This window comes from Anas acuta, chromosome 1 (assembly GCF_963932015.1).
Source record: "Anas acuta chromosome 1, bAnaAcu1.1, whole genome shotgun sequence".
NCBI classification, from domain to species: Eukaryota; Metazoa; Chordata; class Aves; order Anseriformes; family Anatidae; genus Anas; species Anas acuta.
The window spans coordinates 123,349,596-123,622,829 of NC_088979.1; the positions used below are offsets into that span (position 1 = coordinate 123,349,596).

Below are 273,234 nucleotides of genomic sequence, written 5' to 3' on the forward strand. Positions count from 1 at the left end.
GCTATTTTTTACCTGATCACCTCCAGGCTTTATATAAAGATTAACGCCTCAAAATATTTGAAACCCAGCACTGAGGCATGTTTTCATCTGTAGATATCACTGCAGGGTGGGCGCTTGCTTCTCCTACTGGTGCTTCCCTGAGTCCAGGGTCAGGGACGTTGCCAGGAAGCTTCCCAACCTGGTTCACCCCTCTGACTATTATCCTCTTTTGATAGTCCAGGCTGGCAGTGGCGACGTTGAAAAGAGAAGCCTCAAGGCTAACAAACAGGACTTTAGGGGGCTGGGACGATTAGTGGAGGGAGAAAACACAGGTGGTGTTTTCGTCCATCCCTACGGTGGCAGGGAGGGGTACAGAGAGGACACGGAAAGCCCACCTGACAAACACGTGGCTCAGAGGCTGGTGCCAACACAGAAATTTATTTTTTTTTGACCACGGGGCGCTTTACTCGGCACCCAGCCTGATGGCCGCAGACGGATCCCTATCTCTAAGGGGAAAACGGATCCTAGCCCAGGAGCTGGCAGGGCTCATTGAGAGGGCTTTAAACTAGGCAAGAAGGGGGATGGGGCTGAAACAAGGCTTGTTAGAGCTGTGCCAGGGGGAACAATGGCAAGGCTGGGGTATAAGGCAATGGCCCAGCTGAAGTGCATCTACGCCAATGCACGCAGCATGGGTAACAAACAGGAGGAGCTGGAAGCCATCGTGCAGCGGGCAGGCTATGACTTGGTTGCCATCACGGAGACGTGGTGGGACCACTCTCACGACTGGAGTGCTGCAATGACTGGCTATAGGCTCTTCAGAAGGGACAGGCAGCACAGAAGGGGTGGCGGTGTGGCTCTCTGTATTAGAGAGTCTTTTGATGTCATGGAACTCGAGGCTGGGAATGACAAGGTTGAGTCCCTGTGGGTTAGGATCAGTGGGAAGGCCAACAAGGCTAGCGTCCTGGTGAGGGTCTGTTATAGGCCGCTGAACCAGGATGAGGAGACAGATGAGGACCAGCTGACCTTCTGTCAGCTGCTACAGCTGCTACAGGAAGCTGACAGAAGTTTCGAAATCGTCAGCGCTTGTTCTCGTGGCAGGCTTCAACTTCCCAGACATATCCTGGAAGCACAACACAGCCCAGAGAAAGCAGTCTAGGAGGTTTCTGGAGAGCGTGGAAGATAGCTTCCTGACACAGCTGGTTAGTGAACCTAGCAGGGGTGGCGCCCCGCTAGACCTTCTCTTCACAAACAGAGAAGGACTGGTGGAGGATGTGATTGTCGGGAACAGTCTTGGGCAGAGTGACCACGAAATGGTGGAGTTCTCTGTTCTTGGTGAGGCCAGGAAGGGGCCCAGTAAAACCGCTGTATTGGACTTCCGAAGGGCTGACTTTGAGCTGCTCAGGACACTGGTTGGTAGAGTCCCTTGGGAGGCGGTTCTGAAGGGCAGAGGAGCCCAGGAAGGCTGGGTGCTCTTCAAGAGGGAAATCCGAATGGCACAGGAGCGGTCTGTCCCCACGTGCCCAAAGACGAGCCGGCGTGGAAGAAGGTGATGTGACTATTTGCAGCAAGGACTAGGTTTCCTCTATGGTCTCAGGATGATATAGCTCATGCAAATATTCCCTGGGGATGGATTTTTTTTTATGTTTATTTTATTTTACTTTGTACAAGGCAAGCTGCAAATTTTCTCTGACTGTGCCTTTGCCCTCTATTTCTCTTCTGATGGTGCACATGGCTGCTGTCTTGCTCTTGCACCTGTATTTTTTGTGTTCACCCATGTAGCTGTCAGATTGCCAGTCACCTGATCTCTGTGTAAACATTACATTGATGTTTTCATCTTCTCTTTGATAGTTTGATGTGTTCCAGTCATTCAAATTAATTTCAATATTAAATTATCCTCTACTGAAATATATTATACTTAATATTGCACATAGTGCACATAAATGTAGTATTAAAAAATTATCGTTTTCTTTTCGTTCTTCCTTTCTTTCTGTCTTTCTGTCTTTTCAGCACACTTTCTTCTTCCTCTCTTCTTCTAAGGAGGGGGAGTGAGAAAATGGTTGTGGTAGAGTTTAGCTGCCCAGCAAGGTAAAACCACCACACTGCTACCAGCTATAGCTGAGTGACCTTCCCATCAGCTGTTCTGCTGACTTCTGTGAAAACTGCTGTGATTTTTTTTTTTTTTCATTATGGATCTAGATCTCTCTTCACGTCCCCATGACATACCAGTCCTGCTTCTGGTATCTGAATTTCTCCTTTGGTAGCAGCCAGTGTTCTCCCATACTCCATTAAAACAGGATCTGGTTTGTTCAGGTCGCTCCCCACTGTGTGTCCTCTGAGCTTTGTCAGCTTCTGTCCAGCCCTTCATTTGAGGACACAAAGTTTTCATGTTTTGGATGCTGTAGCTCATGTAATTTGCTCATCTATATTTGTTGGATTTTCCCCAGTCTTTGTTTAAATGTGCTTCCTTTTAATGTCAGCATACGGGTTCTGTTTTAGTAGTAAGCCTCTCTTGCTTTAGATGGAGCCTGTGCTTCCTGTACAGCCCCCTGGTGCTCTCTGAGTTGCCCAGCTCCTGATGTACACTACTTCTGTACACCACTTTCTCCGTTACACTCTGCAACTCTTGCACTCTATCTGGTCCTGTCTGAGGGACCATGGATGCCAAGGACAAGTTGTTCCAGGATTTTCCACTCAAGGTTTTGTTACCGTCGATGCAATTTCTTCTTTCTGACCTCATTCCTTCCTTTGCCTCAGACCTCTTGTTGAATAGACCTGAGAATTCAAGCACGTCTTTCCAAGAACATCAGACTGGGTGGCTATCAAGATTTTTAAGGTAAGAAATAAGTAGACAAAAACAATTAAAAAATATACAAATAAGAGCCTAAAGATGGCGTTAATCATACAGCCATAAAATCACACACAAAGAGATAGATGGAAGGAGACCTCTGCATGTCTCCAGCCCAACCTCCTGCTTACATTTGGACTGACTCTAAAACTATATCACAAGGCCTGAAAATTAACCACTATTAACAGAGCATTTGGGTCTTCCAGGATAGCATTCCTTGGTACCGACAGCATCTCCAGCCCTTTGGCTTGCAGCAGGGAGCAGCATTCCCTCGAGGATGGAGCTGTGTGGTACAGCAGCGAGCAGCATGCGCGCTGTCTTCGTGCTTCTGCAGCTGGGTGAGTCCCCATCTGCTCTGGGAAAACACCCTGCTGATGCTTACAGACTTCCCACAGGCCTCACAGCATTTGGGGTGTTTTTAGGCTCCTCACAATTTGTCATCATGGGCAGGGAGGGGTGGTAGCAACCCAAAATATAGCTGGGACAACATTGACATAAAAGACAAGACCACCAGCTGGGGAAGATGTTGTGCCATTCAAGGTTCACAGAAGCTGTATAAATGTGAAGAAATGTTTGATAAGGAATTTGTCCTCTGGGCAGAGCCATTTCCTGAGCCAAAAACAGCCCAGGTCCCACATGCTGAGCACAGGGTGCAAAACACTGCCTGGGCACAAACTTGTGCATTTCTGATCATAGATTTGATGTTACCAGCTTGCTCAGTTTGACTGCTAATGTTATTGCAATTGGAGAACTTTTTAGTGCTCTTTTCCCCGTAATGAAAGGTGACTGAACAAGGCCAAATCTGCATTTCTAAAATACTCAGCTGTGATTCCTCTGGTAGCAGTGAAAAGTCTGAAACTCTTTTATGCCCCCTAAAGCCAAAAGTATGGCACAAGACACCAAGATACTCGTATTAATAAAGTTTATAATTTCTCCATTTTAGACCAACTAATCATTTTCCATTACCCAATGTGTGGTTATTGAAACAATTGCTATTGGCAATGCTGCAAACTATCCACATTCTTGGGGGAACGTGTTAGTTGTGTAAACCCCTCACTTAAATTCACGTAAACTTTTCCTTTTACACTTTTGGGTGCTCCAGCACTAGAACAACTGAGAGACTTGCAGCCCCATGCAGGCGAGGCAGTTCTGAGAGCTCACCAGCAGTCGGGCAGGAGACCACAACCCCCTCATTTCCAGTCATAACTCTGGCAACCCCATCTCCTTCTGGCAGTCTCCTGCCAAATTTTCTTTCCAGTGAAGGAAAGGAATTGGTTCTTCCACGAAATCATTCCTAACATTTCTTCAGCCTTAGGCATCTTGCTTCTTTTACTCTCACATATCCCTCAACCCTAGAACAGGAACCTGATGTTAGACAAATCATTTTCTCTTCCTTCCTTCCTTCCTTCCTTCCTTCCTTCCTTCCTTCCTTCCTTCCTTCCTTCCTTCCTTCCTTCCTTCCTTCCTTCCTTCCTTCCTTCCTTCCTTCCTTCCTTCCTTCCTTCCTTCCTTCCTTCCTTCCTTCCTTTTTCTTTCTTTCTCTCTCTCTCTCTCTGTCTCTCTCTCTGTCTCTTTTTTCCTTCCTTTCATTTTCCTGGGCTTCCAATCTTACTCCATGTAAAAACTGGAAGAAGGGGTGACCAACTTTTCCAGCGCTGCCTCATCTTGACTAGGGAGTGAAGGAGAGGTGGCACATGCAGCCCTGCTTTTGCTGCCAGCATGACAACTTAATCTTGTCCAGAGGGAAACAATTGTTTCAGTAAAACTGTTGATGTCTCAGAATTGTGAGTGTTGGTGAATCTACCACAACCACTGGCATTTTCCCTGTTTCTAACATATGTAAAACAGAATAGCAATTAGTCAGATAAAAACCTTGAAGTGGAGCGGAGGGAAGCTATGGAGCTGAAAAGGAAAGGGGTTGGTTGGTGAGATAAAGAAAGGAAAAAGTCAGAAACTGAGGGTAATCTTCTCAGTAGCTGGAAAAGGGAGGAGAGAAATCTGCATCTTCCTGGAGCAATGGGAAGTGTTCACTGAACCATCCTTCAGAAAGCTAATGTATGCTAATTTCTGGGGCATATTGGCTTTCAGGTCTGACCCACATTATGGCTCATCAACAACAGATTGGGGTTGAGGGAAAGGAGGTGATCCTGAACTGTGAAAAGCATGACAAAGATGTGACCTGGAAGTATGAGTATGATGCAGGATCTCCTGCTATTATTATACGGATCTTAGCAGGGAAGATATTTAAAGGTAAGTCTTCCAATTCAAGACCCATTCTCCCCAGTACGTGGCTAAGAAATCTCTTCCCTCCTAAACAAGCTTATTTTCCCAAAAGGCAGAGCTCCAATGTCAGATCGATCTGAAACAAACCAGAACAGCAAGCATCTGAAGGTGTCAAACTTGAGGATCTCTGATGCTGGCACCTACATCTGTGAATGTGGCTCTGACAGAAACAGCATCTCACTGCATGTCGTTAAATGTGAGTGACTGCAGGGACGGTATCCGCAAGGAGGTGAGGGGGGAGGAGACCACAAAGCCCTGAGAAACATCTCTGCTGGCATTCTTTATCCAGATGCACATCTTCAGGTCTGGGCTATCGGAGCTCACTTCCCCTCCATCGCCAGGTCATGAAGTCTCAGTGCTCTCTTTGCTGTGACGCCTGTCCTTCACCTGCATGAGGAGGAGTTGACTCACTGCCTGGGCCTTTTCTCTTTACAGTGACCATCTCTTCAAACGGGTACTTCCTGCCAGGTGATGACCTCGAGCTGACTGTAATGCACAAGTCACCCAAATCTCAGCCCCGTTTTAGCATCACATTGTTTAACAGTCACAATAGCAGAGTGACACCAGAAGTCTTGCAAAATGAGACCCCTCAAAAATACGCCCTGAAGGTAAAGCAACTGCAGCCTACAGACAGCGGGACCTGGATATGTAACATGCACTCAGACTCTCCATCGATTAATGAGAACATCTCCTTTAATGTGAAAGTACTAGGTATGTGACAACAAAAATGTAACCTACATGCAGGCTCTGGAAATGGCGTTCCTTCCAGTTCCTGAGCCAAGACATCATTTTCCAGCTCTGTCCCACACTGCCTTCCACTTCCCTCTCCAGGCTTGGCCTAAAAGATCTTCCTCTGCTTGGGATCTGTTCTCAGCTTTGGCTCTTTAAACCTATTCTCAGACACTAACTGCTTACCCTCCCTGAGATATCCTGTGGCTTTCCTCTGAGTCCTCTTTCAGCTGAGCACAGGGTGCATCTCTCCAGGCCAAGGGTGCGAATGGGGAAGGACAGCCGTGTCTTTCCTTGCCTCTGTATTCCTGTCTCTTCTGCATTCAGGATTTGAGAAGACACTCTTGGAAAGAATGTATGCAGCTGTTGACAGCACCGTGACCTTGTCATGGCATCTGAACTTCCAGAAGATCGGGTGGAAAGAATTTTTCACAGGACAACTGAATTGGAAACAGGGAAATGCAATCATTCATGAGCTACTTGATTTCAACGCCACAGCAGATGGAGAGCTGCGTGAAACTAAAAAACGTAGCCAGGCTTTGCTTGAGATACCTGAAATGAAACGTGACAGCACTGTAGAAGTGAAAATCCACAAAATCCAGCTGAAGCACTCTGGGGAGTACACGTGCCAGCTGCTGTACAACAGAAGATACATACAAAGCAAGACAGAGCTGGTGGTGATGCAAGGTGAGAGAAACAGAAGTGGATTAGGAGATGAGGAGATGAAGAAACCTGGAAGCCGCAAGAGTATGCATGGACCAATCTTCCCATCCTCTCACTCACCATTTTCTTATCTTTCCAGTGTCTGCTAACCCTCCTGGGCCACTCCCTAAAGGGGCTGAGATGACACTGCTCTGCCAGGTGTCCAGTCCCATCCCACCTAACGTCCACTTGCTCTGGGAACGTGTTAATGGGACTAAGATGGACAGCAAGAAGTCAAAACAGAGTGAAACAAAGGTGGAGGTGAAGGTCACTGCTGCAGGGATGTGGAACTGTCACCTGATGGAAGACAATAACATGAAACTCAGCCTTAATTACACCGTGGGTATGGAAATTAGCATCATATCCCCACCTCCACCCGAAAACCTTTAAGTTCTCTTTCTATCTGTCTCTGATGACTTTTCTCCCTACACAGAAGAAGCTCCTACTTGGATGAGCTATACAGTAATTGGAGTGATTATTGGAGCTGGTGTGTTGATGTTTGTCTTTGCATGCCTGGGCATAATGGCTGGGATGAGCTGGCAGCGGAGAAGGGTGAGTGCCCTGGTCCCCATGAAGGATAAAGAGAGAAAAATCTCCCCAGACCGTAGGAGGAATCTGATTTTCTCCCTGGAGATGGGGCAGAATAGATAAAGGGTCAATCCTTACACTGAAAGAGAATGGTTAGAGATGGGCAGTCTGCAGACAGTGGCAATGTCAGAAAGTACCTTAGTGCCACTTCAGTGGAAAATAATTTAAGCATGAAAACATCCAATTGTTATTTATCCCTTCTCTCCTGGCAGCAACGGGCAAAAAGGATGGCACGAGCAAGACAGTACTTGCTGGAAAAGAAGACGTGTCAATGTCAGCAGTAAGTGAGGGCACCTGGAATGGGCGGACTGGTTTCAAGAGAGGGGAGATGGGAAGTCAAGTGGGGAGCAATGGAGCATAAGGCTGCTCTTGGTGTCTACACTACAGCTGCATTTCAGTACTCTCAGCTCTTCCTCATGTTATGTTTATGAGTTATGAGCTACATTTAATGAATTTCCTGTTATATCCCAAACCCATGGTGGTATTGTGCTGGCAAGCTTTTGAGCAGAAGTTTCACTTGAATGACTTTGATGTTGAGACACGTTGGCCAAACCCAAGCAGGAGCTCTAGAATCCCAGTAGATCTGGGACCTGGATATCAAGGTTGTAAATATCAAGGTGAAAGACACACAACCAACCACATGGACAAAACAAAACAAAACAAAAACAAACAAACAAACAAAAAAATAATTTAAAAATCCATTATGCCCATAATATGGCTCCAGTTCTGCTATCACAGTGCTGAACTGCAATCTGTGAAAATCACGAATAACCTCCTGGGAACAAGGAAAGAGAAGTTCACAGAACACTGTGAGCCATTGCCTCTCCCAAATACATTGGGTGATATGAAATACATCAGTATGTCCTAGCCCTTTTCACAGGGGCAAGGACTTCTCAGCAGAGGTTTGCCCTTTTGCAGGTCTTTAAACTTGTGTGATATCAGGTCTCAGAAGCAGCTGTGGAGAAACATTGGCAGCTACCCTACCACTGCAAGTGGAGAGCTAAGGACAGTATAAATAATTGCATGAACCAGTTCAAGAGGTGGAAACACACAGACCTTGACTTCTGCTCGACTTCAGCTGGTGACAGTGGAAAACTGTGGTAGTTTCACCTATGTTTTTTTCCCTGTCACTGAGAATTCAGTGAGAATGAGCAACTGGCAAATACTACTTCATAGTTAGGATGTGTATATGATGAAAAGCTGGTTACCATAACATGTGTGGAAGAATTCACCTCTCTACACTGGGCAAAGGCATGGGGGCTGGCTGGGTTCAGGGTATCAGCTCTGCGACATTGGTACTAATGCAATACCTTTCTCTTGCAGCCGGATGAATAAGTAGTACCACAGGCTGACAAAGTCTCTGACTGTCCCTAACCACCTGCCAGCCCATAGTGCTCTGTGAATCCACCTCCCCTTCTCTTGTTTTGATACCATTCCTTATGCCTTCATTATTCTCCCCACATAATGCCATGGGGGGAAGTCGTCCGATGAGGAGCCGATGCACGAGACAAGAAACCCTTAAGGGTTACAACTGAGCTCTACAAGGAGGGACACTGAATAGAAGGATATATATATAGATATAGATATGCTTGTATTTTGCTCATGCACTTAATTTGTCCATCTTGTGGAACTGATTTTATATGCTTCTTTTATCCACCTGAGTTACAATAAATTACTTCAGGATTGTGGTGTTGTTTGTTTGTGTTTTGTTTTGTTTTGTTTTTTTCAAGCTGGACTAATTTTTTATTTTTTTTTATTTTTTTTCCTGAGGGACAGTCTTATGGCTCAAACCTGCATTTCTCCCTTTGGTCTAGGAAGTAAGTTTGGGAAAGGGGTGACAAAGAATTTCATGGAACAATGGATATTTGGACTGCGTAAGCCAGCAGATGCTTTTGGGAAAGCCCTCCCTGAAATGTCTCTTTGTTGTCTCAAAGAAATGAGAAGAGAGAGTGGAAAGCCCAGGAAATTGACAATGGGAGCAGAAGAAATAAAAATGCTGTTGAAATAGGTAGACAGAAGTCTTGTCTTTGTATAAGGTAATTCTCCGTTCTGCTAGAGATGGGTCATAGAGGCCTTAAGGTCCTCCAGCTGTCACTGACTGTACTCCAGGTTTGCTAATTTGCTCCGGGCTTGCTGGGGAGAGGCAGAAAGAGACACGGTGCTGTCCCCACACACAACCCTCTGCGGGATTGCTGGTGCTAGAGGGGGTTTCTCTGTCACCATCATCTCAGCAGGGCACAGTTGAAAAAAAGCACAGGTGGCTACAACGGCAGAGCCACCACCTGTGAGCTGGGGGAAGCCTACCAGTCACCCTCCCTGTCTGAAAGCTGCCACAGCCACTGCTGCCCCTGCAGAGGGGACGCAGCTGTGGCAGCAGGTGTGGGCCAGCCCCTGGGCAGCCACCACCAGGGCCCTGCTGGCTCCTCCACCACCGTCTTCACATGACACGGAGAGAGGAAGGCACACCGATGTCTTTTTCCTTCCCATAGTCTGTGCTTGTGCACACAAAGCTACACTGATTTTAGAAAAGAATAGTTCAGTTGGAAGGGACCTACAAAGGTCATCGAGTCCAACTGCTTGACCAGGTCAGGGCTACAGAAAAGCTGAAGCATCTTGTTAAGGGCATTATCCAAATGCCTCCTGAACGCTGACAGGCGTGGGGCCACCACCTCAACAGGAAGCCTGCTACGGTGTCCAGTTTTGGAAAAACCCCAGTCCACACCCTGCACACGCTCTTCTTGCTCTTGTCCTGTCCCTGAACTGCCAGCTTGCCTCGGGTGCCAGCTGATGCCCATCAGTCTGCTCAGCAAGACAGGATGGGGTTTAAGGAGAGGTCAGCTCTCAGAGCTGTAAGAAGGGAAATGAGCACAGTGTCAGGGGTGCTCAGTGTAACGATTACGCCAAAGTGCTTGGAATATTCCCCTCAGCCAAAACCAACAACCCCTGTTGTCCAGACCCTTTTTCTTCTATAATTGTCTCCTCTGCCTCCCCAGTTTATTGGGCAGAAATAAACTAGGAAGTTTATTTCTGCCCCTTGACTGCAGTGTGAGGCCGCACTGCCTTGTGCTCCCTGCAGCAAAGCGCTCCCATCCCTCAGCATTCAGAGCCAAATGGCCCCATGTGTTTCTTCCCGTGTCCCCAAGGTCTAGAAGGGAGGACTCTGTGCTTAACCCTCTTCTCATTTCAGTTTATCTCACTGCTGAAATCCCAACCTATTTTTGAACTTTTTTTTTTTTAAGTGATTTCTTGATGTTCAGATAACTCAGACATACTTAGACAAGCTAGGAGAATTGGTAGTAAAATTAATATTGTAATTCTGTGTTACGAATACGAAGCAAAGAAATCATTTTGGCTCCCTCCTGACATTATAGGTTCCCAGATTAACAGGTCAGGAACTTCTAGTTATTCTCTCCGTGTAGTGTTTGGGGATTTTAAAAAGTAGCACAATTACATTCTAAAATGACATCTTAACATCCTTTACGGACAGGAACTCACTGCCTCAGGCCAAAAGCACAGAAGGGATGAAAAAGGGGTCAGTAAAATAGAGAAGACAAGAACATAGAAAGCATGACATCAGGCAGGTTGGGCGTAGGGGAAACAGGAGGATATATACACCTCTGCCAAAGAGCATGCGGCTTTATAACTACCACAAGTCTGACAAGCCTATGCTGGTACTTCCTTTTCTCAAGCAAAATATCAACTACGAATATTTATGAATGACAGAGGAAAAAATCTTTTAGAATGTGCCCACCTGAGGAAAAGCATCCAGCTGAAAATCCTTTTTTTTTTTTTTTGAATCCTTTTTTTTCTTTTTTTTTAATATGGCAAGCCCTTAATATTTCTGTGTTGCTCATGACCAGCATTAGACAATGTCTTCTGTCTCCCGAGCTGAGCTATTAGTACTTGCCCATTTTGCAGATGAATTAACCGAGAGATCTCGCTAAATCTTTTCATACAGTGCTAGAAATAGAACCTAAGGTTTGGATATGATAAATCTACATTGCAGTTGCTGTCTTTTCTGGTCAAATATGCTAATGTATCTGCTTGGCTGGCTTACTGTTAGCCATTAACCACACCCTGCTCAAAGAGCCAGAAAGGATGCCAGGAAACCTGCGAGCAAGCATACCAGGATCGCCTCACAAGTGGCTGTGTAAACCTTAGAGTTCACTTTGGGGTTCTGCGCCTGGATTTAACTGAATCCATGATCTGTAAGAAACATGGGAAGCTTCCCATGGTCACTAGCAAAGCCCCGAGGAAGAGCTGCAGCCCATCAAAGCCCTGCCATTAGAAGTGGATTTGGTTATTCCACTAATGCTTCTGTTAATGCTTTTGCTTTTATGATGTTGGTGCTTGTCTCTTGTTAATGAGATCTGTTCCTTTAGGCATAAAAGGCAACCACTGCGTACAGCATTTTCCTTGCTCGTCAGAGCTGCTGTCCAGAAAGAACTGATCTATATGCAGTGAACTTTTCCAGAAAACAATTTTACAATTTGGCATGGTAACAGCAGTGTTTCTTTGGGCCTGGACGCATTAGGATATTCTGGTAGGGTACTGAGCCTTTGGACAGCAGATCACTGGTTGGAGTCCAGCCTGACTCTGTAGGCATTAGAAATCACTCCAATCTCTGTAAGTCCTTCTAGGAGATGAGTCCGGGGGGGTTCACTTCTAGCATTTCTATCTTTTATTCAGAGGTGGTCAAAGCACCAAATAAAACCTATTTTCATCACAACTTGCGTATTTACACAGATTAAACCATAGAGAAATCCATTCAGATGAGATGGACAAATGGACTAGCATCTGCTTCGGAGTATGACAGCCCTAGTCTAAATGCTCTCCTTACCATAGGGTTCATACCACTTCACAGTAAATCTTCAATTTTGTGTTTCCATGCAAGCTAAGAACCCAGGCACATTTTTCAATCACCAGAAGCCCCCTTGAGAAAGCAGGACCTGTCCCCATCCAGCTCTGCTCACATCTCTCTGGGCAGGTGTAGCCCAAGCCACAAAAAGGGCTACGAGATGCTACCACCTGCAGGGAGCTGAGGCAGGAAGGCAGCACAGAAAGTGCCAGGAGCTTGGCTTGCAGTTCCCCTGAGATAACAAGAGGATTTATTCACCCACATAGGCGGGCTTACAATTCACACTACGGAGACTCAACTTCTGAATCACGACGGTAACGTGGAAGCTATCACATTAAATAATTCATACAAATGCCATTATTGGAGCTGCACGAGTGTTTACATTTATGGATATAGACCTTCTCACTTCAAGGCATAAGCCTGCTGCAAATGATAGGAGTTGAGAAGTGACTGAAGGGGTCGAAATGATCGTGGCTGTCTCTTCCTACACGTCCCTGGCTCCTGGTAGCCCAGCTGCTGAGATGCACAACCACGGGGCTGTTCCACCGGGCTGCTCCTGCATGCCAAGGAGCAGTCACCGCAGCTAACGCAGGTCGTAGGGACAGCACCTCTGGAGCTGCCTGTCCACCGAGAGCTGGGCCTGAGCTGCCTTGCCCAAGGGTCTCTTCTTCTGCTGATGAGATTCTCTGGTACCCAAGGCTCTTGGGATGGATGGATGCAGCCAACACTGACAGCGGGGCGTGCAATCTGACAGGGTGATCGCGCTGGGCAGGCCCTGAATCCGCTCCCTCCCTCCTTCCCTTCCCTTCCCTTCCCTTCCCTTCCCTTCCCTTCCCTTCCCTTCCCTTCCCTTCCCTTCCCTTCCCTCTTGCCGCTGCCTGCCCGCCCCCCCCCCGGCTGCTCGGCCCCCGCCGTCGCCCCGCCCGGCGGGCGGATGGCCGGAGCCAGGGGCCGGGGCTGCTGCTTGCGGCGGCCGCTGCGGCGGCCGGGGGCGGCGGAGCGGGGCGTCTCCATGGCAGCTCCAGCAGAGGTAGGATGGGGCCCCCACCGCCACCGCGATCGGCCCCCGCCTCGCCTCCACCGGGCTGGGCCGGGCTGGGCTGGGCTGGGCTGGGCTCAGCCGCCCCCGGCCCCCCGCGAGGTGCGGGGCAGCGCCGAGCATCGCACGCCCTGCGCCGGGGGCGCTGCGGCTGGGGAGGGCGGCGGGAGAGGGGGGGGCTGCGAGGAAATGCGGCCCCCCCGGGTTAGCGGGGAGGCCTAGCTGCAAACGTGTGATGGTGGCGTGGGGGGGGGATAGGGCTGAGAGGAGCGGGGCCAGCGCCGACAAGCCGCGATGGGGTGCTCGGCTGCAAAGCGGGGGAAAGCCGCAGGTGGTTAGCGAGAAATCAGGGAGAGCCAAAAGGATGGGGAGGGGGGGAGGTGGGAGCAGCTCGCACGGCCTCGGGGTCTCAGGGGGAATGAGTTTGGGTCAGTTCGGGGTGAGGCCGCCGTCCCCGCAGGGCATCAGTGCGAGGTGTGTTGTGCTGCAGGGCCGCGGGGTTTCGGGGTTTCGGGGTTTCGGTGCGGTGCTGGGGCAGGGGACCGCAGCCCTGGGTCGGGTGGGATGGGCAGGTTGGAGTCCTGAGTGCTGACAGCGAGAAGCAGGGGTGCGAAGGCTGGCGTGGCGGTGGGAGCTGCACACTGGGAGCAGGGGGTGTTGGCACGGGTGTTTGGGAATGGCAGGGAGCAATGCAGATGAGGGCATCGGTTTAAAAGGCGGCGTTATTAATATGCTGGGTGGGGAGCCTGGGACTGGAACAGCAGGGAGAGCAGGGTGTCTGAGGAGCTCGGGAAGGGCCAGAGGTATGCAGGTACCCGCACAAATCTGGGTCTTCTGTTCCCTGAAAGACACAGGAAGGGCTCTGCGAAGCCTAAGTCATGACAATGTGTTTGTGTGGGCAAGGAGAGAGATCTAGGAAGATGGTACGATCTTAAATTACTTTTTTTTTCTTTTCTTTCTTCTACAGTGAACCTCCTGCCCTGAATCTCCAAGGGAACCTTTGTAAAGGATCTTCCCCTCCCCGCCATCTCCTTATTGTTTGCTAGCTCTGCCCTGCGCTGTGCAGGGAAGCTTGAAAGAGCAGGCTGAGCCCTGGAGGACAGCAAAAAGGACAATGCAGTGAGGGTGCTGCGGGGTCTGGGCTAGGAAACTCTCTGAATCTTCTTCCTCACCCTTCACTCTCCGTTGATGGCTCTCTGACACCCTTGCCAGCACCTCCACCTGGCCACGAGTGTGGCATTTGGTCAGACGGAGATTACGCACTGTGTATACACCACCCTCACCTTTTCCGTGGGACCTTCGTCTTCTCTGAAACTCTTTGCTAGTTGCTCGTTCACTAGGGCACTGGGCAACAGGCACCCACTGCTGCCAAACTGTACCAAGTGCCAGCATTCAGTTTGTGTCCAGGCAGCACATGAAGTAAGGGGAGCTTTTTCTTTTTGGGAAGAGTAGAGAAAGGGAATGAAATAGATGGAGAGGAAAAGCAAAAGTGAGCATGAGAGACTGAGGGAAGAAGCACCGACAAGTGTTCATGAGAAGGAACGAAGGTGGCAGAAAGAAAGAGAACGGAAAAAACAGGTGAAAGAGTTAGAGCGAGCGGAAGAAATATAAGCAAGCAACAGGGAAGGGGGGCACTGAAAGTGAGACAGAGCTGAAGGCTGTTACGCCTCGCAGCTGGTGACAATGCCTTGAGGAACCCCCCAGCGTGCGTGCAGCGCAGATGAGGAGGGACGTGGTTCCCCCCGCGCGGAGTCCCTTTCGGCCTCTTACAGTAACCCCGTGGCAGGGACAGGGCGCAGCCTAGCAGGGGCGGCAGCATGGGGGACTCTGAATCAGAGTCCACCTTGCACAACAACTCACTGTGGTGGCTGGCATGCGGGATGCTCGCCCTGTTGGCCAACTCTTGGATTATCCTCAGCATCACAGCCAAACAGCAGAAACACAAGCCCCTGGAGCTGCTGCTCTGCTTCCTTGCTGGGACTCACATCCTTATGGCAGCGGTGCCCCTCACCACCTACGCTGTGGTGCAGCTGCGGCGCGAGTCCTCCGACTATGACTGGAACGAGAGCATCTGCAAGGTCTTTGTCTCCACCTACTACACCCTGGCCCTGGCCACCTGCTTCACGGTGGCCTCCCTCTCCTACCACCGCATGTGGATGGTGAGGTGGCCGGTCAACTACCGGCTGAGCAATGCCAAGAAGCAGGCTCTGCACGCCGTCATGGGCATCTGGATGGTGTCCTTCATCCTCTCCACCCTGCCCTCCATCGGCTGGCACAACAACGGCGAGCGGTACTATGCCCGCGGCTGCCAGTTCATTGTCAGCAAGATCGGGCTGGGCTTTGGCGTCTGCTTTAGCCTCCTGCTGCTCGGAGGAATCGTCATGGGCTTGGTGTGCGTGGGGATCACCTTCTACCAGACCCTGTGGGCGCACAGAAGGCGCCAGCAGTGCCGCCATCAGCGGGCAGAGGAAGCATCGTCCTGCTCATCCGCACACAACACTTTCAACGTGCCAGCCATTGTGGTGGAGGACGTGCGGGGCAAGAGGAGGTCCTCGCTGGACGGCTCCGAGTCAGCCAAGACCTCCCTGCAGATGACCAACCTCATCAGCGCCATCGTCTTCCTGTACGACACGCTCACCGGGGTGCCCATCTTGGTAAGCAGTGAGCTCTCCCTGCCCCTTCGCAAAGCCTGCAGCTAAACTCGATTTCTGCACTGTGAAAGTTTTAAGTGGCCAAGAGGAGACTGGAGAGGAGATTATTCTGCAAATGTACAGGATTGCACAGGGGCATCTACCCTTGTAAAAAGGATGAGATTTCTGCCTCTCCAGTTTGCTTCTGGAGAACAGATACACCAGCTTTAACAGCTGCTGTAGAGAGTTGTCTTTTTTCCTTCTGCTGGTGTGTTTGTAGTCAGCACTCAGGTTTTGGCTGGCTGGTTGATTCTCTGCAAAACTGGAGAGCTGAGGAAGTTCTTAAAATGAACTATTAAGAGAACAGAGGCTTTAATCATGCATTTTTTTCCAGTCTCCGTGTCTTTTCTTTGTACCTATTTAGCTTCAGCTCATAATGAGCACAGGGAAGAAGGGTGCTAACACCAAGTCTCATATTAGAGAGATCACAGCGCACAATACGCTCCAGCAAACCATGAACAATTTTTCAAAGGGGCATGGGGTATTAACTTGATGAACCCTTTACTGACAGATGATATTCTGCTACAGAAGTGACTCTTGTTATCCTTCTCCTTTGATCCCCATTTCTGTCTCCTTTATTGGCCTTGTTTCTCTCTCCTACCGCCAAGGTTGTGAGCTTTTTTAGCCTGCGCTATGACACAGCCCCCACCTGGATGGTCCTCGCCGTGCTCTGGTGCTCCATGGTGCAGACCCTGCTGCTCCCCTCCTTCATCTGGTCCTGCGAGCGCTACCGAGCGGATCTCCGCACCGTGTGGGAGCAGTGCGTGGCTATCATGTCTGAGGAGGATGGAGATGACGGTAAGCCCCTCACCGCCCTACAGTCACTTTCTTCAGTAACCCCCTTCCCAAAATACTACAGTGACCTGCCTTGGGAAAGGGACATAATGACACTGGGAGAGATGTTGTGGGCGGCGGTATGGGATTCCTGTTAGAGCTTGGATTCAGTAAGCAGGTATTATTTAAAAAATTATTTTGAAAATTTATTCTGGAGCAGGCTCTGCCGTTCTCTTGCTGCCTTAGGAGTCGCTAGCATCCCAGCAAAATCAATGCAACAACCTACAGATTAGATAAAAGAGTAGAGACGATGTGTAGCTGTCAAACCACATTGAAAGAGACACACCCCCAGGCCTCAGCCCAACTTGCTGGTATAAAGGTCCAAGTTCTGGCAGGGAGAGATTGCAAAGTGAGACAGAAGAAACAAGGTGGTCTTTGTGTCCTTTAGTCCTGCTGGCAGCAGAAAGAAAAGGTCCTTGTTCGGAGATGAGTCTCGATGGCTGCAAGTAGTGCAGCAGAAGTCAGACAAGCGTTAGGATGGCATCAAGGTGTCCTGATAATGCTCATCTTCTGTCTGGGAAGTGTTGCCTGTCATTCTCTTTGCCAACAGATGGCGTGTGTGACGATTATGGTGATGGCAGGATCTGCAAAGTGAGATTTGATGCCAACGGTGCTGCAGCTGTGAAGCGGGACTCTCGGGATATCAAACTGCTACCCATGCACCACATGTTGTTGCCCCAGGACAAGGTGCATTACCTGCAGGTGAGCTGCCGGCTGTCGGGACAGCCCCACGACCCACCTCCTTCCCTGTCGGTCTCCCGTATGTTTGTGTTCTGTGGGCTCTCCTCTCTCGGAAGGCCTCAGATACTCCCCTTCCGTTCTGCCTCTTCTCCAAGTCTTCCATCAATCACCTGCCTCCTTCTCCATTTCCCAGGTCCCTATCTCCCGGAGAATGTCGCATGATGAGACTAACATCTTCTCCACCCACCGCTCCACTCCATCCTTCCTACACAAGTGGTCTTCATCTGACGACATCCGCATTGCCACCCCCCGCAAGCCTGGAGTCCCCAGCTTCTTGCCTCCTCAGCTGCATGACTACCAGCACCGCCGGCGGCCCCCGGAAGACGAGCTGACAACCCTACGGCAGTTTTTGGAGGGGGGGCTGGTGCCGCGGGTGTCCAGCTCCAGCGCCTGCTTCTTCCGAGATGAGATCACCACCTTCATCGACGAGACGCCGCAGCCCACCCCAGCCTGCAGCCCACGGCACTCCCGTCTCCCGCTGGCATCGCGCCGCGAGCGCCGCCTCTCCCTCGGCAGCAGGGAGGAGGAGAGCGCCGAGCGGCCGCGGCGCTGCTCGCTGGCCGGCAACGAGGCCTGGCATCGGCAGGACGGGGAGCAGGCGCCACGGGAAAGGACGCCGGAGGCCTGTGAGGCACAGACCTTCCAGGAGCCCAAACTATGAGGGACAGCATCGGAAACATGCGGTGCCATCACGATTTTTAAACGAAACTCCAGACGTCCAGCTCGTCCCGGGACCCCGAGTACTAATTCGCATTCTCATCTTTCTCGCCAGCAGGCAGGAAACGCGGCACCCCGTGGTGGTGGTGGGGTAAAAGAAGTGTGACAGCCCTGCAGAACGGAGCTCTACGGACACGGACACCGACCTGTGCCTGCTCGCAGGTTACAGAGGCACCCGCCGCCGCCACAGCCACTTGGCACCCTTGCCGGTCCCGTCCCCTTGTGAACTCCACCCTCGCATTCGCTCTGCCCTGCGAGACGAGGCAGGCACGGAATGGTATTAAAATTCTATATTTGGAGTGTCGATCGTGTCTGTTTTTAAAATCATATATTAGCAATAATCTTGTTTCCACGGAAACGGAATGATTGGCCCAACGCTTAACGAAGCTTTGCTGGCTTCTGGGAGGGAAAGACGCCAAACGTGCAAGGCTCCCTCCTGCATCAGTGTGTCCGGAGGGCAGCGGGTTCCCAAAAGCCTGGGGAAAGGGAAGGAGGCTTGTGCGGAGGAGTCGTGATGGGAGACGGGGTGAGGAGATCCCATGTCAGGGGAGACTTAGGCTGCCTGTAGCTAAACAGGAGCTGCCTCTGTGGTGTTTGAGGCAACCTCTGGCTTGAAAACATGTTATCTCCGGAAAGACCCGGAGCCGTGATGTTGTGTTTGGCTGTCCCCCCCCCCAAATCCCCGGTGGCAGACAGCGGGTCGGGGCGCACCGCGCGGTGGCGTGCCGCCCCCACCGCCCCCCACCTCCAGCCTCGCCGCCCGCCCCGCGGGGCGTGCCCAGAGCCTCCTCCTCCTCCTCCTCTTCTTCCTCCTCGTCCTGCTGGGCGGCTCGGCCATGGCCCCGCTTCCTTGCTTCCTCCTCCTCCTCCTCCTCCTCCGCGCTGCCTCCGCCACGTCCCCGCCGTCTCGCCTGGCCCCCTACGACCTGCTGTACGCCGACGGGGTGCGGGCGTACTTCGCCCGCGACTGGGGGCGGGCGGCCGAGCTGCTGCAGCGCTCCCTGCACAGCTACGCGGGGCTGCGGGCCGCCCGCCGCTCCTGCCGGGCCTCCTGCCGTCGGGAGGCCGCTTTCCTGGCCGATCCGCCGGCCGCCGGGCCCTGGGAAGCGGCGCTCTTCGAGCGGGTGCTGCAGCGAGCCGACTGCCTGCAGCACTGCCTGGGCGGCCGCCTGGGCGCTGCGCCCTCCGCGCACCGAGCCAGCCTTGCCGTCCGCAGGGACTTCGAGCAGAGGGAGCCCTACAACTACCTGCAGGTCGCCTTCTTCCAGGTGGGGCGGCGAGGGCAGCCCCCTGCTCAAGGGGCTGGGGAGGGTGCGAGTGAGGTGGTGAGGAAGGGGGGTTAAGGCGCGCTGGCTTGTCCCCGCAGCTGAAGAAGCTGGATCAGGCCGTGTCGGCTGCCCACACGTTCTTCGTCGCCAACCCGCAGCACCTGCAGATGCGGGAGGACATGGAGAAGTACCGGCGGATGTCGGGGGTGAAGGCGGACAATTTCCGAGACCTGGAGGCGGCTCCACACTGGGTAAGGCTTCGGTGCAGAACTGGGTATCAGCAGCTCGTACCACATCCTAGGTATGGCTGGAGATGAGGTACCACACATCAGTGAAGCCACACTCTAACAATTCTGACACAGAGGTTTTACACTGACAATTACAGCAGGCTGCAGGGTCTTGGAGAAGTACATTTAACCCCAGAGGAATCGCACTGTGTGGTGGGCAGGCCCCTAGGTATCAGAGCAGCTATCCAGAGTCTCAGACTCAAAGTCTCAGGGCGTCCTCCCGTGTCGCCCATGCTAACGGGGAGCCCGGGTCTGTCCTTTGTAGGAAGCGTATGAGGCTGGCGTGCAGCACTACAATGCAGATGAGTACCTGCAGGCTGTGGACAGACTGGAGGAGTCGCTCAGAGAGGCGCTGTCAGCACTAGAAGAGTGCCGTGCCCTGTGTGAAGGGCCTTTGGAGGAGGAGGAGGAAGAGGAGGAGGAGGAGATGCAGCCTGGCCTCTATGAAGCCATTGCAGGTAGTGTTAGAGGCACAGAGGGATGGGTAGGAAGGCCATATCTTCCCACGGTGGGCATGTCCCTTTTTCCAGTGCTTGTATCTGGCAGAAGTGGGAGCTGCTGACTTTCATTGCTTCTCTTTCTTGCAGCCCATTATATTCAGGTTTTGAAGTGCAGACAGCAGTGCGTCCTTGATATTGCCACAAAGCCAGGACGGATTTCTGCCACAGAAGATTTCATACCCTCTCATCTTGACTTACTACAGTTTGCCTACGACCAAGGTGAGCGCAGCTACAAACCAGTGGGTGATGCTGTGGGACCCCTAAACTTGCCACTTGTCTCTGGACCTGGAGGGCAGAATGTCACAGGGAGAAGCAGCCCACTTACCTGAGCTCTACCTCTCCCCTTCTTCTGCCCCCATCTCCCCTGCTCTGCCCAAAACCTCTCTGCTCTTGCTCAAGCCCAAGCCTGAGTCTGTAGCCACCTTGGGAGAGGTCTCTTGTTCTCTGCTTCAGTCTCGTTGTGCGGCTTCCGTAACATAAGGCTGTTTCCACTGTGTGTGTGGAAAAATCTTTCCTACAGCACTCTCACCCCATGTCAGGCACATCTTATCTAGAGCATATGCATGCATCTCCTGTCAACAGTGGTGTTCCTTCCAAGTCAGCCCTGCCGGCCCTAGGTGAAATGATGGCTTCTCCTGACGCTGGTCATTCTGTCACTTTTACTTGCGCCTCATCTCTTCTCTTGGACACTTCCACTCCCTTTTATACTCACCCAACTGCCTGTCATCTCCTCTGTCAGACCACTGGTAAAACTTGTATCTCAAAGAAGCCTCCAGGCTCCTCATCATGTTCGGTGGGAGATGTGGGACTGGCCTATATATATTTGCTGCTAACGCCAAGTCTTTCAGAGACATACCTGTTTGTTCTGTTTTGTCCCTGCCCTAGTTGGGAACCAGGCGCTGGCTGCTGAATGTGCTGCTTCCTATTTGCTCTTCTATCCCACGGATGAGCCAGTATTGGAGAAGATGAAGCAGTACCAAACAGAGCTCGGAGAGGACACAACTGTCACAGCAAGAGAGGTAGTTACAACCCCAGGTCTGTACTTTCTGGCCCTCCCCTGTCCCATACAACAGGATCCCAGGTCCAGGAGACAAAAAGGGAAACGTGTCTTACTGCAGATGTATGCCAAGCCCAAGAGTGAAGACATTGGAACCTGAGTTTGCTTTTACTCTGTACCAAGCAGGGTCTTTCTGGGACAGAACTGGGCCCTCATAGCAAACAGCAGTGTGTGGCAGAAGGTTTCTGCCCTGGATGGGGATGGGGTTCCCTTTTGTGGAGTGGTTGTTTGACAGCCTCTTTGCTTCCATAGAATATTCACCATTATGTGCAGAGATCTCTGATGGAGAAGAAGTTGATTTACTATGCAGTGGAGCATCTCGGAGGAACTTTTAATGACCCTGTAAGTAATGATACCATCTTAATCTTCCTGCCCTGATTTCACCAAGACAGTTGCTTGATCTTGTTTCGGTAGCAACTGATCCAGAAGGGATCAAATGCTGTTGAGCAGGATCCCCAGGTACTTGTGAGGTGGATTTTTTAAGGCTTTTCTGCTGCTTCACAACTGAAGCTGGTTGGAAACTGCTGTAGTAAGCATATACATTAGCCAAATCTGATGTTCCTCAGCTTCAGACCAGAACCATTGGTTTGATCTTCCATGGAGAAGGGGGACAAGGAACTGTCTGTTTGTCCTGATCTGCTGTGGGAGAAGTTTGCTTTGTGGTGAGCTGTCTGTATTTGTTCCTACAGGATCTTTGGACTCCAGATGAGCTGATTCCTGAAAGCCTAAAGCAGAAATACAGGTAAGGTTGGATGAGTTGACTAGGACTGAAAATGAAGTTTGGAAGTAGGGGGCAGACTGGCAGGGGTGATATAAGAAAGAGTAATACAGAGGAATTGGCAAAGCTGGAATAGCAAGTGAAATGCTGACCACAGAGGAGGGTTAGACATAGCTCTGTGTGCTGACAGCCCTGGTCTGTGTTTTTTCCCTTGCTCCCGAGAGAGGATCAAGAGAAGCAAAAGCAGGAAACTCTGGATGTAGAAGAGAGGGAGAAGAGGGGTGAGTAAAAGCATGAAGAAGGATTTGGATGCAGTCAGCTAAGCTAAATGCTGTCTTTGCTTCCATCCTCAGACATTTGAATGCTAGCGTACACGCAGACTGACTCGAATGGCTCGGCACATCTTCTCACTGTTTCTTTTCTCTATCTGTGATGCATGTGTAATCTTGAAAAATCTCGCTGCATTACCTCTCTGGGATGGGAACTTAAAGAGCACTGTGGTTGGAGAAGCTGCCTGGATATTTGACGAGCCTGTGGACGTGCAGATCCCTGTTCAGTGCAGCTGGTGTGGACAGGCAGGAGCGAATCCTGCACGAAACCTGGTTCAACTCCGCCACCCCATTTCAAACAGCATTTTTCTGAAGGGGACAAAGAGAAGGCAGGGGGGAATGGAAACTGGAACCAGACTGTTCAGCTTGGGCAAGTCTTTCCTTGAAAAACACCATTCCAAATGTTTTGTGGCTGAATGCTAAAGGCTGCAATGCAGAGTCCTGCATTCTTGCTGGTCCTGTACTCTTGCAGGACTCTTGTTGTCTTTGCTTGAAGTAGCCCCAAGTGATTCTCTTGCTGTGTCATGTGAAAGCAGGTCATTCTGAGAGCCTGAGTGCATTGGCACTTCTTACCATCCAGAGGGGAGAGGAGGGGAGGGGGGAAGAAGACCAAAGATCAAAAGGTTAAGTTATTACCTAATACCCATCACTTCTCTTTGGGACTGGAGAAATTAGGAAGATGCACTGGAGGCACTTCTGGGGTAAGATGGATGATAGACAGGAGGGTTGATGGAGGTGTTTACCTGCTTCTTTTCTCCAGAGCCTCACCCCAGGAGGCTGGACCTGTTCTGCTGCTGCGATCCACAGTGCATTCAGCTGTCCCCAGCTCCCTGCTGCTCTCCCAGCAAGCCCCACGTTTCTGCTGGCTCCTGAAGCACTTGCTGTAGGCCAGCTCCCCCAGCTGATGCTCTGGTTCCCCTGAAGCATGTGAGGGGTGCAGGTGGCCCAGATCTGCGAGGAATTAGCACTTCTGGGGAAGTGTCCTGTCTTCCCAGAGAATGTATAGTGTCTCTCTACTTCCTGGTCCAGGCTGGGGTTGGTGTCTGAGGGCTTCTTATCCAAAGAGTGCTCATCTCTGTCTGTACTCCCTTCTCCTACAGGTCCGTTGCCTTTTGAGGGTATCACTGTCACCATGGATTCCCGACAGATGAATGGAACCCACAGGGTTGTGTTTGACAGAGTCCTGACGGAGTCTGAGTGCAAAGACCTTCTCCGGCTGACAAAGGTGAGGCCTGGATGTTGGAGGACGTGCCGTGTGTGTCCCTCCCTCCTCAGCAGGCAAGATTGTAATGTTGCTGTGAGGAGAAAAGGCAACCTAATGTGTGTCCTCTGCATTGTTCTGCTCCAGGCAGCGGCAGGAACAGGAGATGGCTACCGAGCAAGGCGGTCCCCTCATACCCCACATGAGAGATTTGAAGGGTTAACTGTGCTGAAGGCCACGCAGGTATGTGGCTCTGTGAGTCTTTTTGGTTGTCCATAAAGCATGTTTACCACCCGAGCATTTTTCTCCATGAAGTGCTCTCTGGACAGGGTCACAGGTGTGTTATCTTCCTTACAAGAACACGTGCAGCTTCTCCTGACCCTCCACATTCACATTAAGGCACATTGTACGCGAAGGGCTGGACAAGCACCTTCTCTCTTTTGGGGCAGGATTTCGGGATTGTTATTTGTCCCCATGCAATAGTCTTAAAGACAAGCATAGCTTAGAATTGTGCAATAATTTAAGGTGGAAGATTCTCTACTCTAGGCTGAAGAAATGCAGCCCTTTCAGCGTTTCTTCTAAGTCATGCGCTCCAAGCCTCCAGCCGTCTTAAGACCCTCCACTGAAGACTCACACCAGCTTTCCTGTGTCCCTCCTGTACTGGGGGACACAAAATGATGCATTCCAGATGTTTCATGTGCTGATGTTTCATGTGTTTCATGGGCAAGAATCACTGCACCGTATAGGTGCACTCCTGACATGTTTTCGTGAGGAAAACAAGTTCTTTTCTTTTCTGTGTGACCACAGGACTTTATGCAGATCTGTTCTTCTGTGCTGTGTACATGTGTCATTTCTTAGAGTGTCTCTAAGTATTGTAACAGGCTTATTTTTCACTTGTAGCTGGCCCAGAATGGGGACGTGGACTGGAGAGATGCCAAATTGCTTCTGCAGGCCAGTGAGAAATCACGGAAAATCATAGAATCCTATTTCACTCCTGGAAAGAAACTGCATTTCTCATTCACACACCTTGTGTGCCGCACAGCTGTAGAAGGTAAAGAATGCTTCACCCTGATAGTCCCTTTCTCCTGGAGAGTCTCCTTCCCAGCCCCAGCCACATGCTCTCAGGAGACTCTCATCCCTTTACTCTCAATGCACCCCTCACTCTATTCCTTATTCTTTCTTGAGATTTAAAATGCCCTTATTCCTTTTTGCAACTTCCCTTTTCAGAGGAGCAGGAAGGTCGCATGGATCTCAGTCATCCTGTCCATGCTGATAATTGTCTGTTGGATCCTGAGGGGAAAGAGTGCTGGAAAGAACCACCTGCCTATGTCTACAGGGATTACAGGTAAGAGAAGGGGATCATGTGGAGATCAAAATGTCTTCCTGGCCCCAAAAGAGGATGAGCTCAGCCTGTAGAAACTAGGCCATTGGTTTGGGTTGTTGGGTCAAAGCCAGCCAGGGCTGTAGCATCAGACAGAAAGCTCCATCAGTGGCTTCAGAATGAGCTATAAAACTCCTCCTCTAGGCTGGGAAGACCTACCCTTTACACCTCCTCCCCCTCCACATCCAGCATCGGCAGAGCAGGTTGAGACTGGGAGGCTTCTTGGACCTAGAACGTGACATTAAATTGTCTTGTCTACTTGTCTATCACAATACTACCGTCCACTTCTAGCCCTTAAGACAAGATATTTCTTTCAATCTTGTTCTGTCTTTCACAGCCTAGCTGCTCAATTGTCCACACGTTACAGGAGAGGGAGAACCAGGCTCCTTGGATTTCCTTTGTCTGAGCTGTCAGTGTATTTTGGTGGCTGTTCTCCCATTGATCTCTGAGGATTCACTGTCAGTACTTTGTGTTGGGATTCTTCATTACATGCTAGAGGCTGTTCCAGCTTATAGCAGGTTTTGTTACACTTCTGTGAAACAAACAAACACATTTTCAAGATAATAAGTGTTGCACGCCACAACCAGATGAGGCCAGGTCACTACAGTTCATTCTCACTATTCAACATCTCAGGCCACCAAATATTCACCAGGCAACCAAAAATCTTACATGCCTTTTCTTTGAGTGGCAGCTGAACCCAGAGCAGAATTTTTCTCTGTGCAGTCTATAGTAGGAATGTGGGACTTAGAGGTAATTCTGTTTGGTATCATTAATTCCATTTCCCTTCTTCCATGGATGTTGACTTGGTATAGTCAGATCATAAAGTTACAAGGCTCCATCTCATGACTGGTTAGCTCTCTATTTATCTTGTGAGGTTATCCTGTCACCTCACTCCTCACTGGACAGTATGATTCTCTGACTTGTACCACAATGCATATTAAAGTATCTTTCTTGGAACTGTGCCACTGAGCTGTTTCTAGGAATATTCCAGCTCTCTTGCAGAGTGAAGTGTGATAGACCAACCAGCTCAACAAGGGCTTGAGCTCTTCAGCTCTCTTTTTAAAAGAGGCCCCTATGCACAAGACGATCGAAGAAACACTATTTAAAAACTTCCTTGATCTGTTCTATGTATTTGTGCTATGGTCATGATAATGAAAATATTAAACAAAGTTGGGCCCAGCAGTCCAAGAGTTCCTGTAATCCTCCTCCCAGTGAACAGTACTGCTATCAGCGCCACTTGTGCAATATTCAGTGTGTGCTGTTCACATGCTGTTCTTCACCTTCTCTGTGTTCATTAATAACTTCTTTAGTGGCAGTGCTCTGAATACTTTGTTTTAACAGAGTCCAAAACTCCTGAAACAGAGCATGTTGTCTTTCTCTGGGGAAATGATCTGTTTTGTCAAAGACTGTGTAACTATCCCAATCTGCTTTTAGTACACCCATGTTACATTTTAAACCCATTTTCCATTTACCTCTTGTCCTTCAATTACCTGTCTCCTGAGAAATGGATTTGAAAGCCCTGCAGACTGCTGAGGTCAGGCTGATGGGCCTATTTATGCTTCAGCCACTATTGCTATCCTCCTGCCCTTTTGTACAGGTGAGAGCTCTCCTTGCTTTTCTCAAGTCGTGTCACCATCCTGACTTCAGTCTTTTTAAAAATGCTGTGGGGAGAAGAGCTGTAACTTTCTGGACTTCAGGGTTGGTAATCCTGTCATTGTCCTTATATCTTTAACATTTTGCTTCAGCAGCCATAGTGTTGATATCTGTTTCATACACGGAGTCCATTAGTGAGCCTCTTTTGTTCCTTTGGTGTTCTTTGTCAGCTTAATTGAATACCAAGAGGAACTCAGGCATTTCTTTCTCATTTAGTTGACTGTGGTCTCACCTGCATCTCACACTTACCTTACTAGTTCTATTTTTGTCTAGTACAAGTAAAGAAATTTCTTGTTTTAATTTTCTTTTCCACATGCATCAAGCCTCTTTTTGACCATTGTTATATCACCCTTTATTCCTTGATTCTTAAGACGTAACTTTCTTTGTTAATTAATCTCCTCTTCCAGGCCTCGCATTATTCCCAATATTAAAACATAAAATCAGAACCAAGGTCCGTTTAGCACAGGGCATTGTCACAACGGTGCCACAGATGCATGCAGAAGAGTATTTAAAAATAAATAAGTAAATCAGGATGAGTGTGTAGAGTTAACTCCATGGAGTACACTTCCAGCCTCTTGTGGCTTGCAGTTCAGGGACTCCCCTGAGCTAGGCACTGCTGTGTTTAAATCCCCAAAGGGATTCTCCTGGTAACTGGTGTAGGCACTTTTTGAACCTCTGGCATCAATCAGGTGCCATGCTTTCCTGTGACAAGTGGAGTGGGGAAACAGCTCAGATAAATGTGTTTCACTGTCCATATGTCCTTTTTCTTTTTGTCCACAGTGGCATTCTCTACCTCAATGATGACTTCCAAGGTGGGGGGCTTTTCTTCACTGAAATGGACGCTGTGACTGTCACGGTAAGTCTGGGACTGGCCAAAGGAAGGAAAAAGGATTGAGGGTGATTTTTAGGCTGGGTGGGGAGGAAAACAGTTGGTTATTGGATCCCACTACTCCAAAAACAAAACAGTGCTTGTGCTGTGACAGATTCAAATAGGGGCAGCTAAAGGCAAATTGAGGCAAATCTCAGACAGGGGAGAGGTTAACTCCTTTCTAGCAGAGATATTCCAGGCTCTTCCAGTCTGTGGGAGTCTGTGACCTCTGTTTTCCCGTTGGTTTTCTCTGTCCCCCTCCTGGGCCTACTCTGCTCATATACTCTGGCAGTGGATGTCTGGAGGCTCTTTGCTGTTCCACACTCCCAGAGGCAAGATAATCTTTGTAGAAGGACAATGTACCCCAGAGCAAGGGGTTCTGGCTTCATTGTCTCTTCTCTCTCGTGGCAGGCCAAGGTGCGTCCGAAGTGTGGGAGGCTGGTAGCCTTCAGCTCTGGCAAGGAGAACCCCCATGGCGTGCGGGCAGTGAGCCGCGGCAGGCGCTGTGCCATCGCTCTCTGGTACACACACTCCCAGGAGCATGCTGAGCAGGTAAAGGACCGTGCTGGAGAAATGTGTACAAGCACCTCCAGACTAGATCAAATCCCCTGGGGAATGGGTTTTGAGTCTCTCCATGGGGCAGCAGTTGTTCTCTGACAAGGTACTTGGTGGAGGGGTCAGACAGTGGTGGGTCCTACAAGAGGGAAGGGCTCCAGTGGGGCTGGATGGATGTAGCAAAGATGAGGTCTGTCGTGTTAGCCCCTGCGAGAAGGTCTGAAATCCTAGCAGAGAGGGGTTCATATCGTTTCTCTCCATGGCTGCAGGAGCGGGTGAAGGCAGAGGAGCTGATGGAGCAGAGAGCCACGGAGCAGAACCAGCCTGAAGGAGAAGAGTATCAGGGCGCTGACCACAGCAGCAGATCCTCCTCGGAGCCCCTCGCTCCTGATGGCAGAGCCGGGCCCGTGAGCCGGCGGCACAAGCCTGGCTCGGACAGGAGGCAGCACCCCAAGCAGACACGGGCCAGAGATGAGTTCTGAGTACGCAGGGCCCCAGGGCAGGACTTGTACACACAGAGGGCTGGCAGGTGTTGGTAGTACGAGGACCACGAAGGCCTAAAGCAGTTTATTAGCATGCTAGAGCCGTAGCGACGGGGAGGGTTGCAGCTTTCTTCTCTGTGACATCCCAGCAGCAGAAAAGCAGGAGTGGGGATGGTGTATTAAGGTTAGCAACTCCTGGATCTTTCTTTAATGCCCTGCCGACGTGTTTGTGTCACTCAGAAGTAAGAGCGCAGGCTCCCCTCACCCCGCTCCTCTCAGAGCCAGCTTGGTCATACAGGGACAAAGACGAGAGCTGGAGGAGGAGCCTGGGGACATTCAGGAGCAAGGGCGGTCTCACATTCAGGAATTCAAAAAGGAGAAGCCTCTGAATTTCCTCGGTGCCTGCAAACTCCAGAACCTTCGAGATTGGCATGTGACAGAGTAGATGAGGGACTGTGAATATATATGGAATAAAAGCAAAATGCCGGATACGTGTGGTGGGAGCTTGAGTCTGTACACCATGAGGGGACACGTGTAGATGGGATCCTGGTGAAAATTAAATGACAGAAGGAGATCGAGCCCTTAGTGAGAGAAAACAAAGTATTTGCCCAGATGCCAGATACTTCCAATAAGGGAGGGCGAGAAAGTCAGCTCTAACTGCTGCCACAACTAACCCACTGGAAAGGGGGTGAAGCACCCTTAAGAAAAAGTATTGTACACTCACATTTCACTGTAGCAAGGCCTCTCTTCCATTTTTTTTTTTTCTTCTCCATTCACCAAATTGTCCCTGAAAGCAGAAGAGAGATTTTGTTTACCATTTTCTATGCTGATATAAAGACAATCTGCTGTCACTGCCCAGGGGATTAGTGTCCAGAGATGGGATTATATTGTAGCCAAACAGGAATTGAATGAGGTGGATATGGGGCATCAAAATGAGCAGTGACCCTTTTCCTGGGAAGCACCAGAGCTGTGAAACAGGCCTCAAGAGCTGTGCATGGAGCATGCAATCATGATTTGGAAGGGAAGAACTGGAGAGTCAGGGCCGGTGGTTTAAGGTGTGCATGCAGGTGTTCCCCTCGTTGCTGTCGGCTCAAGGCCCCTGCCCAGTGGAAGCTGTTGTGCTCAGCCCCATCCCCGCAATGCTGGAGGAGCAGAACAGGAGCAGGAAAGCCTTTCCCCATTCTGCATCCTGGCACTTCCTTACCATGCAAGCTGGGGAAACCTGCACCAGCACCCTTTTTTGCCTTACAACCTTCACAAGACCCCAAGAGAAGGAAAATGTGATACATGCTTTTCAAATTCCCCATTCCTAGCAGGAGGTCCTAGCACTCACAGTCCCTCCCGATGATTTATCTGGAGGTGCTGGATGGCACCCGCTTGACAAGCCCCTGTTGGAGGGGTGTGGGACCAGCATCCACAGCTCTAGGTTCGCTCTGTCCAAAGGTGGCTCGGGTGATTAGAGTGATGGCCTCCTGACGTCAGATGAGATCCGTTAAAAGGTATTTATCTCAGGCTTGGGCCAAAGCTGCGGGAGAGATTAAAAGAGATTGAGGCCAAGATAATCCCCTCGCAGCATCCCACTAAAGTGGCTGCCAAAAGGCATGCCACCAAATCTTTCGCTGCCCCTGGCCCCTGCGCCCAGTTCTGTTTTCGCCATGCAGAGTTCAGCTTGCTGCCCAGAGAGGCTGCTTTCCCACGGGGAAAACGTTGTGGGTTTTCTTTGGCAGGGCCGCCATGGGTGACACTGTCCCCTCTTCTCATCTCGCCCAGGGCACAAGTGGCACAGTGTCCCCAGGAAAAAGGGAATTCCTGTGGACCACGAGGTGCAGCAAGCCCTGCCCCAGTGGTTTATAATCCTAGATGGTTCTGGCTAATCTTCGCTTTATTAGTTTGCTGCTAATCTAAACAAAGGAAGTCAAACCTGCCCGTGATGATTTCTTCCCCTCCAGGAGCAGCGTGCGACTCTCTCTTTTCACCCCTCCCCATCCACCTGCTTTGCATTATGTCCCAATCCGATTTCCCCAAGTCTCTGGTGTCTGATTTAATTTGCCTGACGCTGCTCCTGGAATCAGCCCTCCCCCAGCCCCTCCCGTCCAGAGCCTTCCAGCTCCCCATGGGGAGATAAGTCCTGGGAGAGGCTGAGGAGCGGAGAGGGAGCCAGAGGCTCGCTGGCTGGACGGGCAGCGCTGACCGGGGACTGCAAGGGGACGAGGAGCTTCTGGCCAGCAGGGAGCTGTTCTCAGCGAGGGAGGCAGGCCGTGAGTCCCGTCCCGGTGGGACTGAAACCCATCTCGTGCTGCAGAGCCCGGTAAGGATGCCACCTTGTTATTGGTGAGGTCGCTTTGGTGGATCTGGTAGTTGGGACCTTAGGTTTGATGCTGTGGAGACTTTGTACAAGGACTGGCTCCATGTGCAGGTGTCTGAAGATGAGGGAGGAAGAGCGTGGTGTAGAAGAAGCTGGGGCTAATGCTGAGGTATCTTTACAGCGATGGTAGGCTTTGCATTGGGGTGGGGTTGCTCGTTCTCCCCTTGGCAGGTGAATTGCACCAGCGTCCAGACTGGAAGAGGGGGGTCAACGCTTCCCCTGAGCAACCTGGCACTCGCCACCCACACGCAGTCCTGCACTCCTGGTGGGCTCCTGCACACCTCCTTGCAGCCAGATGCTTTTCTGGAGGGAGAAGCAGCCTGCAGAAAGAGAGGAACAGAGCAGGGTAATTTTACCCTGGCCTTTGATCTCCATGACAGGAGAAGGGGATCATCTCTACATCCGGCTCTGCAAGGAGCCTAGGGTCACCAGGGCGAGCATGCAAGGCCAGCCAGGGGATTACACAGAGACCCAGGGATGCTGTCTGCTAATATTCAGTCCTCCCTTCTGCACCTTTCCCTTTTCTATTTACAGCCCTCTCCCAGCACCCCACAGAGAGACCGCTCCCTCCTTAGTGTGGGGAAAATAAAAAAAATTTATACCCAAGGGCTATAAAATTAGGGGATTCAATTCCCCTTTCTTCCCACCCACTGCTTGCACCCCCTTTCCCACAAGGAAGCGATGCAGGTGGCTCTGCAGGACAGTTCCCCAGGGTGCAGCACGGGCCCCTGCTCTGACTTTGTTCAAGGGATATAGCTGCTGCCCTGCAAAGTCACGGTGAGGCAGAAAAAGGCAGGAGGAGGAAGAAGGTGGGGGCATTTGGTCTGCTGTGAGCAGGCACCCAAAGGGCTCCGGATGGGTCTGGCTGCCCACAGAAGCGCTACAGCAGGTGCCTCCAGCAAGTTTGTCAGAAAAGGCAGGAGGGAAAAGAGCTCAGTGTCATCATTGCGTTGGAGAGCAAAAGAAAGGAAACTGCTTCTTCAAAGGTACCTAACAACTTGGTTTCCACTGCTGTCTGGAGAGCTGTTAATTCCAGAAAGCAGGGAGAGCTCACCATTTGGTAGCTTGTACCCATAAAAACAGCCTGGGCAGCTACCATGAGCCAAGCTGCAGGTCCACAAGCAACGTGCATCCCTAAGGTCCCGATCAGGGCAGTAACGTGCCTTGGCCAGGCTCCAACCTCCATTCCACTTTCCCTGTTCCTGCTGGACTCCATTCCCCCATTTCCTGCCCTACATTTACATGGCAAGCTGCTCTCCTGCACACCTGCTGTGGTCCTCTGGGGAGGCAGCTGCAGTCCACGGGGGGCTAGGTAACTCACTGCGAACAAATTTCACTGGGACGTGATGGGTGGAAAAGACAGGTAACGCTGGAGCTATTATTATCATTTGTCTGTGGCTCCTTGTCCTTCTGAGGCTGAGAACAATTCCCAACTTCATTTAGATTCTTCCCTCCAGGGGATTTAAAGGTTCGGACGGAGTCCTGACCCCGAGCTGCACCTTCTCTATATTTAGCCCTTTTTATCCGTCCTTCACATCACGCCCCTGCCCTTTGATCTTCCTGTCAGCAACGAAAGCCCCTCATCTGGTTATAAAAAAAAGAAAAAAAAAAAAAAAAAAAAAGATGGAAACAGAAGTCCACAAGAAGTCCAGAAGACTGGAAGGAGGGAGTGAGCAGGAAGAGGTGGGCCAGCAAGAAAAGGCATCCAACACTGAGGGCTGCAGAGACATGGTGCTGGGGAGGTAGGATCAGTCCTGGGGAAAATAGGCAGGGAAAGGTTTGGACCGTAATGATAGAGCTGGTCTCCAAAGAGTGGCTGAAAATCCAGGTTTGCCACTTGGTGTGCTGGAAGGCAGTGTCCACCAGAGCTGGACACAGCGTCTGTACACTGAAGCTGAGGGGCAAACACCCCGTTATCTTGTGGAGCCTCCCACTGAAAGCTGCAAGGCCTTCTCCAGTATCCCCCCAGCCTGCCAGTTATCTGAGAGACGGAGGGAGGTGTCCAAACCCTTCCCAAAAAAGTGCATTCAGGTGGGTTTTTTGGGGCAGTGTTATTCAACTATGTCCAGCTTTGTCCCCTTCTGAGAGCAACCCCATCATCGCTGTTCTGTCAAAACAAAAAATAGGAAAAAACAGTGGAAAGGGGACAGCCCAGGTGCTGATCTCTCCCTTCAGGGTAGCTGAGGCTGGCAGCCCCAGGCCATCTTTGTGGTATGTGCCTCCAGGCTCTGTCAGTGCAGCCCTGAGCCTCTCTCCCGTCCCCTCACCGCATGCTGGAGCCAGCTGGCCGCCTCCAGTGTGGGGCAGGAAGGAGGCAGCAGGGCTGTAACTCCAGCCAGGCCTGCAGGCAGCCTTTCTCTGCGAGTTATAATCTCAAATAGCCTCTCTCTGGGACAAATGTATGCTTTTAGGGGAGCTGGGCAAGACAGCAAAGGGAGCAGCCTCACATAGAAGAAGTGAGGCCTTCAGGCAACAGGCCAGAGGGGACAGAGACAACGCGCCTCACGGGGAGTAGAAGGAGAAATTCTGCAGGTGCTGCTGGAGTCTTCTCGGCCCTAGGGCAAAGTGCCAGTTTTAATAATGAAGAACACCTGGAGCACATCTGGACACACACGCCTACCCAGGAGAAAGACTGAAGTAATAAAAAGCATATTTGTCTACAAGAGTGGAGACGTTGGGATCACTGGTGAAGTTTTAATACACCTAACAGAAAGGAACAAGAGACCAAAACCGAAATGCTGTGTAATCATGTAGTGTTCCTGTATCTTGAATATGAATTGCAGTTCTGGTTCATTGCCTTCACTATGCAAGCACATCATCTGTGCTCTGTAAACAACTGAAAAGGGCCTAGAGAACAACGGAGGTGATGAGATGCAACAGCTCACGTGGAAGGAGTGACTAAGTGTGCTCCGCAGTCTGCAAAACAGATGTATGAAGATGACTGTGACAAAGATCTGTGAAATATTGTGTGACACTGGGGTGAACAGACACCAGTTATTTGATAGTTCTCCCAACTCAAAAAACTGGAAAACGCCAAGTGGAACCAGTGTCATTTGGGAGTATTAGAACCAGGAACTTCTTCACAGAGCACGCCACTAAGCTGTGGAAGTCCTCACCATTGTCAAAGTTCAGTATCACTGAGGATATGAAACTTTGGCAAAGGCACAAAAAGTCACTGGACAAAAACGTAGAAGAAAAATATAATCCATCAAGGACTTGCATACAGTAATGCTGCCTCTAGCTTTGGAAAGCAGTGAAAATCTGGGGCTAGGAAAGTAGGAGAAATACCACTTTCTGCCTATGTTATTCTTAGATCTTTCCCTAGGCATCCACTTTTTTCCTTTTCCTTTTTTAATTGTAAGCTAGAAGGGAACACTGACAGAGCACCTCAACAGACCCCAGATTTCCATGATGGATAAAAGAACTGGTGATCTCTGCCTGTTAGTGTTTTACCTACAACAACGGATAGGAAATTGGTCCCACAGTCACCGGGCTCCTCTCAAGTTTCCTCCTCCTGGAGCTGAGATAGACAACTTGGACATGGACAGGTAGAGGATTCAGGGCTTTGTAAGCCCTTACGTGGAGATGTCATAAATAAAGAAACGAGGGGGCAAGTGCAGCAGAACCTCAGCAAGAGGTTCTGGAGTTCTTCAGTTTCCCAGTGTTCATGTAAGCAGGACACAGTATCAAATGGACCTTTGATAAGGTCCCAAATGCAAAGGGCTTTGACCAGATACAGCACATTTCCAATCATTCGACCAAGAAATGGTTGCTCAGGCCTTACCAGAGGCACCTCCATTTCCATGACTGAGCAGTCATATCAATGCCCTTTTCTACCTCACACCTCTCTCCTTGATTTGTCTTCCCAGATTCAAGGTTGTCCCACGCGGAAAAGCCACCTCTAGCTCCGAAAGATGGGGGAAATGGAACAGATGAAGCAGGAGGCTGAGCAGCTGAAGAAGCAGATTGCGGTAATGCTGGCAGCAGTCGTGAAACTGCTGACGGTGTCTACTCCTTGCACCCAAGCCTCCAAGTTCCCCTCCTCAGCCTCAATTTGGAGCCGAGCTTTCTCCATGTACATCCTTGGGGCCCTCTGCAGTTCTGCACAGACCTTTAAGTGCTAAAGGAGATCTTCACAGTACAGGGGGAAGACGGGGAGAGGAAGGGAGAGACAAGGAGACACTGTAAGGGTGAGAAGGAAGTGGAGATGGGCGTCATGTCTGCAGGGGAGCAGACTGTAATTCATCCCCAGGCCTCCTCCATCTGGGAGACAGTGGGTGTTCTGCCAGGCTGGTGGATCCATGAAATAGTGTTGCACAGGGAACTGGGTGCTGAGCAGCTTGTGACTCACCTCTCTGTTGTTTGTTTGGTGCTGAGGAGCCCTGCTCACAGCCCAGGAGCCCCCTGTGCTGAGCACAGTTGAAACCCTGCAAAACCACAGCTCCTGTCTCTTGCAGCCCCCACTCTAAATGAGCCTTTTGGGAATGTCCCTGAACTTCACCTGCTGTTGCCTTCGTCTCACAGCTTTTTCCTCTTTCATGCTCTGTTGTCTCTTCTCCAGGATGCCCGGAAAGCTTGTGCAGACACAACACTTGCTCAGGTAAGGTTTGGGGCCATTTGGCAGGTGAGTCTGCATGTGGGGAAATAGCATCACTCCAAGGGGGGCTCTCTCCAGCCAGCAAGAAATCAGGAGGCAGGGATGTGGGGAGCAGTCCAGCCCCTGTCAGTCGAAGATTAATCCTTTCCTTCCCCCTACTCTTTCCTCAGATCGTGGCCGGTGTGGAGGTTGTCGGTCGCATTCAGATGCGGACCCGAAGGACCCTGCGTGGGCACCTGGCCAAGATCTATGCCATGCACTGGTCGACGGACTCCAAGTGAGAGATGCTGCTGAGCTGCTGGGTGCCCAGAAGCACGTGGGAAAGAAGGCTCTGACGAGAAGAGAGCTACTAACATGATCTTGTTCCTCTCTCACAGACTCCTGGTCAGTGCCTCACAAGACGGGAAGCTGATTGTGTGGGACACGTACACAACTAACAAGGTAAGGGGCGGGTGGATGCAGCAAACTGCAGTGTGTCCCTCGGGGCTAGTGCCCTCGCCCTGCTCCCCCAAATCCTCTGCTGCCAGAGACCAGACACAGCTTCTTGTCCTCCCAGGTCCACGCCATCCCTTTGCGTTCTTCCTGGGTTATGACCTGTGCCTATGCCCCCTCGGGCAATTTTGTGGCCTGCGGGGGCCTCGACAACATGTGCTCCATCTACAACCTCAAGACTCGTGAAGGCAATGTCAAAGTGAGCAGAGAGCTCTCAGCCCATACAGGTGGGTGTGCCTCCTCCTGCAGCCTGGCTGCCCTCTGCTTCCAAACCCCACTCTTTTAGCCCCGTCCTGTTTCTCACTCTTGCTTGCCCCCGCTTTCCAGGTTACCTCTCCTGCTGCCGATTTCTCGATGACAACAACATTGTGACTAGCTCTGGAGATACCACGTGGTGAGTGTTATCTTCTGCATCTTATTGACACGAACAATCACACTAAAAACTCACATGGCTCCCCCAGCATACTGCATTTTGGGAAAACTCCACCTCAGGCGTGACCTTAGGAGCGGACACTGTGCAGCCCCTCTGGCTCCGAGAGCTCAGCACATGATGCTGTTTTCCTCTGCAGCACCCTCCTTCCCATGAGGTGTAAGGATGGATTGTTTTACCTGGAGGCAACACAAAGCAAATTAGGAAACCGGATGCCTTCTTCCTCCCTTGGCAGAGCAGGTGCTACTTTTCCCTGCTGAGGTCAGGTCATGATGCAGATCTACTGGTGAAGCAGCAGGGCCCACGTCCCCAGCTCTCACAAAGCACAGTGTTGTTTTATCCCAGGACAAAAAGCGTTTTAAATTTGCATGGAACCTACGTTATGTGGTCCTGTTCTCAGATCCTATCCCTTTCAAAATTAAATAGCAAAAAGCCAGTGCCTAAATCCTTTGTTTCCTGGTTCTCCAGTATCTCTGTGTTGTGACTGAGCAGTTTTGAGCCTTTACTCACCCCCACGCCATCCCAACACCCACTTTGGAAGAACCTCTTGAACGAGGGTGAGTTGGAACGTGGCATTTCCATCAGAAAGGGACTCATTTGCCTGCCTGTGGTGTGATCCCAGTGACCGTGTCCCATGCATCCAACAAGAGTGGCAGACTTTTTTGGCTGTTTTTCTTCGGGTGTCTCTTACCTCCTCTCAGCATCCCCTTCAGCTGTTGCAGTTATGGGAACCCTGTCAGACCACACGCACCCCCTCAGCCTTAGTCTAACCCTGCTTGGGTTAAGGTATGAACAGCAACAGCCGTGAACATATTTCCTTCTGTATATTTTCGTCCATCTTCCCACGTGGCAGCCAGGTCCGTGACTTCTGTGTGTGAGTAGGACAATTCCTCATCCCAGCTAATAGAGTTGTCCTGGCTCTGAGAAGTTCTCTCCTCTGCCACAGTGCGCTCTGGGACATTGAGACAGGGCAGCAGAAGACGGTGTTCCTGGGCCACACCGGAGACTGCATGAGCTTGGCGGTCTCCCCGGACTTCAAGCTGTTCATCTCTGGGGCCTGCGATGCTACTGCCAAACTGTGGGACGTGCGGGAGGGAACCTGCCGTCAGACCTTCTCAGGGCACGAGTCTGATATCAATGCCATCTGCGTACGTATGCCATCTGTGTGGTGGTGGGGGGACGAAGAAAAGGGAGGGTGGGCCAGCATGAGATAGTGTCTCAGGTCAAAGCTGAAAGAGGTTGTCACAGCGACGTGGGACATTTTGTAATAGCTCTAGCCCCTTGATCATTGGCTTTCTTAATGTGGAAAGGGTCTACTCACTCTGAGAAGCATCAGTTTCCAGCCTCAGGAGCCTAACCTTTTGAGATCCATTGCCTTGCCTTACTGCCCAGCCAGTCTGGCTTTCTGGTGCTTAGCAGAGGGACGAAGGTGTCGAGGAAACCTGTAAGACACGGAGGGATTAAAACGCAGTGTGCTCTCCTCAGTTCTTCCCTAACGGCGAAGCCATCTGCACCGGCTCAGACGATGCCACCTGCCGCCTCTTCGACCTGCGGGCCGACCAGGAGCTCATAGTGTACTCTCACGAGAGCATCATCTGCGGAATCACCTCGGTCGCCTTCTCCCGCAGCGGGCGCCTCTTGCTTGCCGGGTACGACGACTTCAACTGCAACATCTGGGACTCCCTGAAAGCAGAACGCGTGGGTGAGTGGCTCCTGGAGGCCCTGCTTTTGTTCTCTGCAAGGTCTCCTATCCCTTCCAAAGCAAGGAAAAGGCCCCAAAAGGCCCTCATTTTCTAAAAGGGATACATCCTATACGAATCAAAGATCTGCAGTACTTCCTTGTGCTTAAAGAACACACTGTAAATACTACAACTATCTTAAGAATTGTTGGCTTTAAGATTAAGCAGGTCAAGCCTTTAAAAAACATGGCTTCAAAAAGGAAATGAGTATCAATATTCCTATTAGCTAAACTACTCTCGAGCATCATTATTTCACACTTTCTCCTAGCCTCTGCTGTTTGCCTGTTCCAGCTGCTCACAGTGCCACTTGGTGGCCGGGCACCAAACTGAGCATGGACCTGAGCTTCTGTCCATCAGCTGTGGATATTTTGTGGTGCTCATGCAAAGGATACACCCAAATACCATTTTTCTTCCAGATGTGGCTCCTAGCCTCTGCAAATTGATACCACAGCCCACCTTTTGATCTGCAACAGCACTGCTATTTCTGTTTTGTAGGACTATTTGATAATTGCTCTAGGGGGAAGTACGTAGCAGCAATCTCTGTTGTGCTGAGGATTCAGCTAGCTGGCCCAAAAACATTGTTCTTTGGTGAGATCCCAAAGCTGTACACCGTGCACAAATGTTCTTCTGCATGTTTGTTTTATTAGCCATGTTACGCAGGGACAGACAGCATGACACAGGGCAGTAGGTACATGGCCTATGGTGAGCTCAGTCAAGCCCTTCACCTCTCCCAGCCCCATTTCTTCTGCTAATTTTTCTTCTTCCCCTCCTGTCAGGAATCCTCTCTGGCCACGACAACAGAGTGAGCTGCCTGGGGGTGACAGCGGACGGCATGGCTGTTGCCACTGGCTCCTGGGACAGCTTCCTCAAGATCTGGAACTGAGGATGACAGGAGAGAGGGAAAGAGCAGCGGAAGCACAGTCCATGGCAGAGAGCATCACCAGCTGAGCACAACAGAAACGCCTACTTGTCACTCCCGCTCGTCTCTACTCTACTTGTAGGGGTCTCCTAGAGTGAAAGGAAGAGAGGTCAGGGGGTGGGGAAGCAGGAGCACACACACTGCCTCTTCTCTCCACTTCTAAACAAGCCCAGCAGTTCCTAACCTCTTGGGGGCTTGAAGGCTGCAAAACACTACTGTTTGTTACATCTCAGGACTTCACAATGCAGTTCAGATCCCGCATCTTCCTTCAGAGACCTCTATCCACACTTGACACCCATCCCTCTGAAGACCCCTTATCCAACACCTCTGTCCTTGACCTCACTTCACCTAGCTTCTCCATGTGGTTGTCAGCTCCCCACAGACAGCCCCAGACACATGGGGTTCAAGGTTTATGTCATGCCACCTCTACTAAACAGGTAGCATAAATTGGGCTCATTTCCCTTTGGGAAAACTTGCTCAAGTCCTATCTATGCATAAATGGGGGAAAGGGTAGCCCTCAGACCTGCCAGAACCAGGGAATGTTATTTATTCTTATTTATTGTTTGCTTCTTGCTGTTCCTTCTCTTTTTGCCTCATCCCTGTGTTGTGTGGTAACCCTGTCAAACCAGTAGCCATCAGCCACTACTTCCAAGTCTGTTCTAGATCTTTGTAACCCAGGCTAATAAAGAAAGCTGACATAAGCACCACTGACTTTGTTATTCCCAGGATAGCAATGAGCTATTGCAAACAAAGCTCTCCTCCTGTGAATACTGCCTACTGGTCCTCTCCTGAGAGCATCCCATATCTCAGGGCATTCTTCTACCTCTAAGTCCACAGGGAAAGCATTCAGCTATGCTCTGGGTGAGAGCAGTCCATTAGTCCTGATGCCTTGTCACTACTTTCAGCCCTACCATGGGTGTTACAAACAGGCAAAGCTGAGTATTAGAGCTAATGGAAGGCTGAACCATCAGTTCCTGACTGTTGGTCCACAGATGACATGGTGCACTGGGAAAGCAGGGTGCTCTGTTCTATCAAGACAGATACAGTCACAGCAAGGGTATATAGATTTATTTACTACAGGTAAGAACTGTACAGTCAATACAGCCAACACAGAAAGCCAAAGCCTGTACTGTACATAGCACATGCAAAGCTATGACAGAATGCTCTTTCCCTTTTCCCCCAACACAGAAAGGTAAAAAGTGACAAGTCTGGAGTTCCAGTCTGTTGCAGGATTCCTCACCCAGGAAGATACTCAAAGCACAGAAGCAAATTACAGCAAGATCCTGGGAAAGGAAGTCCCTAGTTCTCCACAAAAGGACACTGCTGGTTCTCTTTGTTCAGGTCACTCCAAGGACAGTTCCCAGCTTTGAGATTCCTGGTCAGATCCGCTGCCACTATTTCCTTCTCCCCAAGGTTCTCTCCCAACACGTGCCTCTTAACCTAGAGAAGGGAGAAGGTAAGCAATGTGAAGCAATTGAAAGTTAACAAATCCTCAGTAAAACATATAATCCCTTTTCAGGCCATTCAGCTAGTCTGACAATGCCTGTCACTCCAGTATTTGAGTGATGGACTCTTTTCCAGAGCATAGTAAAGGATGTACTGTGGTAAGGCAGAAGATACAGACATTGAACAAGTGTTGAAGGGATCTAGGGACAAGATTGTCCCACAGAAAAATACTTGGAAAGTCACCAGGTTCCACAGGCATAGGAGGCCACAGCTCCGGTCTAGAGCCATACAAAACACAGAAAATTAAAAAGTTCCAGGCCATTCTCCCTCCCACAGTATGAGGCATTAAGCTTTACCTGGCGAGGGGCAGAAGCACTGGGGGAATTATCATCTTGTAGGACGCTGAAGGGAGAGCGGCCGTTTCCTCCAGATGTTACCAGGATTTTGTTGCCAGCCTTACGTCTTGCATACTTGCTCCCTAGTGACAGAAGGCAACAAGTCAGTGTGGTACAAAAAAGCTATTGGGTCCTGGATTTCAAGTGCCTCCTGACAGATGCAAACTAGTCTGTTTGCTTCCACAAAGAATGTTATCCAAAATGTAGAAGGATCAGAATGAGATAAAGGCTGAGGTTGGAAGAGACCTCTGGAGGTCATCTGGAGATGACATTAGGAGACATTTCTTCTCAGACAGAGCAGTCAGGCACTGAAACAGGTTGCCCAGGGAGGTGGTGGAGTCACCGTCCCTGGGGGTGTTCAAGGAAAAGCTGGACCTGATGTTTAGGGACATGGTTTAGGGGGTGACATTGGAGGTAGGGTGATGGCTGGACCAGATGATCTGAAGGTATGTTCCAGCCTTAGGGATGATCTGGTCCAACCCTCCTGCTCGAGCATGACCACCTAGAACACTTTTGGTTGCCCAGGGCCACATCCAGGCAGCTTTTGGAGATCTCCAAGGAGGAAGACTCCACAACCTCTCTGTGTAACCTGTTCCAGTGACAGAACCTCTCATGTTTCAGTCTGTGCCTATTGCCTCTTCATCCTTGCACTGAGGCACTAGTGAGAAGAGCTTCATCCTCTTTACACCCTCCCTTCACGTATCGAAGAAAATCCCTGAGCATTGTCTGCTCCACACAGAAGAGTCCCAGCACTTTCAGACTCTGCTCATATGAGATGCTCGGCAGTTTTCTGAATTGTGATCTATGCGAAAGACTCACTCACAACACTTGGATGTGCTTCTACCCCCAGCAATTCCCCATGGAAAATCTGTAAGGGCCCGCTGGATAAATCACCAGAACTGCAAACCTATCTCAGACAGAAGAACACTTCTATAGATTTAAGTTTTGACTGCAGATTAGGGATGTAACTTCTCAATTCCTGATGGAAATCAGTTCGGTAAGAGCACAATCCCCAGGGGGCCTCCAGCCTACCAGTTACAGAGCAGCAAGGACAGGCTGCTGAGCTGGAAAGAAGGGACAAAGGCCAGGTGCCTGTGAGGCAGCCAGCCTTGTCCGTGCTGCAGGAGACCCCCATGGCCCTGACTGGCAGCAGCAGGTCGTCCCCCCCCCCCCCATCCCCGCACTCACCCGCGGCCGGTGCCGTCCCTGCGGGGCGCGCAGCTTTCGGGGTGGCCTCGCAGCACCCTGCAGGCGACGGGGGCCGCTCCGCCTCTCCCCGGGGGGCCGCGGCCGGCTCCTGGCGGGGCCGTGCAGCCACCGGCGACTCGGTGTGGGCGCCGAAGGCCTCGCTGAGCTGCTCCACCAGGCGCTGCAGGCTGTCTGCGGGGGGAGGCGGCGGTCAGAGCCCCTGCAGGCTCCCCCCCGAGTAATGGGGGTGGTGGGGAGGGGCGGGGGGCGCTGCCCCGCGGCCGCACTCACCGCTCAGCGCCTCCTTCATGGGCGTGCGGGAGATGCCGGGCGTCGGAGACCGAGGATCCGCGGCGGGGCCGTGCTGCGGGCTGGGGGCGGCGGGGGAGCTCAGCACCTGCAAAGGGGGAACGGGGCGGGGGGGGAGCAGCGTGCGGTGAGGCGGGGCGGGAGGGGAGGGCAGGGAGGAGGGAGCGGGGCCGTACCTCGATGGGGGTGCGCAGGATGCCGGCGCTGGGCGAGCGCGGGTCGCGGACGTGCTCCGGGCGGCGGGCGCGGGGCGGCGCGGGGGTGGCGGGGGCGCTGCCGGCGGCGCCCATGGCGGCCCCGCGCTGGCCGCCGCCGCGATTCAAATCTCCCGCGCGCCGCCCGCCGCGCGCTCCCATTGGCCGGCGCCGGGAGCCGGGCCACGCCCCTCCGCGCCTGGCCACGCCCCCGAGCCCCGCCGGGATTGGCCGGCGGCGCGGCGGGCGCTGATTGGTCGGGGTGTGTCCGCGGGCGGGGCCGCAGAGAGCCGCTGTCATGGCGGAGCTGAGCGAGGCGCTGCTCTCCGTGCTGCCGTCCATCCGCGTGCCCAAGGCCGGCGACCGGGTCCACAAGGACGAGTGCGCCTTCTCCTTCGACACGCCGGTAAGCGCCCCCCGCCGCCGGCCCCCGCCGCTCGCCGGGCTCCCCTCCGCTCCCTCCCGCTCCCGGCCCACCCGCCCGGCGGAGGGGGGGCGCCTCCCGCGCGGGGGGACATGGGACTTGTAGTCCCGCGGCGGGCGGGGCGGCGCGCGGCCGGGCGCTGAGCGGGGCGGGGCGGGACTGCGACTCCCAGCGCGCCCCGCGGCCGGCCCCTCCCGGCCGAGGCATGCCGGGAGCTGTAGTCCCGCGGCGGCGGCGGCTGTGTCATTAAGATGGCAGCGCCCGGGGGTCCGCGCCCTCACCGGGGGTGGCCCCGCGGCCCCCTCCCCTCCCCTCCCTAGGAGTCGGCGGGCGGGCTGTACATCTGCATGAACACCTTCCTGGGCTTCGGCAAGCACTACGTGGAGAGGCACTTCCAGAAGACGGGCCAGAGGGTCTACCTGCACCTCAAGCGGACGCGCAAGCCGGTAAGGGAATCAAATAAATAAAATAAATAAAATACAAGAAATGCAAGAAATAAACCCAAAGCCAGCCAGGTATGACCCGTACACACAGCCCTTATCCCCCCTGGGGAGCTGGGATCCTCGCAGGGGTTGCCCCAAAAGCCTCAGCCTGGCCCCGTTCCGTCCCCACGCTGCTTTAACATCGATCCGTAAGTCCCGCAGCCTGCCCGCCCCCTAACCCTGTGCCCCCGTTTCTTCTCCACGAGACAGAAGGAAGAGGATGCTAACTCCAGTGCTGGGGACCCCCCGAGGAAAAAACCGACTCGCTTGGCCATTGGTAAGGAAGCACCCGCGTGCCGTACATTCCTTCTCCTTTCAGACCAGGCCTCTGGAGCTGCCTGGCCATATAGCAAACCTCTTTTCCCTTTCCTCTGCCAGGCTGCTTGAAGCTAGCATCCCCAGCTGAACTCAGACTTAAAGTCTTCTAGCACATCTCAAGTGGGCAGTGACTGCAGAACGGGTGTTGAGATTTTGTTCTGCGTTCAAAATTGCATCGTGCTTTGTGTAGATAAAAGTGTTTTGGCTTCTCCCCTAACTCCGGGTGCCTGACTCAGCTGGGCGTGCACGTCAGCCTTGGGGGGCTGTTGGTTAATGGGGATGTATCCAGCGTGGGTCAGAAGGGAATTGGAAAATAATGTGTAAGCGTGAAAAAAATCAGTTTGGAGTTTCTGGTAGAAAAAAAAATATTTGGTAAACTTCTCAAAATTTGAACTGGTGTTATTGGTATAGAAAGGGAAGAAATGACTGGCAAATGCTGTGTGAACGTTTTTGGCTAGATAGCTCTCTGAAACACGAGGCTGATACTGGAGGACGTACGTGAGGACTTTAAATATTAAAAGCAAGTCCCTTTTTGGGAGGACAGTGCTGATGTTCCATTACTCTTCTGCACCAACTGAAAAAGCTGTCACAGGAATCAGTGAAGATGCTTCTTATTTAGGGCAGCCTCGGCTGGTGATTCCTGAACCATTACGGAGATTTATAAAGCTGAGAGGACAGGAACATTCTCAGCAGTAACAGGTCCTTGGCCTGGTGGAGACTGACCACTAGAGGGAAATCCAGAACCCGTACCACGTCAGTCCTGCTTCTTGCTCACTTTTTCCCTAGCTGTGCCTTGCGTAGCAGAAGCCTGGTGGATTTCAGCAGTCTGTTTCACTCTGCTTAGAGTTCAGGAGCTGTGTGATGTCCTGAAGGGTTGTGTATTGCTTTACTTTGTGAAGTGATGACAGGAGATCTCTCTGGGGTGTGCTGGAGAGGCGCAGAAATGGATTATTTGCATGTGTTGTTGTGTTATGCGTGCGATTTTTCAGGTATTTTTAAAGTCGTTCAGGCTTGCAGCATCTGCATTCATGCGTGGCAGTTTGTGCATAGTCTAAACATTATAGGTGTCTGAGGGAGAGTTGCAAGAGAAATTGTGTTTTGATATTTGTTTATTGTTTTGCAAGACTGGTTTTGTTTGTTTGTTTTGGGAGTACCTACAGAAATCAGAGACTGTTCCCTCCATTGCAAATGTAACTTTTGTTGATTCTTTGCAACTGGCAAATAAGCTTTTTCTGCTTGTAGGCAGGGTCTGGAGTTTAAGCATCTATAAAAACAGCTGGTCAAAGCAAGCCCATTGTCACTAGGCTTCTATTTGTTTCTGTGAAGTCCACACCTATGGCAGCAATTTGAGGACCCAGACAGCTTGTGGATCACTAAATTAGAGTTTTGCCTTAGTCATGCTGCCTTACTTCATGTCAGCTGTGGGCAAAGAAGCCTTGCAAGCTGTTTGGTTCTGCCCATTGCCACAATGTTTTTTTTTCTTCCTGTAGGTGTGGAAGGTGGATTTGACATCACAGAGGAAAAGTTTGAATACGATGAAGACGTGAAAATAGTTATTTTACCAGAGCATTTGGATATTCCCCGTGACGGGCTGGAGGGGCTCCCTGACATGGTCAGAGACAGGGTGCGTTGGGGTGAAGGGCGGTGCTTTCTCTTGGCGGGGAGGAGGTGCACCATTACGGTGAAAGAACTGCTGCCCTGGAAAAGTGATCCTGCCGAGCTGCTGCGAAGTCTCAGCCTGCAGTAAGCAGGATTACTCAACACTTTTATAAAGCACGTAAGCAGTGCTTTGTAGTACAGAGTCCTGCTCTGTGGCTGAGGCTCCCAAGCACTGCCTTTCTGCAGCCGACTTGTAGTTCTGAGCCTAAATGTGGAGTGCTGTGGCACTGGAAGCTGCTTTTCTTCTGAAGAAAATGTTTTTCTTCATGTTTTTTTCCCCCTACTACTCTAATTGTAGATTGCCAGTGCGGTGGAGGCCATCCTGACGGCAGACTCAGCCTCGCGGAAGCAGGAGGTGCAGGCTTGGGATGGGGAGGTTCGGCGCGTTTCCAAACACGCTTTTTCCCTGCACCAGCTTCAGAACGACGTCCGCATCCCACCATGGTGAGCGCAGCGCTGAGAGCAGCTGTACTGCTCTGTGTCCCTGATCCACCCTGATCGCCGCCTTCTCCTGTCCTGGAACAGCAGAAGATGGGATTTCTTTTGTGAGGCCTTGCCCTGTGCCTTGTCGTAGTGAATTCAGGGGAAGGGGCAAACTAAGGCATGTCAGGATGTCCAATGTCTTGAAGTAAGAGAACTGAGAGCACAGAAACCTTTGCTTGTGCTATGGCCAGTGGGTAGTGACGGAGAGGGCGTGGGCAGTAGAACCCGAAGGTTTTCACCCTAACAGCTCCTCTCCTCCCTTTCTTCTCAACAGCGGCTGGAAGTGCAGCAAGTGTGACATGAGGGAGAACCTGTGGCTCAACATGACCGACGGAGCCATCCTCTGCGGCCGGCGCTACTTCGATGGCAGTGGGGGCAACAACCACGCGGTGGAGCATTACCGGGAGACTGGCTACCCGCTGGCTGTGAAGCTGGGAACCATTACTCCTGACGGGGCTGGTGAGAAGAAGGGGGCTGCAGGGAGGGGGAGGGATCCCCACGCAGGCTGGCTGTGGGCTCTGACGAGGTGCGTAAGGGAGGATTTCCAGGTACCAGGCTGGCGTTGCCTGTGTTACGACCTGGAAAGTCTGGCATACCATGAACCATTCCCACTCTGACAGCTTCTTGTGGCGGGGAAAACACCAGCAGATAAAACCCTGCCTTCCTCCTTCCCTCCCTCGTACTTTGAGGGATTTTAGAAATTATCCAGATTGCTTGCTGTGGTGGCGTTTACCTAAATTTATCAAAGGATTTTGTGTCGAAAACCTGAGTGGAGTAGCACAGTAACCCACTTTCCTTACTCCAGGCATACGTGTAACTCTATATCTTGATCAATGAGAAAGTTGTTTGTCTTGTCACATGTTCTGGAGGAATTTCAATATTCTCTCTGTTGGCTACTCTCCTGAAGGAAAAAAAAAGAGAGAGGAAAATCCAACTGCTCACTCTGTCAAAACTCCCAGTTCTCTTCATCCAGAGAGAATTTTAGATCACAGGCCGTCAGTCTTTCCTTTTCCTTTCTGCTCCTGCATAGATGTCTACTCCTACGATGAGGATGACATGGTGTTGGATCCCAACCTGGCAGAACACCTTGCTCACTTTGGGATTGACATGCTCAAGATGCAGAAGGTGAGGGGGAGTTCCTGCGTAGGCCCAGCGTGGGAGAGAAGCAAGTCTAAGATTTCTTAGCTGGATCCCAGCTTTCTGCAGCTATGCAGAACCATTCCATAGTGCATGATTTCCATGCCCCTTTTTAGAGGATAGTTAAACTTTTTCTCATGTTTCTTAGCATTCCTCCTTCTGTCCCAGATACTCAAATATTTGAAAAGAATTTTTATATCTTCCTCTTCTTCTAATTTAATCAAACGGGATTAATTAAACCCTTTACATTTCTCTACTGTATTGCCCTTTTCATGCCTCAGATGTTCACTTGAGTCTTCACTGAGAGTTTTTTTTCCTGTGACCCCCTCCACAGACAGACAAGACGATGACAGAACTGGAAATAGACATGAATCAACGCATTGGGGAGTGGGAGCTCATCCAGGAGTCTGGTGTGCAGCTCAAGCCCCTCTTTGGGCCTGGGTACACTGGCATCCGTAACCTGGGCAACAGTTGCTACCTCAATTCTGTGATGCAGGTGCTGTTCAGTATCCCAGACTTCCAGAGAAAGTAAGTGAGCTTAACCTCTCGTTTCCACTGGCCTGGGATCCCCTGGGATCAGTACAGAAGTCTCCTAGAGCTGTGAGCTTCTGGTGCAGGACTCAGACTCAGAGCTGTGTCTTTACTGGGCGAGTCCGTGCGTCCTTCAGATGGCTCCGTCCTGTTTTGCAGGTACGTGGACAAGCTGGAGAAGATATTCCAAAGCGCACCTTCGGACCCCACACAGGACTTCAGCACACAAGTGTACGTAGACTTTTGGTGGGAGAAGGAAGGCCGAGGCTGCCTGGGTGCGTCTCCTCTGCTTTGCTGCAGGTTTCTCCCTCAAGCCTTGCCTCTTGGGTTCCTTTCCATCACCAGACACGCTGATCCTCAGCGATCGATAAGGGTCTGAGCCAGGAACCCTCTGCTGATAGCCCTAGATGGAGAGGACAGGGGTTACCTCAGTGCTCATGAGAGGCTCTGAAATGTAGTACGTGGGGAATGCAGTACCATCTGCTACCACGGGGGGATTTCTCAAAATTCTGTCAGCGTAACAGCAAAAAAAATGCTGGCATTCTGCAATGGGGGGCTAAGAGCAAAGAAATACATAGATTTAGAAAAATTCGCTCTCTGTGGATAACTTACATATGATTAAGGAGGCTTCCTGCAGGAGATCGTGTGCAGACACTAGCAGGAGAATATACAGCAGAAAGAGCACAGGATTTCAGAGGGTGTTTCATTTTAAATACGTGGATTCTCTGCTGCATCTGCTCTAAAACAGCCAAGCAGTGTGTGGGGGTTTGGGATGGAGGAATGGAAGGGGGCATTTGAGGAAGAGAGTCCAGAGGTAAGGGGAGGGTCTAAATTTGGACAGTCTGGGGTGAGGTGCTCAGTTAGGAGGGAATTGAGAAAGACTTTTGCCTGGGCAAAGGGCTGAATTGGTTGGGTTTGGATCCAGACAAATGGCGACAGTGATGGGGAAGAACTGGAGTGAGGTGGAGTAAAAGGAGGGTCTGGGCGTAGGAGGAAATCAACTGAACGTTGCTGCTGTCCATGCAGTGCCTCAGGCAGTTATTCTTAACCTTCCCCCTGGGAAAATGTGATCAGTCTGCTCGCAGCAATGCTATTTCTGGCTCAGGCAGTTTCAGCGTGCCCTGCTGTCTCCTGTGCAGCCTGTAAGATACACTGCTGCTGTACCCATGTCAGGCTGCGGAATCCTTTGGCTGTTGCACGGCTGCTGTAGGGCTCGGCGCTGGCTGCCCTTCTGTGGGGAAAAGGAAGCTGTTCCTTTATCCCGACGCTGCAAACAATGGCTGAGTTTCGTGCCCAGAAGTCCTAGTAACTTTCCAGTGAGGGATGTCTCATGCAACCAGAGAGCAGACCAAGAGAAGATAATCTGGGCTGGTGCAGCTGAGAAAGCTGGTTCCTGTGGCATTGGCAGTCATGTCGGTGTTAAAGCTGGAGGGGTTGTTGTGGCTCCTGGAGCATGAGGGGCCAAAGAAGATAGGTGGGTGCTAACAGTGACTTCATCATTCCAGAGCCAAGCTGGGCCACGGGCTGCTGTCTGGGGAGTATTCAAAGCCAGTTTCTGCGGAAGGGGAGCAGCAGCCTGATCAGAAGGTGAGCCCTGGGTGTGGTACCCGTGTGATGGGGGGAGAGGAGACCATTTCTAAAGATGTGTTGTGGGGCCCTGTCACATGAAGAGCATGGCTAGGAGTAGAGTGTCGCGTGCCACGACACAAACGCTTGGCAAACTGTGACCGCCTTCCTCTTCCACCTTGTTCTGTGCAGGGTGTGCAAAACGGCATTGCTCCCCGCATGTTTAAGTCCCTGATCGGAAAGGGACACCCGGAGTTTTCCACTAACCGACAGCAGGATGCCCAGGAATTCTTTCTGCACTTCATCAACATGGTGGAGGTAACGGCTGAGTGTGTATCGCTAATTTTGGAAAAGTCTGGCTTTGTTTTCCTGCTGTAAGAAGGGGGTGAGGTATGGAGGTGAGAAGCTGGCATTTGGAGCAGAGAGAGGGAGAGAACAGAGGGAAAAGGGGCAGGTAGCACCTGTGGGAGAAGAAAGAGAGACGTTCAGCTGCATTACATCTACCCTTCTAACCTCTCCCTTGTTCAGAGGAACTGCCGCAGCTCGGAGAACCCCAATGAGGTCTTTCGTTTTCTGGTGGAGGAAAAGCTGAAGTGCCTGGCCACAGAGAAGGTGAAATACACCCAGCGTGTGGACTATATCATGCAGCTGCCTGTGCCCATGGACGCTGCACTCAACAAAGGTCAGTAATGTGCTGAGGCCGGAATAGCAGCAAACGTTATGGATGGGTATTGTACATTTCTTACAGAGCTCCTTAAACGGGAAAGGGGCTTCCTCAGGGTATTGCTTTGCCACTTCTGAAGCCAGATCCTTCACCTGCCATTGTGGGATTGGGCTGATCTCTGTAGGGGTGGCATGACACAGTGATGCCTCCTCAGAGCCTTTCCCTCCTACGCTTCAAGCTGGGCTATGATTTAACAGCAAAGTGGCAGAACAGTGCTCGCTAGAAGCAGCCAACTTTGTGCTGCGTTCTTTAGGACGTGTTTGTAGGCCTCTTCTGCCTCCGGGTGTAGCTTACACCAGTTATTTTGTTAGTACCTAGAGGTGGTCCTTGACTCCCGTGCCTTATTCTCTAGATGAACTGCTGGAATACGAGGAGAAGAAGCGGCAGGCAGAGGAGGAGAAGCAGCCACTGCCTGAGCTGGTGCGAGCCAAGGTGCCTTTCAGCTCCTGCCTAGAGGCCTATGGAGCTCCAGAGCAGGTGGATGATTTCTGGAGCACAGCCTTGCAGGCCAAGTCTGTGGCTCTCAAGTGAGTGTGTGTGTATGTGTGTGTACAGCTAGCTAGGCTATGACATCCTCGGGATCTCCTTTGTATTGTTTGGGGAAGGAGCATTACCAAAACGTTGCAGTCCTCCAAGCCCTGTATCCGTAGAGCACTGAAACAGAAGCAAACCATCAGTGCTGGAGTGTTTGCCCTGGAAGGATTACAGTGGGCACAACAGCCGTGCTAGTGAAATGCTTACCGGCAGATTTCAGTTCCTGAGAGGCTACAAAAACACACTGATATTCCAGAAAACCGGCAGCTTTTATTCGAAATTCAGCATTTAGCTTTAAAATCAGTACAGGGTGTGGCAGCACCAGCCCTGCATGGTCTCCAACTCTCTGTAAGGGAAGTTTTTAGCTGGTAAAGTTTGAGCAAAACACTGGGCATAATGGACACCACCTGAGTTATTTTAAAGGATGCTAACTTAAATGCTAATAGCAGGGCTTAAAACATAGCTTTGATTTGTCTTGCTGTCAGCAGCACGTGCAGCAGTGCAAAAGTCTAACTTTACAGACTTCAGCAGCTTCCTTCTGCGATGCTACTGACTGTTCCTCCGCAATGAAAGAGCAGTCCTCAAAGAATCCAGTAAATCCATACGGTGGAATGTGTTTTTACAACAAACATACTACTATTAAGCAATAGCTACTGAAAATGAACAGTCAGTAAAACCATCGCTTTGAAAAATACCATTGTTTTGCTTTTAAATAGAGAATTGTGTTCATGTACTTTGTAAGAATTACATTCTTACAACTACCATGGCTTGAGTTAATTTTACAATGTTACAATGGTTCCCTGATACTAAGTATCTGTTTCTCTTACTATTGTTTCTCCCTTCACAAACATTCCCCTCTGTTTCAGAGATGCCAAACACCCTTTCCCTCAAATTGTCTAACTAAGCATTCAATCAAATTCAGTCATTGTTAGCTTAAAATTTGCTGCTTCCACTTCGTATCTGAAGAAGCGCTCTTGCACTTGAAAGGTTGTCCCTTTTTGCAGCATTACCTGTCGGTCTAATAAAAGATGTTATTTCCACCGCGTTCCTTAAGGATTAGACTTGAATTATTTTAATTAATACTGAAATCTGAGGAAGCTGGTAAAATGCAGGACTGAGAGACAGAGAACATGCTATTATTTTCCTTATCCCCCAAGATTTTGTAAATGCTGCATTCCATCTCGTTTGGTCGGAGCATCTGCTTTAGAAGTTGCTTTGTGTTTGAGGAGCTGTAAGCTCAGCATAGGAGAGCTGCACGGTTTTGTTTCTCTCTGCCTTAGGGCATCCCTCCACCCCACTGACTGATTTCTTGAACCAACTAGATGTCCTCAATCAGTGCTGACAAAGCATAAAAACTAGCTGTGATGTTAATCTCTTTCAGAACAACGCGGTTCGCCTCTTTCCCAGATTATTTGGTGATCCAGATCAAGAAATTCACTTTTGGTCTGGATTGGGTGCCCAAAAAGCTTGGTAAGAAGGACAAGAAGTACAGAGCATATAAGGTATTGGGTGTCATGTGTGGGTATTGTGGTTGTGACTGCAGAAAGGAAAGAAACTACCCCAAAAGGAGCTGCAGGCTGGCATGCTGTATCCCCAGTAGGGCAGACTTACCCTTCTAGATCTCCCAACGGGGTCTTTTGTTTGTGGCCTTACGGCAGGCTGAGCAGCGCCATGTCTTGCAGATGTCTCCATTGAAATGCCCGAGGAGCTGGATATCTCTGCGCTGCAGGGAACGGGGCTGCAAGATGGAGAAGAAGAAATGCCAGACATCGCGCCCCCGCTGGTGACACCAGACGAGCCCAAAGGTAGCCTGGGGTTCTATGGCAACGAGGACGACGACTCCTTCTGCTCCCCTCACTTCTCCTCTCCGACATGTTAGTGATTCTCCTCCTCTTTTCCTGATGCCTGACTCGTTTCCTTGCTCTCCCTGTCTTGTCTCCAATCCTAGCGGTTTCCACTTGCTCAGACTTTCCCTGTCCCTCTGTCAGCGAATGCCGGCTGCCTTCCCTGCATGCCTGTTATGCAAGGGAGTCTGTCGATTCCTGTACCGTGGAAGACGGGGATGTGGCACGTCTGGTGCATTTAGAGGGGGCAGAGCTGGGGTTTATACAAGGTTTAATTGGCAGAGGGTAGGGCTTGAAGGCTAGGGAGAGCCAGTGCTGCTGAGTTCATGCAGTAAATCCCCCTGAGTGCCTGCGAGTGAGACTGCACTTTTGAAGAAGAAAGTTTGTAAAGGATGAGGACACCAGAGCCAGAACTTGGGTGAAACAAAGCCAGGAAATGATGGCTTGGGGGACCGTGTGGGACTGCACAGAACGGAGCAGGCAGGGCTTGGGTGGGAGAGGGTGTCTGTAACCTCTGTCTTCCCACAGCCCCCATGCTGGATGAGTCGGTGATCATCCAGCTAGTGGAGATGGGCTTTCCCATGGACGCCTGCCGCAAGGCCGTGTACTACACGGGGAACAGCGGGGTCGAGGCTGCCATGAACTGGGTCATGTCCCACATGGATGATCCAGGTATGAGACCACACGGCCACGACAAAGCTTACGGCATCTGGGTCCTTGCACTTCCTGATCCACTTCAGCAGTGGAAATCTAAAGTGGTCTAAACCTCAGGCCACCTCCCTTTTGGAGGCGTCTAACCACTCTGTGTTGTTTTCCGCTGCAGACTTTGCCAACCCATTAGTTCTCCCGGGATCCAGTGGACCAGGGTCAACTATTGCTTGCCCAGACCCTCCTTCAGAAGACAGCGTGGCCACCATCGTCTCCATGGGCTTCTCCCGGGACCAGGCCATGAAAGCGCTTAGGGCAACGGTGAGAGTCAGGGGTGGCATCAGAGCGAAATGGTGCTCTCAGGATCTGCAAGCTCATAATCTTTGCCTTTGCCTTCCAGAACAACAGCCTGGAGCGTGCTGTGGATTGGATCTTTAGTCACATTGATGACCTCGACGCGGAAGCTGCTATGGATATCTCAGAGGGGCGCTCGGCAGCAGACTCCATCTCCGAGTCTGTCCCTGTTGGTCCTAAAGTGCGCGATGGGCCTGGAAGTGAGTTCCAAGCAGTGGGAACGTCGATTTTGGGATGCAAACCCAGCATGGCCTTATCCTCCCTAATTAATGCAGTAAACCCATAGGTTTTAGCAGCTGCAGCTCCCACGGACTGAGCTGGTTACTTGGGTGGTGGGAGCTGGGAGGAATAGAAGGATGGCAAATGTAGGGCCTAACCCTTTCAGCCGGGCATTACTGGAAGCTGTAAGAGAGAGGCAAAGGAGACACCTAGTGAAAGATTGTGCTTCTTTCTCCCCATCTTGCCTGGAGGCCTTTCTGATCCTCAGGCTTCTATTTTAAAAGCAAGTTCCAGTCCATTTGCAGAACTGATCCCAGTGTTGCATGGCAGCTGGACACCGTAGGGAGGCGGAATCCTCACTGTTACCCATCCCACAGACCTGAGCCAAGTGAACACTTGAGAGAGAGAAGGCTGAATGGAAGCTGCCATCTCCTGTTTCCTGTCATGTTTGGCCTTGAGACCAAGCTCTCACAGTCACACTTGACAGGGTCCCATTTTTAAGATTCCTTCAGGTCTCACACATCAGGAATTCCCTAGAGGGATGGTTTTTGGGGGTGCGAAGCCTTTCCTCTTTCTCCGATAACTCCTCTTTCCCCTCTTCCTGTCAAGAATATCAGCTGTTTGCCTTCATCAGCCACATGGGCACTTCGACTATGTGCGGCCACTACGTTTGTCACATCAAGAAAGATGGCAGGTAAGAGGGATTTTGACAACATAAGGGAAAAGCTTTATTTAAATCATTGTCCTGTGCTGTTTCCTCAGACATTTTGGGGGAAGGAAGCAGGGACTCGCACCCTTGCCACGCAGCAGCATCCCTGAGCTCCCCCCCTTCTGCCTGTTGCAGGTGGGTGATCTACAACGACCAGAAAGTCTGTGCTTCTGAGAAGCCCCCCAAGGACCTGGGCTACATCTACTTCTACCAGCGGATCCCCAGCTAGGACGGCCTCCTGCTGCCTGCGGAGAGGGGGAAAGCGGGCTGAAGGCAGAGGGGGGCAGCGGCGGGGGCGGCGAGGATCAGAGCAGGGTCCGTCTCCTCTTACCCCGCTCCTCCCTTCACGCTCTCCCCGTGGAGACCAAGGCGGAAGGAAACTGGGGGGGCCGGAGCCCCCTTGGTTGGGGACGTGAGTGAAGGGGGTTGGGAGGGAGGGGGGAGGGAGAAAATAATCAGTTTCTGTAGGAGATGCCCTCGGTGCCCCGGCTCTGTGCCACACGCCGCCATGGCCTGAAGGGGGGAAAAAGGGGGGGGGCTGCGTGTGCGTGCGGCTTGTACCCCGAGCGGCGCGGGAGGCACCGGGGGGGCCCCGCGGATTGCCAAAATACACGAGGGACGAAATAAAAAAGCCGAAATCAGCCCCGGCTGCTCGCCGCCTCGCTCTGTGGGGGCTGCGGGGACGGGGGCCGCCGGCCTGAGGGGGCGCTGAGGGGCTCCCCGCCCCTCCCCCACCACCGCCGCCACTAACGGCCGCTGCGCGCGCCGCCCGCCTCGCCTCAGCGCGGGGGGCGTGGCCTCGGGGAGGGGGCGTGGCCTCGGCCGCCGCCGGGCTATAAAAGGGGCGGGCGCGGGCCGGGAGCCGCCACTGACCTTCGGCTGCGCCCGGGACGCGCTGCTCGCTGCCACCCCCCTGCTCCTCCTCACCGCCCCCGCCATGGCGCCCAGGAAGTTCTTCGTGGGGGGCAACTGGAAGATGAACGGCGACAAGAAGAGCCTGGGCGAGCTGATCCACACGCTGAACGGCGCCAAGCTCTCGGCCGACACGGGTGAGGGCGCGGCCGCACGTCGCGCACGTCCCGCGCCGAAATGTCAGAGGGCGGCCGTGAGGGAGCGGGGAGCGGGGGGTGGGGGGGGGGGCCCTAAATATAAGGATAAATATAAATAAATGCGGCCGCGCTAAAAATACCGCGACACCGGATCCCGGCCGCCTCCTCCGGTAGCGTGGGCAGCGGGGGGGAGCCGGGCCCCGTGGGGCTGGGGCTGGGGCCTCCTGCCCCGGGGCTCCCTCAGGGCGCTGAGGCGGCCCCGCCAGGCCCTGCCCCCATCCGCACCCCTTTGCCCTCCTTTATCGCTCCAGGAGGCCCCCTGCAGCCCCCCTGCCCCGCTGAGGGGCGCAGAGTGCAGCATTGCAGCTGGGGTCGCTCAGGCTGTGCCCCCAGAGCGTGCTGTTATAATCCCAGGTGTAACCCGATGCTGCCCTTTCCCCCCCCGGTTCAGCATAGCCTCTGCAGCAGGGCAGGATTCCTGCCCGGTTCCTTGGTTGGGCCGTTTCCAAGGGACCCTGCGTGAACTGGCTGAGGGGCCTGCCTCTCTGCACGGTCTCACCTATCTGGCTGCTGGAAAGGGTTTCCTCCTTGCTGTCGAGGCATCAGATAGCAGGGATATTCCTGCTTTCTGATGCTGCAGCAGGTCCCCCAAATGTCATGCATGCTGAGCCTTCCTGGCAGAGGGTAGGGAAGGAAATGGTGACCTCTTAAGTCATCAGGCTCAGGGTTGGGTGCAGTTTCTGCCCCCGGCTCTTCCTGAAAGTGGCCTTTTTCTCTGCCTTCCAGAGGTGGTTTGTGGAGCTCCTTCAATCTACCTTGACTTTGCCCGTCAGAAGCTTGATGCAAAGATTGGAGTTGCAGCACAGAACTGCTACAAGGTGCCAAAGGGTGCTTTCACAGGAGAGATTAGGTGAGCCCAAAGAGAAGTGCAAGGCCAGCGTGGCTCTGCAAAGTTTAGTGCCTCCAGATGTGAATTAATACTCTCACCTCCTTTCTCCTCAGCCCAGCAATGATCAAAGATATTGGAGCTGCATGGGTGATTCTGGGCCACTCAGAGCGAAGGCATGTTTTTGGAGAGTCCGATGAGGTGAGAGGCTGTGGGATGGAGAGATGGTACAGATCAGATAGGTCTGTGAAGGCTGGAGGGATGGGCAGTTTGTGGGAAAGAGGAACAGGAATAGGTGTGACTGTCACTTGCCTTTTTCTCTTCCATTCCCAGCTGATTGGGCAGAAGGTGGCTCATGCTCTAGCTGAGGGCCTTGGTGTCATTGCCTGCATTGGAGAGAAGCTGGATGAGAGAGAAGCTGGCATAACAGAGAAAGTGGTTTTTGAACAGACCAAGGCCATTGCTGGTAAGGGAAGAAAATGGGCTTTTTCCTCTTCATACACATGGGAAATGGCCATTATGGCCTTTCTGCCTGTTCCTGGCCTTTCTGGAAGGCCTGCAGATACATTGGTGGGAGTGCTGCCACAGTAATTATCGTGTTAATAAAAGGTCTGCATGTTCCAGAAAGCTTTCCAGGTCTACCCTTCCCAGCGTGAAGTACTGTGCTTGCTTACACCTTCTCCTTTCTCCCCAGATAACGTGAAGGACTGGAGTAAAGTGGTTCTTGCCTACGAGCCAGTTTGGGCTATTGGAACTGGTAAAACTGCAACCCCCCAACAGGTATGAGCAGGGGCAAGGTGACCTCATACCTGGCTGACCCTTCCTGTTCCAGAGGTCCTGCCAGATGATGGAACAAGACGGTTCCTTCTTTGGAAGGGAGCTGCACACAGGATGGTCTGGTCCTCAGTGGGACTCTTTCTGTTCCATTGCAGGCCCAGGAAGTTCATGAGAAGCTGCGGGGATGGCTCAAAAGCCACGTATCTGATGCTGTTGCTCAATCAACTAGGATCATCTATGGAGGTAAAGGAACCTGAAGCCCCTTCCCAGTGCAGGAAGCACTTAGATCTCTGCTTGTTGCTGCAGCTGTACAGCACTGCTCTGCTAATGAGGAAATAGGAGGTTGGCAGAGCATGAGGCACTAATTGTTGGTGCCTCAGGCTGTCTACATCTGTTAAAAATACCATTCTCTGCTCATCTCTTAAAATCCTGTTCCCTCCTTAGGTTCAGTCACTGGTAGCAACTGTAAGGAGCTGGCCTCTCAGCATGACGTGGATGGCTTTCTTGTCGGCGGAGCTTCCCTCAAGCCAGAGTTTGTGGATATTATCAACGCCAAACACTGAAGCTCCAACAAGGAGCAGTCCCTTAACGGTTCAAAGCAAGAAACAGAAGCACGAAGGGACCTTTCATTGCACATGTCTAAGTACAGAGGCCTCTTCTGAGGCTTCCCCCCCAACCACGGTCATTGTTCTAGCTGTGCTGCTAACCCCCACCACCCTGTTGGAGTCCTGTCAGTGTCAGCTTGTCTCAGCAGTCTCTGAATTGGCAAAATCCTCGGTTTTCTGTTGAGCTGTTTGAGCCCACAGTCAACTTGGCCATTGCCTCCCCCTTTGAACGCAGTGCTACGGGTAGAGATGGCCGTTAGTGCTGGGGGAGGAGGAAGGAACCACCATGTGCTGCATCCTGCAGGCCCATCAGCAAGGGGCCTGGTAGCTTAGACCTTTGTGAGACACCTTACCTCACCGATGTCCTGTACTGAACAATAAATGAAAGGGAAATTAAAAAAAGTGGTGTGTCTTGGATCTTATTCAGGAGTGATTAAGGACAAGGTGTGTCCAGAACTGGCATACTTGCTCCTGGTGAGCTCACTCCTGGCTGCAAGAGAGTAACAGGGTTTGGGTTTTCGGTCTTGTTTGTGGGTTTTTGTGGCTGGTGGTTTGGGGTTTCTTTTGTTTGCTAAATTACTCCAATAGGCATTGCACAGCTTCAACCTGTACTTTGCCATTGCAGCGCTTGCTTAGGGCACGCCCCAAAGCACCTTTCATCTTTCCCATTGCAGCTCTCTGGGTCCGTGATGCTCTGTGTGCACCTATTCCAGCAGGTGTGGGAGCACCTGCCTGTCCCACCGCTGAGCTGATCTTTCCAGGCAGGCCTGGTGAAGGGCTGGTTTTGAGCCTCGTTACCTGTGAGAACTGGTGGTTGATTTTGCTGCCCATTAAGTGAGCCCCCTCTTCGTCTTCGCACAGGAAATTTTCAGGCTGTGTGCTGAGACTTTGCTTACAGCCACGTGGTGGGGGATAGGAAAGGAAAGCCAGACCAGAGCTGGGAGCTTTTAGGTAGCGCAAAGGGCAATGAAAATGGAAGTGCCTGGTGAGGAGGAGCTTAACCGAGGCGGCGCATCACTGGGTGTGTGGGCAGCGCGCTGCTACACAGCAGGCATGCAGAAGGGGGACTCGGTTAACGCGTGCCTGAGAGATCCTCTCCCACCCCATGCTGTCCGTTCTGCGGTACTTGTGCTCCTGGCACCTTCCTCCCCTCGCACTCCGGCTGTTGGAGCCTCCAATAAAGCAGGGGGTGAGGGTGGTCCGAGCCTGAGCAGGTAAGGGATGGAGGAGGAGCATCCGAGGAGCTCTGCCATGCTGCAGCCACAGCAGCGGCTCCGGGGAGGGATGGGGCCGGTCCCGGAGCGCCCCCCGGTGCCCGGCCTCTGTCCGGGACACCCCCCTGCAGTGATGGGAGCAGCAGGCTGAGGATGAAGGCTGTGACAGCAGCACGGAGACGGCTGCTACGTGCTCTATGTGCCCGGAGGGGCGTGCAGAAGAGGACGTTTCAAGATTATTTTTTTTTCCCTTTGAAATCTCTGTGGCTTCTGCAAACAAAGCGCTTCTGAGCGGCTGTTGGGGCACGGCCTCAATCTGGCCCTGCCACAATTAGAGCGTTTGGGGACTTGCAGGGACAGGGACTGTGCCTGCAGGCTGCCAGCAGCCGGCGTGCCGGGGCACTCGCAGGACGAGCCTCAGGCTGCGGCTCCGCTGTCAGCTCTGCTGCTGCCCAGCCCTGCCTGAAGAGCGGCTCGGCAAGAGCCCAGGAAAGTGACCTACATAGACAAAACAGATGGGAGCGGAGCAGCGCTCTCGCTGTTTTCAGGGGAATACAGGCACACAAAAACATTTAATGAGGAGTAGAGTCGTGGACAATAATCTCTGCATCAGCAGCAACCTCGGCTTTCTTCTTTTTGCACGCTTTCTGGCAGGAAGGAGCACAGCTCTGTTGAGTGGAAAAGCTGCCAGATCCTCACCCTGACTGAGAATTGTAGTAGCTGGATCTTAAATGTGATGCTGCTAGGGGGAAGGCGTACTGTGCCATATGTGCCAGCCCCAGCTCCAACCAGGGGCCAGGCTGAGCTTTCGTTCCCAGTAGGCACAAGCACAAACACACCTGTACATCACATGTGTGTGTATGCACATGGATGGCCACGCAGGTAACTCAGAGCACTCTTGTGAACCCAGGCAGTGCTGGCAGCCTTGTCCCATGCCCCTCTGGCTGAACAGGACAGGGGGCTACTAGCGAACACATCCATAGGTAGGCACCCATGCGTGGACCCTGGGGCTTTCCCTGGGACAACAGCTACAAATAGCCAGGTACCGTTCTGCCTCCCCCTCCTGCTGTTGTCTCTCTGTGCTCCTTTCTGAGTGTGCAGAGGAGATTTTACCACTTAACCTAACAGTTGCCTCCTTCCTGATCAGTATAGTTTGGGATTTTATTTTATTTATTTTGTATACCCTGAATAAAAACTCTCTTTTGAAGATTTCAATTTCCCTGTATAATTTGTCCTGTCTAAAAAAGGTCTTTGGTCATCTGGAAACAAAACAACTCAACCATGTGTTGCTATTGTAAGACTCACATAAAACATGCATACAGACATGCATTACTTCTTCCAGTCCATTCTTCAGCATAAAGGAGAGAAGAATGGGAAGAAAAGCATGTTGCTGCTTTTCTTCCTGCGCTGACTCTAAGGATTCACTGAAGGGCTCCCTAAAGCTCCTGGAAAACAAAAGCAACAGCCAGAAAGCTTTCATTCAGTATGGTGGGTTGTTTTTGCAGGAGATAGAATGGTAAAAAATAATAATAATAATGTATGGGTTAATGCAGGTGGAGTAAGAGATCGGCACTGGGGTGTCAAGGGATGAGGCAGGGGACACTGGTGGTGGCTTGCTTATGGTCCTGAGCACGGAGGAGTGCTCTGCAGCAGGAACAGCAGCTGATGCATGAGCTGCAGGAGCTGGGGCTCTCATGCCTGGCAGTCATGTGTTGACCACACGAGCAGCACACGCTGAGCAGCAGAGCCAGCGTGGCACTGACCCTGCAGGGACTTTACCCAGAGTCTGTGAGGGAACAAAGTGCAGGAAGGGGGTAGGGCCTTGGACTTTGGCACTCGCTGCAAAACATGGACAGCCATCAGCTGCAAGCAGAGCTCCTGGCTCTGGGGGTGCTGTGCACCATCGGCCAGCACTCGCTCCCTGGCCCAGGGGGTGAGCATCACACACCACAACTCCGGGGCTGGGCAAGTGGCCTCCAGTGGTCCCTTCCCACCGAAATTATCCTTTGACTCTCTGAATGCGCTCCTGTGAGCTGTGGATGTCACTGAGCTAGGAAGGGCTGGGAGCACTGGGGAGTGTAGAGGGGGCTCTCAAAGTGATTCCGGAGAAGCCTGAGGCGTGCCCTGAGCTTTCCAGACAGGATTTACTACTAAAAATGACAGGGCGCTGCAGTGAGGGCGGCGAGCCACGGCAATCAGGCGGGAGGGCTGTTAGCAGAAGGGCGGCGAGGAAAGAAGCCACGGGCAGCTCGCATCGCCCAGCGGGGCACGGCAGCGCTCCGTGGGAAGCAGGGCACTGATTCCAGCATGCACTCGCTGGGACTGTGTGGAAAATACGGGAAAATGTGGGAAAATCGGGGCCGAGGCCCGGCGCTGTCGGTCAGCGCGGTTGCTATGGCGGAGGCGCGGGGCCCGCCCCGGCTCCCATGGCAGCGCAGCGGCCGCAGCTCAAGGCCGGGGGTCCGTGAAGAAAGCGGGGCGTAAAGATGGAGGAGGAGGAGCTGGGCGAGGAGGAGCACCTCCGCCAGGAGGAGGAGGAGGAGGAGGAGGAGGAGAAGGAGAAGGAAGAGGAGGAGGAGGCGCTGTCGGAGCAGGAGGAGGAAAAGCAGGTGAGGCAGGCCCCGTGCTGGAGCTGGCGGGGGCAGCCGGCCTCGCCTCGCCTCCGCCATTTGCTGGTGCTCTGTCCCCCAGGTGCTCGTCCCGTGCCCCCTGACCGAGGAGATGCTGCAGGAGGGCCTCTCCCTCCTCTGCAAAACCGGCAATGGCCTGGCGCACGCCTACGTCAAGTTTGAGGCCAAGTACAAGTGAGTGCCCAACGCACCGCAGGAGGAGGCCTCCTCCCCGCAGCCACTGGCCATCAGTGGCTGGCCTCCAGCAGCGGGAGCATCCAGGACATGTTCGCCACGCAGTCTGTGCTTGTTCCACCTTCTGCCCCAAACCTCCACCACAGCCAGACACACTGGTGTCTGTGTCCCCACAGTGTGAGAGGAGCCCATCCCTTGCCCTACACTGTGGTCTCTATGGGCACCTGAGCAGGGCACCCTCTCACAGACACTTTAAGAAATACCCGCTCCAGATAACTGCTAAACTTTAAAATATGCACTTGTAAGTATGGTGCCATGGTGGCTTTGGGGCGGTGTGGAGCCTCAGCCCCATCCAAATAATCCCAGAGCTGACAGACCTCAGAAAGACCAGCCCTATAGGTGACTAGACTGGCTTTTTCCCACTAGGAAAGTCCTTACTCGCAGTCCTCGGTGTTGCCACTGCTGTCTAGCAGACCCACCCACCAGGTTTATCCTTTTTCCTGCTCTGGTTCTTCCCTCTCCTGACAGCTACAGTTCAATGGGAAGAAGTAATCCCTATGCCAGGAACACAGGTCCACTCCCTGGCATTCAGCCTTGTTTACAGCATATCTGGCCTGTCCCTGTTGCCTGCCTTTTTCCTCCTTCATGCAAAGCTTCCTAGGACAGCAGGGAAGTGGGAGAGGAGGAAGCCCTCCTTCCCAGCGTGGTGAGGAGCTGGCAGCGGGGGGGGGGGGGGGGGAGATATGAGAGGTGTTTTCTTCACATCCTCTCTCCCATAGGGACTTGACAGACATCAGCCTCCTCGAATGCTTTATTCACCTGCGCTACGTGGACTTGTCAGAGAACAAGCTGCAAGATTTGTCTCCACTGAGCAGCCTAACCCACCTGCTTTGGCTGAAGGTGGATGGGAATCTGCTTACCAGTGCCCGCATGCAGGAGCTGCCTTACCTCCAGATCATCAGCTTTGCTCACAACCACATCAAGGATATGGAAGGCATTACTCACCCCTGCTTATCCAACCTCAGCCTTAAAGGTGATACAGACCACCTCTTTTTGCTCTTGTGCACATAGGAAGCTCGCTTTGAGTGGGATTAACTCTCTCTCATTGTTTCTTCCTCCTCTGCACTCAGGAAATAAAATCCGGACAGCGCTGGGCCTGAGTCAAGCACTGTTCAGCCTGCATAACCTGGAGCTGCGAGGAAACATGCTAGAGAGCACTGCAGGGCTCAATCTGCCCAAGCTCAAGAGCCTCTATCTGGTAAGGGAGCCTCCAGCTTGGGAAACGGGAGTGAGATGCCGCAAAGCCTGGCATCTTCAGGCAGTGGGAGGAGGGGAGACACTGTCCCCTTCAAAGCAGCATCATTTACATGCTAGCCCATTCGGTTCAGTCTTCACAGCATGAGAGGAACAGATTTCAGAGAGCTGCAGAAACAAATCTCTCTCCTTTTGGGTAGATCCTTCTATTATGTCTGCTCAAACAGTGCAAAAGAAGTAGCAGCTGACCACTAATTGCTCTGCAGAGAGCAGGGAGGTTGGCAATGTGCAGTGCATTGCGTTCTTCCTTCCCAGCCGCCTAAGGGACAGCAGTTTTCTTTTCTTGGCAGTGTTAGGCAAGGTCACACTCCATGTGCTGCAGGACCTCAGAGGTCAGTGGTGTGCTCCAGGTGGCACAGGGGGAGGTGATGCCTCTTTCTTCTCTCTGATGGGCCTAATCAAATATGAGTTTAACAACAGCACAGTGATATGATTCATATATCTCTTCAGCTGCCAGAAAAGAAACCGATTAAACATCACAGTGAAACTAAGATAGAAGAAGCAATTTCCTTATATCATAAACAATTGCCTCAGGGAACATTCACTCCTAGAGACACAAGTGAAGCAAGTATGTTAGCTTACTCCCATATATCACACAGTACTACAACTTGCAAAGACTAGATTGGTGTCCTGAGTCATTACCTCTGAAAAAGCAATTAAAGATGATAAAGGTTTTCAAAAACTACAGGGTTTCATTTCGTCAATACTCCCTGACAGAAAGCACTGAGGAGATTGCTTGCTGAGATTGCCTTCCATTTTCCGGTGAAAAACTAGATCTTAGGGCTACAGGTGCTGGAAGAAGGGAGGAAGTGGATAAGTCACTAGATACAATATGCAATTTCTAAGTAAAAACAGTCACTTTAGTGGGTGATTGGAGGGAAGCAAAAGCAGCATGTATATTTACAGAAATTTCCTGAGATGGCTGAGGAATTCCTGAGCTACACATCTGGGGCAGGCAAACTGTAAGACATGAGTATCAAAACTAGAACAACTGATTAATGTCTCAGGAGTCCTATGGGCCTGAATTTGTCTCTCATGTCCACCTGCTTGCCAAACTGTTTTGGAGGGGGATCTCTTCCAGTACTGCTTTGCTTCCTGTGTAAAGATTTTGGTATTACTAGGGCCATAGGTAGCTGAAGCTGATGCCGCAAGGACAGGGTTCAAGGCATCCATCCGTTAGGAATTCAAAGGTCAATTTAAAGGAACTAAATCAAATTTGGTTAATGTATGACGCAGTTACCAATGAAACTTGGAATTCACAAAGTCACAGCACTAGCTGGAAAACCAGGAGCTGAAGTGTGGTGCTTCAAACTGCATCAGCTTCCAGATCACTGCTGTCAGCAGGGCTGTGTTGCTTCCTCTTCATTGTCCAGCAGCGGTGGCAAAGATTAGCTACAGCAAGGTCAGGGTACGCAAGAAATGGAGAGGGAGCCATGGGCAACATTTTATAATAGCTTTCCCTATGAAATGGTGGCGTCACATCCATGCGAGGAACTGGTATATTAGGCGAGGTGATGACGTGATCATTTAATTAAAGGTGTCGTTTGAAATGTTCTTTGATTTAAGGGGAAAAAAAAAAGGGGAAAAATCCCTTCTTCATTGTCCTGTTAGTGCTTGCAGGGACAGATCCTTTGAAACTATTCACACTGGTGTAATGGAGGAAGCAAGAGTGATAGCAGGTTGCTATTCATTTCACAGCCCAGTGGTCTGTGAGGTCCCCACACCAATTCCCACACACACTCCTGATTTCCTCTGAAGTGAAATTTACAAATCCACCCTGGCTTTTTTTAATTTGTTCACACTACCTTCACTAAATTTCAGTCTTCCCTCCTTCTTGCATCAAATTATCCTCTTTACTTGGCCCAGCAGGTCCAGAGTCTCCCTTGTCCAATTTCCACTGAAGTCCTCCTTTTCTGCAAAATGTCGTTTCCCAAAGTGACCCTGTCCCGCACTGTTCTCCCATCCCACCAGTTCAGACTGTGCCGCTTTGATTAAACGTGGGCATGGACCATAGCACTGCCTGGGTGTGAGAAAGGCACAGAGCACAGTGCCACTGTTGTGGTTTAGCCCAGCAGGCAGATAAGCACCACACAGCTGTTCACTCACTCCCCCTCTCTGTAGGACTGGGAGAGAAAATTGTGAGAAAAACATTTAAACTTGTGGGCTGAGATAAAGAGGGAAGGGAAGGGAAGGGAAGGGAAGGGAAGGGAAGGGAAGGGAAGGGAAGGGAAGGGAAGGGAAGGGAAGGGAAGGGAAGGGAAGGGAAGGGAAGGGAAGGGAAGGGAAGGGAAGGGAAGGGAAGGGAAGGGAAGGGAAGGGAAGGGAAGGGAAGGGAAGGGAAGGGAAGGGAAGGGAAGGGAAGGGAAGGGAAGGGAAGGGAAGGGAAGGGATCACCTGGTATGGAATATCCCCTTGGCCAGTTTGGGTCAACTATCCTGGTTGTGTCCCTGCTTCTTGTGCATCCCCAGCTTCTCATTAGCAGGGCAGTAGGAGACGTTAAAAAGTCCTTGACTCTGCAAGCACTGCTCAGCAACAACTAAAACATCAGTGTGTTATCAACATTATTTTCCTCCTAAATCCTAAACACGGCACCATTCCAGCCACTATGGAGAAAATGAACTCTCCCAAGACAGGTGGTACCTCTCTCCATCTCCTGTTCCCGTATCTGCATCCTTAGAGACTACAGCCCTAAGCCACAGTTGCAAGTGAAGTCTGCTCAGCTCTGGGCTGGAGTATGTGGCGGGAATGATGTAATTGCCAAGGATTTCCCAAATTTGGCTGCCCAACACCATGAGCATCCTGATCCAGCTTTGATGCTAGCACTGCTGCTGGCCCGGGGCTGGGCAGGAGGCCTCTAGTGGTCTTTTCCAGCCAAAAATGTGCTGTGAAACTATTGCTGAAATTAAGAACTTTGTGTTTCCCTATCTCATAACGCAGAGCACAGTGAAGTGAATGAAGTCAATGGTGGGGAATTTTAAACTGGGAAGACAAATACTTCCTGCCATAAAATTGTCAGATTTGTTGCAAGAAGCTGTTCTTTTGGACAGCTAATAAATATTATAGTAAGAAACACTTAAATCAACCAACAGCCCCTAGATCCTCTGCCAGGATCGTGCAGCCTGCCTCTCGTTCTAGAGGATTAGAAGGGGAGACTTCTTGGCAGGAGATTTCTCCCACAAGAGAAGCAGCTGGCACTGGAAGATCCCTAGACTACATGGACTATGGGACTGCGAGGGGCTGCTGATTCACACCTTAAATACACTTGTGCTGTGCTCAGGTCCTTGCTTTCCACGCAGTTGCTCCCTGAGGCCGTAGGGGCTCAGATTAGGCACTGCCATGGACGGGGGTGCTGTGCTGGCAGTAGAGCAGGTGACTCAGTGCTACATGCCCTGGTAAATCTGAATCATGGCACATCTCTACCAGCATAAATAGAGGCTGTGTTGGGAAAAAAATGTCTCATCTGGGGTGTTTTTTGTCTCAGTCACCAAGTGGTGGTATGGGTGGTATAGAGTGGTAGGGAGCCTGAAGGCTAGAAAGAGCTTGACAGGCCAGAAATAACCGCTGTTCCCTCTCCTGTGTGGCCCTCTTTTTCCTGCTCTCTTCCTGTCTCCCTGCTGAGGCCCAGAACGCCCTCAGGAGCCTTGAGGGCCTGGAGGCGCTGGAGCAGCTGACAACCCTGCACCTGCGGGACAACCAGCTCGAAGCCCTGGATGGATTCAGTAGCAGCATGAAGTGCCTGCAGTACCTCAACCTACGGTGGGTCCTCCTTGCTTCGCGTCGGGGCTGGAGACCCCTTCATCAGGCTGTTCTCCCGTTTAGGTCCTCAGGGTTTTCTGTTTTCTCTGGAAGCCAAATGGGTTGATCTTCACAGCCTATAGCTAGCGTTCAGGGCTCAGCTGTCTAGCACTGTAATAGCCAGGACTCTTTCAGGCTTCGCAGAAAAGCTCTACCTCTCCAGTCATTCTCTGATCCCACATCATACTTTTCCTTCGTGTACTGGCCCTGAGCACAAGTGCCCTTTACTTCCAGGCATTTGCTATAAAGGGAAATGGCAATATCAGACAATTCTGTTTGGGCACAGAGAAATCCAGAGATGTTGGATTTGTCCCCCGCTTTGGGGAGCTCCAGACAGATATAGATTTTAGATCAGAGTATCACGCTGCTAAGTTTTGCTTTGTCTTGTCAGCTTACTGCTCTGAAGAGACCTTTCTACTTCCATATATCTCTACCACACACTGTGCTCCCTTTTCTTCAGGAACAATGGGATCAGCACCTTCGAGGAAGTGGCAAAACTGCAGGTGCTCCCCATGCTGAAGGCGCTGGTGCTGTTGGACAATCCATGCTCTGACGAAACCAATTACCGGCTGGAGGTCCTGGTCCTGCTGCCGCACCTGGAACGCCTCGACAAGGAATCGTTCGAGCAAGATGAGCGTGCAGAGGCAAACGAAATCCGCCAGAAAAGGCAGGAAGAGGAGAAGGTAAGAACAGCACAGGGCAGGGGGTGGGGAGTAAGAAGCGTGTAAAGACAGAGGATCAGACGTGCTGATAAGCCACTCCTCTAGATTACGTGATGAAAGGGCTGAGGGAGGTCAATCCCAAGGGCAGAGGAGCCTGCAACAGAGTGGGCTTCACAACCTGCTTGCCATTCCTGGCCCCAATAGCACAAGTGAGAGGTGAAAGGGAAAAAGAAGTCAGGCATTTAACATCTCTGTTCCTTCTTCAGGAAACGGAGGGATCTCTCCAGGGTGATATGACCGAGTGACCCCAGGTTTTAATACCCATCTCCTGTGAAGATTTGGAGATGCCTTCCCCCACGTGTGTGGCTGGCAAAGCAAGAGCTGCAGGTGTCAGCACTACCTCCACCTCGTTTTGCCCCTGGCAAAGGGAGCAGGGTTACCCGCCCTGGTCCTGGGCGCTGCCCTGAGTTACTGCAGTGTTTTTGCAGTCACTGCATGCATATATGCTAAGCGGGCCCAAGAGGGAACAGGGGAGAGTTACAAGTTGTCTGTTTTCATTTATGGCTCCAAAAATCCTACAAGATCTCCTGATTTGAATAAAAATAATTAATGAGACCGGAGCGCCTGGAACTGTTTATCCTGCCCACCCACTCCTCTTCCCCGGCTCCCTCACCCTCGTCTGTCTCTGTCTGCGCCCTGCCTGCCTCCCTCCCTTTCCCTCTCCATCCCCTACGTGCTGTTTGCAAAGCTGTGCCGAATCCTGACTCATCGCAGCTCCGGGTCACATGCTGCCGTCCCGGCCCTATTAGGGGCGGCTCCATCCTGCTGCTGCCGCCGCTGTTGGCTCAGAGGACACAGCATCTCCCCTTGAGGTCCCGCAGCCCTCCTCGGCTCCATCCTCCCTGCCAGCACCGTCTCAGTTTCTCGTTCACCCCCGCCCTCGGGAGGTAAGTGTCTCCCCGTGGCCAGCTGCATGCACCCCGTGCCCTCCAAACCCCACAGGGACCCGGGTCCCTTGCAGGGGAGGACCACGGCTGAGCAAAACTCCCCTCGCTTCCTCCCCCCTGCTCCTCCCCCCGATTTCTCCTCACCCCCACCCTTCTCACTTGGCTCTCGTATTTTAATTTCAGGTGCTCCCTCCTTCCCTATCGTTTCAGGATCGTTTCAGATGCGAATCTGGGCAAATTCGAGGGGAAAGGGGGTTGGGGGGGACACACCACAACCAGCAAACACAGGTGGTGCTCCCAAGGGCACCGCAGGGAGATGCTGTGGGATGGAGCTTTCCCCGGGGGGGAAGGGGCTGGCAGTGGGGAGAGGCAGAGCTCAGTTTGGGGACCGCTGGGGGAAAGGACCCCGGCTGAGAGCAGACCGCCCCCCCAGCTTCCCGAGGTGCTGACACAAACACAAGAGCACAGCCCTTGGTCTTCCTGGGAGAAGGAGGGAGGAGGGGAAACGCTTTCCTCTCATCCCAACCCCACACCGCACGGAGGGAGGGGGGGCAGCAGGGAGAGGAGGTGACAGGCGAGCAGGAGGGAGCTGCATCAGCCACGACACTGCAGCAGTGCGGGCTTCCTGGCAGCAGTGCCCAGCCCGGGGGAACCGCAGCAGCAGCACCAGGGGCCCCAGCAGGCAGGGCTGGTGCTGCTGGTGGCTTGGGGCAGAGGTGCAGTGCTGGCCCACTCGGCAGGGAAGGGGGCTTCCACGAAGTAGCGCCCACGATGCAGCAGTGCAATGCCAGGGTGCCCTCTGCTCGAGGGAGGCTGCCCTCTCCTCCTCACTGTGTCAACGGGTTCCCGGCTATGGCTCTGTCCCAATCCCTTATCCCAGCTTATCCGCCTCTGACCTCCTTTCAGGGCGGCGCAGCTGATGCCAGGGATTTTCGGGTGGCTCTTTGCACTGTTCCACAGAGGGCAAACAGTGGGGGGGACAAGGGGAGGCAGCAGAAGTGGAGAAAAGGGTATAGAGAATGGAGGGGGAAGAAGAGATGCAGCGAGTGATGGAGTGGGGCTAGCAAGGTTGTCATTTGGCTTCCTTGGAGCTGCCCCAAAATAGAGCAGGGGGATGCAGGCAGAGGGATGTGACAGGGGAAGCATCATCACATAAACAGGGGCACAGCATCTGACACAGGTCTTGTCATCAGGCCCCCGCTGTGCCAAAACTCACTTTAACAGGGTGCTGGTCCTCCCTCCCCTGCGGAGGCTGCTGGGGCACAGCCAGGGCACTGCTGTGAAGGAAGCTTGCAGCTGCGCAGGCACGGCTCTGGAGGAAGCTCCTGCGGTGCGTGCCAGATGGCGTGAGGAGCGCTGCCAGCACGGCTGAGGGGATCCCAGCCCAGATGGACACCGTGAAGGGCCCCCGCGCAGGCTTCAGAGAGTCCTGGTTTCCCCCACCGAAACTCCCCAGCACTGCAAGCTTTGGGTGAAACTTCAAAGCAGGGTGATTTCCTCACAGCCCTCTGATTTCCATGCACCGGAGGCAAGGGGATCAGGAGCTGCCCCTGCCTTCTCCAGCCTGTTTCTTAGCCCCTCTCCCTGCCACGATGCCCTTTTGCAGCAGCCCCAACACACGTGCATGGGCTAAGCTCCCGTGCTGGCCGTACCCCATGCACACAGACCGAGGTGTGATTCTGGCTGAGATAAAAAAAACAAAAAACAAACAAAAAAAACACCTGCTGCCCCAGGCTTGCCCCCCCTGCACCGAGTTCACAGGGTTCCAGCTCCACTTGGTTTTAAATGAATTGTCTGGGGGTGCCAGGGGGAGAAAACCTAGCGAAGGCAGCGGGTAGCAGTGGCAGACATTTGGCAGGATCCTGCTCCCTGACATTGCACAGCCCCGCAGCTAGCTGGGGGACGTGGGGAGACATGCAAGGCTGGTCTGGGGGGAATAGAAAGGTGGGTTGGGGTGGACAGAGCTATGCTGGAGACCCTAGAGGGCAAATTCCAGCAAAAGAGGCTCTCCCAAGCAGCCATCCTCACCCACGAGCATGTTGTTCTCCTCGGGTTTCAACGAGTGCATCCAAAATGTCAGAGTACCTCACCCCCCCACCCTTGTCGGATAGAGACACCTCCTCCATCCTGTCAGACACGGTGGGGCTGTGAGCTTTGGGCAGCCCCAGCACCTGAGCCAGCCATGTTTCCCTCCCTCTGCCCTCAGAGCTGTTCCTCCTCTGTGTCAGCACGCAAAATGGCTGCCCAGGCCACCGGGGGATGGCGCGTTCCTGGGGCAGCTCCCCTTGCTCTGCGGAGGGGTGAGGAGAGGCAGAGGCACAGCACGGGCTCCCCTGGGCCCACTGGGGATGCTCCTCACCCCCCATGGGGAAAAATGAGGTGCTGGGAGCCCCGGCACCAGGCTGGGGCTGTGCCAGCTCAGCCCTCCCTCTCTGCTGCCCGGGCTTCTGTGGTGTTTTGTGCCTGCTGTCCTTACTCCCACCATAAGCCCTGGGAAGGGGGGCACGTACCTGCTGCACAGGGCAGGAGTGGGGAGCTCCCTATTTGCTGTCTGGGTGGACTGAAACGGAGCATCAGCTCCTGGATGAAATATGGGCAGTTTCCCATATTCTGGGCTCTGGACTGCATTTTTCACATCTCCCCTACAGTCTAAAATTGCTTAGAGTTTGAGCTCCAGTCCCTAAGAGAGCTCTTCCCTGGGCATCCTTCTTGCTGCCCAGACATTAGGAGGGTGAGCACCAGGTCCTGAGTGCAGTCTGAGGCCTCTCAGAGCTCAGCATGTCTTCTCTCCTGCTCACAGAGTCACCATGGCGGTCGAGAGGATCCATGCCCGAGAGATCCTGGATTCCCGTGGGAACCCCACTGTTGAGGTGGACTTGTACACACACAAAGGTAAGCGGGTGAGGACGAGAGGTGCAGGTAAGTCCTGCCCATGCCAGAGGGGCTGGGTCTGCACAGCAGCCTTGGCCAAGAGTAGGTGGGATCAGTGAGCTCCCAGGAAAGAGGCAAATCTGGTGCCTGCTTGTGACCCTGTGAGACACGTGCAGCTGAGTGCCATGCAGATGGCTTGGCCCAGGTGTCTGATAGTAGCAGGGGTGGTTAGCTTCATTAGCGTAGACATAATTATGTATATATTTATGTTCTATCCACGCAATGCCCTCCTGCAGCTGTGCTTTTGCTCCTGGGACACATCACAAGTTTGGAAGTACTCCATGGCCACGCTCATGGAGTTGTGGCAAGGTTTGTCCCTGAGATCTCTGTGCAGGCATGTATGTGTCTCAAATGGAAGAGCTACAACTGCCCTGGGCCAAAAGCTAAGGTGGGCTGAGAGGTGTGAGGAGGCCGTGTGGCATCCAACTAGTCTCTTCTTTCTTCACTGAGGTAAAAATGCAGCCCCAGTCTGGCAGCTGTGTGTCAGTCTGCCTCCGGAAGGGGGCAGGTAGGGGTACCAGGACGAGGGCTGAAAAGCCAGATTTCTGCATGTTATTTGTAGTTCTGGGAACAGCGCAGACCTCTTAGTGGCTGAGATCCAGGTTTCCCAGTCTGGAAACTCGGGGTGGATTTCTTTCTGTTATGTTGGTGTTCCACCTCTGACAAGACCAGCCATATGCAGCCAGCAGGGCTGTTGGCATACATGGTTGCTGTGTCTTTTTGCCAGAAGCAGAACACGAGAGCTTTCTCTCCTCATCCTCTGCTCTGCTCACGCACATGTTTTGCCCTCCCTCAGGCATGTTTCGTGCAGCGGTCCCCAGCGGTGCCTCCACTGGTATCTACGAAGCACTGGAGCTCCGAGACAACGACAAGTCCCGTTTCCTTGGAAAAGGTGGGGAGGTGCCTGCTCTGCACCCTGTGTCCGGGGCTGCCTGCTCGTGGGGCTCCACCAGAGGGTACTGCTCATCCGCTAACGTAATGTGCCCTCCGTGGGACCTTGGAGCACAGGCTTAGTGTCACTGAAAGATCAGGCCTCGATCTTCCCCTCGCTGTCTCCCTCTCTCAGACTCTCTACTGGTCCTCTCCCTCCCTCTCTCCATTCTCTTCTTTGCCTCACCCTCTCTCTCTCTCTTTCTTTCTCTGTCTATTCCTTTCTTTAGGGGTCCTGCAGGCCGTGGATCATATCAACAGCACTGTCGCCCCAGCTCTCGTGGGCTCTGTAAGGATTTCTCTTTGTTCTCCCTTGTTGAACGCTTACTCTGTTCCGTCTCTTTCCACCTGATCTCTGTTTCTGCCTCTCTTCATCTCACTGGGTTGACAGACACAGCGATGCTCTCTGTGAACCCGGGCACACCCCTCCTGCCCTCCATGCTTGTATGTGTCCGCAGGGATCTTTTCTCTGAGCAGAAAGGATTTAACCCTACCTGGTCCACTGCAGCATCTGTACGGCCTAACTAACGCCCTTGGCGCTCCCCGTAGAGCTCTCTCCCTCTTCCAGATGTGCTCCTCCTCAAGCACCTACTACCACCCACACGTCTGCTGCCTCACACCCTTTCTGTCCCACCTTCTTCTCCTGCAGCACTCACGGTGTGGTGGGCGATGGCCATACCTCTGCGCGATCTGGCAGCACCCCCTGCACGGCCTGCGGCCCTGCAGGGCGCTGGGTGGTGTCACATCCGTAAGCCCTTCACGAGCAAAGACCTGCAGCCTGCTCTGAAGAGAGCTGAGCTAATGCCACACATCGCACCCCGTGCAGCCTGCGAGGGGTCTGGCTGAGAGCCCAGCTCCCCTCAGCCCTGAGAAATGTGTGGCCTGGTGGAGGGCTCCCCACATCGGGCCTCACCCCGCTCTCCACCCCCTTCCCAGGCACAGCTCCCTCCAGTTTACATTCGCTTGCTTGGGGTTGAGCATGTACTGTTTTGCCAAGCTTCTGTGTAGCCATAGCACCACAAAGCTCCCTGGAAGCTGCCAAAAGGCTGGGTAAATCCTCAAGTGAGTCCTGAGTGCTGAGCTCTGTGTGGCCTCGCCTGGGCTGCCGCCGATCCTTCATCCAACGCAGGTGCACCTACAGCGCACTGCAGTAACATCATCCTGGTTACCTAATCCGACTACATGCCAAGGCACTGATATCCAGAGCTTTGTGTGTATATATTCCCCCACAAGCCAAAAAAAAAAATGTCCATGTCCCCCCAGCTTCTGCATCAACATCTCCTTCCTCACAGAGGAGAGTCAACAACTCTTCCCAACCTCCCCTTCTCAGGAGCTCCTTCTTTCTTGCAGGGCCTCTCCGTTGTAGATCAAGAGAAGATTGACAATCTGATGCTTGAGATGGATGGCACAGAGAACAAATGTAATTTTTTTATTTGTTTTGGTCTGGGAATCAAAGAGCATAGGCGGGTGGAGGGAGGGTTGGAGTGGGTGAGACCAAGGCTGGCCTGGCAAGGGGACCTGTGGGGCAGGAGGGAGGCACTAGAGAATCTTAACTCCTAATTTTTGCCCACAGCCAAGTTTGGTGCCAATGCTATCCTGGGAGTTTCGCTGGCTGTGTGCAAGGCAGGAGCTGCAGAGAAGGATGTCCCCCTGTATCGGCATATTGCTGACCTGGCTGGCAACTCTGATCTCATCCTTCCTGTGCCAGTAAGACTCTGTCCTTGGCATCCCCATTCAGAAACTTCTAAAGAAACTCCTAAGAATGTGTTGGGAGGTAGAGAAGGAAGGGATACAGGACTGAAACATCAGCTGAATGCATTGTCAGGAAAGCAAGCTAAAGCCTGAGATTTGTCAGGGAAGGACTCAAGAGCAAAATGCCTGTTCCTGGAGTGGTGCATAAGGTTCTGCCCTGCCCATCACCACAAGAGGAAAGGGGAACTGGAAAAGGCTCAGGAGAGGATAAGAGAGAGATCAAAGATGTGGACCAGCTTTCGTAAAGGGAAGGACTATGTAAACTAGGAGGTTTCAATATGGAAAGAGGGGCTGAGAAGGACACAGACATTGTGGTGGAGGTTGATTGAGGATCAACCACTCCCTCTTAGCGCAAGAACCAGAGGGGCATCATGTGAACCCTCTGGGGCACAGTTCAAGAAAAGGGTAGCTGCCCTCTGAAGCTCCTTCACAAAGGGTATTATAGATGCTAAATTTTTTGTTGGGCTCAAGGAGAAAGAGAGACTGATGTAGCATTGCCGAATGCACAGACAGACATATACAGCTTGGGAGAGCTCCTGGAGGGAAACTGGTGGGAAAGTCCTCTCTGGTCGTTTGCTTTGAGCCACTGTTAGAAGGAGGATCCTGGGCTGTATGTGGCTTTGGTCTGATGCTCTGCAGCTGATGTGTTGTGTTATTCTGTGGGGTATGGTATGCTATGAATGGACATAGTTACCCATCTGAGAGCCTTGTCCAGGCGGTACAAAGACAGGTTGCTTCAGCTCTGATTCTCTTCTGGGCTCTTCCAGGCTTTCAATGTGATCAACGGAGGCTCCCATGCAGGCAACAAGTTGGCCATGCAGGAGTTCATGATCCTGCCTGTGGGAGCTGAAAGTTTCCGTGATGCCATGCGCATTGGGGCTGAAGTCTATCACAACCTCAAGAGTGTCATCAAGGAGAAATACGGAAAGGATGCTACCAATGTGGGTGATGAGGGAGGCTTTGCCCCCAACATCCTGGAAAACAGTGAAGGTGAGAGCCACACAATGGTGGGGTACCCCTGCCTGCAGTGCTGTGACCAAGGCCTTTCTACACCCAGCTCACAGCATTCCCCAAACATTGGTTCAAAGTGTGATGCCTTGAGGATATGGACCTCCTCCTGTGTTAGGGGATGGCTTCTAAGCTCCTCCTCCTTGGGGTGACCTTGATCTGTTCACAGACTCTCCATACAAATCTTTCATACATGTGCAGACCTTCCCAAGGCTTCTCCATGACTTGTCACTGAGCTGTGGTATTGTATTTTAATTCTTGCTCATCCCTTTGGATGCAGCATCCACAGCCCCGTGGCATATTCATGCTGTGCTCTGGGCTCCTTTCTCCCTCTCCCATCACACCATCAGACCGTCATTGTCATCTGGCGCTCAGGATCTTCCTAGGGGAGGTTCCTACTGGAAGTCAGAGCTCTCTGCATGAGCTGACTCTCCTGAATGCAACTCTCCTCCTTCCAGCTCTGGAGCTCCTCAAGGAAGCTATCGACAAGGCTGGCTACACAGACAAAATTGTCATCGGTATGGATGTGGCAGCCTCTGAGTTCTACCGGGATGGCAAATATGACCTGGACTTCAAGTCCCCAGATGACCCAAGCCGCTACATTTCTGCAGACGAGCTCGGTGACCTTTACCAAAGCTTTGTACGTGATTATCCAGGTGAGCTGCTCTGCTTGGCAGTAGGGAATCAGCACTGGTGTTGCATACGTAACAGGTGCATCCCTTTCATGTTCTGGGGATGGGAAGAAAGGTGAGTTTTGACTCCTGTCTCTTCTGTTGCCCCGTCAGTGGTGTCCATTGAGGATCCCTTTGACCAAGATGACTGGGAGGCCTGGTCCAAGTTCACAGCCAATGTTGGGATTCAGATAGTGGGAGACGACCTGACGGTGACAAACCCCAAGCGGATTGAGCGAGCTGTCGAAGAGAAGGCCTGCAACTGCCTCCTGCTCAAAGTCAACCAGATTGGATCCATCACGGAGGCCATCCAAGCGTGAGTCCACCCTGCTGCCACTGCTGTTCTGTCAAAGGGCTGGTGGAGAACCGCAGCAGGGTGTCATGCTATTTGTTGGATGAATAGATCTGTGTCTCTAGCAGAGAGGATGCTGAGGGTGGGAGGAGAGGGTGCCTGGATCTCCCCCTGTGCAGGTGGTGGGTAGAGGAGTGGGAGCTACTGATTGCCTTTCTTGTTCCTTGCAGCTGCAAGTTGGCCCAGGAGAATGGCTGGGGTGTGATGGTGAGTCACCGGTCTGGGGAGACTGAAGACACTTTCATTGCTGACCTGGTTGTAGGACTGTGCACTGGGCAGGTAGGTGAAACCCAGGCTATGCGCAGGCTTGGAGGAAAATGAGGTGTGAAGACAGCATCCCCTGCTCCCCCCATGGGGAAACTGGTGCCAGTCCTAGGTGTGGCTTACAGTGTTTTGTTTTGGGAAATGCTTTACAGATAAAGACGGGTGCTCCCTGCAGGTCTGAACGCCTGGCTAAATACAACCAGCTCATGAGGTAAGGGGCTGCAGGGACAGAAACACAGAAGAGAGAATGGGGAATAACTAATTGGTGTGGGAGAAGCTGGAAGCTCAAGGGCAGGAGGGGGAGCTTGTGGGGGAAATGGTAAGAAGACAAGGTACAGAGGTGAAAGTAGGAACCTGGGGAGATCTCTGGAGCAGACTCCTTCCCTCTGCCTTGGCATGGTGGTGTGCTCCCCCTGTCCCCAGCAGCTGGTGGGGACAGAGCTCCGCTGTCCCATTTCAGCTTCCTGGCTGATGCACTCCACCCCTCAGACGCCCTGGTGCCTCTGATGCTCCCTCACAGCAAGGGCCTGATGTTTGCTGTCTCTCTCTCCTGCAGGATTGAGGAAGAGCTTGGCGATGAAGCACGTTTTGCTGGACACAATTTTCGCAACCCAAGTGTTCTTTGAACATTGTCCCCAGGGCACAGCCACCCTGCTGCTCTTTCCCACATCACAGACTCTGAATCCCCCTTCCCTCCACCGCTTCCTTTTTTGCTCTTTCTTCCCCCTCTGTCACCTGGTTTCCTCTCACCTCAGAGCCGCATGAGTTCAGGTATCCCTGGCTAGATGTACCCAGGTGAAGGTTGAAAGAGAGGTCTGCACCTTGTCCCTTGCTTTGGGGTCATAAGCATTTCTGGATCTAGGCATTTTGTGTCCTTTATTTTTGTGCGGGGCCATGTCTGAGTCACTCTGTTCACATATTAGACTATGGGAGCGTGCTGCCCAGTGCGCTTACGTTGTACACCAAAGTATGTGCCGTGAACATGCGTGCGTCGGCTGGTGTCTTTGGACAAGTGTCGCGCCTGTAGCTGTGTTTGGACGAGTGTCACCAGTGGCTCGCTCTCATCGTGCATGTGTGTAGGTGTGCGTGTACTGGCCTACAGCGTCATCGTGCCCCAGGCGTGTTTGTGCTGAGCCGTGGTGGGACCCAAGCGTCTCTCCCTTCCACTCCGAGTGCCGTGCTGTGTTGAGCTGTGCTTGCCAGCAGCTTGGTGTTGAAGTGCACCACTGTCCATCACTGGCTGTCTGTGTGTGTGCTGTCAGTCTCCGGGCTCTGTGAGGTCTTGTGGGTCAGCGCATAGTACCGTGGGGCGATATATTAAAACACAGTCATAAAAAAAAAAGTAACATGCTCTCATTTGCTTCTCTTGACCTTCTGTGTTTCCATCCCTCTTGCACTCCTTCACCCTCTCCTCCACCTCTGTCTGCTTTACCTTCTGGACAGCCCGTGCTCAGCAGAGCAACAGACTACAGAACCCTAAACTCAATTAAAATGTATTTCACACCTCAGATGCCTGGCTTGGCCTGATGTTTCTCTCTCTTATGTCACTATCTGGGGAATGGGAACATTTTGCCATCAGAGCAGAGGAGGATCATGCAGAAAGGTAACTGAAGCAAGCAGAAGGGGTTGGCAAGAGAAAGGCGAGGCCCAGGCACCCCTCCCCTGCTCCTTTCACAGGGGAATATCGAGGGAAGGGCAGGTGGGAGGGTGCCAATCCCCCCCAAAACCACACTGCACACTGCTGGGCAGGGGTTTTAACCGTGTCCTGCGCTGATGCACCAGACCCCCGGGCAGGCCAGCTGCCCACTTGACACCTAGTGCTGGTAAGCTGCAACTGCAGCTTTTGGGGAGAGAAAAAGCAGTCAGCAGCCCCTCTGCGTGCTCAGCTCCTGCAAACCTCCTCAGCGCACACCCCGAGCCCTCTGCATCGCCTTCTGGGAGCTGTAGTTCGGGCACGGCCGCTGGAAAGCTCCATTTTCACTGGGAAGTGAAGTCCCCCCAGGTAGCCTGCACTGCCCATTTAAACAGCCAGCACATCATGAGATATATATCGCATTCCCTTTGCCTCGGAAATTTGGTTATAGTATATATATATATACACCTAATGTATAGCTATATATATATATACCCATGTAAAGGGAAACATTTCTGGGGTGGGTTTTCCTTTAACTCTCAAACCATATTCTGTTTAGATGGCACTTTCGGAGCAGTGTCTAGCTGTTAAAGGGAGAATTTAACACTACCCCCCCGAAGCCTGCAGAATCGCTCTTTCAGGGGTAAATAGGTGTGCGTGCCCATCAAGGAGCTGGAAGGGGAAATGTCAGTGAATGAGGGTTGTTGTGGGGTACACAGGGAAGCCTTAATGATGGGTAGCAACTGAATTTCTTCGTGTTTTTGTTTTTTGTCTCTCTCCAGAATGATGGAGTGGTATTAAACCTTGGTAAACCAACATCTTTAACCCAGGAGGCTGTCAGAGACATTTTTCTGTTAAACATTTGACAAGAGTTCTAAAAAACGGGGTGCTGGGTAGCTCCTATAATGTGCTCAGCACGTTACAGGTGAAGAAGAGTGGTCGGTTCTGTGGCTGGAAGACTAAATGCAGGCAGGTCGCACAGGAGGATCTCATGAAGCTCGCTTTGCTGGGCAAAGAAGAGCTCACCGGAGCATTTTATGCCTCAGTGAGACAGCTGAACTGGGGCGATGGGTGAGGCTGCCACCCTTGCCATTCTGCACCTCCTCACTTCTAGAGGTTGCCAGAACCCCAGATGAATGAAATGAACCTCCACAGCTAACAGCTCCCTGAGCTGCAGCCCAGGCCCAATTAGCTTGATGAAATGGGAAGCTGAGGCAGGTCATTGCTCCATTTGGTGTCACCACGCCATCTCCACCGTGGGACAGCCATAGCTGGGAGGTTGCTTAGACGAGGCAATGAAGTTTATTACCTTTTTGGTGTTCCATTTACCAATAAACACCAGCTCACAAGTATCATTTGTATGAGCTCTGGAGAATACACCAAGAGACGCCATCTGGTGTGGCCCTAGGTGGGGTCTGCGTGACAGAAAGCCTTTCCCCAGGCCTAGCACAGGCGAGAGGGCTTGCTTGATTATTCTTCTCATCAAGGATATTACTACATGCTGTGTGTCTGTACTGTCAAAGGGGAAACGTGGCTCTGTGTATTTTTAGAACCACAGTTTCACAGAAGGATTGAGATGGCAAGGGCTGTCTGGACATCTCCATGCCAAGCTCCTCTGTGAAGTAGGGCTGACTCCAGGGGTATATCAGGGCTATATCTCCAAGGGGAGATTCCCCAGCCCCTCTGGGCACCTGTGCCCATGCTGAAACACTCTCAGGGAGGAGGTTTGTCTTTTATCTAGTTAGAATTTTCCTTCTTGCAAATTTTGAAACCATTTCGCTGTCCATCTGGCAGAAGATCTTGGCTCTGACTTTGCTATAACCTCCTCAGTCCCGCTTCCCCCCAATAAAACAACCAAACAAAAAGCTGAAGAGAGCAATTAGTTCCCCCTTAACCTTTCTCTTCTCCAGACAGACAGAATCAGTTCCTTCAGCCTCCCCTTTCATGCCACGGGCTGCAGCACCTTAACCACCTCATTGGACTCCCTTTCACTGAAAAGCTCGGCCTTATTACTGGAGATGCTGCTTCTTATCCACAATTAAGACCTCAGAAGTCAGGATTACACAAAATGCAAATTGTTACCCTGCTTCCAGTCCTGTTTCTCTTTTGAATCACGTCTCTGATGTCATTTCATAGACTAAGATTGCATGCGTCACAGGAGACAGGCCACCTTTCAGCAACTTCTGGAAACAGAGCTAAACCTACTAAAATTTTCATGAGGTCTTGGGGTGTCTGCCTGTCCCCCGAAGTAAATAGGGACGCTAGCATCTTGATAATGAAATTTGTTTAAGCTAAAATTTTGATCTCAGGCACTGACTTCGTTATGGAAGATGATGACGTGAATACTTCCTGGGACTTGGCTTTGTGTTTAAATAAACTTGGGGTCACCGGGCTGCCTGCTGCTACTGATACAAGAAGATTATTTAGATGGAATACGGAGATGTTGAAGCAATAACAGCCATTGTTCGTCTCATTTTGTAGCTTTCACAGCAGCTTTTCCCCAGGTGACAACAGGCTATCTTAGTGATTTGGATATTTGTGTTTAGTGTCCACAAAGCAGGGATTTTGACAAGATCTTCCTCCTTTCTTGAATTATCACTTTGGCCTCTAAGGATCACACTCATTATCGGCTTGGGATGCAGGGCTGTCGAGCTCCTAAGGTGACAGTTTGAAACAGCAGTGACAATTGCAGACACGACTACCTCAACAGCAATAATAATATTACTTCTTGTCTTCCAGAGCTCTCCTTGGTGACACACTTAGAGTAGTTAATGCTTACACCTGTGCTTGGGATCAAAAGTGTATTCTTGTCAGTGTAACACCTCTGTGAAATACTCAATATTCTGAAATGTTTCAGAGTGGTGACCCAAAATATATATATATATTTTGAAAATGTTAGCCATAGCTTTTTCAATCCTCTGTTCCACGTAGGGAAAACAGAAAGTAGCAGGGAAGAAAAGCATCCAAGGATCACTGCTGGCAGGGTGGAGGCTCTGAGCGAGGGTCAAGACAAAGAGGTAGGACGAGGAGAAGCACGGATGAAAAAATGAACGACAACTGGAGACAGGAGGCATGCTTATATTGTGCAACGGAGTGCTGTGTGCCAGTGGAGCTGGCGCTGGAGCAAGAGGCACCAAGAGCAGTGCTGTGTCCAGGATAAGTAAGAATGCCCTGCAGTGGTACAGTACCACTGGGAAGAGGGTGTGGAACAAAAGCATAGGGAGCCATTAGCTTGCAAAGATGTTGCAGGGACATTGTTATGGATGTTTTTAAAATGCTTGGGTGCAGCGGCGATTAGCAATACGGAGAAACCCACGGGGGAGATTATTACATCTGTATTCAGTGCCGGGTTTGGATGCTGTACAGTAAATAATGCTTGGAGGCACATAATGGACAATAAGAAGTATTAAATAAATGCCCGTCAAGAGAGCACCATCCAGCCTGTTTGCTGAGAGAGGCCCTGCTGAGGAAGTATTTTGTGACTGCATATTTGAAGGCTACCAGAATGCAGTAAGAGGGCTTGCCCGCATGCATGCAAAGCCCCTCTCGTTCCAGCTGTGCGGATGCACATGCCTGCATCTTGGTTTTTGCTTATACAACCAGCCTTAGCTTTGAAACCGAAGGCAGTCGGTAAGGGCGGCGTTTGGTCGCTCCTAGCTTCTCCCCCCCTGGTTTGTGCTCACCCAAAGTCTGTGCTTGGGTTGGCTCCTCTGCTGACTAACTAGTGAAGCGAACCAGCTCCCGGTCCCCCGATTCCCATCCCCAAATGACCACAACTTTTCCAAAATGGCCATTCGCATCTGGAGCCAGCCTGAACTTTGCGAACAACGGAGAGCAGTGGCGGCGGCAGCAGCCAGCCCATTTTCCTGACACAGCGAGGAGCCCACGCACGGTGGGAGGTGGGGGGGGGGGAAGAGAAGAGAAACGAGAATTTCTCAGATTGTTAGCATTCTGGGCGAATTTAAGCCCTTTGTGGCAGCAGCTATGGCAGGGCTCCTTCGGGTCCTAAAGGCACATTTCTGCAGCAGCACCACCCGCCGGCCAAGCCCCTCCGGGAGCTCCCGCGGGGCCCACGCGTGCCCGCTCCCTCAGCACCACGCTTTATTAAAAGATATAACAAAAAAAAAAACAACCAAAAAAAAAATAAAAAATGAGGTGCGGGGCCGTGAGGCGGCGGCCTCCCCCTGTGGCGGGGCTGCCGGTGCCTCTCGCGGCCTCCACACGAGGCTCTCCCTTTGTGCCGTTGCCTGGTAACCGGCGGGGGATGGGAGGCCGCCGGGCGGGGGGCCGCATGCTGATGGCGGCCGCCCCGCCTCGCCTCGCCCCGCCCGGGGCTGCCCGTGCTGCTGCTGCTGTGTCCTCCACCCCCCCCTTCCACCATTCTCGTTAATGCAGCCCCCCCCCCCCCCCAAAAAAAATAAAAAAATAAAAAAAAACGGTGCCCGGTCCGCGCTGTGGGCGGCGGGGAGGCGGGGACGGGCTGGTTCTGGGCTGTTCGGAAATGGGAGGTGGCCGGGGGACGGAGCGGAGCGGGGCGATGGGAGGCAGCGCCTGAGAGCGGGACGGGGGGCTCGGAGCTGCTGGTGGTGGTGGTGGTGGAGGGGGCACCCCCTCGGAGCCCAGCGCCCCAGCCGTTGTTCCGGAGGCAGGACAGAGAGAGCGCGGAGAAGGAGGAGGGAGGATATAAAAAAAAAAAAAAAAAAAAAAGGAAAAAAAAAAAAAAAAAAAGGAGGTGGTGTGTGTGTGTGTAGGGAAGGGGCGGGGGGGGGAAGCAGCGTTTAAATCCCTGCCCCCCGCTCCTCTCCTCCTCCATTCCTCCCTTCATTCGACCTCCCCTCCGGAGCCGCCGGTGAGTCCCTCGCCCGCTCACGGCCACTCCCGCGCCGCTTGTCATCGCCCCCCCGCTCGCCGCGTCCCTCCGCGGGTGTCCCCGTACCCCCCCGTACCCCCCCGGTCCCCATCTTTCCTCCCCTCCCCTCCCTATGCACGGCGATTCGGGGGGCGCCCGGCACCGTCGGGGGGCGGCGGTTCCGGGGCGCCCCGGGGCGCGGTGGCTCCTTGGGGAGGGGGTTGGAGGGGGGGGGCGGCGGCCGCAGCCCGCTCCCCACCGGGGCTCCCCCCTCGGACGGCGCCGGGAGCGATCGTAAATCACCGGGGGGCGCTGCCCGGCCCCAGCCCCAGCCCCAGCCCGGGGCTTGTTTGCCTTGGCCGGCCTCGCCTCCGGAGCGGCGCCGGGAGGGGAGGTGGGGGGGGGGGGGGCTCCGTGCCCACCGCGGGGGTCCCGGGGCGGGGACGCCTCCCGCAGAGCCTCCCCCCCCCTGCTCCCCCGGTGCTGCCGCAGAAAGTTCGGCGGGGGCCGGGGCCGCCGCTGCCCCCCGGGGCGGTGGGTGCGGGCGGGCAGCGGGAGGAGACGGCGGAGTTTGGGGGGGGGGTTTGCGGCCCGGCACGGTGCGGGAATGAAAATGAAACAATGCTGGAAGGGAGTCAGCCCGCTCGCTGCCTCCCGGGCAGGCTCCGCTGCTGCCAGCTCCGGAGAGCCTCGGCGAAATCCCCTCCGCCCGGAGAGCCGCGTATTGTCTGTGCCCCTGCACCCAGGTGCAGCGGGGAGCGGGCAGCGAGGCCGCCTGGGCACAGTGCATTGGGGTCTGAGTGGGGAACGTGCTGTGGAGTGTGGCTGCTCCCTCCCTGATCCTTAGGATCCCCCCCGGTCACGCCATCCTCCGCCTGGGGACCCGCTGCCCTCTCCTCTGGACCTCGCACGGGGACCAGGGAGCAGGCGAGGCCCGTCCGAGCGGGTGGCATCGCAGTGGCATTTGGGATCCCTCCAGTGCGTTGAGTTGGCCCTTCAGTGGCAATTGGGGGCTCTGGGAGAAGCGTGCTGTGTTTCCTGTGCTGTCCTTCTGGCTGTGCCATTGAGCCGTCGCGCTCTGCTGGCGTCGGGGAGGCTGCTGGTTTGTGGAGCTCTGGTGGCTGTTGCCCAGCTGTATTTTGCCAAGTGGCTGCTGTGCTGTTAAGTGGCAGCCATTTGGTCACTGTGGCATCACTTTGTGTGTTGCTTTTGCTTGCAGTTGAGATCTGTCGATAGCCGTGCTATGTTCCCAAAGTTGCTTTTGAAAGGGGCACTGTCTTCATTTCCATGTCTCTCAGTGCTGCACTGTGGCTGCCATGACTTCTGCAAGGAGTTGGTTGCCAGTATGGCTACTGGCATGTGTGGCTTTTGTTTGTAGTCTGTTTTGCAGTGCTCTGGCTCTTGGTGAACAGCATCTCGCTATTCAGCTAGCCATTCGAATCTATTTTATTACCTTTCCTGGGCTGGATTGCATGGGAAGCTCGGTGCTTTCTAGCACTGGAGAGTCGTAGGCCATTACCTTAAGGTGTATAGCAAGAGAGCAGAGGAGGAGTTAGATATGTCATTCATTTCATGTCCACCTGAATGGTGGAACATGGTTATACATCCTTCATCCTATATGCATTTCAGTTCAGAGTTCAGTCCTGACTTCCCCCAAGGAACAACGTGTCCATGTCAGCGCATCAGCCCAATGCCTGCATGGTTACCTCAGTTGCATGAGCACAAATCCCACAGATGTTTGAGTTGAAAACTAGACCCTCCTTTCTTCTAAGCTCAAGGCTGTAGTGCATCACTACCATGCCACACGTGCACCCTTGAGGGAGTGGAGGGGCTGAAGCTCCAAGATCATTGCCCATGGATGGGACACTTGTCAATGTGAATGGTCAGATTGTTTGTTGGAATGAATTTCATCCATCTTTCCCTGCTCTTGGCCAGGTTGTTCTTATGTTTGTTGTTGGTGACTGCATAACCAATTGTTTGTGCATTTTCCCAATTTCTTGGGAGTAGTATGGTCTTTCAAAACAGACTTTTCTCATTGTGATTCATGGTGGAGCTTTTCAAGTATGGCTGTGAAGAAGTGAATTTATGGTACCGTGTTTCTTGCTGGAAACAATAAAACCCTTTCAAACATTTGAAAATTAAATGTGCAGTGAATTCTAATGAAGGAGAGCAACAGGTATAACCTGCTGCAGTGGCCTGCCTTTATGTCTTTCCATATGAATTTACCTCCTGCCCCAGATCTCGTACCCCTTGGATACTTCCGAAAGGTTCTTGCATTCTCACCTTTGCGTTTGTCTAAAGAAGGAATCACAGTCAAGTTTTCATGTGGGCACACTTGTATTCCAAAATAAAACTGGGCGTGCAAGGAACTGTAGCATAGCAGAATCTGTATGCTGAAGAGCAACCTGATGAGTACATTTCTTTAAGATGGTGAGCCTTTATTTACAGCTGGAATGGATGAGGCAGGTTTTGTTCTTCCCAGAGTTCATCCTCTGTCAGTCCATATATATGCCTTCCTGGTTCCTACTTGATCTTTCTCACGTTCTTCAGCATTTTTCTGGTGGATGGAGGTGGAATCTAGGGGAGCAGCCACTGTGGAATTCGGAGCTGTGTAGGGAAGGATTATTTATTTGCTGGATTTGGGTTGTAATACCTTTGCAAATGCAGTCTCTGCAATCTGAACATTTATTCAACACTGCCCCTCCTTAAATATCTACCTGCACGTTTACCCAATCTTTTTTATTTTTTTTTCCTCTTTGGGTACCTGCCTTTTCTTATGAGAATCTGTTTCCCTCCTTTGTCAGTTTGTATCTTCCCCAGTTCTTTTTTTTTTTTTTTTTTTTTCCTCCCTCTCCCAGCAGTGTTCTCTTTTGGACAAATGAACCATTTTCTTGTCTCTGGTGGATTTTCTTGACTTCTTTCTTCCTCTGTTAGGAGTTGCTATGGAAGTACCAACTATATTTCCTGCATTTATCAGTTCATCTCTTCCATCTTTACTTCCTGAGTATTGTTGCTATTGAAGTACAGTAATGCTTTATACATTTCTTAAGGGCTGGTAATCCTAAAGAGAAGGTAACACAAGTTCAGAGTATGTTTAAAAGTGAAAAAGTCATTGTCTTAATGACTCTGAAAAAGTCACTGTCTTAACTACTGTGCTACACCTTGGGTATGTATTTTCTGCAGAATTAGTTCATGAGATAGCAGCCCGAGTCTGCTCACAGTGAATGTTCTAACTTACCGTAGAATCATAGAATGGTTTGGGTTGGAACAGACCTTAGAGATCACCTAATTACAACCCCCCTCCCATGGGCAGGGACACCATCCACTTCAACAGGTTGCTCAAAGCCCCATCCAGCCTGGCCTTGGATGCTTCCAGGGATGGGGCATCCACAGCTTCTCTGGGCAGCCTGTGCCAGGGCCTCACCACCCTCATAGAAAATAATTTCCCCCTTATATCTAATCTAAACCTACCCTATTGTAGCTTAATGCCATTACTTGTCCTATTGCTACACTTCCTGACAAAGAGTCCCTCCTGAGATTTCTTATAGGCCCCCTTTAGGTATTGGAAGGTCTCCCTGGAGCCTTCTCACCTTCTCGCCTTCTGGCTAAACAACCCCAACTCCCTCAGCCTGTCTTTGCAGGAGAGGTGCTCCACCCCTGTGATCATCTTCATGGCCCTGCTCTGGACTCGTTCTAATGCTTCCATGTCCTTCTTGTGCTGGGGGCCCCAGAGCTGAATGCAGCGCTCCAGGTGGGGTCAACTTGAACACGAGGTGCTCCATTTCAAAGCCTTGCCTGAGTTACTGAAGCTGTGGTGGCCCCCAGTCGTGTACCTGTTGCCAGGCTGCTCAGGTACACGTCCTATTGTTCTTTGTGTCACGGTGAACGCCGAAGGGTCTTTTTGTCCTTCCAGGTGTGTGGCGGGCAATTGTGGGCCTCCAGCCCATACCCTCCATGTGAAGTGCATGGAGAATGATGCAGTGAAGGGGATGTTTCCAGCTCAAGTGGTTTGAGCTTCACCTTTGCTTTAGTCTGGGTGGGTAATTTGTGCTTAGAGCTCTTGGGGGAGAGGATTTTTGTATATGCTAAAAGTTTCCCACAAGTCAATATCGTGAGGAAATGACCCCTTCAGAAGCATTGCCGTCCTTCCAGTTCTGATGATGCTCCCGCAGAAATTTCTTACAGTCTGTTTTTGGTGTTTGTTGTGGCAGCAAACACAGACTTGTTATTGTCTCCCGTAAAAATATCAATGTTTGATTGATTGTTGTGGCAGTATTTTCACCTACAAACCAAAGGGTAACAGCAATATCTTCTCCGAGCAATTTCAGCCAATGATGTTCTGGCTGGGCTTTGCTGAGGAAGAGTAACTGGTTGCTTTCAATCTTCATGTCTCTTGCCCTGGTGACATTGTTCATCATAGATCAGTTTAGCTGGAAAATTTTAGTCATGTACTTGCCTGCCTTACAAGGCACTTGGCGATACCCTGTTTCTTCCACAAGGTTTCTCTGTGTTATACATCATTTAAGTGAAGGTTATGTTTGAACAACCTTCATCTCTCTCTTTGTGCAGTTGGCCATATATACTGATGCACACACACACACACTATATGTATATATTTGTGTGTGTGTATATATCGCAGTATACATAAAATAGTATATATAATATATCACATAAGATACTCATTGTAATATATTGTATATTAAATTTTAACTCAAATATATATAGCGTAGTGTATCGGATATAAAGTACATCTATAGGATATTATACTGGATACATTTCTGTTTTTCTTTCAGGCAGTGCATCCGATGAAGTGATTTTCCTCAGAATTATTCAGAGTTTGCCAACCTCATTAAGACAGTCCACTCTATGAACAGTGGTTTATCCACTCATGATTATCTTGTCAAGCTTTCCTTATGTGTTGTTCAACTGTTGCTTTCAAAGTACAGTTTCACCCAGGACCAGCCCCTGCTCAACCTCTCTATGGCTTCTAACGATTTTAACATTAAAGAACCTGTTCTGGTTAGTTGGCTGGTCCTCTCCCCTATTCAGCACAAGGAAGGGAATGTCACCTGGAGTTTTTTTCAAAAAAATGTTGGAACATTTTTTTAGAGGGAAAAAAAAAAAACACACACAAAAACCTTCATTAAAGACTTCCAGTGTTATGATAGATCCCTATGCAAGTTTTTCAAGTGATTAATCTATCCCACTTTTCATATTTTATGCTATTTCTGTGTGGAATTTGTCTAGCTTCGGCTCCTATCCATTGGATCTGGAGTCTTTGGCTTGTAGATTAAAGAGCCCTCTGCTATCAGAAATCTTCTTCCTTTGTAATACTCCTAGGCCACGGTTATCACCTTTTAACCTTTTCTCTGATAAGCTAAATATATAGAGCTTCTTAAAGCTCTTATTGTAAAGGGGAAGGTGAGTTATCAGACCTCATATCTTCCTTATTGTTCTTTTTAGGAAGCTTTCAATTTGTCAGCATCCTTTCTGAAGTATGCAGGTTAGAACTGCGCATATTACTCCATAATGGTCCCGCCAATCCTATATGTATTCAGGTTAAAATCATCTCTGTATTCCTGTTCTTGAAGAATATTCCTGTCTTTATGCTCTGGTGGATATCATTCATTCAGGAGCACCTCCCTTAGAAGTCTTGTGCTGGGAACTCGTGTTCATTTTGCTATCAGTTGTTAATTACAAGGCCTTTTCAGTGTTTCTGTTTATCCTTGAATCTTCATCCTTGAAAGCATTCTACATTCTTCTGTTCTTCATGTAAAAATCTTCCGCAATCAATGTGCTTGTCTTCCATGCAACCTCATTGCCACAGTAATGCCGACTGGTTGGTGCCAGAGCTTCCCATCCATCATTTACTGTATAACCTGCCTCAGCACCACCTGTAAACTTTATCCATGTTTCTGCAAACTTTGTTCAGCCAATGCCTTCACCAGCTACCACGTCCTATGTTGTCTGTCAGCGCTGAGCTTTGGGGTACTTACTTTTTGGTAGTGGATCCACCACAAGGTCTTTTTGACAGGACAGGTCATCATGCAATGCCATAGCTGTGCACCAAGTTTCAGCCCACAGGTTGTCAGGCGCTGCTTGACAGAGATTACCCAAGGCATCAAAAGTATCTCGGGCACTGGTTTCACTTGCCATTATGCCTTTTCCACTGGCTGTCCAGTTTGGGCTTAATTCTGTAAAAACCATGCCTACAGGTTCAGCTGGCCATGTGAAAGGTGGAGGCCTAGATCTGTGATTCTGTAAGGCAGATTCTGTGTCTGTAGATGGCAGCATTTTGGCACGAATTGGTTACTTTAAATTCTTTGCGGGTCACAGAGAGTTCTAGATGTTTGTGATTTCAAGTATTTTGTTGTATCATGACCTTGACTCAGCCATAATCATCATATTTTGTGTGTTTATAAAATCATAAGAACTAAAGCCAGTTGTTCACCATGAACTTGGTGATGTATGTAAGACAAAAACCTCTTCTTCCCTCCCAAGGGTGGTTCAGTGCAAGCACAGGGGGGCAGTGGAAGCTGTTCTCTGAGATGTTCATGACAACCTCACATAGCTTTGCATTGTACTATGAACAGGGGGATTGGGTGGAGACCTCCAAAGATCTCTTCCCTTGTAAACGTTCCTGTGACACACTGTTGGGTTTCCCTTCTCTCAGCCCTACAGTGAGGGCAGGACCATCTCACTTGGCTAGGTCTGTAGACCAAGGGCAAGCTGTAGGATCCCAAGCAAGGGAGTGACTCAAAGCTTATCATGGTCTTCAGCCTGCTGTACAACTCTTCACGTGCCCATCTCCTTGGCCCTGTTTCTTTCCCTCCCTTCTGCATCATCTGTCCGACTTCTTCCTGTTTGGTGCCTTGGCCTTCGCACAAATGGCTGTCATGTTGGCTTCGTTGTTGGTCACAAACTCGTAGAAACAGGGAATCAAAAACATGTATTTGTTAATTATAAAGATTTTATTTTACCTTTTGTTATGCTCTAGGGAAAGCTGTTTCAGAGCTTCGCCAAATGTCTGAGAGTCTTCTAACTTCCATCTTAAAATTGTTGGTGGCTTTTTTCATACCCATTTGTTCTTATACCAACCTTCTCGCTTAGCTTACATACCCCTTCTAACTACCTTGTGTTTAATTTTTGTTGTTTTGCGGACAATAATTGCATCACCTCAGCTTTTATATTGTTCTGTTAACAAATTCATGTCTTTATAGGTCTTGCACATAACAGAGAGACTCTGAGAGGTTCTTATGGCAGATGTGTTTGTTGCTTCTCCTCGGTGTATCACTTAGCTCCTCATGCTGCTGAACTTTTTTTTTTTTTTTTTTTAATTTAAATACCAGTGACCACCTCATCCAGAACCCACTGCCCCAGCAGGGGTCACTGTCAAATACCTAGGAAAAAGTGTAAATTAAGGCAAGTTCATATGCTGTTTTCCCCTGATACTCCTACAGCTTCCAACCATTTTCAGTTATTCCCTCTTGCATGAAACTCTCCAGTCTCCCCTTAACTCCATGCAAACGTATGGCACTCACGATGTCCTTTGATGAGAAATTATGTAGTCAACCATTCATTTCAAGAAGAACAATCTCTTTCTCTTAGCTTTGAACTTTGTAGCATCATTTGATGGTCCTCAGTTCTTGTAATGGAAAAGACAGTCAATATTTCATAACCAACCTCTACTTTTCATATGTGGCTTTACAGACCCTGATCACATTCTCAGTAACCTTTTTTTCTGGACAGAGATGTCTAGCTCACTCAGTCATGCCTCTTCAATGCCCTTTCTAGTTTCCGTGGAAAGAGCAAAGCTGCATGCACGTTTCAAGATGTGAGCAAACCATGGGTTTATGCAAGTGCACAATGGCATTCTCTGTTTTGTTTTTCAGTTCATTTCCCAGGAATTTCTACCATGTAGTTTGCTCTGTTGATGGCTGCTGAATGCCAAGGTGACATTTTCATGGGTCTGCCTCTCATACCCCAAGGGTATCACTCTTGAATGGCACTGGTCAGTTCAGAGTCCGTCATTTTATATGTGGAGATGACGTTTTTTTCGCCATGTTGCTTTATATTTGCCTAGATGGAAGTTCACATGCCATTTATTTGCCCAGTCACTCCTCTTGGAAAATCCTTCTACAGTTCTCCACAGTCAGCTCTCATCCTTTCTTCCGTCTATCCTGATACTTTCAGCACTTCATTCATTCAAATCCATTTACAGAGTTTGATCCTTTTAGCTCCTGAGCTCTTCTCCACGCTGACTAGTGTGCCTGGGACTGAGGGTCTGAGCAGAGAGTCATATCCTGGCCTGGGCCTCCCTCTGCCAGCTTCAGAACAACATTTGTCTTTGCAGAAAGGAGTGACCATGCTTGACATCCAGTGGCCTGTAACAGAAGGGTCGGATGGATGGTATGACTGTGTTCGTATGTATGTCCTACAGCTGCTAAGGTATCAGCAATCTCCCTCAGTAAAGACTTGCAGCAGAAGCTGCAACAAGGAATTTATAGCTGGAGATAATGAACCCCTTCTCCTGCCTCCAAGGGTAATTCAGCACTGGAATGGGTGTCCCAGGCCAGCTGGGGAAGCTTCACGCTTTGCGTTATTTGGGACTTGCCTGGAGAGGGTCCTGAGCAACCCCATCTAGATTTGGTGCCAGCCCATCCCATCTGTGAGCAGCGGTTTGGAGTAGAGGCCTCCAGAGGTCCCTTCCAGCCGAAATCTTCTCTGTCCCTGGGCAGCTGGCCTCCGATGTCTTTGAGTGATTTACTTTGCATTCCTTAGTAAAGGGAAATTTATATAGAGAGAGAGCGGGAGGTTGTGTGTTACAGTAGACCCTTAAACAGTTCCAGAGGTAAGGTTTACTCAGGCATTGCAAATACAGAAGGTGCTACGCTTCCTAAAATAATGAACAATGAACATGGAGAGTGTGGTGTGTCCTTTCTCTGAATCATGTGTTGGCCTCCATCCCACTTCCAGTGTTGCATTTTGTGGTCCTCCACTGGTCTCTGCCAGCCCGTATCTCCCAGTGATCTGGAGTCCCTCCTCTGGGGAGGCTGTATAATTCTACTGAGATTTTAAAGTAAATCTGTTGCATACTTACAGTCATTTTAGTGTGCCCTCAGGAATCATTTTACGATTAATGTAACCTTCTTTAGTACATCCAACCTTCATTTAGTGAATCAAATTTTATTTTCAGTTGCTTTTGCAAAAATTAATATCCTCTTCTATACTGTAAATTAAGCTATTGTTAAATGCATGAATGTTTTTATTATTTATTACCTTGCTCTAGCTCTAATTGTTCCCATCTATTGCACTCTGCTCATCAGAAAATATTTTGTTATTCTCAGATATGTTTTTCATTTAATAGAAGTTCCAGAATTACATCTTTCATACCCAAACTAACATTTTAACACCTCGTGGTTGCGCAGGATTAAGAAAAGAAAATATTAACATAGACTTAATAAAAAGTAGACTGGCTTTATCTCCTTAGGCTGGAAGCACTATGAAAGTTTATCTTTTACCACTCTTATCTGGCATCACTGCATGAAACGGGAGCATTTTAATTTTCATTTACTATTTTACAGTGGTGTGACAAGTGAATTTGTCAGCAAGCACTGTTGTTATGAAACACAAGGGCCAAACCTGTTGGCTGAGGTTGAGCTCCAGCTTCATATGGGAGGTATTATTTTAGACATACGTAGGTAGATCTAAACCCGAGAGTGTTCAATCACATTTTGTATTAAAATTTGTGTAATTTAACCTTCAGAACAGAAGGAAGTTTATGAAAACTCACATTTATATGTACTGGCTAAGTTTATTTTAAAACATTTCACAGTGACCTATTTTATAGTGATGTTTTGGTGAATTTAGTTTACCTAGAAGAATGCAATGAAATTCCAGTACATTGCTAACATAAAACTGATTTATTTACAGAAGATGATAAAAATTGAAAACCATCTCCGTTTTTATACAGAATTCACCTCCTCTGATCTCTGAGCACTAACAGCAGTTTCCACGTCCGTCGCAGGCGGTGGTTGCGTGGCATTTCAGTCTACATTTTCCATGCAACACTGTGCTGCCAAGCCTCCCTGCAGAGGTGCTGTGATGCCCTGGCAGTTTGGGTGGGAGGGCTGTAAACTAGGCTTCAGCCTGGGCTCAAGATGGATCCCCCAGTTTCACAGTAGCGTTGGAGAGGGGGATGAAGTTAAACGTCTCCCACTGGACAAGAATTTTAACTGGAGTATGATCATTTGACCAGGTCTGCCATGTTAGTCCTTCACTAATCTGCTCTCCAGCCTGAGTTCACAGCCCCTGCAACCAAGTGTTGTAATTAATTACTCTGGAGGAGACGGAAAAATGTCTGCATCGATAACTACCTTTCATTCAGTGTCACGTAAACATATTTCTTCATAACAAAAGTTACTACATTAAAAGAAAATAAAATTGCAAGTCATGGGAATATTCACAACCAAGATAGCCACAGGCATTTGCCCACTGCCGTCTTGGTATTCTACCATTTTGGCATCCTAATGTGTTAATTCAAACAAACGTTTTCACTTTTGTAGTAGAGTCACACTTAGTGTACGTATCAAAGGATTGACAACAAGACTGTGACATGCAGCCTGAACCCTGACCTACTCATTTGTTGCTACCTAACACTGAACACAGCACCTTTTCCCTTCCCTCTCTCCTGCATGCCCTATGCTGAAACGCCAGGGTTTGAGCATGAAGTCGGGTAATTAGCCATTCAGAAATGTCATACGTCAGGATGTTTAACAGCAGTACTGTAGATAAAACTTTATATTTTCAAGGTACCACTCAGTTGTTAACACCAATTAAATCTGAGAATCCTCTCCCCATTTTATAGATATGGGAAATGGGGACAGGAATTAAAAATGTGTTGCCTGGGATCCCTACTCACTGGGCAGTGTAAGATGGGTCAGCTACTGACTCTCACTCTCAGGTTTACGTCCCCTGGCTATTCTGCTCCAGTGGGCACTCACTTCTGAGTGGTCTTTACCTGCCGTGAGGGATCCATTGGACATCATTCCATCTTGCTTTCAGGACAGTTGCCAGCATCTGCAATGTGTTAAAAAGCAGCTGTGTTCATTTTGCCACCCTGTGCTCCCTCATTTGCCACCCCATTTGCTCCCTCCAGTGCTGACCTGTCCTTTTGCAGAAGGAGGGAGAGAAAAACAGGGATGTGAACATGGGAGCTAATGAATTGCAGAGGAGAATCTGTTTAATTCTGCTAAAAGATCAGATTAATTTTGTTAAGCTGATAAAGTAACAATTGTGGTAGCTCTTTTTCATAAGTGGTGTGGATACCGGGAGGCTTCAGCCCTCCCTTCTCCTGCCATTACACCCAGGCAGGACTAGCTGGACCCCAGCTGGCATTTAACCTCCTCAAGCAGACTGGAGCCCCGCAGTTGGGCTGCCTGTGCTGGAGCTGGCCCTCCTGTTGGGCACCAGCCAAAGTGACAAAGCCCTTCAGCCCTGGGTGGACCCTGGGGGCATCTCCCAGGCTTCCCTGTCTCGCTTGAAGTTGCCTCCCTGCTTGGCTGGGGTCGTAAATGACAAATAGGCAATACCCATGTGCCCCCATCCCAGACAAACTGGTACTGTTTCCCTTTCCTCTGCTTCTGCTGCCATGTATAAACATTTATTTTCTCAGAACCCAATCTGATGTGCAAATGCTATACTGAACCACGGACAGACATTCAGGCAACTTTCTAAGGACGAGGCACTCCGCACTGTGAGGGGCAGAGTCTGTCGGGTCCCAAAAGAGCAGAGCAGCCCCTGATCTGGACAGTCCTGGAGTGAGACCCGTCTGGAGCTGTGCAGGGAGGAGGAGAGGGATCCATTTTGGGTGACACATGGGGGATGCCTGTTGAGCGTGCAGGAGGCCGCACCAGGGCTTGCAGGAGAATATGGAGGGGCCTTGGCAGGGTGCCAGGCCGAGCTGGGCTATGTGAAACACAAACAGAAAACAGCAATTCGCAGTGCCTCGTAACTCAATCAAGCCTATAAAGGGCTTCACGGGGCCAGGAAAAGGTTATCCATTTGGGCAGCACCACTGCCAAGTATTTCCTTTCCAAAACCACAGAGCGGTAAGAACTCGTGAGGCGTTCAGAGGGATCTTCTGTAATGGGAAGTTAGGTGTAACCCAGGTTTTGCCACTTTATTAATTGTCAGGGCTCATACTGCTTTTATTTCACACGCATTCAGATTAGAAGCAGCGCTGTGATCCTCTGCTCTGACCTCTGACACAGCTGATGCTACGCTGCGCCAAATAACGCATGGGTCAATTCTGCTTTAGAAAAGCCTTAACCCTCTAAGTAGCAGAAACTTCTGCCCCAGTGATTACTGAAATGTACCTGTTTGCCTCTGGCTTTGTTGGTACTGTGTATGCGGCAGCAGAGAAAAATACTGGGTTGGTATTTCCTTTAAAAAGGGAAGTTCCAGTAAGTGGCTGCCTGCATATTATTTCGCCGATTTACTTCTCTGGACAGAAGACCATCGTTGTTGTTATGGAGCTACTGGAGAGCCGAAGTGAGACCTCTGCACCCCATGACAATGCCCAGAGTGGGAGCTGCGAGTGGCACCGCTGCTGAATGCGAAATAAAGCGCAGCAAGGTGTCAGTAATGCGCTGTTGCTAGTGCTGTGCCTTCGGTCGGAGCCGAGCCGATACCAGCAGGCTGCCAACATGGCGTGTGCCGAGGTCGTCTGCAGCTCGGGTCACCTTATCGTGCTTGTTTCACGTCAGAAATGTTGAATCTAGGTGCTTATCTAGAATGGGGTATAGCAGCGGTGTAACGGGCTGGATTAGCAACCAAAGAACAAATTATGTCAGAAAAGCAAGGCGTTGAAAGATGGTAGTTCGCAGGGATCAGGAGAGTGCTCTGTCTCCGCTAGGTCAGTTTTCAACCGATGTGAACTATTTCTCTATTAAAGAAGAGGTCTAAGCTAATGAATTGTTGTGTGGGGGAATTAATGCTGGATGAGTCCCCTGTGGCCTTCGTGGTGAGGGTCAGATAAAATATTAATGAAACTAAGCAGTCCCCTGTTCTTCCCAAGTACCTTCTGTATGAATGTGTCTTGGTGTTGGCCAGGGAAGATGAGGAACCCCGTAGGAGGCAGGTCAGGGTAATTACTTTACAGCAGCATCAGGGGCTTTCCCATCCATCCCATACCTTTCCTTTGATCCCTGGGTTCGGCTCCCTTTTGAGAAATGCATCCAGACTCCAGCACTGGCTGGCTAGAAGCTGATCTTTTCAGATCTGGCATGGCCTCTAGGAGTCCCAGCCTTCAGGTGGTCTTGCACTTACTCCAAATGCTTCCAGGGCAGAGCATATAACACAAAAGATGTAAGTGGATATGTTCTCCTGATGCCTCATCTGTGGGACACATTTCATCATCTTGCAGATTGTCCATCCCAGATGCTGGGTAGGGGAGCTCACATAACAGCCTGAGGGAGGACAGTGTTTTTGGTTCCACCTCTGCCGTGTGGGGCAATGCAAAGGGTCCTCCTGAGCTGGAGCCGTGCATACTGGCTTCAGTAGCAGCAGTACTGAAACACCCCGGCCCAATTCCTGGCCTAACACCACCATGGTGCTTTCATACTCTGAACTAGGAGCTGTGTGGCATCATGAGGTGTTAAGTATCTAAATACCTGCACTTTCAGGACACAGCACAAATCTGCAGGCTTATTCAGAGGGAGCTTGGGAATCTCCCTTCTGTTGCAAAGTGCAAGGATGTGCTGTGCATTTCTGGTACACAGAGAAACAGCCCAGTGTATGGGGAGGAAGGAGGCCTAAGGAGATGCTTCAACCTAAACAGCGTTGATTCTCTTTGCATCATGCAAAGTCAAAGCTAAATGTATAATTCTTGCACCTATTTGTGTACTTTGGACACTGAACAGCATGGGCAGGACTCGTCACACTTTCTGCATAAGATGCTGGTACATGTGTGCATGTGCATATGCTCTAGGGGGTTGGGGCTGTATGATGATCTTTGCAACAAAGACTTTGGGGGGCTCATTACACAGAGTTAGCTAATGACAGCACATGGCCAGTTAGGGATTGTGTAACTTACTGCACTGATGACGAGTGCAAAAAGGGGCTTCTGAAGTTAGAAAAATAGCCATTAGGATCTTTTTAAAGCATTCTTCTTTTTTATTTTATTTTTTATCATCTCTCTCTTAAGATCAAATAAACAAGGAAATGGAAATGCTAAAATGTTTTCAGGGAAAAATCAACATACTGATAACCATTCCTCCCTGCTTCCTCCGAAGCGTTCTTCTTGCATCATGACTGCCTTGCATTTTGTGTCTCAGTCCTAGAAATTGGAAATCAGAGATGACAGCAGCCAAATCTTTTCCCCTACTGATGGGAAGGTTTATTGCATTCTTGGTAAAGATCCTTGCATCTGTGAATAATAACAAAAGAAACAGTAATAATTTTGTCATACTTCTACTGTAACAAACCACAAAAGGATGTCCCGCAGCATACTCACTCTTTCTCCCCTCCCATCTCCTTGTCTGCCTTTCAGTGCACACCAGGATCTTGTTGCCCTGCTGGTGCAAGCCCTTCATTCCAGAAGACTTGCTCTTTCCCATCTCAGTCTCCCCAGGAAGAGCAGAAGGGAGCTGCAGAGCGATAAAAATTTATGTTTTCATCAAACCGGGCCAAAGAGAATGGGGGTCCCGCACCCAAAAGAATGAAGACCCGACAGAACAAGGACTCGGTACGTGGGATGGGAGAGGGAGCTGGGACCCCAGCAGGAGCAGTGGGGTGGGACTGAGGCTCACAGCAAAGACAGTGACCATGAGTTTGGTGTGGTGGAGTCCCAGGGCCAAGGGTCCGGGGCTTTGGGAGGCTAGGAGACGGGGCAGGAGTGTAGTGAGGTGCAAAGCGGGACTGATCTGATCATCCCTCCCTAGATGTCAATGCGGAGTGGACGGAAGAAAGAGACTCCAGGGCCCCGAGAGGAGCTCAGGACACGGGGTCGAGCTTCCCCCGGTGGCGTCAGCACCTCCAGCAGCGATGGCAAAGCTGAGAAGTCCCGACAAGCAACAAAGGTAGTACAGGCTGGGAGGCGAGCCTGGGGGAGATCCAGCCATATGGACCATATGGGACCTACTATGCAACCCATGCTGGGTTAGCTACCTGCAATGGGTGGAGCCCTTTTGTCCTCAGCACAATGCACTTCCCGATATTTCCTACGGAGCAGTTTTCAGTCTCACCTGCTCTTTTTATGATTTCTGCCTTTTTTTGGCTCACTGCTGCATCCTACTATGCCCCTCTGTTTGCTAAGCTTGGCAACACAGGCGTGGTGGTGGCTGTGTCTCCTGCTGTGGGCTGGGAAGCTCTGGCAGGGTGGGAAATCTTCCTGTGGCCCTCCCACCTCCCTGTTCTCCTGCTCTCCCTTACAGAAAGGCCGGGTGGAGGAATCCTGCACCCCCAAAGGCAGCAAGCAGGGGCGAACGGAAGAGATCTCGGAGAGCGAGGGGGAGGACAGCAACGCTCCCAAAAAGACCAAAACCGAGGTGAGTTCTGACTGCAGTGGTTACTGGCACGTCCTGGGCCCTACCTGTGCTGCTCACACCCACATAGCTTGAGATTCTGGCTGCTGGGGAGCCCTGGCACCTCGGGTTTTGCTCTACAGGCAGAGCCTAAGTGACATGTGGCTGCAGAAAAGCCACCAGAAGTGATAACCAAGCAGATGGAAATTCTCTTTCTTTATTTAGCCTTGTGTGAGGGGAACTGCTGTGTGCCCACTGGCTCTGCATGCAGCTTTCTGTCAGGCTGGACTCTGCCTCTGTTGCTCCTGCAGAACAACATGAACCACAGATGCTCCAGGGGGTGTTGTACCAGCCCCAAAATGTGCAAAATCTGCCCAGCCCTGCGCTATGCGTAGTTAAAGCAGGGCTTTTCTGAAAGGCCAGCGCTGGGCTGAGTCAGTAATCGGGCAGCTGGAGGAAGCCTCGGCTCTTGTAGGGAACTGGAGCGGGGAGCTGGAAGCACAGAAGTGCTGGTAAGGAGTGAGGCAGAGAGAGGACATGCTCAGGGGGGAAACGGGAACAGGTCTCCTTGCCGAGGAAGGGAGGTGATGAGGAAAGCCCTGCATGAAGGGGAAGAGACACTGTGGGTCTAGGGGCTGCGTGTGTGCTGCTTTGTGCCACCTGCTGGTAGCACCGGGCTGTGCCTTGGCCAACGGGCTGTTCCCAGTGGCGCTGGGACCTTTTACATGTGTTAATTTTCAGCCTCATCTCTGACACCTACCTGCACCTCCAAATATAAGACACGCATTGCCTCCTCCCCAGGTGTGTGGTCTGGGAGACCGCCTAACTTCTGCTTCCTCTTTCTGCTTCAGGAGCTACCCTGTCCTCCATCCCCGTCCGATGTTGACAGCCTCGATGGCCACAGCTTCAACGACGAGATGAGCAGCGACCCGCGGGACATCGACCAGGATAACAGGAGCACCTCGCCCAGCGTCTACAGCCCCGGCAGCGTGGAGAATGACTCCGACTCCTCCTCCGTGCTGTCCCAGGGGCCGTCGCACTCCTACCACCACCCTCCGCTCTTCCCCCAGAGCCCTCCGGTTGCCCCCCCTCCCGACAACCTGGCCCGGCCACCTGAGCCTGGCTTTGGTCTCCCAGGCGAGGTCCACCCCCAGGGCCCCCCGGTGGGCCCCTACCACCCCCAGCTGGAGGGCCAGGCCTCCCGAATTTTCCAGGCTCAAGCCCCACAGACACCCACCTCCTCCTCTTCTGCGGTTGCAGCCTCTTCTGCCCCCTCTTCCTCTTCCTCCTCCTCTTCTTCCTCCTCCTCTTCCTCCTCCTCCACCCACGCTCCTCTCTACCCCACGGCCAACGTGGTTCAGGTTGGGGCCAAAATAGGCAGCGGCGCAGGGGGGCTCTCAGCACCAGGGGGTCGCGAGCAGACCCTTGGCACCAAGCACAACCCGCCGCCCACCACCCCCATCTCGCTGGCCTCGGTGGCTGGGGGGCTGCCCCCTCAGAAGACATCCCCGGTCAACCCCCCAGCTGCCCCCCCGGCCTCGGCGCCTTCCTTCCCCCACGTCTCCGCCAACCTGCCACCCCCGCCGGCCCTGCGCCCCCTCAACAACGTGGGGGCCGCCTCCAGCTCCCCGGGGATGGCGGGGCAGGCTCTGAGCGGGCACCTCCCGTCGCCCCACGGCATGGGGCAGGACAAGGCGCAGCCCCTGGCCCCCTCGCGCTACCCCTACGCCCCTCCACCTCTGCCAACCTCCAGCTCCTCCGCCCAGTACCCTCAGCCCTCCCCAGCCCAGCCCCTGCCCAGTTACACGGCCTCCTACGGGCACTCCTTCCCCCCGCCCAGTGGTCTCTCGGTGTCCAGCCAGCCCCCCAAATACACGCAGCCCTCCCTGCCCTCCCAGCCTGTCTGGAGCCAGGGGCCGCCCCCCTACAGCCGCCCCCTGGGCAATGCCAGCTCCCACCCCGCTGCCTCCTTCCCCAGTCAGTCTCCCCATCACCAGCAGCCGCCCCAGCAGCACCACCACGGCCACGGGAGCGGCGGGGGGGTCTCTCCAGCAGCAGCGGCGGCCCCCCCACCATCCTCGGGGGGCTATCCCCACGCCCTGGAGTCCAGCAGCCATCACCCTTCTCATGCCACCTATGGGCTGCGCCTCTACCCTCCCCACAGCCAGGCCACTTATAGCCAGGCTCCCTCTGCCACCGCTCCTTCCTCTTCCTCCTCCTCCTCCTCTTCTTCTTCCTCCTCTTCCTCTTCCTCCTCCTCTTCCTCCACCTCTTCCCAGGGCAGCTACCCCGCCATGTGCACTCACCCCCAGGGGCAGAGCCCTGCCACCTACACCTTCCCCCCGCCGCCGCCCCCCTCCCCAGCCCACGGGGCTGGCCCTCCGGTCACCTCTGCGGCCACCACCCTCTCCACCGTCATCGCCACCATGGCCTCCCCCTCCACGGCCCCCTACAAGACCATCTCACCCCCAGTGCCCCCCTCAGCCGTGGCCCCATACGGGAAGCGGGCGGCTTCCCCCGTCCCCACCTTCCAGCCCCCTGCACCCTACAAGCCAGGCTCGCCCCCAGCCTCCTCGGCTGCCCCTTTCCGGGCAGCAACCCCTCCGGGCTACCGTGTGGCCTCCTCCCCCGTGGCCGGCGGCTACAAAGCCCCCTCGCCAGCCCCTCCTGGCCCACCGCTGGCGGGGAGCATGGCTGCCCCAGCCCCCCCGCCGCCCCCGCTGCCGCTCAGTGCTGCCCAGATCAAGCAGGAGCCGTCGGAGGAGTACGAGCCCCCGGAGAGCCCCGTGCCGCCCGCTCGCAGCCCCTCGCCACCCCCCAAGGTGGTGGACGTGCCGAGTCACGCCAGCCAGTCGGCCAGGTGAGGACAGTGGGGTCCCCGTCCCTGTGCCCTGTCCCCCTGCCGTACCCACACGCTTCCCTTCTGGTTCCCAGGTTCAACAAGCACCTGGACCGCGGCTTCAACTCCTGCTCCCGCACGGACCTGTACTTCGTGCCCCTGGACGGCTCCAAGCTGGCCAAGAAGAGGGCGGACTTGGTGGAGAAAGTGCGGAGAGAGGCCGAGCAGAAGGCGCGGGAGGAGAAGGAGCGGGAGCGGGAGCGGGAGCGAGAGAAGGAACGGGAGCGGGAGAAGGAGCGGGAGCTGGAGAGGAGCGTGGTAGGTGTGGGGGCAAAACCCGTGCCCGAGGACGCCCTCGGTGGCTCCCCGCTGGGACCCTGACGTCTTTTCTCTGCTGTCTTGCAGAAGATGGCCCAGGAGGGCCGGCCGGTGGAGTGCTCGTCCCTCGGTCCCGTCCCGCACCGCCCCTCCTTTGAGCAGGGCAGCGCCGTTGCCACCGTGCCGCCCTACCTGGGCCCCGACACCCCGGCGCTCCGCACGCTCAGCGAGTACGCCCGGCCCCACGTCATGTCCCCCAGCAACCGCAACCACCCCTTCTACGTGCCGCTGGGCGCCGTCGACCCGGGCCTGCTGGGCTACAACGTGCCAGCCATCTACAGCAGCGACCCGGCCACGCGGGAGCGAGAGCTGAGGGAGAGGGAAGCCCGCGAGCGAGACCTGCGGGACCGCGACCTGCGCGAGCGCCTCAAGCCTGGCTTTGAGGTCAAGCCGGCCGAGCTGGAGCAGCTCCACGCCGTGCCGGCTGCCGCCATGGATCCCTTCCCACGCCACGGCGGGCTGAGTCTGCAGACGGCTCCCGGCCTTCATCCCGCTTTTCCCTTCCACCCAGGGCTGGGCCACTTGGAGCGGGAGAGGCTGGCGCTGGCAGCCGGCCCCACCCTGCGCCCCGACATGTCCTACGCCGAGCGGCTGGCGGCCGAGCGGCAGCACGCCGAGCGGGTGGCCGCCCTCAGCAACGACCCGCTGGCCCGGCTGCAGATGCTCAACGTGACGCCCCATCACCATCAGCATTCCCACATCCACTCCCACCTCCACCTCCACCAGCAGGATGCCATACACGCAGGTAAGGGCCGCCTCTTCAGCCAGGAAGGGTCAACTTCATGGTCATTTGGCCTTCTCCGCACTCCCATCCCACCAAAGACACCGACCTCAGAAGTGAGGTGTAGTCCCATTTCCTTGTCCTACAGGACAGCGGGGCGAAAGCAGTTTAGTGATGCAAATCTCTTGGAAACAAAGTCCAGACTGTAATATAAAAGAGCGCTGTGCCTGCTGAGGTACTGGGAGATGGCAGTGGGGTCTGGTAGCTGAGCCACAGGCACCCATGCTCATCGTCCACCACTACTCAGAGGTGGCAACAGGTACAAATTAATGGCCTGGCAGCGAGTCCAAAACACTGGAAAGAGTTTTTTTAATATAATAGGATTTTAATCCTATTATATTAAAAAAATCCTATTATATTAAAAAAAAAAAAACTAACACAAAACAACCATCTCCATGTCTGTTTCATTGTTGTGCCTTCCCTGTGTGGCTTACAAGGCATGGGACAATTGGCTTCTGATGTCTTTCCTTCCCAGCCTCAGCCTCTGTTCACCCTCTTATTGACCCGCTTGCCTCGGGATCGCATCTCACTCGGATACCGTACCCAGCTGGAACCATCCCCAACCCTCTCCTCCCTCACCCCCTACATGAGAACGAAGTGCTGCGCCACCAGCTTTTCGGTAAGAGTGCTCGCGGGGTCTGCTGGCCTCCTTGGAAGAGCATCAGCAGAGCTCCAAGGGGCAGGGTGGTCACGAGGGGGTTGCATACCTGATGAAGGTTTATTATAGAGAGACAGAGCTCTGGGATGGTGTAGGGCAGGCGTGCAGTATCAGGGGATGAGCGAGTCCTGCACATTGGCAGGGCTGGAAGATTAAGAGCTTGGACTGAGCTGTGGGACAAGGGACAAGGGCAAGGACAGAGCTGTTCCATTAACTCGTTTGTTCTCTCCTTTGTGGTTGCAGCTGCACCCTACAGGGACCTGCCGGGGTCTCTCTCTGCGCCCATGTCAGCAGCACACCAGCTCCAGGCCATGCACGCGCAGTCAGCCGAGCTGCAGCGCCTGGCCCTGGAGCAGCAGCAGTGGCTGCACGCCCACCACCCTCTGCACGGAGTGCCGCTCCCCACGCAGGAGGATTACTACAGGTGCGTGACCCGCTCACACAACGCTCTTTGCTCACATCCTAATGCCGGCCAGCCTTGGCCTGAGGCGGGCAGAAGAGGGGAACGTGCCCCTGACCCCCCCGGTGGGTGGGTGGCTCCAGTGTGGCCCCATGCTGGGTGCAGGGGTTGCTTGCTGTGGGGCACAGCCCCCTAGGGGAGGTTGCTGTTGGACAGATGTTGTTGTGGGGTTTCAGCTCCCATCCTCAGCAGGGGGGAAACCAGCACATTTCACACGTGATAATACAATTGTGAATTATACCTGTGCCAAAATACCAAACACTCACTTTGGCATGCTTTTGCCAAGACGGGGCATTCACGAGTGCACAGGGAAGCATGTTGGGAGAGAAATGCAGTATTTTATGTTTTGGATAGCACCTCTTACATTAAAGATTTGCAGGGTTTTACAAATCTGCACTGTCATGCAGGACTAGGCTAGCAAAAGGCAGTGCACAATACTACGTCTTTTCTCCCCGTGTCTTGTCTCTCATAATCACTTTGTTCGTCTTTATCCTAGTCACCTGAAGAAAGAAAGTGACAAACCCCTTTAAATGGACTCCTACTGTCAACACGACATCCTCATGTCTTTCTCTGAAGAGGAGCAATCAATCAGCCAAATCCCGGGGGAGGGGAAGCTGCGGAGTTACACATCTTGATCCTACCAGGCAGCAGACTGCAAGAGAGGATGGGACGAAAGTGGAGGATGGCATCCTGGGAGCAGAGTGTGGAGACAAGGAAACAGGGAGGGATCGAAATGCCAGCAAACAACACGAAGTGACTGGCACACGATTTCGGCATGGCTCTGAAGTGACTGAAACCAGCGTCGTGAAGAGCCCCAAAAGACAAGGACTGGTGTGACCTGGAGATTGCAGCAGCTCCATCCTGTGTTTCGAGGGAAGTCACGTTAAGCAAAAAGCGCAGCGCATTGCGGGACCTCACCTTCACGATGCAAAACCCAGCAGAGCCTTTTTTCAAGACGCCTCCTCCGCCCCCCAGACACACACTTTCTATGTAAGATACTGCTTCCTGAGACAGAGAAACAAAGCGGAACTTTCCCAGCCTGGCTTCCACATCTCCCACATCCCTTCAGAAGCAACCACGGCGTTACCGGCCCCCCTCCAAAACCGGCTTCTCTTGCCTGGTGCCAAGGCGCTGGTCCCGGCCAGCTGGGTGCAAAGCACCCCCAGACTTGCCTGCGAGGTGGCGGCACCTCGAGGGGACGCGTGGGGCCACGAGGTGCGAAGCACCGCCGGCCTCCCCGAGCAGCCCACCCCCCCGTGGACCTTCCAGCCCCAGCGGGAGCACCGATGGGGGGCCGCCAGCTCGCACCCCAGGGCCACGGCGACCCCCTCGCCCCTCGCCCCCTTTCTCCTCGGTGTACTTTAAGTCATGCACATCCTGTTATAGACGTGGCAGTTTTATGTAGCAACTTGTGACCCCCCCCTCCCCAATCCCTGTTATCCCCCCCCCCCCCGCGTGCGTGTCCCACCTCACGGTTGTATAACCCGAGCGGCCCCCTATATATATATATATATATATTTACTTATCCATTAAACGGAAGGAGAAAACCACCCGGCAGCAGCACAGCTGTGCAAACGCACCCACACCACCCCCCCTTACACACTCCTGATACCCCCCCCCCCCCCAATAACCACATTCTAATAATTTATATATAAAAATATATATATGAAGCTCTTAAAAAAGCAAACAAATGAGCAAAAAAAAAAAAAACAAAAAAGCAAAAAAAAACAAAAAAACCCTTCGGGAAGCAGCCTGCGTTGTGTTCATTTGTTGGGGGCCAGCAGCGCCCCCCCCTCCCCAGGCCCCCTCCCCTCCCCACTCGCCCCCCCCCCCCGGGACCGCGCCGCCGCCACGCCCCGCCCACCGCCGCCGGGAGGGGGCGGGTCTTCGCTAAGCCACGCCCCGAGCCCCGCTCCAGCCAATCGCGGTGCTCGCCTCGACACACCCGCCGCCGCTGCGCCAATCGGGAGCGCGCGATTTGCATACGGCCGGCGCGGCGCCGCGGGGCCCCGTTTCACCGAGCTGCCGCCGCTGAGGCGGGGACCGAGCGGTGCCAGGCACGGGGGGGAGAACGGGGAACCTCCAGGGGGTCACCCCACAGGAAGCCTTCCCCTCGCCGTGACCTCGCGGCGGGTGGGCCCGGTATGGGTGCGGCGCGGGCGGGCGCCTCTGCAGTGATTTCAGCTCTTTTAGTATTTGTCCAGCAGGTTTCCCGCGCGCGGGAAGCCGCCCCTGGCGGTGCAATGACAGGGCGGGGCTGCGCATGCGCAGCGCGAACAGGGGGGGGAGGAGGAAGGGGCAAGATGGCGGCGTCCGCGCAGGGCCCGGCCGCGCCGCTGAGCGCCGAGCAGGCCAAGGGTGAGGGGGGGCGGGGGGGGCCGTGGGCAGGGCGGCGGGACTGAGGCTGGTGCTGACCCCCCCCGTGTGCCCGCAGTGGTGCTGGGCGAGGTGCTGAAGGCCTTCGGGGCGCCCGAGAACGCGCAGCGCATGGAGGAGGCGCGGGACAACGCCTGCAACGACATGGGCAAGATGCTGCAGTTCCTGCTGCCCGTGGCCACGCAGATCCAGCAGGACGTGATCAAAGCCTACGGCTTCAGCAGCGACGGCGAGGGTGGGTGCGGGGCCGGGGCCGGGCTCCCCCCCCACCCCACCCGGGCTCAGCCCCGTGCCCGCTGCACTGCCCAGCCGCTCCCTTTGCAGGGGTCCTCAAATTCGCCCGGCTGATCAAGTCCTACGAGGCGCAGGACCCGGAGATCGCCAGCATGTCCGGCAAGCTCAAGGCCATGTTCCTGCCGCCCATGACCCTGCCGCCGCACGGCGCCGGCACCGGCGGGGTGGCCGCCTCGTGAAACCTGGTGCTCCGATGAAGCGGGGGTGTCTGCACGTGGCCGGGGGCTGCTGGCCCGCCAGCCCCGCGGCACGGAGAGGTTGGATGAAGGAGGTGTTGATCCGACCGGAATCGGCTTCGTTGTGCGTGGTTGTTTGTCTGTGTGTGAATAAAAAACGCCTTGGAAATGCCCTTAGTGGTGTATGAATGGGCATGAGCTGATCCGTGGGGCAGGGGCGGGCAGAGCGATGCCCACTGCAAACCTCAGTGTGAAAGCACAAGGCTTGGTATCTCAGTGACTGAATTTTTTAAACGTCATTTGAGAGATGCTGAGCCTCATCTGGAATCAGAACATCCCGGGTTCAAAGGGACCCACAAGGGTCACTGAGCGCAACTCCTGGATCCACAGGGGGCCATACAAAACTCAAACCGTGTGCCTAGGGGTGTTGTCCAGACACTAATTGAAGACCAACAGCACTCACAGTGAGGCTGCACCAGCGCAGAGCAGAGCCGCACAATCCCTTTCCTCAGCCAGCAAAGCCACGCCTGATGTCCCCCAGGTGCTGTTGGCCGTTTTGGCTGCCGGGGCACACTTGATTCATGCCCAGCTTGTTGCCAAAACCCCAGGTCCCTTTCTGTGGGGCTGATCTCCGGGCTTTCCTCCCCCACTCTGTGTATAGCCACTGTTGCCTCATCCCAGGTGCAGAATCCAGCACTTGCTGCTGTTAAATTTCATAGGGTTGTTGATAGCCCAGCCCTCCGATTTGCCAAAATCTCCCTGCAAGAGCAAGCGTTTATAAAAGTGCTCCTTGAAACGTGCCAGGTAATGCGATCCTGAGCACAACGCGGTGCTGCTCAGCCAGCGGTTGCAGCCAGACCGCTGTCACCAACAGGTCAGCACCGCGAACTCTCACGTGCTCCTACCAGAAGCTGCTGTGGCTGTATTGCTCTTTTCCGCCTGATTGTGTGATCAAAGGTGTTAGACCTAAAGACAAAAATAGCAGCAGGATGTTGCAAGGACAGGCAGCAGGGAGGGATTAGAACAGCGCGAATACTGTACATGTGTAACCGTGTGCTGCGCTCTCTGCGACTGGAGAGAGGGAAAGGCAGAGGGGCAGGTTCTCCCCCTGTGAAGTTTTCTGCCTTTCCACCTCCCAGATGAAGGGACATCTTCATCTGAGCATTTGTAGCCACCTGGCTTGTGTGCCTGTTTCCCCTGGGTGTGCTGCAGCCTTTGGGAAGGGCTGGTGGTGAAGAAGCCCGGGAGCCAGGTGTGAGCGTGGCGTTGGGTTGTGCACTCCGTGCCTTTTGGTTACAAACCCTGTAGGAATGTAGCCAGCGAGGGCGTCAACCTAGCGGATAGGAGGCAGGAAGAGCAGTCAGGCCCTTCCGTCGCTACCTACCTCCCCCCCCCCCAGTTTGGTTTTGGCCTTCCCCCACCCCTCTAATTATTTATTAACTACAGCCCAGGAAGCGTTTTGCAAATGGTGAAAATTAAGCCCTCCGCCCAAGGCCTGCGTTTCACCTAGCCTGGAGCTACCACCTCCCTCAGCCTGCCCAGAAACAGGCAGGGCTCGGGGCTGAGCCTGTGCGGGCCAGACACAGGTGAGTCACAGGAGGCACCGCACTCCCAGAGCACCGCCAGCTGCTCCTGCCCCAGCCCTGGAACGAGCTGCTCTGAGCATCCAGCCATGTTGTGAGGTCACCCCCTGCTACTTCCAATCTTGCTTTTTTTCTCTTTTTTTTTTTTTTCAGTAGGACTAAGGGCTGTGGTTCTTCCTCCACCAGCTGCTGTTAATTCCCCATCAGCGGGGACCTGAGAGTCACGGGCCTGATGCCATCCTGTGGGTGAGTGCTGCGTGTGCTACTTAGAGCAAGGGAACAGAGCTGCTGGGAAAAACTAAACTGCTGGCAGCAGGAATCGAGCACAGAAGGGAAAAATGCTGTAAAAAAAGAGCTGAGAGACTTGAGATTTAGTGTTTTAGATTGCTGTTACTCATCCTTGCTTTGATAAAGAAAGAGCAGTCTGTGATGCCCAGTTCACTGCAGTTATTCTGCGAGCCCTGAAGCTGCAGCACCTGAGGATGGTTTTGTACAGAGGGCGGTGAGGTGGCTGGCTCTTTTAGTCCTGGTGACTTTTGTTTTGCTACAGTCTTTATGGAACAGCAGGACAGGAAAAACTTTGCCATCAGTATAAATGGGTGCTCTGCCCTGGGGGTTGTAGTGGAGTGGTGTAAGGAAAGGGGATTCTCATTAGTCCATGGGTAGAATCTGTTAGTCCTGTGGCCCCATGGCCTGGCAGAGCACAGGGCTAGGGCACGTTACAGGGTGATGGTCTGTACGCCCACTGACCAGCACCAGCTGGCCTTTACTTGGCACTAACAACTGTCACAGATGCCATTCCCCTAAATGTGAGAGTGGAGCAGGCCAATTAAGTCAATATCTGGGCAAGAGGTAACAGAAAGCAATGAGTAAGATATCAAAGAAGGAATCAACATCTGCTTTTGTGAAGGCAAATCCTGTCTTGCAGAACTAGATGTTTTGAGGAACTTAGCAAGCTTGCGGACAAGGGAGGACGGTCTCTCCAAAACAGAATTTGACAAGATTTTCTCATGTCAGTCTAAACAAAGCTGAAGCTATGGTATAAGAGAGAAGCTGACGCTTTTCTTGAGTGAATAATTTATAGAAAATAGGAAACGGAAGGTGGGAATAAATGTTCGGCTTTTACAGCAAAGGGAAGTTATCGGTGGTGACATGTAAGGGTCTGAGCTGAACCATGTGCTGTTCAGCACATTTCCAAATGACCAAATAGAGCTTGAATAGTGAGGTGAACAAAATAACCCTCCAGCACGTTGACTGCCACCACTCAGCTTGGTGTCATTGGCGAATTTGTTGAGGGTGCACTCAATCCTACTTTTTTTTTGTCCATGTTGCCAACACGGACAAAGACATTAAGCAGCACTGGTCCCAATACCAGCCCCTGGGAAATGCCACTCATCACTGGTCTCCACCTGGACATTGAGCCATTGACCACAACTCTTTGATCGCGACTCTCCTTGCTCTCTGCAACTTCCAACGTCAGTTGCTCTTTCTTTATCCACCAATGCCATAACCCCATTGTAGAAGGCCACCAAATTTCTCAGGCATGGTTTGCTCTTGCGGAGAAAAATAGCTCAAAATTTACATATAAAACATCTGTGTAACCTCCCTGGAGCAAGACTGTCACCATCAAGTCCATGCAAATGTTTGCTTTATGCATGGTTGTGGTGAATGATGGCAGAAATCATCGTTGTGTCTTTGTATGCTTATGTCTCAGCAGTATTATGGACACTGTGCAGTTTTGGGTCACCTTTTGCCCTCATCTCCAAAACAATGCAACAGAGTTGGAAACATCTCAAAGAGGGACACCAGAAATGATCAGAAGTGCAGGATAGCTCTGTATGGAGGCCATCTAAACAGGGTTGGATTGTTCAGCTTGGGAAACAGCTGAGGAAGGATACAGAAGTTAGAGGTCTATAAAATAATGAGCAGCTTGGGTGGGGTGAGTATGAATTAGGAGCTGGTCATTGATTTATTATTCTTTACAACAACCATGTGTTAATAAAAATGGGCAGGAAATGGGTTATAAGCAAGCCAAAGGAGATGTTGGTCCCGAGGCTTAGCAGGGGAACTCATTGCTCAGTTTCTTATGGACTTGACAGTTGACTACAGTAGCTGCACATAGAGGCTTAGGGAGCATGCGAGGGCGGGATGACGATGACAACGACGATGGTGCTGACCTCTGTGCGTAACCTCTCCTTCTACTCTTCCTTTGACAGCCATTTTGACCTCTGGATGGGCTAGTCCAAGCCCTTGCTCACAGCAGAGCTGTCTCAAATGTTAGTTATATCAGGTTGCTCTGAGCCTTTTTCAGGTTAGTCTTGCACATCTTAGGGAGTGGAGATTCTTCAGCCTCTCTGGACACGCGTGGCAATTGCTGAACCACCCCTTGTGTATGTGCCTTTTGTCCTGATACCTGATCAGAACTTCCCTTTATGCAAGTTAAGCCTCTTGCCTCTTTTCCTCTTGCTGTGTCCCACGGAGCAGAATTTGGCTCCATCATCTCTAAAACCTCCACTCTCCTTTTAGATATTCTTAGACTGCTATTTAAATCCCTTTATTAGCCATCTTTTCTCTAGGTTGAACAAACCTTGCTCTCAGCCACTGAGCTCCTCACTGCCTTAATGGCCCTGTGCTGGATTGTGCCTGTTTTTGGTGTCCTTTTTACAGCAGTCCAGATGTATGTACCTCTTAGTTAGCCACTTTGTTTATCCTCCCTTCTAAACTTGTGCATTTACTAGCTGTGGCCGTGCTCCACAAAGAATTTACATGATGAGGTTCTACCATCTGTGTTGGACTTGGACTAAAAGCCAAACAACATCACAGGAGCAGCCTCTTTGCTCAAACCTCTTGACCTGTTAATTATATTATGGAGTCTGTTGCATGCTCTGACCATTCCAGAGGACAACCTGGAAGATACCAAGCAATTGTTTCTCTGCTGTGATATTTCCTTACCTTACCAGCTGGAACTTCTCCTTGGTAGTTTTTAATTAGTTACCTTGGTGTCTTTGGTCTAGCTGGCCAAGGGAAGCCAGTAGATGTAATCTTTTTGGATTTCAACAAAACGCCTTTGATACCATCCCTCAGAGTATCCTTCTGGACAGATTACAGATAGAAAAATGCGTAATACAGTTATATATTAATAGGGTTATAATGAATAGGGTTTCATTAGGTGGGTAGCCAGTTGGTAATGGGGTTCCCCAGGGCTCCATTTTGGAACCAGTTCTCTTCAACGTTCTTATAAAAGATCTGGATGGAGGATTTGAATTAATACAGAGCAGGTTTTCAGGTGACACTAAATTAGGAAGAGCTGTCGACTCCCTTGAGGGTAGAGAGGCAAAGAGATCTGGACAAGTTAGAGGGCTGGGCTATCAACAACAATATGAGATTAAACAACAGCAAGTGTTGGATTCTGCACCCGGGACAGGACAACCCTGGTATATGTGCAGACTGGGGTATATATTATCCAATATATAATAATAATAATATCCAATCAGATTATATCTAATATAGTAGGAATTCCCTTTGGGGACTTTTGCCCAGAAGTTTCTGTCTAATCACTAAACAATATTTGTTTTCTGGGCCAGTTTTCTATGTCAGCAGTTCGATTTAGGTGTAGTCCGTTCTTTGCGTAAAATTGGTTTCTCTGAGTTGCAGGTTTCTGTGCCTTTAAAGTCTTTCTCTCTTTTTTTTTTTTTTTTTTTTTTTAGTATCGGTTTTAAGTCAATACAGCTGGATTCCTGCAGCTCACCACATCCCAGCTTGTCATCTGTGCGAAACTGGAAGCATTTTGAAGGAAGGCGTTGTAGCTGCCTGGGCAGTCTTTCTAGCAATGCAGTTAGTTTCTCAGATCGAGTCCCCTGCACTTCCCTTTGCTGCTGGTTTCTGTATGTCTTGGCCACTACTAGCAGACAGTTCAGCTATTTGCAGGGTTTCCCAGTCTGGTGGTGTGTAGGGAAGTCTGCAGCTGCAAAGAGTTGAAATGAGCGAGTCTCTTGCTGCTCTTGCTGCCCACCCCATGTGTCTTAGCCACCACACAGGGTAGCTGAGATGGTTCCAAGGAAGAGTCGGGCTCCTTTGCCGCCTGGATCATCCTCTGTGGTCACTGCATTGCTCCCATTTGTTCGTAAGAACTGCAGGCTTTAAAATCAGTGCTATGGAAAAGTGTAGTCACAGGCTGTAGCTGGAAGCGGCTAGTTAACTGGAAATGGGTAGTTTTCTTTCTTTCTTCCTCTCTGGGTGTACAGATTTACAGCTTTGGCCTTGGTACACTGTACTGGGATCTCGAAGCTCCTGGGCTAAGCTCTCTTGATGCTGTGTGGGCCCACCACTTGTAGGGTGCTTCGCTGCTGCATGCGTGTGCTGCCTGCTTCAGCCTTGCAGATGCGTGGCTGACCCTAGGCAGCCGTGGTCCCCCTGGCACCACCGTGAGGATTCGGGGGTGAGAAACTCTCACGTTCCTTACTGACCTCTTGGAGAAGATGGGGAACAGAGAGAGGGCTTGCAGAACTGAATTTTGTGGCCATGGCTGAAACCTTAGAAACACTGGTAGAGTCAAAACCAATGTGAAAAAAAAAAAAAAAGTAAAAAAAAAAAAAAAAAGCAAGGACCCAAGAATAACAGGGGGGCTGGGGAGGAAAGACGCAAAAGGAGAAGCAGAAGTGTGTGCAAAGCAGCTTGGGGCTGGGGAGCTGATGGCTCAGAGCGCTTCCTGTTCCTGGAGCTGCGCGTGCCCAGCTGTGCTGGGCTGCTCCTGCCCGTGCCCTGCAGCGGTGCGCAGAGGGCCACGAGATCCAGGCACGCAGTGAGGAGCAGGTTGATGGAGAGGGGCCGAATGGACTAGGAGTGGACAGCAGGAGTGATGCATGGCCAGCTCCCGAGGGGCGCAGACAGAGCTTGGCGTCGGGTGCTCCATCGCGGACCTCCGACTTCCCTTTTCTCACCAGGGCAAAGAGATTTGTCCTCTGCGTTTTCTGAGCCGCTTTGGTGGTAGCCACTTGGCCTCCTCCTCTTCTTCTTCCCTCCACAATGGTGAGGTAAGAGGGTCTGAGAAACGTGTGCGTGGGGAGGGGAACCAGCAAAGTTAGGGCAGCTTGGAGGGGATCACCTTGGTAGCTGGGTCTTGGTGGAAACCTTTCACAGGCTGTGGGGGAAAACGGGCACGTAGGAACCCTTCGTGCTGCTGCTGGTTGTCACCTGCAGAGGTATCTCTAGGGATGCTGACTGGGGACCATTCTTCACTGTGTCTCCACAAGAGTGCCTGCGATTTCTCGTTTACTTGGTTCTGTTTTCATCTCCCCTGCTAGGTGGTTTCACCGTGACCTGAGTGGGCTGGAAGCCGAAGCCTTACTGAAGGGACGAGGTGTCCATGGGAGCTTCCTCGCCAGACCCAGCCGGAAAAATCAGGGGGATTTTTCCCTTTCAGTTCGGTAGGTAACTTGGAGCCCAACTTCTGTCTTTCCAGGTTTGCTTATGTACAATATGTAGAGGTCCTCATGAGCCCTGGGGTCTCTCCTTCATCATCTCCTTACTCCTTTGACTTCTCTCCATGCCGTAAAAGGATCTGAGCTTCCCCAGTACCTTCTGGACCCTCGCTTAAGTTGCCTCAGGAGCTTCTTTTCCCAACCATCTCCTTCCACTGGGACAGTTTGCTATGGTTCCGTGGCAGGTGATGCAGGCAGAGCCTTCAAATTTTCTGCCTCTTATCCAGCTGCCTCACTGGACTTCTCTGTGCATTGTTCCACAGGGTTGGTGACCAGGTAACCCACATCCGCATCCAGAATACCGGGGATTTCTACGACCTGTATGGAGGGGAGAAGTTCGCCACCTTGTCAGAGCTGGTGGAGTACTACACACAGCAACAGGGCTCGCTGCAGGACAAGGATGGAACCATCATCGACCTGCGATACCCGCTCAACTGCTCTGACCCCACTACAGAGAGGTATGGAGAAAGCAAAGCTGCTGGTATGGCTGTGATGAGACCTCCTCCATGCTCCGTGGCCTCTCTGCCCTGCCCACGTCCCCACAGGGCAGCCTGCAAACAGTGTCTCCTGTCTCCCTGTGCTTCCCCAGGGACAGCGTCCCCACCAGCAGCTGGACATGCCTCGTCCCACCACAGCCGACCTCGCAGGGCTCTATTTATACTTTTGGTTTCTTGGTGCCTTTGCTATTTAGGCAGCGTTCATAAAAAGCAACGCTTGTGGTGTGAGTTGCATCCACAGCGGTAGGCAGGGTGGCATGGCGTGGGGCAGCCCCAAAACTCCTTGCTCATCCCAGGCCTGGCTGGCTTGTTTGGCTGAGCGGGGCCACGCTCACCTGCTATTCCTGGCCCGCTCAGCCTCCTTCCTGCCCCGCTTTGCATACGTCTCTGACACCAAGTTAAATCAAATCAGGTGGTTTTTGCCCTCAGCGCTGTGCTTTCAGCCTCCCTGACGCAGCTCTGGGGAGCAGTTGTGCCGTGCCCTGGGGCGGGGACAGGCTCAGGGTTGGGGGCAGGCAGGTCCCCCCGGTGCACCTGGGGAGCAGGGCACAGCCACGCTGCTCGGGACGTGCCTGGGGACACCCAGGTGTGCGCAGGGGCAGTGGTGCAGAGCGGGCAGTGTCTGTGTCCCGGCTGTCCTCTCCACTCGAGGCCGTTGCGCCGTGGCCCTGCAGTTTCCTCTCTTCCTCCCCTGCGGTTGGAAACTTCTCCCCCCCCTCAAGGCTCTTACGAAAGCTCCTCTCACTCTCTCCCCAAGTGATTTTCCATCACGTGGCTCTGAAGAGCTGGGCTCTGCTGGGGGGGGAGGAAGGGGGGACAGGACCCACTGACTCCTTCCTTCGTGGGGAGGGGGGGTCCCAGAGACTTCTTCCCTGGGCAGGAGGGGAACCAAACGTTCCCCAGGGGACATCTCAGCACTGACAGGTGGTGGCTGCTCGCTTCTTTGGGAAGAGGGTGAGAAACGAGGGGTTGCCATGCTGTGGAAGTCAGCAGCTATTGCTTGCAGTGCACGAGGTGAAGATGAACAGAAACTGAAGCTGGCCAGCACTAGCTGAGACACAGTAATTGCCTGCCACAATTTGCTCTCAAAATGATTCCTCGAGGTTGTGTAGAGGAGTGGGTTGCTCTGGCTGGAGTGCAGAGGATGGGTGAGTGAACGCCCAGCTATTTCTGCGACCATGGCATGGCCTCCTGAGCTAGATTTTACTTCTTGGGAATAGGCAGCAGAGGAGCCGTAACAATTCCAAATTCATCGTACCACAGCAGCAAACCTGCTACCATGGCGCATCTAAGCACCTGCCTGGCCTTGGCTGCAGCGTGTGCAGCGATGTAGGGAGTGTGCCTGGTGCTTGCTGCAGTACCTGAAGTGAGCAGCGGCAGGAAGAGGCGTTGCAAGTCGGTCTGATGCAAGAGCTACCTGCTTTTGAAATGCTGCTCACCGGGGAGATGGCCCAAACGGCTGTGGCTGCAGCCGCCAGGGGAGCTTTGTGGAAGCAGGACGGAGCTGCGGTGAGCACGGCCTTTGGACAGGAGCACCAGGGCTGAGATGGGTCCAGACCCAGCAGAGCAGCAAGTGGGGGCAGTGGGAGCAGTGCTCCTCCACCCCGGGGTGCTGCCAGATCCCACCAGGCAGGCACGCACCTCCTTGAGACCTGCACACGTGTGAAGGGGCTTGGCAGTAGCTGTGCCATTTGCACCATGCTCGTGTCCCTCTGCACCCTGAGCCATCCTGCAGCAGGGCAGAGAACGCCTCCGTCTGCAGGGCTGTGCACGTGGATCAAGAGCAGTGAAAGCACCAGAAGCAGAATGTGGGCTCCAGGCGGCTCCTGGCGTTTATCCCCATGGCTAGGCTGGTTGCTGCGGTGTGATGTGTTCAGGGAATGGGAATTATCCTCTGACTGAAGAGGTTCAGAAAGGGGGGGATGCTGCTAGAGGTCCAAGAAAAGTATCCTTCCCTAGGTTGGTCCTTTAATGGGTCTGATCTCACCGCAGCCCTCTGTGTGCTGCTAATCCCATGGGAGAGTTTCTGACTGACCCAGTCAGTTTTGTTCCCTCAGTGCTTGAGTTTCCAAAGCACTCAGCGGCAGTAAGGTTGGAGTCCCAATAATACTGAGAGGTGCTAAAACCCACAAGTGCCCTCCCTGAGCTGATCTCAAAGCCAGTAAGCATTACTTTTTGTAAGGCTCTTCCCTTGGTTTCCCTCCCTTCATCCTTCCTCCATTTCTCCCCCTCTCTTGCTTCAAACCTTCTCTTCCCCCCACAGCTTCTCCTTCCACAGCATGTGTTGCTGCCCCGTCCTCTTCAGCGAGTGGATGCTCGAGGGCACCCACTTACTTGCATCTCCACCTCTCTTCTGACCTTTTCCTGTTTTTATTTTTCTAGATGGTACCATGGGCATCTGTCAGGCGCGGCCGCTGAGTCACTTCTCCAGGTCAAAGCCACACCTTGGACCTTCCTGGTGCGGGAGAGCCTCAGCAAACCCGGGGATTTTGTCTTGTCCGTCCTGACTGACCAACCGAAACCTGGCTCTGATGCTCCTTCAGCTGGGGCAAGCAGCGCCTCCGGGGCCCGTCTCAAAGTCACCCACGTCAAAATCATGTGTGAGGTGAGCGGGTGGGAGTGCTACGAAGTGGTGCCTGTGACTGCACCTCAGCCTCCCCTTTCTCCTGAGCATTACCAGCTCTGCCTGTAGGGATGCTGTGGGGTGTAACATGTTCTTCCTCCCTTTAGAATGGGCGTTACACAGTTGGAGGTGCTGAGAAGTTTGACAGCCTGGCCGATCTGGTGGAGCACTTCAAGAGGACTGGAATTGAGGAAGTGTCTGGCACCTTTGTGTACCTGAAGCAGGTAAATCCCGTCTCCTCTGTTTCTCAGGGATCCTTTGGAGGGACCCCCTTGCTGTTTGTTTCTGCTCTGTGTCCCTCTCCTCCGTAGCACACAAAGGAGACTTTGAACTCCAGCAGCATCTCTCTCATGCCAACCCGTTGTGTTTTCCTGTCCCCAGCCCTACTATGCTACAAGGGTGAATGCTGCTGACATCGAGAACAGAGTGCATGAACTGAACAAGAAGAGTGTATCTGAAGAAACATCCAAGGCTGGATTCTGGGAGGAATTTGATGTAAGAAACTGCTGGGGAAATTACTCTGGGGAAATTTGGGGGGGAGTTCCTGTGCACCACCTCATTCTCCATGCCTGATTTCTTTCTGGACACAGACTTCTCAGGAAGTCTTGCAAATCCATGTTGATTTATCTCTGAGAGAAGTCTATTTCCTCGGGGGTGGGGTGTGGGTGGGGTGTAAGCGTCATCGTTAAGTGATTTAACCCAGTGAGATAGAAATGTAATTTTTCATGGGTAGAAGAACTAGTCACCAAGACAGTAAGGACACGAACCTTGGACTTCTCGAGTCTAGGTTTCCTTTTCACTTCTCTGCTCCCCCACAAGCATACCCATGTGTCCTAAGAATTGCCACCCTTCCTTTGGGTGTCCACCTTCCCTGTCATATGTTGTGGCTTTACCATAACTTTCTCCTGTTTCTCAGAGCCTGCAAAAACAGGAAGCCAAGCAGCTGTTTGACCGTCATGAGGGACAGAGACCTGAAAACAAGAGCAAGAACCGATACAAGAACATCTTGCCCTGTAAGTCCTGCTCCTTTGCTGTTTTAAAAAATAAAATAAAATAAAAAAGGCAAGTAGACAGAGACTGGGGAGGTGTCCAAATCATTTCTGGCCCCGTCTCGGCCTGCTCTGTCTTCCAGAGTGGATTATGAGGTCTGCATTATGATTATGAGGCCCTTAATTTGAGGATTTAAGAGCTGATAAGAGGTCACAGCATTTTTATGACCTTGAAGGAAGGAAGGAAGGAAGTTTGCAGCAGACTGGATTATAGATTATGGTCTGTCATGGGGAGAGAGAAATGGGAACACAGGTTAAAACTGGCCTGACCTCAGAGAAGGAGTTGAAAATATGTAAATATATGAAATGGGTATGAAAATAGACCCATACTGTGTGCATTGGGTAATCTGGGTGAGGTGGCATGGGGCAGCGAAGGAGCTTCATGTCACTGGGCACCAAGTATCTCATAACTCTGTTTATTCCTTTGCTGCACCCCTAGTCGATCACTCTAGAGTCATCCTCCAAGGAAGGGACCCAAACATCCCCGGATCTGACTATATCAACGCCAACTACGTCAAGGTGAGGCTTTTGAAAGCTGGCAGTACACCCAAGGTGGGGGGGGGGAGGCCTGCCAACTCCTGCAGCCCTCCTGACCTTCCCCTGTCCACACCCAGAACAATCTGATCAGCCCAGACGAGTGCACCAAGACCTACATTGCGAGCCAGGGCTGCCTGGATGCCACAGTCAATGACTTCTGGCAGATGGTGTGGCAGGAGAACACTCGCATTATTGTGATGACCACGCGGGAGGTAGAAAAAGGGCGGGTAAGTCGCTGTTTGCAGGTGTTGGAGCTGCCCCCTTTTCCCCTTCAACCACGGCTGTTTTTTTTCTCTTTCCTGCATTTTGCCTGCCTTCACCCTCCTGTCTCTCTGCGCAGAATAAATGCGTGCCCTACTGGCCGGAGTTGGGCAGCACAAAAGAATACGGTCCCTACCTTGTGGAGAACATCGGGGAGCACGACGCACTGGAATACAAACTCCGCCACCTCTGCGTGTGCCCGAAGAACAACGTGAGTGTGCCTGGCTGGGGGCTGCCATGGAGCCTGCTGGGTGCTGTGGTGGTGCTGCTCTTGCATCAGTTCAGGGTTGATGTTCCCCTCTGTTTTGGGCTGGGGCACTGGTGGAATCACCAAGGGGTGCACAAAACTTTGGCTTAAAACCTAGCTCTCTTTGGGATAGAAGTCAGGGTTGGGTCTGGGTTGCAGTTTTACCGGTGAGGTATTTCTGTTATCAGAGTGATGCTGTGCGTGAGATCTGGCACTACCAGTACCTGAGCTGGCCTGACCATGGCGTCCCCAGTGAGCCAGGAGGAGTGCTGAGCTTCCTCGACCAAATAAACCAGAAACAGGAGAGCATCCCAGCCGCTGGGCCCATTCTGGTGCATTGCAGGTTGGTACAGACCCTAGGGTCTGAGGGGTAAAGTCTCTGTCCTGCTGCACCAGCCGTTCCCTAGGACATGTGAGCGAAGCACGTGCCAACCCTTTCTCCTCTTCCACGTCCCCAAACCAAACCCTGCTGCCTGTTGAATCCTTGACTCTTTCGTGGCACCAACAAACAGCTGCTACGAGTGCTTCATGAAACAGCTGCCCCAGAAACAGCTGCGTTTTGTTTCAGGACCTTGGCCTGTGCTCAGCTGGGGGGGATGTATTGATGTACAGGCAGCTCTGATCTCTGCTTGTTCTCTCCTTACAGCGCTGGGATCGGCCGCACGGGGACGATCATCGTCATCGATATGATAGTGGAAGCAATCTCCACCAAGGGTAAGAGGACCTCAGAGTGCCTTGGAAGATGCTGAGCAGGAAGGAGGGGTGGGAGGTCCATGGGGGAGGTAAGGGAGTTGAAAACTTCTTGACTGAGCTCCACTGTGACTGCTTCTGGTGCAGAACTGGGAGAGGGGGGTGTCAGCAAACATGTGCAAAGCTTTTCTGGTGCCCCTTGCTAGGGCTGGACTGTGACATTGACATCCAGAAGACCATCCAGATGGTGAGGTCCCAGCGCTCAGGGATGGTGCAGACAGAGGCCCAGTACAAGTTCATCTACATGGCCATCTGCCAGTTCATAGAGACAACCAAGAAAAAGCTGGAGGTTATCCAGGTGAGAAAGCAGACTCTCCTATCCTGTGAGCCAAAACACATCACAATGAGGCATGTCAGTGCCTCCAGAAATTCATTGCCCCACAGTTCACTCCTATACGAGAACACAGGCGTGTTCACCTCTGGGCTAGGGGTGGGCAGAAAATACTGAGCCTGAGGACTTCAGTCAACACCAAAATCCCCTGAGATCCTAGCGTGATGTGTGGTTTAACAGCCAGAATTCTCCTATGATACCTCGCACGCTTTTCCCAGCCTGTACTCTTCTCAGCTTGCATTTTCTCTCCTGTAGTCTCAGAAAAGCAAGCAAACTGAGTCTGAGTATGGGAACATTGCCTACCCGCCTGCAATGAAGAACGCGCATGCCAAGGCCTCAAGAAAATCCTCCAAGTAAGTGCTGACCCTCTGGCAGTGCTCTCCCTGCTGGTTCAGTGGCTTTTCCTTTCTGCTCACTTTTTCTCCTTTTTTCCTGGTCTAGCAGGCAGAAAGAGGAGTCAACAGTTTATGAGAACTTGGGCAAAAAGGAGGAGAAAGTACGGAAACAGCTCTCCTCAGACAAGAAGCAGAAAGGCTCAGTAAAGAAAAAATAAGCATCAATAAGCAGGTTTTGAACATGGAGTGCAGAACTGGAGCTTGGATCCAGGCTGGCCTGTCTCACATTCCCACCTCACGGACTGGAACTAGGCCTTCCCCATTTCTTCCATGCCATCTTCCAGTGCTCTGAACCAGGCTGCTTCACAGCTCAGCTGACCTCACTGTCCCTCGCCCACACAGGCCTGTGAACTCGCTCATTGTCCTTCATTCATTAACAGGAAAAAAAAAAAAAATCACACCCTTCTTTCCCTTCGTGTGTGCACATTGGCACCTAAACTCACCCCCTGCTTCAGCAGCTCCTCTTCTTGAGGAGTTACAGAAGAGCTTTACAGGAGCTACATCTCTACCTGCCCGTGAGTTAAAGAGTTTAGCCTGTTTAGCATTCCCCCAGGGCTCCTGTTTTAAAATACAGCATTTTGGGCCTCTTTCAGCTTAGCCTGCCTGTAATTCAACAGGTAACTGCCTGTTCTCTTTATCCTGACCTTCTACCCCCCAACCCCTTTTCTATTTGATCCTGTAAATATGCCAGAATTTGATGTGATGGCCATGTTTTCACTAGTGTTTGTAAATAAAAATGTATTTGTTTGAACGCTGACCTGGAAATTTCCTCTAGAATTGGGGTATAGCTATTCTCCTGCTTTCACTTACAGTCCTGCAGCCTTACAACAGCTCTAGCTTAGTTTTCATCAGTTCTGGCAACCTTATGGTGGCATCTTACTGCGAGACTTGAGTGTTTATAGCCGTCAGGTTAAGTCTCATCACTGAAAGTCAGCTGTGACAGTCAGGCATAGACTTCTGCACCTCTGTTTTGGTATTTGGAAAAGTTGTAGAGCTGAAATTTTGTCTTTATAGAGAAGGCAGACCAGAGCATGGCCACACCGTGTTTTCACAGATGATAGCCAGTTACCTACAAGGGGTTAAGGGAGCTGGCTTGTTTAGTCTGGTAAAGAGGAGGCTGAGGAGCAAGCTGCTCTCATTTTCAACTAAACCGAGGAGCCTCATGAAGATAGTGGCACACTGCAGAGCCAGAGGCAGTGGCTCCAAATTGCAGCTTGGGAGGCTCGGGTTGAACACCCATCTCCTCATCAGGAACCATTCCAACAGAAGCTCAGCGCGGGAACTCTGTTCTTGCTGCTTTTCAGTACTGCCTGGACAAAGTCACAGCCCACGCGATCTACTGCTGGCACGTTTCCAGCAGGAACCTGGACTGAAGTCCTCCTGAGGCCCCTTCCCCCCACCATTTCGTATAAAACACTGATTCTGAACGCTGGTAAGTGTTCCCAAGTACTGTAGCCTGCCTGTGGTGGTGGCAATGAGCCTCAGCACAGCTTTTAGTCATGCCCCTCCGAACTAGGCCCCAGTCCATGAGCTGTACCTAGAAAATGTGGGAGAATGCTGCTTGGATAAAGCTATGGCTTTATCTGCAAAAAGTCAGACCCGAACTTTTTTGTGGCAGCTGCACTAGGTAACAGACATTCTGGGGAACCTTTATTTTACAGGCACTGCTTGATCTGTGAGCATTTGATACTCAGAGACTGTTGAGGTGGCCTGGACTAGAATCTGGTTAGAGCTGATAAGTGGAAGAGCTCAGTCCCTACTTAGTGGAAAGTCTGAGATGAAATTCACGAAGTGACCTAGGACTCAGACTGAGAATGCCTGGAAGCATGGGAGAATTTCTTCTGGTCTGAGACACATCTAGGCCCTGTGTATGAAGTCAATGGCATTTAGGGAACTGAATAATCCATCACTCTCACCTGACACCAGACCACAGTGAGCACTTGAGAAACCTAGCTGTAATTTTCCCCTGCTTTGGTGCAGGGGTCTTAGGACCACATTCTCTCCTCTCAGCGTAGAGCACAAATCCAGACGCGTGAATGGGGAGAAAAGAGAAGAAATGAGACATACCTGGAGCTCTGGCCCACATAGCTTGTAATTCAGTGGAAACAGCCAGTGAGCCTGCAAGGTGCCTAAGAACTGGTAAGGTGCCTGAAGAGCTCTACTCCATTTTCCCCTAATGGAAAATAACCTCTTTTTCAGGAACTAAGCACACTTGCACACAGTATAAATTTTGAGGCTTTTAATTTTTATAAATGTTTGAGAAAATCACTGAGCACACAGTGACAGATATTCCAGCAGTGACAGGCACCCAATGAATGACATTATCCTGAATTCAGTCTTGGGACTGACAGTGAAATAGAAACCAATATTACTAGAAGAAGGTCTCACGCTGATGGCAAGAACACCCTCACTTGGCCAAAACAAAGTAAAAAACTGGTCTATTTTACCCTACAGAAATCCGCAGATTAATGACAATTATAGGTGAATTACTATATCTGCATGGGTTAGTACCAGTAACCCCCCTCTGCCCCCTCCCCAGATTTAACTAGCGAGGTGAAGAAGGGATTACAGGTACCTTGTGGTAGAGCCCAGTCCCACAACTGGATCACCACAGATGGAGCTGGGGCATGGGAACTAAATCTAGTTACTGGTTTAACAATTTCAAAGTGAGGGCAAACTATGCCAGTGCAGGAAGTTCAAAGCTCCTCACTCATATCTTATCTTCTACTGGTCAGCACCGACGGTTCTAGGAGGCTTCAGTTCTTTCATTTCTTCCCTTGTTTGAGTAGGAGACTGTCACTGAAAGGAAGACAGAAGTGAGTCAGTCCAGGAAGTACAAGCAAAGTCAGACCCTCACTACAGATTTGGGGCTATGGGGTGCCTCAGCCAAACAAGTTGTCCAAAAGGACAACTTTAAAGTCCTTTTTTTCAAAGCCCCTTAGGTCTGCTGGGACACATAAGACAGAATCTGGTCAAACAGGGGCAAGGAAGATCAGAGATGCCCCAGGGAAGTAAAAAAGAAGACAGCTCTGATTTCCTTTCTTCATTCTAAGCTTTTTAGCTACATCCTATAAACCCAGCTGGCACTCCATTACCCAGTAAACACAGACAGATTAGACCAAAGCCACCAAACCCTGTCCAGCTCTGAAAGCAGGGAATGAGTTTTTCGAGCATGCACTGGAAATCTTTTAGAGAATAAAAAGAGCATTTTCCAAGAGACCATTGCCCCAGATCAACACAAATTCCTACAAACATCTAACTACTTTTGTTGAGTCTTGTTTGCCGTAAATGCAGACTGCCCTGTACGTGGAAGATAGACCAGAGGACACTCCTCAGAATACTACTTCTGCCTTCCCCACGCAAACAGCTCCAATTACTGAGCATCTCCTACTTGATGTAGATGTTTGTGTGGCCCCTGCAAGGAAAGGCTTCAAGCTTCACATCACAAATGGGAACCGAGACAGAGATAGAATAAACTCTTGACAGATGGAAAGGCCCAAGCAACACCCAGGCAAACATCAACACTCTTGTTCCAAGTACTAGCAAAAGGATTAAGACAAAGTTCAGTGTCTTACCTTCCTCTGTGCCAGGAGATGCAGTAAGGGTCAAGGGGGCAAGGAAAGAAAAAACAAAACAAGAGTAAATCAATTACAGTGAAAAAAATTAACTTCTGCAGTAAGCAGGACTGCAGCCTACTTGTCTGTCCTCTAGCATCAGGCTCCTCTCAGAGGAAAGATCCTGAGAGAGCTCCAGATGGAAGAGCAGCTTCACAGGTAAGGTGCAGGTAAATCCACCCACAACAACTGTCCCCTTTACCTGGTAAAGCCCTCATCCTGCAGGTTCAGTACCAAGTTATCTGCTGTGAGATACACGCGGTTTTGTGAACCAGCAATCTGAAAAATATAGGTGGTATAAAAGAGTATAAATACGTAAGGAATAGCATTAAAAAATAATCTCTCATTCCCTCTACATACAGCAGTCTTGTTTGTATGCACTTAAGATCTTAGTTCCCAAAAACAACAATATAATGTCATAGAATGGCTTGGGTTGGAAGGGACCCCAAATATCATCCGGTTCCAACCCCCCTGCCATGGGCAGGGATGCCACCCACTAGATCAGGTTGCTCAGGGCCTCATCCAACCTGGTCTTGAACATCTCCAGGGATGGGGCATCCACAGCCTCTCCAGGCAACTTGTTCCAGTGCCTCACCACCCCCTGAGAGAAGAATTTTCTCCTAACCTCTAATCTAAACCTCCCCTCTTTTGGTTTAGAACCATTCCCCCTTGTCTTATCATTATCTGACTGAGCAAAGAGTCGCTCTCCATCTTTTTTGTAAGTCCTCTTTAAGTGCTGAAAGCTCTCAGTGAGGTCCCCCCGGAGCTTTCTCTTCCGTAGAGAAGAGATTCTCACTAGGTTCACATGGGCCCAATGCTCAAGCTTGTCCAGGTCCCTTTGATGGCCTCCCTTCCTTCTGTTGTATCAACTGCATCTCCTGACTTCCTTTCCTTATACTGTCAGACGTTTTAAAGGAAGTGCTCATATTCTGTCTCCTTATCGGACAGACTTTTGACCCCATGCTTATCTGTCCCCTTTTCTCAGACACAAACTCCTATCACCACGTGTAAGTGCTGATCACTGCTAACTAAATCGTTAGCTCAATCTGAACAGAAGAGAGCTTGGTAGGAATAAAGATTGGTACAGGGCAGGTCACATTCACCTTAACTTCGCCCATGTGGGCACTGCACAGGCAGCACAGCAGAATGACTGCAAAAGGAAGATGGGTATTCTATGCCCTACCACTTACCGTCTTTGAAATGTTTTGAGCAGCTCGTATCTTACGTAGCTTGATGTAGCCTGGATTCCTGCTCAGAGCTTCACCGAGGTACAGGAGAGCAAAAGTTAAGGAAAAACCCGCTAAGAGAAGCCCCCTGCATTCAGTAAGTTCCTCCTATGCTGTATCAACAAGTATCTTAGAGGAAAAAAATGCAGTTGCTATTCCAGTAACTTGAGCCTCTTGGGTAGGGACATTGTTGCATTCCTAAATCAAAAACAATAGGGTTATGGCCACATGCAGCCAAAAGAAGTTAAACCTTAACAACAGGGAGTGAAGGCTCAGGGTCTACTCTGCTCTGAGCTGTAACCTCAAACAAATACCATTAAAACCAACTGCAAGGAGAAAAACAAACAGAAAATAAATAGCAACCTATTTGAGGCCATCATCTCATCAGTCTGATGAACATGAACCCAATGCAACAGATTCTCAGGATTGCCAAGCTCACAAGACATCCCACAAAATACCACAGAGCAGGATATCATCTTAGCAGCTGTAGCTTCCCCTTCAGCCTGAACAATCTTCTGCTTCTGCTCCTGCTTGGCCTTCTCCACCAGGAACTGTGCGCGCTGTGCCTCCTGCTGGGCTACAGAGGGAACACACAAAAGCATTCAAAGCAGATCCCATCTCCTGAACTCTCCACGAGGGTTCTGTATCTGAGGCCTGGGGAGCTCATGCTTCCAACAGAACTGATCGCATTCTAGGGATATATATACGCGCACACACACTTTTTTTTAAAAAAAAAAAGTAAAACCAACAGCAACCAGGCCCTCTAAACATAATCCCCATAGAGTAAAGGGTAGTCACACCCTGAAAAGGAATCCTACAGCTCTGCGAACAGTCCCACCAATGATCTATTCCACAAGCTATAGCCCAAGGTTTTTTGATAATACTTATGAAATAACCTAGTTGGCTCCATTACTAAGCAAGCTGAGATTTGCAATGCTGTAGCTGTATCAATGCAAGAGCAGTGACATACTAACTCAACTTCGCTACCTTGTTTAAAAACTCAGTACAAAGGCAAAAGCAACCCACCCTTTCCAGGCCTAAACTGAACTCACCCACTTGCTTAGCTTCCACGGCCGCTGTGTATTCACGACTGAAACTCAGCTCTGTGATAGCCACATCATCAAGGATGAGGCTGAAATCCTTGGCTCTCTCCGTCAGTTCTCGCCTAATAAGCAGAGACACCTGAAACACAAGTATAGCAAAAAGAATACCACACGCAGGCTGCTTCTCCCTTCCTGTGCACTATAAAACCGAAGCACAACTGCTCTTTGCAGTTCATTCACGCTGCACCTGAGAGACATTCCCTAAAACAAAGCTTGAAACATGGACATTAATGCCTGTTCTGTGAATCTGTCACCTCTAAACAGCTCTGCACATGCTTTCAAATGCCAAATCACAGCTTATCCATAATTATTAAACCACACTATACAATTAATATTGGGAAAAAAACCTTGAGTGTTTTTTTTTTCTTTTGCTTTCACATCCTATGCTGTGTAGTTCCATGTTCTCATCCATGATCTGGCAATAAGTATTTCCTTCTCCATCTTGAATTTGCCACTGTTTGGAATTTGACTATCTCCTTAGATTTTCAGATAGGCTGATAAATTCTGCACGAAATAATGATTTAAATAAAAGTTACTGCTATGGTATCGCACCTTTGACTCGTCTACTATTTGCTTTTATTTTTATTGCAGCTATTTCTAAGCAGAATTCTAAAATGATGACAGAACCCTTTACTGAGTGAACTGCAAGCACGTAACTATGTAAAGTCACTTCATTTTCTTCTGATTATCAACTAGTTCCGTATGTATCACTTTACGGTAATGCTGGAAATATGATAAGAATGAAATTCAATTTAGTTTGTTCTGAACTTTCAGAGATACCTATTCTCTGCTTTACTTCACAATATCTAAATCATTTGCAACCAGGTTTTTTTCTTATTATTATATTGTCCCTTTCCACTAATTCTCTTTATACATGACGTAAAAAATTAAATAATTTCCTCAATGCAGACCACATGGCAGAGGACAAACCCCTGAAATTAAGGATGAATTCTCACAAGAAAATCTAGACACTCATCTCTATTCTTTGCTTTTTTTTGTTGTGGATCTGAAACAAGTTAAGAGGTGCTTTGTTTCATCTTTCTGCCAACTCATCCTCCTTATCAGTCTCACATAGGATCTCCTCTAAAGCCTTTTAAAAGAAGATCAGCAACTTGTCTCTCCGTCATCTGGAATAGGTGACAGAATCTCTGGCAATCAAATTATCAGAACATAAACTTAGAGGTATGGGCTTTTACAAATTAATTACTTCTATAATTTTGCACACCCTCCCCTCCCCGGATTACCTTCTATGTTTTTCTAAACAGAACTATTTTTCACTCTTCTGTAGCATCTATCACTGAACATTTACAACTCTTTTAACTGTTCATCCATTTCTCTTTTCAGATCCTTTTAAAGCGTTTGCTCTGACAGCTCTTCTGATACCCATGGAAGACCAGGTAATTTTTTTTTACAGCCAATTTTACTGTCACGCATGTACCACGATGTAAGTCAGCTCTTTCTCCCCCAGTGTTACATTATATAGTGCTATATATCATGAATATTTCTATATAGACGCTATATATCATGAATGTGATTTTCTTTGCTGAGGCTGGTGGTACAGCCTCAGTGTTTGTACCAGAATTGAACTGTAATCAGTAAGTGTTTTTGTGTTCTTTCTGTTTTGAATGCATTTACTACAAAACTTATGTATTTATCCTTATCCTGCTATAACATTGCCAGCATGCAGGGTTTAAATACCCCTTTGCAAGGCGGGCAGAAGCCTGCTTGGGGAGAGTCACCTGAGCTCTCTGTGTGATGAGCTGCGAGGCGTTGAACTTGGCGACCACGCTCTTGAGCACCTCGTTGACGATGGAGGGCAGGACTCGCTCCTCGTAGTCCAGGCCCAGGCGCTGGTACATGCTGGGCAGCTCGGCGGCGTTGGGGCGGGTGAGGACGCGCAGGGAGATGTTCACCATCTGCAGGTCTGAGGAGGGAGACGGGTGAAGAAGTGAGCGGGGCTGGCGTGCACATGGGAGCCACCAGGGCCTCGTGGTGCGCCCTGTGGAGCCGTTCTCACCTTTGGAGCCGGTGGGGGAGGAAATCTTGCGCGGCCGGGCTCGGATGTCGTAGATGATGGGGTACTGGAACCAGGGGATCCTGAGGGGGCGAGGGGCGCCCCGTCAGGCGGGGGGGGGACGAGGGGACGGGGGGACGGGGAGAAGGGAGCCGTGCCCTACCTGAAGTGCAGCCCCTCGGCCAGGATGGTGTCCTGCTGCACGCCGCCGATGCGGTTGAAGAAGATGGCCCGCTGCCCGCCTTCCACTGCGGGGAGAGGGAGTCACCCGGTCAGGGAGGCAGGGAGGCGGGCAGCGCGGGGCCGGGGAGCGGGCACTCACTCACCGATGAAGACGGACTCGCGGACGCCATACGCCAGGGCGCCCGCGCCCAGCAGCAGCTTGAGGGCGGTGCCGACACCGCGCGGCCCGGCCGGCAGCCGCCCCGCCAGGTCCTTCAGGTTCTGCGCCATGGCCGCGCCGGGAAGGACAGCGGAAGGGGCCGCCCCGCTCCCCTCCCCTCCTCCCGGGGCCGCCTCCGGAACCCGCCGCCATCTTGGAGGCGGCAGCCCCGGGGCGGGGACTGCGGGCGAGCGGGGCGGGGACGCAAAATGGCGGCGGCCGGCGGGACACGAGGGGAGGCGGCTGAGGAGGCTCCGCCGGCGGCCAAGCGGGCGGCGGGGCAGCGGCGGCTGCTGGTGGTGCTGGAGGGGGCGAGCCTGGAGACCGTGAAGGTGAGGGCGGCCGCCGTGCCTCGTCCCGCCGCGCCGGCGGTGCCCGGTGCGCGTCCCTGTGAGCTGTGCCCCCCTTCCCGCAGGTGGGGAAGACGTTCGAGCTGCTCAACTGCGACAAGCACAAGGCGATGCTGCTGAGGAGCGGCCGGGACCCCGCGGGGGTGCGGCCCGACATCACCCACCAGGTACCCAGGGGGGCTGGGGTCTGCTGTGTGCCCCCCCAGTGGGCTGGGGAGACGGCCCCTGGAGGCTGGGGGGCGGTCTGGGCGATGTGGGACTGAATTTGGCCTTGCTCACTGTGCTAATGTCTAGTAACTCCCCTAAGTTTGTGTCTAGAATTATCTTTTTACAGTAGCAATTCCTATAGTTAGATACGGTACTCCTTGCCTCAGCATTACTTATACATTCACATGTTCTAAACTTTAACTATTCTAATCTTCCTTTCTTCCCCTTTCTCTAATTCAACTACTACCCTTTTTATATATATATTTTATTAGACACTGAAACAGGCTGCCCAGGGAAGTGGTGGAGTCACCATCCCTGGAAGTATTTAAAAGACGTTTAGATGTAGAGCTTAGGGATATGGTTTAGTGGGGACTGTTAGTGTTAGGTCAGAGGTTGGACTCGATGATCTTGAGGTCTCTTCCAACCTAGAAATTCTGTGATTCTGTGATATACATATATATATATTTTTTTTTTCAGAGTCTCCTGATGCTCATGGATAGCCCCCTGAATCGGGCCGGTCTCCTGCAGGTTTACATCCATACGCAGAAGAATGTCTTAATCGAGGTCAACCCTCAGACCAGGATCCCAAGAACTTTTGATCGGTTCTGTGGTCTAATGGGTAAGTGATTCAGGCTTTCTAGCCATCATAAAATAACACGGGAAGGTGGTAGGAATGGAAAAGACATTGTGAAGAGTCAAAAAAAAATATGCAACAACATGAAAAATGGAAAAGTGGGAGAAGAGGAAGAAAAACACTTTTTGTAGTGAGTTTCTAGATGCGTATTTCAAATATACGTTCCTTAACACAGTTGGGAGTTGTCTGCATGAGACTTGTTACTGGCAAAATAACTCCCTGATCAGTGTTTTTGGATCAGACTACTTTAGAAGATGTGGAGAGCTACTCCTCTAGCTGTCATCACTAGGTAGAGTATAGAATTGTTCCAGCCAGAGAACAGGTTGCTTAACTAATGTTCTTCTCTTGTCAGTTCAGTTGCTGCATAAGCTCAGTGTCCGAGCAGCTGATGGGCCTCAGAAGCTGTTGAAGGTAAACACTCCTTGAATGGTTATAGGTAATGGTGCAGTGTTCCTTCTTTACAGCTAGTAATGCACGTGCTGTAAGTGCATTGTTTATACGGTTAACTTAGAGACCCTATCACGTAACTTACCCTGCACTCGTGAACTTTTCTGTCTTCTCGAGGTGATTAAAAATCCCATCAATGACCATCTCCCTGTGGGCTGTATGAAGATAGGCACCTCCTTTGCAGTTCCAAAGGTGACAGACCTGCGTGAACTGGTTCCTGCAGCAGAGCCAGTAACTATTGTTGTGGGAGCTTTTGCCCATGGTTCGGTACGTGCGTGTGTTCATTACCTGGGGTTGGAAAAATCTTTGCTACAATAGATTTCAGTGTTACTCTGAGTGTTTTTCCTACCTTATCTTCTGTTTGGGTGTTTTTTGTAGCCCTTCTTCTAAGGTAAGCCTGGCAAGAAATTGTCCAACTCCTCTAACACTTGTGACTTTGCTACCTCTGGGTAGTGGGGAAATAGTGAGGGCAAGCAGTTGTCCTGCTGTGCTTTGTTGTGGCTATGTCACGTCTCAGATGAAGCACAGGCATGTAGGAGTAATGGTGTGCCTCCGTGAGCAATGGAAGTAGATGGGACTAAGTGATAAGATGTGGTTTGATATGCAGATAAATATGTACTTTCCTGTTTTCTCCCAGGTCAATGTTGACTATACAGAAAAGATGATTTCTATCAGCAACTACCCTCTCTCTGCTGCCTTGACATGTGCTAAAATTACTACTGCCTTTGAGGAGGTCTGGGGAGTGGTATGAGCTTCTGCCTCGTCTGCTGTCATGGTGGACTACTCTACAGTGACTCCAGATTTTGGGGAGGCTTTTTTACTTCTGTGTGGGCCTGGTGCAACTTTGGACTCCGGGAAGGGAAAAGGCTTCAATTTTGTCGTTGCAGCTTCTGGAACAACGTGACTTTAAATCGTCTGCCCTAGCAACCCTTTTTCCTCCCTATTAAAGGTAACTTTTGATAAGAGTGTTTGTGTACTGTACTTCATGTTTCATAAATAGGCTGGATTTGCCTACAGCAGGGGCCCAGCCCAAATTCCTGATGGACCTGCAGCTCTTGCTCTGCAGCACGTGACGGTTCTTAACTCCCGCACTGATGTACCCAAGAGGAAAGGAGCTGAAGCGGATTTGAAAAAAAAAAGAACAGGAGCAACTTTTATCTTGGATGACAAACGTAGAAAAGTCAGAAGGTGGCTCCATTCCAATATAGTGCCTGCGTTGAGTGTCTTACAATCATCTGATATCAGCAGGGAGACAAGAGTCCACTGGAGGGCGGCAGAGAGATAAGGCAACATACAGAAGGTGGAGGTTCTGGAACGAGACCGACTCCAATCCCCTCCTTTTGGGTCTCTGACCCTGTGCTTTCTCTTTCCCCCTCCTCGCGTTGAAAAAAGTTATACTTCAACACAGCAAACTTGGCAGGTGATGCTTTGCTTCTGGAGTGTTAAATTAACTCCTACAAATGCACAGGTGGTACAATCTGAAAGAGAAAAAGCTATTAGAGTTGTTTCATTTGTTCTTAAATTCCCCTTTCACCTGGGGCTGTAACACTGCTGCACCACTTCACCTCCTAGTCTAAGTGTGGGATTCCTACCACATGTCCCTAAACATAGGATAGCCTTACCTTTTGGCTGTTACTCTGCTTTTTTTAGCTTTTCTTTTCGTGGCACAATTAACTTGCGAATATAAGGCAACACCAATAATAAGGTGAAGAACAACACGTGGCCAAGGAAATAAATAGACCTGTACACCTGTAAAGAGAGAGGCACGGTTGAGAATCAGCAAGCACAGCTGAACTAAGAATAAGAAAAGCAAGGAAAACAGGTTGGTTGTGTGGATTGTCTGTTTATGGCTAGTAAATACCTTCATCCATTTGTCCCACGTAAAAAGGCAAAATGGCACCAGAGAGTAACCCATAAACATCCAGTGGTTAGCCTGTTGTAGCACGTAGAAAATAGGCTGCAAGGCAGTGATGGAGGCCAAAGTGCTTAAGGGAGGGCTGTCCCGAATGAGGTTGATGACCTAATTTAAAAGGAAAAAAAAAGAAAGCTTTTTCTCTGTTGGATGTCCTATGGGTGTACCTGCATCCACCTAGCTGTGTTAAATTAATCTTAGTGAACAGTCAGTCTAAAAAAGTAATTAAGTAGTAACCTGCTTTAAGCTTTAATCAGAAAAAAGCCTGGATATCAAGAAAAGGTTCTTCAGAGAGGGTGGCTGGGCACTGGAACAGGCTCCCTGGGGAAGCTGTCGTGGTACTGAGCCTGACGGAGCTCAAGAAGCATTTGCACAGTGCTCTCGGACCCATGGTCTGATTTTATTGGGTGGTCCTTTGGGGACCCCGGAGTTGGACTCCATGATCCTTGCGGGTCCCTTCCAACTTGGATATTCCATGAAAAGGATTTAAATACAGAATATTGTTCTCTCACTAGTGGGAGAGCTAGTGGAGGTATTTGGCTCGTGTGCTTGTCTTCCAACCTTCCCAGCTGCCAAGCACTGCTGTTGCCCTCTACTCATATGCCAAGTTCTCCACTTTTACTGTACAAGCTGATGGGAAACTTACGACTTGCCCATACAGAAGCCAGCAACCTACAGAACCCTCAAGAACAGCACAGTACCGCTTGTGAACACCAATTCCAAAGCGAGCAGATACTAGAGCCTTCAGTGGGGTAGTTTCCAGACTCGAGGGAAAAGGCTAACGCAGGCGACCCCCTTCTGGTAGGTCTGACAAAGCGCACCTGTCTTTCGACGATGACTATGAGCAGCTCCATTTGGAAGCACACCAGGTAGCCAGAGTGCAGTCCATGCCAAATGGCCAGGAAGAACAGGGCCAGTGCCTGTGACAGCAGTTTGTTCCCCAGGAACTTCAGACGCTTGAAGATATAGCTAGAGCAGAGAAAAAATAGAGAGTGCTGCTGGTTTATTGTCTGCCCTTCCCTCACCGTGTCAGAGATGCAAGGCCCAGGGGCCCATAGGCCTTTGCATATATCCCTGTGGTCTCACTGTAGTTGCATTCTACACTCTGCCCTCCTGCTTCTACCATCTTCAACTTCTTGCCTGTGTTAAGGAACTGCCCTTTTAGATTGGATCAAAAAAATCTATTCAACACAGTAGCCTGTTTCAAACAGGACAGCAGCCAGTAGCAGAATGTGGAAGGCATAGTGTAAGAACTGAGAAACAGCATCTAGTACTCCCTTCTCAGCCTAGGATCTTGGTTCTCTTGACACAGACGTGACTGACACAAGTTTCTCCTGCTCACCGGGCCACCCAAGCGTTGGTGTTGATGTTGAAAGAAGCAATGGTCCCTGTGAATAAAGGTGTTGTCTCATACAGCCAGACCTTCATGTTGGCACAGGCATCCCACATAGGCTTTCCGTTCTGGTCCTTGCCATTGTACCCCAGGCCCACAAGGATGCAGACACCCTCCTACAAAAAAAGACACAGAACAAAGATGAGGAAAAAATATTATTTTTTTGGGAGGCGGGGGGGAAGTTCTGACTCTGTGCTCAGTGCAGAGTGCCACTGCAGATGGAGAAAATGGATTAAAAGCCTAATGCCTGCTGTAAGTTGCTAACTTACAGCAACTACACTGATGTGAGCAACTTGATCTAGTGAAAGATGTCCCTGTGCACTGCATCTGCATCTGCATCTAGGGCTTTGCAACTAGATACTTAAATGTCCCTTCCAACCAAAACCATTCTGTGATCTGCACTGATCTCTAGATATTTGGATTACTTCCATTCCAAGACCATACCATGTAGGCTGCAAAGACACTGCATCTGTTCATTTGTCTTATTTCTGGAAAGACTTGACTCACCGTAACAAGCCAGCAGGTCACGTATTTGTAGAGTATAATTTTTCCCCAGATCAATATGTAGCCACAACGGAACCAGAAAGGCTTCTCCTGCAGGGATTAGAGTGAAACAAAGTAAGTGAGTTTACCGGCTATAATGAGACAGGGTAGATGAGATCTCAACACTGTTTTTCATTTTAACCTGATCTATATGTTGAGACTACTACAATGACTGGACTGCCAGGCTACTGGATTGTGTGGATTCATATATGATTTTATTTTCTTTGATAGTATTTGGCTGTACTGAAATAAATAATTTGGGAATACTCCGGGATTAGCATAATCATTGCTGGCATTGATACCCTCATTTATTCACACTGACAGAGAAAACACAGATAATCTGCAGGCAGGAACTGCTTCTTAGTTTTCAAAGAACCTCAAAGATTTTGGTAAGTTTCTAATTCAAATATGTCAATCTGCAGAATGTGCTGCTGCAAAATAACACTGTTGAGAAAAACAAATCTAGTTGTTCGTTTAAAGCAGATCTGTGCTCAAGGGTAGCTCGCATTACCAAGCCTACAAGATCAATCTCCACCTTCAATTTTTAAAATGCCTTGCAAGTTACTCTGCCAGAGTTCTTTGCATGTAATTGTTAAACAGATGGTTATTAAAAAGTGACAAAATATGTATGTTATGATTCCAAAAACAACTGTAACATCTAAGATGAATTTTCTATTTGTAAAAGTTTTCATTTGGTTCAGTTCATCATGACACACTCCTGTTCTGCATCAAATTGAATTTATAGGACAGGCAGCAAAGCCAAATCAGTTGTGGGAAGGCATAGCACTAGCTGCTGGCTTATCTCCTTTTAAAATTGAAGCAAACCTAAAAAAAATAATTCCTTCCTCTACTTTTGTAGATCTAGTGCCCTCGCAAGAAGTAGAATCTTCCACATGCCAGAACTGTCAAATATATACATACCATGTAATCATCTGAGACGAGGTATTCATCAGAGATGTACTGGCTTGACAAAGTATAGGTCACTAGAAAGAAGAGACCCAAACTGAGGCGCTTGAGAGCAGGTACAAAACTGAGAAAGAAAAATATGAAGGTCAAATAAAAGCCCTGGAAAGAGACCTTCAAACTCATAATTTGAATAACAGAAGTGGAGATGGGGAGTTTGGGGAGATAGTGATAGAGAGTCACCATTTTCCACTGCAGCAGATGCCTCCATCTGTAAGATGGGATGCTAATATTGCCAGCTCAGGACTGAGTCTGTACTAAACATGTCAAATGATTGTTGACATACAAGCTGGAACAACGCTAGGACATTATGCAGAGTTTATGAGCAGCTTTTGAACGATTGCATTCTCTTATAAATCAGTTTTGGTCACAGTGCTTCAGTCCAGGTAAGAAGGCACTCTGCTGCAGGGAGCGCATGGGGGATTCAGCGTTCTGGGATCTTAGGAAAGCGAGGGACTAAGTGGCTCTCATTACCTATTGGGTCTCTGGCCTTGAACGTCAGTCATCTCACCCCTTGCCAGTTTCTGATAGTCTGTCATGGAGAACTGAGGTCCCACCATGAAGGCACCATAGAAATAGGAGAATCCTGAGACTTCCAACAAGGTAGGAACTCCCCGGACAGCAAATCGCCGCTGCTCAGGGGTCAGGAACTCCTGCACCAAAGTGAGTGGCATTAACATCATCCTAGGGGATCTCATACTAGCTCTGGATGTTATGGTCTCAGCCTAAGTTCTTATTCCCCATGTATATGGCTTTGTACTTCATTGTTCACTCCCCTCCCCGCCCCTCTCTACTCTCAGCCCCCTCTAATTACCAAGATCCAATAGCTGAGACCAGTTGCACACATCTTTATTCCCCTAAAAGCTCAAAACAAGGAAAAGATCTATTAACATGCATCCCCACCTGCACAGCAGACATAGTAAAAACCCTTTCCTAGTCCCTTACTGAAATGTCACATACCATCACCTTACTGTCCTACAGTTCCTACCTCTTGATGCAAGAATTCATTGCCATTAACTATTTGAAACTTCAGCTTAGGAGATTTTCGGATGCAGTGACTGCATGGATGCTGAACACTGGGTCAGGCTCCAAACAGAAGGTGGGGAGCACAAATACTGAGAAACTGCAGCAAGTGTTCTGTCCTTTCCCACACTTTGTGCTGTGTGACTTCTCTCACCATTTCATCTGCCCTAATTACAGGTTCCCAACAAATGGTAAAGAGCAACCATCCACAAGGATGTGATATGACTAGACGAAAGGAAGATGGGAACTGAAATCTACTGCTGATGCTCTGCAAGTTAAAGGAATACTACCCACAAGACAGAGCACTAGGGATCAGGGATCTAAAGCAAGGGATATGGAAGGAGGCAATGGTGGGGAATTTGGAAGAGGGCAGAATAATATTCTGACACAATTCAGTGCTGAAGCAATTTTTGTCCATCTGTAATCATTACTCCCTCTGTTCCAAATTGTCTCTTTCCACTCTGGAATTCAGTGCCCTTAGATACTCACAGATGCTCTCCCTCTCAGCTATGGCTTTTACCAAACAATGAATGCAGCTTAATAACTTATAACCTTTAAACCCGATTTTCTGACCTCTACACCATTGGAACAGCAAAGAAGAAGGAAGGAGTGAAGGAGAAGTCATGTTTTACTCACCAGGTCTTTTCCTCCATCATAGTAATCGATGGCCAGACCTGGAGGTGAGAAACAACCATTTGAAGACCTATGATGGGCTGAGCAAGCAGCCCTCTTTTTACCTGAGCCACGGCTTGCACAGTCTAAAAGATAGGAAGGAGGTACCAACTCACCGATCAGTTTGAGAGTCAAGACACAGTGTGGCATTGTCCACTTGATGTCGTAATGCTCTGTGGCTGTGAAGTAATATCCAGCCATAAGGTATGTCTGAAAGAAACCATTGTTTGTGTTACTTCAACTAATTCCTCCAGCTCTTTTTGATCTGTCCCCACTTTTCCGCCCACATTCACTACTGGGAAGCGCAAAACTGAACAGCGGGCTCTTCTCTACAAACTGATACAGCAAGAAAGGGAATTTTACCATCTGAAAGAGGAACGTGGTGAAGACAGCAGTGATTGTGCGGCCCATAAGCCTCAGGATGAGGAACTGGATTAGAACACACAGCAGGGAATGAAAGAACTGCATCCCTGTGGAGAGAGAGAGAGAAAGTGAGAGGGATGAGGCAGGAATGATGTTTCCCCATTACAAGTCCTCCCAAACTGCAGCCAGCCCTGGGACAGGTCGCTTTCTCTTCCCAAGCTCATCTTACCAAAATTGAAGTACGCAATTGAGAGTCCTGTCAACGCATTGTAGAGATGAATGAGGTAGGTCTCCTTCTGGAAGAGGAAGTAGCGCTGGAACAAGGCAAAAGGATACCCTGAGGAGAAGGGGGAAAAAGAAGGAGGAGTTATAAGTTAGTGTAGACAAGCAGCGATGTTTGTAATGGTCCAGATTATAACTTTGCTGAACATGTTATTAGGAGCATGTACTTTACATAGATACATCATCAATAAAGGTCACGGTATACATTCCTGATACTTTATTTCCCTCTCAGGGGATAAATGCCAGATGACTTACTCTTACAGAATACTTTAACAGGAACATTATTATATCACAGTTGATGTTGAAGTGTAAGAAATTCCAGGATTAGTGAATACATGAGGATGGGTAATGCTGAAACACATGAATCAGACTTCAGTGGACTACTCTGACTCATTTCCAAATTCACAGTGACTACGGTAAAAAGAAAGATTAAAAAAAAAGAAAAAGGAAGAAGAAGGAAGGAAATGTTATAGTTTAGAACATCACACTGTCCTGCAAAATTCAACCCCTGCTCCCCCTCAATGAGCTGAGTAACTTTAATCCCAGCGTTCCCCAAGTGACTTCCAGTACTATATTCTTTTTTTTTTCTGACTCTCCAACTTCAGATTTACATCTGATTTGTTAAGTACTGGGCACACAAAGCTGTTAACTAAAATCCACTGAGACTATGCATGTAGCACTTTGAAAAAATCAGAAGCATTTCATAGCAAGCAGCAAAGTGAAAGGAGGTTTTTTTCCTTGCATTTTCTGCACGTTAGATCCTGACCCAGTTTAGGAATGCCTACGGATTATTCATCTGTGGCTCCAGAGAGAAGTAAACATTTGTGAAGCACTCTGGTAGGATGGCGAGAAGGGCCCCACAGAATCCCATCAGTAAATTAAATTCTGTTGTCTTAAGGGTTTAGGTGAGGTTCACGAAGCATGCAATAAACATTGCCACATATTAGACAATAAGTACATTATGTTTTCATATGTATTGATGCAGCAGGTGTTGTCCTTCTCCTGAGTATCTGAAGTCTAATCATGCAATTGCTGTTTTTAAAGGCGTATACATAAGGGAGCTGGATTGGAATAGCAGAAGCAACCTTAATTCTGGCATTTCATGGCTCAGGATTGCTTTATTTTGCAAGCTTGTGTTCAACAAAACAAAATCCATCCTACCAAAAAAATAAAAGGAGTGACCTTGCACAATAGTGGCACCCACGCTGCTTATTAGCCCAGCTGAAGTGTGTAACCATGGACAGCTGTCTGCTACCTGAACTAATGGGGTAATAGTAGCAGTAGGTAGTCCTGCTTTATATGCAGCAATAATAAAAGGTGATGAAATGCAGGCTTTGCTGAGCAGTGTTTGATGGATGGAAGCTTTCCAATAGGCAAGGCCACAACTAGTCATTACTATAAGAGGAAAAGAGAAACTCTGTCATGCTATGTCAAGTATACGTACTGCAGCCTGTCAGTGCTAATGGGCTGGCAGGTGGTAACTAGAGACGTTTTATGGTCCTTCCCTTCTGCCCCAAATCCACTGTGAGGGAATTACAGTGTTTGGGACTTTTGGGCTCCCTTCTAGGGCAGCGTGCTATACCGAGCCCAAATGTATACCTGTTTCTTCCTGAAACGAAACTGCTTTTCCCCATTTCCTCAGCCTCTTGCCGTCTCTCTTTCGGTCCTCCTTTCCTCCTTGTTGCTGTTCCTTCCTCCTTTTGTGTCCTGCACCAGTTTCCACTCCGCAGATTCTTTATCGGGCTGAATGACTGTCCAGCCTCCACATTCCACAACTCTTTGCCCACAGACCCTGGCAACCTTGCTCCTGGATGCTCATTCAGTCTTGCTCTTCCCTTCTGCACAAACAGCTCCAATTTCCCATGCCTTACCCAGAGCTTCCTTTTCCCTTCTTGCCTTTTTTTTTCCCCATTTCCCCAGTTCTCAGCCTCTCTAGACTCCTGCTCTTAGTACGTGTTTCTTTTCTCACCTCTTTCACCCCTTATTGCCATGTCCCAGGGTGACCAGCTATTTTTGTCCTGCTCCAGCCCCGACTCCCCTCCACCACGGCATTCACCCTTCAGCACTAGTCGGAGGCACGCTCCTCCACGATCCCTGAATGCCAGCTGAGGAGGACAGAGGTAATCATCAAAGAGTTGATCACGTAGGCTCTCTGGGATGCAAGAGTAATTCAAGCAACTACAACAATTCGCATGATTAAAAAAAGATAAGGTACTGCCTATCAACCTCATACTCAGAAGCATATATGAGTAGAGAGTCTTCTTCCTCATTTCAGTCTTCCTGGAACAGATACTGGTTGAAGTCTAATAAATATATTAAAAACTGCCCACAGGTTTGTACAATGGAAAGTGGTAAAAAAATTAAGAAGTGTTACCATTGCTTTAGATTGAAAGTTAAAATACTGAAGTTTACAGTGGAAAAATGTTTTCCCCTCTTGAGCAAAGAAGGAGAAAAATCACATCAGAAATACAGACAAAGTACAATTTATGGCTGTTCGCTGACACATGGGTTTAAAATGTTTTCTCTCTCAAAAATCAGTGCAACCTGGCTAAATGTTCAATTTTCATTAGAAAAAGCATTTTTGTGGGGCTCCACCCATTTCTATAGACAGAATTAAACACCGTAACGTACCTCCAGTTTCTAAAAGCCAGAAATGTTATCCATTTTTCCTCATCCTCAACTAGTGTTCCTATTATTTAGAACAAGTGAACAAACAAAACAGAGACTATCTCACTTGTCACGCCTACCTCTAACTCCACATAGAAAATCATATCATCGTTTGAATAATGTTGTTCCAAAGAAAAAAACAAAATTACAGGCCCTTGGAAATGGAGAGCTCCTGATATGCATAGGAGATAGGTTTTAAGAAAGCTACACACTTAAAGCTCAGTCTTGGGCTACATGGGTGCTGTTCCAGGCCAAAAGTCACCAGGTCAGCCCACATTCTTCTGATAACCAGCAGCCTGCTGGTACTCTGGACTTTGCAGCTTCGCTGCACGTGGATCATTTTCTCGGTTTTACAACAGCACCCGTTCCATGCTGCAGCTACAAAATTTAACTCACACGTGGCAGTGGGTACTGAGTATCAATGGACACTCCACTGCGGTCTGTGTATTTCGGAGCACTCCCAAACCAGACATTAAATAATTAGTTATTCTCACTGATACAATGGCAGTATTCCCTCCCCACCACAGCATCCTTCAACGAGCATGAATTAGCACGGGAAAAGCCAGAAAGCTGTTTTTGAAGCTGCTGCTGCCATGTGGAAAGCTTGCTGTCAGATATGTCAGAGGCAGGACGTCACGCAGCTTTTCGTTCACCCTTCAGAAACAACAGGAATAGAAGCCCTGCTCCTTGCTCTCGAGAGATCCCGAGTACCAGCTCCCAGTCTGCCAAATTCATTGTTCACAGCTTTTTTTGGGCAGAGATGACTGAGGCAAGAAACCAGCTGGAACACACTCCTGGAGAAAACAGAAGGTGACCTTCTGGTCCAAGGTAGCTCTCGTTTTCTGTGCAACATGAGGTTGAAAAGCTGCCTGCACACAGAGCCGATTTTTGCCTCCAGATAGACTTTTTATAGCAGAGAATTAGCAATTGATGTAAGTGTGACAAGTTAGCCAAGACATGCCTTTGATGTTAAACTCCTCTTTTCTTCCTTGCTTTCTTTTTATTAAAAATAAAAGGAACAAGAGGACAATCTATGGTTAAGAGAACCCTGGAGCTGGAATGAAATAGCTTCTTTGCCACAGGCATTTGGGAAAGTAATGGATTGCTGCACAACATCCAGGTTATCTACAAATACAATTGAGCAAACAAAGTAAACCATCAAGAGGGAGGACTAATTGTAATCAAGAACAGCATCGTTAAGTTTGTTGTGTTGTAGAATATGTGATTAAGATGCCTGTCTTTTTTCCACAGCTGCCAATAAGAAAACCAGAAACATTTTTTTCCTGTTCCTTTTATTTCCCTTTTTCTGTAAGGTAAGTCCTAACTCCATTTCATCTTCAAGACTTTAGATGATACTTTTTTTTCCTCCACTTTTCCCCCTTTGCTGATCAGTTAACTCCACTTAATTAAAATCTAGCAGATGAATTGTCTTCCGTTTAGTTTTAGTACTCTTATAAGAAAATGAAGGGGACAACGGGGAAAAAAGGCATGTTCAAATGTAAGCCTTCCCTAGTATTTTGACTTCAGAGGTGTTCTCTTTTTTCTGCCTATAATACTGCAAAAATCACACATCTTGCTTAACACCGAGTGCATTTTCATGAGTAGTTTAATTCAGCACTGGCGCATACTTTTCACATCCACTCGTGGTGCTTTAGTGTGTACACAGCAGAACCACCGCTAATTATGTGAATGGGATTCCTTTAAAGTGAAACTGAACTGAAAAGGCAGCACAAGGGTACAGTCTCACAGAGTACGTTTTAGCACCCATGGTGGGACGGTGCTGGCTCCTACATGTTGAAACCAGCTGTTTGCTTCCCCTTCAATAAGGTTCTTGTTTGCCTGACCAGCTGGGGACTTGATTTGGGATAAGTTATATCAATTACAAATGACCCACAGAAATTTCAGTGTGCCTAAAAATCTTCAAAATGCAAGGGGCAGGCTGAAGTAGAGGACATAAGAAATTGGTGAGAGGTGGAATATGAGGAGATCAGATCAACTTGCAAGCAAAGCTGCTAATTTCTGGCACCTGTAGAAAAAAATCTTCATTTCTGCAGGTCACTGCTATGTGTGTAGATTAGGAAACCTTTCCCCGGCGCTGTTCTTGGCAGGTCTGGGTTGATCAGCAGGTCAGTTCTGGTTTGGGATTGCAAACAGTGTGTTGGCCCCCCTCCATAGGAGGCAGCAGAACGTGCCAGGTAGCTTGCAAGATGCTGTGTGGTTGTACGGCCAGACCTGCACCTTTAATTCTTTGGGACTGTACTTTTATTTTTTTTAATACAGTTTTTATACTCTAAATCTGAAATTTGTTTTTAATCCTGTACAGCCTAAATAACAGACCCCATTCTAGTTTTAGTCTTTGTTTCAAAGGTGTATGATGTAAAAAAGGTGCCTCTGATTTAAATATGGTGCTTTGACTAAAATCCCCATAGTTTACTCAGCACTGTGCTGTTACAATCTCTATTTCCCTACTGAGAAAGTGTCCTGCCCTTTAGGGCTACCCAAATTTTTGTTCTCTTTTGCTCTTCCTTCCCCCTTCTCATTCTGTCCTGTCTTTATTATTTTATTTTTTCCCCAATAGGTATAGATTTTTTACAGTTTTAAATGACATCTTTTGGCTATTTCAGATCACACCTAACTGAACACTCTTACTGTGAATCAAGAGAGTCCATGCAGAATATTTTTTCTATGATAATTCAGCATTCTCTGGAAATTAACGTAATAAGTTGCAAAGTCCTTTGCAAATCTGCGAAGTATTAGTTGCAGGCAATAAAAATAACTTTCCTCCCGAATCCGTGAACACACCTGAAATGGAGGAAGTCAAGAAAAAGCAGAGCTTTGCCTGTTCTAACACAATTTCCAGCTTCTTGAAATGCATTTCAAATGCATGACCCCTCCTATGATGTGGTCATCAGTGCCAGTTTCATTACTGAGAGGCTTAAAACCATAAGTCACAATAAAAGGGCTGTAAGCTAAGCTGCAATGAAATTGGCATTAAGAGAAAGGCTCGTGACAGGTTCAGGAACTCTTCTCACTCTCACGTTGCTCTAGAGTGGTGCTTGGCACTCTGAGTATAATAGTGTAATGCTTTACTACCTACCCATTAAGTGGGAAAGCTGGAGCCGGTCCTCTCTGCCTGGCTGCCTACCTGACTTGCATAAGTACCAAACCATGGGCTAGGCTGTTTTGCATGCCCGTAAGCCTTCTGTCTGAAGTTATGTCTTCTCCTGAATGCAATTATGAGACACTGAGGCAGGGAGAAAGGAGAGGGAAACATGCAACTCCAGCCTCTTGTTTGGTAAACGTTTTGGGTACGCAGGGAAAAAGAGATGTGAGTGTGCTCCCAGCTCCCAATCCCAAGACTTTTAATGCAAATTATAAAGACTCACTGAGACCTGATGCAACTGTGCATGGAACGTTTCCAGCGGTGCCCACAAATCTCGGGCTCAATCTACTGACTGCAGTGGGCATCTCTTCTTACCATTAAGATGGTAATTACTGCTGTTCGTTTCAAAGCAGTAAGAGATTTTGGTTACCCACAGGACACCAAGCAGAAAACAGAGCCCCCTGATGTCACATTCCAGCTAGCTGCTTCCAAAAGGGAGAAGAAACTGAGAACGCGCTCAGGGCACATGCTACAAATGTGTGTCTAGTGTGTGTCTGAATATGCACACACACTTCCCAACACCTTTTCTGCATCTGTTCTCGTTAGACTAGTCCCTTGTTTGGTTCAGTTGGCTAGCCTGGTAGTAACCCATCTGCTTTTTCAGGTTTAGGTTTCTGCCAGGCAAGTAAACTGAATCAGCTCGTAATTAAAGTACCAGAGACAGATGTGGAGAGCTGCTACATTAACTCACGCTGACCTAGATGCATGTCCTATATGCGTTTCCTTTACTTTATTTAAAAAAAAAAAGATGGTTTAACTAAAGCCTGAGTTCATTCTGTTGTACCTACCGTCGACGTGAAGAATGTTACAGTTCCTTTACACAGTTAATTACATTAAGCCGATGTGAGCGTGGTCCAGACCACGGTTACGAAGCGGAACGACTTTTCCTTCAAAACGCGTACTTTTCGTTAGCCAAAACCTCTTCATTTAGACAGCCCACAGGCTCACGCACAGCTTCTAGGCTCAGAGCAGAGCTCTCCCTGGCTGCCCCCCCCATTAACCACCCTTTCCCTGCAGCCCTTCCCGCGGCACCCCCAGAGAGCCACCCACACCCCCCCTGAGGGGCCGTTACAGCAGCCCCAACGCCCTCCCCACCAGCCCCAACGCCCCCCAACGGCCCCCCAGGACCCCCAGCCCCCCGCTTCCCCCCTTGGGCCGCCCCCTGCCGGCCGCCCTCACCCATGAGGATGGAGAGGATGAGGCGCAGCGCCTGCTCCGACGAGCCCAGGGCCTCCGCCAGCTGGGCCAGGCCGCGGCCCGACCCCGCGGCCGCCATGTTGCCGCCCTCCCGGCCGCCCCGCCGGCCGCTGGCGCCTGGAACCCGGCAGCAGCGGCCCCGCGGCCCCCGCGCACCGCTCCCGGCCGCCGCTCGCCGCCCATTGGCTGCGCCCCGCGAGGCCACGCCCCCGAGCCTCGCGCCGATTGGCCGGATCCTGGAGGAGGGGCGGGGCGCCGCGCTCACTAAGGCAAAGGTTATCCCCGCGGGGGGGATGGCCCCGCGCCGGGCGGGGATTGGGCGGTGCGGGGGAGGGGGCGGGGCCTGGCCGGCGGGACGCGGCTCCCCATTGGCTGAGGAGGGACAGGAGAGAGCGGGGCGGGGGAGGGGGCGGGGCGAGGCGGCCGCGGGGTTACTGGCGGGCACGCGGCGCGAGACCAACGGTCCTGAGGGGGGGGGGGGAGCGGGCACCATGACAGGGACAGGGATCGTGACAGGGACAGGGACAGGCGCGTTGTCGCCTGTCAGGGGATAAGCCTGGCTCCTCGCCAGGCCCGCCTGGGAGGGGGAGCAACAGGCGACGTGCTCCTGTGCTGTGTGGGGCAGGCTGGACGCCTCCTCACCCATCATATGTCATGTAATCCCATCATATCACGTCATATCTTATCATATCACGTCATATCACGTCATAGCACGTCACATCATATCATATCACGTCATATCACACATCATATCATGTGCTCCAGTCCCCCAACTGCTTCAGCAGTCCCCCGTTGGGCGGTGGCCAGTTGGCTCCCAGCAGAGCCCATAACAGGCACAGCCATCCAGATACCGCTTTATCAGCGCCACATGGAAGGGAATAATCGTTTGTCTCCACCTGTTTCATCAGGGTATCGCTTTAAACAATATATTTCCCCCCCGCCCCCGCCTCGTGTCTTCCTTTCTCTGCACCACAGTGGCAAAGGTAGAGACGCAGAAGAGGAAGAAGAAATGGTATTGAAAGGAAGCAATTTTTCCCAAATAACGGGCAGTACAGCAGAAGTTAGTGGGAGTGCGGAAACTAGCCTAGATAAGGAAAGCAAAGGGTGAAGTAAGGGTTTAACAGAAACCGCACACAGCTCAAGAAAAAATAATGCCGTGGGCCTGAGATGAAAGACGTGGTATCTTGCAAACATAAGGAACTTGAAAGCATAAGGAACTTAGAGCCAGACTCCCTTCAGACGTCCACAGTGAAACTGTGAGATGCAATGCCTTCAAACTACCACAGGGGAAATTTTGGTTGGACTGAAGAGTGGTTCACCAGGGCAACAGGTGCTTAGAGAGATTGGGAAATTTTCAGCCTTGGAGAAGTACAGAAGACACCTCAACAAGTCCTGGAGGCAGACAGAAGGTGAGAAAAATGGAATTGAAAAGTAGTCAGTGCAGTAAGAAAGCGTGTGAAGAAGGGAAGATCTTGGCCATGAATTCCATAAATCCCTTGAAGGCAGCGTAAGGTGTGGAGCAGCAGGTCAGCAGGGTCAGCAGGTGTTTAGAAGCAATCCTGGGTAGCCTATTTGAGTTGACAAATTTTGAGTTTACAAATGGGCTACTGTATTTGTTCACCCTAACCGGTCACTGTTAGCCAAACTTTTTGCAAAGTCCACGCACTGACTGTTTAATTGGACATGTATGGTTTTTGGACCTGTTTCTCAAGTCAATGAAGTCTACGTATGCATGCAGACTCTGTCCCACCCCTGGTTAAAATTAAATTATCCTACAGATTTAACACTTCTGGCGATATAACCTCTTAAAGTTTCCATCCTGCCTGAGTGTACTGGTGACCAAAAGGGATTGTTATTATCATGTCATTAAAAGTCCATGTTAAAAAGTGATGAGAACATTCATGTAAGAAGGACCCATTGAGGACATGTAAACAGTAAGATGCAAATATGACTTCTGGCTCAGTGAGTCTTTCAGCTATATATAGCTGAAAATGGGAGAATATCCCAGGGCAAGATAACCAGATGTTAGCCCTTTAAACTCTATCCTTAAATCCCCATCTCTCTCTTCTCCTCCCCTAATCCTTCCCTTTTCCTCATTCCTTCCTTTTCCTTGCTCCTTTTCATCCCCTTTCCACAAAACCTGAGACCATACATGGAGGATTATTGCAGATTCTCTGGCAATGGCCTTGCTATGGAGGTCAGGCTGTAACTCGGCACCAAATATGCCACTCTTTCTGTGGCATGCCTTACCTTTTCTTGGGCCACTTCTACTCTGCTGGGCTTGCCAGTAGGGCTTACAATGGTGAGTTTAGCTTTCTGCACACAAGACTGCATGTCCCAACCAGACAGAACTCTTGTTCCCAGCAGATGCAAACCCCTGCTTTCAGAAGGGCAAGCTGCTCCTTCTGGTTTTGGAGGCTACATCTGCAGCCAGCAAAAATGGCTCTGGACTGCGGTCTCTCTCCACTGGTGTTCTCCTGAAGTTTTCCATCAGTCCATCCACAACTCTGACATGCAATTGCAGACAAAAGGAGTGTTAAGGCATTGTATGCTGGGCTGGAGAAACTTCTGGTTTAGGTCCTTCATGTTCTTGAAGTAGCTCGGGAAACAAACCTATGAAACATGCCTTTAGTGCACAGAGTGACTTATTTGAGATCTCCACTCTTTGCAAAATAAATAGAAAGCACTCTAGTGTTTAAATAGACCTATATTCAGTTAGCTATATGTATAGTGAGAATTAGACTTGTTTCTGCAATTTGCTGTTGTCACAGAAGTGTTTCAGAAGCAGCATCTGCTGCTGAGATTGCCTAACAGTTTCCGCTGGAAAGTTCTGTTTTTAGTTGCTTGAAACTAAACATTTGACCTGTTTAGATTAAATGCTAGATAACCACTCCGGGGAAGAGCATAGGAGCAGATTTCAAGACTCGGATCACGAAGAGTGCCATTACTTTTCATTGTTATTATTACTTTTAATGGTCGAGGCACTGCTGTGCTTGGGTGAGTATAACCAAAAAAAAAATAATATAGCGATTTCATGATGCTCCATTGGCATCGGCGTCAAACCTCAAGTCCACATAAGCTCAGCTGTTGATAGAGCCATGTAGCTGCTGAAGCTTCTGCAAATTCATTTCCATTGACGGCTCCCGGGTCTTTCCCGCAGCTTTGCCCAGGCGGGGATGCACCCGGCGGTCTCTGCTGCCCTCTCGCGGGGCTGGCTCGTCTCGGGGACTTGCATATCCTCGGCTCCCTGCTGATGGATTTCACCTAATTAATGTTAGGTGTTCACTTTTCATATTTACTCCCTCTGTTTTATGTACTGACTCGGTGATTCCAAACGGAAAAAATGTGGCTTTTCTTAAGAAATCAGGGGCTTTTTATTTTTTTTTATTTTATTTATTTATTTATTTTTCTTCTCTAGTCTTCCTGGAAAGACGGTGGTGGTGGTGGCGTACAAGCCAGTCAAGCTTGTTCGAGATGGTAATTTTATGAAAACATGAACATTACTACTCTTCAGAGCATCTGGCAGGAAAGTTTTAGCTACACAGCTCTGAGTCATCTTAAGAAAAGGTTTGTCTTAAACAGTAAAGGAAGCAGCAGCACTTTGGGAAAAGTAGTATGTGGTCACATAACTTAGGAATTTAAAAGAGCAGAATTACAGTGCATTGGCAACCTTAACAGTATCATTTATTGACCTCAGTTTTATGATTTTGCTTCTTTTAAACTATTATTTGATGTAGTTTCTGACATAGTTTCAGTGAATTGTAAAATATGTTACCTGTTTCATCTTATGAATCATTACAGCAACACAGACCAAGGCAAACACAAACAAATGCTTTATGTTTATTCAGTTTAAATATACGCATCAATATCACTGCTCTTCTGCATAAATAGTTGGCATTATAAAGACATGTACCCAGACAGAGTGCAACTGCCACTTTATTTAACTAACTTTAGCAATCTTTTTTTCTTCTTAATAGGCATTTGGCTTTCTAAGAATTATTAATATTCACACACGTATCAATTTACCACTGCTACAGGCCAGTTGAGTCAAGTTCTTATGAACATATACAATTCCCTTGTGGTTAAATGACATGCAAAATATATCAGCACTCATTTGTTTTACTTCTGCCATGCCATTTTAGAATGACATGGTGACTCAAAGAGTCACTGGCAGTGTCTTTGCCCAGTTCAGAGGAGAAAATGTCTCCCTGATATTTGTTGTGTGTCTTTCATTACTGTTTTCCCTGTTCTCAAAACTCCAGTTAGAAACATCATGATATGATCCCAAGAGACATCAGAGGTGAGATGACAAATTATTTTCTTTCTCTACCTATTCTCAGTTTGACAAAGAAAACAGATTAGGCACGTTATTCAAGTAAAACCTTTTCGCTGACTACAATGAAGTCAGTTATGATTCATCTGTAGGTGTTTCTCTCCCTTGACAACATAAAGGAGCCTTTCACATGGGCTTTGCTAGAACACTTTACCCATGGCCTGTTGAAACTTGAATTTTTTTTCTCTTGGCCAAAACAAGCTCTGGAGTGGATGTGCTGCCTGTAAAGGGTAGTGTGTGTAATGGAGTTTTACACAGCTGTTTATAGTCCTGTCCCAGTGTAGCTGGTTTGTGAGGAGGAGGGGGTTTCTAGAGTATTACTGACAGCTCTTTTAGCTTGTGCTTGTATTTTGTTCTTGGCTTAGTTTGTGGTCATCGGCTGATTTAAGGGCCCTACCTGGCACAAATTGTGAATCTCCTTTCCTTAAAGGTCGTAGATCTAACTTTCTCCAGGGCTAAACCTGATGAACAGTTTTTTCTACATCAAGTTCACTCGGTAAATCGTTATAAAGAGATGGGTAGGTGTTCTTAGTAAAGTTCTTATACGAGTGAGGCCATAATAAAGAAATAGGCAAGCAATGCATCCTAACTCCTGTTGGTAGCCTCAGAGAGGCACAATATTGAAGGGCCACTGTTTTTATTTATGTATTTATTTATTTTATTCCCCCTAAATGGGTCTCAAGCATAAGATGAGGAACAATGGCAGCAGCCCTGTGGCCACCAGGTTGCAGTCCCAGAGTGGATTACCTCAAAGTGGTCTCTGGGATGGATGATTAAACATTTTGTGCTCATGTGGTCTTTCCTTTTGCTACACCCTTTGAATTTTGTTCATGATTTTCAAAGGGGGGGGGGGGGGGGGGGGGGGGAGAGGGAGAGAGGGGAGGCTGACCAAAACTCCGTTCAACTCCTTTTTTCCCCAAAGTCATCTGATTTCCCGAAAATCCGTAACACAAACCAAATCGGTGCACGCCCCCACGTAGCCTGAGCCAACGAGGTTGTGCAACTTGTTTTGGCAATTCCCCTTTCTACCGAAAGCCGGCAAGCTTTTTTCCCCCGCATCGCATCTGGCACAGAAACTGGAAGCTACATCGTGCTGGTAGGGGGTGCTGCGCTATTGCAGATTACAGCTCTCTTACCCAGACCACGGGCTTGGATCCTTTTGGAGGGTGTGAACAGGAAGAAAAAAAGAAAACGAGAAAAGAAAAGGCAAGAGAGAAGAGCAGACACGAACTAGGGAGAGAAGGTAAATATTGCAAGCATTAGAAACGACAAAGGAAAATATTCCTGAGTGTCACTGACAGCTAGAAAGGTCAGTGCATGCTTCCCCCATGCCCAGGGTCTTAGCATAATTTTTGGGGTGCTGGGGAGAACAAATTGGTACTTCGGGGGCGGGGGAGGTGCTGTCTGTCAATTTGTTATACACCTACATGATCTTTGGAAGCACTGATGAACATAAGGGGAGAAGGTGAGGATCAGTGATTCACAAGCTGGAGATACCTGCCCCATTTTGTCAGCACTGAGCCTAGCATCCCTCCTTGAAGCTTGGGGTTGCTGTTTGCATGAAAGAGCAGTGATATAAATTCGCTTTTGAGGCAAATCATTGGTGAATTCTCCACAAGCTGGGGTGTTAGGGCCTTTGACCTGCCTAGCAGACACACAGAAACACAGGCAACGTTAGTCAATCACACTGCTGTGTTGTGTTTTTTTTTTTTTGTCCCAGACCATAACTCCAAAGTCCAATTCCTGAAAGTTTTCGGAAAGGAAGATCAGCTTTTTCCAGATGTGGTGAGTTACTGAATCTCCACGGGGAACTCCATTTTATTAATAATTTCATTTTATGAATTAGGTGTTTTTCCTGTAGTATTGTACTGATTCTCAAATCTGAATGTATCTGTAGCCCAAGCAGCTTCCAGAACAAGGTAGTGAAGTCTGGTATAGCATTTAAGATCCTTCTGTTCAATTGCTGCAGCATTACTAGTTCTTCTACAGCTGGAGAGGAGCAGAGAGCAGGATAGAGAATGTAGTCCTGTTTGAAAGGCTACAGGAGAAGGATAAACCCCACACAGTCACAGCACTGGTCATTAAAACTCCAAAGCCAGGAGCCGTGCTGCATGCTACACACAGCCAAAGACAAACACATGCCTTTTCATTAGGGACTGTGTTCATATGCAAGACTTCTGCAATATCATCTTCCTCTTTTCTCAGGTACCTTATCTTCTTCTGTCTCCCTGTCTGGGCTGATGCAGCCTCCATGTATGGTGAGATCTTGTCACCCAATTATCCTCAGGTGTATCCAAATGATCTGCAGGAATCTTGGGAAATCGAGGTCCCTCCAGGATATGGCATTCACCTTTATTTCACACATATGGATCTTGAGCCATCGCACAACTGCGAGTATGACTCTGTGAAGGTACTGTCCCTATTCTCATCAGGTGAGAAAAAGACAAGAAGGTGAGGTACAGCATAGATCAGCAAAGCTGTGTACAAAGCTCAGGGCTGGAAGAAGAGATACATCCTTCCTGCTGTGAGCCCAAAGAAGCCTGAATGACTGCATATCTGTGCACTAGCCATCCCTAAATTGACTTGAGTTTGCTTCCTAACTACACGGGTATTGTCTGCCAACTCAGTGTCCCATCTATACCACCGTCCTCATTTTTCTCCTATATCCTTAGGAAGATTACATCACTATTTCAAGGTACATATCACAAGGTCGGTGAGCCATAGGTTTGAAAGCCAATTTTTGTAGAAAGGGCATTGATTTTCTGTCCATGAAATTATTCAGAATAAATCAGTGAGTGGACCTAGACAATTTAATGCAAGAGGATAATTATTGGGAATGACTGAAGTTAAAAACAATCAAGAGATCTGGGTATGGATAGTGGGTACTCAGACAAAGTGCAGTGGCCTGTTGTCACAATCTATGCACCACAGTTTTCTTAAAACTCAGAGCTCCACTGTGCCTGCTCCATGTTGTTCTACAGGGCACAAAACATAGAACACAAAACAAAAAATGTTCTTTCCACACAAAAAGACCATCCCAGCTGCAATAGCTAAGTGTGAAAAGGGGCAATAAGATCAGGCGCAGCATCAGAAGGAGGCGTTGGAGGAAGACCAAGGTGGGACTGCAGGATGAGTGGGCTCTGCTGGGAGATGCAATAACATGTCCTTTGCAACAAACCAGTGTACCTGTTATGATGCTCTGCAGCCTGCCAGTGATGGGTTTTGAAACAAAGCATTATTATTATTATTATTATTATTATTATTATTATTATTATTATTATTATTATTATTATTATTATACAAATGGGCCTGAGGAAAGGCTGTTAACAGAGAACTCTCACTTAATTTGGAAAATGAAGACAGGTATTTCAGAGCTGGGAAGTTAGCAATAGAGAACACACCCCAAGTGTCTTACAAATGACACGAAACTTGTTCTCTAGGGACTCTGTTCAGTTGAATGCTGTCTGCCTGTCTTCCAACCGTGGCCAGATTTGTGGATTACAAAGTAGTCTTGGGCCTTTCTGCTATCTGTGTGACAGTGCTGTGTCCTGGGATATCTACATGGATGTTGTGACAAATGCATGCAATTTAGAAGCCTTTAGTTAGCTGCTTGTAAGCTGAAAGACTCAAGCACTGGTAATTACATATATTCCAGTAACAAGATAAGACCTCTCTGCATTCTTCCACAGATCCTGTCTAGTGGCCACGTTGAAGGCGTGCTTTGTGGGCGAAAAAAGCCTCGTGTCCCAGGCTCCTTGATTGTGGAGGAATTCCGTGTCCCTTATAACACCCTGACTATGACCTTCCAATCAGACTTTTCCAATGAGGAGCATTTCACTGGTTTTGCAGCCTACTATGTTGCAGTGGGTAAGGTTAAAACAGAATCCTCTGAACCTCTCTAGTGTCCAGGACTAGGAGGAAGAGGAAAGCTGGCAGAAGGGGTTTCTTTACAGGATGGCCTTATTTAAAAGAAATTCAAGCAGGCAAGACTGCTTTCCAATATGGACAGTCCAGGCACTGCCTTAGAGACCCATTTTCCTTGTTGGTCACTATTGTTTGCTTTCCCATTTCACTTTCCCATTTTCCCCCTGCCCTTAGCTCCCATTTTACTAACATTGGCTGACGTCTTTTCTTTTCACACTTGCAGACTTGGATGAGTGCACAGATTTTGTGGAGGAACCTTGCAGTCATTACTGTAATAATTATATTGGAGGTTACTTCTGTACCTGCCCACCAGAGTATTTCCTCTATGAGGATATGAAAACATGTGGAGGTGAGAGATCTACATGAACGGTGGCCAACAGCAAGAGTTAGCTTAGGCCAAGTGAGATATTGTACTTGGAAGACGTTTTCTATCAGCCTTTTCAACCAGTCATGACAGATATATTTTAAAGAAAAGTACATCCCAATGCAAATCTGAACTGGAGGTAGACTTTGTGAATTTCTATTAATTTCTATTCTTAACATTTCCATTTATTTATTTATTTATTGTATCAAGAGAATCAAGAAACTATTAAATGACCTTCTCTAAAGTCTGTGATGGAAACCCTTCTTAGCATACTGCTATCTGTGAATCTTTTAATTCCTGACAAAGCAGGGTAGTTCAAAGAAGATACAAAAATGACCAAGGTGCTTGTTGGCTCAAATAAAAAAATTGCAAAGTCACAAATGTGATATGTTGAAAGGGGTATAAAATGAGAACCTGCACAAGAGAGAAGAGAGCCTAAATCACAGATTGAAGGTTAAAAAACAAACAAAAACAACAACAACAGCAAAAAGTGGAGGGAGAAATAGAGGATACTAAAAGAAATTATGCAAGTCTGAGCAAAATTAATGATATGCTGAAGCTGTTTGCTGGTGTTGAGAACACCAAGAAGTTGTCTTCCAAACGATTGACATGAAGTCAAGGTACCTCAGTCCACTAGAAGTTAAGGTCCCTAGCTAACTGGATAAGGCGTTGCCCTGGTGTTCAATTTCTTGGAAAGATGAAGTGTTGAGATGTGGTTAATGCAGGTGACTGGGTAGACTGGAGAAGCAGTGAAAGAAGGAAAGCTTGTCTGCTTCATAGGTGAACCATTTCCTTTCTGAGTCCTCACTGTGTTCCTTCCTTAATCCTAGTGAACTGCAGTGGAAATGTCTTCACTGAGTTATCAGGGGAGATTGCTAGCCCAAACTATCCCAATCAGTACCCAGAGAACTCACGGTGCGACTACCGAGTGGCTCTGAGGCCAGGCTACTTTGTGGCATTGACCATACGCAGCGAGGACTTCGATGTGGAACCAGCTGACTCAGAAGGGAGTTGCCGTGACAGCTTAACGGTAGGTGTAGGGTGGAAGACAGGATGCTCTGGGTCTCCCCTCGATGTCCTCATATTCAGAAGACTCTCTGACTGCTTAACTTTAATTTCATCTACTCTGCCTTTTGAAGTTCTTGAGAATACTTTTGGTATTTTTTCATTTATTCTTGTTTGTTATTTTCCCAGCTTGTCTCTGGAGAGAAGCGTTTTGGTCCCTATTGTGGCAGCAAATTCCCAGGTCCTTCTGAAATCAAGACTAGGAACAACATTCTTGACATAATCTTCCAGACAGACCAGGCAGTACAGCATAAAGGCTGGAAAATACGCTACTATGCAGATCGTGAGTAAACGCTTGGGAAAGTATTCCTTCTGCTGCTGAGTTAGGGAGACCTTGCTCCAGATCAGATTCATGGTACAACATCATGTTAACATGCTCACATGTGCTGGGTTTGCTAGTCAGAGCTAAGGAGCTATTAACTAAACTGAGGATGCCTGTTAACTAGGGGGAATAATCACTGGTAGGAAAGAAGTTGGGAACGGGAAGGAGAGTAAATCTTGAACCAGCGAATCATTGTTTTCTTCTTGTCTTTTCACAGCCATAACCTGTCCCCCGAGTGTCATCTCCAACTCTGTTGTTGACCCAAAGAAGGACAGGTATACCTTTGAGGACAGTGTGAAGGTGACCTGTGTGGAAGGCTATGAAATTGTAGTGGTAAGTTACACAAAAAAGCATATACCCTCTTTGCCCCTCTGAGCAGCTTCCTGCTGCCATTTCCCATCAGGTGTCCTGAGCACCTTTGGGACTCAAAGGTTTTGCCACACCTGTAGAAAGTGGAAACTTCTTCCAGCCACTGCAGCATTCTGAGGACCCTTCACTGAAGTGCCCATTTCAGGTATATTTCATGGCCAGTTACTTACATTGGTCATATTCTTTTCCCTAGAAACAAGACAGCATCAGGACATTTTACTCCAGCTGTCAGGACAATGGTGAATGGAGCAACTCTCATTTCAGCTGTGTTCGTAAGTGAACTCTCTCTGTATTGTAGGAAGCAGACTGAAATGGAGTGTTTAGGCTCTAGACACATCTTCACACTAGTGAAGAACAGAGGAAGTAAGCATGGATGACCATACAGGGACCAGAGGAGCTGAGTAGTTCCCCATACTACAGAATAATACAGCTTGTTGGGTGGAGTGCCCCTTCAATTGTCTTTGATCATTTGTTTTTCTTCTCTACAGCTGTGAACTGTGGTGAACCACTTCCTATTGAGAATGGACAAGTTGAATATGTCTCTGAAATTCATGAGCCTCTGTACAAAGCTGCTGTTCGGTATCACTGTAATGCACCTTACTATACCCTAAAAAATGAAGGGGAAGGTAAGTATTGTGTCTGCTACATACACAAATTTATTTGGTGAAAGGCCTAAGACATGGTACTGGCATTGCCACGGGACTAGGATTATATCCCATCACATCAAGACTGGACAAAGATTCTTATTGGTGTAGGGTTGCAGGCAGTAGTTTTGTGTTGCCTTTATGTTCAATACGCTGTCATAATGTCTATGGTTGGGCTGTTGACCTTAGACCTACTAGCAAGTTCTATCTCCATTTGCCTGCTGTATGAACCATGGAGATTTTTGCCACACATTTCTGGTGGAGAAATAAATGACTCAAGAAGCATATTAGAGGAGGTCTCTCCAAAACAGGGGCAGAAGCACCGTGGTGGGGTTGTCAACTTCTAGAGAGATCTCAGCAATGTTTAGCAAGCTGTGCTTGCTTTGGAGTCAAGAAGGTTAATACAGCATCTTATACAGTAACACTGATTGCCCTCTCTTCATCTCAATTGTATTCTTCTTGCACTCTTTTTTCTTGTGTTTTCCAAGTGGTGTATGAATGCTCAGCCAGTGGACAATGGATCAATGAAGAAATGGGAACCGAGCTACCAAAATGTGTTGCAGGTACTACCAAAATCTGTGCATATATACATGTAGTATGTGAAGACCACTACTTCATTCATTTTTTTGTTCCTGCACCAGTTTTCCCTCCTTCAAGTGTGCACATTCTCAAGTTGTTCAGTGCTTTAAATCTCTGACAATTTTGAAGGTATCGAAAAGCTTAAGGGGTCAAAATAGGTGTCCAAAAATGTCAGACCTTTCTTTCTTCAGTCATCCTTAAGCTACACTGAGAGCTGTAGCTTCTCTTCAAACCCTCCCTGGGTTCAGCTGTTCATTGAGCACTAATGATGCAGCACTACAAGGAAAAGACTTAAAATGCTTTCACTTGAGGCCTAAATGCTTAAAAGAGCACATGTCCTTCAGTATTTAGTAGCACTCAGTGGGTCTGAATACTTAAACAATATCCCTGTCCAGGACTTTCTCAACCTCTCTTTGTACATATGAGGGAAATTGAGGAGGAAAGTGCATGGGTACTACTGTTCCTGACTGCTGGTAGTTATAGCTGGGGCTTAACTTCCAGCTCATAAAGAGGATTTAAAATCTTATATATTCTGGACATTGTTCAGTTTATCAACCACACTTAGAGGAGGCGGCATCCCTACTGCTAGTTGTATGTGATGCGTTTTTGCTACTCCAAACCCCCAAAACCTCATAGGCATTTTAAAGTACAAGACTCAGCTGAAGATGACTTGGACTATGACAGCGCATAGTGCAAACGACAAATTGAAAAATGAAACTCCAGGAATTTGCAACCTAAAAGGGGGTTACAAAGAGTGTGAAGACAGACTTTTCTTAGAAGGACACGGTGATATAAGTGGCAATGAGCACAAGTTGCAATGAAGTAAATTTTGACCGTATTTAAGGAAAAATGTTCCCCCAAAGCACTAGAACTGTTGGCCAGAGATGCTGGGTAATCACCATCATTGGAGATTCAGAAGCCGCTTGGCAAACCCCCTGAGCAACCTGGTTTACAGATAGGATGGTGGGGGAAGGGCAGTTAGGGATGAGCAGGGGGTTAAACTAGAGACATTGAGAGGTCCCTTCTTCTTCTTCATTTAAGTTGGAAGCTACCTACCAGCTATAATTCTTTGATCTCTGTCAATGTGACACAGAGTTCAATGTAAATCAGCAGATGTGTAAAGCAATCAGTTTCCTAGCTATGTAAGAATAATCAGCCTTATTCCTGCCCTTATGCTCACCTTCTGCAAGACCTTATAGAACATTTTACTCAAAAAGCACAGAGCACCTCTGCACCAACAAGACTCACAGATAGGACCTCCTTTGAACCCTTGCTTAAGATTTGACACACTAAAAGAATATAGAAAGAAAATGGTAAAACTTCAATAACAAATCTGAGCACTTAAACTGAGACTATCTGTAGTTCCCCCCCCAAAAAAAATAATTTTAAATAGTAGTGTCATAGCTCTGAGAACTTAAACAAATATTTTTTTCTAATATTTTAAAATTATTTACCTATACCTACGGAATGTAACTCAGCAAAATAAAAATGCTAAGTAGAGTGCAATGAAATTGTGAGCTTTGGCATACCCAACCCTTGCTGTTTGACAACGGTGTGAATATTTGACTTTCCAGAACAAGAATTTGAGAACAACTATTTTCAGCCTAAATTGAATGTTGATAGGATTTTTGCTTGAATTTTCTTGAATTTCTCTGTAAATGTTTGTTGCAAATTCTATGACAGAATATAAACAAAGGCTATGCAGCATCAGAATAATTTAAAAGACAGAGGAAGGAGGAGACTATGGGCTTTTTAGTAGAAAACCTATTTGTAACTGCTAATTCTCTTGTCTGGTTCCTCTCTTTTCCTTTTCCTTCTAGTCTGTGGCGTGCCCAGTAATCCTGTCCGAGAGACAGCAAAGATTTTTGGAGGCACTCGTGCAGAAAAGGGCAACTTTCCCTGGCAGGTGTATTTTGAGCACCCAAGAGGAGCTGGTGTGCTCATTTCTGAAAGATGGGTGATGACTGCAGCTCATGTGCTGGAGGGATTTGACAAGCCTGACATGTTTATTGGTGTAATCAATGTTGGTAGAGAATCTTTGTACCGGGATGCCCAGCAGCTGGTTGCAGAGGCTTCGTTCATCCATCCGGGCTGGAAGAAGCTGTCCAAAGACACCTACAGGACCGATTTTGATAATGATATTGCACTACTGAAGCTGAAGGATCCCGTGAAGATGGGCCCAAACATCTCGCCCCTCTGTCTTCCTGGTAAATCACCTGAATATGAGCTACAAAAAGGGACTCTAGGCTATATTGCTGGCTGGGGACAGAAAGAGAGAGGAAGACTACCTATTTATCTTTGGAAGGCTCAGATTCCTGTGGTGGACATGGACAAGTGCCGTTCTGTGAAGCCAGAGGGCCCTGCTGATTCCAGTGCTTACCGATTCACTGACAACATGATCTGTGCCGGTGGTGACAAGGACAGCTGTAAGGGGGATAGTGGTGGAGCCTACTCCATCCAAGATCCTCTGGATAATAGCCGGTACTATGTGGCTGGGCTGATCTCCTGGGGACCAAGATGTGGCACCTTTGGTCTTTACACCAAGGTAGTACGTTACCTGGACTGGATTACAGAGACCATGAGTAAGCATGAGAATGCAGAAGCTTTACAGGATTAGCTCTTTCTCCCTTTAGTGCAGTCACGCTTCCTAAATGTGATCGTCACCTGTTCTGGTAGGAAGGCTGGCTACAATCCTGTTCACTTTTTGTGTATAACAGGACAACTCATTGTGTCTGTGCTGAGTGGGGAGTCAGGAATATGTATTGGTTTTCCCCACTGTCATCGTGACTGGGAAAGGAATTTCTCTTACTTCTTCCACTCATAATAACATAACATGAAGATGCTATTCTGCATAAGGAGCCTCCTTCTTCTGCTTCCTCTCATTTCTTCTATCCCATTTTTTCCTGCTTGGAGAAGAACTACTCATGCCCTACCTGATAGGGAGATTACGATGAAGATGAGAGAGAATAATTGTTGGTTTCCAGGATAGGTTCAAAGCCTGGTTTCTGATTTCTTTATTTCCTGTATTGTTCAGAATATCTAACAGCATTAAAGAATGTCCAAATTTGCTTCCCATGTGTGTATTGTCTTATTCTCAGTCTAGACCTATTTCTCATTGAAACTCCCTTAATCAGGAGTCCAGTCATATGTTGAACCAACATGTTGACAGCTTTTGGCAAGCTGTAACTTCTGCTACCTTACTCCTCTACCTGAGTCTTTAAGAAGTTTTTCTGAGCTGGTTGCAGCTCATTGACCAACCATTACCAGCATCAAGGGCTTCAGCCTTCTGAATCAAGCTAAGCATAAAATATTCAAAGTTCATTCAACTGGAACAAGTGCTACAAAAGACTGGGGAATCTCTGTCCCTGGATATCTTCAGAACTTGCCCAGGCAAGGCCCTGAAGCTCTGAAGTTGTTCTTACTGTCAGCACAGGATTGGATTGGAGACCTCCTCTTCCAGCCTAAATTTTTATGAGTCTAGGAAATAGTGAGGAGGATGTGTGCAACTCTTGGGATACTTGATATAGAATCTTGCATTCAACTCAGACACCTTGAATTTCTTAATACGTGTAGCAAGCAAAATGTTGTTTTGTTGTTGGGTTTTTAACCAAGTATCTTATACCACAATCCTGTGACCTACATGATGTTCAATGCTTTTTATTTGTATATCTGTATGTACCACCTTTAATCTAGTATGAAGTTTTATAGACATTTGTCCATGTTGCTAGGTAGGTGGGCTCATCTCAGCTTTCATCTTTTGGAGCACAAAAGGGAATTGTCCATCCTGGACAATTCAGGCTGCAGTCTTAGCCCATGTTGGGGGTTCTGGTTGATCGCAAGTTGAACACAAATCAACAGGGTCCTCTGGCAGCCAAAAAGATCAAGATTATCCTGGGGTTCATCAAGCACATTGTTGTTGCTAGCTGGTTAAGAAAGTGATTGTTCCATTCTGCTCTGCACTGGTGTGGCCTCACCTCAAGTACTTTATGCAGTTTGGGGCACCACAATATAAGAAAGACATAAAACTATTAGAGAGTGCCCAAAGGAGGGCAACAAAAATGGTGAAGAGTCTAGAGAGGAAGACATATGAATAGTAGCTGAGGTCCCCGGGTTTGCTCAGCCCCGAGCAGAGCAGGCTGAGGGGAGGCCTCATGGCGGCCTGCAGCTCCCTCACGAGGGGAGTGGAGCGGCAGATGCTGAGCTCTGCTCTCTGGGGACAGAGACAGGACCTGAGGGAACAGCATGGAGCTGGGACAGGGGAGGGTCAGGCTGGGGGTTAGGGAAAGGTTCTGCACCTAATAATAGCCTAAGAAATAGCCCAATAATGTACAATACTGGAAAATTTAATCCAGTAGAAGCTCTGAAAAAATGACCTTCAGTCTAAGGTATGACATTTTCTTAGCTTCTATGACTACAAAACCACTCAGGCAAGCAACATTGCATGATTACTCCCTAGCCCACTGATTAACTCCAATCTTTTTGGAAAAGGACAAGAAGACAAAGTGCTGAAATCAATTCAGGAGAGCAGAGGAGAAGAGAAAAAGAAGTGTGGTTGAATGATCCATGAACAGGAAACAGGAAAGAAACCTATTTAGCTGGGATTGCTATTCCTATGAGAGTCAGAGTTTCTATAGAGACTTGGGGAAATTGTATATTTTCCATGCCTCAGATCCCAAATTTTCTTAGCCTATTGCAAAGCAGGAGATGCTTAAGATATCTTCTCATATTTTTTCCCAATTTTTAAATGGACTGAAGAGTTGAGTATTTTGATGGTTTTGTCACTTGAACTCACAGAGCATCCCATAAATTCTGTTCCTGGAATATGGAATACCCACAACTGCATATGCCTCAGTCTCCCTTCTTACCCCAATGACTGGGGTTTATCCTTTGCTCCTGTGCAACTGGACACCTTATGTTTACATGCTCTTGTTCCCTCTTGCCCATACAAATGGCAAAATCAACAGAGTACGGACTCCTGGAGATCACAGGTGAATTTATATAAGGTGTGAATATCATAGATCACTCCCCACAGTATATTATCTTAAAATCAAATGAGACGTCCTGACGCTGGAGAAGATCTGGAGGTGGATCTCACAGAAAACAGAGTGAGAAGGCAACTATCACCTCACAGGGTTCCTCTGTCAGAAGAAAAAGGTAGGTTATTCTGCAGTAGCAAAACTAGTTAAGACACAACTGCAGAGAATACCCACAACAGTAGACACATCCCTCTGAGTCAGTCGGTTTAGAGCTACTGTCCTGCAGTCAGAGCTTTATTCCATATAGCATAAAAAACCCATTGGCAAATTCTGATCAGGAAATGTTCCTGGGATCTTTTCTCCACAAGACTGACCGTTGTATTACTTGCCTTTTGAATGTGGCATTACACAGATGACTTTTTCCTCCCTCGGGGCCATTTAGCGTTTCAGACCGGGTAAGATAATGGTAGCTTTGTGAGAGGTGAGTAACTGCCACTTGCCTTTGCACAGCTGGAAACACCATAGCAGTAGATAGAGCAATCCCTATATAGATAAAGTCCATAAGTTGCTCCCAGTTGTGGGGAATATTTAGTAGCTGTAAAAAGCAAAGACAGAAAAGCATAACACACCTGGTTTCTCCAGCAATTATTTTAATATTCATAGAATCTTACTGTTGCCAATGGACATATACACACTGTACTCAGCACAAAGCACCACAGCCTTCAAGAAGGTTTGCTCCACTACAAACTTCCCACACAATGGGGACTACAGATGTAGACTGCAGTAGTCTGATGATATTGCCAGCACTTCACACAATAGCATGCTTGCTGTCATGAGATTTCTGATATTAAAGCTTCATCTAACAATAAGATTGCCTTTGGAAGAACTGGAACACCCACAAACTGCTATTGGGACACACCCTCTGGTAACTTTTGACAGTGTCACCAAGAATTCGCCAAACAATATGTTGGCTTTCAGAAGAGCTCATGATGAAGGTTACATGGTCTCTGTGTTTGAAAAGCCTTTAGGACATCATTGAAAGCTTTGGATATGATTTGCTGTGTCTGGAAATCTATACAGTATCAGTGATTCTTCAGCTACACAGGAATATTTAGATCGTATCATCCCTTATTATCCCTTTGATCCAGTCCACGTAGTTGAGGACCTTGGTGTAGAAGCCATACCCTTGGGCACAGCCGATACCCCAAGAAACGACCCCTGTAGCCACCCAGCGTCCACTTCCCGAGTCTAGCACTGTGAAGACACTCCCACTGTCCCCCTGGCAAGTATCCCGCTTGACTGTGAGGAAGCCAGCACAGAACATATTCTCAGAGAAAACCATAGGCATCTGTCCACTCTTACTATTCAGCCAGCTCTGGCACTTCTCCCGGGAAACAGCTGGTAGGTTCACGTACTTCAAGTGATTTGAAAGAAAGTTTTTCTCCACACCAAAGCCGCTCACGTAGCCCATATGCCCATCCATGTAGAAAGTGTTGTTGGTAGTATCTGGGAGACAGATGGGCAGTACGTCAGGGCCCAGGGTTACCGGGTGCTTCAGCTCTAGCAGTGCTATGTCCCCGTTGAAGTTGTGCTCATCTTTAGGGTTGTAATCTGGATGGATAAAGATCCTGCGCACAGGGTGGTTACCCATCTTGTGGAGCTCATCTACGTCTGTGTGGCCGAGGAAAACGTTAGCCTCCTCTGCTAGCTGGTCTAGGCTTATGTCGTTTCCTCCTGACGCTTTGGGCAAGATGGTGTGGGCAGCAGTCAAGATCCAGCGATCGCCCAGGAGTGCTCCACCTCCACGTCCATGGATGCCAGTCAGAGCCTGCCAAGGGAAACTGCCTCTGTTTGCTTGCTTGCCGCCCAAGATCCTCTGGATTTCAGCAACAGGACGGTTTGGCTTCCCACACACTGTAGAGAGAGACAAGGAGATCATGACATCCTTCGTTGTCCTGGCTTTTCTCTCTCCTTCCTACACCACCACTGTTCCACATCACCTTACTTTTGCCTCCCTGGATGAATTTCCCTGCCCTTCCTCACTGACAACATTATCCTCACTCTCCTCTCTGCATGTTGTCCCTGCTTGGTATTGATGATAAGTATGGATTAGTAAACACCAGTCAAAAATCATAGTTTTTTACTAACCTGGCAAGCAGGCAGGAATCCTCCCCTGGCCGGCTTGATCCACCCAGGTTCCCTCAGGAGAGCAGGTGAACCTGCCTGTAGGATGAGACAGGAGTGAATGAGACCCAGGCCTGTCAGTACAGGGTGGGAAGAACGAAGGGGTTCCTCTCTTCAAGATGTCCCACTCAGCCCTAAAATCCCAGAGGCACTCTTTCCCAGGAAAAGCTGCCTGTGGCGTAGTCTGAAACGTGTCCATATGGAAGAGCCTGTGTATCTCAAAGCACTTCATTTCCAAGTGAAGAACAGGAAAGTTCAGGCACCGCTTCTAGAGAAGAAATGCCTAAAAAGCCAGCTGAGTGAACTTTACATGCTTACGGAGCACTGTTTGACCTTATCTAGCCCAAAGAAGGGAGAGAAGTAGAGACGTGGATTTCAGATTCAAGTCTCTGGTTGCTGCTGTTTGCAAGAGAGTAGGATAGAGTGTTTTGTTCCAGAACCAGGAAAAAGATTAATCTGCTAGGGTACACAATCAGTAGCTACTTCTGAGGCAGTATTGCAGGTCAGCTAACTTGCAGGTCATCTCTCAAAGCAAATTCCACAACCTCCAAAATTATTGCTTTTCTTAGAAAGTTTGTGTCGGTGACTAAAAATAATTTATATGCCATTTATACAATGTTTACTGTATTAAATGTTTCCAAGAAACTCTTTGCTGCTCTCTTTGAAAATTGACTAAACCACAATCACTTTTTATCAGAATTTTACACGTGCTAGTGCTGATATTTACTTGCTCCTGTTCAGATTGAGCTCTGACTCTATAGTAAGGAGTTAAACTCGGGTGCAAAAATAATCAAATTCAACATTAGTACCAAATTAAAGCACCCCTTAGCTGCTTGATCCTGACCCCAATGCCAGTGTGCAGCTCCCTGAGGCATGCTGCACAACTGTTTGTGAGTCTGTGCTGGCAACCATATCCAGGAACTGAATCAGGTTAAAAATTTACTTCTTTTGTGTGTGTGTGTGTGTGTGTGTGTTTGTGGAGGCTACATGTGCAGTCAGGGTGAGGAAATCATGAACTTTTTATACTTTTCCTGTAACCTAAATTCTTGTGTCATCAAATCATGTCTCATGTGCAAAAAGAAGGTAAGTGAATGGTTTTGAATATTGCCTTAACTTTCCTGACATTCTACATTAAAATAGATTCTTCTTCATGTATGTTTTTAAGTCCCTAGATGTCTCTACTGTTGGACAATTTTCCAAAGAGAGTAAACAGCATTACAGTGGAGTGGAGTTTGAGTTTATTTATTTGTATCTGTAGCAACTTGGACTTCTGTGATCAAGTTTCAGCATATTATTGATTACCTCAAGCTTCAGTGAAAGAATGAAATCCACCAGAGAAAAATAAATCATGACTATAGATGGCTAATATGAGAATCATGGCTAGGACCTTCCACAAAAGTTAACAAGAGCCTGGAGGAGAGATGTAAAGGTCTCTGGGAATAAAGCAGGGTAGGAATGGGCTGAGACAGCAAGCCTCAGAACCTATGCTGCAGAGCCAAGGGAAGGTTGGGAGAGTCTTTGCAGGAGGAAAGCAAGAGCCCTAAGCCTGGGGAGCAGAGATTAGGACAATTCTAACTGGATATCTGAGCAGGCTTTTCATAAACATGTTTCATTATCTGTGTGGGATTGGGACTCACCACCTCCTCCTCTGGTGACAATGTGGTAATATGGCTCATTGCACTGGTACTCGATCACCGACTGGTAGTTGTTGTTCGCAGGTTTGTTAACATAGTTGAATACCCCATTGGTCAATTCTGTAGGATTGTCACATTTCACAACTACAAAAAAAAAAAAAAGAAAAAAAAAAAAAAGAAAGAGATGAAACAAAGACAGACTTAATACCTGCAGGTTTAGGCTTGACTTGGATTGTGGCCATGACATGAAGGATGGAGAGGACCAGTTAGTACAGGGGGCAGTAAGTGGCTTTTCCAAAATGGTTCCCAAACTGGGATCTTTTGCTTTTAAATGTTATGCATTGACTTTTTTTGTGTGTGTTATGTTATGCATTTTTGACAGGGAGGGAAAATACTTAAGTTTTTGCGAGCAGGAGGTGTAACAAAAGTTAATAGTGGACTAGGTGACCGTCACAGATCCTTCCAATCAGAATGAGTCTCTGTCTGAAGACAAATTGTGTCACTGAGGCTGAACACCCCCATGTACTTGGGAGAACAACCCACAGCATTGGGACTACCCCAGTTCCCAGCTCACTCACTTTCGCAGCGGGGCATGGATTGATGCCATGTTCCATCAGCCTGGCAGACAGCAGTGAAGGACAGCAGTTTCTGGCTGCCCTGCATGGAAGAGAAACAAACAAACAAAACATTGCTGGCTGTGCAGAGCCTTATATTCCCTTCTTCACGTAGATATATTATCCTATCTGTCCATCTTCCCGTTGCTGTCCAAGAGTTTCCCTGCAGCAATCCATTCCAGTTGCTGGCCTCTCCCTTTGCTGCCTTTCCTCCATCCTGTGTTTGCCACAGGCTACAAATTATTCATAGTAAGCCAAGGTATAAACAGCCAGCAACCCTAAAAACGTGACAGGTCTGGGGTGCTACCCAGTCCTGGCATTGGGACGGGTAGGGAGGCAGGTAGCATTTTCTGCTTCCAGTCTGATTTCATATCCTTCCAACGAGAGACTCTTGCTTACCAATATTTCTTGGGATCTTTGTTCTTTCATCTACCAGGGCTTGCCTCTTTGTGGGAAAGTAAATGCACAAAGAAGGGGGCTAGGAGAAGAGAAAACACTGGGAAAAAAAAAAAAAAGCCTGAATAGGCAAGGGGAAACAGAAACTGAAAGACTGCCGGCAGTGAAATCTCCAAAGAAAGATTTACTGGAAGTTAAGGACTTGCACAGACTGAAGAGATGCCAGGAAATGGCTGAAGGGAGTGGAGAAGGGGTCTCACCTTCATCAGGTTATAGCCAGTCTTGCAGGTGACGATGAAATAGTCCTGATACCGATACACAGGCTGCAGGTCTCTGATGACAGTAAACTGATCCAGTGGCACAGGCTGCGGGCACCGTATTTCTGTTAGAAAACGGGGTGAGGTGAGTGGGTGTTAACAAATGCTGTACATAGGCTGTAGTAGTCTCTGGAGAAGAGCATCTTACTCTCTGAGGTGTAGTGGATCTTCCAGCCACGGCTGAACCCTGACTCGTCGGTGAGAAAGAGTATGTCCACCTCATTGCTTTTGGTTTCAATGCTGCCAGGCGACTCCTTGCCACAGAATTCACCAATCTCTCTCCCTTGTGCTTGGATCTGGTGATGAAGACATGTATCACGGGGACAGAAACATGCACACCTTTGCTCTGGTTCCCCTCTCTCAATCCAGACCAAGTTTGCCAAAGCGCCCGTGGTGGTGGACAGGGCTGTCTGTCTGACCCATCTTTGTTGATGTCTGCACTGTCAGATCAGAACTAAGGACTGACCTAGCACAAGCTCTGCTTCTCCTCTGTCATGGCAATCAGAGCCCTTTGAATCCTGAGACTAAAGCAAAGGAAGATAAAACTGGAAGAAGGGTGATATTTTTGGCTCCCAGGAGCCTGTGACCCAGGGCCTCTTGATCTCAGGACAATGGCAATTAAGTGAGCTGAGGGAGGGGCAAGGGAACAGATTAGTTTCTCATTCTGGGGCATTCTTCTTGTATTGATCCTAAATTTCTTGTGCCAGTAGTGGTGGTCTCACAGTTCCTGCCCAGGCCTGGCAGCAGGGCTGGAAGGTGGGTTTGCTAATGACCAGTACCTTGAGCTGATCGTAAGGACAATGAACTTGCTGGTGGTCATCAATCTCAAAGGGTTTCAGGAACTTCAGGATGATAGACAGGCCTTTTTCCAGGCGGATGCTGTAGTTACATCGGAGGTCTTCAGGATAGGGCTGGGGATACTCGGGGCTGCTCAGGTACCCAGATGCCTCTGTGTACAACTCACTGCTGCACTCCACTGGGGTAGGGGGAGAAAACAGAATTAACAACGTGGGGCTGTACCACCTGCTGCCCTGTTAATTGCATCCCCACCCTTCCTGGCTGAAGGGGTCCTGCCCTGGGACCCTCCTTTGTCCATCTGATCTTTCAAGCTTTCATTTTACCTTTGCAAGAGTGGCGGTCACTTTGGAGCTGGTAGCCAGGCCGGCAAGAACAGAAGTAGCCACCCACGTAGTTGTGGCAAATGTGCTGACACCGAGGCCCCTCACTGTCCTCAGCAGCATTGTTAGGGTCACATTCATCCAGATCTGAAGAGATAAGAGATGCTGGGATAAGGGGGGTGAAGTGTCAAAGCTATCTGCTGGACACTGAAAAGACACAGAGATCCATATCCTTGCTCAAGGCTTCTCTTGATTTGCCTGTCAAGGAGGGAAATTAGTAGGACCCACATAGGCATGATAAGGTATCTCCTACTCACCCACAGCTTGGTAATAGGCAAGGAAGCCTCTGTAGCGAATGACTGTGCCATTGTCTTCATTGGAGAAATCAGAGTGAAACTCCACATGCATTCTGTTTCCCTGAGATACAAACTTCTTTCTTCCCGGGTGATTGCCTGTGGTTGACCCAAGCTGTCCACAGTATCGGCCCAAGTTCTTCTTGTCTGCTTTGATCTGTCGGGGTTAAGGGGAAATCTCTGTAGCCTCATAAGAGTCTTCTCTATGCATCGATATTACCACAACTGCCTCCTTCCCCCGTTACCACCTTTAGCTCCCTCCTTCTGTGGGAAGCATGAGAGGAGGCCTTGTGAATGAGCAGATGAGCAGTGGTTTCATGCAGGGATCACTACACTCCCACTTCTATCTCCCCACTGGCCCAGGGATCTATCCACATACCTTAACATAGTCATAGAAGCAGGACTCAGATGGCTCCAGGTCAAAGTATCTGAAGGTCAGCTTCACCACATAGCCTTTTGGGACGATGATATCCCAGCTGCTGATGTTATTGTTGGGGTATGGCTTGGGGTAATTTGGGGATCGGATTTCCCCAAAAAGTTTTCTTGGCACTGGATTGGAACTGGTCACTCCAAAAAAGAGGATGGCCCACAGGAGAAAAGGACTGTGCCTGTAAACATGGCAACTACATCATGACATAGCACAAAACTCAGTCATCTGAAATCGGGGGAGACTTCGCAAGTGACTTGCACACTGCCTAGCAGAATGCAAAAACACGGGAGGCCTAGCTGCGGGTCCAGCTTTTGGCCTGGATCGCTCAGGATCACTGAAATGAAGACAACAGCACGTAATTCCAGCAAGGCTCTGTGGTCCAAGCCAAAGAGATTCATCAGCCCAAGAAGCAGTTTGAAGAAACGTAGCTGATTTCCTTGAGCAATCGGTGTTTCTTGCCACCAGTCATGGGGCTCGGTTTCTTGGAACCAGCAAAAGTGTGGTTCCCCTTGGCTCCGGGCCAGTGGGTCATTTCTGATTACTGATAGCTTAGGGTCTTTCCCAGTTAGCTTGGTCAGGGTCTGAAGGTCTCAAGCTCAGTTTGCAATACTACCCGGTCATGCCTGAGCCCCCCTTCTTCAAAAATTGGCTTTCATCTTTTTTTCTCAGCCTGCAGACCTTCCCTCTCCCTCTCTGGGGAGCAGGACTACGTGCTCCTCCAAAACATGCTCATTGCTCAGACCTCATGAAAAGACCGGCCAGGAAGAGCCTAAACTAGGATCTAGCAAAGTTTTAATGGAGGTCTAGTGAGCATGTGTGTAGCCTTTCTGACCTCCTTCCTGGAACAGCCTAATCATCCAGCTCCCTCCCGCGAAGATGTCACCGTGTGTCCCCCTTCCCCAGCTGGCCACACTCACATCTCCATGCGCTCCTCCGCGGTGCCCACAGCTCTCCCGTCCTGCCTGCTGTCCGAGCCGCAGCTCCGAGCGGCTGGAAGCCCTTCGCCCCGACAGAGGTGGGAAGAGGCAGAGGGTGGGAAGAGGAAAGTCGAAATGCACACAGCCTGGACGGGACGAGGCTCTCTTATCCCGGAGCCTGCTGCCCTCTGCTGCTGAATTGCTGTAGCTCGGGTGCGGACACCGACCTGGGAAACATTCAGAGGGCTTTTGGGGGCTGTTAAATCCCAGCCAGGCAGATGCCATCTTTCCCTTCTACAGAAAAGTGCGGAAAAATGATTACCGGAGACCTTTGGCGATGACTTTATCTGCATCCTAGCAGCTGCTGAGAGTTTGTTTTCTCCTAAAGATGCCATCCTATAGCCTCTCCCACTCCTTCTTGGAAGTCTTCTGGCATAAGAAGTCTAGAAATTATAGTACTAACAAATTGTTTAATTTAAACAATTTCTGGTCTCCTGAAGAGAGCTTCATTTATTTTTATTTATTTATTTATTTTAACTTTTTGTGATAGGAACTGGTAGCTTCTTCAGGGAAAGCAAAAACTTCCGACTTTCGAGCTGAATAGGTATGAATAGAAATGAACAGACCTGGAGAATTATAAACCTTCTGATAACAAGTCCTTTTTCAAGGCCTCTTTGCTGCATGTTCTGCAAAAGCCTGAAGCGTGTTTAGGAGAAACAAGATAGATAAGGCCTTCATTATTTAATGAGGGAATGAGAAAAGATAGTGATTTACAAACACATTTCAGGCTTTTATCAGGACAATGCCCAAACCCTGTACTGTGCACCACCAACTTCATGAAGTTTAAAATTTCATGGCTTTCAGATTTTGGAGTAACAGGTAAAACACCATTCTAGTGTTTTCCCTTAGAATTACAGATACAGAGAAGTTAATGACATTCTTGCTTTGAAATTATAGGGAATAATCCACAGCTACAAAAACATATTGAATATGGATATGAAAATAGTGTTAAAAAGAATGAAGTTTTTTCCCCCCCGTATTTATGGAAGTGTATTGAAGACTCAAAAACCTGTTCATCAAAATGTCTGAATTATTATCTGGAAAAGAGCATATAAACATGTAATTAGTGCTCCTGCAATAGTGCATGGCCTCACACATCAGAATTAAGATTAAGCCGGGGATGTTACATTGATACTTCCTGGTTTCTGAATATCTCCCCTGCCTGATGAACACTCTTGGGCAGCCTCACTTTTGTGCTGCACTAGAGCAGGTTCTTGTGGCTTACTGTCCTGCCAGAAGGGAAGCTTTTACTCAGAGATCACTATTTCTGGAAAGAAGCTGAGAAGCACTAGAAACTACTGAGAGACGTGTTACCAACAGGTTGCTGGTGGGAAGAGGGTGTTCACATGCAAAGAATAGATGGGCAGAAGTGTTTTAGGATCATTTTTAAGGAAGCTGATCATTTCAGTGTGTTCTCGACAGGAATCTTATATCCAAGGGGCACTACTAGGAGTTCCCGGTGGCACTTTCATGTCAAATATCCCATGTATTTGCTGCACTCCACCCCGGTGACACCATCTGGAGTACTGGGAGAGCAGTTCAGCTGACAAAGCAAGGGTGCACAGCTTGAGATGCGTCCATCTGGAGCAGCCAGACACATGCCCCATAGGCCTGCCTGGTTTGGCCAGCTTTTGGTGCAGAGCCTGAAATTAGCTGTTGATTGCACAGCCCGGAGGATATCAGGTTTGGATGTGGTGAAGTGAGCTTGATGTTGAGGATCAGAATCAGCTCGGAAGGACTCCTTGTATGTAGGAGCTTGAAAAAGGGTCTGTATTTTCAAGGGCTGTTTTAGGAGCTTGAAAAAGGGCCTGTATTATTTCTCAGCTTGAAAAGGGCCTGTATTTTCAAAATCTGCCTACTTCATGGCTCTTTGAGTGCCAGTAGCTATGTATTTCTGAGTAGTGAACATTTTAATCTTTTGTTTGGGGGAAACCACAAGTTTCTTTCAGAAATAACTCCCCGAGGGCTTTTGGGTGACATTGGTAGCAGGGTGATGGTTGGATCAGATCATCTTGAAGCTCTTTTCCAACCTTAATGATTCTATAGGTGCAGGTATGTGATTTTTTTTTTTCCTGTCTTTGCACATCCCATCAGTTGTCCTCACTAAAGGACACCTCTGTCTCTGGCACTGGTCCCTCTTTTCAGGGGACCTCACCTCCTTTGATTCTCTCCCTCAGTCTCTGGATGCAGAGAGGAGCTGTGGAGCGATGAGAGCCAAGGGGGGCAGTGCATGGGGTACTGGGACTAGAGGCAGTGGCTTCTTACACCTGGAGGTCAGCCTGAGCCTCCTTTCCCCCTATATATTTTCTCGAGTGCAGCGAACATGGTGAACATGGGACTAGTCCCCTTGCCCCAGCCCTTGGAATTCACACCCAAATCCTTGCGGTCAATGGCCCATTTCTTTCATAGCGTGAAGACCCTGGTACCCTGAGAATAAACGTGATCCCTGCAAGCAGCATGAGCCAAGGATCCCCATCTGTGGCCGCAGCAGGGGCAGCCTTAGCCATCCTCACTGCCCCGGGGCACCACAGCCGCTTCCCGCAGGGGGCCCGGGGGCTTCCTGGGCCGGGGGAGGCAGGAGGGGAACAAGTGGGGGCTGCGAGGGGCCGGAACGGGATCAGCAGCACCGAGTGCCCGCAGCCGCAACCCCGGGGACCCGCGGTGCTGGGCGGTGGGGCGGCCCCCGCCCCGCTCCCTCCCTCCCTCCCTCCCTCCCTCCCTCCCTCCTTCCCTCCCTGCCTCCTTCCAGCCCTCCCTGCCTCCCTCCCGGCTCTTATTCTGAAAGGAGCCTCCGTGCCCCCGCCGGCCCATCTCCCCCCACCCTCGCCGCCTCCCCCTCCCCTCCCGCGGGCCTGGCCCCGCCGTGACCGCCGGCCCCGGGGGCCCCCCCCCTCGGTCCCGTCCCGTCCCTCCCCGCAGAAGGAAGGAGGTCGCCACGCATGGCTCGGCTGGCTCCGGCCGTGTTTTGCTGCTTTAATCCGCGGCGGTTCGCACTCGAGAGCCAAGGTCCCGGCCGGGCATCCTCTTCACTTCACTTTCTGGAAGACCTGGACGCAGACTTCGTCCTCGGCCGTCATGCGCTGCAGGGGGGGAAGGAGGAGACGGAGCTCAGGCTGCGGCCCTGCCTGCTCCCCCATCCCCCCCCTCCCCGTCGGGGCACCCCGCGGGCTGGGAAGGGGCACGGCCGTCAACTTTTGAACCCTGCAGGCGGATGTTTATGGGAGGTGGTCACTGCTCCCGAGGAGCAGCTGCTGGAGCCCGAGAGGAGCTGGAAGGAGGCCGCGCAGGCTTGCTCGGGGCCCCCAGCACCTGCACCGTGTGCGCCCACCGCCGCTGCCTCCTCACCAGGTGCAGCCGGTCCCCCTCCAGCCAGTGCCTCCAGCCGCGGTTCCTCTTCTCTCCCAGCTGCTCGCACACCAGCTGATCACCCTCCCAGGACACGGTTGTCTGAAAAAAAATAATAAATAAACCCAAAAGGAGGAAGGCACGGTCCCAACAAAAGCAGCTCCTGACAGTAGAGATTTCCAGCGATGACATCGACTGTTCCCATCAGACATGTTTTCAAACTAATTCCTGGATCTGCTGTCTTTTTGGTAGCTCCTTAGGACTGATGGTAGGAGTTTGGCACTCTGGTAGTCCTCAGGACTGACTCTTTGTGGGGAATGGATGGCCCTCTGCCTCCCATGTGCAACTGAGCACTGACAAATGGGCTGTTTCTATCTTTTTAAGGGCTTTATCCCTAAAGGACAAAAGGCTTTAAGGGCTTTATCCCTAAAGAGTAGTACCCTCTGGATCCCAAAGTACTGGGCCTTTGGCTGTGTGGTGCTCGTCCCCTTTGCTGTGATGTACTCATAGAACCAGTAACTCCTGGACCTGCTGGGGCAGGCCAGCTCTGACCTGGGCTCCCACTTTGTTTGTGAACCAAAACCTAGACAAGTCCCTGAGGTTCCAGCACACCCCGGTCTGCCTTCCTCCAGCCCCGCGTGGGCTTCTCACCTGGCACTTGCGTCCATCCACGGGCCCCAGGTCCTCCTCAAACTGGACTCCCAGGTCGAAATCCATAACGTAGTCCCGAAGGGAGGTGATGGTGCGGATGACCATGTGATCTCCCGTGTGGATGATCTCCTTATCGGGCTTCAGGAGGCAAACCACTTTTCGCAGGACCACGTTGATATCTGGAGGACGAGACGGAGGGGAGATCTGAGGGCTGCCTGGGCCCCCCCGCAGAGCTGCTTCACTCTTTAGCCAGGGAGCCCCAGCTCTGGGGGTACCTCCTCTCCCCCTCCCAAGGACGGGGGCAGACAGAACGACCAAAGCTTTGGGGTTGCCCTGATCCCTTCCTCCCCTTCCCAGATCCCGCGGGCTGACGCTTTTGGGGACCGAGGGGAGTAAAAGCGATGAAGGAGGACTGGATTACCTAGTGCCCGGAGGTAATTGTCCATGTTCTCCTGGGAGACGAAGCGGTAATACCCGGTGAGGTTGGGCGGCATCCCGGGGCAGAACGACGGGACCGACGGCTGGGAGCAGCGGAGAGCGGAGCGGGGACCGGGGGCCGGCACGGAGCGGGGCTGGGGCGAGCCGCGGGGCCCCTCGCTGCGCTAAAAGTCCCAGCTCGGGGAGGCGCGGAAAAAGCCGGGACTGCCCCCGCTCCCCGCACCTCCGCCCGGCCCCGGGGGGGCGGGGGACAGCAGCGGGACATCTCCTCCCCGCCGCTCCCGGGGACACGCAGCCCGTCGGGGCGGCTCCGTGTCCGTGTCCGTGCCCGGGTGCCGGTGAGGGTGCGGGCGTCGGGCGCGCCCCGTCGAGCCGCGCGCCCCCGCGGTAGAGGCGCGCCCCCGCCGCACCTCCGCGCTCGCCGCCGCGCCCGTGACGTCACGCTGCAGTGCCGGGGCGGGGCCGAGCGGCACCGGTGCGAGCGGAGCGGAGCGGAGCGGAGCGGGGCCGGGTGCCGGGTGCCGGGTGCCGGGTGCCGGGTGCCGGCAGCTCAGGGCGTGCCCAGCCCGCGCCGGGCCCCCGCCGTCCAGCACCGCGGCCGGGCAGCGACCCCCGCCGCCGCCCCCACCGCCGCCTCCGCCGCCGCCGCCATGGGCGAGCCGCGGCCCCGCGCCGCCGTCCTCCTGCCGCTCCTCTGCCTCTGCGCCGCGCTGCCCGGCGGCGCCGCCAACAAAGGTGAGCGGAGCGCCGCGGGCACGGACGGCGGCGGCGGGGCAGGGGCTGCCGAGCCCCCCCCCCCCCGGCCGCCCCCCGCGGAGGGCAGAGCGGCAGCTGGCAGCGCCATCCGGCCGGGCATCCGTCTGTCCGTCCGTCCATCCGTCCATCCATCCGTTCATCCACTCGTCCGTCCATCCATCCATCCATTCACCCACCCATCCACCCACCCATCCATCCATCCATCCATCCATCTGTCCGTCCGTCCGTCCATCCATCCGTCCATCCATCCATCCGTCTGTCCATCCATCCATCCGTCCATCCATCCGTCCATCCATCCATCCATCTGTCCATCCATCCGTCCATCTGTCCATCCGTCCATCTGTGGTTGCAGTGCAGCTCCCCGCTGTCATCTCCGAGGGTCCCCAGCCTCTCAGGCTTTCTTTGCCCTTCCAAGCGCCCTCATCCCATTCCCCTCCCTCTACTTTCTCCACCCGGCTCTTACCACCTGTTTTTTTTTTTCTTTTTCCTTTCTTATATTCTCTCTCCTTTCAGCATTCCCTCCTCGTTTTCCCCATGTCCACCCGCTTGCCTTGCTTTTGTTTCAGTTCTTGCCGTGTGGGTTTAGCTTTCCTTCCTTAACATGCGGAGAGGGGATGTGTTGCATCTCCACAGATCCCTCTTGTCTCAGAAACACATCCTCTTATCTCCATTTTCCGATTCTAGTTCATGCATCTAGAATCTGTCAATAGGAATTATTCCGCGGTTACGTGTTAATTGTGCAGGTTGCTTATATAAGGCAGTATCTTATGTGCTAAATAAAATAATAATAATAATAAAAAAGACCAAAACCAAATGCTACAGCTCTAGCGTTCTGCATGCAGATGTTCTTTGAACACGTAGGGTGATGGAGAAGGATGTAGGTTACTAGATCTGTGGCCATAGACACAGGCATGAGAAATTCATTCTAGGGGAGTCAGCGAGACAATAATCGGATGGGGTGGGGGAATCTGAAACACGCAAGGGTCATCAGGGAATGTGACATTTTAGCGTGCTTTCGGTGCTCTGGACAGAGCTACAGACAGGGCTCTGTGTACACTGATGCTGGCAGGGGAATTTTTTTGTACTGCTTGGGCTCCAAGGGACCCAGCTGCAAGGCAAGGCCCCTCGTGCTCTGTATTTTCTCTCACCTTTGTGAATTGACACGCTGAAATATGTACCCACCTTTGGCAAATGATTTCGGTTTTGTAGGAGCTTTCTTGAAACTGGTGGGAGTCTGTATCCTAAAAATATCCCCTGAATGCACTTCTAATCCCCAAGAACTCGCATACCAAGAAATCAGATTGGTGATTCCCAAGTTGCAGGTGGATGCAGCAAAGGGTTTCTGTCTCTACCACCAGCTTGTTACCCCAGCAACAGGGCACATTTGGCATTTGTGGACTCCCACCTCGGTGCTGTGGTGCACGGGCTGGGACTGGCACAGAGCAGAATCTGGTGGGGGCAGCGGAGGGGTGGCGTGAGACGTGGGCACTCGCACACAGGAAGGATTCCTCCTGCATACTGAGCAGGGTGGATGTTGCTCTGGCTTTCCTACGCAATGCTCTATAATCTTAATCAATATGGGGAGAGAGAAATGCCAGCCCACACTTCGCTTCCACGCCGAGCTGTGGCCAGCCGCTCTGAGCTGCAGTCCTGCCTGCTGGCCCATCACCCAGCTCCAGCAGCATGTCCTGGGCCTGATGGGCAGGAGCGATCGATGGGAGGGGATGCTGTCCCTTCTGAGCCAACACAGACGCCCTGGCAGGACGTGTGCTGCAGAGACTGAATCCACATATTGGCAGTAGTGCCCTTGAGGGGAAGGGCTCGGTCTCCTGCTCCCCACCAGCCATGCTGTGCTCAGAGTATGGCTTGGTTGTAATAAATCTCGGTCTCCAGGGGCTGGGAGAGTGGGGGATTATCTGGGAATGGGGGTTGTAACTAGGACATGTAATATAATCTCTGAGGCCCATTTGGCAGGGAGTGGGCATGGGGGAGGGGTTTTTAATTTATAATGATTTTTTCTCCTCTCTCTCTCCACCCCCCCCCCCCCCCCCATCCCCCTTTATTTCTCCCTTTCCCTGCCCTGGAGCCAATGTGATAAAGATTAATTTGCTATTTCTGGGCCTGTGACATTTTTCAGAGCCTCCTGCTGGCGGCTGCCTCCATGCCAAGCCTGGCTGGGCTCCAGCCAACGGGATCAGCAAGGAGGGGCCAAAGGAATATGGTGCTCACCATGGAGTGGGGAAGGAAGGAGCGAGGGACTCAGCAGATTATATTATACGTGTAGGGTGACTGGCTAAAAGTGTACCTGGACACACGTGTCTAGATCCTTGGCCTTAGTCCAGAGGGTGGAAGGCATAGGTGGTAATGGCTGCGTGCAAGACTTATCCCCTGGGGACACCCCAAGGGAAGGTGTCTCCTGGATCCTTTAATTATGGCTTCAGTGAGCTAAAGGCTTTAGCATTTGGAATCTTGCTCCAGAGTCAGACTACTCGTGCCTATTGCTCTCATTTTTGTAATTGCTCCAGCTTTCCTGGGCACCCAAATGCCTCTCCACGTGCTTCTAACAAGAGAGTAATGACAAGGCCAGAAGGAACACATTGTTTCGGGTGAGGTCTCCCAGGAGTGAGGTAGAAGAGAACTGAAGAAAAATAGCTGTTTCTTCCCAGCCTACTTCAGCTTTCTTTATTTCCAGAGAAGGAGGTGGGGAGGGGTGGTTGCTACCTGCCACTGGATGATATGCTGCACTTTTTCTACTGAACCTGTCATTTTTGGCTAATACTCTCCTGTGCTCCATCCCTTACCCCAAATTTTGTCTCAGCAAATAAGCACAAACCCTGGATTGAAGCTGAATATCAGGGCATCATCATGGAGAATGACAACACAGTCCTGCTCAACCCACCGCTGTTTGCACTGGACAAAGATGCTCCACTGCGCTATGCAGGTAGGTGGGCGGCAGCTTTGGAAAGGGTGGGAGGCAGGGAGAGACCTCCAAAGAGGCAGGGTCACATTCATCCCCGTGCTGGATTCTGCTCAGGAAACGATCACCTCCAAACCTCATTTCGGAGGAGGTCCCCAGTGAAGTCTGGAGCCAATTTGGGCACAGCTTGATTTAGGATCCTGTGAGCTGTTTCCCTTAGGGAGGGGAACTGAGGGTGGAGCCAGCTACTTTTTGACGCAGTTCTGCTATTTCCAAAGATCACATGCACAGCTCTGTGTCTGTGAGGGCTGGAGGAAGCTGGTAGGGCACAATTTGCTGGCAGTTCCACATCCCTCACAGGAAGCACGAATCCCTGAAAGTACAGCTAATGCTTTGATGCTTTTACAAGGTTTTTTATTCCTAGTGTTTGCTCCATGGCTGGAGCTTCTTCATGCAAGCCCCCTCAGCTTTGGAAGAGGAAAAGGGGTCCCTGTGAGTTGAGCTCTCAGATTTAGGTGACCTTATCTGTAATTCCCTGAGATACTGTGCACGTCCTGTATTAGAAGGATGGGGCATCGTGGATCTTCATGCTTTGGATGTCTGTCTGAAATATATGGCCTATTTTGCCTCCTTGAGGGGTGGAGAGATGAACTAAGGTGCTCTCTCAGTACTTTGACAGTATAGCCCTCATACCCCCAGCTTAAGCCTTGTAGCCTCCAGCTTTCCTTGAGGCTGGGCAAGAGATCTTGCTGTGGGAGTAGTCTCCAGTAGAGGGCAATCTACATCATGGATGTCTGTCTGTAAGAGCTGGTAGGAGGAACTCCTAGGAAACCAGCAACTGCACCACAATAAGATGATAATGAAGGAGAAAGGAGAGTGTAAGTTAGAAAGGAAGAAAATCAGGGAGTGGGAAGCAAGGGGTCATGTTGTGCTCTCCTCAGTGCTCTTTCTTCTCCCCTTCCTCTCCACCTGTGGGTGCCAGGTGAAATCTGTGGCTTCAGGATCCATGGGGCAGGGGTGCCTTTTGAAGCTGTGATCCTCGACAAAGCTACAGGTGAGGGACTGATCCGGGCCAAGGAACCAGTGGATTGTGAAGCCCATAAAGAGCACACATTCACCATCCAGGCCTATGACTGTGGAGAGGGACCTGATGGAGCCAATACCAAGAAATCACACAAGTAAGTCCATGCAGTCATTACTGCACGTTACAAGATGTCACATAAATGCAAGTGAAAAATGCTGTGGGGCCCTTCCTTTAGCCAGGGTTATTTTTTTTTCTAGCCATGATGCTGTAACTCAACATGTGAATATGACCAAACAAAAATGTGATGGTCCTGTGTACTGGCTGAGTCACACGAGTAAAATACACCAGAAACCAGGACTGCTTGACAGTTGTGTCTGAGTGGTGTCTTACATTACTGAATACAGGCAGAAGGTCCAGATGACATTATCAGTCCTTTTACTTTTCCTCTGCGATGGGAAACCATAGTACAAGGTCCTATGTACCAACATTGCTGGGCTGAAACCCAGGTCTTTTTCCTTGTCCTTGCCTTTGACATCTGGAAGTCAGACTGGTACATTTTATGGGAGTGACGTAATCTGAAATTTGGGTGGTGTATGGTTCCTAATCAGGCAATAACTTCTTACTGATGTTTCTCTGCATCAGGGCCACAGTGCACGTTCGAGTAAATGATGTGAATGAGTTTGCTCCTGTCTTTGTGGAAAAGTTGTATCGTGTCGCAGTGACTGAGGGAAAGCTGTACGACCGCATCTTGCGCGTGGAAGCCATTGATGGAGACTGCTCACCACAGTACAGCCAGATCTGCTACTACGAGATCCTGACCCCCAATATTCCCTTTCTGATTGACAATGATGGTAGGTATCTGAACCTGCCACGAGCATGTCACTCTCCCTTTTCTTCTCTGCTCTCCCTCTTCCAGTCCCATTTGCTGGCAGAACTGTGATACATGAACCACACTTCCTCTAGTACTGCTCATCTCTCTCATGCAGAGACTCAGCAGCCATTTTGTGGGATGCTGTAGCATATAGCAGAGTGTCACTGTGGGGGAACTCTGCCTTCATTTGGTTGTTTCTGTAGTTGATCAAAAGTAGAGTGATTTCTAGAAGCAACGTGTTTGAAGAGACTTTCTTCTTCCTTGATTTCTTTGTGTTGCTAACCAGGGAACATTGAGAACACAGAGAAGCTGCAGTACAGCGGAGATCGTCTCTACAGATTCACAGTAACAGCCTATGACTGTGGAAAGAAGCGGGCTTCTGATGATGCTGAAGTGGAAATCCAAGTGAAACCCACCTGCAAACCCAGCTGGCAGGGTATGAAACCTCCAGACATACTTTTGTCTTGCCTTTATGCTGAACTACTCAATCCTACTGATTGAAAATGTTTGTGTATACACATTTAAATTTGTATATATATACATGATTAAATTCCGGCACCAAACCACAAATCCTACCTAAGGTACTGCAAAGCTACTGGAAGGCCATTGAACATGGGAAAAGCATTTATTAGATTACTGTGAACTACCATGTATTTGATAAGCCTCATAGAATTCAATGTAGATTGCATTTGAGGCTGCTCTTCTTGAGGATCTTTGGCTTTTTCAGAGGTGATGTCTGTCTACAGGGTCAGCTAAGTCAATGGAATTAAGGGGAAATCAACACAGCTAAATGTCAACTCTGCCTGATGAGAGACTGAAAATCCAGGGATTGATGCTACACTGGCACCAGCTGTAGAAGATGAGAATTTGGACTTTCTGTGCTTCCAGGAAATCTTCCCTTGCACTGATGCCAGCTGCATAAAGTTGATTTTCAGTGCAGAAGGGGCCAAAAATCTCTGTTTATGGGCTGGTGCATAGGTGCCATTTGTGTGTGCCAAGCGTTCTGGCCCTGGGTCCTTGGCAGGACCTAACCCTTCTCTTCTCTGTCACTCTTCTTCATTAGGCTGGAACAAGAGGATTGAGTACACACCGGGTGCAGGCAGCCTCGCGCTCTTCCCCAGCATTCACCTGGAGACCTGCGATGAGCCCCTGTGGAACATCCAGGCCACGGTGGAGCTGCAGACCAACCACGTGGCTAAGGGCTGTGACCGGGATAACTACTCCGAGAAGTCACTGCGCAAACTCTGTGGTGAATCGAGTCTTTCCTGAGTGAAGGGCAATGGCAGCAAAGCACCCTGCCTGTTTCCCTGAAAGGATTCACGGTGATACCTTTGTGCCTCACGCAGCAGAGCTGCTGGGATGCACTCCTCATATCTGCTGTAGTTAGCGGGGCTGTGAGGACACCTCGCTCACGTGCTGTATTGAGCACAGGCATCCTGTGGGCACCCTGCCTGTATTTGTAAGGGGCTCCCTGTACTTTTTGGGAAGCCGGAGGTTTATGTGCATTGTCTCATTATGCAGAGTCTATGGGATATATCCTTTGGCACAAATGGAAAAGTCACCATCCTCCTCCAGACAGGAGGCCTATAGGCCACTCTCCCTCTCCCTGTGCTCTAGGACATTACAATGAGCCCTCTGCCACCCCTTTCTTCTGTGCCCTAGATCCCAGGCTTCTCAGACTCCTGTGCTCCTGACTCCTGACTCCTTCCCTTCTTGGTAGGTGCCGCCTCAGGAGAGATCGACTTGCTGCCTGTGCCTAGCCCCACGGCAAACTGGACTGCACGGCTCTCAGTGCACTACAGCCAGGACAGCAGCCTCATCTACTGGTTCAACGGCAGCCAGGCTGCCCAGGTGCCTGTGATGAACGGGCTGCATGCCCATGAGGGGCTGAGCGACCACTTCACCCTGTCCGTCTGGATGAAACATGCTGTAGTGCCCAGCAAAGGCAGGCGGGAAGAGGAGACGGTGATCTGCAGCACAGTGCAGAGCGGTGAGACACTTTTCCTGGGGAGGTGATGCTGAGCTGTTAGAAGGCATTGTCCATGCAGGTGGAAATCCCTGTGTTCCAGAGCAGGGCCTGGGAAGGGGTCACTTCTTAGGAACATAGCTTCCTCAGCCTCCACATTTCCTAGGAGCAGTCAAGCCCACTGTGAACACACAGTGCTGAGTGCCAATCATGCAGTCTAGTGTGTGTTTCTGGGCTCTGGCTTTGAAGTCTTGTATGTAATGCCCTTTGCTTGTCCCCTGGCAGAGGATGGCTACTCACATTACTCTCTGGCTGTGCATGGCTGCCGAATTGCATTCCTCTACTGGCCATTGCTGGAGAGTGCAAGGCCTGTGAAGTTCCTCTGGAAGCTTGAGCAGGTGAGGAACTGTTAACCTCTTCTCAGTGCTCTTTCTCCTCCTTCCCCTTGCTCATTCCTTCTTCTGCTGTATGCCATAGGTCTGTGATGATGAATGGCACCATTATGCCCTCAATCTTGAGTTCCCTACTGTCACACTCTACGTGGATGGCGTCTCCTATGACCCTGCCCTCATCCATGACAATGGCCTCATCCATCCTCCACGGCAGGAGCCCTCACTCATGATCGGAGCCTGCTGGACTGGTGAGTGCCCACTCCCTGAGCCGTGCTGTTTCCTTGTGGGAAACAAGGGAGTGGAGGGAAAGCCAGAAAAGATGAAAAATGGTGTCCAATACTAAATGATGCAAACCACATTGCAGCCATCTTTTCTCCTTGTTACCAAAGCCAGTGTGGTTCCTTCCCTCCTTATGGACCAAGCCAGCAGGCCGTGGTGATAATAACTCAGGTGTCGATGGCAGCTTTGTGGACAGCAGCAGTAGAACATGTGATGACAGTTAACTAGCTTTCATGCAGGAGAGAGTTGAAAATCTGTACCTCATTCAGGTGTTGGCCTTTCTATCAAAGTTTTTCACCAGAGAGCAGAGGTCATTATTTATGCTGCTAGTTGTATTGATGGTGATTTGTGTGTCTTGAGTTTCTTTATGGAGAAGTCACAAAACAGTCTGTACAGGAGTTGGGTTGAAGAAGAAAGATCAGGTTAGGAACGTAGTTAAGCCAGTACCAGATTAAAACCGGTTCTGTGGAGATGTAAGTCTGAGGTCTTTCAGTTTTTCTGTAAGACTGGAGCAGAACAAAACTTAGGGACATGGTTTTGTGGGTAATATTGGTGGTAGGAGACGGTTGGACTAGGTGATGTTGAAGGTCTTTCCAACCTTAATGATTCTGTGATTCTGTTCTATGAAAACTAAAGGAATATGCCTGCTCCTTGACTTCATTCCAGCAGAAATTGATAGTAAGGTAAAACTTTCAATGTAGTCTTGCTTCTCCACAGCTCTGTTTTCTACTGGCCTTTTGCATCCAACAAATACTAATCAGCTTGGGACACCCTTCTGAAACTATCTGAATTTCAAAGAGTGCTGAGAACATGGCTTGTTGAGAACACAGCAAGGACCACATTGCATAAATGGGAATCACTTAAATCCTAGAATAGATATTGCTGTGAAAGGAGGAAAAAAAGCCCTATATTTTCCTCTTGTATTAGTTACAGTTTCAACATCCCTTTATGAGGGGGACACTGCCCTCTTTCATCTATGTTGTGCTGTCTCTAGGGTTGAAGGGTGTGCTGCTTGGTACGTGAGTCCAGAGCTGTTCTTTCGCACTGGCTGATATGGGTAATTGTATAGAAACATGCCTGACCCTGTAACTACCCTCTTCCAATGTATAATTGCTTGTCTGAATGTTCTCCTTTTACAGAGGAGAAAAACAAAGAGAAAATCAAGGGAAATGAGAATTCCACTGATACTGTACAAGGTAGGGAAAAGAAAGAAGATGGTTCTCTTCCCCTCTTCACCATGCATGACTATATCACTTTTTGCATGGTGCCTTCCTTATACAGCTCCTTGATCCTGTCCTGCCACCTCCTGCCATTCTGGGAGGAAAACCCTTATTATTTGGCAGATTGGTCCTTGATACCTGTAGAGCATGAAAATGCTGGTAGGACTACAGCCTGCTTTGAGAAATGGAGTACGCTTTTGATGTGAAGAAAGTGTCCTCATGCCTGGTCATTAAAGTTGGTCTCTGAAGAACACAATAGCCATTGGAGACATCAGGAGATGTCACCTCATCCCTAACTATCTGTGGAACATACAGTTTCTTTTGAAAGCCCTCACAGGAAGCAGAGTTAGAAGGGGACAAGAAATTGTTTCCATCTGGCATTCAGTGGTTTAGCAGAAACTTCTCTATGCTACCTATCTGTCACTGCCCTGGTCTTTCTGTTCGTCTTTTCCCTACCTGGGATTCCAAAAATTGTCATCTACTCGCTTCAGCATTGTCTGTCTTTTTACTGCCTTTTTCATTTCTATGTTCTGTGCACCCCTCTGTTCTCTCCTACCTCCCTTAACATCTTTGTGTCCCTCACACTGTGGCTTTTGTTGTCTTTGCTCTTCCGTGTCCCATGCAGTCATCTGTCTCTCTATCTCTCTCGTAAGGGAGATAACTGTGTGTCCCTCACTTTTCTGTTGTCTTTGTTCTCTTCCTCACCATGTCTCTCACACCCTCCACGTCCCATGTTTCCCTCAGGAGATCCTCTGTTGATACACCACTACTTCCATGGTTACTTGGCTGGCTTCACTGTGCGCCCTGGTAGCTTGGAGAGCCGGGAGGTTATTGAATGCCTGTATGCCTGCCGTGAGGGGCTTGATTACAGTGACTTCGACAGTCTGGGCAAAGGGATGAAGGTATGCCCATCTGCCCAACTTGCATGGGTCTCCTCCACTCTCCTCCCTGGCCTTGCTTCCCAGGACTTTGCCTGCTCCCCCACCTCGGACAGCTCCCCACCTTTCTCCTTTGTGTCTCTCATAGCCTGGGTTCTTGGCATTTGCCAGGGAATACTAAGTATTTTCTTCTTGTCCGCTTCTAGGTTCATGTGAACCCCTCTCAGTCCTTGCTCACCTTGGAGGGTGATGATGTGGAAACCTTCAACCATGCAATCCAGCATGTGGCTTACATGAATTCACTGCGCTTTGCTACCCCTGGAGTCCGGCCACTCAGGCTCACCACTGCTGTCAAGTGAGTGAATAAAGCAACACCCCTGGCTAGGTTCAGCAAGAGGATTACATCTCTTCTGACTAAAATTAAACCTCACCTTGTATTTAAATTCTAAGTGATGGTCTTGAAATGGTAAGAGTCTTTCTGGAAATAATTATTAAAGTATCCATTTGGGTACTTTAATACTGGGGTAATAGGGTCCATGGAGGTAGCAGAACTTCTGCCTTTGCTGATGGTGTTTCAGGCATGTGGGCTGGTTTTAATTTTCTCTGTGGTGTGCAGATATGACCAAGTCACCTGAAAGCCAGTGACTCCTACCATACCTCTCTGTCTGGGAAGACAGAGACTACCAGAAAAAAAAAAAAGATATTGCCTTCGCTGACAGTAATGGGCAGAAGATGCTCTTTTGCAATGTTGGTGGAAAGCTGGGCCAGCTGATGCTTTCTGCTTCTCTCCTTCAGGTGTTTCAGTGAAGAGTCCTGTGTCTCCATCCCTGATGTGGAAGGTTATGTCGTGGTGCTACAGCCTGATGCCCCCCAGATCCTACTGAGTGGCACTGCCCACTTTGCTCATACTGCATCAGACTTCGAGGCTCCTGATGGGGTCCCCCTTTTCCCCAATCTCCAGATCACCTGCTCTATTTCTCACCAGGTGGAGGCCAAGAAAGATGAGAACTGGCATGGTACTGGTGAGTGAAGTATGGGGAGAATCAGAGGAAAAATGGAAAAACCTGCAAGTGTTGCAGAGGAAGTAGAACCCCTGCTTGCACCCAAAACAGGAGAGAGTTTATAAATACAGAAGCAAGGCACACTGTGTGTTAATATGTAGGCTAATTGGTTCTTATCCCTTTCTGCTCCTCCCTGTACATTTTACAGTTCCTTGCCTCACTCTCTCCTCCATCTTTCCCATGCTCATTCCTAATCCGTTTTACATTTTACCTACATGTCTCTTTACTGAATCCAGCATTTAATGTCTTGCCTGTTACTTTCTCCACTCCTGCACTTCCTCAGTCTCCTCCTGTTTCCCTTATTTCTTGCCCACTCCCAAAGCTATATCAGGGGAAGATCAGATTAGATATTAGGAAAATGCTCTTCACTGAGAGGGTGGTCAGGCACTGTAACAGGCTCCCCAAGGAAGTGCTCATGGCCCCGAGTCTGTCAGCATTAAAGAAACATTTGGCGAATGCTTGAAGATAAATGGTTTAACTCTTAGGTTGCCCTCTGTGGAGTTAGGAGTTGCACATGATGATCCTTGTGGGTCCCTTCCAACACAGGATATTCTGTGATTTTGTGATTCCTGTATCATTTGTTCCTTTGAATTCCCCTGTCAGTTTCCTCACACCCTAAATTATCTTTTCCCTCAATTCCCTCCATCATCCTCGGATTACTTCTCTACACTCTATGCTCCACATATCCTTTCACTCCAGTTGCATCCCTTTTGCTAATAGGATTTTTTTGCTCATAGCTTTCTGTTCAGCTGCTTGAGCTTCTTAGAGAAGGTTGGTCTTGCCCCTGCTGAAAACGATTAGTCTTTGAAAGTGGTTGCCATTTTAAATAAGATAAGATCTCAAACTTGGTTACCAGCAGTTGTGAGAATGGAAAGCTTTCAAGAGCACTCAGGGTCTGTGAATGTGTGAAAATTTGTAATTTTCAGTTTGCCAGTGCCAACAGTCATTACAGCCAAGATATGTTACCGTGAACTAGTCCCATAATAGTATGTTGTTCCAAAATATAAGTGACTTAGTCATGTACACAAATAATGTCGTTAGAACCAGGGAGACTCTTCCAGCAAGTAATTAGACTGTCAGTGATTTTACTCAAGAAAAGTGCTAGCCAGAGAAAGAGAAGTCATTGCTTAGGATATGAGTATGTCTAAGTGGGTACCATTCCTGCTTTCATTCCCGGCTGACTGGCTTCTGGCCGGTTTCTTTCCCTTTGCATCTCAGTGACAGACACACGAATGTCAGATGAGATTGTGCACAACTTGGATGGCTGTGAGATCTCATTGGTAGGAGATGACCTGGACCCAGAGAGGGAGTATCTGCTCCTGGATGGGGCAGCGCTGCAGCAGCGGGGCCTGGAGCTTGTTAACACCTCTGCCTACCTCACCATCACAGGTATGTCCTCCTTGGCCACCAATTTATGCCTTTTTCACTGCCTGTTAGGCATCACAGGGAGAAGCACTTAGGGCAATGTGTTGGTGTATTTTGTGAGACTGAGATATAACCATGTGCTGAACTGGCTTTTGAAGTCCCAGGCTATTTCCCTTAGGAGGTGACTCCTCCAGCACACAGTGCTAGGATATGGTATCTGAGCTCTGATTCAGGCTTGTATCACTCCTCCTGACTTAGTCCCATTGCCCTTAGGGTCTGGTTTTCTTAGATGCCAGTAGTATTGTGTGTGAAATGACTGGGGGACAGCACATCCCAGAGGTTGTGAACTGGTGCAATGCTTATGTACTGTGCAGAATTTAACAGGGTGGTTGTTCTTGATCGTTTCTTCCCTTAAGTGTGTTCTAGCAGTGCAAGCTGGGATTTCATCAGATCATTTGCAGACAGCTCCAGTTCTGGGCCCTTCCCATTAACCTAGCCTTGGATTTCTCTATAGCTCCTAGTTGCTACAGGGTTATGAGACCAGATGACTTTCAAGCAGGAGCTTCCTGACCCTACAACAATTATTTCTTCTTGGTTTTAGGGGTAGAGAGCATTGCAGTTTACGAGGAAATACTACGCCAGGTCTCATACCACATCAACCATGGTGCTGCTCTTTATGAAAGGAAGTTTCACCTGTCCTGCACAGAGATGAATGGACGCTACTCCAGCAATGAGTTTACTGTTGAGGTACAAGATCAATACATGCACAAATACATGTTTGTACATGCATGGGGAGATCGCTGTGGGTAGGAATGCACCCAGTGTAGACTATCACAGTGAACACAGGGCTGAATCTCTCTCACTCTGGTCTTTCTGCAGATGAATGTCCTCCACAACATGAACCGAGCTGCTCATCCTAATCATATTCTGAGTTCTCAGCAGTTCATACATCGAGGCCATCATTTACCCCCAGAGCTATCTGGCCACAGCTTGGCAAGCACCCATAACAATGCTAGTATGTAACACACTTTTGGTTTTATTCCTTTAGGTCAGGATGTTGATTTTGTGATATCCTGTTAGAACTTACAGCAGGGCATTGCTTGCAGACTCCCTTTACCCAACTTACTGAGTTCTTATTATACTGTCTTGTCCCACTCTTCATAAGCAAATGGACTGCAGTCCGTGTCAAATTGTGTTTTAGATCTTGGTGCAATAATTCTCCTCTGGTGCATTGCTTTCGTGATGCAGAAGCAGTCTGAAACCTACTACTTGTCTAAAAAGAGCAACTGTAAGCTCATACTATTTCATTCATGCATCTTGCAAAAGTGCTTTGTGGGGCTGGATAATGTAGTTTCAAAAGGAAGTTTCAACAGCAGGAGACAAATGACAATCAAGACTGTCACTGCTCCAAAGAGAGATGGGACCAGGTGGTGATCAACGAATGCAGAAAATATGATAGTGATAGGACAAGAGGGAATGGCCTGTAGTTGTGCTGGGGAGGTTTAAGTTGGAAATTAGGAGACATTTCTTCTCAGAAAGAGCAGTCAGGCATTGGAACAGGTTGCCCAGGGAGGTGGTGGAGTCACCGTCCCTGAAGGTGTTTAATGAAAGGATGGACCTGGTGCTTAGGGACATGGTCTAGTGGGTGATAATGGTGGTAGCGGGACGGTTGGACCATGTGATCTTGAAGATCTTTTCCAACCTTAATGACTATATGATTCTAATTGGCTCTTCTGAAAAGCTCCAGGAGTGTTGAAGAGGACCCTTTGTTGGTTTTGGCCCCCTGTTGTAGAGAACATGGAAAGCACCTTTGTTTCTAGCTTTTACTGCAGTTTCCTGCAGCAGTACACCCAAAGCTGATCCAGCCCTGCAGCTGGAACTGAACCACTGCTGGGACAGCACGTGCTGGAAGAGTGCTGAACAATCACCCCCTGCTGCGCCCTTCCCCAGCTCTGCTTGATCTCAGCAGAAGCAGTAGAAAAGTTGTCCCTGCTATATAGAGCTCCCCAAAACAAATCCAGGAGGGCCTGGGTAAGTTTTCCAGGAAATGGGGTTATCAAGGGAGTGAAGGCTAGACATACAGGCTTACAACAAAGAGGCAAGAGCTGGTCTCAGGCTCTTAGATGAATTTCAAATTTTCTCTTGTGGAGAAGCCAGGCTTTGGTTGTGGTACTAAATTAGAAGGCTACTGTAGTACGCTGCCCCGTGTGCAAAGCACACTTCTGGGTTCCTTCTTTCTCTGCTGCTTGCACAGTATCACACTATGAAAACTGTGCTCCTTAGAGACTCTCTCTAGTGAAAACCTCTCCCTCCCAATGGGCAGATACAATGACAAATGACCACTATATGACATATTCTGGTAAATTCTGTAGATGAAGCTACGCAGAGTCTACAGGCAAGCTGACATTAGAAAACACCTGGACATAGGCATCCTGGGAAACATCGAGCAAGGATAGAGCAGCCAAAGGCAGGAACTGCCTGCACCCAGGGGAGCAGAATAGTCAGGACATGTTCTTGCTTAGACCAAAACCCCACATTCTGTCCAGCAGCTCCAGTTCCTGCAGGTTAGGCATTGGTCAGATTGGAAATGTTTATGTGAGAGATGTTAACTGCATCTTTTCTTTCTCCAAAGTGGTCCCCAGCGCAGCCACTATCATCATTGTGGTGTGCGTGGGCTTCCTGGCACTCATGGTGATCCTGGGCATCCTGCGCATCCACTCCCTGCACCGAAGGGGAATGGGGCAAGAGGTCCCGGGGGCTGCTGCAGGGGGACACACAAGTACTGGCAGCAAAGATAGCGACATGTTCTGGGACGACTCAGCCCTCACCATCATAGTCAACCCCATGGAGGTAAGGAGCAATGACAGAAACTTGGGGCCTCCTGGCTTGCAAGATCCTTCCCCTTACGACATGTCTCATCTCCACAGTCCTACCAGAGCTGCCAGGAGAGGGCAGCAGAAAACAGTGAGGGAAGAGCTAATAAGGACATGGAGGAAGATGATGACAGCACTGACTCGGAGACACCCGACTCCCCAGACAGCAATGACGTGGACGACAGACACATCATTGGCAAAAGTGACAGCTCTCACCGCTATTAGGAGCTTTAAAACACCCGTCCAATGGATCCCCAAAAACATATGGCTGGAAGGAGGAGGTGTCTTACTTTAACTTCCTCCTTCCCCCACCTTGTACATGTTCTCCTCCCTCATGTGTCATTTCTGCCTCCCGTGTTCCTTCATCTTCCGCCATTCTCATTGTGGACATCCCCCACATTACTGACCCCACATCTGGCTCTCCTGAGACACATATTTGGGCACTTGCACATGAGAGTGGCACAGTTCAAACTATGGTGAGGAAGGAGGGGCTTGGAAAGAACGGAAAATTGGAAGGAGGAGCCAGCCACAAGGCTCAGAGTGGGCTCTCTCACAACCCCTCCCCAGATACTATATATATATATTGTATATTTTTCCAATGTTGTCGTTTGAGGTTTATTCTCGTTTCATGCAAAAAAAAATAATCAAAAACTAAAACAAAAAAAACAAACACCAGAACACTGCAGCTTGTGTCGCTTTGTAAAATTGTCAATACTCCTAAACTAAATGAATGATGATAAGAAGGATGAGGAAGCAAAGTGGATTTTAAAATAAATGGATTTCAAATAAAAGGTTCAGGGTTTCTGCAGTTTTTCCACTATAAGCCGGGAAATAAGCAGTCTGCGTAGCCGTTAATGTAAGACTGGAGATCATCCAGACCATATATTTACCAAATTATTGCCTTATCTTGGAGATGTGTTGTATTTTTAAGTGTATGTGTTGGAACAATTGAGACATCTCTGCATCCCTCCCCCCCACCTTTTTGAGTCAAAATACTCTCTCTGTAAAGACATTGTAGCCTTCCTCAGCACACAGGACTATGAAACCACAGAGGAACAGAAGGCATCCCAGCCTGTCACAAACATTAACACATGCAGCAAAACCTTGATTACAGAAAAAAAACAATAATGCTCTTTCCATATAGCAATAGAAACAGGCCAAATACTCAACTTCATCCACCTTTTTACATGATCCACTTTCTCTACCAGCACAGAGTGTATTTCACAACAGGCACTTCAGCTTGTAACAGAACAGCCCCAGAAGTTCTGAGGGAAGGTGTGCCTCCTTCTGTTACTTAAGAAAAGAGGGAAAGCAAAAAGAATAGATACGGTCAAGGCATGGCTATGAGGCCAGTAGCATAAGTTATTAGGGTAGTGCTTCATAGCGGGTTGTGTTTCTTCCCCTGATCTACTTGGTCCAACTCTTCAGACCCAGCAGGGAGAAAAGAGGCCGTCAGCTGCCTGACGCTTCTTGGGGTAATGGCAGTAACATGTTCAGGACCCAAAGGAAGGTTCTGCAACAGGACATTTGTTGGTGGTCAAAGTTGAAGGGCAGCACAACAGATAAAAGTTGAACGGCCCCTCTAAGGACATTAAAGGTCTCAGCACAAGATCTCTGCTTGCTCCAACTCTCTCAGATGTCTCAGCCCTAGCCTGTCTTCACAACCATGTTTGGTTGTTAATGGGTCCAGACGGCATGAAGATGCTGAAGCTAAGATATAAACATGCTTTCTCCTTTATCTCCTTTCCAGTAAGTTTCATGCCCTTGTTTCATAGAGGAAGCTAAGAGCAGGCACTGTCAAATCAGTGCCTTGAAATCTTGAGGCACTGGTAGAATTCAAGTCTCCAGAAAGAACGAAGGTGACATTGTATACATTGGAGCCGAAAACTTTGCATAAAACAGTCTTACATCCTGAGAATGCTATGCCTGACTCAGCCCCGGTCTGTGATGAAAAGCACCACATCTTGGAGCATAGGAAAAGACCATGTCTCAGAACTATGAGGTCCCTGTAACTCTCCAGCAGCTCATTCAGGTGCTACAGTGTTCTTACAAGGTGGAAGAGGCCAAACGTACAATGAGCTCGTAGGTAGCCATCATGATAGCTGTGTTGGGAATCTGTCGGATCAAGTGGGCCAGGAGCCCTCGGTATAAAGCCAAGGGTCCTTCTTCACGGACTACAAGCTGCAGAGTCTGTATAAAGGAATGATACCGTGACCCTTCTTCTCGCAACCGTGTCCGAATTACCTCTGGAGAGACAAAAAGGAAAGTGATATCAGCAGATTGATCCTACAGGCATGGCATCTCCCATCAAGGGAAACAAAAGCAAGGAGTGCAGTCACACTCACCATGCGGATACGCAATGCACGAGGCACATGTTTTGGAGACAGCAGCAGCTCCCATTAGTCCAAAGAAGTCACGGCTGTTTGGTGAAAGTGTGAGTGGTGTGGAAAGGGAATGATGGCCATTTCTCAGCTGCTGTTTCAGTGCTTCGTATATGACAAAGTGTATGATGGTCTCTGACACTCCAGCATAAGAGGCAGTGATTCCACGGTAAAATCCACGAAGGCCTTCAGTGTGGTACACATGCATGGCACACTGGAGGGCATTACTGCTCAGCTCCCCCTTCATCCTGCACAGGCAAAGGGAGGAGGGAGGGTTAGAATAGCATGCCACTTCACTGACCAAAAATGCTCTTCTGAACACAACTGTAAGACTCTTCTCTGGCATGCCCTGAAGACTCTTATTCTGATTACCCGTCACAGACCTCTTCCCAATCCCACCCCCAGAAGAGTCACGATTTGACATGGAATGGCTCTGTACTGTTTGCCTGCCTTACCTGGCTTCCAGCTGCATCCTAGTTTTCACCAACCAGATAGGGTTGGTGAGCGTGGAAGAGGTAATGCCTAGAGAACAGAAGAGGAACACAGCAGTGAGCACCAGGATCACACTGGCAGTTTGTGAGGAGTTGCTCATCTATCAGGTCTCTGACTTTTGCTTGGAAAACTGGGGTAGTTTGCAATTTGAGAGTGACCTTGAGCTCCTGTGGGAGTGGAGACATTTAGGGTAGGCTGAGTTCCCTCCTCCCTCATTCTAGCCTTTGTTTGGTAGTAATTGCCAACTCTGCCTTCTACCTCACCCTGCTACAGGTGACAAGAAACAATAGGTTAAACTTGCAAGAATGGAAGATTTTTTTAGAGAATTGGAAGATATCAAGAGACATGATTCAGTGAGGGGTCCACATTACACACTGCCTTTCCCACCTGCACTCCTGAATGGAGCTCTTTTCCTGATTGTAGCTGGAAGGGAAAAGACTAGAACCGGAAAAGAATGGAGAAACCTTAAGAAATAATCCTAAGAAGAATGAAGAGTGAGAAAACACTTTGCACAGGGAGCTTACTGCTCAAGATGTGGAAGGATAAAGCTTCAGAATGCAGCAGCAATGGGGAAGGGATGAAACCTGTTTACAGCCACAGGCAGAAGGACCCCTTGGCTCTGATTTGAGACAAAAGAGGCTCACCTGCACAGGCTGCTGATAGCATGTGTACTTTCTTGGACTCTGGCACAAGGACAGTATTGAGCTTCTCCTTAACACCAGAATAGGCAGCAAAATATATAGCCCTGGTTGGAAAGAAATACGAAAGAGATTATAGCTCACCTACAAGGAGCAGGGACAGCACTGCTGTGGGGTATCAGTCCAAATTTTATTCTCAGCACAAGTTTGTCTAATGTTGCATCAGATACCACCTATACTCAGCACACAGCAGTCATCCTGCAGCTATCATCAGAAGGTCCCAAGAATGCTTGTATGGGGCCTGTGGCAGTGGGCATAAGGCCCTGACTGCTTTCAGAATGTGGAGCATTAGCTTTCATGGAATGTGGAGCAATAGCTTTCATGAAGGTCCTTAACAACGTGTTCAGAATAGGCAATCCTCAGGGAGCAGTACTTACCGGGAAGGGGCAACCCCAACAAGGTTTGGGCCCAGACCTCGAAACAGTGATCGCAGGCCTTCCTTCTCAAGGATGGTCCTACAGAAGGAAATGAACAGAAGAGTCAGCAGAATAAAGCTAGAGGCTCTCTTGGTTCCTCTTCCTTTCTTCAGTACTTCTTGCAGCATCCACTCCTCACCTCCAGTGTTATCTTTTTCTGCCCTAGTCTCATTTTCTCTCAAGCCACTTTTTGCTCCTTTAGTCATTTATTCCTATTTTTATTGATATCATCACACCGAGTCTGATCAAACCAGCTGTGAAGCTTCGCACAGTCCCCAAAGCTGCCTTGCAGACTCAGGGTTCAAATCATGGATCAGCTGTGAGGTGTAGCTGTACCTGTGCTCTGATGAAACATCACTGCACTCGCAGTTTCTGGAGCTTCAACCCAAATGCTACTTTAATCTCTCCACCTGATGGCCAAACCTTCACTTCCCTGTTGCTAACAGGCACCCTGCCCTACCCTACTCACCTGAGCAATTTGAGCACTCCACGGGATGGTGGTGTGGGGTTCACCAACCTCACACTCATCCCTGGCAGCTGAATCTCAGAGAGGCACAGGGGCCGCAGAGTCAGTTGGGATGACTGCAGACGTGTCTTCACCACTTCCAGAGGACAGGTCAGGATGGCTCCAGCTGTGCCACCACATCTAGGGCATAAAAGCACAGGTAAAGATGACCCCTGTGCAGGAACAGTGCAATAATTCCGACCCTACTTTTCCACTGCCTCTCCCCTCTAGGAAAGGAGGAGGGTAGGTCCCCCAGCCTGCGTCACACATGACCTCTTGCTCTGATACTGATTAATGCAATAATGGCGTCTCTTGGGACATCTCCTGGCAGCCTCACTCTGAAACCAGTATTTGAGACAAACAGTCCCAAGTTCATAGGGATTCAGCTCAAAGTTGCTGAACTTTGCATTCAGAATTTCCCAGAGCAAACAGTTCTGCTGCCCAGTCTCCCTGCAGTGCTTTCAGCTGACATCTCCAGGCACCGTGCCTCATACCCTGTAAAAGCAGCATTGGCTCAGTCAGATAAGGGTAGCACAAAACTCTCCCACCCCTCAGCCTGCCTGCGTGTTTCAACACGTAATTCATTCAGCCCCACGTTTTCAAGGCTGTACAAGCAGGATCTGTACTTTCTGCCAACAGCCACGCTCACCCACAGCCCAAGTTGCTTAATGAAAGAAGACCCTGACCTTCATCAGACAGAAGCTATTTTTGGAACTTATGAACCATAAATCAGTAACGCTGAAAGGACACGTAGCCCCTTTTCCCCTTTCTGCCACACAGGGACACATCAGAACCAGAGTACTGATATGCTCGATTCTCAGCTTTTGCCCATTCATATCCTTTAACTGAGAGCTACAGGCTGCTCAGTACATGAAAGACTTTTTTTAGATGAAGTTTTATGGAACAGCCATGACTCGAACGCTGTAGCCAGACAGAGGCTTGACAGACAGGTGTTCCTATCTGCTATGGCCAAACTCACTCTGTTTCATAAGAGACAAAGGGTAAAAAATCCCTCACCCTGCTCCAAAGAAAGAAAAGCCAACTAAAGAACTACAAAGTCTCAGGGAAGAATCATGTTTGTCAAGAGAACTGCATATGAAGATATAGGTCAGTGAATGGCTGGAGCTCTGAAGAATTATTCTGAAACAGTCTATGCAGCTAAGACTATATATACATTGCTTTTATAGCCTTTACTCCTGGGGCTTCATTTATTGCTACCTGCAGGTTAGAGGGAAAAAAAGAAAAAAAAAAAAAAAGAGGCCTGGATACCTATTGTAATGAATTCCAAGAGTTAAAGATCTAGCTGATGAATTGGTCTAGAGACAAGTTACACATTTCACAATGCCAGCAACTAGTTATGCCACTCCATTACACTCACGCTGCTTTGCCAAGCCCTCTGCAGACCTTCAACGGTGATAACTTGCAGAGCAGCTGATCAGGAGCAACTTTTCCCAGCAGATGCAAGTGGTAGGAGTCAGGTAGAACATGACCAAAGAACTTAACTTGGAGTCAGAAGACAACATGAAGCAGTAAGCATCATGGCTCATGTTCTCTGGATGATCAAGCAAACCAAGACAGCCTATTTAATGATCCAGGAGTTGTGATTTACAAAAGCCACGTTGATTTTTCCCATGTATACCATACTCATTCAAGGTTCTGACAGTTCTATTCTTTCCCATGGTTTGTACCAGGCAAATCAGTAGAAACTCCAGACTTACAGGTCTGGTTTTTCTTGATCAGAAGTGCACTATCCAGCTCAGGAAAGGACTGAGTACAGTGGTGAGAGAATAAGAAGTTTAAATAAATGCTCTAAATAAAGCAGTTTCAACTTCTCACCTAAATGCTGGACAAACACTGTGACAGGACTACACTTAGAGAAGTTGCTTGGTACCCTAAAGATTTGTTTAATGATACATAAGGAGGTACAATTTTATGCAATGTTCTTACAACGTTTAATTTCTCCAAGAAGCCCCTACCTGAGCATGGTCAGGATATGAATTTGAACCCGTGTCCCAAGTACATAGAAAAGTTTCCTAAGTTCAAGTTCTTCAAGCTACTGACATGTATAGCTACAGAGAAGAATCCAAAAAACAACAGTAAGAGCTGAAAAAAAAAAGTTATTCCTTTGCATGGTGTTCATTTAATCAGCAGTAAAAGTCTGAGGTAAAATGTTCTTCCTAGGCCAGTATGGCTACATTGTAAGACTAGAGCATTTTTTGAAGAGCCAAGAACTCTGACTAAACAAAGCTAAGGAAATAAGATGTATCAGTTGTTCAAAACTAGAAGAAATCTTAACTATAATGCCTTACCATGCACTTAAAAAAAAATAAAAAAATCAGCCTCACTCTTCCCCCCTAACCCTAAACCATTTTGTCAGTAAAAAATCAAAGAGCAGTGGCCCTGCAAGAGTCTAATCACTTCTAGACTAGACCTAATAATTTTATTTTTTTTCCACCAAATACAGGAGGTGACATTTAACATGACAAAATCCATGGGTGACAAAGACTGTCACAGTAGCAAATAATAAGCAAAGCTGCAATTAATGGCAAGCAATGAAAAAATACATGGAATTCAGCAGCCACCAAGGGTCATTAGGCCCTGCATAAACAGATTGTTTTAACAAAGACAAAACCCTGCAATCACTATTCCAGAAAAAAGCAACAGATGGAATTCCTGCAAAATATGATGGAAATAGCAGTGGACAACCAGTACAACACGTACTCCCAGAACAAAGCAGTGCCAAAAAGGACTAAAGGAAGAAAGCACATAATTTAACTCCAGAAAAGAGTACTTGCTTCTGCATCTTGGTTTCACATTTTAAAGTGAGTGAACTTCACTGCAAAGCTTGAGGTGACAGAAAAAAAAGGATTAGTACAGAGAAATATATATAAAAAAAACAACATTAACATTTTCTAATGATCTGAAAAGGTTATGAGAATGTGCACAGCTGTGACAAGGTTAACTGGTAATTCACATCTCAGTCCTTACTTTGGCAAAAATGCTGATGACTTGAAGATCTTCATTTAAGTACTGCAATATTACGTCAGGCAAATTTCCATCTAAACCAGGATTCTGTCTAAGACACAGGATAATAATGACGGCCACAGAAGAGTACGAGAAGAAATATTCTTCTCCGGAATATTCTCCCAGCTCTCTGCAATTTTCAGCTCAGAAATTTCCTCAGCCAAAAGTGTTGCATTGCATTTAATAGCCTTCAAGACATTCTTTTTTATTCATCAGTCTAAATGCTTTCTGGGCGCATAAAAAGCTTTTGCCTTCTCATATCCTGTGGCCAGGATTCCCCCAGTTTAACTGAACACTGTGTTAAAAGCTATGTTCTTGCACTAGTTTTGAATAAGTGCCTCAAGTTTTATTTAATAGTCCCTAAAAGATAAAATGAACAACTGTCCCTTCATTAATGAGATCTGCTTAATTAGATGAAACAGCATCACTAACCATACACTGCAGCAATAACCTGAACTTCTTTATCTCTTGGGTTTTAACTAATTGCAATCCAAAGATTACTATTCAATTGGCTGGGACAGGGTACAGCCTGACAAAGTTCCCACTAGCAGATGTTCTGTTGCTAGCTAAAATCTCTTAATTTTTCAAGAACCGAAGTGCCTTCTAGATGCTGTGACTATAATTCAAAGGAGAAATTAACAAAAGAGAATAGCATATACAAAATAACATGGGGAAAAGACATGGCAAGTACACAGAAGCAGAGACTGACATCGCACAGTTGCATCACCTGCAGAAAACTGGAAATTTATGAATCAAGTGCAACTCAATGACGTGTTTTATTGTACAGGCTGCACTTGGGGCCTTACTGTCATGCAGACTGCAACAGGTTGGTGCAACTGGGAAGCGGATTAGATGGACACGGGACTTCCAGCAGTTACTCAAGGAGTCTGGAGGACCGCTACACCTTCTGTTTTAGGACATCACCAACGTAAAACACTTTGCTGTTTTGCAACTGAAATGAAAAACGGTTCTTAAAGAGAGGAGGGCTGAAGTGCAGGGGAAAAAAGGCCTTGCTCAAGGGCACGCTGTGAATCCGGCGGCGCTGCCAGGATGCGCGCTCCAAGCCCCTGACTCACCAGCCCCATGCGGAGCTATTTAAAACCAGAGAAGCCACGCAGGAATCTGCCACCAGCCGCCACTCAGGGCTGGCTGTCCTGCTGCACATCCTACCCCTCACCCAGCACCCTGCACCCTGCCTGCCTCCCTCCCCCTCCACTCCCAGCCTCCTCCAGGAGGCTCCCCCTCTCCCCGCAGGGCACAGCAGAAGGGGCAGAGCCGCAGGGCACTCACCCTCCGGCGACCAGATGAAGCAGGGTGCTGTGCTGCTGCTGCATGGCTGCTGATCTGCAGGCACAGCCCCAGCCCTTCGCTGCAGGCACCCCGGGGTGGCGGCCCGGCCTGCCCGCCCTCCTCCCAGCATTGGCTGCCCGGCGCTGGAGGAGGTGCCCGGGCGGTGCCGGCAGCCTGGGGACCGGGGGGGGGGAAAAAAGCAGAGATAAGGAAGAAATTCTTCACTCAGAGGGTGGTGAGGCGCTGGGGCAGGCTGCCCGGAGAAGCTGTGGGTGCCCCATCCCTGGGGGTGTGCAAGGCCAGGCTGGATGGGGCTTGGAGCAACCTGGTCTAGTGGGTGGCATCCCACTAGATGCCATCCCAATTAAATGATCTTTAAGGTTCCTTCCAACCCAGACCATCCTATGATTCAATGACTCTACATTATCAGTTTGTATATATATATAAATATAACCCGTAGATCAGATAAAATAAAGTACTACTGACTTCAGCACTCAGTACTGAGTGACACAGGACTGATTGTCTAATTTAGGCACCACACTGCTACACAATGGGTAAAAGTGGGGAGGGTTCAAAGAAGGGAATAACGAGTCCAAGCCTCCAAGGAGGAGGATTGAAAAAAAAAAAAGTTTAGTCTGGAAGGAATGGAAAGAAACATGCTTTTTTTTTTGCTTTCATGCAAAAGTACTTCAAAGAGAAAAGAAATCATTAGCTTGTCTGTGGTGGAAAAGAAAAGAAGTATCAGCCCATAAATAGCGCCTGTCGATACAAAGGCAGTAAGGGGAAGACCAGTGAAAGGATTTGCCTTCTGTTCAGTGGAAAGGAAAATCTACCAGTGATACCAAGAAATTGCATGCATTTTCCATCTGTTTTCACTGTGGTAGAGACTAGACTAATACCATAAATAGCACCAATGACAAGTGGGTAAAAAGTCATTCTGCAGTAGGGAGATAATAGATTTTTAGGAGCGAAGGTAAATTCAATGCTTTCACAACGGTTATGATTGATGAAATTCATCCTTTGATGGCTGAAGAACTGGATGAAGCAAGATCAAACCAACTGTCAGTTTTCTTTGAGATCTGTAGAGAATAAAGAGGTTCAGAAGATTGGAAAAGGCCAAATATACTGGCTATTAAAAATAAGATAATCTAAGGAATCCAGCTGGGTTTATTTTACTGCCCTTCCCTGTGGTAATAGAACAAATACATACTAAATCTTCAACGTACATTTTCCATTTGTCACCAAAAAAAAAAAGTCAAACCAGTCTCTCGCAGTACAGTAACAGGCCTAGTGGATAAGTAAGTAACAGTAGTTTGAATTCATTAAGGATTTTGATTCAATTTCATCCGACAGTCTTACAAGCTAGCTAGGAAACTTGGGAAACCAGATGTATTGAAAATAGTGGTAGGAGAATTTGATGTGGATTAGAAAACTTTAAGATTGGTTTTCACAGAAGATTGGATATCACAGAAACACAGAATGGTTAGGGCTGGAAGGGACCTCTGGAGGTCATCTGGTCCAACTGCCCTCCTCAGGCAGGGACACCTAGGGCAGGTTGCCCAGGATCATGCAGAGGTGACTTTCAAAAATCTCCAAGGAGAGAGACTCCACAACTTCTCTGGGCAACCTGTGCCAGCGTTTTGTCACCTGCATGGTAAAGAAGTACTTCCTGATGTTCAGACAGAACTTCCTGTGTTCCAGTTTGTACACATTGCCTCTTGTCCTGTCTCTGGGCACCACTGAAAATAGCCTGGCTATGTCTTCATTGCTTCCTCCCCTCAAGTATGTTTTGACATTGATAAGATCCCCCCTGAGCCTGCTTTTCTCCAGGCTGTGCAGTTCCAACTCTCTCAGCCTCTCATTATTGGAGAGGTACTTCAGTCCCTTGATCATATTGGTGTCCTTCTGCTAGACTCTTGTCCACGTCTCTCTTGTGCTGGGGTGCCCAGAATTGGACACAGCACTCCAGGTGCAGCCTGACCAGCGCTGAGCAGAGGGGAAGGATCACCTCCCTTGACCTCATGGTGATACTTTGCCCAGTGCAGCCAAGAATATCATTAGTCTTCTTAGCAGCAAGGGCACATTGCTGGCTCATGTTCTACTTGGTGTCCACCAGGCCTGAGATCTGTTCTCAGTGTGGTATTACTTATTTCTTCAGTGATTTATCCAGCAGACTAGAAGGTGTGCCTGTTAAATTTGAAGACAGCACTAACCTGAGAGGGGACGCACTGAATTTGGAAGACAAAATGAGTATTAAAATGATCTTAATCAATGGGAGAAGGAATCTGAAAGAGTAGGGCACCATTTATTACAAGCATGTGCAAAGTTCTGCACTTGTAAGGAAATAATGTCTTTCATAAATTTAGGATGGGGAATAGGTATGCAGAGACCTCCATTTTGTCACTGGTTTCCATCAGGCCCAGCACCTTCTGTAAAGTACTGGCTACCACCAAACTGATAATGATGGAGGGATGCAGAGCACAACATAGCCTTTTCTGGAACTGTACAATCTGCTTTTCTCGTCTCTCCAAGAATTTTTGAGGTCCCTTGATATTTCAGTTCTTACTGCCAAAATATTTACACTTTGCAGGTAAGGGTCCACTGATTGTGCTCCTCTTCCTCTAGACTGTAGATCAAACCCTTTGTTTTCTACCTGCAAACAGAAATAATCTCTGCCTCAGCTGTCATTTCTGATTCCTCTAGTTGCATCACAGTCTTGAGACTGTGAGGGGTAAATGGACCTACCCAACTTCTTGTCTAAGAGCTAGAAAGTCTCACTCTGCAGGTTTTTTTTCTGTTTCAGCAGGTGGAGGGACATCCACTCTAGCCTGAGGCAATGACAAACCGTGGTTAAGCCATGGAAGATGCTCTCTCAAGGCCTCTTACAGGCTGTATTCAAACTGTTGTAGATGATGCTATGTCATTTGCAGTAGATCAAAAGATTGCTTAAGGTTGGAACTGGTTCAACAGTGTGTGCTGCTTTGCAAGAGTCTTTAGTGAGCCTGATGGCCACCAAGAGCCAAGGAAAAGGCACCACCTTCCCAGAAGAGAAAGAGAGGGAGAGGGAGATAAAAAAAAAAAAAAGAGAGGATACATTTTTCTTTAGTGTGTGTTGTCCCTGCATGTAGCAGAAATAAGCCTGGGTGCATTCCCTGTGGGGCCTGTTTTTGCTGTTCAGACTAAGCCAGGAATGCTGTGGGGACATTTTTACAGATCAGTCTTTGAGACAGTATCACGGACATACCCCGAGACACTGATGACAAATGTTTATAAGTCAAAATTGCTGAATCTTTACTTCTTCACTTTCCAGTCTCTGATTGCTTTTGGATTTCTGCCCATGCCATATCTCAACACTTACACACCCCTTCTCCTTGTCTTTGGGCAGTCTATTTTTTTTTTTTTTCCTAGGAGCAGCACTGTATGTCTGTTCTTCTTGAATGTACTTCAGGATTACGTCCAAAAGCCTCCTCCTCCTTTTGCTCTCTTAAAATGCTCTTGCTAACCCTTGACCCCATTGAACGTATACATGACTAGCATTTTATAATAGAAAGTAAGTCTTGTTTGTCATCCAGGGGCTTCACTCTGGATGAGTCAGCTCGGTGCACTCATGCTGCTAGGCTGACTGTGACTTACAGGCAAGTAGAGAATGGTCTCGTAAGGCAGACATCTGAAAGAGTGGGATGTATTGTGCCAGCGTTACATACCATGCACAGCCTGGGGCTTTGTGTGCAAGAGCCCTTGTGTAAAAGTCCTTTCAAATGTTGCCATCTTCATGCAGCTGCTTGCCAGATGCAGGACGTTTCAACATCAGTGTCTGAGTTGATATCTGAAGTGTACTTTCAGCGTGAATCCCACAGCCACCCTCACTTGCTGTGCTCTGGTTTGTGTCGTAGAACAGTCTCAGCGTGTGAATTAGATTTCTTCCAGGTGGAACTAGGCTGGTACATGAGGGGTACATAGGGGCACACCTAGTGCATTTTAACCAACAGACCACAGGGCCAGGGAAAATATAACCCCAAATAAAATTTCTCAAACATATTTGGTGTTGGTGTCGGATTTCTGGCTCTATAACTTTGGAGATTGGCTCCTGTTGAGCCAGACCTGGCTGTGGATGCCACATGCGTTTCAAAGCCACCAGGAGAGTAGTCACAAGGACTTGGTGCCAAGGAGCAGTGCCCAAACCAGCACCAGACAGCAGCATTTGGGAAGGCAGGAGGGCCCCTCGCTACAAGAAGGACATCGAGGTGCTTGAACAGGTCCAGAGAAGGGCGACGAAGCTGGTGAGGGGCCTGGAGAACAAGTCCTACGAGGAGCGGCTGAGGGAGCTGGGCTTGTTCAGCCTGGAGAAGAGGAGGCTCAGGGGCGACCTTATCACTCTCTACAGATACCTTAAAGGAGGCTGCAGAGAGGTGGGGGTTGGCCTGTTCTCCCACGTGCCTGGTGACGGGACGAGGGGGAATGGGCTAAAGTTGCACCAGGGGAGTTTTAGGTTAGATGTTAGGAAGAATTTCTTTACTGAAAGGGTTGTTAGGCACTGGAACAGGCTGCCCAGGGAGGTGGTGGAGTCACCATCCCTGGAAGTCTTCAAAAGACGTTTAGATGTAGAGCTTAGGGATATGGTTTAGTGGGGACTGTTAGTGTTAGGTTAGAGGTTGGACTCGATGATCTTGAGGTCTCTTCCAACCTAGAAATTCTGTGAAATTGCGTGAAAATTCTGTGAAACTCTGTGGGACGCTGCAGAAGAAAATACTCCTTTTGAAAAGAAGAAGGTGGGATTTTGGGCCTGAAAACTCTTTATTTCCAGCACATTAATGTTATGTGAGACAGCACGCTTGGTGCAAACTCACAAAGTTCCGGGTCCCTTTAAGGCGCTGGGCCGGGGACGCTGCGCCTTTAAGGGCCGGCCCCGCCCCCTTCCCGCCAGCCTCGCGAGCGCTGCGCGGCAGGTAAGGCCGTCGGCGGGGCGGGGCGCGCGCTGCCGGGGGGGGGGGGGGCGCGCGCGCGCGCGCGCGCGGGTTGGGCGGCGGGGGCGCGCGCGCGCGCGCCTGGGCGACGGCAGGAAAGGGGCGGCCGGGCCCGTCCCGTCCCGTCCCGTCCCGGCGCGTCCGACGCCCGCCCCCGTTGTCGCTGTCGCCCCCCTGGGCCAGGTGCAGCCCGGAGGAGGAAGGGGGGGTCCCCGCCCGGCGCCATGGCCATGAGGGAGCTGGTGGAGGCGGAGTGCGGCGGCTCCAACCCCCTGCTGCAGCTGGCCGGGCACTTCACGCAGGACAAGGCCCTGCGGCAGGAAGGGCTGCAGGGAGCCCTGGGCTGGCCACACGGGGCTCCCGGAGCGGCTGCTGTGAGTGGCGGGGTCTGGGGGGGGCAGGAGGGGGGGGACACGGTGATTTAGGGGGTGGGGGGGGTCGAGGGCTCACCTGTGGATGCGGGGATGGAGCTGGTGGCCTCGCTGTGGCAGGGAGCGGGGGTTGGGCAATGTTGGTCGGGATATTCCTGCTCCCCGAGTTGCCACATAAACAGGCAAAGTGCAGCGAGGCTAATCTCGGGGGGAAGGAGGGTGGGAGCTGGGCAGCGCACAGAGTGCGGGGAGGGGTACGGGATCAAAGGTGTTGGGGTAATTGTCCGCTGTTCCCTCCAGGTATCCAAACCCCTGGGAGTAGCCTCTGAAGATGAGGTAAGAGTGGGCCAACACATCCATCTCCTTGCTGCTTTCCTCCTCAATGCTTAGACCTTTTTCCCCTTACCTGATTTTATTCTTCCGTTAAGTCCCTTCTCATCCCCCATAGCTCCACCTGTTTCTCTTCTAAGCTGTGTTCATAATCCTGATCACTGTCTTTGGTAGCTGGTTGGAGAGTTCCTGCAAGAGCAGAATGCCCCTTTACTGTCCCGCGCGCCGCAGACCTTTAAGATGGACGATCTGCTGGCTGAGATGCAGGAGATTGAGCAGTCAAGCTTCCGACAGGCCCCTCAGCGAGGTAAGGGCAGCTGGAGTACGTGGTTACTGGAAAAGATCGTGGTGTTGCAGTTAAACTCTTAGCAGGGTGGCTCCCTGGAAGAGAAGTCTCTTTTTGGGGGGGGAGGGATGGATCTAGTTGTCTTCAGCAACAGTAGCTGGGATCTTTGTGGTGACAGACAGCAAAAGGATGAGAGGCAACAGGCATGACTTGCAGCAATGATAACTGGCAGATATGAGGAAACATGTCTTCCCTTGGTGGGCAGTTGAGTGTTGGAGCAGGTACTTAGGGAAGCTGGGGAATCTCTAGCCTCGGAGAAGTTCAGAAGCTACCTGTTCACTGCCCCGAGCAACTTTGGTGGTATCCCACTCTGCGAACACTTAACAACCTCCAGAGATTCCTTCCGAGTGGAATCTTCAAGTCTCTTTATTCTAACAAAGAGAAAAGGACCTGATCAGAGGTGATGAGGGTTATCTGAAGGAGCATGGGACACTTAAATAACATCTTCGAGTCCTCCCATCTTCACTTGTGTTTTTCTTCTAGCTCCAGGTGTGGCAGCCTTGGCACTGTCTGAAAACTGGACCCAGGAATTCTTGGCTGCAGCAGATAATGCTGGTGACGTCTCTTCAGATTACAATGAGACTGACTGGTCGCAGGAGTTCATTGCTGAAGTGACAGGTGAAGGGCTGCTCTGGAAATTATCGTTGAGATGTTGCCCAGTCACATGCAGAGTTACTGAATGTGAGACTGGAATAATGCTTTGGGACCAGCAGTCAGTGTTTACTGGAGTGGTTTTAACAAGGAGGCAAAAAAAAAAAAAAAAAAAAAGAAAAAAAAATGGATTAGCTAAATTGTTCACAAAGTGGTGTGGAAGCTTTTCTTCAGGTGTAAAAGCTCTTTTATTTCCAGTTTGGGTTACTTGGAGAACTTGGGAGAATCAGGCTGTTCAAATTGCTTTTATGAAAGTTACTGTGATTCAACTGACGCAAGTTGTGGAGATGGTCTGGTACTGCTTCTTGCTTACATATACTCTAATTCACTTTGTTAAGGCTAAGTTTGCCTTTGGTACTAAGGTAAAAACTGTTTAGAGTGCTTTGGCCAAATATTTTTTCTTAGTTTGGGGGGAGGGGGGAATGTTTTAGAATAAAAGTGGATATTTTGCAAGTTGGAAAAGTGAAACGTGAATGTTTGTGGGACCAGAGGATAAGCTGTCTGCTCTAAGCAAGGCAGTAGTTTATCTGAAAAGCCATCTTGCATTTGTGAATAGAGCTTGGGCTTGGGTATGATCCTGTGACCATCTATGGCTTCACCTGGAAATTACAAGCAAGATTTAACTAGATCCTATTCTGTTCCCTACGGGTGACACTGTAGAAAGTCAGACAGTCCCACTCACTGACCGTCCCTCTTTGTATTCCTGGGAATATAAATCAACACATGCCACGGTCTGAGAGAGTTCAGATGAAGAGCTAGTGCTTTGTGAGTTGTAGTTTTGACAGAGACTTGTAATGCATTGCTGATTTCCTTGACCTACATAATATCCCACATGGAGCAGCTGGTTAAGTTGTGAAATTGAAATAGAAGATTGATGTTGTCACCACAGAAGCGTTTGTATTAATAGATAGTCGGAACCTAAGGCTTGATTATTTTGTATGTTTTAGATCAAAACAGTTAGAAACAAACATCAGCAATCTTTCTTTGAGGAGGGCTTTCCTGTGTGTGTTAGATAACCCGGTGTAAAGTAGAGAGAGCAAAATCTGACTTTATTCTTAGTGAAGTTCTGCCTGTCTTACTGTTCTTTCCTTGTACTGGTGTTTTATGCAGATCCGCTGTCTGTGTCCCCTGCCAAGTGGGCAGAAGAATACCTAGAGCAGTCAGAAGAAAAACTGTGGCTTGGGGAGTCAGAAGACCAGTCATTGGCAGATAAATGGTGCGTCTCTATTTTCAAGACTAGTTACTGCTGTTGGGCACCTGGGTGGTTTAAGTCTGGATAGGTGATAAGAAATCTGCTATGGTTTGAATGCTTTGCAGTCATGTACCTAGACTGATGTTCTCTGACCTTTGGTTTCAGAGAAGGGAGAAAATGATGCTTGGACACTGAATTTTTTAAGAGATGTTTTCCTGCATTCTAGTTCCAGCAAATACTGTGCTTGTCTAACTTAATCTCATGTGTAGTGCAGAGCTCCTTAATGTGATTTCAGGACTGAGTTCAATAACTCCTACTCAAGCAGAACTTGTTTTCTACAGTAGATACTTTCTTAGATTTAGAGATCTGAAGTGCCAGACTCTACTAGCTGTAAACTTTTATCACTTTGTTCTCCCTATTTGGCAAACAGCATTTAGCTTTTCCTTAGCATATTTTTAGATTCAGCCTTCCAGGCATTATTTTCATGCGTTTCTGCGTGGTAGATTAAAGAACAGTCTATTGCTACTAAAATCTTCTCTGTGTAGGTGCTGTGGTGGACCACAGTCAAATACTTTCAAGTAAGCTAGCAAAACACAGGCAAGCATTTGAGCTGGTTAGATCTTTAGCTAAAACAGGCTTCGCATATTTGGATTCTGTTTTTCTCCTGGCTTTTGCCTTTCCTGATATCTTTCTGCAAATATGGATGTAACTGAGTTACTGCCCTCAGTTTCAATGACTTCACCAAGACTTTCTGTAGTGGTAACACCTAGAACCGGTCCTATTCTGCTGTAAGCCAGAAAAAAAAAAACACATTGAATTGCGTGGTTGCTATGAGTCCTCAGTCCTTTTCAGAGCCGCTGCTTTTCCAAGATGCTGTTTCTCTTCCATGAGAATGACCTGCTTTCTCTTTTCCTGAATATATGACCTTGTAATTGGTGGTGCTAAAACTTCTAACGTTTGATAGCATGTGAGCTTGCCAAGTAATCCAGACTGTGCTGCGGAATTGTGCTGGCACAGTAGTCATTTAATTCCACTACTGTTTTTCAGTCATTTGCAGACTTAACCTGGTAGTAATTTGGATTTTTTTTTCTAGATGAATAAAGGTGCTGAATGACTTTAGCGAACCCTAGAGTCTGTGGAGAGGGTTTGTGTCCCTCAACGCTTTAGTGCCCCATTGTGTGGACTATTGTTAGAGAAAGAGCTCACTGTTGCCCAGTACCAGATTATCTCTTTCCCTTTTACTGCTACTGTAGGTATGAGGAGTATCAACCGGAGGATGATCTTAAGAAAACTGCTAGTGATTTTCTTTCTAAAGTGGACGATCCCAAACTCAACAGTTCTGAGGTGAGGAGTTCTGTGACTGGGGCTGACAGATACCTGGTATGCATAAAGGGTGTGGGGAACTGAGAAGGGGGAAGACAGTAAATAAATACAGCATCTTGCTGTCCAGTGCTTCTATTTCTTCCCTGTTTCCTAAAAGTTGAACCCAGTTCCCTCCAGATATTGTCCCTTTCTGCAACATCACTTTGAAGTGCTCTCCTACCCAACTTTCTGGCCTTCTCTGCTCAATTTGAGGAGAGAAATCCTCTTGGTGAAGGAGGGGGGCATGGACAGAAGGATTATTGGCAAAGCATCTGCCCAGCTCCACCCTTGTTTCATTTCTCTGCCACAGTTCCTAAAGTTTGTCCGCCAGATCGGAGATGGGAGGGTATCGATCGAAGCTAATAAGGTGACCCACAGAGACCAAGATCAGGCAGAGCAATGGGCAGCTGAGTTTATGCAGCAGCAGGTAGGAGCCCCAGCTATGTGTGCGCTGAAGGAGGAAAGGTCTTTGTCACAGTGCACAATCTGGGAGCAAGGGAGAATGGCAAGTCCAAATTTCAGCAGTGCTTTGCTAATGATTAGGCTGTGGGAGGTCAGGGAGGGGCTCTTGGACTCTTCAGAGCAGAGTCTAGCCAGAAGCTGGGAAGGTATCTGGGCAGAGTGAGTGGTCTCATCTTCAGTAGTGCCTGGGAGGAAGGGTGTGTCCAAAAGAACTCATCTCTACTTTCCAGGCCACCAGTGCTTGCTGATGGGGAGGAGTGGTCATCACAGACCCTCCTGCTGGTTTGGGATGTGCACTGAGTTTGCCAAATCCTAAAAAGAAAGGTGTGTTTCTGTTTCCAAACTCCCAGGGGGCATCCGATGCCTGGGTGGATCAATTTACGCGATCTGGGAACGTGTCAGCTCTTGATACGGAATTTGAGCAGGCAAAGACTGCTGTGGAGGTAAAGCTGGAGGAGGAGGAGGGCTGGGGTACCGTCTGAGAGCCTGTGATAGGGTTACCTCTCTACTTTGCATGTTGTGAGGAGGGCTACAGACACTTAAGAGGGTGTTCTCTGGGGTGTCTGTAGATCTCAGTTAAAAGCTGTACTCTAGTCACTTCCTGTCCTTCCTTCAGTCAGATGTGGACTTCTGGGACAAACTCCAGGCAGAGTGGGAGGAGATGGCCAAGAGAGATGCAGAGGCTCACCCTTGGCTCACTGATTATGAAGACCTCAGCTCCTCTTCATATGACAAGGTAACAGAGAACATGGTTTCCTAGCACTGTGATGAACTGCTTTGAGGAAACTGGCAGACTGTCTACCTTGTGCTCTTAGGGTTCCTTCTCATGCCAATCATTTGCTGTCACTTGCACCCTAATCCCACGTCAGCTAGGGGCTAAACCTACTGTTTGTACTTGTTCTGGTTTGCAAATGCTGTCTAGTTCTTGTCTAACATCAAATATCAGTTAGTGCTGGGATTCCTTGTAATCAGTGCAAGTGCCTACTCCCACCCAGATCTGATGAGACGAACACCAGATACATCATCACTGCTGCAATTTATTCCATGTCTGCTGTAGTCCAGGTTTGGAGGAATTTTTCAGGACAGAGCGGACAGGAAGAAGAGTCACTGTTCTGCTCCAAGCTAGCAGAAGGGTTGAGGTGCAGGCTACTCTGTAGTTGGAATGTTTCTGATGCAGCAAGACGTGTGATGTCTTGTAGAAAACGCTTTTCTCCCTAAGCCTGTCTCCTGGCATTAGCCCTCTGCTTCTCTTCCCTGCTAGGGTTATCAGTTTGAAGAAGATAATCCCATGAGAGATCACCCTGATGCTTTTGAAGAGGGGCGGAAGCGCTTGGCAGAAGGCGACCTCCCCAATGCTGTCTTGCTCTTTGAGGCTGCAGTACAACAGAAGCCAGATCATATGGAGGTGAGTGAGACCAGAGGTAACAGGCCTTGGCTAGGTGTCCTGCTACCTGGAGCCTTCCCCTCTGAGGTGTCAGGGTGTGTGTAAAAAGCTCACTTCTATGTTACGAACTGTGCAGGGTGCATGAAAACATCTTGGCTTTCTCTGTCTCTGGATATGTAGCTGATAATCTCTTTACAACTACCTGAAAGGAAGGCGTGGGGAGCTGGGGGTCAGCCTCTTCTCACAGGTAACTAGTGATACAACTAGAGGGAATGGCCTCAACGTGTGCCAGTGCAGGTTTAGGTTAGAAATTAGGAGACATTTCTTTTCAGAAAGAGCAGTCAGGCACTGGGACAGATTGCCCAGGGAAGTGGTAGAGTCACCGTCCCTAGGGGTGTTCAAGGAAAAGTTGGACCTGCTGTGTAGGGACATGGTTTGGTGGGTGACATTGGTGGTAGGGGGATGGTTGGATCAGATGATCTTTGAGGTCTTTTCCAACCTTAATGATTCTATGACGTGAGTCCCAAGGAGGGCTGTGGGCTTATAACTAAAGTCAGATGCACAAAGTCTTCTGGCTTGAAGCTGTGTAAAATCACATGAGACTGACACAGAGCCAAGACAAGGAGTTTTCATCTCTTTAAGTTGCTTCTGTGGAAGTCTTGGCATTTCAGGACTGCAGATGCTTCTGGTAGTAATGATGATTGCTTTTAATGTTCGTATTGAAGACTAATTTAGAGCAGCTCATTAAACTACAGATTCTGGTTTGGATCTCCATCTGCCAGGAGAAAATGTTACCTAAAAAGACAGAGATGACATGAGTGTCTTCACAGAAGCTATAGACCAGAGAATGATTTTTATACGGAAGAAAATGTTCCAGCAGCTAATTCAGTGAATACTTATTTCCATGAAACGCTTCAGCTTCTGCAGGATGGATCAAGAAACCAAAGTCTGTGTACCTTTCCCCAGAAGTAGAGCACATAGATATTCTCAGGAGGATGAGGAGGAATCAAGCACATCCGGTACTACCATTTCTGGAGTGCCTACCTCAAAGATCCAGGCATGCTGAATACTTCGTGTGCCTGATTCAAGTCCTACTATTTGTATATGATGGGATAATAACAAGTTTGTTAGTTCTCTTGGAATGGATTTCTTTTGGCTGCTGGGAATACAGGCATCTGATCTTCTAGGGTACTGGGAGAAGGTGAAAAGTAAGCAGATGTTTTGAAGATCTGCTTTTGCTTTAAGCTGTTTTGCTTTAAAGGTGTGTGGGCTGCAGGCTGAGTATAATGGAGAAGTAGCTGAGACCTTAGGAGTAGAAATCTTGAACTTTTCCTGGCTAGCTGTATTGAAAATTGCTCTAAATTGTTCTGCTGTGACTCTGGAAAAAAAGTACAGCAGAAGTCCAGTTCAGGTGGTGCAGTGATCAAATAGACTTGTACAATTGTTTCTGTGAAGGAAAATATTCCAGTTCCCTTGGTCCAGATCACAACTTTACTTTCAATCTCTACTTTCCTCACTTCAGAACCCAATGCAGGCATGACTGGTGAGTTCTGTGTAGGATCTAGTTGTAAATCTAGAGATTTGAGGCAGTAGATTGCCTCTTACTTGTGGTGGCTTGTGCAGGCCATTGCAGTATGTTTTGTGTGACTTAGGTTCAGTGAGCAAGTACTTCATGCTGACAACCTAGCCAACTGCGCAGCCTATTTAAGACCAAGGGGTGTGATTATCAACATAAAATGAAGAGGTACTTTAGGTTTAGTGCCTTAAATATTCCATATGTCAGCAGCCTGGAAACTGAAGGTTTTTTTGATGTTCTAGTGTCATGGTTAAAGAACCAACAAAGCAACAGTGCTTCTACTTTCAGGTCTTATGGTCAATTCCCTGAAATTATCACTTGCAAGTGGGCCTCTGCACAAGTATATGCAGCTGCATACCCTCAGGGTCTCATTATTAGCACTGCTGCTATGCTATTTTGTTCTTAAGAAACCTGAAATCTGCTTCTCCCTTCTTCCTCTGCAGTTTGACCACAGTTAGCAGCTAAATGTGGAGATCATGGGACTTAAAAGTGCTAAAATTGCAAGCAGTTGCATTATGGTAGCTTTCCAGATAGAGATTCACCTGTTTTCACTACAACACCAGTTTTATTGGCTTTGAGAGCATATGGACCATAAAGTGTGTACATCTTTCCAGGAAATCCATGTGCATCTGTGGGTAATGTGTGTAGTTGCATATACTTGGCCTCACTCTGAAAATGTGTGGGATAATGCTGTGAATTTAATCTCTGTGCCTTTGGCTTTTTTTTTTTTTCTGGACCTGAAGAAATCTGTCTTAATACATCTTTGTCTCCTCCAGGCCTGGCAATATCTGGGAACCACCCAAGCAGAGAATGAACAGGAACTCTTGGCAATCAGTGCTCTCAGACAGTGAGTGTTGTAGTATGTGTTCTGAGCCACACTTCTTGTCTTGTGCATGATGCCTTGAGGACCGTGTGGCTAGCGTTTTGTGCTCTGCCTTGATGGTATTATCTCCTGTATCTGAGTATATCCCATTTTGCTTTAATACTGTAGTCGTCTATCTTTCTATAACCTGCAGGTGCTTGGAACTGCAGCCTGGGAACCTCACAGCACTTATGGCTTTAGCGGTCAGCTTCACCAACGAGTCCTTGCAGAAGCAGGCGTGTGAGACTCTGCGGGAGTGGCTCCGCCACAAACCTGCATATGCTCACCTGCTGGAGAAGGAGCCAGAGGAGAGTGCTTCAGGGCCTAACCTTGGGCATTCCAAGCGTGTGCTTGGTTCTCTGCTGTCTGAGTGAGTTCGGGGGTGTACCAATTTCAGCTTTCAGCTGAAAGGCTTCTTGGAGGGTTGGGATTGGGCCGGGCAGATGTTAGCAGGCAACCCAAGGTCAGCTTGCTCTACCGTGTACAAATGTCCTTGTTCCATGCTTTTGCAGTTCACTTTTTGTGGAGGTGAAAGAGCTGTTCTTAGCAGCTGTGCGCAGCAACCCCTCAACTGTTGATCCTGATGTTCAGTGTGGCCTGGGTGTCCTTTTCAACCTTAGTGGCGAATACGAGAAGGCTGTGGATTGCTTCAGTGCCGCACTTAGTGTGCGCCCCAATGTAAGAAAGGGCAGAGTGGGGGTGCTGGAGGTACCTGGAGGTTTATGGGTGGAGATGCTGTTTATATGAGAGGTACATCTTTCGAAGTGGAAGAGTGAGGCAGATGCGTTGGTTAGGGAGGGCTGGCTCGGAGCTTAAAAAGAACCAGTTTGTCTCAGCCATTTATCTCTGTCCCCTTCTCCAGGACCATCTTCTATGGAACAAGCTTGGTGCCACCCTGGCCAATGGGAATCGGAGTGAGGAAGCTGTGGCTGCATATCGGCGGGCACTGGAGCTCCAGCCAGGATATATCCGCTCTCGATACAACTTGGGCATCAGCTGCATCAACTTAGGTGCCCACCGGTGAGCATAGGATGGGCAGATCTGCTGTGCCCTGTGAGTGTGTGTATGTGTGTCAGAGAGAGACCGCAGCAGGTTACTAGGGCAGTGCTGTGCTATCTGCAGCCTTCCCATGGCACAGGCAAGCAGAGGTTGTGTGTAATCTGCCCTGAGAACAAAATATTAGGCAGATCCACTTGGAGTAGGGGCTATCTGGACTTCAGTTTCTGTTAAGAGGGACAAGGGGGAACTCGGGGCTGTGGGTGGAGGGGGTTGGAGTGGGGGAAAGGTCTGCTGAAGAGGGTGAAACTGTTTTGGAGGGGAAGAAGTAGCAGTTTAGAAGCAAATGGGGAGGGGAGTTTGAGATGTAGCATCTTCTCCAATAAGCCTGTGTATGTTCTCATGTTGACAGTGAGGCCGTGGAGCACTTCTTAGAGGCTTTGCACATGCAGCAGAAGAGCCGAGGTCCGCGGGGGCAGCAAGGCGCTATGTCTGACAACATCTGGAGCACCCTTCGCATGGCCCTCTCCATGCTGGGGCAGAGTGACCTGTACAGGGCAGCTGATGCCCATGATCTTCCCACACTGCTTCAGGCATTTGGCCTCCAGCAGTGACGCTGGGATGGGCTCCCCTGTGAGTGCAGGTTTGTCCCAGCCCCGCAGTGACCTTCCCTAGAAAGAAAACGTTCACTGGGGTTCACACACACCTGTGCTCTGGTAGGGCAGACCAATGGCAGCCGTTTCTTGAAGGACTTCGTGCTGAAGTGTGGAACTTCCCCTACCTGTCTGTTGTGGCCTGAGCATCTCTGAGCAGTTCACACTACCATATCCGAGGCTGACTGGCACTCTGCTAGGCAGATGATCAAAGTGGGAAAACACCAAGTCTTGCCAGAGTGCATCTGCAGTAGTAAACCAGCATGGCTTTGAGACATTACGATAGCCATTCTGCAGAGACTACCTGCTGGACGTGTCTTGAAGGCTGGTTGCTTTGGTGGGGTGGGATTGCCATTTGGTGAAACGTTGAAAAATTCTGGGTTTTCAGTATGCTTCCCCCATGTATGTGCTTGCATGTGTGTATATGTGGGTTGCTAGAGAAAAAGCTGAGGACAGCAGTTCCCTTTTTGGGGTAATAGTAAAGTCATGGTACAACCAGATGCTAATTTCTCACTGTCTTCATGGGCCTTTTGAGAGCAGTGTGTCGTACATGTGCTAGGGACGTGGCTGGAGGCCCTTAGCCTGTAGGGGTTTAAGAAGAGATCCTAGTGCTCAGACTTGAGGCAATGCAATAGGAATAAAAGCCTAAATGTAATCTCCCAGAATATAGTGAGGAAAGGGTCAAGTTTTAATTTTTCACTTGATCGTCTGTCATTGTTTTTCCTTTGTGCAGAAGTTCCCCATCTTGTCTGTACTGAATCTTGTTAATTATAAATATCTGTATATGATTCTGCTGGGGAAAATGTTTTTAATTGTAAAATATTTTGTATAATAGAGGGGGGGGGAGAATTAAAATTGCCAAAATGACATCTTTGTCTGTGCCTCTGTTGAAGCTGCATGCAGTGGGTAGTGTATATCTCTGAGGGTACAAGCCCACTCGATTTCCAAACACAGATCTGCATTTTTGTCTCGCATTTCAACTCAGGTTTTGTTCTACTGATAGCTCATGCAAATGAAGCTTAAAAGGACCTCATTTTGCTGTGGCCAGAGGCTTCAGTTCTGTGAGCCTGCAAAAGGGGTTCACTGTACCAAAAACTATATTTCCCTGCTTAGGCTTAGGGGTCGGTGAAGCACCTTTTTTTCCTTTTTCATTGTTACCTGATATGAGGGAAGCCATTACATTTATCACTTCTTGGAGGAACCTGACTGCTGCAGTAGTCGAGACCAGGAGCACTTATCCTTCCTTCTCCACCAGGCACCTGTTTCTTCGTACTTCTACCCTACAGGCTTGTTTCTCATGCTGTATTCTCTGCAATAACATTGAGGAGCAGAGTGTGTGTGGAGGGAGCAGTTCTGGCTGTATGTTTTCAGATCCCCTAGGTTCCCTTGAATCTCATCCGGCGCTGTGGCACTGAACATGCATGCACCATGTTGAAATTGCTCTAATGCATGTGAAACAATTTGCTGCTTGTGCCATCTGAAAGAAAGGAAAATGCTGCCTCTGCGTCCAGCTCACACACCCAACTCTTCTCATAGTCAAAGATGTGCCTTTTGCTTTTTACTGATTTCTATCATCTGGTCAGTGAAAAAGTTTCTTTCCTTCTTTGGTCAGTGGAAAAAAAGTCAGTGCCTGTGTTACTTATAACCACTTATAACCTGCTGTTCATGTACTTTGCCTTTTTTCCTGCGTGACCCTCTCTGTTCGTACTCTCGCTGTTTTACCTTCTCTTTTTCTCACCCAAGTGCCATTATTGCTTTTCTCCATTACTTGTCTGTTTCCCTCTATTTTGCTCTCTTGGCCTTGTGTTTTGTGTTCGTTGCATCCCCTACTGCCTCTGCAACTAGAGTCATTGTCAGCATTTGTTCTTTTTCTGTGTAAATTGTTCTCACTTCCTACCATGTTTCACACCTTAAATAATCTCTACAGTATCTGTGCTACTTTTGCTATGGTCAGATCTTCACCAAGATACTAGCCTGTCTTTCTCCCAGGACTGAGTAAAGGTTGAGCTACCTCTGTCCAGATAATGTCTAACCTTGTCCTGTTAAGAATTCCCTTTGGAAACAGAGTATTTGTGCTGAGAAGAGCAGCCGAATGATATCTACATTCTGGTAGAAGTTTATACCTTTTGTCTGCTCTGCAGCACCGCATCTCTGACCACCTTGAAACCAGATTTACAGTGGGGCTCTAAGTGGCTTGATGGGTGGGAGGGAACAAAACCTAGTTTGCGTTTTCATCCATATCCACATCTTCTCTTGCTAAGCCCTGCTGTCCAGTGGAGGTGGGTAGCAGGCACTGAGTATTTTAGGTTAACAGAAAGATAAGGTAGTGAGGAACCTTCAGAGGTCTGTAATCGCCTGCTCACAGTAGGCCTAATGTGAATGCTAAATCAGGGTGCCTGAGGGCCTTAAACGACTCTGCTCTGCAATTTCCGTCTTTATTTTTTTGTATTTTTTTTCTAGCAGATGAAGCAGTGGTAGGGCTTACCACCACCAAAAGCACGTCAGGAATCCAAGCAGGGTCCTTGTTCTTTACCAATTACAGGGGCATCACAGGACACAAAGCAGGTCTTTCATAGGGCACTAGGCATATAGTTTAAAAGCCGGTTTGATACATGTCATTTCACCTTCTTGCTGTGCTTCTTCTGTATTTCTTCCCTCGGTATTTTATTTATTTGGTTCCTAAGGCTGCAAGAAGTCCTAGAATCTCCTGTCTCTTGGTGTTGGCCTTCCTGAATACACAACTGAGGAGGTACCAGCAAATGAAAGTTTGTTCTATGAGATCCCTTATACCTCTAGCTGCAGTTAGCTTCCACTCTGCTGGGTATTTGTTGCCATTATATCCTTTCCCTTTTCTTGAGCTGCTGATCATTGTTATGATTCTGGGTTTTCTTGAGTTACAGCACTCTGATCTCTCATTTTGGATCCCAGGCTCCTCCTGCTTTTGTCTGTGAGTGCTGTGTCTTTTCAGTTCTGGAGAGGCCTGGAGCCACCCTTCTCTAGAAGAATGAATGCTCTAGGATTAGTAGTTTGAGGAAGGAGTCATGGAAAGAGCTTAAGGGCAAGCGTATAGTGGATACTATTGTCCAGGAATGTATGCTTAAAGGCTACCTGATGTAGAAGTTACATACTTCTGATGTTTGTTTAACAGCCTTTGGTGAATTTATTCTGTCTCTTCAGGTTTTAAACCAGCTGGTGGTTTTGGTCTCTCCAAAGCACTGTGGGTGCACAGAAGAACGGTGTTTAGATATGCAAAGTATTTTATTTTGTTTTAAGACTGTTACCTCTTGTGGTCCCCTACTTCTAGTACTGTGTGACATGGCAAATACTTGGTCTTGGGGTCAACCTCCAGTAGTTTTATCGATCTTTTCACTGCCTTCTTTAGCGTCTCCTTTCTAAATAGGATGGCGCTAGTACAGCCCACTTCTCTCCAGGGGGAGCCCTTTCCCCAGCTCTGTACCCTGTGCTTCTGTATCTTTTCACTTTTACGGTATTATTTCTAATATCCTACATGTCGCAACTTGCTTCAAGGGCTCAGAACACAAACACCGTGCCTCTTTTTTGTCTGAGTCAGACTCAGATCCTCAAAAATCTTTTGGCAGGCAAGGTCGTTGCTGTGGAAGAACAGAAAGCAGAGCAGTGCTCCCCCACCTGCAGCAAAAGAGATGGACCAGCACGACAGGACACTGTCAGAGCAGACTTTGGCAGCTTCCCCGTATCTCTTGTTTGCCTAGGCATGTGTTTCACTGCTCCCACAGCAGATAAGGAGAGAACCTTTTGCCCATCACCATTTTGCCTAGTGTAGCAAAACTTTGGTATTTTCTGATGCTTTTAGATGCCTGATTTCAGACATCTGGAACCTTAGAACTCAGAACTCTGGCCATGACTTTAGGAAGAGTTGTAGTTAAGTGATCTCCTGAAAATCTGATGCTGAACAGATAGTTTTTTGACTCTTTTTTGATTGTTTGTTTTCCTGCTGTATTTCTTAAGCAGAAGTGACACCTAGCGTTGACTCGAGGACAGCTCCTTGTCTGTCATGTTTTTTGCTTGGACCAGGGCAATAAACTTTAGGAGCACAACCTGATGATAAAAGTTGTGGGAGGCTGGATGCCTTTTCTGAATGCAAGCCTTTTGTGAACAGGAGAGTCTTTTTTTAGCCAAATGTGCTTTGTGGTTTGTTTCCTGGTGTTGAGCATCAGATTAGCCTAAGCCTTCATGTTTGTGGATTCCGAGTTAGCAGCCATGCTATGGAAACCCAGTTGAACGTTTAATAAATGCAGGGACAGAAAGCGATCTTGTTCTCTGCTGTTTTGAACTGAAGCAATTATTTATTGCAACTATTGCCTTTTCCTTTATCTGTGAAGGGAACATTCTGGGAAGGAAATAACTAGAAAAGCTCTTCCCTTTCCTTGCTGCCTTCTGTATCTTGCCAAGCAGGACTCATGAGGCTTTTGTCAGTCTGTATTTGCTTTGCCTCTTTGCAGTGCATCTTTTGTGGAGCTTACTCCCCATGCAGTGAGTGGATATATGCAGCACATGTTCAATAGGGTGCTATTGTCCCTCCTCCAGTCTTTGCTGTAAAAGTAGTGTTTTTCAGTCCACATTAGTGAGCGCTGGCAAAGGGGGAATACAGTGTTATAAATAAAGTCTCAACTCAACCTGAAATTTGTAATATTTATTATTACAAGTTATTATATTAATATTTATTTATATATAAAAGGTATAAAAAGTATAAAAGGCAAGTAAACAGCGCTGGTTTTGCAGGGAGTCTACAGTCCACCAACACACACACGAACATCAAATATTCTAAACATATAGAACATTGCTTTTACATACTAAACCCGAGTATGCCTGTACATACGTACACTTAGGAAAGGTAACAAACAATCCTTGAAGTTCCATGACTTAACAGTCTCCGTTTTCCATTCCTTTTCCTTATTACCAACAGGTCTCCATTCTCCATTCCTTTTGAACAATACATCTTGCTTTAAGTTGTCAAGCAACTCGGTCTTCAGGCCTTATGTATCCCGTTCTTCCCGGATCAAAGAAAAGTATATCCATCTCCTTTCCAAGGCCAATAGTCCTGGGTCAAAAGGCACGTCCATGTCACCAGGGGGTGTAATAGCAAAAGCCTTCAATGGCTGTAGCAGCAGAGGGGCCCATGGCGTAGCAGTCGGATCAGTAAAGGAGCCCACAGCTCCCTCACTGTCTGGCAAACCACACATTTCTGACTGTGGTCCCACAGGGCTCTTTAAGGCCTCAGAGATTGCTCACCAGGTGCTGAGCAATCCCACTGCAACCTTGTCGTTTTTAGTTGCAGAGTCCCACACCTTGACCTCAGTTTGGTCCCATGTTTCAGGCTCATAAACTGTCTGATCGTGAAGAAGGAAAATAAGCTGTAAGGTTACCAGGACAGTCTTTGTTTCTAAGGATGTACTATTCCCCATGATGCGCAGCTGCTTACCAGTGAGGGGCAGCTGTGCACACGGGTTCGCTTCTCTCAGCTTGAGCTTCTTCCTGGCTCCAGTGTGCCCATTTCCAGCGACTTTCTGTACAAGCTTCTCTGAGCGGTTTGCTGAGTTTGGCCAAACCTATCTCCACGAGGCAATCAATATGCCTTTTCCCGTCCTGGTCTTCGTTCTGCTAGCCTGTTCCTTTTCATTCCTTCTTTCTGCTTTGTTATTGATGACATAACATCATCATGTTGCCCTTTTTTTTTTTTTTTTTACCTTGAGGACAGGCTCCCCTCTTATACCCTTCACCCCCCAGCAGTTCTTTTCAAAACAACTTTTCATTGGTCAAACAACTTTGCCTATAACAACAACAGCAGACACCCAGAAACTTCCCTGCCTTAATGGCTGGAGAACAAGAAACTGGAGACGGCATGGAGTCTCCAGAATCACCCTTCTTTGTTCCCTCTAAACTCTTTTACATTCCTGATGGCCTCATCGTTAAGAGTCTGATGTTACCATCAACCACAGGGCTTTCTGACCCCCATGGCTGGGTCCTGCACCTGGGACAGGGTAACCCTGGCTATATGTACAGACTGGGGGACAGGACAGTGGAGAGCAGCCCCACAGAGAGGGATCTGGGGGTTGTGGTTGACAGCAAGCTGAATGTGAGCCAGCAGTGTGCCCTGGCAGCCAGGATGGCCAACTGTATCCTGGGGTGCATCAAGCATGGCATCGCTAGTCGGTCGAGGGAGGTGATTGTCACTGCTCTGCTCTGCGCTGGTGTGGCCTCACCGCGAGTACTGTGTGCAGTTCTGGGCACCACAGTCCAAGAAGGACATTAAACTGTTGGAGAGTGTCCAGAGGAGGGCGACAAAGATGGTGAAGGGCCTGGAGGGGAAGGCGGATGAGGAGTGGCTGAGGGCACTGGGCCTGTTCAGCCTGCAGAAGAGTACATGTAGTAGTAAATCTAGATAATTGGGGCTGCTGATGATGTCTGGACCACTTTCAAGCTGTATGTGTGGAACTCTCCCATTCTACTGTATTCATCAGTAGAGATGACTGGCCCAGAAGCATTTTTGCTAATATGCAAAATGTTTTTAGTGAGGCAGATGTATCTGCTACTCAAAAATGCAATGAGTACACATTCCACAGCTAATTGGTGAGGACTCCCTCTTCTTGGAAATGGCTTGCATGATGTTGCTCAGTTCGAGTTCAGCAAGGATCAGTCATTGGTCAGTCTTGTGTCTTCTGTTTATTTCTGGTCATTGCATTTATTTATTTATTTATTTAATTAATTAATTAATTTTAAGTTATTTTATTTTAACCAAGATCTGCCTGATCTGTCTGTGGGCTTTTCTTAGCAAGGTCTGGCAGGACTGAGAAGGAAGAGCGGGTCTGGAGGTGGAAGAAGCTTAATTCAGTTTTTCTACCATTTTACCTTTTCCAACACTGTGAAGAGATTACATGAGTGCCATCCATAGCTTAGCGTTAAATTATTTTATCACCCCTCAATCCACCAGAAGATAGATTCCAACAGTGCAATGAAGATGAAGCCAATCTCATAGGAAATAAAAGTAAGGAAATGCATGAGTCTTGATGTATTTGTAAATGACTCTCTGGGAGAAAAAAAATGCACTTGTAAAAAATAAACTCTATTTTTGTCACAGTCTCTTGCCAAATTCGATAAATATATTAAGATCAATATTGAGATACTGAGAGTAAAAAAAGATAAAATGTTTTACTATTAATCATTACAAAACAAACAAACAAAAAACAACAACAACAAAGAAACAGCACACAAACACACTGTAAATGTTTAACAATGTTTAATAATATTTAATAAACAATCTCTAACTCTTAGCTTCCTTTGTGGTATTCTGCTATGTTCAGTGACTTTTACTTCCTTGTGCACAAAGCACAGTGTAAACGAGATGAGAGATTTTTTATCCTCATAACAATGGAGAATATGGTCATGGAAACAAAGACCTTCTTTATTTATGAGCTTGTAAGTATGAACACGGAGATCCTTTGCCAAGCTTTTGTGTCAACATATTTCATATGTAACATGTTTTAATTTTCCTCAGTGCCACAAGAAGCCCCACTGCCAGCTTTGGTGCCCTGCAAAGAGAATGTGGGGGACCTAGGAGCTCCCTGTTGCCTGCATCAGGCAACATAATAAACAACATACGGGCATGCTAACAAGAAAATTTATATTTTTTCTGACAGCATAAATTCATCCTAGTCTGAGCCTTTTAGTTCTGAACTTTCCTCCCTTCTGGGTGCTCATTCTCCCTTCTCTTACTGTATGGTGGGCACCGTGGCTTAGGCCTCAAAACCACTCTTTTTGCTTGCGACGTTTTCTACCAGATCAGTAACCTGAAACTTGCTCATTGCATAAAGAAATGAGCATTACATTCTGCACAAGAAAAAGTAAAATGCCCTCTAAATAATTAGTAGTGACAGCAATACCTGAAACACAGCTGTTGATTTTGATGCTAGTAGCTGGGATTGAGGTTGCCTGCTAAAGGGTGAGTGATCTTTTTTTTTTTATAGATAAGTATAAAATATGCCAATGATTTTTCAATGAATGTAAGTCCAGATGATTGAAAATATCTAGTGTTTTATTTTTTCTCTTGTACAAAGGTGTTGAAAAATAAATCAGGAACTTGGTTGGCAAGTCACTTCCATTTCAGGTAACCCAATATCATGCAGCTACCCAGTTAGTGGAAATTTTATATTGAATTTGTTGACTAAAATGGAAGTACTGAAGTGCTCTTCTGTGATGTTGGAATGTTTGGGTGGTTTGGCAGGTTTTTTTTTGTGCTAGTGATGAAGTAATACTTTGTGTTGTAATAACAGCAATGTGACATCAGCGTAACAGAGTTACGATGCAAGTTTGACAGGGGTGCTTTTTGGAGACAAATATAATATTAGTCTATATTCTTCAAAATACTTTAGAAATTACTAGTTACATATGTTTGTTAAAATAAGGTTTTAAAAATGGGTCTTTAGGTCTTTCTTTGGATTTATGCCTCTGCATGTTGGGGCATCCTGCTTCTCTTGCATGATGTTAAAATCAGCAGCTGCTCCACTTTTGTCAATAAAGAGTGCGGGTTCAGCATCTTGCTTTTTGGCTTAAGTAAATTTTGGGGTTGTGCTCATTCAGAAATGAACCTACCAGTGATAATGAATGTATGAATTTGGATATACCTAATCTCAGTCTTGTCTGGCAGTGAGTGGAGCCGTTGGTTCTTCTTTGCTGTCTTAAACTCTCATGGACCCAAGTCTTGGTGCTAACCTGACCAGTGACCAAGTACTGGTGAGGCCTGGAATAGAAGCAGCAGGCAGGATTGAGAAGCAGGATGTAGTAGTGCCCTGGCAGGGTCTTCTGTGTTTTATCCAAACTGAGGAACTGTCAGTGTACATCCCCTCGGTGTCTGACGGTGTACATAAGAGCTTGCAGTGGGTCCATTTTATTAGGTGGTGTTGAACTGCTGGGGACAATTACATGCCTGCATTGCTGAGGGGTGAGGAAGGAGGGGCGCTTCACGGCCTGCAAGGAAGTGGCTTGTGCCTGTTTCCCACTGAGCCTGCCCTGCATTCCTGGTATGGCTGTTCTGGGCAGTGGGGGGGTGGTGAGGGAAATCCTCAGGGGCAGAGTAGCCCCTTGATGCTCTCAAGTAACCAGCACATGATTTCACAGAGGGTCTGTCCAACCTGTACTCTTGACAGGTGAGGTGGGAGCCCTCATGGTGGCCTTTTATGTCTCCAGGTGAGTGTGGAGGAGCCAGTCCAACCTAGACCCCTAGGAGAACATTTGGGAGCAATCTGTGGCTGTTGTGCTTCAGTTGGCCTTGGCTGAGGGAGGAGTAAAAAGGCAGAGTGTTTTGGAAGGGAAAGGGAGGCTGCACATTTCCTGAGAAATGAGGATGAGTGGCTGTGTGTAGAGGAGTGCTGAGGTGCAGTGAAGGTTGACAGCAGGTCAGGTCCCTGGACTTTGTCTAGCAGACTCTGAGCGCAGAAATCATCAAATGAATTAATGTGTTTACTTAGACCAGTATAATCACACATGGAGAGCATGATTGGCTTGTACCTTTGTGAAACACCTTGTTTATGACAAGGTATATCTGCGGGAGAGGTGTCCATAATATAGATTGTGGATATTACTCTGAGGAATTTGCACAATGCTTTCCTTTAGAATAATGCCAGAAATGCCAGGTGCCTTAATCATCTTTTCAGTCCAGGGTGGTGTTTTTTTTTTTTTTTTTTTTTTTTTTTTTTTTTAATTTACCATGGAAGCAATTGCTTGTAAGATAATGCAGCAGTCCCTGATAAGCAGTTTCAAATGTAAAATACCTCATAAAGTAAATAATAATAATAAAAAAGGTTGTCAGTGTGTAAATTAACGTTTGCTGCATGTGATACAGTTTTCTTCCTTCAGCCTCTGCAGACCTGCAAGTGATTAAGGGATTCTGCTGGCTGGGCTGTAGGCCCAGCCCGATAGGAGGGAGTTCAGCTGCTGCTAAGAGGACAGACAGCAGGAACTGCAGAACAGGGAGCAGGAAAGAGAGGGATGGGTGATGGAGATAAGTGCCCTGGACTATCAGTTCCTCATGTCTCTTCTCAGAGGGATGAGGAGACCGAAAGGGGAGGACTTGAAGAAATAACAGATCACCAACAGAACAAGAAAAGCCATAGGTTCACAATGATACATGTATTTGGGAAAACCTTGCTCTTCCTCAGACAGAACTGAGCTTCCAGGATGTTGATTTTAGGCTTGCAGAGCTCCAGGATTAGTTTGTTTACCTGGAGTTTCTAAATAAAGCTGGTTTGCTGCTGGTGGAGCTGACCTTCGTGTTCTCCAGCTGCTGAAGGTCAGATCCCAGTGCAGAGGAGTTCTCATCTTGGAGCGCACCAGTAAGATGTGATGCTGGCGTGCTTTTGTGTTCAGACTCACTTAACAAGTGCAAATTAGCAAAAACCAACCCAGCCCCAGGGTCAGGCTGGTTCCCTTCTAGCTGAGAATGGAACAAGTAATGTTGCTACACAGTAGCATAAAGCATATGACATAAAACTCAGTGCAAAGTGGCATAGGAGGGGAAGGTTGATTTAGTTTTAAAATGAAATGACTGTTTTGATGTGGTCCTATTGCTACAGCTGCAGAAGCACCAAGATAAATTTGTCCCAGTTTTTGTGTGTGTGCTACTTGTGATGACATGGAGCATAAAAGATTCTGGTTTCATGTCTCCAGGATTCTCCTTCAGTTAGTGCCCCTTAGTTTTGGATGCATCTTCTGTATGCTTTTGAAGCTGACAGTGATATTGTTTTTATTCTGTCCACCTCTGTCAGTCACTAGGATTTACCCTTTTTTGTCTCCTTTTGTAGCTGTTTTATGGCTCCACCCCTTTTCTTTATCTTCCCACAATGACTTGATGCTGTAGATCATCCTTTTATTTAGTCTTGATGGAGGCCATCCCTTTGTTTTCGGTTGTCCCTTGTTTGTTCTGTCTTCTAACCTGAATTTCCTGAGAAGCTTCATGTTGATGTGCTTGATGACATTGATCTAGGTGCTGCCAATACCTGCCGCACTTACAGTAAAGCTCCTGCTATGCATTTCTTTTGGTACTTCTACTCACAGACGGACCTTTTCATTCTCCACTCAGGTCAATCTTAATGTTTCCATTACAAATGGAAATGTGAAAGGCAAACGGAAGAAGTGTAGCTTTCTTCAAATCCAATTCCTGGCATTTTGAATTCTCTTTCCAGTGAGCCCACATCCTCCTCACAAAGTTAAAAACTCAAGCTTCCTTTCTGCTACTATGAATTACTGTACCTCAGTAATCTTAAGTACTGTCCCTTGTTAATTAATCCCCCCCAGCATCTAAATTTTGTAAATGTGGACTCCATGAGGGGCCTTAATCACTTTTGGTTCCCACTCAAGCTGTAGTTGTATTAAAATTGGGCACTTGAGAGGGTGCTCGGATGATTTTCTTGCTGTCTGAGCCTTTGAGTAGATTCTCAGATCCTCTTCTGAGTATCTTGCTGAAAGTGTTGGCACATCTCAATTTGTATTTGCTGATGGTGGAGATTTTCCTGGTTCTGTGATAGTTTTCATATAAAACATTTATTGATTTCAAAGAGGAATAAGGCTAGCCAAATGTTCTTTTCCTGTTTACAAGTAATTTTTGTGCAGTTGCATTCAGAATAGAAAATATAGAAAGTGACTTTTGTTTTTTAAATAGAAGATATCCCAGCAGGAAATACCACATCTCAACTGCTCTGAAATCCCCTGAACCATACAGTCATCCTGCCAGGGGTAATAAGGAGCCCCAGGTGGAGAGGAGAGGGGGTGAAATGCTCTCATGAGTGTCATTCAGGCTGTCCTGAGCAGGATTGGCCAAAGACTGGCGATTTCTGTCTTCTATGGGCCTGGTAACTTTCTGGAAGAGTAGAAAATTCCTTCCCACCTCTAGCCCCTGTTTTTTGTTAGGGGATTGTTTTATTTTTTATTTATTTTTAATGAAGTGCTAGTTAAACATATGGAGAAGCCCAACAAATCCCCAAATCCCCCTGCTCTTTGGCATGAAATAAGAGTGTCAGGAGAGGAGTGAGTGGGTGTCTAGAGTAGAGTGGGAACTTCCACTTTCCATCAGGAATGAGTTCAGCAGGGAGAGATCATTGCTGCACAAGAAATGGTGCGATTTGGCAAAATTACAGTAAAGCACAGTAAAGCTGATTGCGCAGCTAGATGCTGTGAGAAACTGAAGTTTTGCTGCTTTCCTCCAAAATCCAGAATGTACATTCCTATTGCTCTGCTTCCAACCTCTGCAGAATAGCAAAGGAATGAACCATGTAGAAAACCAAACCAAACCAAAGGAAAAAACAAACAAACAAAACAACCAAATCTACCAAGCAATTAAATCCCCATATTTTAATGCTACCTTAGTTCTGTGAGTTTGACACACCATTGGCTCAGACAAGCAGTAACAAAAGAGATGCAGCAGGAGGGTTTGGGTGAAGCTAGTGGCCGTCTTCTTTTGGTGGAGGTGAACTCTCTCCCTGCCTCAGCTCCCCATTTTCTCCAGCAATATCCTATCTGGTAGTAGGGATCACTTAAACATCATCCTAAATGTTTCAGTGAAGCTAAACACTTACTCATTTGCTTTTACCACTATTACACTTTTGTGATTTTTTTTTAAACTCTTGTATATATGTATAAATATATACATTATCACCATCATTGTAATTTATCAGTCGATTGCTAGATTTCAAAATTCTCAGATGGATTTTCTGGAGAAGCAGTCTTTCGCAAAACAGTTTTTCAGTGCTGTAGATATTTACAAGATCTGGATTGCTCTTGAACTAGCAACGATCTCGTGTTTCCTTCCACAATAGCATAGCTTGTCAGCACGCTAACCAATTAACATGTGAAAACATGTTTCAGAGTTAAACTGCAATTTAGAAAATACATACATTTTTTCCTACTGGAGCTCTGCCAGAGCCGCCTCTTTCCTTACTAGCTCTGCGTCCCTGTGATATCTCAAAAGGCTATGTAGAAGGGTAGGGGGAAAGTGAGTTTAAAGCAAGCTATTCAACTGCCACCTCTGCCACCTGAATATTGTCAGAGAATATAGGGACTCCAAGTGAGTAATAATGCAAGTCCAAGGTAGGACAGGTCAGAGAGAAGCTTTTTTTAAACTATGATTGTAATGAAAGCACATGCAGACAGCAACTCCCCCTATACCCCTGTTCTTTGTCAAGTGACTGCAGAGACCTGACTATGCTGTTTCAAAGAAAAGGAAGAGGTAAGGAGAAAAAATCATTCTAATGCAAACAAAGCTAGGTCTACATCCTTGGGATGGATGGACTCCAGAAGATAACTTACATGTTAACAAGGCATGTACCCATGCATGGGGGAGATGGCAGTTAACAAGGTACTTGAGGAGTTCACAATTGTGACAATATGGAGATGGCTCTTGGTGGAGCCTGTAAGAGTGGCACATCCAGGATGATCTTAGCTGAGAAGTGGGGATTGGAAACCATCACAGACTGCTAGCTTTTAATCAAAAAATGCAATTTTAGTTATTGCAAACTTCTTAGCAAGACCTCTACTATCTTAAATAGTAGTATTTTTAATGGCACAGGAGCGGTCTATTCCCATGCGCCCAAAGATGAGCCAGCGGGGAAGAAGACCAGCCTGGCTCAACAGAGGATTGTGGCTTGAGCTTAGGAGAAAAAAGAGGGTTTATAATCTTTGGAAAATTGGGCAGGCCACTAAGGAGGACTATAAGGATGTAGCGAGGCTGTGCAGGGACAAGATTAGGAAGGCCAAAGCTCATCTGGAGCTCAATCTGGCTACTGCTGTTAAAGATAACAAATAATGCTTTTATAAATACATCAACACAAAAAGAAGGACTAAGGAGAATCTCCATCCTTTACTGGATGCAGGGGGAAACTTATTTACAAGAGATGAGGAAAAGGCGGAGGTGCTTAATGCCTTCTTTGCCTCAGTCTTTAGCGGCAATACTGGTTGCTCTCTGGATACCCAGTACCCAGAACTGGTGGAAGGGGACGGGGAGCAGGATGTGGCCCTCACCATCCACGAAGAACTGGTTGGTGACCTGCTACGGCACTTGGATGTGCACAAATCGATGGGGCCGGATGGGATCCACCCAAGGGTACTGAGAGAACTGGTAGAGGAGCTGGCCAAGCCCCTATCCATCATTTATCAGCAGTCCTGGCTATCGGGGGAGGTCCCAGTTGACTGGCGGCTAGCAAACGTGACGCCCATCTACAAGAAGGGCCGGAGGGCAGACCCGGGGAACTACAGGCCGGTCAGTTTGACCTCAGTACCAGGGAAGCTCATGGAGCAGATCCTCTTGGGAGTCATCATGCGGCACTTGAAGGGCAAGCAGGCGATCAGGCCCAGTCAGCATGGGTTTATGGAAGGCAGGTCCTGCTTGACGAACCTGATCTCCTTCTACGACAAAGTGACGCGCTGGGTGGACGAGGGAAAGGCTGTGGATGTGGTCTACCTTGACTTCAGCAAGGCTTTTGACACCGTCTCCCACAGCATTCTCCTCAAGAAACTGGCTGCTCTTGGCTTGGACTGGCGCACGCTTCATTGGGTTAGAAACTGGCTGGATAGCCGGGCCCAAAGAGTTGTGGTAAATGGAGCCAAGCCCAGTTGGAGGCCAGTCACTAGTGGCGTCCCCCAGGGCTCGGTGCTGGGGCCGGTCCTCTTTAACATCTTCATCAATGATCTGGATGACGGCATTGAGTGCACCCTCAGTAAGTTTGCAGATGACACCAAGCTAGGTGTGTGTGTCGATCTGCTTGAGGGTAGGAAGGCTCTGCAGGAGGATCTGGATAGGCTGCACCGATGGGCTGAGGTCAACTGCATGAAGTTCAACAAGGCCAAGTGCCGGGTCCTCCACCTGGGGTGCCATAACCCCAAGCAGAGCTACAGGCTGGGAGATGAGTGGTTGGAGAGCTGCCAGGCAGAGAAGGACCTGGGAGTGATGGTGGACAGTCGGCTGAATATGAGCCAGCAGTGTGCTCAGGTGGCCAAGAAGGCCAACGGCATCCTGGCTTGTATCAGAAACAGTGTGACCAGCAGGGCTAGGGAGGTGCTCGTCCCCCTGTACTCGGCTCTGGTGAGGCCGCACCTCGAGTACTGTGTTCAGTTTTGGGCCCCTCGCTACAAGAAGGACATCAAGGTGCTTGAGCGGGTCCAAAGAAGGGCGACGAAGCTGGTGAGGGGCCTGGAGAGCAAGTCCTATGAGGAGCGGCTGAGGGAGCTGGGCTTGTTCAGCCTGGAGAAGAGGAGGCTCAGGGGCGACCTTATTGCTCTGTATAAGTACATTAAAGGAGGCTGTAGCGAGGTGGGCGTTGGCCTGTTCTCCCATGTGCCTGGTGACAGGACGAGGGGGAATGGGCTAAAGTTACGCCAGGGGAGTTTTAGGTTAGATGTTAGGAAGAATTTCTTTACTGAAAGGGTTGTTAGGCACTGGAACGGGCTGCCCAGGGAGGTGGTGGAGTCACCATCCCTGGAAGTCTTCAAAAGACGTTTAGATGTAGAACTTAGGGATATGGTTTAGTGGGTACTGTTAGTGTTAGGTTAGAGGTTGGACTCGATGATCTTGAGGTCTCTTCCAACCTAGAGATTCTGTGATTCTGTGATTCTGTGATTTTTGCTATCAAAATATGTCACATGGAAACCCTTTGGAAGACTACTGTATATTAGACTCACTACACAAGTAAGCAAAAATGTACAATGCAGCAAGAAAAAATTTCTACAGTCTTTCCATCACAAAATGTTTGATGTGCTTTTATTATTGTGATCCGGTTGACTTCTAGAGAGTAAAGAAAGACAAGAGTCATGAGACTAAATTTTATCAAGGTGGTTGCTGATCAATGGACTTTTGAACCAGAGCAGGAAGTAGAAATAGAAAAACAAAATAGGTTCACAAGGTTTAACAAGAATCCTGATCCTTGAGGGTGATATCAATTATTTCTCACTTCTGATGGTGTGTTTTGCAATACTCCTTTTGAGCTATAAATCTAGGTGAATTTTCTCTTGCAACTGAATGTGCCGGACTGGAGGAAGTGCCAACTCTCCACATCTGAGAAGCTGGCATTGAGGTGAGATGCATACTTTCTATATGAAAGCTTTAAATAGCTTCTTGGGTGGCTACTATGACATTAAGTTGAAGTGGTTTTAGTCTGGGATGAGAGCTACAACATGTATGTGTGGATCTGATTTCTGGCATTTACAGAAGTTTGATGCACCCGTCAGGTAATGAGAAGAGCGCTACAGGATAACCATACCTAGTAAAGCGAGGTCTTGGAAGGAGACATTGTTACAGAAATTCCAAGGGATGAAATAAAATATTTTAAAAGAGAGTCTTGGGACTAGAATCTTTATGTTGTCAGAAATGAACTAGTTAATTTAATAATAATTTTATTATTACTAGCAGTAGTAGTACTGATAGATAAGCTGTTAAAAGTTATCAAAGTCATTAAAGTCATATAATATTGTTCTAACAACCAATAAAATTCACTTTCATTTAGAAATTAATTGAATGCCTCACTACATACATTGTATGTTTTCTACGTAGAATATTGTTAGTTGTGAAATTCGGTCGAAGCATCCCACACCTATTTCTAAAGTAATTCTCAAATGCAGTGTCAGTCATGAATTGAAAGACTCATTGTAAGAGACTAAGAAGCTAAAACAAAAGAATGTCTCAAAAACTCAACAGAAAAGGGTGATACGGTCAGAAAAGAGGATCCTGCTAGGGCTGGATAGTGCTTTTCTGAGGCCAACGTCCTTATCCTGGGTAACCTTCTGAGATACCTTCTGGTATCCGAGGTTCTGGCAGCTGTGGTCAGAAAGGTATTAGCAATCTCTCTCTCCGCCTTCCCCTCAAGAAGGCTCTGGGACACAGGATGCACATATTACCATATAAAGCAGGAACTGGAGGTGGGGACTAGCTGTAATTAGGATACAAAGTGAGAACTGGAATTGAGTCCGGCGTATAAATAGTGCGACTCAGAAGGGCTTTGTGTGTACCCAGCACCATTGCAGACAGAACAGGAACTGGACCAGAGACATCGCTGGAACCCAGGGTGGTAATCTATACCTTTCCTTTACCATCTTTCTCTGTCTCCCTCTCTCTCTCCTATGCTATGGCCCATTCAGCCCTCTGTGAAATAATGAGATGTAAATAGCTCCCATTATAGATAGGAAGGTTTGATCAATTTCTGCCGGAATAGCTTTTGCTATTTTATTAACTTTTGCTAAATGTTAATAACACCAAACAATTGATTGAAAAGTTTTATATCACTTAAATTTACTCCAAGATAGTTACACAACTAAGACCTGATAGATTTGATGCATATCTCATTTTACTCTTAATTTTTCCTTCCAAATTCAAATTTCTACATAATGCCCTCAGTTTCGTCCAACAGCTGTTTTATTCATTCCTTGCTAAAACTGTTCTAATTGTCCCATTCTTCTTTTTCCCTCTCCATTGCCTTGCGTCTTTTGTGGAAGGGCTTCTTACAAGTATTGTTTGTTTTCTGTTTTCCTTTTCTGCAGGCTGTCATCTGACTTCTACAGCAACAACTTCAAATTACAGAAACACTGCTGAGATGGGGAAAATCATCATTTATGAGCACGCCAACTTCCAGGGGCGCTCCAAAGAACTCACCACAGATATTACCAATCTGAAAGATATAGATTGGAATGACTGTGTCTCCTCAGTGAAAGTAATTGGACAGCCTTGGGTGGCTTATGAGCACATTAACTATATAGGCCAGTTACTGGTATTTGAGGAGGGAGAGCATAGCGTTGTTGGTAAAGAGATGGATGGCAAGATCTCTTCCCTGATGTTGATTACTGAAAATTTACACAATCCACAGATCACTATCTATGAACATAACCAATATCAAGGTCAGAGCAGGGTGATAACAGAAGCTACCAATTTGGATAGAGGTCATTACGATAACATGGTGTCTTCTCATAAAGTGCAGCGAGGTGCCTGGCTGTTGTGTGAACATAGCGATGGAAGTGGTTTTCGCTACATTGCACGAGAGCATGAACAACTTCCAAGCTACCAAGCAATCAATTTCAATGACAAGCTTTCATTTCTGCGTCCCCTTCTCCCTGGAAGGTGTGGTTGATGATGGATTGCAAATTCTGAAGTCCTAAGGGTAGATGTAGCCCTAGCAAGAAAGATGGGACCTAGATCTCTCTGCTTTTTTTTTTTTTATTTCCCCTTTTGACATAGAAATACTGAAGGGGGGAGCTCTCTTTTATGCTATGCTGCAGATGCATATTTCTCAATCCTGTCTGACACTGTTCTCCTTCCCCATGATCCCAATGAATGCAAGAACTATCATATTTAGTAGTACGAAAAAACCTCAATGATAAGAGATGATCTTGTGGTGTGTAACCTATTAAACCTGTAACTAGCATTCCAAAGTACTAAACCATGTAATGTGAAAATGTTGCATGTTGCTTCTGTTGCTATATGCATAATCACATATGTAGTGTATAACCAGAACTGCTGACTTTATATTCTTCTTTACAATGCTCTTGCTTCACAATGACCTCCGAATTTTTTTTTCTATTCCATTTTGCATTGTTCCCAATAAAGAAGATATTGCAGGCAACAATAGCTTTATTTTATATATTGTTTGTGTTTTGACAGTTAATATTGCCCTTATATGATGAATTATGATGAGATTTCCATATATTAAGAGAATGGTTCACACAGTCAGATCCATGAAAAAAATTTTGAAGTTTTCTGGAAAGGTTTTATTTCTTTCCGTTTTCATTTGTCAGTAACGTTAGTTTCAGGCATGACTCAATGTGATGTCACTCAACGTGATCTTGTTAAGTCACCGTCATCTTGGAATGGGTCCAGAGGAGGGCCACTAAGATGATCAGAGGGCTGGAGCACCTCTCCTACGAAGAAAGGTTGAGGGAATTGGGCTTGTTTAGCTTGGAGAAGGGAATGCTCCGGGGAGACCTCATTGTGGCTATCCAGTACTCAAAGGGAGTTTATAAACAGGAGGGAGAAGACCTGTTTACATGTGTTGGTACTGATAGGGCAAGGTGGAATGGTTTTAAATAAGACAGGGGAGATTTAGGTTGGAAATTAGGAGACAGTTATTTACTAAGAGGGCGGTGAGGCACCGGGATAGTTATTCACTAAGAGGGTGGGAAGGGTTGCCCAGAAAGGCTGTGGATGCCCCATCCCTGGAGGCATTCAAGGCCAGGCTGGATGCATCTCTGGGCAGCCTGCTCTAGTGGTCTTTACTGAAAGGGTTGTTAGACACTGGAACAGGCTTCCCAGGGAGGTGGTGGAATCACCATCCCTGGAAGTCTTTAAAAGACATTTAGATGTAGAGCTTAGGGATATGGTTTAGTGGGGTACTGTTAGCGTTAGGTCAGAGGTTGGACTTGATGATCTTGAGGTCTCTTCCAACCTAGAAAATTCTGATTCTGATTCTGGTGTTGTCTTTTGTCTATAGTAGTAAATCTGGATAATTGGGGCTGGCGGTTATGTCTGGACCACTTTCAAGCTGTATGTGTGAAATTCTCCCATTCTACTGTATTCATCAGCAGAGATGACTGGCCCAGAAGCATTTTTGCTGATATTCAAAATGTTTGTATTGAGGCAGATGTATCTGCTACTCAAAAATGCAATGAGTACACATTCCACAGCTAGCTGGTAAGGACTCCCTCTTCTTGGAAATGGCTTGCATGATGTTGCTCAGTTCGAGTTCAGCAAGGATCAGTTATTGGTCAGTCTTGTGTCTTCTGTTTATTTTTGGTCATTATATTTTTGTTTTTACTTTTTTTTTTTTGCTTTAATTTTAAGTTATTTTATTTTAACCAAGATGTGCCTGATCTGCCTGTGGGCTTTTTTTTAGCAGGGTCTAGTGGGACTGAGAAGGAAGAGCGGGTTTGAAGGTGGAAGAAGCTTAATTCAGTTTTTCTACCATTTTACCTTTTCCAACACTGTGAAGAGATTACATGAGTGCCATCCACAGCTTAGTGTTGAATTATTTTATCACCCCTCAATGCAGCAGAAAATAGATTCCAATAGTGCAATGAAGATGAAGCCAACCAGAGGAAATAAAAGTAAGGAAATGCATGAGTCTTGATGTATTTGTAAATGACTCTCTGGGAGAAGAAAAATGCACTTGTAAAAAATAAACTCAGTATAAGGTCTATTAAAAATCAAATTTTATGAAAAATGTAAAAATCCTTTAGTCATTTTTGTTCCAAGTCAGAATAAGTCTTTATTTGTTCAAGTGGCTTTTGCATAATATAGTTCCGCACATTTTCAAAAACTTTACATGTTTGTGTTCATCTTGCTCGTTCTTCTCTTTTGTCCATTGAAGACATAGAGGAAGAGGTTTTTTATCTTTTTTCCTTTTATTTTCTTTCTATTTTTGTCACAATCTCTTGCCAGATTTGATAAATATAATAAGATCTATATTGAGATACTGAGAGTAAAAAAGATAAAAGGTTTTACCCATTACTATTAATATTTACAAAAACCAACCAAACAAACACAAAAGCCACACAAATACACTGTAAATGTTTAACAATATTTAATAATATTTAATAAACAATCTCCAACTCTTAGCTTCCTTCGTGGTATTCTGCTACGTTCAGTGACTTTTACTTCCTTGTGCAATAAGCACAGCGTAGATGAGATGAGAGATTTGAAAATCCATTTTGTTTTTATCCTCATAACAATGGAGAATATGGTCATGGAAACAAAGACCTTCTTTATTTATGGGCTTGTGAGTGTGTACGCAGAGATCCTTTGCCAAGCTTTTCTGTCAGCACATTTCATATGTAACATGTTTTGATTTTCCTCATTGCCACAAGATTATCCACTGCCAGCTTTGGTGCCCTGCAAAGCGAATGTGGGGGACCTAGGAGCTCCCTGTTGCCTGCATCACTCAATAAACAACATACTGGCATGCTACCAAGAAGAGGTGTACTTTTTCTGACAGCATAAATTCATCCTAGTCTGAGCCATTTCAGTCCTTTTTGTTCTGAACTTTCCTCCCTTCTGAGTGCTCATTCTCCCTTCTCTTACCGTATGGTGGGCACTGTGGCTTATGCCGCAAAACTGCTCTTTTTGCTTGTGACGTTTTCTACCAGATCAGCAACCTGAAAGTTGCTCGTTGCATAAAGAAATGAGCATTACATTCTGCACAAGAAAAAGTAAAATGCCCTCTAAATAATTAGTAGTGACAGCAATACCTGAAACACAGCTGTTGATTTTGATGCTAGTAGCTGGGATGGAGGTTGCCTGCTAAAGGGTGAGTGATCTTTTTTTATAGATAAGTATAAAATACGCTAATGATTTTTCAATGGATGTGAGTCCAGATGATTGAAAATATCTAGTGTTTTATTTTTTCTCTTGTACAAAGGTGTTGAAAAATAAATCAGGAACTTGGTTGGCAAGTCACTTCCATTTCAGGTAACCCAATATCATGCAGCCACCCAGTTAGTGGAAATTTTATATTGAATTTGTTGACTAAAATGGAAGTACTGAAGTGCTCTTCTGTGACGTTGGAATGTTTGGGTGGTTTGTCAGGGTTGTTTTGTGCTAGTGATGAAGTAATACTTTGTGTTGTAATAACAGCAATGTGACATCAGCGTAACAGAGTTACGATGCAAGTTTGACAGCAGTGCTTTTTGGAGCCAAATGTAATATCAGTCTATATTCTTCAAAATACTTTAGAAATTAGAAGTAATATATGTTTGTTAATTAAGGTTTTAAAAAAGGGTTCTTTAGGTCTTTCTTTGGATTGACGCCTCTGGATGTCGGCAGTGCTGAGGGGTAAGGAAGGAGGGGTGCTTCACGGCCTTCAAGGAAGCGGCTTGTGCCTGTTTCCCACTGAGCCTGCCCTGCATTCCTGGTGTGGCTGTTCTGGGCAGTGGGGGAGTGGTGAGGGGAATCCTCAGGGGCAGTGTGGCCAACTCTGCCCCTTGATGCTCTCAAGTAACCAGCACATGATTTCACAGAGGGTCTGTCCAACGTATACTCGTGTCAGGTGAGGTGGGAGACCTCATGGTGGCCTTTCATGTCTCCAGGTGAGTCTGGAGGAGCCAGTCCAACATAAACCCCTGGGAGAACATCTGGGAGCAATCTGTGGCTGTTGTGCTTCAGTTGGCCTTGTCCGAGGGAGGAGTAAAAAGGCAGAGTGTTCTGGAAAGGAAAGGGAGGCTGCACATTTCCAAAGAAATGAGGCGTGGCTGTGTGTAGAGGAGTGATGAGGTGCAGTTAAGGATGACAGCAGGTCGGGTCCTGCAGCAGTGTCTTGCGCAGGTCTAGCAAACTCTTGAGAACCTAGTTCAGGAGAAATGTGGAGCACAGAAATCATCAAAGGAATCGATGTGTGTACTTAGATCAATGCAATCATGCATGGGGAGCAGGATTGTCTTGTACCTTTGTTAAACACCTTGTTTATGACAATGTATATCTGAGGGAGAGGTGTCAATAAATCCTGACTGTGTATATTCTTTTGAGGAATTTTCCACAATGCTTTCCATTATACTAATGCCAGAAATGCGAGATGCCTTAATCATCTCTTCAGCCCAGGGTGGTGTTCTTTTGCAGTCCAGTAAGGGATTAAGGGATTCTGCTGGCTAGGCTGCAGGTCCAGCCCGATGGGAAGGAGTTCAGCTGCTGCTAAGAGGACAGACAGCAGGAACTGCAGAACAGGGAGCAGGAAAGAGAGGGATGGGGGCTGGAGATGAGTGCCCTGGACTATCAGTTCCTCATGTCTCTTCTCAGAGGGATGAGGAGACCGAAAGAAAAGGACTTGAAGAAATAACAGATCATCAACAGAACAAGAAAAGCCATAGGTTGACAATGCTATTTGGGAAAACCTTGCTCTTCCTCAGACAGAACTGAGCTTCCAGGATGTTGATTTTAGGCTTGCAGAGCTCCAGGATTAGTTTTTTTACCTGGAGTTTCTAAATAAAGCTGGTTTGCTGCTGGTGGAGCTGACCTTCGTGTTCTCCAGCTGCTGAAGGTGAGACCCCAGTGCAGAGGAGTTCTCATCTTGGAGCGCACCAGTAAGATGTGATGCTGGCGTGCTTTTATGTTCAGACTCACTTAACAAGTGCAAATTAGCCGAAACCAACCCAGCCCCAGGGCCATGCTGGGTTGGTTTCAGCTAATTTCCCTTCTAGCAGAGAATGGAACAAGTGAAGTTGCTACACAGTAGCATAAAGCATATGACATAAAACTCAGTGCAAAGTGGCATAGGAGGGGAAGGTTGATTTAGTTTTAAAATGAAATGACTGTTTTGATGTGGTCCTATTGCTACAGCTGCAGAAGCACCAAGAGAAATTTGTCCCAGTTTTTGTGTGTGTGCTACTTGTGAGGACATGGAGCATAAAAGACGCTGGTTTCATGTCTCCAGGATTCTCCTTCAGTTAGTGCCCCTTAGTTTTGGATGCATCTTCTGTATGCTTTTGAAGCTGACAGTGATATTGTTTTTATTCTGTCCACCTCTGTCAGTCACTAGGATTTACCCTTTTTTGTCTCCTTTTGTAGCTGTTTTATGGCTCCACCCCTTTTCTTTATCTTCCCACAATGGCTTGATGCTGTAGATCATCCTTTTATTTAGTCTTGATGGAGGCCATCCCTTTGTTTTAAGTTGTCCCTTGTTTGTTCTGTCTTCTAACCTGAATTTCCTGAGAAGCTTCATGTTGATGTGCTTGATGACATTGATCTAGGTGCTGCCAATACCTGCCGCACTTACAGTAAAGCTCCTGCTATGCATTTCTTTTGGTACTTCTACTCACAGACGGACCTTTTCATTCTCCACTCAGGTCAATCCTAATGTTTCCATTACAAATGGAAATGTGAAAGGCAAACGGAAGAAGTGTAGCTTTCTTCAAATCCAGTTCTTGTCATTTTGACTTCTCTTTCCAGTGAGCCCACGTCCTCCTCACAAAGTTAAAAACTCAAGCTTCCTTTCTGCTACTATGAATTACTGTACCTCAGTAATCTTAAGTACTGTCCCTTGTTACTGAATCCCGCACAGCATCTAAATTTTGTAAATGTGGACTCCATGAGTGGCCTTGATCACTTTTGGTTCCCACTCAAACTGTAGTTGTATTAAAATTTGACACTTGAGAGCGTTCTCAGATGATTTTCTTGCTGTCTGAGCCTTTGAGTAGATTCTTCCGCGTATCTTGCTGAAAGCGTTGGCACATCTCAATTTGTATTTGCTGATGGTGGAGATTTTCCTGGTTCTGTGATAGTTTTCATATAAAACATTTATTGATTTCAAAGAGGAATAAGGCTAACCAAATGTTCTTTTCCTGTTTACAAGTAATTTTTGTGCAGTTGCATTCAGAATAGAAAATATAGAAGGTGACTTTTATTTTTTAAATAGAAGATATCCCAGCAGGAAATACCACATCTCAACTGCTCTGAAATCCCCTGAACCATACAGTCATCCTGCCAGGGGTGATAAGGAGCCCCAGGTGGAGAGGAGAGGGGATGAAATCCTCTCATGAGTGTCATGCAGGCTGCGCTGTGTAGGATTGGCGAAAGACTGGCAAGTTGGGTCTTCCATGGGCCTGGTAACTTTCTGGAAGAGTAGAAAATTCCTTCCCACCTCTAGCCCCTGTTTTTTGTTAGGGGATTGTTTTATTTTTATTTTTTTAAATGAAGTGCTAGTGAGTTAAACTTCTGGAGAAGCCCAACAAATGGTCCAACCCCCCTGCTCTTTGGCATGAAATAAGGCTGTCAGGAGAGGAGTGAGAGGGTGTCTAGAGTGGAGTGGGAACTTCCACTTTCCATCAGGAACGAGTTCAGTAGGGAGAGATCATTGCTGCACAAGCAATGGTGAGATTTGGCAAAAAAGCAGTAAAGCACAGTAAATTTGATTGCGCATCTAGTTGCTGTTAGAGTGAAGTGGGTAGGGAGATATAATTGCAGCAGAAGAAATTATAACTTAATGGTGCAATTTGGCAATACAGTAAAGCTGATTGTGCAACTAGATGCTGTTAGAAACTGAGGTCTTGCTGCTTTCCTCCAAAGCCCAGAATGTATATTCGTATTGCTTTCCTCCAAAGCCTAGAATGTACATTCCTATTGCTCTGCTTCCAACCTCTGCAGAATAGCAAAGGAATGTACCATGTAGAAAACCAAACCAAAACAATGACACCAGGAACAACAACAAAACACACCAAAAGCCAACAAACAAATTGAAAAGAAACACAATAAAATCTACCAAGCAAATAAAACCCCACATTTTTGTGCTACCTTAGTTCTGTGAGTTTGGCACAGCTTTGGCTCAGACAAGCAGTAACAAAAGAGATGCAGCAGGAGGGTTTGGGTGAAGCTAGTGGCCGTCTTCTTTTGGTGGAGGTGAACTCTCTCCCTGCCTCAGTTCCCCATTTTCTCCAGCAATATCCTATCTGGTAGTAGGGATCACTTAAACATCATCCTAAATGTTTCAGTGAAGCTAAACACTTACTCATTTGCTTTTACCACTATTACAGTTTTGTGATTTTTTTAAAAACTCTTGTATATATGTATAAATTTATACATTATCACCATCATTGTAATTTATCAGTCGATTGCTAGATTTCAAAATTCTCAGATGGATTTTCTGGAGAAGCAGTCTTTCGCAAAACAGTTTTTCAGTGCTGTAGATATTTGCAAGATCTGGATTGCTCTTGAACTAGCAACGATCTCGTGTTTCCTTCCACAATAGCATAGCTTGTCAGCACGCTAACCAATTAACATGTGAAAACATGTTTCAGAGTTAAACTGCAATTTAGAAAATACATACATTTTTTCCTACTGGAGCTCTGCCAGAGCCGCCTCTTTCCTTACTAGCTCTGTGTCCCTGTGATATCTCAAAAGGCTACGTAGAAGGGTAGGGGGAAAGTGAGTTTAAAGCAAGCTATTCAACTGCCACCTCTGCCACCTGAATATTGTCAGAGAATATAGGGACTCCAAGTGAGTAATAATGCAAGTCCAAGGTAGGACAGGTCAGAGAGAAGCTTTTTTTAAACTATGATTGTAATGAAAGCACATGCAGACAGCAACTCCCCCTATACCCCTGTTCTTTGCCAAGTGACTGCAGAGACCTGACTATGCTGTTTCAAAGAAAAGGAAGAGGTAAGGAGAAAAAATCATTCTAATGCAAACAAAGCTAGGTCTACATCCTTGGGATGGATGGACTCCAGAAGATAACTTACATGTTAACAGGGCATGTACCCATGCACGGGGAAGATGGCAGTTAACAAGGTACTTGAGGAGTTCACAATTGTGACAATATGGAGATGGCTCTTGGTGGAGCCTGTAAGAGTGGCACATCCAGGATGATCTTAGCTGAGAAGTGGGGATTGGAAACCATCACAGACTGCTAGCTTTTAATCAAAAAAGGCTGTTTTAGTTATTGCAAACTTCTGAGCAAGACCTCTACTATCTTAAATAGTAATATTTTTGCTATCAAAATATGTCACATGGAAACCCTTTGGAAGACTACTGTATATTAGACTCACTTCACAAGTAAACAAAAATGTAAAATGCAGCAAGAAAAATTTCTACAGTCTTTCCATCACAAAATGTTTGATGTGCTTTTATTATTGTGATCCGGTTGACTTCTAGAGAGTAACGAAAAACAAGAGTCATGAGACTAAATTTTATCAAGGTGGTTGCTGATCAATGGACTTTTGAACCAGAGCAGGAAGTAGAAATAGAAAAACGAAAAAGCTCAAGCATTCTGAGCTTTTTTCAAGAATTCTTGAGGGTGATATCAATTACTTCTCACTTCTGATGGGGTGTTTGGCAAGACTTCTGTGTGAGCTATAAATCTGGGTGAGTTGTGTCTTGTGACTGAAAGCAGCAGACTGGAGGAAGTGCCAACAACTCTCCACATCTGAGAAGCTGGCATTGAGGTGAGATGCACACTTTTTATGTGAAAGCTTTAAATGCCTTCCTGGGTAGCTACTATGAAATGAAGTTGAAGAGGTTTTAGTTTGGGATGAGAGCTACAACATGTATGTGTGAATCTGATGTCTATCATTTACAGAGGCTTGATGCATCCTTCAGGAAATGAGAAGTGCACTATAGGATAACCATACCTAGTAAAGCGAGGGCTTGGAAGGAGACATTGCTACAGAAATTCCAAGGGGTGAAATAAAATACTTTACAAGAGAATCTTGGGACTAGAATCTGTATGTTGTCGGAAATTAACAACTTTATTTAATAATAATGTTATTATTACTAGCAGTAGTAGTACAGATAAGTCAATAAACATCATCAAAGTCATTGTAGTCATAAAATAGTGTTCTAGCAAGCAATAAATTGCACTTTCATTTAGAAGTTAACTGAATATTTCACTAGTTTTTTACATACTATATAGTGAGTTGTGAACTGCTGTCAAAACAGCCCACACCTATTTCTAAAGTAATTCTCAAATGCAGTGTCAGTCATGAATTGAAAGACTCATTGTAAGAGACTAAGAAGCTAAAACAAAAGAATGTCTCAAAAACTCAACAGAAAAGGGTGATACGGTCAGAAAAGAGGATCCTGCTAGGGCTGGATAGTGCTTTTCTGAGGCCAACGTCCTTATCCTGGGTAACCTTCTGAGATACCTTCTGGTATCCGAGGTTCTGGCAGCTGTGGTCAGAAAGGTATTAGCAATCTCTCTCTCCGCCTTCCCCTCAAGAAGGCTCTGGGACACAGGATGCACATATTACCATATAAAGCAGGAACTGGAGGTGGGGACTAGCTGTAATTAGGATACAAAGTGAGAACTGGAATTGAGTCCGGCGTATAAATAGTGCGACTCAGAAGGGCTTTGTGTGTACCCAGCACCATTGCAGACAGAACAGGAACTGGACCAGAGACATCGCTGGAACCCAGGGTGGTAATCTATACCTTTCCTTTACCATCTTTCTCTGTCTCCCTCTCTCTCTCCTATGCTATGGCCCATTCAGCCCTCTGTGAAATAATGAGATGTAAATAGCTCCCATTATAGATAGGAAGGTTTGATCAATTTCTGCCGGAATAGCTTTTGCTATTTTATTAACTTTTGCTAAATGTTAATAACACCAAACAATTGATTGAAAAGTTTTATATCACTTAAATTTACTCCAAGATAGTTACACAACTAAGACCTGATAGATTTGATGCATATCTCATTTTACTCTTAATTTTTCCTTCCAAATTCAAATTTCTACATAATGCCCTCAGTTTCGTCCAACAGCTGTTTTATTCATTCCTTGCTAAAACTGTTCTAATTGTCCCATTCTTCTTTTTCCCTCTCCATTGCCTTGCGTCTTTTGTGGAAGGGCTTCTTACAAGTATTGTTTGTTTTCTGTTTTCCTTTTCTGCAGGCTGTCATCTGACTTCTACAGCAACAACTTCAAATTACAGAAACACTGCTGAGATGGGGAAAATCATCATTTATGAGCACGCCAACTTCCAGGGGCGCTCCAAAGAACTCACCACAGATATTACCAATCTGAAAGATATAGATTGGAATGACTGTGTCTCCTCAGTGAAAGTAATTGGACAGCCTTGGGTGGCTTATGAGCACATTAACTATATAGGCCAGTTACTGGTATTTGAGGAGGGAGAGCATAGCGTTGTTGGTAAAGAGATGGATGGCAAGATCTCTTCCCTGATGTTGATTACTGAAAATTTACACAATCCACAGATCACTATCTATGAACATAACCAATATCAAGGTCAGAGCAGGGTGATAACAGAAGCTACCAATTTGGATAGAGGTCATTACGATAACATGGTGTCTTCTCATAAAGTGCAGCGAGGTGCCTGGCTGTTGTGTGAACATAGCGATGGAAGTGGTTTTCGCTACATTGCACGAGAGCATGAACAACTTCCAAGCTACCAAGCAATCAATTTCAATGACAAGCTTTCATTTCTGCGTCCCCTTCTCCCTGGAAGGTGTGGTTGATGATGGATTGCAAATTCTGAAGTCCTAAGGGTAGATGTAGCCCTAGCAAGAAAGATGGGACCTAGATCTCTCTGCTTTTTTTTTTTTTATTTCCCCTTTTGACATAGAAATACTGAAGGGGGGAGCTCTCTTTTATGCTATGCTGCAGATGCATATTTCTCAATCCTGTCTGACACTGTTCTCCTTCCCCATGATCCCAATGAATGCAAGAACTATCATATTTAGTAGTACGAAAAAACCTCAATGATAAGAGATGATCTTGTGGTGTGTAACCTATTAAACCTGTAACTAGCATTCCAAAGTACTAAACCATGTAATGTGAAAATGTTGCATGTTGCTTCTGTTGCTATATGCATAATCACATATGTAGTGTATAACCAGAACTGCTGACTTTATATTCTTCTTTACAATGCTCTTGCTTCACAATGACCTCCGAATTTTTTTTTCTATTCCATTTTGCATTGTTCCCAATAAAGAAGATATTGCAGGCAACAATAGCTTTATTTTATATATTGTTTGTGTTTTGACAGTTAATATTGCCCTTATATGATGAATTATGATGAGATTTCCATATATTAAGAGAATGGTTCACACAGTCAGATCCATGAAAAAAATTTTGAAGTTTTCTGGAAAGGTTTTATTTCTTTCCGTTTTCATTTGTCAGTAACGTTAGTTTCAGGCATGACTCAATGTGATGTCACTCAACGTGATCTTGTTAAGTCACCGTCATCTTGGAATGGGTCCAGAGGAGGGCCACTAAGATGATCAGAGGGCTGGAGCACCTCTCCTACGAAGAAAGGTTGAGGGAATTGGGCTTGTTTAGCTTGGAGAAGGGAATGCTCCGGGGAGACCTCATTGTGGCTATCCAGTACTCAAAGGGAGTTTATAAACAGGAGGGAGAAGACCTGTTTACATGTGTTGGTACTGATAGGGCAAGGTGGAATGGTTTTAAATAAGACAGGGGAGATTTAGGTTGGAAATTAGGAGACAGTTATTTACTAAGAGGGCGGTGAGGCACCGGGATAGTTATTCACTAAGAGGGTGGGAAGGGTTGCCCAGAAAGGCTGTGGATGCCCCATCCCTGGAGGCATTCAAGGCCAGGCTGGATGCATCTCTGGGCAGCCTGCTCTAGTGGTCTTTACTGAAAGGGTTGTTAGACACTGGAACAGGCTTCCCAGGGAGGTGGTGGAATCACCATCCCTGGAAGTCTTTAAAAGACATTTAGATGTAGAGCTTAGGGATATGGTTTAGTGGGGTACTGTTAGCGTTAGGTCAGAGGTTGGACTTGATGATCTTGAGGTCTCTTCCAACCTAGAAAATTCTGATTCTGATTCTGGTGTTGTCTTTTGTCTATAGTAGTAAATCTGGATAATTGGGGCTGGCGGTTATGTCTGGACCACTTTCAAGCTGTATGTGTGAAATTCTCCCATTCTACTGTATTCATCAGCAGAGATGACTGGCCCAGAAGCATTTTTGCTGATATTCAAAATGTTTGTATTGAGGCAGATGTATCTGCTACTCAAAAATGCAATGAGTACACATTCCACAGCTAGCTGGTAAGGACTCCCTCTTCTTGGAAATGGCTTGCATGATGTTGCTCAGTTCGAGTTCAGCAAGGATCAGTTATTGGTCAGTCTTGTGTCTTCTGTTTATTTTTGGTCATTATATTTTTGTTTTTACTTTTTTTTTTTTTGCTTTAATTTTAAGTTATTTTATTTTAACCAAGATGTGCCTGATCTGCCTGTGGGCTTTTTTTTAGCAGGGTCTAGTGGGACTGAGAAGGAAGAGCGGGTTTGAAGGTGGAAGAAGCTTAATTCAGTTTTTCTACCATTTTACCTTTTCCAACACTGTGAAGAGATTACATGAGTGCCATCCACAGCTTAGTGTTGAATTATTTTATCACCCCTCAATGCAGCAGAAAATAGATTCCAATAGTGCAATGAAGATGAAGCCAACCAGAGGAAATAAAAGTAAGGAAATGCATGAGTCTTGATGTATTTGTAAATGACTCTCTGGGAGAAGAAAAATGCACTTGTAAAAAATAAACTCAGTATAAGGTCTATTAAAAATCAAATTTTATGAAAAATGTAAAAATCCTTTAGTCATTTTTGTTCCAAGTCAGAATAAGTCTTTATTTGTTCAAGTGGCTTTTGCATAATATAGTTCCGCACATTTTCAAAAACTTTACATGTTTGTGTTCATCTTGCTCGTTCTTCTCTTTTGTCCATTGAAGACATAGAGGAAGAGGTTTTTTATCTTTTTTCCTTTTATTTTCTTTCTATTTTTGTCACAATCTCTTGCCAGATTTGATAAATATAATAAGATCTATATTGAGATACTGAGAGTAAAAAAGATAAAAGGTTTTACCCATTACTATTAATATTTACAAAAAACAACCAAACAAACACAAAAGCCACACAAATACACTGTAAATGTTTAACAATATTTAATAATATTTAATAAACAATCTCCAACTCTTAGCTTCCTTCGTGGTATTCTGCTACGTTCAGTGACTTTTACTTCCTTGTGCAATAAGCACAGCGTAGATGAGATGAGAGATTTGAAAATCCATTTTGTTTTTATCCTCATAACAATGGAGAATATGGTCATGGAAACAAAGACCTTCTTTATTTATGGGCTTGTGAGTGTGTACGCAGAGATCCTTTGCCAAGCTTTTCTGTCAGCACATTTCATATGTAACATGTTTTGATTTTCCTCATTGCCACAAGATTATCCACTGCCAGCTTTGGTGCCCTGCAAAGCGAATGTGGGGGACCTAGGAGCTCCCTGTTGCCTGCATCACTCAATAAACAACATACTGGCATGCTACCAAGAAGAGGTGTACTTTTTCTGACAGCATAAATTCATCCTAGTCTGAGCCATTTCAGTCCTTTTTGTTCTGAACTTTCCTCCCTTCTGAGTGCTCATTCTCCCTTCTCTTACCGTATGGTGGGCACTGTGGCTTATGCCGCAAAACTGCTCTTTTTGCTTGTGACGTTTTCTACCAGATCAGCAACCTGAAAGTTGCTCGTTGCATAAAGAAATGAGCATTACATTCTGCACAAGAAAAAGTAAAATGCCCTCTAAATAATTAGTAGTGACAGCAATACCTGAAACACAGCTGTTGATTTTGATGCTAGTAGCTGGGATGGAGGTTGCCTGCTAAAGGGTGAGTGATCTTTTTTTATAGATAAGTATAAAATACGCTAATGATTTTTCAATGGATGTGAGTCCAGATGATTGAAAATATCTAGTGTTTTATTTTTTCTCTTGTACAAAGGTGTTGAAAAATAAATCAGGAACTTGGTTGGCAAGTCACTTCCATTTCAGGTAACCCAATATCATGCAGCCACCCAGTTAGTGGAAATTTTATATTGAATTTGTTGACTAAAATGGAAGTACTGAAGTGCTCTTCTGTGACGTTGGAATGTTTGGGTGGTTTGTCAGGGTTGTTTTGTGCTAGTGATGAAGTAATACTTTGTGTTGTAATAACAGCAATGTGACATCAGCGTAACAGAGTTACGATGCAAGTTTGACAGCAGTGCTTTTTGGAGCCAAATGTAATATCAGTCTATATTCTTCAAAATACTTTAGAAATTAGAAGTAATATATGTTTGTTAATTAAGGTTTTAAAAAAGGGTTCTTTAGGTCTTTCTTTGGATTGACGCCTCTGGATGTCGGCAGTGCTGAGGGGTAAGGAAGGAGGGGTGCTTCACGGCCTTCAAGGAAGCGGCTTGTGCCTGTTTCCCACTGAGCCTGCCCTGCATTCCTGGTGTGGCTGTTCTGGGCAGTGGGGGAGTGGTGAGGGGAATCCTCAAGGGCAGAGTGGCCAACCTTGATGCTCTCAAGTAACCAGCACATGATTTCACAGAGGGTCTGTCCAACATATACTCGTGTCAGGTGAGGTGGGAGACCTCATGGTGGCCTTTCATGTCTCCAGGTGAGTCTGGAGGAGCCAGTCCAACCTAGACCCCTAGGAGAACATTTGGGAGCAATCTGTGGCTGTTGTGCTTCAGTTGGCCTTGTCTGAGGGAGGAGTAAAAAGGCAGAGTGTTCTGGAAAGGAAAGGGAGGCTGCACATTTCCAGAGAAATGAGGCGTGGCTGTGTGTAGAGGAGTGATGAGGTGCAGTTAAGGATGACAGCAGGTCGGGTCCTACAGCAGTGTCTTGCGCAGGTCTAGCAAACTCTTGAGAACCTAGTTCAGGAGAAATGTGGAGCACAGAAATCATCAAAGGAATCGATGTGTGTACTTAGATCGATGCAATCATGCATGGAGAGCAGGATTGTCTTGTACCTTTGTTAAACACCTTGTTTATGAGAAGGTATATCTGAGGGAGAGGTGTCAATAAACCCTGATTGTGTATATTCTTTTGAGGAATTTTCCACAATGCTTTCCATTATACTAATGCCAGAAATGCGAGATGCCTTAATCATCTCTTCAGCCCAGGGTGGTGTTCTTTTGCAGTCCAGTAAGGGATTAAGGGATTCTGCTGGCTAGGCTGCAGGTCCAGCCCGATGGGAAGGAGTTCAGCTGCTGCTAAGAGGATAGACCGCAGGAACTGCTGAACAGGGAGCAGGAAAGAGAGGGATGGGGGATGGAGATAGGTGCCCTGGACTGTCAGTTCCTCATGTCTCTTCTCAGAGGGATGAGGAGACCGAAAGAAAAGGACTTGAAGAAATAACAGATCATCAACAGAACAAGAAAAGCCATAGGTTGACAATGCTATTTGGGAAAACCTTGCTCTTCCTCAGACAGAACTGAGCTTCCAGGATGTTGATTTTAGGCTTGCAGAGCTCCAGGATTAGTTTTTTTACCTGGAGTTTCTAAATAAAGCTGGTTTGCTGCTGGAGGAGCTGACCTTCGCTTTCTCCAGCTGCTGAAGGTGAGACCCCAGTGCAGAGGAGTTCTCATCTTGGAGCGCACCAGTAAGATGTGATGCTGGCGTGCTTTTATGTTCAGACTCACTTAACAAGTGCAAATTAGCCGAAACCAACCCAGCCCCAGGGCCATGCTGGGTTGGTTTCAGCTAATTTCCCTTCTAGCAGAGAATGGAACAAGTGAAGTTGCTACACAGTAGCATAAAGCATATGACATAAAACTCAGTGCAAAGTGGCATAGGAGGGGAAGGTTGATTTAGTTTTAAAATGAAATGACTGTTTTGATGTGGTCCTATTGCTACAGCTGCAGAAGCACCAAGAGAAATTTGTCCCAGTTTTTGTGTGTGTGCTACTTGTGAGGACATGGAGCATAAAAGACGCTGGTTTCATGTCTCCAGGATTCTCCTTCAGTTAGTGCCCCTTAGTTTTGGATGCATCTTCTGTATGCTTTTGAAGCTGACAGTGATATTGTTTTTATTCTGTCCACCTCTGTCAGTCACTAGGATTTACCCTTTTTTGTCTCCTTTTGTAGCTGTTTTATGGCTCCACCCCTTTTCTTTATCTTCCCACAATGGCTTGATGCTGTAGATCATCCTTTTATTTAGTCTTGATGGAGGCCATCCCTTTGTTTTAAGTTGTCCCTTGTTTGTTCTGTCTTCTAACCTGAATTTCCTGAGAAGCTTCATGTTGATGTGCTTGATGACATTGATCTAGGTGCTGCCAATACCTGCCGCACTTACAGTAAAGCTCCTGCTATGCATTTCTTTTGGTACTTCTACTCACAGACGGACCTTTTCATTCTCCACTCAGGTCAATCTTAATGTTTCCATTACAAATGGAAATGTGAAAGGCAAACTGAAGAAGTGTAGCTTTCTTCAAATCCAATTCGTAGCATTTTGACTTCTCTTTCCAGTGAGCCCACGTCCTCCTCACAAAGTTAAAAACTCAAGCTTCCGTTCTGCTACTATGAATTACTGTACCTCAGTAATCTTAAGTACTGTCCCTTGTTAATTAATCCCCCCCAGCATCTAAATGTTGTAAATGTGGACTCCATGAGTGGCCTTGATCACTTTTGGTTCCCACTCAAGCTGTAGTTGTATTAAAATTGGACACTTGAGAGCGTTCTCGGATGATTTCCTTGCTGTCTGAGCCTTTGAGTAGATTCTTCCGCGTATCTTGCTGAAAGCGTTGGCACATCTCAATTTGTATTTGCTGATGGTGGAGATTTTCCTGGTTCTGTGATAGTTTTCATATAAAACATTTATTGATTTCAAAGAGGAATAAGGCTAACCAAATGTTCTTTTCCTGTTTACAAGTAATTTTTGTGCAGTTGCATTCAGAATAGAAAATATAGAAGGTGACTTTTGTTTTTTAAATAGAAGATATCCTAGCAGGAAATACCACATCTCAACTGCTCTGAAATCCCCCGAACCATACAGTCATCCTGCCAGGGGTGATAAGGAGCCCCCGGTGGAGATGAGAGGGGATGAAATCCTCTCATGAGTGTCATGCAGGCTGCGCTGTGTAGGATTGGCCAAAGACTGGCGAGTTGGGTCCTCCATGGGCCTGGTAACTTTCTGGAAGAGTAGAAAATTCCTTCCCAACTTTAGCCCCTGTTTTTTGTTAGGGGATTGTTTTATTTTTATTTTTTTAAATGAAGTGCTAGTGAGTTAAACTTCTGGAGAAGCCCAACAAATGCTCCAACCCCCCTGCTCTTTGGCATGAAATAAGAGTGTCAGGAGAGGAATGAGAGGGTGTCTAGAGTAGAGTGGGAACTTCCACTTTCCATCAGGAACGAGTTCAGTAGGGAGAGATCATTGCTGCACAAGCAATGGTGAGATTTGGCAAAATAGCAGTAAAGCACAGTAAATTTGATTGCGCATCTAGTTGCTGTTAGAGTGGAGTGGGTAGGGAGATATAATTGCAGCAGAAGAAATTATAACTTAATGGTGCAATTTGGCAATACAGTAAAGCTGATTGCGCAACTAGATGCTGTTAGAAACTGAGGTCTTGCTGCTTTCCTCCAAAGCCCAGAATGTACGTTTCCTTTGCTCTGCTTCCAACCTCTGCAGAATAGCATAGGAATGTACCATGTAGAAAACAAAACCCAAACAACGATACCAGGAACAACAACAAAACACACCAAAAGCCAACAAACAAATTGAAAAGAAACACAACAAAATCTACCAAGCAAATAAAACCCCACATTTTTGTGCTACCTTAGTTCTGTGAGTTTGGCACAGCTTTGGCTCAGACAAGCAGTAACAAAAGAGATGCAGCAGGAGGGTTTGGGTGAAGCTAGTGGCTGTCTTCTTTTGGTGGAGGTGAACTCTCTCCCTGCCTCAGTTCCCCATTTTCTCCAGCAATATCCTATCTGGTAGTAGGGATCACTTAAACATCATCCTAAATGTTTCAGTGAAGCTAAACACTTACTCATTTGCTTTTACCACTATTACAGTTTTGTGATTTTTTTAAAAACTCTTGTATATATGTATAAATTTATACATTATCACCATCATTGTAATTTATCAGTCGATTGCTAGATTTCAAAATTCTCAGATGGATTTTCTGGAGAAGCAGTCTTTCGCAAAACAGTTTTTCAGTGCTGTAGATATTTGCAAGATCTGGATTGCTCTTGAACTAGCAACGATCTCGTGTTTCCTTCCACAATAGCACAGCTTGCCAACATGCTATCAAATTAATGTATGTGAAAAAATGTTAAAGAGTAAAACTGGAATTAAGAAAATAATTTTCTGCTTTACTAGCTCTGTGTCCCTGTGACATCTCAAAAGGCTACGTAGAAGGGTAGGGGGAAAGTGAGTTTAAAGCAAGCTATTCAACTGCCACCTCTGCCACCTGAATATTGTCAGAGAATATAGGGACTCCAAGTGAGTAATAATGCAAGTCCAAGGTAGGACAGGTCAGAGAGAAGCTTTTTTTAAACTATGATTGTAATGAAAGCACATTCAGACAGCAACTCCCCCTATACCCCTGTTCTTTGCCAAGTGACTGCAGAGACCTGACTATGCTGTTTCAAAGAAAAGGAAGAGGTAAGGAGAAAAAATCATTCTAATGCAAACAAAGCTAGGTCTACATCCTTGGGATGGATGGACTCCAGAAGATAACTTACATGTTAACAGGGCATGTACCCATGCACGGGGAAGATGGCAGTTAACAAGGTACTTGAGGAGTTCACAATTGTGACAATATGGAGATGGCTCTTGGTGGAGCCTGTAAGAGTGGCACATCCAGGATGATCTTAGCTGAGAAGTGGGGATTGGAAACCATCACAGACTGCTAGCTTTTAATCAAAAAAGGCTGTTTTAGTTATTGCAAACTTCTTAGCAAGACCTCTACTATCTTGAATAGTAATATTTTTGCTATCAAAATATGTCACATGGAAACCCTTTGGAAGACTACTGTATATTAGACTCACTACACAAGTAAACAAAAATGTAAAATGCAGCAAGAAAAATTTCTACAGTCTTTCCATCACAAAATGTTTGATGTGCTTTTATTATTGTGATCCGGTTGACTTCCAGAGAGTAAAGAAAAACAAGAGTCATGAGACTAAATTTTATCAAGGTGGTTGCTGATCAATGGACTTTTGAACCAGAGCAGGAAGTAGAAATAGAAAAACGAAAAAGCTCAAGCATTCTGAGCTTTTTTCAAGAATTCTTGAGGGTGATATCAATTACTTCTCACTTCTGATGGGGTGTTTGGCAAGACTTCTGTGTGAGCTATAAATCTGGGTGAGTTGTGTCTTGTGACTGAAAGCAGCAGACTGGAGGAAGTGCCAACAACTCTCCACATCTGAGAAGCTGGCATTGAGGTGAGATGCACACTTTTTATGTGAAAGCTTTAAATGCCTTCCTGGGTAGCTACTATGAAATGAAGTTGAAGAGGTTTTAGTTTGGGATGAGAGCTACAACATGTATGTGTGAATCTGATGTCTATCATTTACAGAGGCTTGATGCATCCTTCAGGAAATGAGAAGTGCACTATAGGATAACCATACCTAGTAAAGCGAGGGCTTGGAAGGAGACATTGCTACAGAAATTCCAAGGGGTGAAATAAAATACTTTACAAGAGAATCTTGGGACTAGAATCTGTATGTTGTCGGAAATTAACAACTTTATTTAATAATAATGTTATTATTACTAGCAGTAGTAGTACAGATAAGTCAATAAACATCATCAAAGTCATTGTAGTCATAAAATAGTGTTCTAGCAAGCAATAAATTGCACTTTCATTCAGAAGTTAACTGAATGTTTCACTAGTTTTTTACATACTATATAGTGAGTTGTGAACTGCTGTCAAAACAGCCTACACCTATTTCTAAAGTAATTCTCAAATGCAGTGTCTGTCATGAATTGAAAGACTCATTGTAAGAGACTAAGAAGCTAAAACAAAAGAATGTCTCAAAAACTCAACAGAAAAGGGTGATACGGTCAGAAAAGAGGATCCTGCTAGGGCTGGATAGTGCTTTTCCGAGGCCAACGTCCTTATCCTGGGTAACCTTCTGAGATACCTTCTGGTGTCCGAGGTTCTGGCAGCTGTGGTCAGAAAGGTATTAGCAATCTCTCTCTCCGCCTTCCCCTCAAGAAGGCTCTGGGACACAGGATGCACATATTACCATATAAAGCAGGAACTGGAGGTGGGGACTAGCTGTAATTAGGATACAAAGTGAGAACTGGAATTGAGTGCGGCATATAAATAGTGCGACTCAGAAGGGCTTTGTGTGTACCCAGCACCATTGCAGACAGAACAGGAACTGGACCAGAGACATCGCTGGAACCCAGGGTGGTAATCTATACCTTTCCTTTACCATCTTTCTCTGTCTCCCTCTCTTTCTCCTATGCTGTGGCCCATTCAGCCCTCTGTGAAATAACGAGATGTAAATAGCTCCCATTATAGATAGGAAGGTTTGATCAATTTCTGCCAGAATAGCTCTTGTTATTTTATTAACTTTTGCTAAAAGTTAATAGCACCAAACAATACGATTGAATTGAAAAGTTTTATGTCACTTCAATTTACTCCAAGGGTAGCATGAATGTTGGCAGTCTCCAAGAGCCCTCTCCAGTCCCCCACACAAATCACCAGTCCTATATTTTAATTAATTAATTATTGAATAGAAAATTCCAATAAGATACTAAACTTAGATGTCATTTGAACACATACGTAAACCAATATACACAACTAACCAAGACCTGAGAGATTTGATGCACATCTCATTTTACTCTTAATTTTTTCTTCCAAATTCAAATTTCTACATAATGCCCTCAGTTTCGTCCAACAGCTGTTTTATTCATTCCTTGCTAAAACTGTTCTAATTGTCCCATTCTTCTTTTCCCTCTCCATTGCCTTGTATCTTTTGTGGAAGGGCTTCTTACAAGTATTGTTTGGTTTCTGTTTTCCTTTTCTGCAGGCTGTCATCTGACTTCTACAGCAAGAAATCCAAATTACAGAAACACTGCTGAGATGGGGAAAATCATCATTTATGAGCACGCCAACTTCCAGGGGCACTCCAAAGAACTCACCAGAGACGTTGCCAATCTGAAAGATGTAGATTGGAATGACTGTGTCTCCTCAGTGAAAGTAATTGGACAGCCTTGGGTGGCTTATGAACACTTGAACTATACAGGCCGGTTACTGGTATTTGAGGAGGGAGAGCATAGCTTTGTTGGTAAGGAGTTGAATGACAAGATCACTTCCCTGATGTTGATTACTGAAAATTTAAAAAATCCACAGATCACTATCTATGAACATGACCAATATCAAGGGAAGAGCAGGGTGATAACAGAAGCTACCAATTTGAATAGGGGTAATGACAATGACATGGCGTCTTCTCATAAAGTGCAGCAAGGTGCCTGGCTGTTGTGTGAACATAGCGATGGAAGTGGTTTTTGCTACATTGCACGAGAGCATGAACACCTTCCAAGTTACCAAGCAATCAGTTTCAATGACAAGCTTTCATTTCTGCGTCCCCTTCTCCCTGGAAAGCATTGTCACTGATGGATTGCAAATTCTGAAGTCCTAAGGGTAGGTGTAGCCCTAGGAAGAAGGATGGGACCTAGATCTCTCTGCTTTTTTTTTTTTTTTTTTTTTTTTTTTTTTTTCCCTTTTGGCATAGAAATACTGAAGGGGGGAGCTCTCTTTTATGCTATGCTGCTAATGTGTATTTCTCAATCCTGTGTGGCACTGTTCTCCTTCCCCATGATCCCAATGAATGTAAGAACTATTGTGTTTAGTTACATGAAAAAAACCTCAATGATAAGAGATGATCTTGTGGTGCGTAACCTATTAAACCTGTAACTAGCATTCCAAAGTACTACATACACCATGTAAGGTGAAAATGTTGCATGTTGCTTCTGTTGCTATATGCATAAGCACATATATAGTGTATAACCAGAACTGCTGACTTTATATTCTTCTTTACAATGCTCTTGCTTCACAATGACCTCTGCATTTTTTTTTCTATTCCATTTTGCGTTGTTACCAATAAAGAAGATATTGCAGGCAACAATGGCTCTATTTTATGTCTTCTTTGTGGTTTGACAGAGAAATATTACTCTTATATATTATGAGATTTCTGTGTGTTAAGAGAATGGTTCACACAGTCAGATCCATGAAAAAGATTTTGAAGTCTTCTGAAACGTTTTATTTCCTTCCATTTTCATTTGTTGGTAACGTTAGTTTCAGGCATGACTCAATGTGATGTCACTTAATGGTCCTCTTGTTAAGTCACTGCCTTATTTATGATTAAGTTTGTTAGATCATTGCATTATATCAATAAATATATTGCTGCTTCCCTCCCATGAGGGAAGTGTGTAATTCCATTTGTGACATTCAACCAGTCTTAAAGTCTTGGTGAGCATGCTAATATTGCTATCAACATGGCCAAACACAAACTTGGAAACTTTACTGAATGATCACAATACTGATTGTGTCTTAAGGCACTGATCATACTTACAATTTATTGTCTTCTAATGCTCTCAAATATATATTGAAACGGAAATTTCTGATAAATTTTAACTGATTGGTTGAAGGAACTCCTGAGGATTTTTAAACCCTTTTTATCTTGATATGAGATGATGTATTATTTTGAAGTCACAGTGTTTTAATCAGAATGGAAAAACCCTTTCTTCCAAAGAAACCCTTTCTTCAAAGCCATTATAATAATATTGAGGAATTTTGAAATATTGAAATATGCAAGGTGTAATTAAAGATGTGGGATCACACATTTCAGAAACTGTTTTGTCATATACAGGTTTACCTGGAGAATGCAGAATTGCAGTTCTGAAATACCCCTGTTGAATGTCAGTTGCACTCTCTTTTTTGGCAGTTGTGCAGCTCTGTATTGCAAAGTTCATCTATCTGAGTGCTGAGCTCCTGTTTGCCACTCTGTTCTTGTAGTTAGAAGTAAAACTTACAGCATGCTGTGCTATCATCTGCTGGGCTTTGTCCGGTTTTAAACAAACATCAGTCACTTGTGGTCCTTTTCTAGGCTTGTGTGTATGGATGCAAATGTACAATATACAAATATACACCTTCTTGGAGCTGTTCAAGACCAGGTTAGATGATGCTCTGAGCAACCTGATCGAGTGGGTCGTGTCCCTGCCTATGGCAGGGGAATTGGAGCTAGATGATCTTTAAGATCCCTTCCAACTGAAGCCATTCTATGAATCCATGATTCTATGATCGTTCAGGGTTCATGTGTGATGGGACACTTCTTACTACTTTGGAGACAATTTCTGGTTTCCTTGCTTTACTCACCACAGATCTTCTTTTATAGGGATTCCAAAACTCAATTCAAAGAACACTGAGAATTGTATCTACTCTAGGCCAAAATAATTTGGACACTGAGAAATTTTCTGAGAAAGCCAACTGTAAAGAAAGGAACCAAAAAGTTAAATCCCTTAAACACTTCCAGGGATGGGGCGTGCACAACTGCCCTGGGCAACCTGTTCCAGTGCCTCACCACCTCTGAGAGAAGAATTTCCTCTTAACCTCTAATTTAAACCTCCCCTCTTTTAGTTTAAAGCCATTACTCCCAGTCCCATTGCTACACGCTTTGATGAATAGTCCCTCCCCAGTTTTCCTCTTTCCTTTAAGTATTGGAAAGCCCCTATAAGGTTTCCCCTGGTCCCTCTTAAACTAGGCATAATATAGAGTAAAAACAGTGATTCCAATATAAACAGTCATTTGAAAACAGTCATAGAGGGCATTCTTACTTATCCACAGTGAAGTACAATAGACCTTTGAAGAGAATTCTGAATAAGGAAAGCTTATAACCTGTGTTATCCTAGAAAGAGATGTCTAGAGAAGGATCAAACAGGTGCAGTTAAGGATGACAGCAGGTCGGGTCCTGCAGCAGTGTCTTGCGCAGGTCTAGCAAACTCTTGAGAACCTAGTTCAGGAGAAATGTGGAGCACAGAAATCATCAAAGGAATCGATGTGTGTACTTAGATCAATGCAATCATGCATGGAGAGCAGGATTGTCTTGTACCTTTGTTAAACACCTTGTTTATGAGAAGGTATATCTGAGGGAGAGGTGTCAGTAAACCCTGATTGTGTATATTCTTTTGAGGAATTTTCCACAATGCTTTCCATTATACTAATGCCAGAAATGCGAGATGCCTTAATCATCTCTTCAGCCCAGGGTGGTGTTCTTTTGCAGTCCAGTAAGGGATTAAGGGATTCTGCTGGCTAGGCTGCAGGTCCAGCCCGATGGGAAGGAGTTCAGCTGCTGCTAAGAGGATAGACAGCAGGAACTGCTGAACAGGGAGCAGGAAAGAGAGGGATGGGGGATGGAGATAGGTGCCCTGGACTGTCAGTTCCTCATGTCTCTTCTCAGAGGGATGAGGAGACCGAAAGAGGAGGACTTGAAGAAATAACAGATCATCAACAGAACAAGAAAAGCCATAGGTTGACAATGCTGTTTGGGAAAACCTTGGTCTTCCTCAGACAGAACTGAGCTTCCAGGATGTTGATTTTAGGCTTGCAGAGCTCCAGGATTAGTTTGTTTACCTGGAGTTTCTAAATAAAGCTGGTTTGCTGCTGGAGGAGCTGACCTTCGCTTTCTCCAGCTGCTGAAGGTGAGACCCCAGTGCAGAGGAGTTCTCATCTTGGAGTGCACCAGTAAGATGTGATGCTGGCGTGCTTTTATGTTCAGACTCACTTAACAAGTGCAAATTAGCCGAAACCAACCCAGCCCCAGGGCCATGCTGGGTTGGTTTCAGCTAATTTCCCTTCTAGCTGAGAATGGAACAAGTAATGTTGCTACACAGTAGCATAAAGCATGTGACATAAAACTCAGTGCAAAGTGGCATAGGAGGGGAAGGTTTAGTTTTTAGTCTTAAAATGAAATGACTGTTTTGATGTGGTCCTATTGCTACAGCTGCAGAAGCACCAAGAGAAATTTGTCCCAGTTTTTGTGTGTGTGCTACTTGTGAGGACATGGAGCATAAAAGTCGCTGGTTTCATGTCTCCAGGATTCTCCTTCAGTTAGTGCTCCTTAGTTTTGGATGCATCTTCTGTATGCTTTTGAAGCTGACAGTGATATTGTTTTTATTCTGTCCACCTCTGTCAGTCACTAGGATTTACCCTTTTTTGTCTCCTTTTGTAGCTGTTTTATGGCTCCACCCCTTTTCTTTATCTTCCCACAATGGCTTGATGCTGCAGATCATCCTTTTATTTAGTCTTGATGGAGGCCATCCCTTTGTTTTCGGTTGTCCCTTGTTTGTTCTGTCTTCTAACCTGAATTTCCTGAGAAGCTTCATGTTGATGTGCTTGATGACATTGATCTAGGTGCTGCCAATACCTGCCACACTTACAGTAAAGCTCCTGCTATGCATTTCTTTTGGTACTTCTACTCACAGACGGACCTTTTCATTCTCCACTCAGGTCAATCTTAATGTTTCCATTACAAATGGAAATGTGAAAGGCAAACGGAAGAAATGTAGCTTTCTTCAAATCCAATTCGTGGCATTTTGACTTCTCTTTCCAGTGAGCCCACGTCCTCCTCACAAAGTTAAAAACTCAAGCTTCCTTTCTGCTACTGGGATTTACTGTACCTCAGTATACTTAAGTACTGTCCCTCGTTACTTAATCCCTCCCAGCATCTAAATTTTGTAAATGTGGACTCCATGAGTGGCCTTGATCACTTTTGGTTCCCACTCAAGCTGTAGTTGTATTAAAATTGGACACTTGAGAGGGTGCTCCGATGATTTTCTTGCTGTCTGAGCCTTTGAATAGATTCTCAGATCCTCTTCTGAGTATCTTGCTGAAAGCGTTGGCACATCTCAATTTGTATTTGCTGATGGTGGAGATTTTCCTGGTTCTGTGATAGTTTTCATATAAAATAGTTCTTGTATATATGTATAAATATGTACATTATCACCATCATTGTAATTTATCAGTCGATTGCTAGATTTCAAAATTCTCAGATGGATTTTCTGGAGAAGCAGTCTTTCGCAAAACAGTTTTTCAGTGCTGTAGATATTTGCAAGATCTGGATTGCTCTTGAACTAGCAACGATCTCGTGTTTCCTTCCACAATAGCATAGCTTGTCAACATGCTATCAAATTAATGTATGTGAAAAAATGTTAAAGAGTAAAACTGGAATTAAGAAAATAATTTTCTGCTTTACTAGCTCTGTGTCCCTGTGACATCTCAAAAGGCTATGTAGAAGGGTAGGGGGAAAGTGAGTTTAAAGCAAGCTATTCAACTGCCACCTCTGCCACCTGAATATTGTCAGAGAATATAGGGACTCCAAGTGAGTAATAATGCAAGTCCAAGGTAGGACAGGTCAGAGAGAAGCTTTTTTTAAACTATGATTGTAATGAAAGCACATTCAGACAGCAACTCCCCCTATACCCTTGTTCTTTGCCAAGTGACTGCAGAGACCTGACTATGCTGTTTCAAAGAAAAGGAAGAGGTAAGGAGAAAAAATCATTCTAATGCAAACAAAGCTAGGTCTACATCCTTGGGATGGATGGACTCCAGAAGATAACTTACATGTTAACAGGGCATGTACCCATGCACGGGGAAGATGGCAGTTAACAAGGTACTTGAGGAGTTCACAATTGTGACAATATGGAGATGGCTCTTGGTGGAGCCTGTAAGAGTGGCACATCCAGGATGATCTTAGCTGAGAAGTGGGGATTGGAAACCATCACAGACTGCTAGCTTTTAATCAAAAAAGGCTGTTTTAGTTATTGCAAACTTCTTAGCAAGACCTCTACTATCTTGAATAGTAGTATTTTTGCTATCAAAATATGTCACATGGAAACCCTTTGGAAGACTACTGTATATTAGACTCACTACACAAGTAAACAAAAATGTAAAATGCAGCAAGAAAAATTTCTACAGTCTATCCATCACAAAATGTTTGATATGCTTTTATTATTGTGATCCGGTTGACTTCTAGAGAGTAAAGAAAAACAAGAAACAAGAGATTGAATTTTATCAAGGTGGTTGCTGATCAATGGACTTTTGAACCAGAGCAGGAAGTAGAAATAGAAAAACGAAAAAGCTCAAGCATTCTGAGCTTTTTTCAAGAATTCTTGAGGGTGATATTAATTACTTCTCACTTCTGATGGGGTGTTTCGCAAGACTTCTGTGCGAGCTATAAATCTGGGTGAGTTGTGTCTTGTGACTGAAAGCAGCAGACTGGAGGAAGTGCCAACAACTCTCCACATCTGAGAAGCTGGCATTGAGGTGAGATGCACACTTTTTATGTGAAAGCTTTAAATGCCTTCCTGGGTAGCTACTATGAAATGAAGTTGAAGAGGTTTTAGTTTGGGATGAGAGCTACAACATATATGTGTGGATCTGATTTCTGTCATTTACAGAGGCTTGATGCACCCTTCAGGAAATGAGAAGAGCACTATAGGATAACCATACCTAGTAAAGCAAGGGCTTGGAAGGAGACATTGCTACAGAAATTCCAAGGGGCGAAATAAAATGCTTTAGAAGATAATCTTGGGACTAGAATCTGTATGTTGTCAGAAATTAACTACTTTATTTAATAGTAATGTTATTATTACTAGCAGTAGTAGTACAGATAAGTCAATAAACATCATCAAAGTCATTGTAGTCATAAAAGAGTGTTCTAGCAACCAATAAATTGCACTTTCATTTAGAAGTGAACTGAATGTTTCACTAGTTTTTTACATACTATATAGTGAGTTGTGAACTGCTGTCAAAACAGCCCACACCTATTTCTAAAGTAATTCTCAAATGCAGTGTCTGTCATGAATTGAAAGACTCATTGTAAGAGACTAAGAAGCTAAAACAAAAGAATGTCTCAAAAACTCAACAGAAAAGGGTGATACGGTCAGAAAAGAGGATCCTGCTAGGGCTGGATAGTGCTTTTCCGAGGCCAACGTCCTTATCCTGGGTAACCTTCTGAGATACCTTCTGGTATCCGAGGTTCTGGCAGCTGTGGTCAGAAAGGTATTAGCAATCTCTCTCTCCGCCTTCCCCTCAAGAAGGCTCTGGGACACAGGATGCACATATTACCATATAAAGCAGGAACTGGAGGTGGGGACTAGCTGTAATTTGGATACAAAGTGAGAACTGGAATTGAGTGCGGCGTATAAATAGTGCGACTCAGAAGGGCTTTGTGTGTACCCACCACCATTGTAGACAGAACAGGAACTGGACCAGAGACATCGCTGGAACCCAGGGTGGTAATCTGGACTTTTCCTTTACCATCTTTCTCTGTCTCCCTCTCTCTCTCCTATGCTGTGGCCCATTCAGCCCTCTGTGAAATAACGAGATGTAAATAGCTCCCATTATAGATAGGAAGGTTTGATCATTTTCTGCCAGAATAGCTTTTGCTATTTTATTAATTTTGCCAAAAGTTAATAGCACCAAACAATACGATTTAATTGAAAAGTTTTATGTCACTTCAGTTTACTCCAAGGGTAGCATGAATGTTTGCAGTCTCCAAGAGGGTTTTCTAGGACAGCCCTCTCCAGGCCCCCACACAAATCACCAGTCCTATATTTTAATTAATTAATTATTGAATAGAATATTCCAATAAGATACTAAACTTAGATGTCATTTAAACACATACGTAAACCAATATACACAACTAACCAAGACCTGAGAGATTTGATGCATATCTCATTTTACTCTTAATTTTTTCTTCCAAATTCAAATTTCTACATAATGCCCTCAGTTTCGTCCAACAGCTGTTTTATTCATTCCTTGCTAAAACTGTTCTAATTGTCCCATTCTTCTTTTTCCCTCTCCATTGCCTTGCGTCTTTTGTGGAAGGGCTTCTTACAAGTATTGTTTGGTTTCTGTTTTCCTTTTCTGCAGGCTGTCATCTGACATCTACAGCAAGAAATCCAAATTACAGAAACACTGCTGAGATGGGGAAAATCATCATTTATGAGCACGCCAACTTCCAGGGGCACTCCAAAGAACTCACCAGAGACGTTGCCAATCTGAAAGATGTAGATTGGAATGACTGTGTCTCCTCAGTGAAAGTAATTGGACAGCCTTGGGTGGCTTATGAACACTTGAACTATACAGGCCGGTTACTGGTATTTGAGGAGGGAGAGCATAGCTTTGTTGGTAAAGAGATGAATGACAAGATCACTTCCCTGATGTTGATTACTGAAAATTTACACAATCCACAGATCACTATCTATGAACATAACCAATATCAAGGGAAGAGCAGGGTGATAAGAGAAGCTACCAATTTGGCTAGGGGGCATGACAATGACATGGCATCTTCTCATAAAGTGCAGCGAGGTGTCTGGCTCTTGTGTGAACATAGCGATGGAAGTGGTTTTTGCTACATTGCACGAGAGCATGAACACCTTCCAAGTTACCAAGCAATCAATTTCAATGACAAGCTTTCATTTCTGCGTCCCCTTCTCCCTGGAAAGCATTGTCACTGATGGATTGCAAATTCTGAAGTCCTAAGGGTAGGTGTAGCCCTAGGAAGAAGGATTGGACCTAGATCTCTCTGCTTTTTTTCTTTTTTTTTTTTTTTTTTTCCCTTTTGGCATAGAAATACTGAATGGGAGAGGTCTCCTTTATGCTATGCTGCTGATGTGTATTTCTGAATCCTGTGTGGCACTGTTCTCCTTCCCCATTATCCCAGTGAATGTAAGAACTATCGTATTTAGTCATATGAAAAAAACCTCGATGATAAGAGATGATCCTGTGGTGCGCAACCTGTAACTAGCATTCCAAAGTACTACACCATGTAAGGTGTAAATGTTGCATGTTGCTTCTGTTGCTATATGCATAAGCACATATATAGTGTATAACCAGAACTGCTGACTTTATGTTCTTCTTTACAATGCTCTTGCTTCACAATGACCTCTGCAATATTTTTTCTATTCCATTTTGCGTTGTTACCAATAAAGAAGATATTGCAGGCAACAATGTCTCTATTTTAGTTATAATGGCCCATATATTATTCAGAGTTCCTTCAAGATTATAGTTGTATTTTTACTCTTTACTTTAAGGAAAGGTTGTAACCTGTGTTATTCTAGAAAGAGATGTCTAGAGAAGGATCAAACAGGATGCACATCACTAAGAATTGATACACAAACAGGCTGAACTTCTCTGTGCTTAATTAGAAGCGTCTGCAGAGCAAGTTCAGACATGTTTGGCTAATCAGAATAGAAAATTAGGCTTAAGGTCAGGACTTCTCTGAACAGAAACAGCTTGATGATTAAGCATACCCACTTATTTTGTATCAATGCAGTGTTATATTGCTGAAGAAATAATCGATTCTTTGAAAACCAGTTCTTCAAAACTCAGTTCTTCCTGAATCCAGTCAGTCATGCTGTCGGTCATGCTCATGTCTGGGCATGATGGGTTAAAACTCTAGACTGACTGGTAGAACACCACATGACTGTCTTTCAATTCATAGCTTTTAAAGTCAGAATTAACTGTCTTTGGGATGAACCACAGGCTATAGATCCCTGTGGTCCTTTCCAGCTCTGGATATTCTATGATAATTGATCCAAATTTCATTCATAAAATGCTACATAAAAGCTGAAATCCCTGCATTAAACACACACAGACACACACAAAATCCAACCCCCCCATAAATATATTCCTGCTTTCTTCAAAATTCTGTAACACATACATCACATTACTGTTCCCACTTCATTGTTTCTTTTTTCTTACTTGCACCAGAAATTGTTGTTAGGCATATAGGAACTGCTTACACAGCACCCTATACTCAGATGACCCCAGAGAATTAATTAGCTCTCAGAAGTGAACATACAGAGAGCCTAAGGCAATATAAACTTTAATTTTCACCACAAGTTCTAAGTCAGCCTGAGGAGAAACTCCATAGAATTTCATCAGCTACATAAAATTGTGTCTATCTGATTATTCACCCAAGAAGGATCCTGCCAAAGGACTTTAAATTCAGGTTAAGAATGGCATCCGTGGTAGTACTGACTGATTTGTTCTAACACTGGCAGATTTTTTAGAGGTGAACCTATGAACCAATTTTGAAAATCTGATTGCAAAGACAATGCATTAGGATGATGTAAAATTTTTGATACATATTTACAGGCAGACAGTTATTATTTTCCAATAAAGTATAGAATTATACATTTGAGGGCAGGTAGTAGCTTTTAAAATCCTGTCTAGAAGCTTTAGAGTCGCATGAGCTATACACCAGCTACACAAGCTACCAGTACACATACACAGAATAACACCAGCTAGTAATCAGTAACCCACAGCATGTGTCTCACAGTGGAATTAACTATGTGGCCCAAACTTTAGGCAAATGATCAGCACCAGCTCTTGTTCAACATCCTGTCCACCAGTAGGACAGAGTGAGAAAGAGACAACCAAGGCACAACCAGAATCCCTTAATTTCTCTATTACACATACACAAAATACTGTTAATCTTGGGTCAAGGTAAAAACTTTACAGTGATAGTAAGAGCAAGAGCCATTGTCCGTAATGAGAATAAAAAAGAAACAGGTTGGGTAGAAAAGAGTAAAACAGAAGAATCCTTTGTTCAGAGACTACATGAAAGTTGGAATTTGGTGGTCAGAATGCTTTTCCATGTGCTTGGAGCACACTTTGGGGAGTATAAATGAAGAACTGATTTATGCAAGTGTGAGAGAGAAGTGGTTGAAATCATTATGAAGCAAGGATGGCTGAGTTCAACCTCAGCCATCAATGTTGAATGAAGCACTTAAGATAACATCAAAGGAATAATAGACTCACTCTGCAACTTCATCCTCTAGCAATCAATTTGCAATCTTATATTTTTCTTAGGTTAGCAGCAACCTGTTCTCCTAACTGGTAATCCTATGGTGAAATTTCACTCAAAAGTTGTAATCACTGATGAGAGAAAAATTGATAAAGACAAGCAAGAAACAGCACCCAGCTGATAAAGCTCACTTGCTTCACAATTAATTTTTCTATGCAGTCAAATATTAATAAATACACTGTGTGCAAAAGAACTGTGGTAACTTTTCAGGGGAGACAGAGAAATTTGGTATGAGCCGATGCACCTTCTCTTTGATCTTTTCACATTTTCTTTCTTTGATAGACAACTTTTCAGGAAATCTGAAAGTAAGTCTTAACCAGGAATTAAATTGTGGACAGTAGCTGTGATGTGTCCCAAGAGTATTTCTTACCCTAAATGGGTTGGAAAAACCCAAAGACATTTGTTTTGCCGGAACATTTGGATGTTTTCCTTGAAAAGCTATGAAGAAAGAGGGAAAGAGAGAGAATCCCATAGCAGACTAGCCAATAAGTCTGCTCTAACCATGTGCATCTATAACATGAGATAGATAGCTGAAGCCTTGATTTGCCTGTCATGTACAAATACATGTGTGAATCAAATTTTCAGCTTCTTCCATAGAGGTGTAAGCAATCATGTGTATACCATCAAGTGTTTCCCCGATGGAAAGTTTTCCTGGAGGAGATGCCATACAATCAGTTGCTATCCTACTTTCCTCAGTTAAGTCCCAGACATACATTCACATTTGGTAGCATCAAATTAAAGATATCATTTGGAGCAACTGGCATATTCTACATTTATCTCTGACCTAATGCATGCTAAATTTTCCAAGTAGGCATCTACCTTTTAGCAGTACCTCCAGTAACTCTGGATTGAAAATCTGGTTGAGAAGATAAAGTAAAAAAAAAAAAAAAAAAAAAAAAAAAAAGTTGTGGAATGTGCTTTAGGTTCTCTGGCTTTAACTGGTGCTCTCTTTATGAAGGAGCAAATACAGACAGCAATCCAGAGAGCTTCCACCTAGGCCAGCAGCATGCCACAAAATTGCCTTGGTTTCTGCATAATCCTGTCAGCACATTCAGCTGAATAAAGTCTCAAGCTTAGAAAGCTTCTGTCATACAAATTTTTGGCCATCTGCTGTCCAGTCCATCAATCAGGTCACCATGACTGCAACTTGTAGCCAGATGGAAAATCTCTTACAATGTATTGGGCTTCCCTGTCATAAAGCAAGCTTTGTTTTTCTAAAGCTGTGGTTCCCACTCAAGTTTGTTAGCCATTCAATTCCAGAAACAGGGTATTCCACTATTCTGGTGCTGGGATATTTGTGCTGTAATGTCAGACTCATGTGCATGCAAGCTAGTGTGCTTTACAATGTTTTTAAATCAGGAAATGGCAGCAACCTTCAAATGCATCTCATGCAAGAGTTCTAGTTCCCTTGGTGGTCTAGATTTCAGAAGTCCACAAAGGAGGGGCAGCACAGGCAGTGTTCATGCGAGATACCACTTGATGCCATTATAGCTCCTATACCTCATTCTTAATGAAGTTAACAATGTAGCTATTTGTTGATAACTATATCCATTGAATTTCAATACTTAGAAGTATAACTTAGTTACAAAAAAGGTAGGTGATCTCAAGAGAGGCTGGAGAAAATCTAGCATTTCCTAGGTAAAACTGATCGAAAAACTCTTCAAATAAATTAAAAATTTTGTTTAGAGGAAAATCTTGTATTACCATTAGAGCCACTTAAGGCTTTTCTTGTTGGTAGTATCAGTAAAAACAGCTTCTGTAAAACAGCTTTTGGAAAAGAAACATTTAATAACAGAACATGAATGTTCTTTAACCTGGTTTTCTCAGTAACTAGGAGTACTATATAAAACTAGCGGTCTGTAGTCTTATCATCCATGAAGTATAAAGTACATAATTCACCAGAATAATCCAACTTTTTAATAATAAAAAGTTAGGATGCACTGATGATTTATCACACATGAAGTGTAGTATGAAGGTTTACAGAATGGTATTTACCTAGCTAGCAGGTAGTGGCCACAGAATTAATTCATGTTCTGTTATTAGATGGTTCTCTTCCATTCTTGTTTTTCATTAGTTTTGCACATATGTTCCATGGGAGTGGTGATCTCTTATCAGAAGAAGCTTTTGAAACATCTTCTTATCAGAGATGTTGAGACACCTTATCAGAGATGTTGAGACATATTCTTATCAGAAGCTGTTGAGATATGTCTGTAAAAATATCTTTTTGAAATTCACGGCTGAAATGTATTTCCCCTAGTGGTTTATTACTAATGATTCTGACAGTTTGAGGAACTCCTTGCATGTGCCTAGCAACTGTAGGTAAAAGACAGATGTGAAGAGTGTAAAGTGATGCTTTTCTGCCAGGCAAAGGTATTGTCACCTGGATCTTCATATGTTATTCCATAGATCAGCAGGCTCTCACCAGGAGTGAAGGAGTTGTCTCGGTTGATCTTACTAATATTTCTGTTACTAAAATAATTCAGACATTTTAGTGAATGATTTCTTTAGCATAAAAAGCAACCATGGACCAGAAAAATGAAACACTCTCACTCTGTTTCTTGCAGATGCTTCTCCTTCTCTCAGCATCCAGGATAATCACTCCGTGTTGGTTTGTACTTTCCTCACTCCACAGATCTCATTTTTATTTTTATTATTATTTTTATTATTTTTTTTTTTCTTTCATTCTTTGCTTCTTTCCCTAGGACACATCTCCTCATGCCTCTCACAAGGAGACCTGCAGTTCCTACATATTTATGAATAGAAGACATAGCCTGGAACAGGTAATGGAGGGTTTGTTAATCACATTTTCAAATGATAATGAATTGCAGGGACCCATCTATACACTTAGCAACAGGGCTGATATCCAAAGAGATCTAGACAGGCTGGTGGAACTGGCCAGTAGGATCTTTATGAAATTCGATGTGAACAAATACAAAGTCCTGCATCTGGAATGAAAAGACACAGGCTGGGGACTGACTGACTGGGAGTAACTCTGTTGAAAATACAAGGTACAGTTTCTTTTCTCTTCCTTTGCTGTCTTGTGTATCTGTAGGAAACTTTGTTATTCTTCACATCCCTAGTCAAGTTTAGCTCCAGCTGTGCTTTGGCTTTCCTAATCTGAACCCTAATCTTCCCAGCGTGTATATCCCTGTCTGCACTGTCTATGCATTTCCTTTTAGTGTTTTAGTTTGGTTAAGTTTGTAATTTACTGTGTGATGAATTCAATTCAATTCAAGAATTCGTTAGATGATCCTTCTGATACTTGCTCATTCAGAGCAGAATGTCTGAAACCACTGAAACCAGAGCCCTTTGAAAGACCATGACCAGACAGAGGCTGCTGAATGGATACTGGGCTGAATCCTGAGCAGATGGAACTCCAGCAGATTGTATTGGATAATGCTTTCTGCAAAGGAGAGTTCCAATGTGACCTAACGGATGGGAACATGCACATTGATTGCCTCATGGAGATAGGTTTGGCCAAGCTCAGCAAACTGCTCAAAGAAGCTTGTACAGAAAGTTGCTGGAAATGGCACACTGGAACTGGAGAGAAGCTCGAGCTGAGAGAAGCGGACCCGTGCACACAACTGCCCCTTGCTGGTAAGCATCTGTGCATTATGGGGAATCATACATCCTTAGGAACAAAGACTGTCCTGGTAACCTTACAGCTTATTCTCCTTATTAACAATCAGACAGTTTATGAGCCTGAAATATGGGACCAAATTGAGGTCAAGGTATGAGACTCCAACTAAAAACGACAAGGTTGCAGTGGGATTGCTCAGCACCTGGTGAGCAGTCTCTGGGGCCTTGAAGAGCCATGTGGGACCACAGTCAGAAACGTGTGGTTTGCCAGATAGTGAGGGAGCTACGTGCTCGTTTACTGATCCTACTGCTATGCCATGGGCCCCTCTGCTGCTACAGCCATTGAAGGGTTTTGCTGTTTCACCCCCTGTTGACCTGGACGTGCCTATTGGCCTTGAAAAGGAGATGGAGATGCTTTTCTTCGATCCGGGAAGAATGGGATACATAAGGCCTGAAGGCCGAGTTGCTTGACAACTCAAAGCAAGACATACTGTTCAAAAGGAATGGAATATAGACCGCCGAACCAGGATGAGAAGACAGATGAGGAGTTCTACAGGCAGCTGACAGAAGTTGTGAAATTTTCGGCGCTTGTTCTTGTGGGGGACTTCAGCTTCTCTGACATATCCTGGAAGCACAACACAGCCCAGAGAAAGCAGTCAAGGAGGTTTCTGGAGAAGATAGCTTCCTGACGCAGCTGGTTAGTGAACCTATCAGGGGTGGTGCCCCGCTAGACCTTCTCTTCACAAACAGAGAAGGACTGGTGGAGGATGTGATTGTCGGGAGCTGTCTTGGGCAGAGTGACCACGAAATGGTGGAGTTCTCTGTTCTTGGTGAGACCAGGAAGGGGATCAGTAAAACCGCTGTATTGGACTTCCGGAGGGCTGACTTTGAGCTGCTCAGGACACTGGTTGGTAGAGTCCCTTGGGAGGCGGTTCTGAAGGGCAGAGGAGTCCAGGAAGGCTGGATGCTCTTCAAGAAGGAAATCTTAATGGCGCAGGAGCGGTCTGTCCCCACATGCCCAAAGATGAGCCAGCGTGGAAGAAGACCGGCCTCAGGGGAGGTCCCAGTTGACTGGCAGCTAGCAAATGTGACGCCCATCTACAAGAAGGGCCAGAGGGCAGACCTGGTAAACTACAGGCCTGTCAGTTTGACCTCAGTACCAGGGAAGCTCATGGAGCAGATCCTCTTGAGAGTCATCATGCGGCACTTGCAGGGCAAGCAGGCGATCAGGCCCAGTCAGCATGGGTTTATGGAAGGCAGGTCCTGCCTGACGAACCTGATCTCCGTCTATGACAAAGTGACGCACTGGGTGGATGAGGGAAAGGCTGTGGATGTGGTCTACCTTGACTTCAGCAAGGCATTTGACACCGTCTCCCACGGCATTCTCCTCAAGAAACTGGCTGCTCTTGGCTTGGACTGGTGCACGCTTCGTTGGGTTAGAAACTGGCTGGATAGCCGGGCCCAAAGAGTTGTGGTAAATGGAGTCAAGTCCAGTTGGAGGCCAGTCACTAGTGGCGTCCCCCAGGGCTCGGTGCTGGGGTCGGTCCTCTTTAATATCTTCATCAATGATCTGGACGTGGGCATTGAGTGCACCCTCAGTAAGTTTGCAGATGACATCAAGTTAGGTGCGTGTGTCGATCTGCTCGAGGGTAGGAAGGCTCTGCAGGAGGATCTGGATAGGCTGCACCTATGGGCTGAGGTCAACTGCATGAAGTTCAACAAGGCCAAGTGCTGGGTCCTCCACCTGGGGTGCCATAACCCCAAGCAGAGCTACCGGCTGGGAGATGAGTGGTTGGAGAGCTGCCAGGCAGAGAAGGACCTGGGAGTGATGGTGGACAGTCAGCTGAATATGAGCCAGCAGTGTGCTCAGGTGGCCAAGAAGGCCAACGGCATCCTGGCTTGTATCAGAAACAGTGTGACCAGCAGGGCTAGGGAGGTGCTCGTCCCCCTGTACTCGGCTCTGGTGAGGCCGCACCTCGAGTACTGTGTTCAGTTTTGGGCCCCTCGCTACAAGAAGGACATCGAGGTGTTTGAGCGGGTCCAGAGAAGGGCGACGAAGCTGGTGAGGGGCCTGGAGAACAAGTCCTACGAGGAGTGGCTGAGGGAGCTGGGCTTGTTCAGCCTGGAGAAGAGGAGGCTCAGGGGCGACCTTATTGTTCTCTACAGATACCTTAAAGGAGGCTGTAGTGAGGTGGAGGTTGGCCTGTTCTCCCACGTGCCCGGTGACAGGACGAGGGGGAATGGGCTTAAATGGCGCCAGGGGAGTTTTAGGTTAGATGTTAGGAAGAACTTCTTTACTGAAAGGGTTGTTAGACACTGGAACAGGCTTCCCAGGGAGGTGGTGGAGTCACCATCCCTGGAAGTCTTTAAAAGACGTTTAGATGTAGAGTTTAGGGATATGGTTTAGTGGGGTACTGTTAGCGTTAGGTCAGAGGTTGGACTCGATGATCTTGAGGTCTCTTCCAACCTAGAAATTCTGTGATTCTGTGAAAATGGAGACTTGTTTGTAATCAAGAAAAGGAATGGAAAATGTTGACTGTTAAGTCATGGAACTTAAAGGATTATTTGTTACCTTTTCTGATTGTGCAGGCATACTCGGGTTTAGTATGTAAAAGCAATGTTCTATATATTTAGAATGTCTGGTGTTTGTGTGTGTGTGTTGGTGGAGCATAGACTCCCCACACACCCAGCGCTGTTTACTTGCCTTTTATACCTTTTATAAGTTTAAATATTACTAAATTCAGATTGAGTTGAGACTTCAATTATAACAAGAGCAGTAATTAGTGTACCTGTGTGCAGGAGAAAGACCTGAAAGAACCGATCAATGGTAACTACCTGTCTAGCTGCAGCAGAGAAGAACTAAATAGATATTTTTTAAAAACTTTTTTTTTTTTTTTTCTTATCTGTTTTTCCTTGATTTACATTTCCCATGAGTGATTGCTTAATTAGTCTTAGAATCTGACAGAAATCCCAGATGGCCCTCTCCTGGTGCATCACACTTGTGTGATCCCAGGAGAAAAACTTCTCTTTAAGGTCTCTGTGTCCATACCAATTTGAATCCTATGAGCATGTTATCTTTAAAAAGATTATTAAGTGCTCTGTTAACAACATTTTTATTTTTTTTTCCTGTTGAGAGAAAATGTAATGTTTGGGAGAAATAGTAACTTTATGTAGAAGGCACATTTTACTCATGTATAAAAGAAAATAGAGGATGGGGAAGTGAAGACAAATAAGATCATTGGTTCAGGAATATAAAAAGGTGGAAAAATATGCTAGAGAAAGATAATTGTCATGGACAGAAGTGAAATCTGCTGTTAAAGGAAAAATATTAAAAATAAATCCTATATAAGGTAATTCCTTCAGAATGAATGGAGAAAATTCTTGGATACATGCTTAACACAATATTATTATTGTTGTTTATCAGTTGTATGAAGCATTATTACTAAACAAATTATTTAATTTCTAAAGAGACAGTATAAAGATACATACTGAAAATGATAACGTCTACAAATATGTATGCTTTTCCATGTTTCTGCTTTAAAAACATGACTTTTAGTCTTGTTTTTACACCATACTAATTTATACCCTATTTCTGGTTTCTACGCTGGCACCTTCCTTTCTGTTTGCAAGACAGTAACAGATTTTTTTTATTGCTATCTACAGTAGTGCCATTTACTTCTATTACTATACATATAGAAATATGTTATTACATATGTAGATATAGCTATCTCTAAACACAAAAAATATTATTTTTTGGTTTGCTGTAGACATATTTCAATATTAAAGAGGTATTTATCATTAAGAAAAACAATCTATGGCTAGTTTGAGGTGTATTTACTATTATTCAACACTGGAAGTTATATACCTCAAGAATTTGCAGAGTCCCTGGTATATGCTGGCTAAATCACGCATCGCACATGAAACAGCAGGGAGCGCAGTGCAGTCTGACCCAGGGAGTGAAGGGTCCTTCAGGGCTGCTTGGCATCTGCTGCCATCCTCTGGAGAGAGCTAGGATGGAGCCCCAGCGAGCTACCCTTGAGAGTGCTTCCTATGCATGTTTTGGGGGAATCACTGCTAGTAACAAAGCTAGGCTTTCATTTAGAGGGTGAACTTTACAGACGGAAATAAATGAGCAATGAAGGTGAACCTACTGTGCCATGAGGAACTGTTTGCCTTCATGTGCAACAGCCGCATGCTACAGCCTGTGGCACTGAGGCCAGGAGTCTGCCTATGTCAAGAGTTTTAGAGAAAGAATACAAGAAAACCCTTTTTCACTACTCTCTAACAGTCCTTGTTAGAGAAGTTAAAATGTAGAACAAACATTTCTGTAATATCCTTATTTACATAGTTTACATAATTCATGTCTATTAATTGCAAACTACAGTGGTTGGTATCAGATGATTTTGTTGACTATAGCCTGAATACCTGCTCTTAAAAATGAATAATAGCACTCACTACATCTATTCATTTTATTTATCTATTTATTTGTGTGCGTGTGTGTGTGTGTGTTGACCATGCTCCTGGACCACCACAAAAAAATGGGTATGAGAAGGGATGGTTGGCTTTTCATTAATATTTTAAATTAATCCATATTTGGGGTATTTGAGCAAAACTCTGCAAAACTTGCCCAGAATTTCTGTAGAACTCTCTACTACATTGTCATTGTGATTAATCGAGGATATCGAGGACTGTTGCTAAGCAAAAATGACCTTGTTTGAACTTTAATATATGCCATTGGATAAAGCTATTGGCTGATAGTGAATGAATATGACAGGAACATAAAGGAATGATAGCAGAAACAGCTCCCATTCAACATCAGCAGCTGGGAAGGAAATCAGGTTGATATCCTCTGTGTCAGAAGCTGTAAGCAAAAGTAAGGATTCATTTCTTATTTTTCAGTTGTCTGTGGATTTCCATGTCATCAGTCTTGAAAACATCAATGGGTGAAATATTCATTATCTGGTACTCCTTCTGGTGCTGCATTGACATGTAGTGAAGGAGTTCTTAATGTCCAGCCCAAACCTCCCAAACCACAGCCTGTGTCAGGGCAATTATTACTATGTGTGGGTGAAGGCTTTTGCAAACATCAGAATAGTACCATCATTGAGTGAAACATACTGAGATAATGGTTAGAGCAGACAGTGAAAGCCCATTTCTTAACAGTGACTTTGTGTAAGGATTGTCCACAACACAGCATTGCATTATTTTAGTCAAATAATTTGCTACTACTAATGGCTACTTAGATGTAACTTGTTCATCAGAAATTCTTCCTCTCCTCCAAGAAGAGGTGCAGATTATGATAAGAGGAGTAGTAAAATGTAGCAAAAATATCTCCCCTCAGTGACTCAGGGAGACAGAAGCCCTTCCGTGTAGGGGGTACAACTACTCTAAACAGGGCTGTTTGATTTTTTTTTTTCATGTTCCTAATTGATGTAAATATGCCCCACAGCACAAAGTAATAATATCACACCCCACGGTGGCTCAGCACTGCAACAGGTGCCCTAAGCTTCCACACTTGAGATGCTCAGAACACACCTGGGCAAGGCTTTAAGGAACCTTACCTAACTTTGGACTCGGACCTGCTGTCAGCATAATACTGGAAAAGAGACCAGTCCTCCCCTATCTTTTCCTCCTTTCCTCCCATATCTTTTCCTGCAAATCTGTGATTCTGCCTTTAGGCCTTAATTTTGGGGATTATTTTGCTGTTAAGAAATAGCTTTCTCTTTTACTTCTTCTAGTCAAACTGATTTTTTTCAGGATGTTGTTTTATTGTTTTTAACACAGAAGAAGTAGAACATTCTACAATAACTGCAGGAAAAAAGGAACTCACATGGTATCTGCTGATGTGTAGGGTTTCAACATAGATGTTCTTCTGAGAAAGATCATGATAGCTCCTAAAAACATTTTTTTTCAGCAATAATGAAACAAATCATAAAGATTTATCCAGTTCAACCCTGGTAAGCAGCTATGCATCATGGAGTTGCTTGCTCACTCTCCCCAGATATGATGGGGGAGGGAATCAAAAAGGTAAAAGTGTGAGAATTCATGGGTTGAGATAAGGACAGTATAGGAAGGAAGGAAGGAAGGAAGGAAGGAAGGAAGGAAGGAAGGAAGGAAGGAAGGAAGGAAGGAAGGAAGGAAGGAAGGAAGGAAGGAAGGAAGGAAGGAAGGAAGGAAGGAAGGAAGGAAAAGCACAGAAAATAATAAAAAGCAAGTGATGCAAAATTAATTTGCTCACCACCAACTGACTGAAACCCAGCTAGTCCCTGAGCAATGGCAGCTTTCCCGGCAAAAACCCTCTCATTTTTATTGTTGAGCATACTGTCTTATGATATGGAATATTCCTTTGGTCATTTTGGGTCCTGGCTGTGTCCCTTCTTACCTTCTTGTGCAACCCCAGCCTGCTCCTTGGTGGAGCAGTGTGGGGAAAAAAAAAGACCTTGCTGCTGTGTAAACTGCTGTGTAAACACTGAAAACACTGAAATATCTAAGAAAATGTTGTGTTATCAACATAATAGTTAAAAAAAAAAAAAAAAAAAGCTTCATCCTAACTCCAAAACATAAAGTTTTGGAAGTATAAAGCTTCATCCTAAATACAAAACACAACACCATATCAGCTTCTGTGAAGAAAACTAACTATCCAACAAAAACCAGGACAATATTTCACAGAACAAGGACATGAGGGAGATAGCCTACTGGAGTCACTCCTTACCTTCCGTGAGACAGAATCAGAAGGCAGAAGGGACACTCAATGGATACGTTTCCCTATCCTCTCCCCATCTGTCTGAAAGCACTGATAAGGGGCAACAAGTCCCTGCACAGCACAGCAAGCACATCCTCTCAGGAACTTTGCCACCTTCCCACGTGCTGTGCACAATAGGTGTGAAGCTTTGCAGGCTGATCTGAACAATACCATGAGGAACATGGTACATCTGACTTGGAGGTGATGCTGAGGTCATGTCAGCCTGCACCCTGCATTAAAATAGCTTCCTCCGACAAAAGAAGAAGAGTTGTCATGGGAGACTCACTTCTGGAGGGAACAATATGCAGACCAGACCCACTTCATAGGGAGGTCTGATGCCTCTCTGGGGCCTAGATTAGGGACACAATGAGAAAG

The 273,234-nt window shown here is 47.8% G+C and overlaps 21 protein-coding genes, 3 long non-coding RNA genes and 1 other non-coding gene across 39 annotated transcripts in view; 18 read left to right on the forward strand and 7 right to left on the reverse strand.

Moving 5' to 3' along the window:
* Positions 1-8,814, forward strand: part of CD4 (CD4 molecule) — a 12,850-nt gene extending 4,036 nt beyond the window's left edge. Inside the window, exons 2-11 of the mRNA XM_068699611.1 lie at positions 2,734-2,812; positions 3,031-3,162; positions 4,913-5,074; positions 5,160-5,303; positions 5,543-5,818; positions 6,164-6,523; positions 6,639-6,881; positions 6,972-7,090; positions 7,339-7,406; positions 8,450-8,814. Coding sequence (XP_068555712.1) covers positions 3,102-3,162; positions 4,913-5,074; positions 5,160-5,303; positions 5,543-5,818; positions 6,164-6,523; positions 6,639-6,881; positions 6,972-7,090; positions 7,339-7,406; positions 8,450-8,465 — 1,449 coding nt within the window. The 5' untranslated portion in view covers positions 2,734-2,812; positions 3,031-3,101 and the 3' untranslated portion in view covers positions 8,466-8,814. The remainder of the gene's footprint in view (positions 1-2,733; positions 2,813-3,030; positions 3,163-4,912; positions 5,075-5,159; positions 5,304-5,542; positions 5,819-6,163; positions 6,524-6,638; positions 6,882-6,971; positions 7,091-7,338; positions 7,407-8,449) is intronic.
* Positions 8,815-12,856: 4,042 nt separating this feature from the next.
* On the forward strand, positions 12,857-18,309 carry GPR162 (G protein-coupled receptor 162). Its single transcript, XM_068699656.1, has 5 exons — positions 12,857-13,014; positions 13,991-15,677; positions 16,322-16,511; positions 17,098-17,249; positions 17,422-18,309. Exons 2-5 carry the CDS (start codon positions 14,841-14,843, stop codon positions 17,947-17,949), a joined length of 1,707 nt encoding a protein of 568 aa, XP_068555757.1. The 5' UTR covers positions 12,857-13,014; positions 13,991-14,840; the 3' UTR covers positions 17,950-18,309.
* A 485-nt stretch (positions 18,310-18,794) lies between these two features.
* P3H3 (prolyl 3-hydroxylase 3) lies at positions 18,795-28,795 on the forward strand. Its single transcript, XM_068699644.1, has 15 exons — positions 18,795-19,273; positions 19,372-19,524; positions 19,826-20,018; positions 20,148-20,279; positions 20,946-21,079; positions 21,370-21,459; positions 21,807-21,859; positions 22,058-22,116; positions 23,265-23,389; positions 23,513-23,608; positions 24,266-24,416; positions 24,593-24,710; positions 27,180-27,255; positions 27,679-27,819; positions 28,092-28,795. The coding sequence occupies exons 1-15, from the start codon at positions 18,842-18,844 to the stop codon at positions 28,302-28,304; spliced, it is 2,166 nt and encodes a 721-aa protein (XP_068555745.1). The 5' UTR covers positions 18,795-18,841; the 3' UTR covers positions 28,305-28,795.
* A 144-nt stretch (positions 28,796-28,939) lies between these two features.
* GNB3 (G protein subunit beta 3) lies at positions 28,940-39,537 on the forward strand. The gene is made up of 10 exons (XM_068699692.1): positions 28,940-30,612; positions 34,539-34,640; positions 35,231-35,269; positions 35,437-35,543; positions 35,644-35,707; positions 35,823-35,985; positions 36,086-36,152; positions 37,135-37,336; positions 37,674-37,890; positions 38,704-39,537. Exons 2-10 carry the CDS (start codon positions 34,584-34,586, stop codon positions 38,808-38,810), a joined length of 1,023 nt encoding a protein of 340 aa, XP_068555793.1. The 5' UTR covers positions 28,940-30,612; positions 34,539-34,583; the 3' UTR covers positions 38,811-39,537.
* Positions 39,538-39,899: 362 nt separating this feature from the next.
* Positions 39,900-42,720, reverse strand: CDCA3 (cell division cycle associated 3). The gene is made up of 5 exons (XM_068699721.1): positions 42,361-42,720; positions 42,167-42,272; positions 41,876-42,067; positions 40,649-40,770; positions 39,900-40,286 (listed from the first exon to the last, which is right to left on the reverse strand). Exons 1-5 carry the CDS (start codon positions 42,718-42,720, stop codon positions 40,146-40,148), a joined length of 921 nt encoding a protein of 306 aa, XP_068555822.1. The 3' UTR covers positions 39,900-40,145.
* Positions 42,649-54,653, forward strand: USP5 (ubiquitin specific peptidase 5). 2 transcript variants are annotated; one of them, XM_068699624.1, is made up of 20 exons: positions 42,649-42,784; positions 43,123-43,248; positions 43,495-43,561; positions 45,093-45,226; positions 45,560-45,705; positions 46,019-46,203; positions 46,775-46,869; positions 47,216-47,409; positions 47,572-47,643; positions 48,918-48,999; positions 49,171-49,296; positions 49,507-49,660; positions 50,055-50,229; positions 51,618-51,706; positions 51,919-52,110; positions 52,609-52,752; positions 52,904-53,049; positions 53,129-53,282; positions 53,911-53,995; positions 54,146-54,653. In XM_068699624.1, the coding sequence occupies exons 1-20, from the start codon at positions 42,677-42,679 to the stop codon at positions 54,237-54,239; spliced, it is 2,568 nt and encodes an 855-aa protein (XP_068555725.1). In that variant the 5' UTR covers positions 42,649-42,676; the 3' UTR covers positions 54,240-54,653. The 2 variants fall into 2 exon arrangements, with proteins under 2 accessions (XP_068555725.1, XP_068555733.1); XM_068699632.1 differs by having other exon boundaries at positions 51,919-52,041.
* Positions 54,654-54,863: 210 nt separating this feature from the next.
* On the forward strand, positions 54,864-57,729 carry TPI1 (triosephosphate isomerase 1). Its single transcript, XM_068699734.1, has 7 exons — positions 54,864-55,059; positions 55,846-55,969; positions 56,062-56,146; positions 56,279-56,411; positions 56,640-56,725; positions 56,878-56,965; positions 57,167-57,729. Exons 1-7 carry the CDS (start codon positions 54,948-54,950, stop codon positions 57,283-57,285), a joined length of 747 nt encoding a protein of 248 aa, XP_068555835.1. The 5' UTR covers positions 54,864-54,947; the 3' UTR covers positions 57,286-57,729.
* Positions 57,730-60,078: 2,349 nt separating this feature from the next.
* LRRC23 (leucine rich repeat containing 23) lies at positions 60,079-67,731 on the forward strand. 2 transcript variants are annotated; one of them, XM_068699709.1, is made up of 7 exons: positions 60,079-61,150; positions 61,233-61,345; positions 62,125-62,378; positions 62,476-62,603; positions 66,285-66,415; positions 66,915-67,137; positions 67,383-67,731. In XM_068699709.1, the coding sequence occupies exons 1-7, from the start codon at positions 61,028-61,030 to the stop codon at positions 67,419-67,421; spliced, it is 1,011 nt and encodes a 336-aa protein (XP_068555810.1). In that variant the 5' UTR covers positions 60,079-61,027; the 3' UTR covers positions 67,422-67,731. The 2 variants fall into 2 exon arrangements, with proteins under 2 accessions (XP_068555810.1, XP_068555805.1); XM_068699704.1 differs by having other exon boundaries at positions 60,084-61,150; positions 66,279-66,415.
* A 173-nt stretch (positions 67,732-67,904) lies between these two features.
* On the forward strand, positions 67,905-77,479 carry ENO2 (enolase 2). Of its 2 annotated transcripts, none has more exons than XM_068699679.1 (11): positions 67,905-68,063; positions 70,864-70,955; positions 71,791-71,886; positions 73,275-73,344; positions 73,498-73,631; positions 74,444-74,666; positions 75,143-75,340; positions 75,470-75,671; positions 75,878-75,986; positions 76,124-76,182; positions 76,528-77,479. In XM_068699679.1, exons 2-11 carry the CDS (start codon positions 70,890-70,892, stop codon positions 76,595-76,597), a joined length of 1,227 nt encoding a protein of 408 aa, XP_068555780.1. In that variant the 5' UTR covers positions 67,905-68,063; positions 70,864-70,889; the 3' UTR covers positions 76,598-77,479. The 2 variants fall into 2 exon arrangements, with proteins under 2 accessions (XP_068555780.1, XP_068555772.1); XM_068699671.1 differs by lacking the exon at positions 67,905-68,063 and adding an exon at positions 72,155-72,213 and having other exon boundaries at positions 70,871-70,955.
* Positions 77,480-82,180: 4,701 nt separating this feature from the next.
* Positions 82,181-104,108, forward strand: ATN1 (atrophin 1). 2 transcript variants are annotated; one of them, XM_068699745.1, is made up of 10 exons: positions 82,181-82,453; positions 97,005-97,199; positions 97,396-97,533; positions 97,888-98,001; positions 98,829-100,837; positions 100,912-101,134; positions 101,222-101,939; positions 102,451-102,594; positions 102,877-103,057; positions 103,590-104,108. In XM_068699745.1, exons 2-10 carry the CDS (start codon positions 97,122-97,124, stop codon positions 103,621-103,623), a joined length of 3,639 nt encoding a protein of 1,212 aa, XP_068555846.1. In that variant the 5' UTR covers positions 82,181-82,453; positions 97,005-97,121; the 3' UTR covers positions 103,624-104,108. The 2 variants fall into 2 exon arrangements, with proteins under 2 accessions (XP_068555846.1, XP_068555854.1); XM_068699753.1 differs by lacking the exon at positions 82,181-82,453 and having other exon boundaries at positions 97,158-97,199.
* LOC137865093 (uncharacterized) lies at positions 96,753-99,372 on the reverse strand. Its single transcript, XR_011101754.1, has 3 exons — positions 99,215-99,372; positions 96,969-97,101; positions 96,753-96,881 (listed from the first exon to the last, which is right to left on the reverse strand). It is a non-coding gene; the product is annotated as an uncharacterized lncRNA (long non-coding RNA).
* A 992-nt stretch (positions 104,109-105,100) lies between the features above and the next one.
* C1H12orf57 (chromosome 1 C12orf57 homolog) lies at positions 105,101-106,111 on the forward strand. Of its 2 annotated transcripts, none has more exons than XM_068699851.1 (3): positions 105,101-105,235; positions 105,528-105,704; positions 105,794-106,111. In XM_068699851.1, exons 2-3 carry the CDS (start codon positions 105,581-105,583, stop codon positions 105,940-105,942), a joined length of 273 nt encoding a protein of 90 aa, XP_068555952.1. In that variant the 5' UTR covers positions 105,101-105,235; positions 105,528-105,580; the 3' UTR covers positions 105,943-106,111. The 2 variants fall into 2 exon arrangements, with proteins under 2 accessions (XP_068555952.1, XP_068555942.1); XM_068699841.1 differs by lacking the exon at positions 105,101-105,235 and adding an exon at positions 105,292-105,451.
* Positions 105,266-105,324, forward strand: LOC137850360 (U7 small nuclear RNA). The gene has a single exon (XR_011092505.1). It is a non-coding gene; the product is annotated as a U7 small nuclear RNA (small nuclear RNA).
* A 1,563-nt stretch (positions 106,112-107,674) lies between the features above and the next one.
* On the forward strand, positions 107,675-120,449 carry PTPN6 (protein tyrosine phosphatase non-receptor type 6). Of its 4 annotated transcripts, XM_068699784.1 has the most exons (16): positions 107,675-107,768; positions 112,466-112,555; positions 112,826-112,948; positions 113,266-113,460; positions 115,882-116,104; positions 116,230-116,346; positions 116,504-116,617; positions 117,039-117,135; positions 117,611-117,690; positions 117,786-117,935; positions 118,049-118,180; positions 118,405-118,559; positions 118,863-118,930; positions 119,113-119,264; positions 119,553-119,650; positions 119,739-120,449. In XM_068699784.1, exons 2-16 carry the CDS (start codon positions 112,548-112,550, stop codon positions 119,848-119,850), a joined length of 1,824 nt encoding a protein of 607 aa, XP_068555885.1. In that variant the 5' UTR covers positions 107,675-107,768; positions 112,466-112,547; the 3' UTR covers positions 119,851-120,449. The 4 variants fall into 4 exon arrangements, with proteins under 4 accessions (XP_068555885.1, XP_068555865.1, XP_068555894.1 ...); XM_068699764.1 differs by lacking the exon at positions 112,466-112,555 and having other exon boundaries at positions 107,740-107,768; XM_068699793.1 differs by lacking the exon at positions 112,466-112,555 and having other exon boundaries at positions 107,740-107,768; positions 119,742-120,449.
* A 1,467-nt stretch (positions 120,450-121,916) lies between these two features.
* On the reverse strand, positions 121,917-128,112 carry PHB2 (prohibitin 2). The gene is made up of 9 exons (XM_068699818.1): positions 127,976-128,112; positions 127,813-127,897; positions 127,653-127,732; positions 127,375-127,559; positions 125,585-125,714; positions 125,006-125,109; positions 124,497-124,574; positions 123,497-123,585; positions 121,917-122,485 (listed from the first exon to the last, which is right to left on the reverse strand). The coding sequence occupies exons 1-8, from the start codon at positions 128,100-128,102 to the stop codon at positions 123,505-123,507; spliced, it is 870 nt and encodes a 289-aa protein (XP_068555919.1). The 5' UTR covers positions 128,103-128,112; the 3' UTR covers positions 121,917-122,485; positions 123,497-123,504.
* An 84-nt stretch (positions 128,113-128,196) lies between these two features.
* EMG1 (EMG1 N1-specific pseudouridine methyltransferase) lies at positions 128,197-130,634 on the forward strand. Its single transcript, XM_068699828.1, has 6 exons — positions 128,197-128,363; positions 128,447-128,548; positions 129,066-129,207; positions 129,575-129,633; positions 129,787-129,936; positions 130,307-130,634. Exons 1-6 carry the CDS (start codon positions 128,241-128,243, stop codon positions 130,418-130,420), a joined length of 690 nt encoding a protein of 229 aa, XP_068555929.1. The 5' UTR covers positions 128,197-128,240; the 3' UTR covers positions 130,421-130,634.
* A 160-nt stretch (positions 130,635-130,794) lies between these two features.
* On the reverse strand, positions 130,795-144,019 carry LPCAT3 (lysophosphatidylcholine acyltransferase 3). The gene is made up of 13 exons (XM_068699807.1): positions 143,830-144,019; positions 136,768-136,875; positions 136,539-136,645; positions 136,292-136,385; positions 136,140-136,177; positions 134,955-135,133; positions 134,439-134,547; positions 133,482-133,568; positions 132,924-133,090; positions 132,403-132,550; positions 131,531-131,689; positions 131,292-131,418; positions 130,795-131,147 (listed from the first exon to the last, which is right to left on the reverse strand). The coding sequence occupies exons 1-12, from the start codon at positions 143,924-143,926 to the stop codon at positions 131,302-131,304; spliced, it is 1,410 nt and encodes a 469-aa protein (XP_068555908.1). The 5' UTR covers positions 143,927-144,019; the 3' UTR covers positions 130,795-131,147; positions 131,292-131,301.
* Positions 144,020-149,252: 5,233 nt separating this feature from the next.
* On the forward strand, positions 149,253-158,516 carry C1S (complement C1s). Of its 2 annotated transcripts, none has more exons than XM_068699916.1 (12): positions 149,253-149,489; positions 149,901-149,965; positions 150,386-150,590; positions 151,870-152,047; positions 152,328-152,453; positions 153,299-153,498; positions 153,663-153,816; positions 154,073-154,188; positions 154,418-154,496; positions 154,713-154,850; positions 155,357-155,431; positions 157,268-158,516. In XM_068699916.1, the coding sequence occupies exons 2-12, from the start codon at positions 149,961-149,963 to the stop codon at positions 158,062-158,064; spliced, it is 2,073 nt and encodes a 690-aa protein (XP_068556017.1). In that variant the 5' UTR covers positions 149,253-149,489; positions 149,901-149,960; the 3' UTR covers positions 158,065-158,516. The 2 variants fall into 2 exon arrangements, with proteins under 2 accessions (XP_068556017.1, XP_068556008.1); XM_068699907.1 differs by having other exon boundaries at positions 149,253-149,423.
* Positions 158,517-161,056: 2,540 nt separating this feature from the next.
* Positions 161,057-168,545, reverse strand: C1R (complement C1r). Of its 2 annotated transcripts, none has more exons than XM_068699893.1 (11): positions 168,387-168,545; positions 167,419-167,647; positions 167,004-167,196; positions 166,690-166,833; positions 166,348-166,544; positions 165,717-165,864; positions 165,512-165,633; positions 164,820-164,898; positions 164,245-164,385; positions 162,572-162,646; positions 161,057-162,337 (listed from the first exon to the last, which is right to left on the reverse strand). In XM_068699893.1, exons 1-11 carry the CDS (start codon positions 168,392-168,394, stop codon positions 161,535-161,537), a joined length of 2,139 nt encoding a protein of 712 aa, XP_068555994.1. In that variant the 5' UTR covers positions 168,395-168,545; the 3' UTR covers positions 161,057-161,534. The 2 variants fall into 2 exon arrangements, with proteins under 2 accessions (XP_068555994.1, XP_068555985.1); XM_068699884.1 differs by having other exon boundaries at positions 167,419-167,662; positions 168,387-168,529.
* Positions 168,546-171,390: 2,845 nt separating this feature from the next.
* RBP5 (retinol binding protein 5) lies at positions 171,391-173,084 on the reverse strand. The gene is made up of 4 exons (XM_068699936.1): positions 172,864-173,084; positions 172,443-172,621; positions 171,792-171,893; positions 171,391-171,526 (listed from the first exon to the last, which is right to left on the reverse strand). Exons 1-4 carry the CDS (start codon positions 172,934-172,936, stop codon positions 171,473-171,475), a joined length of 408 nt encoding a protein of 135 aa, XP_068556037.1. The 5' UTR covers positions 172,937-173,084; the 3' UTR covers positions 171,391-171,472.
* A 330-nt stretch (positions 173,085-173,414) lies between these two features.
* Positions 173,415-189,273, forward strand: CLSTN3 (calsyntenin 3). The gene is made up of 18 exons (XM_068699872.1): positions 173,415-173,615; positions 176,455-176,577; positions 177,536-177,731; positions 178,220-178,428; positions 178,735-178,884; positions 179,512-179,697; positions 180,169-180,438; positions 180,700-180,812; positions 180,892-181,054; positions 182,225-182,281; positions 183,050-183,207; positions 183,390-183,538; positions 183,979-184,205; positions 185,463-185,633; positions 186,211-186,356; positions 186,489-186,624; positions 188,242-188,459; positions 188,537-189,273. Exons 1-18 carry the CDS (start codon positions 173,531-173,533, stop codon positions 188,705-188,707), a joined length of 2,928 nt encoding a protein of 975 aa, XP_068555973.1. The 5' UTR covers positions 173,415-173,530; the 3' UTR covers positions 188,708-189,273.
* Positions 189,274-189,647: 374 nt separating this feature from the next.
* Positions 189,648-197,447, reverse strand: LOC137865126 (solute carrier family 25 member 33-like). The gene is made up of 7 exons (XM_068699924.1): positions 197,289-197,447; positions 192,939-193,115; positions 192,431-192,508; positions 192,000-192,100; positions 191,319-191,385; positions 190,828-191,111; positions 189,648-190,728 (listed from the first exon to the last, which is right to left on the reverse strand). The coding sequence occupies exons 1-7, from the start codon at positions 197,330-197,332 to the stop codon at positions 190,529-190,531; spliced, it is 951 nt and encodes a 316-aa protein (XP_068556025.1). The 5' UTR covers positions 197,333-197,447; the 3' UTR covers positions 189,648-190,528.
* Positions 197,448-202,283: 4,836 nt separating this feature from the next.
* PEX5 (peroxisomal biogenesis factor 5) lies at positions 202,284-213,304 on the forward strand. 4 transcript variants are annotated; one of them, XM_068699957.1, is made up of 16 exons: positions 202,284-202,626; positions 202,924-202,959; positions 203,128-203,260; positions 203,783-203,917; positions 205,061-205,166; positions 206,396-206,486; positions 206,815-206,931; positions 207,317-207,409; positions 207,583-207,702; positions 208,228-208,371; positions 210,703-210,773; positions 210,943-211,158; positions 211,301-211,466; positions 211,651-211,808; positions 212,197-212,427; positions 212,505-213,304. In XM_068699957.1, exons 1-15 carry the CDS (start codon positions 202,477-202,479, stop codon positions 212,396-212,398), a joined length of 1,938 nt encoding a protein of 645 aa, XP_068556058.1. In that variant the 5' UTR covers positions 202,284-202,476; the 3' UTR covers positions 212,399-212,427; positions 212,505-213,304. The 4 variants fall into 4 exon arrangements, with proteins under 4 accessions (XP_068556058.1, XP_068556067.1, XP_068556051.1 ...); XM_068699966.1 differs by having other exon boundaries at positions 212,197-212,417; XM_068699950.1 differs by having other exon boundaries at positions 212,197-213,304.
* A 6,569-nt stretch (positions 213,305-219,873) lies between these two features.
* Positions 219,874-260,677, forward strand: LOC137865156 (uncharacterized). 2 transcript variants are annotated; one of them, XR_011101770.1, is made up of 3 exons: positions 219,874-219,892; positions 257,882-257,986; positions 259,598-260,677. It is a non-coding gene; the product is annotated as an uncharacterized lncRNA (long non-coding RNA). The 2 variants fall into 2 exon arrangements; XR_011101769.1 differs by lacking the exon at positions 219,874-219,892 and having other exon boundaries at positions 256,938-257,986.
* On the forward strand, positions 239,374-241,881 carry LOC137865161 (uncharacterized). Its single transcript, XR_011101777.1, has 2 exons — positions 239,374-240,333; positions 240,803-241,881. It is a non-coding gene; the product is annotated as an uncharacterized lncRNA (long non-coding RNA).
* Positions 260,678-273,234: the final 12,557 nt, after the last annotated feature.

Excerpts from the sequence above, each read along its gene's own strand:
- LOC137865126 (XM_068699924.1), bottom strand. The coding sequence starts at position 197,332 with ATGCAGCAGCAGCACAGCACCCTGCTTCATCTGGTCGCCGGAGG. Across the intron at positions 193,116-197,288 it reads CTTCATCTGGTCGCCGGAGG|ATGTGGTGGCACAGCTGGAG; the intron begins GTGAGTGCCCTG and ends TTTATGCCCTAG. Across the intron at positions 191,386-191,999 it reads GCTATCAGCAGCCTGTGCAG|GCATTACCTCTTCCACGCTC; the intron begins GTGAGCCTCTTT and ends TCTGTTCTCTAG.
- CLSTN3 (XM_068699872.1), top strand. The coding sequence starts at position 173,531 with ATGGGCGAGCCGCGGCCCCGCGCCGCCGTCCTCCTGCCGCTCCTCTGC. Across the intron at positions 181,055-182,224 it reads GATCGGAGCCTGCTGGACTG|AGGAGAAAAACAAAGAGAAA; the intron begins GTGAGTGCCCAC and ends CTCCTTTTACAG. Across the intron at positions 185,634-186,210 it reads TGCCTACCTCACCATCACAG|GGGTAGAGAGCATTGCAGTT; the intron begins GTATGTCCTCCT and ends TCTTGGTTTTAG.
- GPR162 (XM_068699656.1), top strand. The coding sequence starts at position 14,841 with ATGGGGGACTCTGAATCAGAGTCCACCTTGCACAACAACTCACTGTGG. Across the intron at positions 16,512-17,097 it reads TGAGGAGGATGGAGATGACG|ATGGCGTGTGTGACGATTAT; the intron begins GTAAGCCCCTCA and ends CTTTGCCAACAG. Across the intron at positions 17,250-17,421 it reads ACAAGGTGCATTACCTGCAG|GTCCCTATCTCCCGGAGAAT; the intron begins GTGAGCTGCCGG and ends TCCATTTCCCAG.
- TPI1 (XM_068699734.1), top strand. The coding sequence starts at position 54,948 with ATGGCGCCCAGGAAGTTCTTCGTGGGGGGCAACTGGAAGATGAACGGC. Across the intron at positions 55,060-55,845 it reads CAAGCTCTCGGCCGACACGG|AGGTGGTTTGTGGAGCTCCT; the intron begins GTGAGGGCGCGG and ends TCTGCCTTCCAG. Across the intron at positions 55,970-56,061 it reads GCTTTCACAGGAGAGATTAG|CCCAGCAATGATCAAAGATA; the intron begins GTGAGCCCAAAG and ends CTTTCTCCTCAG.
- PHB2 (XM_068699818.1), bottom strand. The coding sequence starts at position 128,102 with ATGGCGCAGAACCTGAAGGACCTGGCGGGGCGGCTGCCGGCCGGGCCG. Across the intron at positions 127,560-127,652 it reads CTCCCCCACCGGCTCCAAAG|ACCTGCAGATGGTGAACATC; the intron begins GTGAGAACGGCT and ends CTCCCTCCTCAG. Across the intron at positions 123,586-124,496 it reads CTCAAAACATTTCAAAGACG|ATTGCTGGTTCACAAAACCG; the intron begins GTAAGTGGTAGG and ends TATATTTTTCAG.
- C1H12orf57 (XM_068699841.1), top strand. The coding sequence starts at position 105,337 with ATGACAGGGCGGGGCTGCGCATGCGCAGCGCGAACAGGGGGGGGAGGA. Across the intron at positions 105,452-105,527 it reads GAGCGCCGAGCAGGCCAAGG|TGGTGCTGGGCGAGGTGCTG; the intron begins GTGAGGGGGGGC and ends GTGTGCCCGCAG. Across the intron at positions 105,705-105,793 it reads CTTCAGCAGCGACGGCGAGG|GGGTCCTCAAATTCGCCCGG; the intron begins GTGGGTGCGGGG and ends CTCCCTTTGCAG.
- PTPN6 (XM_068699764.1), top strand. Across the intron at positions 116,347-116,503 it reads CCTTTGTGTACCTGAAGCAG|CCCTACTATGCTACAAGGGT; the intron begins GTAAATCCCGTC and ends TCCTGTCCCCAG. Across the intron at positions 117,136-117,610 it reads ATACAAGAACATCTTGCCCT|TCGATCACTCTAGAGTCATC; the intron begins GTAAGTCCTGCT and ends CTGCACCCCTAG.
- PEX5 (XM_068699950.1), top strand. The coding sequence starts at position 202,477 with ATGGCCATGAGGGAGCTGGTGGAGGCGGAGTGCGGCGGCTCCAACCCC. Across the intron at positions 206,932-207,316 it reads CTGAGTTTATGCAGCAGCAG|GGGGCATCCGATGCCTGGGT; the intron begins GTAGGAGCCCCA and ends CCAAACTCCCAG. Across the intron at positions 207,410-207,582 it reads AGGCAAAGACTGCTGTGGAG|TCAGATGTGGACTTCTGGGA; the intron begins GTAAAGCTGGAG and ends TCCTTCCTTCAG.
- USP5 (XM_068699624.1), top strand. The coding sequence starts at position 42,677 with ATGGCGGAGCTGAGCGAGGCGCTGCTCTCCGTGCTGCCGTCCATCCGC. Across the intron at positions 43,562-45,092 it reads ACCGACTCGCTTGGCCATTG|GTGTGGAAGGTGGATTTGAC; the intron begins GTAAGGAAGCAC and ends TTCTTCCTGTAG. Across the intron at positions 53,050-53,128 it reads TGAAAGCGCTTAGGGCAACG|AACAACAGCCTGGAGCGTGC; the intron begins GTGAGAGTCAGG and ends TTTGCCTTCCAG.
- C1S (XM_068699916.1), top strand. Across the intron at positions 153,817-154,072 it reads AATACGCTACTATGCAGATC|CCATAACCTGTCCCCCGAGT; the intron begins GTGAGTAAACGC and ends GTCTTTTCACAG. Across the intron at positions 154,851-155,356 it reads CCTAAAAAATGAAGGGGAAG|TGGTGTATGAATGCTCAGCC; the intron begins GTAAGTATTGTG and ends GTGTTTTCCAAG.
- LPCAT3 (XM_068699807.1), bottom strand. The coding sequence starts at position 143,926 with ATGGCGGCCGCGGGGTCGGGCCGCGGCCTGGCCCAGCTGGCGGAGGCC. Across the intron at positions 136,178-136,291 it reads CTTGACTCTCAAACTGATCG|GTCTGGCCATCGATTACTAT; the intron begins GTGAGTTGGTAC and ends TCTCACCTCCAG. Across the intron at positions 135,134-136,139 it reads ATGATGGAGGAAAAGACCTG|GAGTTCCTGACCCCTGAGCA; the intron begins GTGAGTAAAACA and ends ACTTTGGTGCAG.
- GNB3 (XM_068699692.1), top strand. The coding sequence starts at position 34,584 with ATGGGGGAAATGGAACAGATGAAGCAGGAGGCTGAGCAGCTGAAGAAG. Across the intron at positions 35,270-35,436 it reads CAGACACAACACTTGCTCAG|ATCGTGGCCGGTGTGGAGGT; the intron begins GTAAGGTTTGGG and ends CTCTTTCCTCAG. Across the intron at positions 35,544-35,643 it reads CACTGGTCGACGGACTCCAA|ACTCCTGGTCAGTGCCTCAC; the intron begins GTGAGAGATGCT and ends CCTCTCTCACAG.
- ENO2 (XM_068699671.1), top strand. The coding sequence starts at position 70,871 with ATGGCGGTCGAGAGGATCCATGCCCGAGAGATCCTGGATTCCCGTGGG. Across the intron at positions 70,956-71,790 it reads GGACTTGTACACACACAAAG|GCATGTTTCGTGCAGCGGTC; the intron begins GTAAGCGGGTGA and ends GCCCTCCCTCAG. Across the intron at positions 74,667-75,142 it reads CATCCTGGAAAACAGTGAAG|CTCTGGAGCTCCTCAAGGAA; the intron begins GTGAGAGCCACA and ends TCCTCCTTCCAG.
- CDCA3 (XM_068699721.1), bottom strand. The coding sequence starts at position 42,720 with ATGGACGGCAGCACGGAGAGCAGCGCCTCGCTCAGCTCCGCCATGACA. Across the intron at positions 42,273-42,360 it reads TCCTGCGCACCCCCATCGAG|GTGCTGAGCTCCCCCGCCGC; the intron begins GTACGGCCCCGC and ends CCCCCTTTGCAG. Across the intron at positions 42,068-42,166 it reads CATGAAGGAGGCGCTGAGCG|ACAGCCTGCAGCGCCTGGTG; the intron begins GTGAGTGCGGCC and ends CTCCCCCCGCAG.
- C1R (XM_068699884.1), bottom strand. Across the intron at positions 166,834-167,003 it reads TGCCTATTACCAAGCTGTGG|ATCTGGATGAATGTGACCCT; the intron begins GTGAGTAGGAGA and ends TTATCTCTTCAG. Across the intron at positions 165,865-166,347 it reads GTCCTTACGATCAGCTCAAG|ATCCAAGCACAAGGGAGAGA; the intron begins GTACTGGTCATT and ends CTTCATCACCAG.
- EMG1 (XM_068699828.1), top strand. The coding sequence starts at position 128,241 with ATGGCGGCGGCCGGCGGGACACGAGGGGAGGCGGCTGAGGAGGCTCCG. Across the intron at positions 128,549-129,065 it reads GGCCCGACATCACCCACCAG|AGTCTCCTGATGCTCATGGA; the intron begins GTACCCAGGGGG and ends TTTTTTTTTCAG. Across the intron at positions 129,208-129,574 it reads TCGGTTCTGTGGTCTAATGG|TTCAGTTGCTGCATAAGCTC; the intron begins GTAAGTGATTCA and ends TTCTCTTGTCAG.
- P3H3 (XM_068699644.1), top strand. The coding sequence starts at position 18,842 with ATGGCCCCGCTTCCTTGCTTCCTCCTCCTCCTCCTCCTCCTCCGCGCT. Across the intron at positions 23,390-23,512 it reads ACCTTCTCCGGCTGACAAAG|GCAGCGGCAGGAACAGGAGA; the intron begins GTGAGGCCTGGA and ends GTTCTGCTCCAG. Across the intron at positions 27,256-27,678 it reads TGGACGCTGTGACTGTCACG|GCCAAGGTGCGTCCGAAGTG; the intron begins GTAAGTCTGGGA and ends CTCTCGTGGCAG.
- ATN1 (XM_068699745.1), top strand. The coding sequence starts at position 97,122 with ATGTTTTCATCAAACCGGGCCAAAGAGAATGGGGGTCCCGCACCCAAA. Across the intron at positions 101,135-101,221 it reads GGGAGCTGGAGAGGAGCGTG|AAGATGGCCCAGGAGGGCCG; the intron begins GTAGGTGTGGGG and ends GCTGTCTTGCAG. Across the intron at positions 103,058-103,589 it reads ACGCAGGAGGATTACTACAG|TCACCTGAAGAAAGAAAGTG; the intron begins GTGCGTGACCCG and ends TCTTTATCCTAG.
- RBP5 (XM_068699936.1), bottom strand. The coding sequence starts at position 172,936 with ATGCCGCCCAACCTCACCGGGTATTACCGCTTCGTCTCCCAGGAGAAC. Across the intron at positions 172,622-172,863 it reads CAATTACCTCCGGGCACTAG|ATATCAACGTGGTCCTGCGA; the intron begins GTAATCCAGTCC and ends CTCGTCCTCCAG. Across the intron at positions 171,894-172,442 it reads TGGATGGACGCAAGTGCCAG|ACAACCGTGTCCTGGGAGGG; the intron begins GTGAGAAGCCCA and ends ATTTTTTTTCAG.
- LRRC23 (XM_068699704.1), top strand. The coding sequence starts at position 61,028 with ATGGAGGAGGAGGAGCTGGGCGAGGAGGAGCACCTCCGCCAGGAGGAG. Across the intron at positions 61,151-61,232 it reads AGCAGGAGGAGGAAAAGCAG|GTGCTCGTCCCGTGCCCCCT; the intron begins GTGAGGCAGGCC and ends TCTGTCCCCCAG. Across the intron at positions 61,346-62,124 it reads AAGTTTGAGGCCAAGTACAA|GGACTTGACAGACATCAGCC; the intron begins GTGAGTGCCCAA and ends TCTCTCCCATAG.